Below are 270,478 nucleotides of genomic sequence, written 5' to 3' on the forward strand. Positions count from 1 at the left end.
AGTCTGATGTAATGAAAATCAGGGAATTTTTGGTGTCCTGTTTAAATCCTGCTTGAGTGACACAAGGAACCTCTTGAAAAGAACTGAGGAAATTATTCAATCAGGCCTAGGAATTTTTGCTCTAGGGTCGGAAAATCAGAGGATTTCAGATTTCCAGATCTATAAGAACCCTGGACCTAAATTAATATCCTACCTGACAAATTCAGAATCTGTTTGTGGTAATTGATCCAGTTTTTCTTTTTCTTTCTGGAAGTCAATTGTTGAGCTCATAATATCATGTAACTGTTGTCTTGATTCTAAAAAAAAATCACCTCATATCTTCAATCAACGCCTTCGACCCCATTTTACGTTGATACTACAACCAGATTGAAAGGATGAATTAAGAAATTTCAGTTTATCGACAAAACGAACCTTTCACTCGATTTTGTAGAGTTTTTAAATTATTCTGTGCTTGATTTCTCTGCTGTTGAAGATGAATGATCGTTTCTTTTCGAGATTGAATTACAGCTAATTCACCTTCAAGAAAATTAAAGATAACCTAGAATGAAATTAAAGCCTCCAGAAAAACCAAATAATTTATTACCTTTTTTCATATTTTTAATCTGTTGTTTGAGATTTTCTATTTGTTCACGTTTTTTATTCTGTCTCTCGGATTTACTATCTTGTGTCAAGCTGAATTCATCGGTAAAATTCGAACATTTCCGACATAGTTTTTCCTGTTGGGATGTTATATCGACTTTAATTTTAGCCTATAAAATGTAACAGCACATTTTTCAAAATTGTTCATGAGCAATTCCTAATAAGAAAAGAGATATTTGAATTTCATTTACAAAGTTATTTAGTTTATTTCTTATGAATAAATCTTGTTTGAAAATAATTTAAAAAATACATTGTTTTACCACTTCAGATTTGTAAGCATGAATTTCTTTTTTCACTAATTCACATTTATCAGTCAGAATTTCTTCTTTTCCACTGATGCATTTCAAAGCCAGTTCCTCGTTGCTCAATTCTTGCATCTAAAATTAAAAATGTAAAGATTTCTACTACTGAAAAATGTTAAGAAAAGTAGAAATTTAGAATTAGAAAGTAGTTCATAATCTATTGGACCTTTTTAAGATGCTTTGCAGTTAAATCTTCCCGTTCAGTTTTCATTTTTTCAACTCTTTCTTGTAATTTATTAATTTCGCCTTTGACTAAATAATGAAAAACAAAGGCTTGTTCCAGTGACCTGTATAAATTGGGATACTACTGATCAAGTCAAGGCTGATTTTTACCCTCATTTAGACGGCTTTTTCTCATTTGAGCTTTTTGTTCTGAATCAAGGATCTGTTCAAATAATTCATCGATAGTTGATTTTGAAGTGGCCATAATAAGTGACAGGATGAAAAGCGATTTATTACTAATAATGGAAAAATTAGCAGACGCTCTCCTCTAACCTGGGAGTAATCTGAACACTACGCAACTTATTAGATTCGAATCCCACATTTCCTTCAAATTCTCAACAAGAACTCAGCATAATAAAATAGTAGATTTTTTATTTTTCGCCAAAATCCTGTACGTGAAGCATACTGATATTGCAGTTAGAACATAAAAAAAAAAGATTTCAGAAAAGTTTACCCCGACCCTGACACACACGACCGGATTCGAACCTAAAACTTCAGTCAGCGCATGCGTATAACGACGTCGCCATTTTGTATTTGCGTTCTAGGCAATTTTGTGAGGAAGAAAAGCTCGAATTATTGAGAATGTCTCGTTATTCTAGACCACCAAACACTTCTCTTTACGTCAGAAATGTTCCCGATAATGCAAAGTAAGTATCTGTCCATATGCTTTGTTTGTTAGAAAACCGTATTTGTAGGTTTCTTGAGTATAAAGTGGTACAAAATCTTTATCCGTTCGGTGTCGGTCAATCCGCGACCGCATCATATTCATCATTCATTGATCGGTTGCCGCCGGCGCAATCGTCATCATCCAGAGCTGCCAACTGTTTCTTATTTCCAGCATTTGTTTCAATCCTGTGAAACACTCGTGAAACACTGAGTTGATTTGTAAGATGCAATGCCAATGGCCAATAAATGCATTGCAGATATGAAATGAAAGATGTGGCTGATTGATTGCTCGAGAGGGTCTTAACGAAACAACCATTTAATTAAGCTGATTAATATCATTTGAACATTTTCATTTAAGAAAAAAATGTCACTGAAAAAATTTCAATTATTTACTGATTCAGAGGTTGGAATCGCTGGTCAATCATTCTCGATCTCTTGACACTGTCTGTGTGATGGACTATCGGTTGATTGTTGATCTCAGCGAAACTCCAGCTCCATTGCATTATGGCTTTATTATTATGACAAATGTTTCATAAGTATTTATTGAGTGAAAGAATCATCAATTTACTCTCAATCTCTGAAATGATTACACTTTGTTCAGCTGAGCCCTTGTCTTTAATGTGTACCTCATCCATTCACCTGTTTGGTTGTTGGGAGTGGTTTGAACTGTTTCCTCGTTAAGCCACTCGTAGTTAAGTGTTTAATTAAGAGAGAATTAGAAGGAATATTTTCCGTATCTGTAGAGCCGAAGAAATCAGAAGTCTTTTCGGTAAATATGGTCCGATAGCTGATGTTTACATTCCTGTTGATTATTATACAAGACGCGCGCGAGGATTTGCCTACATACAATATCCTTTTCCCACTGGAGCTGATTATAAATTAAAATGAATTTCAAGGATGTCAAAGTACAGCAGCAGGAGGAGCAGATCCAGGGCAAGAACCTTACCAGATTGTTTCTAGGTTTCAAAAATAGAGCATTCTTCTAGCACGGCTCTTCACACATTTTTGACAAAATTGTGTCTTATCTTCATATAAAAGCTTTAAATTTGGTCTCGTTCATATGACCATCAGGGAATCAGAAAAATCAGGGAAATTTCAGGGAATTTGGATTGTCATTGGGACCATGTGTTTCTTTATCAATACATGACTCATGAAAAAATGAATAATTTGTAACATTTATACCTAATACATTCCTTGGATTTACTCAGGGAATTTTGTATTATATTATGGAAAACTCGAGAAAATTTGATGGAAGTGGCCACCGTGTACCAGTCTTCATGCTAGCTGAATTGACATTGCTCCTCTGCCACAACTCGACCATCCTTTAAATTCATTTTAAAACATTGTTTTAAGTCTTATTTGTACCAGTTGTTTGAACATTTTCTTCTTGATTTTGTCAGAAACAAAGACAAGTTACTGCTACTTGCGAGCAAGATACAGTTATCAAGTCAGTTAACAGTTACAAGCGAGCCAATTACCCATCAATACAAGTCACAGTTACAGTTAAAGGGTCAAGTCAAGTATTACCCAAAATTAGTTGTTGTCAAGAGATAAACCACGCCTCAAGTTGTCAAGATCTAAAGATATAGTTCACACGGGTTTTACTCGCGAGTTGGCGTGAATGAATTGGTTTATCAAGTTTCAAGTATAGAGTTCAAGTTCATAAAGTCAAGAATAACAGAAAGAACCAAAAGTTGCCTGACTTCAACAATCATGAAGTTCAAGTATCTAAGAGTTCTCAATACAAGACTACAGAATACAATACAAGTTTATGGGTAACCGACCAGTATCCAATCATACTCAAGCAACGGACCTACCATCGCTGATTAGAGTTCATGTAAATTCAAAATTTTGGTAAAGTATTTTCTGTGTAATGGTTTAGGATTTTCATAAAGCTTGCTCGTCCCTACTGTCAGTTTGATTGGGTGATCATTGATTTAACTAAATGAATAGTTCAGCGAGTAATGAGTGAAATCATTCTGCAGTGTCTGGTGTGTGGGTTTTTAGGGATTTGGGAAGAATTGCTTTTCAGCGTAAAACAATCCTTAACTCAGTAGAACATTCGACGATCCTAAAGACGCGGAAGACGCTATGTACGGATTGGATAGAACTCGTTATTACGGTCGTGAGCTGGAAATCGAATTCGCGAGAGGAGATCGTAAAAGTAAGTGTCCAGTCTTCTCCTCCAGATGGCGTGATTAGCATTCCATCTCATGTTGTCATTGTAGATGAGCTTTGAATTGAATTTTTAGGCTCCTGAATGGTAGTAATATTATTATACGATAAACTATACTTGGTTGACATTTCAACTCCTCCTCTGTGTAATAGAAATGTAGTAGAAATTTACTGCAGAAGACTGAATAACTACCGGCGACACCTTGTGGATCGTCATCATTTCTCCATTAAACGAAGCACCCATGATTAGGATTTCTATTTTCGCCTCCAACAAAGCAAGTGCTTCGTGAGAGTTAAATTTACTTGTTTATTGTAGCACCGGGTCAGATGAGAGGAAGAGACCGAGCTAGACGACGTGGTTCTCCTCATCATAGAGGTCGTTCTAGAAGTCGTAGTCCGAGGTAATTAATTACAAATCTAATATACTGTTTATCTAAACTAATATCTTAACTCAATGTTCTTTGTCACTAAATGTTTGTGGATGGTAGCGTAATTTACTAAATACTGTTTACGTTGGATGCTTAGATGTGTTTTGTTTTCAGTATAGGATGCCGGGTGAACTCATTGCTCATATAGCATGCTTTGTTCATTTTACAGGTCTCGTTCTAGAAGCCCTTATTCCCGATATAGGTAAGATCTGTGTGTAGTATTTCATGTGTGATTGAAGTATTAAGCAAATCAGTGCCTGAAGTATCTTATACTCGCTTGTTACTACAGACAATTTGATGTTTTCTTGTAGGTCTCATTCGCGGAGTCCTTATTATAATTCTAGATACAGGTACAGTGATCTATTGCCGTTAGCAAACATAGTCACTGTTGCATTGCGTGTTGTTATGTCTGAAACAGTGAAATGATACGTATTTATTTTATTCTGTTTCCTGTTTTTCTTCCTTGATATTTTAACGGTTTGTGTCGAGTCGGCTATGAAATCATGTTTGTTTTACAGCAGCCCCTGAGAGGAATATCAGATTCTCGGTTTTAATTACGGTGGATATGGTTGATTATATTTCTTGTTATTTTCTGTATTATTTTAGAAGAAGATCTCGATCGAGAAGTCCATATCGTCGTTCCCGGTACGTGTTTTTGGTTATACTGTCAGTAGTCTCCTCCTTATACAGTAAAAAACTATATCAGTTTAACTACCGGTAACAAAAATATCAAATACAGTCCACCTAAACATCAATGTACGTAAAATCTGGATTTATAAAAAATCGGCTGAATTCCATTGGCCCCAAATGATCCAAATTATGTGGGTTTCTAATGTTTAGAGGAAACCCTTATTTTAACATTTAAACTCAATTGCTATGAGTCTTAAACTCGACAGGGATTCCAACTGGTATTGCTAGATTGTGGGCTTTTCACACGTCGTATGAAGACTCCGTGTACGATCGATAAAGTGTTGTATGAACATGAATATTTTGTAGACGATCTCGAAGCAGAAGTCCCGCGTATCGTAGACGTAGATCTGCCAGTCATTCGCGCAGTCATTCTAAAGACAGACACAGAAGCCCGTCTAAAGATAGACATCGTAGCGGATCTAAACATAGCGCTTCACGTTCTCCGAGACGGTCAGTTTATCTGCTTTATTCATATTGAATACCGATACAGGGAACATTAGTATTAATTATGTACACATCAATAGAATTTACTAAATGAGTGGAACTCGGCGTATGTACCTTATCCCCCCTCCCTCATCCTCCCCCGGCAGGGATTCGAACCTGATGGCAGTTCAGATGATGTGATTTTTAGCCAATCAGAAATCCCGTTTTATTTTAGCCCGGGTTTTCCCATTTATAGTTCTTCCTTGAAATTTGCCTCAACGATTATACAACGATCAATCTGATTGGTGCCGCCAGTTTTCGTTCGGAAAGCTGCGCATGTACCTGCGCACCCGGTCTACTGATGCAGGGGTTCGTGCCCTGAGTGTAGCGATGCCATCAGATTCGAGTCCCTGCAGAGGGAGGATGCCCCTCCCTATATAGTTAATGATAGTAGATTTTGAGATCCCAATATTCACTACACACTCGTACTCCTAGTCTATACCCCTGTGTATCGGTTATCTCAGTAACATCCTAGCTACTAACGATACTAAGGAGTCTGGCCAGGTATCCTCCAATTTGGATCAGTGAGATAAGTGTCTTATCCTGGAACACTTCGGGGGTTCGAACCCATGACCTGACATCCCAGAGTCAACCGCTCATGCTACAACTGTCTCTTGAGGTGATGTTTTCAATGAATACCTTATATTATCTTTTTAATCAGGTCAAGGTCGTACAGTTCTCATCGGTCGAGATCTGGGTCACCGATTGAAGAAAACGGAAAGAGAAGTCGCAGTAGGAGTTGAACGATTTCATGCTTACAATTAAACAAAGAGAAACAACTGCATTTTCAAGTGAAAGCTTAATGTTTATTTCACATGATTCGCTGAACAAAGTGTATTAATATTGAGTTCTTATAACATATCCGATCAATTGATTATAATCATGTTTTGCTTTTATTGTAACTCGTCGCATAAGGAGCCATGCATTCAGGGGAGAGAGGTCTAAAATGTGTCTCTTCTCCCTTTGTAGATAATGCTTTACAGATCGGCAACATTTTGCGCAATACATATTGATAAAACTAGGGTCCTACTCTATTGTATCATCCTCTGTGTAATGATAAGATTAGTTGAGAAAGTGTGAATTATTTTACAATGGATTATATTAGTACAAACCTTTTTAAAAAGCTCTTTGACTTCAGTATTAACTACTGATGGGATTCAACACCCAATAGCGCACATGCATATTATGGGATGTTCATTTATTACGTACGCATAAAGTTTCAATATTTCAAACCTGTATGCAGAATCAGCAATTTATTCCTTTATTTTAGACATTATAGTACGTGAACTCCCCTCTAATGCATACGTAATAAATGAATGACCTCTGTTCAGATATATTTGTACTGGTAGATGTTTTTTTCTGAATGCAGTAAAATGATTAATATTATGGTCCGCTGACTTTATGCCTGTTTTTACCCCGATTGTAAATATTCTGATATTAAACCGTCTTACATGAATAAACTGAATACATTTTGTGTAATATAAAAACAACTTCGAAGTTTTAGTTTGTTGTCTCTAATTTCCAATGATGATTAACGGTTGCAGCTAGCGAAGTTTTTCTTTCCATAACTGACTCTGGTGCCTCCACTCCCGTCAATACACTTTATGACCCGCGAATATTAGGATTATATTTAAGCTATATTTAATAATAAAAACAATAATAGTCATTTGCAGTACTTCTCGTGGATAACAAGTAATTACATTTTCTAAGTGAAAGAACTAAGTCCGAATTGAAATCTTAACCGTCAAGTGCTGCCCCTATACATATCGTAGACGGCGAATGTGTGAACTAAAGTGTTACTCGCACGCCACAGTAGGAATATTGTTCAGTCGAGTTCGTTCACATATTCTCCGCTAATGTTATACATAAAGGCAGCACTCTACGGTCAATATTTGACGGCGGGCAAGACTCCCCGAAATGATTATGATATCCTTCCATTTCTAGCCGTTACCTTTTTCAAATCACTCTGCTGCCCGAAACGATGTTCATTTCAACAATTTAGAATTCCCAAGATATGACTGAGCTAAAATGATGCCAAAAAGTAGCTTATTCCATTGAAGCTGGGATGGTTCCAATGGCATTTAATAGGTAGATAACAAATGTATACCCGCAACCCCCGCTCCCCAAAAAAAAAACAAAGATACACATTCGTGACGGTGACTAGACTGGACTGACTGTCCTGTGACAGAAAAAAACCACCATTGACTTGCAGCTGCCCATAGTGATGGTACATGTTCCATGCCATGCTGCCACCCTGCGATGGTGGTGGCTAGTTAAACTACTCCCCACCAACTAGAACCAGTTAGTCAGTCTCAGCTTGGAGTAATCAGTCTGATTACTCCAAGGTCTCAGTGTGCCCATTCAGCTTGCTATTGGGCTCGTTCAATGCTCGCTCGTTCGCCATGGCTCATTCCGAGAAGGACAATCTTTTACACCAAAAAGGGGAAAATAAAAGACAGAATAAAGATTTTGCCTGTATTTCATAAGGCTGCGTAAATGAATATGGAAATATTGGTAACAATTCCTTCCAAATTCCAAATTTAGTAATTAATTCGAATAGTGTGGTTATAGTTATTCTGGAAATAGTGGGTTATTTTCTCAAATATTTGAACAGACGAGAGGGTTTTTATATGGTCTCGCAGCCATTATGTGAAATTTTATCTCTCAATATTCCTGAAACTAGGACTGAGAAAGATCCGATCCGAAGAGAATGGTCATTGAGCAGAGGACAGGTGCAGATACCAACAAGTGCGTCAGAGTCCCTACAATTAAATATCATCATCTGCTAATTAATACTAGCGCAGGTCTCGTCTGACCAATTATTTAGACTGGTTTCCAGTAACAGTGTGGCGTGTTACGGAGAATCTTCCGTTTCTTCTGTTTCGTCGGTTAATTAGGTCCCATATGTTTAGTTTTAGTTTATTAACCACGTTGTTTATAAACCCTAGTCTCCTGGGTCGTCAGGATAGAAGGACACGCCGCAGAGGTATAAGCCTAGCCCAAGGCCTACACGACAGATCTTACGAACCCCTATGGGACGTAGCTTTTAGCCGCTAGATAAGAAGTTTGCGTTGATATACTCCTAATTAACGATGTTACAAATCACGTTGGTAGTTTTAAATAAGACTCAATCCCCACTCGGTATTGAGAGAGATAGTCATTAACTCATCCCTCGCCTTCCCCTATTCCTTACATATCCACTTCACGACGACAGCTATTCACGAACTTCACAGTTCTGATCAAGCTGAACAAATAAATAAAAAATGTTCAAAAATGAAGTCGAACCGTATCTAAAATACACATATATACGTATACTTTCATGTTCTATACGTTCATGGATCTTTTTTTTACGGTGAGCAATTGTCGTTTTTTGGCAAAAATATTCTTAGAAATTTCTAACATTCGTAAACAACTTTGCCTACAAATGCTGTGAATCAACGGGTTCAAATTTAAGATACGGGGACCAGATGTTACGGCAGAACTGTCGAAAAGAAATCCGCCTTTTCGGGAAAAGCAGCTTTCGCGGCGTCAGCGTGCACGGTCACCGGGCACGTGTTACTCAGGAAACAGCACGTGGACCGGCAAATGGTCCGGAAACAGCAATAATGCCTTCTCTGCGACTCTCAGTCTCACAGATATTAGCGTTAAACTCAACAATTTAGCTATTAGTGACGATATCACCGCTAGTTATTATAGGGCCACCTGCTGTGAGCACATCTGATCATTCAATTCCTTAGAAACAAAATAGCCGCATTACTTTTGAGACAATTTTTATAATCTCTTCTGATGCACCTGAGAACGCTGATCGTAGAACGCGTGTTGATTAGTCCAGTTTGCTGGTGAATCCAAAGACCCAGCCTATCATTTTATTGTAGCATTTGATAATTAATTTCAGTACCTAATTGGGGTTAAGACGCCTATTCGGCATCTGACTTTGAGTCATTTGGGATTCTTTCAATAGCAATATAGTTACTATAATACAGATTAATGCATTTATCTGGTCTTCGTGATTTATATTTTCTTATAAGTTCCTTTTCACTATTTTTGATACGTGAAATGAAAGAAAAAAGAACAAACTTCGCGAATCCTCAAAATGAATTTTCTTTCATGCATATTTAGTGAAGATATTGGTTCGGGACAGGTTAAACCGCGCACGCGCAGTTTCCACAACGTAAATCCCAAAAACCGTTCCGAAAAAAATTATCATTCTTTTTTTGAAGAATTATATTTCGCTGATTAGATGATTCCGATGATATTTGCACCAAACACAATCAACTGGATTGAACTCGTTTTTTGGTATTAGCTCCGGAAATAAAATCACATCAAGGTAAATTGAAGAGTCGTCGCTGAATCCGGAAATATGATCGGGTATTAATTATTAAATGTTTGTTTTATCTGCAGTCACTAACGAGGGGAATATTCATTGTGCGTAAACGTAAGGTGAAGGGATTGTTGACATAGTAATATTTGACGCCCGGGCAGACGACATGATGACACACTCCACCGCGGGCGCGCGCGTGTACCTGTATAACCAGTGTACTCACCCCTTTACATGTTGTCAACACGACTTTATATTCAACTGAAGGAAATTAAAAACACATTTTATTGAAATATTTGCGATCGTTTCTGTGCAACAATTCATGCACCGGTTAAAAGTCACGTACTCCGTGTAAGCTTCGCTTCTTCAGTGGACTTTCATGTATCCGTCATATTTGTAAAAATAAAACAAGATTCTGCGATGATTTGGTGTGTGTTATTTTTCTGTTTATCGAATCTAAACATTTGACAGGTTGGTTTGAAAATGTGGATTGATTTCTGTTATGATTCTGACTAAATCATTACTCATACTGAACACTTACTCACGCCCTGGACGTTTTTTTCCACAAAGTTCTCTTTTTTCCAATTTCAGTTCAAAACGCGGAAGACAACCTTCCGCGCAAAACTGTTATCTACACATGGAATTTAATTCTCGGTCATTCGAAGTAAATTTATTAATAAGAAAAAAATCGCAAGCCAAAAAATCTAAAAGCCTTACCGTCACCCAAGTAGATCAGGGGTGTTTTTGGGCCCGGTGTAATTAGGATGGGTAACACGGTAACACGTAACGAGGCGCGCGTGTTTAGATTTTCTACTCGTGTCCAGTTAAATATAACCCGCGCCGCGCATATCCTAATCCTTATATAAACAACGAATTAACAAAATGAAAAGTGATGTTGCGCCCAGTCGACACGATGTCGTCTGACGCTGCCGCCAAAAATGCGTTAAAATCAAAACTGTTCAGACGTTAAAATCACGTCGACCCCTCAGCGCACGACATATGTTGCAAATTTCCCACATTCCCTCGAACTCCAAATTTCATTCCAATTGGGACATTTACAACTTGAAGTCGACATTGTTGGCGCAAACTCTTGAGGCTTCTAGTGAAAAGGTTCCCTTCTATTTCGCCGTTAACATGAAGCTGGTAAGTCAATAGCGAGCGTTTCATCGCGTAATTGGATGTTAATACAATGTGAGCCATTCGTTTTATTCATGCTCACCGTAGCGTCGTTATTGGTCTCTCGGAGGTTGATCGACGTTACTTTGAGAGTATCAATCCGACCAGGCTAGGCGTGGTTTAATCAACCATTGGCTGGGAATCGCTCCCGGAGTGTAGTCCTACTAAGTCCCCAGGGTCATTAGGTCCAGTGGGATGCGCGAGGCAGTGGTAACACTTGATTGTAACAAAAGCAGGACTCGTGGGATTTTGAAGCACACGCGGAACGCAGAGCAAGCATATTCATGGTAATTATATCTCGGATGGCCTGCCCTTCATAACCCAGTGATATTACACCGACGTTCTCATTCGGGCATCCTAAGTGATTGTATCTGCTGGTATAAATTGCCCCCGAGTGTGTCAATACAGTTTCCCGGTTTACTACTGCACCATTTGAGTCTTTTTCATCGTTGTCGGCTAAACACCACGTGTTTTTCATGTTTGCCATTCAGGATAACCTAACTCGGGGTCCGGTGACTTCCCTGAAAGAGGAACCCTTGTCGAGCCAGTTAGGCACAGTCAGAAACTGGATGCAACCGACCGTTGTCGATCAGAGCAGTGCTAGGTGAGTTGTGTTTCAGTTTTATTTTCACCTGTTTACGTAGTTCGCTGTCTCTTTGAGACTGTCTAATAGGTTTAGGGACTCTGTTCAACTTTGGGGGAATCAATGCACACAAAAGTGTGATGCCGATACATTACTGCGCTGAGGCTGCACACATTCGCTACAATTCCCAAAGTACTGAATTCTAACGTGTTATTGTCAGTTTGTGGAAAATGGAAATTCTTCATTTTCCGCTTATCGCATTTTCAGATGGGTTTTTTTAATTGATAATGCGGCGTATAAACGAAAACGACCGCATAAAATGTTTACCGCTGGTCATCAGTGGAATGACGCAGAGGTAGCTCATACTCACTAATACCACTGGTCATTCGTGGGATGATCGCGTTTGGTGTTTCGGGTATTTATGAAGGATATGATACTCGGGTTGCCTATCAAACATCTCCCGCGATAAATCAATATTCACCGGGGGCCGATCAGATACCGTCTGATCGAAAATCCCCGGATTTTATGGGGTCGGGATTTACCGCATCGGGAATCACACACTGTTGAGTTGATTGTATTGCTGGCGACCTTTTGGGATAGTCAACGATCCCCGATGCCCTTAATGTGGTCCTGACGGTAATTATACAGTTTGTTGGCACACGTTGTAATTAATAACCGTGTTACAGGACACGAGGGAACCCCTCAGTGAAACAGGGAATCACTTCATTCAGCCGTCATGTTTACTCCGTTACATCTTTATTTACTTATATTCGTCCAACTATCTCATCTGACCAGTCACACTAAATACCGCCGCCCGGATTAATCCACTTGCGCGTGTGAAGATATATCTGAAATCTTTACGGTGAAAATCACATCTCAGCGCGCGGAATACCACCAGGAATTCTACATCAATATCCGTACCTGAATTATATATTTTTTCTTGCAGCAATGTACTGGCACGTTCACATTTTGAGAAACAACCACCCAGTAACCTCAGGAAAAGTAATTTCTTTCACTTCGTTCTGGCTCTTTACGACCGACAAGGCCAGCCAATTGAAATAGAACGTACAGCGTACATAGATTTCGTCGAGAAAGATCTGGTGAGTAAGAAAAAAATGCTTAACTTTTTTCTAACAGAAAACGAGTCAAATGAGGATTTGATGAAGGGTGACTCGAAAATTATTGATACCGAATAATCGCGATTGTTAAAACTTTTATTACATTTGCTTATCAGATTAAGGCTTATCATTGGTGAAGGATAAACTCGATATTTATCAAAGATCTTTCATTTTACAGGAAACGGAATCACCGCCTACTAGAAATGGAATACATTATCGGCTGCAACTCCTTTTCGCAAACGGTAAACATTTACACGTATATTTATATGTATAATATGTAATGTGTTATATAGTTTTATGGTGTGTGGGATGGTGCAACTACAGTTATCGTTCATTTAAGTCTACTTTCAAATTGACACCTACTCAAATCTACCTCGCAATATGCATTTGTTGATTTTATCAATCTGGCCATTGCTCCCATTGTTTACTTTTTTAAAATCTATTTGATATCTTATTTCATTCAACCTCACTGCGAATTCTTCTACATTGCCGACATTTCGTCGTCTTTCCCTTTACGAGATTCCATACGTATTTCGTACAGTACTGATAAGCAGGTGGCATTAGAACCGTCAGCGTTACTGAAACCTGCGTTCGATCTATATTCAATTTCTGCGACACTTTTCGCAGCGATTCTCGATCGCTAAATTTGTGTTCACAATAGCCTTTTATTGGAAAACCTACGAGCTAGTAATCCAGCTATCTAAATGAACGATTATAGACGATCTTATCGCCACGGTTCTACTGCTGCTAGTTTTCATTGACTTTCTTTTTCCGCCTATCATCATTTGCCTATTCTTCCTTTGTCGCATCCACAAAATTCGATTACGCCACAGTTAAGGAGGTAACGAGTTGCCTTCGTTTGGTTGATACACGCTGTACTATCTCAGAACCGACTTCCATCTTTGAAGCATCCGCTATTCTTCATTTGTAACAAAAACCTATGCGAATGTTTTGTTTTATTTACTAGATTACATACATTGTTAATTCAGACTAGAAACAAAAGAATGGTACAATATGCAATTTATAAAAAAAAACAATAAACCAATTATACTTTTTACACGCTTCGTAGATTTTTGCCCGACCACCAGTCTACGAATGAACTCCCATAAGTATATTTGCGAATTGAGGATTTTCAGCTCAATTGAGCAGCAATAATAACCAAATAAATGTTTCTATAGAATTATTGCGTATATCTTTTGTATAACAAATTTGAGAAACAACTCTCTGAAGAAATATATTAATCTAAAGTGTTTATCGATATATCACAATCAAAGTGAAGTTGAGTTGCTTTTTGGAATTTATGTTGAAATGTTTGTATGTTGATCTATTTCAGGAGTTCGCCAGGAACAAGATCTATTTGTTAGACTCATAGATTCTGTTACAAAACAGGTAAGAAATATCAATTTTATACATAATCGTACAGTTTGTTCAAAAAGGAAAACTATGTGAAGTAATTTTCAAAATCCATTTAATCTGCTTGAAATAGGATTTCATATTTTCCCCTTTAAGGAGTTTTGCTATTAATCCTGTTAACAGACATTCCCAGTGTCAATTTAATTACGACGAAAATAGTGTTGGTATTTTTGGTGATGCTGTCTGATATTGAGTCAACTCACAGCTCAGACAATAATCCACGCAACTCTCTTTTATTCCGTTCAAACCTTGTCATTAACTCAGCGATACTGATGTCTTTATCATTATTCATTAGTGGGTAAGAATTGACACATTCGCCGTAGCTTCCGTAAAACAGTCTTCATCTGCAAGCGAGTATACACGTGAACCTTCGTCTCTCTCGATCACGGAAAATTATCCATTGTCATAGTTCTCCCTGCATCTGTTGTCGGTTTTTCTCCGGTTATAGAATGACAAAGAAAAGTGAAACAGCCGACTGTGTATGGCCAGTCACGACTGAATGAAATAGAAAATAACCCGGTGCTCGAAGCAACCTTCAAGACAATCCTGACCCTAGTATATATTTTGTATGTAATAATCTATTTTCAGGCCATCGTTTATGAAGGCCAAGATAAGAATCCAGAAATGTGCAGGGTATTACTAACGCATGAAATCATGTGCAGGTAAGAATCAACATTCACATCTTAGCAGAAATTTTGACTAAATCTTCAAAAACTTATTTAATGATAGAAATTATTGGTTCGATGCAACTCTAACTGTCCTAGAACTCGAAAACTGCAACTTCAAAAGATAATGTGTGTTGAAACATTCGGCTGGTGGTCTGTCGTTAAAGTTGCCCAAATAAAAACGATCAAAGAATATTTTGCGATCATTAAAAATTCGTCGTGTTTGATAATTACGAGTTGTTAAACACCGTCATTATTAGAATCGTTTGTTTATCTATAAACTGTTTGAGGCTCATTGAAAGAATTCCTACTCTTGATGTGTTAGTAGTTGAAGTAGCTCGGAATGAAATGGTCTGGTCGTTTTTGAAGTTTGCCATCAGTTGTTTAGACTGTGAAACCCGTTTCTATAAAACGTGGTTATTATCACATCGGTCCAAATCTTAGCGCTCACTTGAGACGCGCATCACACCCATCCATTGACCAAGACATGATGAAAGTATTTGGTCGACTCCCTTGGGTACTTTGGGGTCAAATGCCTAGCACAATCTGTCTTTTAGTCACCTAAAGTCCCCCATTAGATTCACGAATTATTGAGAATAGGAGAAACAGAAATTTTTATTGTAAATTTATCATTTGTTTTAGTCGCTGTTGTGATAAGAAAAGTTGTGGAAATAGAAATGAAACCCCTTCAGATCCAGTTATTATTGACAGGTAAGACCACGTTTTCTTATTTTCGTGGGATCCCACGGTTTCTTTAGCGCGTGATTGTGACTTTGCAAGCTTCTAAAGATTTAGGTTTTGACCGTGAATTAAAGCATCAATTCAACCAATTGAAACAGTGTTTTTAAGAATCACGCTGTGTCTCTGGGGAGGAGAGTATGGTCCGGTCTCAGTTAATGATTTGGTCATTTATTTTAGTCTATAATTTTCCGTCTAGAAATGTTTCGGTTAAGTGTGGAACTGAGACCTATAATTAGATTGTGTTTAATAAACGGGTTTTGTTAGTTGGGCCGGTGTGATATCTTTTGTAAGATATTGTTATCTAAAGTTTGCCACTTAACTTTTATAAAGACTGTAATTAAAAACCTAGGCAATCATTGGACAGCTAACTCAATGACCAATGAGAAGTAATTTACTTGAATTCAAACAGATCTTCATTTCTAAATGTATTTGAAAATGTATTGATACATTCTACTCAGTTTGCACGATAACTTTCAATCATTTCACTGGTTAAGTAAAAACAATAGTTTTGCTCTGAGTAAAATCTATATAATTAAGATGTCAACCGCTTGACTAGTATTCAAATATATAGTTTTCTTTGATGCTATAGGTAACAAAACCTGTGTCTCCAATAAGTGGCCTCCCCCGGTTATTGTTAACCTAAAACGCATCACTTTCTTCACTTTAAATGGCAATTTGTTTTACTCAATGGATAACAGTTAACCATGAGAAACCCTATAGAATGTGTGAACATTAGCGTTTGACAGGAGACTATAGTTATTAGAACTTGTGGTTACCTATTTGTCAGGGCAATTACTCGATATTTTCATGCGTCCAACAAGAACGGTTTGTGGTTTAATTACCTACCTACAGTGTCATAACCTTAGGGTATCCTTTATTTGTTGCAAAAAGTTATGTTTGACGTGGCAGATTTTTGTGTCTGAATGTGAAAATTGCGAAACCGCGTTTAGATTATAACTATTATCTACCTATAAAACCTGTGTATAAGATATATGTGCGTGTGAATTGATGAAATAAAATAAGTAAATAGTTGAAGCAATAGAATCATAAGTGGTCATTATGGTGAAGTAGTGTGTATTAGGCTAATTTTCACTGAGACGCTGCTTGTCATCCCTTGAGTCATAGCCACAGAATGCGAGCACCAGTGCTGCAGGCGACTAGACTCTATTTTGTCGTCGGCGATCAGATCACTTTTGAAGAGTAGTTTTTGCATTAATGGTGTGATTAATCCATCGTATGAGATTGGTTGATTGAATCGGGGCTTCTACACATGAACGTTTAGATGGATTAATACAATGTTAATCTGCTTACGCTTACAGGATACATCTGTTAGCGGATATGTGACTAGTAACAAAGAATCAGTTAACAGATCAGTGTTAGATCAGCCACAATTCAAATAATATAACCAAACATAGGACATAACAGAACCTTTCTACTTGATATGATCTGTACGCTTTTTACGTATAAATCCGTCGGAATTCTCTCAAAAACATCATTTATCTGAAATAGTTTTTTTTTTGTACGGCGCAAGGATCGTCGCTGTTTATGAGTAGTTTCGTGAATTAGACGACAAACATGGGCCACATGTTTAAATTTTTCATCACAGAGTGATTTTAAATTCGATATTGATGCAATCAAGCGACGTGATACAATATTTATGATCTCAATTCTTGTCATATGTCAGCGAACATAAATAAGTTAATAGATATTCGGACCCATCATGTCTGCTACAAACGTTAATTATAATTCTCTTCGATTCCCAGACGTACGAAAAAACGATAGCCATAAGGATAATTAGGGGTCAGTATGCATCTCATAGGACTAAACATCGTCCAAGTGCCTGATGGGGCCAATTAGAGGTGGTGGGCTAGCTAATAATCCAATGAACATGCCCGTTGATTGTTAAACTCGAGGGAATTCTCGTAAACTGTATATGATTACTGAACTGTATACATTTATGCGTATAGCTTCTAGTTACTGCCATATTGAATTTCAACTCCTTAAGAAATCCATGTTTACAACAATTCGCTTCATTTTGTTCAAATTGAATATGTAATCACGTGTCGTCGTTTCGCGATGTAAGCGTTTTCTACCGGAAATCGTAGACATCCGAAAGTTGTTCCACAGGGACAAAGTGGACCCAATTCTGAGTGACAGCTGATCACGTTTAAATCCTCAGATAAAGAACCGATAGGTAAACCACTTAATCCACACAGCCTTCACATCGGAAATTCCTTCTTGATTCCAGTCAACGATATAGAGCAGTTTGTGTTAAAACCCACAATACCATCGGTCGCAAACTGCATCTTTCCTCGTGACAGAATCGTGATAAACAGTCGGGCGATTACTCGACAAAAACTGCCGCACTTAATCCTTAGGAAATTATTTGCAAATAAAGGATTTTAACTAATTCCCTGGGAACAATTATAAGTCTTTCAGTTAATCCTCGTGCGCTATGTTATTCTCAAATGAGGCTTCTAATGCATCGATGGCTTGTATATTGATGCGGTGTACGGGATAGGAACGGGATTAACCTATCATAAAACATGGTTACTGAACGACACAACCCCAGTCAAAAATTGATTTGGTCTTTGATGTATGAGAGATAACTTTCTCCGTAGGTTTAATACACTACGATATCACCTTAGATCTAAATACACCGAGTAATCTAACTGGGACTCGACAAGGAGGAGGTGTTAGTATCAACTCATTCCATCTCAAAAAAACTTTACGGCGAATCGTCTGATTGGTCGTGGCTGGATTTGAAAATGCACGCGCGGAAATGTGATTTATCAGCGTCGAGCTTTAAACGGAAGTTAGTTATTGAATTATTTCAATAGAAATGTAATCATCTTATATTCGAATAGAGGTGTAATCTACTTACACGATACTCGCTGAGATATTTACCGTGAAATTGTCTTTCCGCTACCGTTATGTATTAACTATTATAACGCGTCGATAACTTATCACAAGTCAACCCGATGAAGCGTTTAGGTCGAGGTTTTTTGACATCGAATATTACGCGACTGTGTGTTCGCTGAAGCAGCGACTTCTGCCATTTTTGACTCATCATCTGTGATGCAGAAACATTTAATCTTGTCTATGACAAATCAAATTTTACACTTCGTAATTCAAGCAAGCAAACATTTCCGTGGATGCGTTCGTCTTTTGTTCAGTCGGTATTTATCGTCACTCGCACTGTGATACTGATGATGTATGTTTGTAACGGATCCCCCTCTCTCTCTCACTCTCTCTCACTGTCTTTCTCTCTTTCTCTGTCTCTCTGTACTGAACTCTCTCCATCTCTCTCTCTATTTCTGTGCTATCACGCTGACAGTGATCGAGCACTTTGCAATGATAGTCAGGGTAAAGTGACAAATATTATTCTGAATTTTTACTGTCTGTATCGGATGTCTTCATATGTTTTGTATAATGTTTTCATCGACGATCAGAACTGGGAGATGTTGATTAACCACTACTGGAGACCCGCGGCTACCGCCATATAAAGGATTTGCCTCTTTCATACACCTACCAATATTCGGTTTATTATATGTGAGGGTTGTTGAGGTGATGATTAGATTTGATCAATGATCCCATAGTTCAAAACTGTCACCATCGGTGACTGACTGAGACGTGGAAATTCTAAGAGAAGGAATATACGTAGCGATGACTGATTCAATCCGGAATCGTTCTCTAAATAAAGAAATTGGTTTTTGTCGATGAATTTGTATCATTCATATTCAACGACAAATGCTATTAGATTTGATCATAGGCATGAAACTTTAACCAGACCTGAGTGTCAGGGATCGCTCTTTTTTAAATATACACTTTACTTCAACTCATTTTCTGCTCTACGGGGAGTTGGCCTTTTCTCGTTACAATCGCTGTAACATCACCAGGGGAATCGGGAACTCTGAAACAAGGAGTTGGATGTCACAGTTTTATAACGAGGTGAACTGTCACTTTAATGAGTAATGTTATAGTGTTATTGGTTCAGTTTCTGATCCAAAGAAAAATTCACAGTCGAGAAAAACAGACAAATCTTCACGAAACCATTTCTTCTATATTTCAATGCATCAGCATCGAATGTTATAGTTGCATCATCTGTTGTCGAATTCAATCTAAACATTGCAGGAAAAACAGTTTTTCTATGCATAGAACTATCATAGCCGCACCTGCGTCCCCGATCGTTCTATTGGTGTTACTGGTCAATCTATTGCCATCCTCATCCACAAACACCTTTACAGCTTCTCAGATCGGTCCATTTACGTCGTGTTTATAAATAGATAAAACTAATTATATGCTCCTAATTCCAAATTCAGCATCTTTGATCTAATATAAAAGCGTAACTTGATATTTTTGTATCGGTTCAAGTTGACGCAACTGCTGCAGGGAATTTCCTGGTTTAAATTCCACAACCTGCATTCCACATGCATTTGTATGGAGACAGCATTATTTTGAAATTTTACATTGTTTGAATTCATCGGAAAGTTATCGTTGATGTATTATATATTCGATGTATTAATGAAATGGATTCAAAAATAGAGAATAGACGTTTTAAAACGTCGATATATTTCACCACCACGTAGCGTGTCCACGCGGTATAGAACTAGTCGGTGTATTGTATATCTCGTATCACGTCTATAACAATAACACTACACGATACATAATGAAAAATTAATTTGCAATAAATTCAAATTGATGAAATACTGAAATTATGGTTTATACGTCGAGAAAGTGAAATATCATCACATCGTAGCAGCCGCAGCAGCAGCAGCAGCATCAGCAGCCAGTTCGATGACTGCAGTAGTGAGGTGTTACGCGCCGCGAAGCCTGACCTTCTGCTGTACTGTGATAGGATTTGATGATCATGTGCGATGAAGCGAGTGCACATAGAGTGACAAAAGCCGTCGATATCTGCTCAAAACATTGCCTTCTTTCGGCTGTTTCCGTAAATGTGGCTCGAATATAATTAATCTATTTCATTTTCCTCTATTTTTCGATATCAAATATTCTACATTAAGCTCGAAGTTAAGATCTCTACATGTAAATGTCGAATTGGGAAACCAGATTCGATTGACGTAACGCAAGATAAACAAGTCTGAGAATTTTCATGGATTTTGGAGCATCAGTAAAATTGAGAATTTCATAGATTTTGGAGCATTCGTGTTTGGCTACGTGCAGCTTTAGAAGGGAATCTGAATAACTTCGCAGTCACAAATACACAAATAGTAAAACGTATCGAACCAAAATCGTAAACGCTATATTTCGATTTAAATTACGTATTTGTGGCTGTTGAATTATTTGGAAACATATTTCGAGGTAAAAAATTTGATAATGGTGAAATTGTGGTTTTTTATGATAGTGTAAATTGATCAGAAACCATGAAAGCGAACTATGTAGACTTACTCGAGTCTGTGTGACACGTTTAAAAATCTTACATCACCGTTCCCTCGTTTCATGTTTTTATCCGAGTCTCCAGAGGGTTTTAGGTTATAATAGAAGTTTGTCGCTTTTCAATCATGTACCGTACACAGACATTGCGGGATTAACGTATCTCATTCACTCGGTTATAATGATCTACCACCAGTAACTCCTCTGGGGGGCTCAAACCACGACCCCCAGAAATTGTCCGCGCTCTAACTCCATTAGGTGTCATTGATACAAGTGACGAAGTCGAGGCCCGAGATCGTATAACCATCTTCATTGACTTCTAACTTCGGTAATTAGGTTGCTATGGCAACAATACCCAAATGGGCACTGCAACATAGACTGGATATAATTGGATAAAAATTGCGATCAAACAGATGTGGGCAACGTAGTGCCCCCGAAATCCCGCTGGAAATGCGCCGAAAATTAGAGACTTTCGACCGAAGCGAAGTCGACTCCCCGAGCTACTTAAACTTTGCGACAAAACATTACAGTAATCGTAATAACGTTTCTGTGTCGAGTTAATTGGATGTCGTAGGAATACGAAGTGAAACTGTGTTATACGATACAGTCTCTGGTCATAGACTAATAGACAGTAAATATCTGGGGATTTTACCAGAAAATGAGGGTTATTTATCATAACCGAATTCTGCTAGAGGCGACATCGAATTGACGACTCGATGATAGTCGAGAGAGCACGGTTATGATATATCGGTCAGAATGCAGGTTCGCGGTCATGGCACCGCTAGGAAAAATAATGATGAATCGGCATTGTCAAAGCTGAAAATTTCCCAAGCTTGAACTATGACGATTGGAAAGCGTTATCGTAACATATATAATTCGTTTGAATATATATTCTTGCTTCCTTTCCGATACTGTAGAAACCTCACCTCTTCAATCAGAATACGCCCACATATGACTTTTCTTGTCAGATCAGTTGGGGAGTTCTGACCCAGGTCCTGACTTAATAGCAAGGGTCGACTGAGGTTCGAATCCACCAACGCTTGGTTATCAAACACCGTATCCACTGAGCCATGAAGACGGGATTTCAAGTGAAATTCTTTTCGTGGAATAAATCACCGATACAATCTATAATTAGTGAACACGTGGTCGCACGAGTTCATATTCATTACTAGCATGAAATAACTGCATTATTACTGGTTACCACTGTAATTCACAATACAAACCTCCAAATTCTCTGCTCGCATTCACTCTAACACAGCACTGTAATCGTTATACCGGGTGCATAATCTGTTTTTGTTCAGCGAAACGGATTCTCACCGGTATATTTCAGAAGAACATTCGATTACAGTAATTTCTCCTTTCCGAGACCGATTATTATTGGTCCATTCATCTCATGAAGAAAAGCTTTGCTCGTGATCGTGTAGTTGTACGGTTTACTGCTGCACTAGTTAGTTATTTTACGGAGCCTCCCTGGTTTTTATCGCGCCTGATCCGCATCTCTCTGATGGGTGTCTCCTAAAAATCTTCGAATCGTAGATCTATCCATTGGTCGTTTGCTCGGCTGGAGATCGCTGGAGTATTCCTCGTCAAAAAACCTACCCAGGGAAGTGAGGATCTCAACAATAGATTCGCGTCTAATCTATTTCAGTGATCTTTTGCCATCTTACGATGTCTGAAAAACAGATCAATTCCCCATAAATGTTGATATCACTTTTCATAAAATGACGATTTTGGCGTTTGTTGTGACTCATAATGCGCCATCATTAGAAACAATAGATCTCCGATAAAACATATGTCCGATGATCAAAATGCCATAAGGTCATTCATTTCGAGTCGTATAAAATCGCAATCTCATTGATTGCCTATAAAATTGGCCTTTCCTATTTAAGTGAAATAAATTGTATCGCGCGTCAGATAAACGCTTATATCGCCATTTTTCTTCTTCAGGGATATTCGCTATTTTCCATTTTTTATAGTCAGTGCAATAAAACAGGTAAATGAAAATATATATAACGATAGTAGTGAAAGATTGTGGCGTGTAGTCTATAGATGATGCTGAACTGATCTCTTCTGGTGTCTGGTAATGTGTCTGACAGGTTGTGATGTTTTTCTATCAGAGGAATACCCGTGTTACAGTCATGTTCCCCTCCGGATTAATGTTTGTACAAATCTGAAACCACCCAGAGATATACCTGATTTATACATTACTGTTTGGGAGGTCGAACCTGGACTCAATATTGGCCGTGGTTCTACTGTAGAGTAAAATCAAGGATTTAGAAGCTAGTGAACAAGACGTGAGAAGTTTTGGTCAGTGGTGACAGTAATGTATATGCAAATCTCGTAATTAAACGCTTTTTCTCGTACATGCACCACGTGATGAATGTGGATTCATTCGCCGGTCAAATTTCCAACACTATAAACCAAAGTGCGAGCTAAATACAAATCTATTTCTCCTGGCCTTCAGTTGACCATAAATCAGAATCAAACGTTCTGTCTTGATCCCGACCACCAATCAAATAGCCATAAAATCTACTTGTCTGTCCGTATCAATCCATTTTACCGCTTATTACAAATTTCTTCTAGATGGATCCTAAAGCCTGGATTTAGGGCCCAGAATCCAATCAGCTATCACGTGCCCTGCCACACGCTAATAATAGATATTGTCTTTAATGTTTGTGGTAGAAAGGTGTCCGCGACCTTTCAAGCGATGATAAAACCTACTTATAAGAGGGGATTATATGATAATCTAGTTTTCCGCTATTCCAACGCTTGATCCTTTCTGACCTTTTTATCATTGTCTGAATTCGTCTACATGCAACTTTTTCCTGCATTTTTTATCATTGCATAATGCATATGATTATTATTTTTATCTGATCAGAAATTCAATACAGAGTAATGTTTCATTGTTATCATCAACTTGTTCTTTGACTTCCATCTATTCATTGTCGATATTCAGTTGAACTATGTGTACATGATCTCGTGTATCTTTTCTTACGATTGAGTCGTGAGTTTTGTCGTTGTTTCTGGTGAATCATCACTCTGCGTATACTGGACCTATACTGGTGCTGCTGGTGCTGCTGGTGCTGCTGGTGCTGCTGGTGCTGCTGGTGCTGCTGGTGCTGCTGGTGCTGCTGCTGCTGCTGCTGCTGCTGCCTCTCAATCCCTGCATTCTGTGTGAATTATTCACAGAGTGAGACACATAAACTTTAAAACGATGTTTCCGTTGTCGTATACGGTTATTAATGGAACTTACATTTATGAAAAATTCATCTCTGATTCCTTCACATGCGGCGAGGATCGCAGGAAAATTATATCACAAATTTTTCCTTATACGAGAAACAGATGTTCGTGCATAGAATGCAGTTCAATTTAAAATCTAAGATTTAGAATGACTTGTTTTTTGAAAAACATTCCAGTGGTTTCAGGGTTATCTCGAGATAACCCTGAAACCCCAAAACTATGAAGAGTCCCATTCTATTTCACCCGTGTACCTGATTAAAAGCAATTGTAGTTTTATGATTATGCGACACGTGTTGTTTACCGAACCGATAGATCAATCGATCAGATCTGTTTATCAATAACCGATCAAGTGTGTGTTATCAGATCAATGTTGTCAACAGCACGAAACGTAACAAATCAAGCGGAAATTTAGAGATATTCTGAAGTATAGATGCGTCAGCTACACACAGAGTCTGAATAAGTCATAGATTCGAAGGATCTAATACCGAAAATCTCAAATTTGCCTCTCTTCCATTTATAGCCATCCATCTTTGCCTCCCCGCTAGCTACACCCTGTCGGTCCCTCTAGCTACCCATTTCTCATCCGCACACTGTGGTTCACAACGCAGTATCGGTGTTGTTTGTTGAGAGTCGAGAGAAGTCGATCGTTTTCTGAGAGTTGTCAATTTCATTTCAATATCAATTCGTCAGGATTTTCACACGACAAATTTAAATGTGACTGAAATACTAGAAACTCCACACAACACTCCACTCTCTCTCTCCACTCTTACAGTGCTCTCTCTCTCCACTCTTACAGTGCTCTCTCTCTCCACTCTTACAGTGCTCTCACTCCACTCTTACAGTGCTTTCTCTCTCCACTCTTACAGTGCTCTCTCTCTCCACTCTTACAGTGCTCTCTCTCACTCCACTCTTACAGTGCTCTCTCTCTCACTCCACTCTTACAGTGCTCTCTCTCCACTCTTCCACTGCTCTCTCTCTCTCCACTCTTACAGTGCTCTCTCACTCCACTCTTACAGTGCTCTCTCTCCACTCTTACAGTGCTCTCTCTCTCACTCCACTCTTACAATGCTCTCTCTCCACTCTTCCACTGCTCTCTCTCTCCACTCTTACAGTGCTCTCTCACTCCACTCTTACAGTGCTCTCTCTCCACTCTTACAGTGCTCTCTCTCTCTCCACTCTTACAGTGCTCTCTCTCCACTCTTACAGTGCTCTCTCTCTCTCCACTCTTACAGTGCTCTCTCACTCCACTCTTCCACTGCTCTCTCTCTCTCCACTCTTACAGTGCTCTCTCTCTCCACTCTTACAGTGCTCTCTCTCACTCCACTCTTACAGTGCTCTCTCTCTCCACTCTTACAGTGCTCTCTCTCTCCACTCTTACAGTGCTCTCACTCCACTCTTACAATGCTCTCTATCTCCACTCTTACAGTGCTCTCTCTCTCTCCACTCTTACAGTGCTCTCTCTCTCCACTCTTACAGTGCTCTCACTCCACTCTTACAATGCTCTCTATCTCCACTCTTACAGTGCTCTCTCTCTCTCCACTCTTACAGTGCTCTCTCTCTCCACTCTTACAGTGCTCTCTCTCTCTCCACTCTTACAGTGCTCTCTCTCACTCCACTCTTACAGTGCTCTCTCTCTCCACTCTTACAGTGCTCTCTCTCTCCACTCTTACAGTGCTCTCTCTCTCTCTCTCTCTCTCTCTCTCTCTCTCTCTCTCTCTCTCTCTCTCTCTCTCTCTCTCTCTCTCTCTCTCTCTCTCTCTCTCTCTCTCTCTCTCTCTCTCTCTCTCTCTCTCTCTCTCTCCACTCTTACAGTGCTCTCTCTCTCCACTCTTACAGTGCTCTCTCTCTCTCTCTCTCTCTCTCTCTCTCTCTCTCTCTCTCTCTCTCTCTCTCTCTCCACTCTTACAGTGCTCTCTCTCTCCACTCTTACAGTGCTCTCTCTCTCTCCACTCTTACAGTGCTCTCTCTCTCCACTCTTACAGTGCTCTCTCTCACTCCACTCTTACAGTGCTCTCTCTCTCCACTCTTACAGTGCTCTCTCTCTCCACTCTTACAGTGCTCTCACTCCACTCTTACAATGCTCTCTATCTCCACTCTTACAGTGCTCTCTCTCTCTCCACTCTTACAGTGCTCTCTCTCTCCACTCTTACAGTGCTCTCACTCCACTCTTACAATGCTCTCTATCTCCACTCTTACAGTGCTCTCTCTCCACTCTTACAGTGCTCTCACTCCACTCTTACAGTGCTCTCTCTCTCTCCACTCTTACAGTGCTCTCTCTCACTCCACTCTTACAGTGCTCTCTCTCTCCACTCTTACAGTGCTCTCTCTCTCCACTCTTACAGTGCTCTCTCTCTCTCTCTCTCTCTCTCTCTCTCTCTCTCTCTCTCTCTCTCTCTCTCTCTCTCCACTCTTACAGTGCTCTCTCTCTCCACTCTTATTACAGTGTTCAATACACAGTTCTTTAACCATTTTACAAAAAAACTGACCATAGATCATTCATTATCTATTTTGACAGATCGGATGGTGTTTTATCGATATCTATACAGTTTTCTCTTCATTCGCTTCACCTCGAATCAGATTTATTTTCCGCTATTATTTCAACAGTTTGCCGTAAAACGAAGGCGGCGGAAATTTTGATTAATCATGCATGTTTGCAATCAATCATAGGTTTCATTATCCACTGATCACTGTTCAATCAGTCTCTACTATGAGCAATCGTTTTCTTCTGGCTTCTTTCAGAACAATACCTCCGAGAAAGCTTAATAAGGGTAATGTAGGAGCCGTTCCATACAGTCTATCAGTGCCAATAATCATCTCGTACAACCTTGTTATTCCCGTCCCTAGACGCTCGATTTTAAAGATAAGACAAGCCACCAGGGTATTTTAAAATTTTATTACGTGGTAGTGGCAAATTGTTCGTTTCATTGGATAAAGGCTCTGTAGAGAATAGAAGATAATACACTTGTAGAATGGTGTTTATTTATTTATCTGATAAAACCAGTAACTGAAAATAGTAATGCGTGAAGAATGGAGTATTCCACGCTGGAAAACATCTCTCATAGCCGTGAATTGCCACACGAAGTAAACTTAAGTTAAACTCTGTCATAGTTTCGGAGAAATTTCGTCTGATATTTTTAATATATTTATATCGTGGTCATTACGGTCAATTGTGATGTAAGTAAAGAGTGTTTGCACTGGTATCTGGAGATGGAGACCAATCGATGTTGATTATACATTCATGTTTCAGAAGCGAGGTCTAATTGTGATTTTCCAATAGGATTATGGCTTCATTTAAAGTTACTATTGTACGTGCAAATCTTCGCCGAAGAGACTTAAGCGACGTATCCCGGACCCAGCTGCTAGTGTCTGAACGTTAGATTGGAAATATCCTGTAAGATATTTGAACTGTCAGTCGCATGAATAGGATCGTATCAAACATCGCGTATGCTTTAATTCACTGCGTTCGAAGCGAGCTGATAATTTTGTGCACTTTTTCAGCCGGAGCTGATTCTACTCAGTCGCGCCTAGTCGATTGTTTCTTAAACAAAAGGTGACATGATGGTCTCCCGTTTTGGCTTAATTCCGGGATCTTCTTTCTCGCGATTCTTTGATTCGCGTGCTTTGTTCCGATGCCAATATTTGAGGCGTCCCTCCATTTCAATTTATCAGTTGCGATTCATTTAAATAATGAGAGCACAGCGTCGCTCTATGCTTCATACAGTTCTCACAGTCAGGCCTGCATTAAAACAGTGATTAGCCGTCCTGTACACCGTCATTACAACTCTGTTTCTGCCTTTAACTGCACACCAAATGTAGTCTTTAATGGAAGGCGGAATGATTGACTTGAGACAGAACTGTACTAATTAAATCCGATGAGTTTTCACTTCCGTTACCAGTTCAGTCCAAACGGCTCTTCCTCTGTAATTGCCAACACTTGAGTCAAACACTTAACATTTCTGATATTCGACGATTTTTGGTATTTTCATCGCTGTCTGTCCGCGTTACTACATCGCCATCGTGGTCAGTACAATCTCAATTTAATCTGGACAGCGTGGTATCAAATCAAGTAACAAAATATTGTAAAATCGCTTTAATGCTGATGGAAATACTGAAATGGCACGGCAGAAATTCGAGTAGCGGGAAGGTAACGTTACTGGTAGAATCCACGGGCAGTGATGGACGCAAGCCTTTCAACTGTAACTATCTGTTACTGACAGAATTGTGGATAACAATCTAAACGTGTAGAAAGACGTTGTCGATACTGTTAACTTTAGTTTTACCAGTTCTACTCGTTACCATGCTGTGTTAACTCGCTGATTAGTGTTTGGTTCAGAGTTGAGTTGGTACACGTAGATCACCAGTTGATGATAGATGATTTCAACCACAACTAGTGGATCTGTAATCACTCTACAAACATCAGAATCCCTTGAAACACTATCAGCGTAGATTCTCCAATGCATCTTCAACTCGACAAGAAATAGTGTGACTAGAACAGCTATATTTGCAGCGGATAAGACCTGATGTTGTGTGCATGGTTTATGACTATCCAATGTACGGCGAGGTTCGTCATCGATACAAGTCAATTCATTGACGTTGTTCGTATGGTCATTGTCCGCGCAGTCGAGGCAAATACAGGTCAATTTTTACGGAATAAACAGGATAAACTTGATGAGCTGAAGCGAGGTTCAATACGATGATAACACGAACGCTATATTTCATAGATTACATTGAGTCTACTGCGCGCGTATATCCGAGGTCCTGGACAGTAAACTATACCAATGACAACTTTCTCGCTTACAATGACTTCAAAAAGCACCAATAAAAAAAAACAAAATCACCTCGATAAGATTTTTTCAACCAGATCTCTTGTATTGGAATCTAATTCAATCCCTAATTTCAAACGTTTCTGAACTGGACTTTGCTATGGTCGGATCCGAACCTCACAGTTGATTTCAGTTGAAAATCTCGGAAGCTACGCTCTTGCAGTGTAAATAGAATGATAAATGACAAATGGTGGCTTTGGTTGGAGTAGTGTTATCATTGGTTACCATCTCATGGGGCAATTTCTAACATGTCACAGCAGTATTACCACTTGGCATGTCAATAACCCTGGATAATCCGACCTATTGTTCTACGAGAATTTCTGAGCGTCTAATTTGACAATTGTGTGTAATTTAATAAAACCATTGGGGACAAGTTGATCCAGTGTATCTCACACATCTTCCATTCGTTCCATTTCACAAACTGTTTAACTCGAGACAAAATATCGTAACAGTTACGATGCGCGGTTAAACGAACAATTCACTTAATCCCGGGATTAGCGTTAATTGCGCGCTGGTAGAACCGTAAAATCTAAGCTAGTTTTGATGATAATGTCAGGTATGATTTATAAAGAGATTTATGTTCAATGAATACGTTTTTGTTCACGAAGGTTTTGTTCACCAAGAGGATATAGTACGATACGATAAGGATAAACATGTATGCACCAGTCTAGCTGGCACTTCGACAGAAAGAAACAAAGGAAAATGAAATAACCAAAAATTAACACTTTACAACGATAAATGATGATTGAGTTTTCTTGCCGGGAACTCGTGTTTTATCTGCAGTCGGGAAGACGCTGCAAATACCACGAATAAAAGTTAATTAATAAATTGTCTAATGAACACGAATGTAGAAAACGAGATGATTGCATGTTGAGGAACGTGAGGTTATTGGGGTAAAATAATTATCTACGATGCGTTTTATTTCGAATATGCATGATAATAGCGACGAAGATCGAATTATTGTGTCGTGAATAATTCAGAAAATCATCAGAAATTGAAAGCACAACATTTCTTTATTAACGTTATTAAAATTACACTCCGTACTAAAATGAACGATGTCTCGAGCGCAACTGTTATGATGATTAGTTTACAATACGGGCTCAAATCAAACCAAACGATAAACGGGAACAAGTTTCCAAATTTAGAAAAAGACAGCAATTACTGCCGCTTTCCATGGCTAGATCCAAGGATTGATTTTGAAGATTTAAGGGTTGATGATGATTGAAAAGACATATTTAGAGGCGTACGTATTAATTAAGCAATTTTGTGTACTGATAAATTTTGCAGCATTTCCAAGTGGATAACTTGTCCTTATCCTACCATGCAAGATAAGTTAATAAGAGTCCATAAGGCAGTAAAAAGAGTTCATCAAGACAACGGAAACTCAAAACGAGTGTGGGTCATAGACCCCCTTGATCTGCGCCTAGCTTTCTTTACGTTTTGAGGTCCCGAATCCCCAAATTCTCTTTATAAGTAAATGAAAGAGAAAACTTTGCAGGAAGTTTTTGATACCCTTAGAGAGAGTCGTTTCATGACCTATACAGACATGTACGTACATTAATCTCGGTGATATGCATTGCGTAAAAACAATATCTCTCACAGTTCTGTCTATCTCATCGCATCAACCACGAAATATTTTTCTGATACTCCTGACAATTCTGATCATATCCAAAACAGTCCGATGAAACAGTACTCTCAATTTACTAATTGCCCAGTTCGGTCCATTTGCCTAAGCTGTTGCCCGCTGGGACGTTTATTAAGACAATTTTGGTCAGCACGATTCGTCCCTGCGGTGAATAATCGCGAGCAAGATCTGACCAGTTCTTAGATATCTAAATCCTCGCCGCATATTTACTTGATTAAAAGTCACCACTGATGAGTACCGTGTCTTAATCCAAGATTTTATATTTCCTATGACAGTATCTTTCTGTGATCTACCATCAAAACGGACAGTATTCAGTTTTGCGAGAGCTGCCAATGAGTCTCTGCGGTGTGAGATACTTGTCCCTCGTTGACGTTTCAGTTATCAATCTCCACTAGTATCCGTATAATCGTCAAAAATCGACTCGAAACTCACTACAAAGTGTCGTTGTGCACTATCAAAAATGGACATTTAACTAAAGCTTTTGATAATGATCGATTTTATTCAACATTTTCATCTTCAGATTTGCACCAGAATCGAAAATAGAAAATGATGTTAACATTTGGAAGAAAAACAAAATAATATTTACGAACATTTTCTTTATGAATTAGATTTGCGCTGCTGCTTGCTTCCATTGAAACATTCGAATGATATCGCGATATAATCAGTAATTTCTGGTGTGAATATGTTGAATTGTGGTCAACCTTGAAGACGCGTGGAATGTTTTTATTTTTTTCTCGCCTATGACCTCATCCTCGATCGTCTCCTCGTGTTGTTACAGTGTCCAGTTTCTGCGCTGTTTTCACAGTGATTCTTGTGATCAATAATTTAACGTCTGTCTCAGTGTTTTCGAGCAGACATTGTAAGTCATTACTTTGTGATCAGGTGCTCAAGTGTTTCACTGTTAATCCCACGATTGCCATCGACAAAGAAATCAACTGCAGCCAATTTTCTAACGATCGTTGGAGGTGTCCGTGGACGAGTATTTGATAGGACCCATTTCCTCGTTTTACATTGTATGAGGTGTGCAGATGAGAATTTAATTGGGGTTTGTTTCTAACGACGGTCGATACGGAGGTTGCGAGCGTTATTATTTCGTCCCGTAGCCACGTTTCAAGTTCTACTTTGTTACAAAAAAAGTAATTTTTGATGTGACGTCCACTATCCCAAGCCTCGATCCTCAGACCACAGAGCTATACTGACTAACACTCATTGGGAATTTGACTGGTCAGTGTAGTTGGTGACCGTGGTGGTGACTAGTCAGGTGTATAGTGACTGCTCTATTCACTAAACAATGAGGTCGAATTTTACCATCAACTATCGATAATTTCTAAGAGAATATCTCTGAAAATTTGTTTCATTGCTATATCTATTCTTACATCTATCTATATGGTCGGTGTTTATTTCACAATCGAAGCTAATTGCCATATTTCACCAGCAGTTCTGAAATTAAATACTACGTTGCCGGAAATAGAATTTAAGAGTTAGGTTTTCAGCGTGGAAGCGATTGAGCAGTTATTTCCTGTAGTAGTGAGTGCTTCAGTCACTCATCGGCGGATAATGATGTCACCGTGAGTGTCTTCAATGATACTGATGCCGTGGGCTGCAGTTAGAGCACTGCAAAGAGCACACGATTTATTCTATTACGGCGACAAAAAGCAAATTGTCGAATGTGTAAATTGCGTTCGTCAGTTTCCTTTCATGAATGATAATAAAACACATCGCGGATGTTATTATTTTATACGAAGCATGTAAGTTGTTTCCGACGTATAACCATCGCGCTGGATTATAATGGACGCCATAATCAATGTTAGTAGATGAAGTAAATTAATTGGTTTTCTACCTTTACGGGGTAAAAACAACGCGCATCAGACACAGACACAGACAGTCTCGATATGACTGCGCGCATTGATGGCAGTAACGTTTGATGATTGTGATTTCATATTATTTACAGTGTAATTGAACGCGCGAGTGGGGGTCAATCTATTTATTAAACACCCGCAAAGTCATTGTTCGATCACTATTTTCATCTTAGAATTAATACGAAAATCAATTGTTAAAATGGCGTTTCGGTGCTTCGTGCGTTTAGAAAATTTGATCCGAAGGATAAGTTAGATAATCGTGACCGTTGCGAGTTGAGTCGAGTGCGATTCATTTTAAACCTCTACTCGGGAAGGAAATGGCCGTTATGACAGTTTTATTCATTACACGGTTTATGCATTACCGTTCTCACTTCCTGTGAAAATTGTCGGCGCATTCCGAGAGACGAAGAAAGATGAGGAGGGAAGATGTTGAGAATATCAGACATCAGAATGATGAATATCGCAGTTACATGCAACACGTTCGTTTAAAACTGTCACAATATCTATCAAAGCATTACTCACATAGGAATTCTATATCTCTTCGATGTGGTTGTGACATTTTGATTCCAGTAACTGTTCAACCTCTGAAGGTCTCTACCAAGATGACCAACTAACCGGTCGAACTTACTGAGAATATAACAGATATCATGAAGATTATGACATCTAGAAGTTATTCTTATCAAATGCCAAATTCACGTATCAGTCAGAGATGCTTTAAGATGAAGTCATTTTCTCTTTTTTTCTAAGAAATATGACGGTAAACCCGTGTCGCTATATGCGTCTGGAGCTGATGATGTAAATCATTATTAGAATGACGGTGACAAAGTGCTAGCATTTTTCGAAACCTACCACTTCAGAGTATTAGCTTCATGTTGCCCGAGATTAACGAACTGGGTAAAGGTAATCTTAATGGAGATTAAGGAATACAAGTCCCCGATGTATTGACTATTCTTTTGTAAATATAGTAACCTATCTCGGGTATCAGTAATCTTACAGTATAAGTGATGCGACGTCTAAAAACACCGTTAAACACCCAAACATTATCTGTTTTCATCCCTCGCAGTGATCTTTTCGCCAAAACGAAATTCTAAACTTCAATAGAAATTGCCATTAACAACGAAAAACATGTTTGTTACTGTTCGTATACAAATGATAAAAGGTCGAGGTCGTGTTAGGCGTCTTTTGAAAAATAGTGTTTTGTAAAAAAAATTAAAATATTGATGTACGATACGTGAGGTATTGAGGTTGATCAACTTTTCACAGTCCCTCAACAGAATCAGTGGCCATTTTGAAAAATTATCATGATATAATATTCCGGTCACAATTTTCTTATAAAACTCTGTTGACTCAGAGAATGCGTGTTAGTGTGGGTAGACTGCGCTGAACCTGGCCTCGTCCCGCATAACCAATGATAGGTCAACACGACGACTGTCAAAACTGATCGCTGTTTATCCAACTGCGAAAAATGGATTTGACAGAATTTTTGCTTTATGGGCATAATATGATTTTTGTTGGCAAATTATCGACTTTCTGTTCATTGCTGTTCAAGACATGCGCTGCCCATCTTGAGAAATTGTATGAAATCAAAACAGGTTTCGATGGAACTTTCTGCCATGTCAACATTGATCTTGTTTTATAAAGTATACGCGGTTTTACATCGCTATGCGCTTCGCATAAATCAGTTTTTTTTCTTGATTTCGACTTTCGTCCCTTCGTTCTGTTTTGCATCTTCGAGAAAATATCGTTTATTATACGATATGTTTATTTGTGAACTCGGTAACGGTCCGTAATGTCATCCACAATCTGTATATCAGCATACTATTCATCATCTGTATTAATGTTGCAACAGCGACCATGTCAGAGCACCCTATTCCTACGAGACCAATCTCTAGGGTGTCGACAATTGGTCTCATGTGGCTTTGTGCTCCCATCGAGGCATTTGTAAACTATCTTGAATTTACGGAATAATTGCCTGGTCTCCGTCAAAGACTGTGACATCGTTGCCACGGGCAACCTTCGGATATTATGTACTTTTTGAATTGTCCGTAAAATAAATGTTACTGGAAACATTTCCATATGACTGAGCGGTGTCATTTTTGCAAAAACCGCTGATATGCGGTACTTCATTAAAATATTATCGGTGTAATTCGCCGGAAGTAGGCGAACATGATTAATACTCCTGCTCGTTCGGAGATGATTTCTTTTTGTATCACCACTTTCAACGTCATCAATCAGTTCACCAGGTCCTGCAACCACAATATGCTACGTATCTTTATGCGAATACATTTTTTACAAATTATTTACCTTTTCAAAAATTCACTCCCCATGTGCTAAAAACCACGATATGCTACAATTGTACAAATACCACCGAAAAATTACTAAATAATTTCAAAAACTGGGTAACAAAAATTAGAAATATTTTCTATCAATATTTCAATTAAGTTTATTATGAAGTAACAAATTTTGTAATGAAAAAATATACATGGATAATCTTTTAGAGTAATTTATTTTATTTGATATAGCAAAAAAACTCATATAAATTACGGACACTTTTTCATGCCGATGAAACAGCAAATTCAATCATGTAGCCATGTTCAAAGTCGTCAGGTCAAAAACGACGGAATAAAGAAGTAGTGGTTATAATGGAGGCCTACGATGGGGTTTTTTATACGAGAGCAGATGGTAGTAGCTTCACCACCGGGTACATAATCATCGCAATCAGTTCTATGATACCTCCATCAATATCCGAACGTCGCTATTTCGTATCTTAGAGTTATTCAAAGATAGAAATATAGAAAATGTAGAGAAAGTGAAAAGAACTCGATGATTAGTATCCACCTTCAGTTTGAATAAAATTATTTAAGATTATGAGGAATTATTAGAATATATCAATTTATTTTTATTCGCGAATCTATATGAATAATTAATGGAAACGGTCGACACGAAAGGTCGAAATGCCAGTGAATATTAGAATGCAATCACACACTCCCCATTGCTGGCCTCACCAACCCCTTACCCGTTCAAACGTTCTTGCCTTTTGCAGCATACACAGTCGCCTTATCAGGCGCGTTTATGAATTTTTCATGGAGTCAGATAAAAGATGATCGTTCATTTTTCATTTTCTTGCTTAGCCTCCACTGATCATCATAATACAGTTTATCAGTGCGAGCGCGTTCCTACGAATTGTATAAATACTTTATGATACGTGCCATACAGGATTACGCCAATTTCCATCACGTTGCGTTCTCGGGCGCCATGGCTCGTGTAGTTCAAATATCGTTAAATTCAATTGCAGTTTCCTCATAGAGATTACGTGCCGAATTGTCGCCAGTGTTTTGATTAGTGTTCTTTCCTCTGCTGCAATTATCACGATCCGATATTCTGCAATGAAAAAAAAAGAAATTCGACGTTATCCATCAAACTACGCGAGACAAAGACGCGAGTGAAGATTTTTATGATAGTAATTTTGCGTAACACATAAAACTAGCGCGTTAATAATATCAATTTTCATAATCGAAGCTCATTAACAAAATGAACCCCCAATCGTTCAAATGCTCAGTAAATGTAAGAATTGAATGAGAGAAAAGAATAAGTCGAATTGAGGTAAATTTGTTGAATGAAAAGTGAAATAATAAGTCGTTTCCTCCCGAAAGACTTCACACCGTTTACTGATGTCCCTCGTCAGGTTCATAGTTACACCGTCAACACACTGGGAATTGGCGTCGCAAACCGCATTACCAGCCAGCAAATTTACCCTTATGCGCTCTCATTACCAATTTAACTTTGTGAAAGGCGTACCAAGGAAAATATTTAGCCCAATTGGGTCTATATAAATGCCTATTTGGTCGCGTTTAAGATGAATAGCCCGTTGGGATTCATTGCAGATTCCCCGCTGTTTGTAGCCTTGTGCTCGGGGAATTTGTCAAGTTCTGATCCCGCGGGTAAGCATTAAAACAATATTATAAGCGCGTAAGTCTTGATCAATGCGGCTATACAGGGCTGTGGCTGTAATAGAATTTGTCAGCCCAGAGGAGATAATAGTCCCTGTAGACCTGCCACCACTGAAGTCATTAGGCACTGTGGATGCTGTACAGTGAATTTACCCCCTGTTCTCGGCAGTTACGCTAATTTTCCTGCAAATTTATCAGTAAAGTGAATAATGCCACAGATCAGTGACTGGGTGCTGTAGTGACGTAAACGTTCGTTCTAGTAAGGATATTTATTGATCATTGATATTTTTGAAAATTCTTAGAAGAATTCGTATTCATCTGTCACCGTGGACCTCTTGATCGGGCATGTAACTAGTACATCGTACGGCGATGCATTATTGATGCTTATTCAATTTCATTGACATGAATATTAGAGGCAGATCGAGCGCAGTTTGAGAGCACAATCTCATATCACACAGGTCCCAGGTTACCCGCTATAAATGTACTATATGCTCGGTGATTTTGCTGCTGATAGGATCCTATGATTCAAGCTCGCAATTTACTCATCCAAATGAGAGATTAATCCCTCCGTCGGGGTTTCACGAGTTCTGCGGTTCGGTCACATAAAATCATCAAATTCAGTCCCTCGATACTCGAACGCCCTCGAGAGGCCTCGTTGACAGTGTAGAAGATACTCTAGTTCTCGTCATTAATTACCCATTGGTTAATTAGCAGTTGATTGCTGAATGTTGAGAGTCGATTGATCGTTAACTATTGGTCGTGCGTGTAACTGTATTTGATGTATACTGATATGATACGATTGGCCAATATTAGAAATAAAATGGCAGTCAATATGGCTACAATGATACCCCGGTTCGCGGCATCAATAGGTCACCATACCCACCATATGACCCGGGCCATAAACGTAAAAATAAAAGAAATAAACAGAAGATTCATCTCTAATAGATTTAGTTTCAATGGAAAATAGATTCATTATAATAGATTCGGAATAGAATATTTACCGAAAATTCGTGAATCGATTATATTGCTCACTATATATGCACAACTATTAATTGAGAAATCTCTGACAAAATTTGTCGATTTATTATCAGAGAAAATGCTGGATTACACTGAGGTAATAATTTATTGTGCGTGATGATAGGAAGACGTCTTCGTGGCATTGTAAGTCTTCAGTCTTCGGCGGTGATAAGAGAGAAAACTTAACCGCGCCGTGGACAAAATAAATGGTTTGCCATAATCAGTCGTAGATGGAACTTGGCTCGCCGTTAATTCAGCGAAATAGACTCTTTTTCCGCAAATTATTTCGACATTAATTGTTGGGGAATATACCGTTTTACGTAGACGCAAGCCATCCATACAAATCTTCCCGATGACCAACTTGGGGGCAGTTTCGGCAAATGACTTGGGATAAATTATTCCGTCACAAAATAGATATACACCTCGCGGTGTGGAAAACGCCATCAAATATGTATGCCGGTTGCATGAGGTAACCAATGGCTTGAAGTTGATTGCAAAAATACGCGTATGAAGCAATTTGGATGCAAATGGTATAAATAATTGATCAGGGGTCATGGCTTCAGAATTTGTGAAAATTACCTGTCACATTCGGTGAATGATCTCTCTACACAGATACAGAATTCATCCCTGTAGCTGAATTATATCAATTGTGCGGATACTTCCCCAAGACGGTCAGGTTGTTTATCCATCGACAGTGTAGTTAGTGTGTGTATATACGAGGAGAGTAGATCGTGAAGTCTTCAACAGTGGAAATAAATCACCGGTAGTGGACAATTACATGACCACAATCACTAACATAAATCTACCATTAATCTACTGCTATATGTCCGTATATAATAATTCATATTGTACGAAGCGTCGCAAAAGCATCTCCAGCAATTCTCAATACTATCGATGTCTGGAATCTGTGTGGACGGACGCTCGTCGCCTCGATGACCTTTTTTATAATGGAAATAATTTTTCACGAGAAAAGAAAAGGTTTATCTCTATGCGGGGCTCGCTTTGTGACCGACGATGATTTGCAATTACGTTTCTGGTATTAATCATCTTTAAAATTTTCATAAACCCGAAGAAGCCGCGCCGTGATGAAACAACGACAAAATATCTGTTATTTTTAATATGCAGATTGCTTGGATTTGCAATTCAATTGAAGTCCGCGAGAGCTTTGGTTTTTAATTCACGTTTTACGACGTAGCAATATCGGCACTAGAGAAAGATACACCGTATTGAATTAACTCTTTGACGCAAATATTTTCCGTCATTCGCGCTTTCAGTACACAACCATAGCAAACGAAATCATAATATGACCTACTAAAGCGTTTGAACGGCACCTTGGGACAATTTAGAACCAAGATTTGTCAGTTCTACAGGTCCTCTTGTGACCAATACATTACGCCGCTTCAGTCAGGATTCATCCCCGGTCCCCAAGGCTCGTCTCAGTCAAATACATGACATAGGCAGTGTGTGTACACATAATACCCCAGTGGGCCTATTATTGCGTAGTACACTTCATCTTGTATTGAAGCCTCCAGAGGGCCCTACCGTGTTTGTATCTCTATTGATGCTAAGGCGAGCATGCATAATACGCCAAAACAGGCGATTTGAAGTGAATTAAGGGCACATTATACGCGATGACACCTGATTTTCTCATTCGCGGGCAAATTGGAAGGAAATATATTTGCGGCGTTAGTCTCATGCATCATCGAAGGGAAGATGAACAGGTTCTGACAAATCACGGATAGTATCGGATATAAACTCATCGAGGCATAAACTCTGCAACGCCGAGTAGAATAGTCACCATATCGGTAAACATCAGCGAGTCGACGCTGAGACAGAGAGAGAGAGAGAACAGGAATTTCCATTCGATTTAGGCAAACACTATTCTTTATTGTTATCATAAAATAGTCGCGCAAACTTCAGCATGGTTGCTATCTGCGTATTACGTTCGATTCAGTAGTTTTTGTGTTGCAAGGAAATCGAATACGTTTTTATTTCTGAGAAATATATTTTGATATAAAGTTGATTTTATGTTTTATCGTTTTTTCTTTAATTTACGAAGTTGCCAGAAATATCCGAGAAAAACTATAGTTTTTACATGAGGCGAGGTGTGGTGGAGTCCATAAATCGGTCTGACCTCGCATCATATCAAAAATCATGCTTCATTTTCTGTCGCTGATTAATTTGAAAGGTTTCTATTATGATGCAAATTTAATACAGTTGATGCGGCTACGGGTGGTGCGAAAAAAACGAACTTTATCGCGAAACGCTGGTAATGTAACCGTGCGCCGACGTGTGTCGTTCATTGTTATACGTGGATTCTAATTGTCAAACGGTTCCATCGAATCTATCACAAACCATTGTAACGACTCTATCTAAATAAAGTCTTCCAATCAAACCGATGACGTTAGCCCGACGTAAATATTGACGGCGATTTTTCTGCCGTGTTATCCCTCTTTATGACGATCTCAATCCAATCTCAATAAAATATCATTTTCAGAATTAATGCCATACATGCCTCCTATTACCTGATTGTGAGTTCGACTCGACTCGGGCCGTAAACGCTCTAATATTTCAGAAAAACATCCCGAATAAGATACCGATGATCGATGCAATTAAATATCTAGAAACTTGAAGGATTCCGTGATTATAGTTTCAAATGGAAATAAAATTACAAAGCAATCTTAAACTCTACGCTTACACCATAAAACAACAAAACTTCATAATTGTAAGCGTTTCTGAAATACGACCTAGCGAATAATAAACCGCCTTTGGTGTATTTTCAGAAAACTTGTATTGTTTTTTTTTTGTACTTTAAATTTCGGTAGTAGATGAGTCGGGTTATTAGAGGAAATACGTCACTGTAGGAAGACTGACGCGGACATGTGTCATCATCGTTTTCATTTTATAGATGAAAATTGAGTGCTCTATACAAAACGATATATCCACTTCTATTTAACTAATTGCTAGGCTTTGACAATATGAAAGTCGGGGTTTCATGAAGAAAATATCGAAACCTGTCGAAACCATCGCAAATTCTGATATTGCTACTTATTTAAGATATTGAAATAGTTTTTCACTAGTATTTCATGTATTCTTATGAATTATACATTATCGCGAATATTTCTATTTTAAACATTTACTCGAATTCCTTTTGAAATCTCTTTTTTTCCGAGCATTGAAATATTCTGAAAGGGAATTTTTCTGATGCATGATCTTATGATCTGATAAGATTATTAACGTCATTGGTCTGCATATGTAAACAGATCTACCAAATGACGGAGCGCAGAGACAATATTCTGCAGCTGAATCATAAAATAATGACAGTAAATTCAATTAGTTTCGAGTTGAGGGCGAATTTTGAGCGAGCGGTCTCCTCTGTTTATTAAATCATCAGGACCAGTTAGTTGTTCATTAACTATCACATAGCCGATAAATACATCCATTATCAAAATTATTTTATCCTTTCATTTGAGCGTGTTTTCATGTCGTTCACCGTCTGTACTATTGCGATGTATATCATTTGTTTTTCCGTGGGATTTGTAAGATATCAAAAATTATTGCCATCGCAATTGCTCGAAATGGTGCGCAGTGAAAGTATCTCGGAGCGCTGTACACTAGAGCGGGTTAAAATGTTTAGGGGCAGATGGTGTTTCGTTGATGTCAACCTGCTAAGGGGAGGAACCCCAAACATCTGTCAGTCAGTTCATCTCTATAATACCACTATATCATCTCACATGCACTGTATAATTTTGTGATGCAGTTAACACGCAATTATATGAATCTAGAATTATTAACGTGAATATTTAATGAGTTTGTGTGATGAATGCAGAGCGATATATTCGAACAATCTGTCCTCATATCCTCTCTATTATTATCATCATATCATGAAGTTGACGCGTTATACTCATTTGCGCGTTATTTGCCGAAAACATCAGTGCAGGTTTCGAGAATAGATTCATTTATTGAACAATCGTCGTAAATTTTAATGTAAGACAGATTGGTTTTCATCGGAAAAGTTCTGCCTGATTTGCTTTTCTGACGGACTGATTGTAAGAATAGATGTTTCCGGCTAAGTAGCAGGTTCACATTTTAAGAGTAATGTTGGGGTACAGATGGTAGGGACGAACGTATTTCACACTTTGCTGTGCCCAAACAATAGACGACCCCACTCCAACTCTCCGGATTACAATAGTACCTTACTCCGGGCGTACTCGACTACAATAACCCAACACAATAACCCATGTCATCCGCTTTGATTCCTGTTATTAAACTGATGAATGATACTGTTTATTCAACCAGAAATCTCGGAGAAAGTACCGGCGACGGTCTGAATTGTATTTCCTTAAAAAACCGTGGTTGTCCGTTGATAGAGAAAATGTGACTAAATGACGAATACCTTTGAATGTAAGCGCGAAGAGAAGGTGTGGAAAACGCCGAGAGAGGTTTGACGTGAAAAATAATCATGAAAATGTGACAGTGCGCGGTAAAAATGATATGATATCAATTGAGTGAGTTATAGAGACTTGTCAATAGAGTGGATGGATAAAGCGATAAAAATGACATTTTATCTAATACTGTAAACTGAACACAGCGAACAAGGAAAACCGGCTTGTTATATTTGGGTAATTTTCAGCACACAGCGAGTGTATGACTGCCAGCGCCCGACCGACCGTGTATGACGGTTCCTGAAATTGAAGATAGTCGACAGAATGAGATGCAGTGACAGCCACGATATAAAGACTCACTGAATGAGAACTATCGACGATATTCAGACGTAACGATCGGTCGAATTTCTGAAATGTGTCATTCAGTTTTGGCAGAAAAGTTCGGTTATTGGACGGGTTTTCTTATTACAGCGCGGTATTGGCCAGTGAAGAGGAACTATCAGACGCACGCAACGCTGCGCAGTCGTTCTTTTATGTGAATAGGTAGCACTTATGTGCACTGTAATGGTTGATTGATAAGTACTGGTGTAGAACTATCAGAAGCATCCAGATGAAAGTTACTGTGGACATCGAAAAGTTTAATTACTTTGCGTCGCTTCACCGCTTCAATAATTAGTCACACCAGTTTCAAATAAACACTCTCCATCTTAATATCTGAAATTCCATAACGTTGGTACAGAATCCCAGCGATATATCGTTAGTAGGAGCGCGAACATTTTGCCGAAGTAGCGCGCGCGAGAATGTCTTATGTTAGTTATTTTAACTATAATGTAAAAACTGTTTTTAATTCTTACATATTTCAATTCATCTTTTCACGTATAAATATCATATCTATAATCGAAGCAACGAGTAAGAAATTAATTGATCTTCTTTTATTTTCTTGATGCGTATAAAATTCATGAAACCTTATAGAATCAAATCAAGTTGTTTTGAGTTCTATGACACATGATGTCAACGTAATGTTATTCTGAGGAATCTGGTCAAGAATTCGACTCATCCAGATGGCAGCACCTTGCTGCGGCAGAAGTGCTACATTTAAAGTATCAGAAAGGAGAATCACAAAAACTACAAACATTTAGTGATTACTGCCTTCTTTTCATACCTTTTTTTCGGGTGTTTTTAATTTTTAAGGAGGTCGAAATTTTTATATGTTTTTTAAAAATCGTGTGAAATCAGCTGAATTCGTGAAATATTAACGATCTCATTATTGGCAGTTTTATAATGCCTCTCCGTTTTAATTCTCTAATGGCCATATTTTATTACTAGAAATTTAAATGAAGTCTCAATTTTCTATTGTTTCTATTTTATGTCGGTGCTATGGTAATTCTCTGCTTAGGTGATTTTACAGCGTCATTAGAATATCGTCTGCTTGCTCGTACATGGTTCCCTCACTCTCTCACCAAGTATTATTCGTATAGTTTTATCGCTATTTTTGACGCCCCAATATCATTTCTCTTCGTATATTTTGCGTGCTACAGTTAAAGCGCCCAGAAAGTTGGACTGAAGTTGTAAAAATTTCAGGAAATGTACGATAGATTGCCTGATAGATAGGCCGTATAAATTTGCAGAATGATCCAGTGGGTCCCGTTGCGGGATTTGCCACTAATGGGAATAATTGCACTGTTAGCTCGGTGGTAACAGGTTCAGCATATGTAAATAGGTGCCGGTAACTGGAAAACACGGCCCCGGCTCATACGGTATGCAGCCCATCTACGCAGAGGAGCTCAGTCGTATGAAATGAAATATCATTGTAGCGGTCCACGGGGACCGTAATTTGCTGCAAGCAAAAATTCTCGTCCATTAACCGCTAACATTTAATGCTTCTGATATTAGCCCGAAACTCGCTAGGGATAATGCTGCGAGGCGATGGGTGATATTTAAACTAAAATTATTCAAATATGGAAGTATGATGAAAAATGAAGTTTTGATTAGGTGACCCGACGACGCGGTAATGTTATTGTGCTGAAATGCGATGAATACTTAAGGGTCAAGAGGGAACTAAAGCGCCACAGGGTTTACGACTGATAAATTCAGTTGACGTGAAGGACCCGTAGAATAAGTCTCAAGTTGCGACCTGCAGCTCTCATTCGCTAATGTAATATACTATAGCATTTATGCCTGACATTTTATTCCGTCAACATCAATTTTGATAAAATTTCTCGCTACGACGGACAGTTTTTCTCCCAACTGAAAAGAACGAAAAAGAAAAAGAGAGAAGTTACGAATTACGAATTACGAAAAAGAAGTTACTTTTTGAAACCGAAACGAAAAAACGTTTAAGGTATACAATATTTCTGATAAGGGGTCTTATTTCGATGGAACTGGAACTCGGTTTGGGTGTGGAACAAACAATTTCCTTGGAAAAAGGACTAAAATACGTTGACTTTTGGTATTTCTATTGTAATGAAGTGAGGTGATACCCGAGGCGTTTCGTCTTTGAGATATGAACTCTGTTTATAAACGTTCAATGAAATAATTACAGGAATAATTGAAATTTCTTCGGTAAATCCTGCGCTAATCCATAATCCGGTTGATACTCAGGTGTTCAGTAATGACAATCCGCTACACTGGGGAGTTTGACACGGTAGATTCGTTTAATTACCTCATCTTCGGATTTCATGGATCAAAGTACCTGGTTATAATAGTTCTCGGCGTCTCGTCTCCCTCAAACCTTATTCATCGAACTTATTACATGTTTATATATTTAGAAACACGGCCTCAGCTACATCGTTATAAAATCATCTGTTAGAAACTTGTGCGCAGTTTTGAAGTCCTCCTACTTTCAAATGAAAATAGAATTATCGGAATAAAGACAAATTTATCTATTTTACAAAAAAAACCCAGACTGACTCCTACATCGTTAAAATGGATACGATGGTTTAGTATGTGAGTATAGAGCAAAGTGTCACATAAATTTGAAATTCCAAGCATCCGATGCGCATCGCTTTGGGAATGAGTTTCTTTAAGGATTCGACGAGGTTCGTGCATATTTTCTCGAATCCCAAGACAAATTACGCCATCTTCATTAACATCCATCCTGGGCATTTTAGATAAACTAATTTCCATTAATTGTTATTTGATATAAACAAGTTCATCCGTCTTGCATGATATTAGGCAAACACAATTATCACGAGACTTCTGAGAAAAAACCGCTTCCAAGTTTCGAACGCGTTTAAACGGAAAATTCGCTGCCATAAAAATTTCTTCTCTATCGAAATTTAACAGACGTAGCTGCAAATATTTTGTGAAACTCTCCAACTACTTATCAGTTCATATAGGAAACTTACCACTTGTTCTGTAGTTGTTTATCATTCTTAAATTATTTGTAACTCAATTTGGCAAATTATGCTTGGAAATGGTAAGAGATTGTCATTGTTTAAGTATGTTTGAATCTACAGTCCCTCTACAGTTGTGTTCAAAGATATTGTCCGAAATTAACCAACCGAATCAGCCTCGTGACGTCACGCTAACTATAAGCTGCAAAGGCAGGTTTATTGCCTCGACCCGTGGCCGAACGTGTTTTTTGATCGCCTCCGAGACTGGAGGTCCGAGATCGAATCTCGGGCCTCCTCGCGCATACATAAACACGAACAGTGTATAAAACTAGGTTATATTTCGTCTTCTTTACATATTTTTTCATGAAAAGAATTTTTGAAAATGATATGAAGGATTAGTTGATAGCGAGCTGAACTACCCCTACATAGACATACACGCACACACAGGCCTTTATATATAGTATAACGTCATCGGTGCAGAGATAAAGAATTAAATTAAGACGGACTTTTGCAGCGCTAGTGGGAACTGGGGGCTCCCTCGATGGGACGTAATGTTATCGGCACACACATGCCTGATCCAGAAGTAATTCGTGAGGTGGGTCTATTGGGACAGTGAGTCGTATCACCAACACGCAGTTATACTGACGTTCACTGTATTAACTCACTCTATGATAATGTTATTCAGTAATCAAAAGTGAAAGTTGCCCTCGCAAACTGTCACTTTTCACCAATAATCTTACTGTTTTTGATGGCGAAAAGTAATTAATTGTACGGGAAAAACTCGTTAACTTTCAGTACGAAGCCGTTCGGCATTAATTTCAAATTCACTCGTCAGTTCTGATAAATTCTATTTTCTCTCGGCCGTTTTTTTATTTACCTTTCAATTCGATGGTAACCAGAAATTACTAGTTAATTGCAGTCAGTCGATTTCCATACATAATTAGTCGGTGATTAATGTTCGGAGTTTGGTTCGGGAAATGTTGGTAAAACTGTTCAAGAAACTTAGCGCTGATAGATGTAAATAAAGTGTTCGGGCATTAATTGTATTTTATGTTGATGTTGTTGATGATTCGTCTTTAGAAAGCGTATTTTCTGCTAGATCAGTCATCTGAGGTGATAATTTAGCGCACGAACGACGTCACTCGCAGGTGATTTCCTACCGGAGAATTGAAACCGGTCTAATTTGTCTGTGGATACTGATACGGGTATCATGTGCATCGTTAAACGTTGTTCGCATACCCAAGTAGTCTTAGTTGTTCCCTGTAGGACGTTTTATCAGGTTCGAAGTAAATTGGGCAAAATTGAGGCAGTTAAAGACAAAAATAGTTTCCAGTTGAATTGATAAAGATGATAAGAAACAACTGGTTATAAATACAAATGAGTTGTTGTCCCCAGTGGTAAAACTAAACTCATTTGTTTAATTAATGACATCGAGACTCATTTAAATATTTCAGTGGGTGTTTTTTCATCAGACGATCTAACGCTACTATTTTCTACATAATCGGGATCAAAGATCTTGACTTGAAATTTTAAAATTCAAGTGCGAATATGTTACGGAAATGTTGCTTAGAATTTGATCATATAATGAATTCTTTCTTTCCTTATAATATTATCTAATGTCAAATGTAAAAACAGATGAAATCTGGCATTATTCTATCTGATATGATTTTCAAACTTGTTCTCAATTCTTATATTCTTTTATCTTTGCAGATTTTTCTTAAAGTTTTTCATGAAATGCAACCAAAATTGTTTGAAAAATGCCGGCAATCCCAGAGACATGCGCAGGTTTCAGGTGAGTTCATTTATGACATCTTGATCTATGATTCTTACTTACTAAGAAAGACGTTTTTGTCCGTGTCACCTTTGAAAAAGAAACTTTGAACAGACATCGTATTCCTATTCTGTGAATAACCAGTGGGATTAGAAATATAACTAAAAAAAACAATATGTTACATAGATGGAACTAAGTCCTGTACACTGGCACAATTAGTCGGTAAAAATGACACTTCCACACAAGGGACCGGGGCTAGGTCTTTGATTATTTCACTGAATGCTGTGATGTGAGTCTACTAGATGCTGTTTCACTTTGTGGCTTTGTTAAATCAAGCTAAGGCAGAGCGTCATGGGACCATCGGCACAATAAAAGCTCCACAAGTAACCCTAGATCTCCGCTACCTGTAATTTTACTCCGGATTATTCTAACGAGCTTATTCCCCTTTAGATGACATTTCCGAGTTCGGTATATAGGTGTCCGGCTTTATTTAACGATGCGTGTATGAAAGGAAACACTGCGGGTCCGCTGGGGGATGCCGCTGAAGGGTGGGAAAACGGCAAAGGATGCGGAAATAAAGATCAAAACTCGATATATCGATGTAACTGGACTGAACTGTTATTCAAATTGTTAATCTCAAATCAATAATTCCATAATGTTTCTCGCGCACTGTTTCGGTATATACATATAGATCTAGAACCGTCGCCGGTGATGATTGAATAGTAAAATACTTTCGATAAAAATGATGAAATGTATTTGCGTGCAGATATGTGGTGTCAGAAAATTGTTTTCTTTGCGAATTCAGTTTTCTTTGCGATGTAAGAAAGGAGTTTGTGTGCGCGCTCATATATTATATTATAAAACGTGCTATTTCTGCGTCTTTTTACATAACTGCATCATAGAAATATGATTGATATACAGTCAAGTATAAGCTCGTCTAGCCGACAAATTTATCATCTTTTGTTGCGCTTTTATGCAGTTTTTCTTGCGCGATTCATTCCGCGTTTGATCTCCTTATGCGACACAAAAGAACCGCAAGAAATCCCATTAAATTAGCCAATCACTTAAATCAAACTGTTTTAGATGATTGTAAACATCCATATCTCTGAATATCATGAGGTTTATACAGAACACGCGTTTATTGTACTAAATTTTTTCGAAGAAATTTCATATTGTTGATGTTGACAGAATGTTTCTTCGGCGGGTGACAGTTCTGTCAGAATGAGATGAAATGATCACGCGTGAATTGTCTGATGGAAATAATGGACGAAAGATTTCTTAATTAAACGTTTAAAAATATATTCTCAATGAAGTTATTGTTCAGACTTCTGAATACTGTCACACCATCTCACAGTAACAGGAAATGCTGTCATACTGTGAATAATCTGATAATTGAATTATTCTATTTTTTTACAGGTAGCAGTGAGTACGACCATAGCGTTAGATGGCCCCCTATTGGCAGTATCAGACAACATGTTCGTACATAATAACAGTAAACACGGGCGCAGAGCTAGACGACTAGACCCAACAGAAGGCGGTTGGTATTGTAAGCTATTCACATTTTCTATTCTTCTAAATACGTTAACAGTCTTTGCGCGATTGAAAAAAATTAACGATTTTACGAGAACGTTTCGGCAATAAATGATTCTTGATCGCGCGATCGCAAGAAACAGGTTATCAGTCGGGACCGTCTTAATTTTTTTGGGTGAAGGGTGCCCCAGATGGTGTAGTGGATTCTAAGACAGATGGATGTAGCTAATCTGATGCGCGCCAGCTGACTCCAGTCGTCGTGCAATATAATCAAGCCGCTTTGTTATTCTAATTAGTTTTATAATGGGTGATCACTGATAATTGTTCTTCTCGAACGCGGAAGACTTTACTCATCAATCGAGCGCTGTAAATCGCTAAAACGGCACCCATTACCCAACTCACCAACTAAACACAATTATCCACGTGTCGCTTTATTGAATTAAGACCCGTCGTCAAAAATTAGGCGAAACTCACCTACATGAAAGACACGCGCAAATCCTCCGTAATGTTTAGTGACCACAGAACATGAAAGTTGCAGTAATACGATACGGTTATAGAAGCTGAATCCGATAGTTCTACGCGATTAAACCATGAAAATCATGTAAATTGTTTAATTCAATAATGTCTAAATGGACGAAATATCTGACAACACGTTAACGTAGTAAAACACATAAAAGACGGACCTGGCCGTTCTGCTGCTGAGATACTTTGTTAAAAATTTCAAAAGAAGTTTTCGCCGATATTCGGCGTATTCATAAATCCTTATTTTTGAACCAATGTTTTAAAAGATTAGTAAAAAAGTCACACATTAGTATGCACCCGTTTTGCATAAAGATTTATCACTTTTCGATACTGTTTGAAGAAATATTGTTTCCGATATCAAACAGTGAACGTGATTTAATGAAACATGTTTATGGGATGGTGTTTTCTTGTTGGTTTCATGTATAAATCTGAAGTGTAGTGGGGGTATTGTCAGATTAACATCAATAATAGGGCACTAGGGAGAATCTGGCTGTGACTTTGGTATTGTTAAACCTACTTGAGTCAAGAGTTTCCCGAATTGGCGACAAATATTGATAGGACTCGAGGGAACCTCCTCAACATTCCTCGAAACAGTTTAAGATATTGCTCATGAAATTATTTGTCATGTTTACATTACTTTTTGCAGAATGAATTGATGCCTTTTTCATCATTGATCGAATCATTTCGTTTGATCTTTAATACACGTCAATCAAAATAGTTTATCATATATAAAATCTACGACAAAAGACTCGTTTTAACAGTGTTCAAACTCTATAATCCACCAGACCGTGTCCGATGTAAATCCGCCAAACCGTAAAAACGACTTGAATATCAGTATCTAGCACACATTCGGGAATTCGAGCGCATAAAATTCTTTTGTCTTCGACAGGATCTGAACCGGATCACATTTTTTTCATGCATTGAAAACATGAAACGACTCGCGAAAACGTTTATAATTATTGAACTATTTGTAAAACGGAAGGGAATCATTGTGAACGTGATATCAGCAAACTCAAGCACCAGTTTCATCATCATAGACAAATAACTAGTGTAAACATACATAATGAAGAGAGGTGATGGAAAATTTTAATCCGCCGATCAGCATCAGTTGATTCTACCTGACTAACAATCATTGACACTCGAATAGAGGATAATCTAGAATAGACATTGTCAATATTCAGTCAGCCAATACCTTCTGAAATACACCAACAGATGGATAGGCTAATTACCAACGAAACAATGTTCATCATTTGTCATCTTTCTTCGTCGTCATCTCTCGCGTAGCTCAGAAAAAAAAAACTAATGTATTCCACGTCGCGCGACACGGTATACGACGTGGCCCCCGAAACTCTCACAGTTAAAACTCGTCAAATCTAACGATTATAATTATCACTGTTTCTAGTTGATATTCTATGATAATATATGCGGCGATATTGACGGCAGACAGTATGAGGGTGTAAATCGTTGATGTAGTATGTTTCTAGCGCTGCTATTTCCTAATGGATTCCCATATCTCTAGAGAATAAACACATATCATATAATAACTGTTTTACATAGAGAGAATGTACATCATAAGATGATATCGAAATAAATTATGCCAACTCTAAATAAACACTCGGACGCATAAACATTTTATAACGTTTGAAATGAGAATAAATGGGACCAAAAAAAATATCCTTTCCATAAATATCAAACGATAAAAACATAATCATATCGACCTTCAAAATGTGTAGAACAGCCTTCAATTATAGTGAATAATTTATCGAAAATATTAAAAGCAAAGCAAATGCTACGAATGAATTATGGAATCGGGATAAATTCAGATGTGATATCGTTGTTGGTATTTGGTATATTGTAGCTACACCGTGTATCAAGGCTATCTGCCCGAGTGAGGGCTGGACGACAGGGGGAACTACCGTCATCATAATTGGAGACAATTTCTTTGATGGTTTACAAGTCGTGTTTGGAACAATGCTCGTCTGGAGCGAGGTAAGAAATTAATCACATCGAAAATCTTTGCATCTATCATTTGGCAGCATTAATCAAACCTTATTATGAATCTTTCAGCTCATAACTTCACACGCGATACGAGTACAGACCCCACCTCGTCATATCCCTGGTGTGGTAGAAGTCACATTATCATACAAGTCAAAACAATTCTGTAAAGGTGCTCCTGGAAGATTTGTCTACACAGGTAAATATTTTTACACTAAATCAATCCGTATCTTTCATCGATAATACAATCTTCATAAAAATAATTTTCTCGTGATTTGACACATTTCAGCTTTAACCGAACCTACGATAGACTATGGCTTTCAAAGATTGATGAAACTAGTCCCAAGACATCCCGGTGATCCGGAAAGATTACCCAAGGTTAGTTTAATACCTCGCATTCAGATGGCAGCATCGATTTGATTCGATGATTTGGTTCAGATGAACCCGATTAACTGAGGCTGACAATCTATCGATATTCTAATGTTGATGATAAATATATATTTTATAGGAAATTATACTGAAAAGAGCAGCAGATTTAGCAGAGGCTTTATATAGTATGCCTAGAAACCCGAATCAGTTATCATTACCAGCTCCACGTTCACCAGCTATGAATAACGGTTCCGGATTCAACACCTACACCGGACAATTAGCTGTTAGTGTCCAGGATGCTACTAATGGCCAATGGGAAGAAGGTGCGTGAACTTGTCGTTTTCAAAACGTAGGAATGGTGATTAAATTCTGGAATTATTTGGCTCAATATAATTCTTGTTCCGTTCATTATTCATTGAGTGAGAGGTTTTCGACATTTAAATTTATTTATGAATGCAATTTTAGGTGTTTTTGAGGTACCTAATCACGTGTTCATTCGTTATTCGTTTATTTGATATGTGTTCCCTAATCTGTTTACAGGTTACACCCGAGGACAAAATTCCAGTATATCTCCACGAAGTTACGGGTCAAATGGATCGACACCTCACAGTAGTACTGGTAGTGGGTATAGTAGTTCAAGTGTAAATGGTTATGGTAGTGCTGGTTCACTGTCTGGTGTCGGCGCCACTAGTGATTTCTTACACGGAGCAGCCAGTAAGTATGACTACGCGTCATCCTTTATCCAGGCGTTGTTTAGTGATGTTTCGATGTCTTTTTTAGTTTTCTTTTCTTTTGTTTTTTTTCTCGATGAAAATTCAATTTTGAAAACTATGTTCTTTGGTTTCTGTGAAATTCAATAAAGGATATGTGCATAATAGAGATAGAGATAATCTATTTATCTTATATTTTGACTTTTTTGTAGTTTAAATCTTACAAATATATATTTATGAGGCTCCAACTATTTGAAAAATGAACAATAATTTGCGCAATCCTTATTTTGTTTTTCTTTTTTGTTTTTTTGTAACAGTTGTACCATCTCACTCGCCATCACTCCCACATCAGATATCTCCCACAATGATGGGATCTCCGGTTACCCCCGGATCCCTGCACGTGTCTCCTGTAAATATGATATCGGCTGCTGTTAAACAGAGATCGGCGTTCGCACCAGTAACACTACGATACGGTTCTAATCCTGCTCCGTATACCTCCAGTCAGACATCGGGTTACCACAATTGGGCCCATCCAGTTTACCACGTTAGTATTCAAGTTTAATTCAATTTCCCGGGTTCACCATTTCCACATTCCAACAAATAAAGATACAGGAAATGATTGATGAATATTTTTGGAGAATGTTGAGCCCTATATTTCGGGTGGTGGTCGGAAGATTACGTTTTTATTACGATTTTATTTTTCTGTGCTGATTTGAAAGTTTTTTTGTTTCTATCATTAAACTGGCAAGTGAGATGCAATTAAAATCAATAGTTGTTGTCTTCGCTTTTGATGTTAGCTGTGTAGATTTGTTTGTTTATTTATGCTGCCTATTTCAATGCTGTAAATTTGTACATATATATTTGTATTTATTAATACCATCTCATTTGAATTTAATTGTAGGAATGAGCAGTATAGTATCTTCACCGTTTTCTAGTATGAACCCGTTCGCTCTGCCGACCTGTGGTAGCCAGACTTATGGAAGTCCTATTATCACTCCAGCAAAATAGTTCGAACTATAAAATAACGAATGCGAATCACTCACACTTACAGGAAATGCCGAGCATCTCGGGGAATCTCGGGCACGAAATCAAATGTGTTCAGAATTCCAGGTCTCCGGTCGCGTAGCGCGTCAAAGCGCTCTACGATTCTAAATGAGGTCGTCTAGATGACACCTGGGTCCGGTTTTAACCGTTCAAAAAGTGCCAAGCCACACGATTCTTGGGGACAGAGAGAAGAAATACCTAACGCAGAGCAGGGCTCTGATCGTTTCATGTGACATAAATGTAATATAAGATTTAAAAGACTATTGTATATAGATTGTATTGTAAAAAGTTTTAATGGAAGTTAAGGTGAAGAGAGAGAGAGAGAGAGTGTTCAATTACTACGAAAACTTGATACCTCAAACAGTCATTTCTCATCAATGATCGATGTTTTTTTTTTCAAATATACACACGAACAGTTTATAATTTTTTCTCGAACATCTCTGATATAGTAATCACCGTTAATAATAAACTCGCTAGTTGTAATATCTTCACTGATCAAATCTCAAAATAATTCGGCGTCTCTTTTTATACTCATTATTATTGTCTGTACATAGAAACAATTATACATTTTTGATCTCAAAAAATAAGATTTTTATTCACTCAAGAATAATCTAATAACATCACTGCCCGATATGTTTGTATATTGTAAAATTCGATGACAAATTGTGTATTTGATTTTTCTATCGTTCAACCATGAAATCTATTGAATAAAATCTAATATTTTAATTTCGCTGTTTTGGTGTATTAGAACAGTTCGCTACTCTTCTCATCCCTCTTACTATTTTCATCTACAAACTTTGTTCGTTTATAAATAAATCGTATTTTTGTGATACATGAAAACTATTAATTGTGTGAGAATTTCATAATTATTGATATTACTGTGAACCTTCTAGTCAATTATTCTCATATTTTTAATGTTGAAGGTAATGATAAGTCTGCGGGCGTTAAATACCTTAAAACTCCTTTATCTCGTGTATGTAGTGCCCTGTAATTTATTTGGAAATTTATTGAAAATTGATGATTATTTGATGGATTGAATTGTGTGAATATTTTGTACGTAAAATTATGATGTAATATAACTGCATGCAAGGCGGCAATTGATCGAGTTTCTTGTCTTTCATTCTGTGGATGTTTATTTTCTTCTAACAACGAGAAGCAGCAGGGAATTCGCCCCACTGACTCGGAGCTGCCCTAGTCTTCAGTTGACCAAATTTGCCCCGTGCAAGATAATCCCCGGGACAAACCGTTCACGCCGGTACCAAATGCGAAATTTTAGTGAAATTAGTCCGCGTCACGGCATCATTTTGATATCATTTCAGTAACGAGTGGGACGATTTACGAGTGAACTCCAACTTATAAGTCACAATCCTAGTTTGATCCGGGTCTGATCCGAGCCAGTTTGACCCGAGCCAAATTTCGCCCGACCAAAAACGTTGCACCAGTCCTGCAGATTTAAGCAAAGAATTGCGGGTATCGCTTATATTAGTCACAGCAATGTTTAGCCCAACAGAGTCAGGTTACTCAAAAAACGATGGAGCCACACGTCTCTCCCCCACGACACGAATTTTTCAGATTTCGAGGAAAAATGAACAATAACTACAAAAAATTGATTTAAATCTCGTTTATTTCATACTTTATGTACACAAATATAGTAATCATATTATATTATATATGAGTAATATATAAATCTTTATAAATACAATTTAAAAGCGTTTATACAACTATAATATATATACATCAGATAATTCAGCATATTCTGAACACATTAAAAGCATCTGGTTTCATTTCAAAACGAATCGGACATGTTATTCTACAGACCGGAGTAGAAATGGATTTTAGATTCCGTGGAGAGATACTTCCCACTAATACGGCAAACAGAATCTCGAGAAACAGTTTTTGAAAGTTTTCAATTTTCTTCCCCCGGTAGAGGTCATAACTTCTAGGACATTATTACTACTTATACATTCTACATGTGTCTTGGAAGATGCAATTTGTCTAAAATTCTTATTTGATGTTCATCGAGCCCATCATATCACCATTTCGGCCCCCTTGGGGTCATTCTCATTTATATCCTGTCCAACTTGCTTTCTACCTAATGCAGCTAATGGCAGATGACAGTAAGACAAGTCAGTTGGGATTAATTCATCAAAATTTTACTACAGCGGCCAAATAAATGTAATATTTGCTGGTTCATTATTTAGGAGCTATACAGATAGGTCAATTATTATCAGGAATGTGATGATATTCCTGCAGGAATTCTAAGCACTTTGTTCAACGCGAGTTGATGACTGGTTCAGACAGACAACTAGACTCTGGTTTACTTTAATCAGACATGTTTCTCAACAAACACAAAAGCATTAACTATTACAAAGTATCTTCTAATCTATTCGTTCAACACAAATTCAGGCATCGAAAACAAAGAAAAATTTCAAATAACATTGATATTTATGAAAAAAATCTATGTTCGTAAATCTTGAGCGATATTTTTGGACCGAGTTGAAACGCGTCGATAACGCAGCCGAAGTAAATAGCAAAAAAAAAGAAAAACTTTCACAGAGACATAGAATTTTAAACTAGGAGCCGAGCTACATAATTCGTCTGTGCATAATAAACACTGAATAATCGTGTGAGCGGAAGATGAAGAACTCAGTGGAAATTACATCACGAACAAACATTCGTGAACTGTTTACGTATTTCATAAAAGTCGGACTTTGACAAGTTTGACTGAAACAAACGACATCGGAGACCACACATGTCATTTATCCGTACACAGCATAGATGAGATATTAATGTATCTAAGGACATTGTTATTCCGCAGCCATAACAGTGAAAATGAGAAAACGGCACAACTTTCCGTTTATATCGAAACGGAATTGCCCAAGCGGGACTGGCGGCAAAAATTAATCGGGGACTTTTCAAATAAGTTAATTAATGGAATGACAGTTATGTTAGTCGCACCCTGAAGAGTTATCCGATGATTTTTCAGATGCACTCGAATTAACATCTACAAAAATATGATATCCTCAGAGTATTGACAAAACAAAAACTTTTTTTCGGATGCGATCGAAATATAATTCGCTACGAATGACGGTAAAAAACTCAACTCGTAGTTAGAAGCATGGTTGTTGATCGGTGAGATCGAAATGGGTCCAGTAGCACTGTCATAGTTTAGATCTGTATAAGTAAGACAAGTCTAAGTTCTAAAGGTCGGTCCAAATATCTAAGACCACTTTTGGACTTGAGGAATTAAGGAAGTTCTGATGTTTTCAGAATATTTGATGTTCTTGATTATGATTATCGTTATTCGGGATAATTTGTCAAAACCTGCGAGTCTAATAGTGTATTATATGGGCATGTGGCCTCTCAGCAGGTAACCCACCATTAAAAATCACCATCCTAATGGAGAATGACACCGGGGACCGGCAACCTATCTACACAGCTATGATCCATCGTACCATCGGGACACATTTACTAGTGTTGTAAATAGAGAAATGCGGGGTTCTACCCATCGTGCCGACAATAAAACATAGCACGTTGATGACAGTATCGGTGATTAAGGTGGAATGATAATCAGAATTTAATGAGCAAAACGATAGAGAAAGCTTCGAGCGTAATAACATCATGTTTCACATACAAATATCATCATTATATTGCATCACTTTCTAAAATCGAATACATTATAAACACAGATATTCCTGTTTGAATATCGAGTTTCCTCGTTTTTACGGATCTGATTTTTTTTTTTTGGGGGGGGGGGCTATACAACGGAGCGATCTTTCTCATGGACTGAACTTATCGTAAGTAATGTCGCGTATTAAACAAAAATATACTCTTGTGCGATGAATCAGGCACCTGCGCGAAATTAAAATATACATATAATCAATCAAGATAATCTTTAAAATTATTGCAAAATATACAATATTGCATAAGTCTACAAAATGTACGTAGAAAATCAGTATATACCGTTTACTTGAAATAATACATCAACTAATCATCTATGCATACGTTACTTAGGCTAAACAAAAATGATACCTTGTTTCTCCGCAGCGGCCGGGTCATTTTTGTAAAATATGATAAAATTTATAAACAGTTCATTTCTATAGCGGCCGGGTCTGTTATGGTTAAATTGATCACGATTTAAAAAAAAGTAATGTATAGGGTAGATAGGCGGCCGGCCGGGTCAACATTTAGGCTCAGCAGAGCGGAGAAACAAGGTATCAATTTTTTTTAGCCTTACATGTACTTAATATATTTCACTTCTCAAATCAGATATATACGTAAAGATATAGAATGTTTGTATATCGAGTTACAAAATACGTTTCAATTAAATTCTCGCTTAAGTGTAAAAATCAAAATCTATACTCAGTTTCATATACTTCGTTGTATTACAAAAATATTGTCGCACAACCGCGCGTTCGATAAACAATTTCAGATAATCCGAGCAGTTAATTCTATCTATATAATAATATTACACATTTAAAACCACTACGAAGCAAAAACTCTGAACAGAATCGGATACTTCTCTTAACTTCGACAAGTTATCTACTCAGAAATTCATCAACGTAAATAGTTCAATAAGCACCATCATTTTTTAAAATTCGATCATTAAAAAAACTTCCATACTTTTTATCTCTTAGAAAATAAAAAACATACCATCATCTACAAAACTTCACGGAAGCTCTTAATAGTAGAATATATAAAAACATCTTGAATTTTATCTTCTGGTTAGAATAAAATCATTGCGATTGATAATGTTTTTGATTTGTTTAGCTATAGCACATTCCTATATTTGAGCAGCTGCTTTGAAAACACATCGAAACCTTCAAAGTTTCATTTCGGCTAAGTTTTCATTGTGCGACGATTTTTTTTAGGCAACGCCGGTGGGGTACCTTGCGGACTGACGGGAGCTGTTGTTGTGTGTTTACCGGGTAGAGCTGGTGGTGGTTCACTGATTGGTAGTGGTGGAACGGGCTGAAAATATGAACATAACTCAGTTACAGTAAATCATCAGGGCAGCCATTTGAAATCTTTTTCCCTGATATCTCTCCCTAACTATTCCCTTACATGTAAATTGTATTCCCTGACTCAATCTGCTACGAATCCAATCAGTTAACACAGTCAAATATGGAATAGTTTTTTAGTTTAATTTTTCTCAACCAATTTCCCTGACTTTTCCCTAATTTTCAGCTTTTTCACAAAATTCCCCGACTATTGCCTGATTTCCAGATAAATGGCTGCACCCTGATTATATGAAACAGTAAAAATGTTAATATTCAAATTTGATCAGTATCAGACGTATAGAGAATATAAAACAACGACTGTGACAACGATAGTTTTCTATGATTGCTGTAGGGCTCAGGTTTTACTGGCAGTCTAGTAATGATTACTGGTGCACACCGATGCGGCAATAGTATTCAATAGGGACTCCGCGGAGTGAAAGAAAGATGCTCATACAATCTATTTAATCACTCCTTAGAGTCGTACTGATCACAACTAGTACATTTTACTCGAGATGAACCCACTTTAAACAATTCCCAAACCCGCCATTCCTCTGCCTTTATGTCTCGCATTAACCGTACCACATGTTCCCGCTATGACAGTTCTATTTTCTTGACCGATGATATAAAATAGGTGTAAATCAGCGCAGACCCAACGTCGTTGTCCGACCAAATCTGATCTTTATTAACATTAGCACCTAATATCGATTCATACAAATAGACTTATCACGTTAAACCACCGGAGATATTCATCAATATTCACGGCATCATTAATTGAATTTTATATCTATCAATACGACTGTGAATTACGTTCAGTTTTTTATCGTTTATTTATTTCACACATCACAGTTATACAAACTGGTCTGATGGGAAATTTCACAAGAAGTCTACTGGTGGAACAGAGTACGAGTTACATCATGAGTTCTGTGATCCTGAGAAGGATACTTCTACATTAGAACATTTTTGTTAAGAATGCATCCTAATTTTTTTTGTATTGAGATTTCGATTGTCCGTGTAAGGATCTGACTGAAAGTTCCTTCTTAGTCTCATAAAATCTACACTACATTGATACCGGTACATGATATCGGTAGATTGGGGACGCGGTGTAATTGGTCGTGTCCGACGCCTGGTTTCGACTCGCACATATTATACATACCTTGTCTTTTCTCAAAATGAACGAAGTCATCCGTTTATTGTCGGATGGTGAATCAGTTGGAGGAATGATGTTTATATTACTGTAGTCAGCGTATTGCGTTTTAACCGGTAGAGGTGGAGGGCACTCCTCTGTCAGAGGTAAACTTTCCTGAGAACCTAAAACATCACAATTAGAATCGAATCACAGATATCGTATAATACAGGATCCAGTAACCGGGTTGACAAATGTAAGTGAGCTTTGACTCTCAGTTAAGATTTGTTCATTTTGGATGTTTAAAATCTGGAGTATTAACTGAAAAAGAACTAAGGATGTCGTGTTTATAGCCTACCCGATGTTGAAGAAGGTGTTGAAGGCTCCGTTGAAGTTGATAGATTTAAACTAAACTGCCGACTGTGTCTCTGACTGTTGCGTTTCTCGGGGTCAGGACGTCGCGGCCGCTGAGGGGTTAACTATAAAACAATTCATCATTCAGTGAAATTAAAGCGATTAGTTTCACGCGGTATCATTGACAAACTGAGTGTAAGATGTTTTTACCTCTTCGGTTAATTCAATCATTTTACTGATATCACCACGACTGTGACTGTGACTATTGTTCAACACTTTTTCCTCCTCTTTATCATCCTTTTTCTCATCTTTCGACGGTTTATCGCCGTGGTGAGTAATCTCCGTCGATAAAGGTCGTTTAGAAAATGCCTGAAACGCGAGACGACAGATTTATGGTCAAACATCGCTGTAGTCTATCTATCATGTTTATAACACGGTGTTCTGTCCGTTTACATTTCAATTACGCTACAAATTGAATCTATTGAATTTGTTCAATTTTTTGATGAACAGTTTGAGGAACTTTATTAAGAAATCAAAAATCATTGTGATTTTTTGCCACAATTTGCCACTAAAATGTTGAAGAGATAATGATGATAATTACCTGTGTAACGTTACTAACTACATTAATAAGAGTTCCTCTCGATTTACTGACAGTGCTCACGCTACGACTGACAGTTGATGAACCGGGACGCACCCACACGGAAGACGACAGGGTTCGCTGTGAAGAGGGTGAACCACCCTTCTGAGGAGTCTCTGATTCTACTTTACTCGTTCTAAACAAAAAAGATATTAAAATTTCTTGAAAGTTTGATACGAGAATTTTGTACAGATTTTTGGAATGAGAGCCGGTAGGTTAATTTTGATATTAAGAGATAATAGAAAGCATAATTTAGCTGTAGACTCATAAAACATGAAGGAACTGTAGAGCTGCCAACCTGTAAGTATTTGAATCATGGTCAATCGAGGAAACTTTCAGGGAGCAAAATAAGAAGATATAAACAATTGTCTTCAGGGACACAAGATGACAATGGTTTCACAGATACTGATCATATGCATTGATGAAGCACTCTGAGTTGCAACAATAATATAAAATTGCACACTGAGAATGAAAAAGATGAAGTCTGAATATTTTGATTGAGCTAGAAGTTAATTCCAAGTCTTCTGAATTCCAGTATACCTGAAGATGACTATAAGCATCTAGTCAAAACATCGAATAAACTACTAATATTTCCAACTCAATTTTCTATTCTTAGTGTGGGATTTTATATCATACTGATACAGTTAAAGATCCCACGATCAGGGACCTCAAACCACGTGAAAATTGTGGATGGCTAGCAGCTCTGGAATCGTGATGTAGGGTAAGCGATGGTAGTTATTTTGTTTTGTAGTTATATGAACATTGTTTCAGCGTTATACAGCGCAGTACGGTAGAACTATAAATACACGACTGATTGAATTAATGTTTCGTTTCCGTACGACATCTAATTAATAATTCATACGACGAACGCCAATGATTTATAAGACGAAGAAAGGTCATAAAACTCTAATTTTCACCTGAAATCAGGCCCAGAAAATGATAATGATCGCACTGCATACAAATATCAGATACAACAACTGCAACCAAAGCATTTTAAAACTAAACCTTTATACAACACACATACTACTGTATGCATACATGATCATTATCCAGCATTTGTTTTGTCCTGAATTCATCTTGTATTTGAATCGATTTTAATGAAAAAAAAATTAAAAACACAATAAGCAGAAAATGTTGATTTGTTAGCTTTATAAAAATTATCACGAAAAGCAGATTTATGGTTTTTATAAGAAGCGTTTGGTCGTGTAGTAGGAAGCAGGTGTCCCGATGATATATTGTTGTTTCCTAAGCATCTGTCTTTATGTAAGGGAAGCCAAATCGATGTACTGCAAAACTATCTCAAATAAGTGAAACAGCGACCCTTATCGAGACAGTCGTATAGACACGTACCCAACGGAAAGGTTTCCAACACTTCCACTCGGACGTAGAGAGTAGAATTTACTCGATGAAAACCTGGTTTAACAATGATTACAATACTCAACACTACAGTTAGGTGTATACAGGATCTATCGTGTATAATGAATAACTCTTTTATAGAATATAGAAAACTATAATTGCTGAAGAACAATGATTTCAAGTGGAGAGTAATTCACATTATCAAAACAGTAAACGCGAAGACCTGGTGAAGTTACTCTATGCACTAATAGTAAAAGTTGGATATTTTGATAAAATCAAGTAAACCTTCAAATTACAACCAGGTTTTCATGTTTACTGATTTGACACAAGGTTAAAACGGCTTCTCTACAACTACTCTTATTAATAAAACATTACAAGGTAGAGTGACACATGCACAAATATGAATAGATCACAAGCAACAAGGTGAATGATAGTTTATGAGGTTCCGTGCCATTCAAATTGGCAAAACCATCTAAAAGTATCTTACATATTGACAAATATCTATCAAATTCATTTATTTTTGAAACAAGAAGAGTTAAGATAGCTAGTTCGATACAATGAGATTTGGTACTTATTTCACACTGTAGATGGAAGCACATTCTAAAGCCTTTCAGCGTGAATCATCGAGTATTTGACCGAAAAGATTGATGACGAACAACAGAGTAAAATCCAACAACAAAAATAGAAATATGATATTGAATAAGAAATTACCTGCGTGGTCCAAATCCTGATCTGCGAATCCTATAGAAAGCATGAATACCAAAGAAACAGTTTGATGGTTAGTTTTACTATAAAAATGGCAGGTTTTACAGCGCAATAATCTCAGCAAAGTATTTGAAATCGATCATGCCATTAGTACAGAGTTTCTTAAAGCAAGCATTTTCTCCACACACAGTTTTATACCGAACGAAAAAATCAGCATAAGTTAAAAATCTTTCAAAGAGAAACTTTAAAGGGAAGGATTTGACTATTTGCAGAAAATATCAGTAGAATTTAAGTGAAAGATTCAATCATTCGAAGCGAATGATGACAGTATTTTGATGACTACTGTTTTAATGATCGTAGCACAAGCGATTTAAGGCTCTAAATCAAACTGATATAAACAGAACTTACGCAGAACTACGATTGTCTAAATCTTGAACCGGACTCGGAGATAACAATGTCTTAGCTCGTTTCACTGTGATCTCTTGAGTCTATAAGAAATAAACAAGAGTCATTTAGTGAACTATGACAAATCAAGTAAAAGCATAGATGAATTGAAACCAGTTACTACAAGCTGGGTTCTTACAGATCAAGGAATCCAAAATTCACTATTTCCTGATTTCCCCTTGACCCTTGGCCAAGAAATTCCCTGATTAAATCATAAGACATCCTCAGTGGTGGCTGTTCTTTTCAAGATTCCTTGCGCCACTCATCACAAGCAAGAAGAGCAAGACTCCAAACATTCAAATTCCCTTTTCTTAATTTGCAAGAAAAGTCAGAATTTCCTGATTTTCTCTCCGGGGAAATAAATCCGGGATTCCCTGACTTCCCTGACTTGTAAGAACTCTGTACAAGTATCCTGACCTTCACTCGAATTCCGTATTCAGTTTCAACCAGATTTTTCATCAGATTATAACTTTCAACCATGTGATCATGAAGTGGTTGCATAGTTGGTGAAACTCTCTGACTGTGAATCTGTAAACCATTACATAACAACTGAATCTGAAATATTAAGAAGAAAAAGAACAAAATCAATGTTGAGTGAACCATATTCGCAATGAACCATCAACTAGACTACGTGGTGTGTTTAACTAACTTGTTTAGCCGTCGCTTCCCGCAATCTTTGCACCAATTGAAACGTTGTTTTTCCTGGGTTTTCGTGCATGTAGGAATCTTCATAGAAGACCTGTATAAAAGATGTTAATTACTGAATGTTCTTATAAAACAGTTTTATCTGATAGCGATAAAAATACCGACCTTATACATGCTGATACCACCACTTACAGCGGGATCAACAATACCATTGAGAACCATTCCTAACGGATCGACGCGCATTTTCAAATCTGACTGCGTAACTTCGATTAAACCTCTTAATTTCTCATTTGCTGCGTCAATAGTTTCAATAGCTACCTCTAATGGACTAACTAAACTCTATATATGTAAAATAATAATCATTCAGTCACTATAAACAATTCATTCATTGATGTGTAATCATTAAACTTACAACATGAGTAGAAGTAACTGGGAACCAGCGTAGAATCCCCGGTAATGGGTAAGATGTGACCATATTAGTTCGTTCTAACCACATATTCTGAAAAAATTAAACCAGATATCATAAGAATTTCGCAATAGTTATCTTAGAATGAACACAGAATTGATTCGACTCACAGCTACATCTCCGCTGCCTTTATCAATTCTACGTGAAAACGTAAACTTCTGAACCTCGTTCACTTTATAATACTTCAGTATTTGATCTTTCACTTTTTTGTTGATGAATTTTGATTTTAGTTCGAGCATCGGAGTTACTGCATTCACTTGTAAATGCTGTTCACTTGACTCCATGATTTCATCACCCGGTGTCGTTAGTGTCTTCAATAACTGTAATATTTATCACAATTGTACAGATCAAAAACGGATTATATAAGAAATAAAAGTACATAATATCGAACTGAATTTGTTACCTGTGAATTTGGAAATTGATTTTGCAATCTGACCGCGAAATCTGATAATCTCTCATACTCTTTACCTCTGAACACATAGACTTTATTCTGAAATGAATAACAAACAAAATTTCAACCAGAGTTTCTATCGACAAACATCAAAGGAGTATTTTCATGATATAAATCGAATGAATACCTCTAAGAATGATGGGAATCCTTTTCCATAGAACCCAACTCTAAAATACTCCGGTTCTGGTCGCATTTCAGTGATTATTTTCTTATAAAACTGCGCTTGTTGCGTCTGAAATTGAGCGATGAATATAATTCAATTAAAGTTCAGATAAAATTATCTATAAACTCATAAATGATTGAACTGTTTACCAATAAATCACTGAGTTGATCGTAATCGAATGTTTCAGACTCATATTGATTTATCAACTCTTTACAGATTTCAACTCCTTTCTCCCACATCTGAAATAACAAAAATCAACATCACCTCACGAAAGATAGACGTAAAATACCGAGTACGAATCTAAAACGTACCTTCCCCTTATTGAAGTAATGAATCATTTCGTAGTAAAGTTTCTGTTTTAGTTCCCGATGAGTATGAGCTTCAGGATATTTATTACTACACAACACTGAACTCAAAAGCGTATCCGACCACTGAAACGATATATACGAAACTCGAGTTCATTTCACTGATCGATGAACACAGCGATTACAAAGATTTCGCTGGATTACGCTGAAATGTTTATTACCTGTAGTAGTTTAGCATATAACATCAGTGTATAAGCGGCTTCCGTGTAGTTATCACACTCTAAATGCAAGTCACATAGTTTATGCAAGTATCTGATGTACATTTCCTGACGATTTATGTCATGATAGAAATTCTGAAAATAGAGAAATCATTTGCGATCATTCTGCTACTAAATCGACTCATTATATCGATGATTTTGAGGGTTTAAACATACCAGCAAATTGACGATACAGCTCATTTTATTCTCTTTACTATCGTCATTTATAACCGACCGGTATTCCAGTAAGTGCTGCAATAGCTGTTGAATCGTAGCTACAAATATCACACCTTGTTCCTTCATACTTTGTTGGTTCTCGAAATATCCGCGCATTCTGTGAACGGGGGAGAACATCATAACAGATTATTATTAGAGATATGAGTTTTTGTGGAGACAAGTTTGCGGAAGAAAAACTTACATATTGTAAAATAAGTCTCTATATTGTTCATCACCTCGTCCTCCTTCGACTAATACATCCAACTGTGTTATTATTTCATTTTCAACCTAAACAGAAATCGATGACATCAATCAATATCGATTTATCGATTTTAATATTCAACAAATCTGATATTTCAGTTTTCTACCTCTTTAAAGTTGCTCTTATACTTCGTTCCACCGCCGCGTAGTTTCTCGATCTGTAAGAACTCGTTGTGCATCATATCGAAGAATATCGGAATCGTGTGTTTACGCAGTTCGATCTCCGGAATCAACGTCATCTCGAGAATCGGCCCGACCATTCCCGGTATAAACAATGTCTTATTTGGACCTGCAGAAAATATACTAATTTGTGTTACATTGTTCAGCAGGTACAGCGGAATAACTATTAACCCTTTCAGTGCCGACTTATTAATACCCGAAAGTGCTGGAGATGATTTGAAATTTTTTCATAATATACCACCCCAGTGTGTTAAATAGGGGGAAGTGTAGATGTACTGAAAGGGTCAAAACTATTGATTCGATACCTAAATTGAACCAAATGCTGCGTATTTCAAAACCAGCTTCTCTTCGCATGTCTTTATATCGTGATATTATCTTGCTTTGTTTCAGCGCGGTGAAGTTTTCCAGTTGAAGACTCTCTTGTGTCAGGAATGATATCGAACAATGGAAAAAGTTGTTCCACAACTAGAAAAAACATTATACAATCGAAATGAAGCTTTCTGTCATGTTTGTACAACAGGTGCTGATATCATAACTAAAAGGAAACTTCAGTGCGAGCTCATTTTGAAGAACATTTTTACCTGATATTCAAATGGTTCAGAGAATCGATCTTTCAGCGTATGTGAAAAGAAGCGCAATGCTTTCAGTATGACGCTGTTCTGTAACATGATCATCTCATTCCAGTCGTTGGGATAATAAACACGTTTGACCAGTTCACGAAATACGAGCAAAACTTTCACCAGAAAATCCATCACTTCTCGTGTACCGGCCATGTTAGTGATGTATTCCTGATAATGAGTCTCGGTCATTTGATGAAACATAGCCGTTAAAACAGCGACGCAATTACGCTGAAAATATCATTAACCATCAGTTGATATAAAATCTATTCAAAATAACAGGGTGGCCAGCATCCTCGCTTGCCAGGGGTCCGGTATCACTCCCGAACTCGCTTCCACCAGCCCTATGGCCTCACGAAGCGTGATTCCATTACTGGCGCTGTTGCACGTGACGTCATATATCGATTTGCGAAATACTTCCTTGTTCGGTAAAACGTTCGCTGATTGGTCAATTTAACGGGAAAACCAACAGAAGTCTACTGACGGTTTGTTACAAGCGCTGTGATTGGTACGACCGGATTCTGGTCGGCTAGTAACGACTCCAACGACTCGTGAGGTCAAGGGGTTCGGGGAACAGCTTTAGCGTAGTGGGTTCGAATCCCTTGACGGGTGAAGATGGGTGGCCAGAGAAATCTGAAACACTTACGACAAGGGAACTCTCTTTCTCGATGTCGAGTTGTATGACAGTTTTGATTACCGTGCTCAGCATTATTCTCAATATCGAAGCCAAATCTTCATGAAGTACTCCCTAATCAAATATACCAGAGATAGAAATCAATATTACGATGAAGTTTTTAAAACTATAGTCACAAACCCAGGTCGCTAACTTCTTGAACTTACAGTTTCATTGCGATACATCAAATCTAGAATATCTCCGAGTATAACGATGCAAAGTTCAGTCTCTTCGTATGATTCCAAACTCATTTTAACGTGGTCTAATAAAGCGGGTAAGAGAACACTTCTCGATGTCGGTTCACGGAATATCTCACTGTGTACGATATCCTTGATACACTGTAGTTTCTGTTTAATCAGCGAATTACTCGCGACGTTATTGACGAAATTTACGATCAGATTACTCAGTTCATTTACATCGAGCATCTGCATTAAATCTGGTATTGCAGATGGAATGTATTTCATAGCAGCAGCCTGAAATGAATAACCAATAAAATCATAAATCTCCTAACCCTTTCAGTGCTGACTAGTTAATACCCTCTAGTGCTAGAGATAATTTGAAAATTTTTAAAATTCCACCCTAGTGTGTTGAATAACGGGAATAGCACTATAGTGTGTCTACACCGCGGCGCGGTGTATCGTTAGTTACTAATATTTCACTATGTTTGACACGTGCTGCCATTTTTCTAGAGAGATAATTACTAATTACATCAATACACCGCATTGCGATGTACTAGCAAAATCCATCACTGATTTATACACCCCACTGCGGTGTAGACGCACTGAAAGGGTTAAACACGTAAATTAACCAACTTTTCTACAACAACACTTTCAGCATTTCTAGGTTATTGTTGGAACTAAAAACATCATCAGACTTACAGAATATGAAGTCTTCTGAAAACAGGTACAAGCAGAGGAAGACGAAGGAGGTATTTCAATGTATAAATCCGGTGGGTTAATAGAAGATTGATTAATTATAGACTGTTTCAACTTACCTGAACTAATCTTGTTCTCTCAGTTTTAATCATCATCATGATGTTCAGCGATGTCAATAGTTGTACAACTGATGTCTGAAACTGTTGTTGTCCGAGTCCTTCATTCAAACTGTCAATAAAACATGTAAAATATTCATTCCTCTTCGGGTAAACACTGCAGAAGTCTCTCTGATGAGAGAAATACTGATTAAACTTACGCGACAAACAGCACGCGAGATCTGAGGATAAATTTCATCAGAAACTCGTACGACTTCAAAGTTTTCAATAACGGTTCTAAATACTCAGTTTCTCCGGCTCGTTCAACGTAGAAACGCAAAGTATTTATCAATTTCCTAAAAATAAACGATAAACTCTGAATCTGCTGCCTGGGTAAAGCTCTGGTGGGGTAAAGCTGCTCTTGTGTCACAACACGTATACGATTACTTACGGATAAACTAATGTAGCGCTGAAGTCGTTTTTAATGTAGACCTCGAGAACCGGTTTGAATTGATTATATTTATGATCGGAAGTCAATCCAATGATCATAACTAACGCATCGAACACAAGATTGTCGTATTGATCGCAATCAGAATTCTGTAGAATGTTGAATAAAGCGTCCAGCGTATCTTGTAAGAACTAGAAACAGATATATGAAATAATTACCGAATTCAACTCGCTTCAGAATTTCATGGATCTGTAAAGAGTGAATTCTACCTTGATGATTTCCTCTCCATCGACTTTCATAATCGCTTTCAGATGATGTTCTAATCCGGTTGGATTATCCCTCCAGTTCAATAATCCCCTCAAATCGACGTTCTGAGTTAGTTTAGTGGAACAGACGAGTGAAGATATTTGAAACGAATCTTTCTGTGACAATGTCAGAGGACCGTGTCCTATATGCGGTTTACTATTCGTGTTATTAGATAACACAGTATCCAGATCAAGACGTGTAGAGGGTAATGACTGATAAGCTTTCCAGCAATCGTCCAATTTCTTCGATTCGATCTGAAAAATGCACCAAATAACAGTAAAATACCAGCAAAGTACAGAGATAACGCTTTCATAACAATTATATCACAAACTCTACCTTATAGACTAGAAGGTTATGTAACCCATCTGCTAATGTGGTTCCATCCGACTTTTTTAATTTCACATACGCAAGAGCGAATGGTCTTTCCGTCCGATCTTTAGCTGAAAATAGACAATCAGTTATACGTCCAACTTTTCTCATCATTGAGTTTTCCAAGCTCAGATTTGATGTAAATGAATTCTACCTTCGTTAGTCGATCGATGTCTGAACAAGAATCTTAAATGTGAAGCACTGAAATCATCGATAGGCAAAGCGACCTACAAAACAAAGCAATCAAACTATTAATCATAAAAATACTGTCAGTAGTGAATTACTGATGAACTTATAAAGATTAAGACACAAAGTTTTAGACTCTCTCTTGAGAACATATTCAGGTAGGTAGAAATAGACAAAATGACGGGTATTTTATGTATTTCTTCACACCTGACAATGGTCTCTAGAGAGTCTGAAACGTTCCAAATCTTTATCTTAATTATAGATTTATTAATTTTGTATTTGTATATAATGGGTTTTAATCTTATTCCTCCACACGGGAGTTTACGCGCTATTCTACTATTGATGAACTTACTTTGACAGTTTCGTACCATTTCGGACGATCCTCGTGGTAATAAATAACAGATCTGTATTCACAATGCGGAGGGCAGCCAGCTCCCATCATTACTACTGACTGTAATAGAAGTCGTTTGGAGACTTGAATCAGTTATCAAAAAAATCATTCAGCAATGGTCATTAAAAGACTCACCGAAATAATGCTGCCAGATTTATCACAGACAGACATGATGACTTCGACATTCCTATCCGATGTTTTATTTCCTTTTGTAAATTCTCCTTGTACAATAGTTACGTAGATATCATTCCTAATATCACCCGGTAATATGACCTCGGGGAAGCCTAACTTTCTCGAAATCACTGTCGATCCGATGATAAGATGGGGTTGTTCTTCTTTTACTTGTTCTAAATCTCCCGGCAATCTTAACGCCGAGATCCACAGACCTTGACCTTTGTGATTGATTGCTCCCTCTTTAACTGAAATCACCTTCTTCACAACGGAATCAAGAAACTCTCGTTCACCGCATCTATTTACAAAGATACATAAACAATTCAAGCTGAATTCAAATTCCCTGATATTTCCCTGACCCTAGACTAATAATTCCCTAATCAAATTATAAGATATCCTAAATGGTGACTGTCTCTTATCATGAAGTTAGTTGTACCCCGTAAGAACAAGAAAACGCCAAACCAAGAAAAGAGTCAGAATTCCGTGATTTTCCACGCAGGTAAAATAAATCAAGCATTCCCTAATCTGTAACAACCCTGAAAATAGTTATATATTGATGTAGGTATTTAGATAAACTAATTCAGTATTTACTGTTGAAATGGTACGAAGAACTGAGTCTCTTCGTCTGTCCGAACTTTGCCCATGATTATTTCAGTAATATCCATAGCAGCGACTCCGAATGGTCGACGCAATCCTTGAGCTAGTTTACGCTCACTGTGTTCCTTCAGATTCATACAACCTTCAATATCAAATACATACATTAACATATATAGCTGGAAATTACTCGATCAAGTTCCAAAAATATGACTAGGGCTGAATTAGAAACAAACTTATTTCAATATAGAGTGAGAACTGCAGATCGCAGTCGTGGACTATAAAACATACCAATTCTGATGATTTGACAGATCAGAAACACCTTCCCTCTTTCGAGATCTCTGTGACCAAGATCCTATAAATAATCACATGATTAGAAACTACTTAACTACGACGAAATGAAAATCATATCATGAAACAAAAATATTGAACTACTTACAGTGAAAAGCACTCGCAGATTGTTTAACATCTCGATATCTTTAGGAAGTCCTTTACCTCCCCACTTCACGATGTAGTTTTCACTGAAAATGAATGATAACAATGACTCGCATTCATAAACTACAGTTTTATGCTTTTCTGAAACTGGACCCTCAATATAAGTGAAATCCAACAAATGAAAACTAGAAAATATAAAAAATATATTGAGATGACTATGTTTTGGGTGCAATAATGACCTGGGGCCGGTTCCATAGACAACTTAGACTTAAGACCGGTCTGAGACAAACTAAGTCCTATAGCCAATCAAACAACTTAAGACCCGTCTTAAGGGTTAAGATAACTTTTGGTCTTAAGTCTTGACTATGGAACCGGCCCCTGGTGAATATTTCCTAGCCTGTATTCGTGGGATTTATCTTTCGTTTTATCATTTCACAGATTACTGAAGTCACTGTTATGATATCTACGTGATAATACCTGATATATCTGTTCTGTTTACAATCATATAAACTCATTAATACATCCGCATCTTCACCAATTCTACACACGAAATTCCGCACAGAAACCAACAAACTGAAACTGTGTTTATTTCCTAATGTTCTGTATGGCGGTTCAATTGACTGAAATAAATGCAAACAATTATCACACAACATTTCAATCGAATCCATTTTCCTGAAAAGCAACCAGTGTACAGTAGTTTTCATATTTATTTGTGATCGTAATGAGGAAGTTATACTGATATCATGTCGCAAAAACGTGGAGTCATGAATGTTCTTATAATAAATTACTGAATCTGAATGAAATAAAAATCGTAATCGGACAATAATTCAAGCATTTGAACACAAACTAACGATTTGCATGATTAAATAAAACACAAGAAAGCCAAAGTAAAATTACTTCTGGAGGGAATGAACTGAAAAAATAAATCACACAAACACGAATAAACTTATTCACCAAGGACAAAAATGGTGTCTAAAACAAAAATAAAGAATATTGGATGTGAACATTTGAGGTATAAACATCCACAGAAATTTCCATCGTCAAGTCATTGTGTATCTGCGGAATTTAAGAGAAAGCCACAACCTATTTGAAAATGGTTCGCAGTTTTTGAGTTAAAAAGATTTAAGTGAATTTTTCTATCTGATTCAACTATCGAGACGAGTTAATAACACAACATCCACATAAACAAATAGAATAATAGAAAGCAATGCCTCAATCATTCGATCAAGGACAAACCAAAATTTCACGAACATAGACCCGATATTCATGCAAAATAGTTTGTACATTTACAACAATGAGCACTCTACCTCTGCCTCTGAAAAAAGCAAGGGCAGCGTCAAATCCTGTGACTGAAAACATTAAAACAAAATATCGTTTGAATTCAAACGCATGATTATCATAAACAACAGTTTTTAGGATTTATGAGCAAGGGAAAACTGACCTTGGCTCTTTGAACGCGTAAAGCACCGGCCTCGTGTTGTCTATATAACTGTATACAACCAGTACGGCTAGGATCTAGAATGTTCCCTTGTTCATCGCGAACGACCAAATCAAGACCCAATAATCTATTAATTATAACAGTTATATATGAGTGAAAATTGATTTCTCATGTGTGATATATAATACGACTACAGGAATACATACGCATTTCCCATATCAATTTTAGCCGTCATTTTCTGCTGAAGACTTTTCACTTCATCCTTTAAGAAAATTATATGCCACACTTAATCAATAACACAAGTTTTTTCCCGGAAGCGCGAAGTTGTTTCAGTTTACAAGATCAACGCTTACCATTGGTAATTTACGAGACATAATCAGCTTCCTTTGATCAATCAGTTCTAACATGAATTTACGCACAACATCAAAATGTCGATTGTGAGTCTGTAATTAAAAAATTTAATAACATATTTAGTAAATATGGAGCAATGGATCCATCAATTCTTATTGAATTATACTGACCAGATAAAGATCTTTGAGAATCTTCTCCCATTCCCACAATACGGAGGTAATCTCTTGAATGATGGGAGGTTCAGATAGGTATACCAACTCAGCAGTCCTAGTAGACAATAATCAAATATATCTTAATAATTTACCAGATAAAGATACTAAAGACATATTGATCCGAATCAATCATGTAATTGCGATAAGAAGCATACAAACCCTGGTTTATTGAGAACATTTTGTCTGATATGAATATATTCTTTAGGAAAGATTCCTTTCACATGTTTATTTCTGATGTTATAACCTCTGTACCAATCTGCGAATAAGATAGGATAGCATAACATCATGAATTTGTATAGTGTCTTGTAAATAGTATGTGGCTAGAACTATTATCAAAAGATGCCCTCTAGAAGCAGGTGATGACTTCAACAGAAATGTTTCTCGAGATATCCTTTGAATACTTGGAGAGAGTCAATATCATGTGTTGGTCAGGTTGGAAATTTCACAATATGGGTGCAAATGTGCCAAATGCACACCCACCAAATGAGACTTCAGATGTATACGACCCAACATACGCATAAAATTGACTAATTTAGTTTAGATTACAGGTAATCAAATGATCCAGTATTTTTTTAGAACTTACTAGCATTTTCTTCGAGAATATGAACAACATCACCAATATTGAGAGGAAGTCTATGAGGTTGATCATCGTTGTAACTGTATATGGCTGAAATTACCAGACAAACCTCAAACTCAATCATGATTTTCATTTGTATCAGGAGAAAAGAACATTTATTAACTCGTCAGGTCAGTGTCTGCATCTACGTAAGAAAAAACATATTTCTACTTCATATAATAAATACTACCAAGTCCAAGCACAATCGAGACAGACAGAGTAGTAGTATTATTTAATTAGTTGCACAGGGACTTGTCACAATTGATAGTGAATGAATAAAACCAATATCAATGACCAGGTCCACTATCCCTGTATAATATAAAAACAAGGGTGGCAACAAATTGTCAATCTGACAATGACTTCTCCACTTCAATCGACTGTAATTCCAAAAATTCTCAACCGATTCACATGAAATAAGCTTTAATACAACCTAGAAGACTTTCTGCTTCGAACGAGCCTTCAACCACCACTCTCCGACAATTATCTCACAACGAAATCACCTTTTTTTGACGAGAGATAGCTCAAAATGGAGGTCTACCGATTCTATGGTGGACAGCAAAATGGTCGTTTTTTTCACTTCAAACGATGATTTCTATGTGAGATCTTAGAGAAAACCCCAACAAACCATACATTTTTTTAAACTACGCGGTCATACCTGTACGCTAATCTCATTTCTAGTCTTCTAGGTTGTATTAAAGCTTATTTCATGTGAATCGGTTGAGAATTTTTGGAATTACAGTCGATTGAAGTGGAGAAGTCATTGTCAGATTGAAAATTTGTTGCCATCCTTGTTATTTCATTGTACAGTTGCAGGGATACTGGTACCCCCATCATTGGTCTCATCATCAGTCGTGACAAGTCCCTGTGATTTAGTTGAGGCTGCAGAATTCGTGACTTTTTTGTCTTTTGAATTAATGATTACATTGGAATTATTGACAAGGTCCAACCAGCGAGAGCAATTACCAATACCATCATTATTAGGTTGAACCGATGGCCGGTCCGCATAACGACTGACAACTGCCAATTGTAGTAGATCAGTTGATTGACATGAACACGGAAGTAAAATTCCAAAACAAAATTTCAAAGGGAATTTACAGTTTGTAGAGTTTATGTAAAATGATAGACGAGCAACTCACCGACGGCATACTTCCTCTCATTGCAAGCTTTCAACCACTTCGTCATGATGTCAATTTGAATCCTTTCATTAAATATATCGTATACTTTCAGTATAAAAATCTTCACTTTCCGTAAACTGGGTAAACTGCGGCATCCATTTTGAATTCAGGTGGCAGCACCAGTAGTACGTGGAATTCATTGAATTGAATTGAGTGGCCAGAGTACGTGGGTTCGAATCCCACAATGTATATATCCAGCAGCGAAAATTCTAGTTGTCCAGTAAAAATGATGTTAATGAAAATGAAATTTAGAACGTTAAGTTAATACTAAGCTTAGGATGACTTTGTAGGATTTGTCTCTAGTTTGAAAGCTTTTATGTTACACTGTTTTTCAATACAGTTCATTTGTTTTTGGTTTTTCTTGTAATTTTCTTGTATTACGCTCTAATTGTCATGTAAATGACCTGAGTTTATCGTAAATAAAGTAAAGTAAAGTAAAGTTAACTAGGAACTTACATGATAGTTCCTCGAGTCATTCCTGTCATTGAGCAAGGTTTTTGTCATGAGAATAAAATGACACATACGTGTTCATTATTCATGGTCAAACTTTTCAATTGTTTAGTTAAGTTTATATCAACTATCAAACTTAGGTCCTATCGAATAAAGAGGAGCAGTTTCTTTTTATAAATGAGGATTTATCAACAGTGTTGATTAGTAAATTGTCCTGTTTTGATTGTCGGTTTTACAATGGCTATATATAGTATATTTATTTTTCATAACTCCTACATATGATGTTGGACAGGTTTTACGTGCACTATATGGTTATGGAGGATCCTGTACTAGCCAGCTGGCAGTGCTTAGACCATGTGCATGGTGCATATATATATGGGCCTGATTCAAATCTGCGCAAGAAGCATTTCAAGTATCGAAAAAAGTTATAGATAATTCTAGATATCTCAGCAATCAGTTGTTTGTAATTTTACCTAGCTATATTCAAGTGGATAGTTGAACAATATCTATATGATGTTACTCAATATATCTTTATTAAAGTACCTTCCAAATACTTTGCATTAAACGTACCAATGTGGAGAAAACGTTGATGATGTTTGAAAATCTCAGGCTAAGTTGGAAAAACTCTAGTTATCTTGTAAAATAATGTTAATGAAAATGAAAATAAAGATTGATTAGTTAATCTCAAGCTTTCCAGAATGAATCTGTAGGTTTTATTAGTTTTAATGCTTTTATGTTGAACTGTTTTTCGAATACAGTTCACTTGTTAACGAAGAACTTACAAATTCCTCGAATACAAAGCAAAGTTTGCAAAATTTTCTTATAAAAATAATGTTAATGAAATGAAATTGGAGATTGATTATTTGAGAGAGTGAAATTGTTGTTTTATGTTCAGTTTTAATGTTTATATGTTGGAGATATGGTATGCAATTTATTTGTATAAACAGAATATCCTAAATCTCTCTTACATTATTTGAATAGTTGATATGATTGAATGCTTCATATTTCATGAAATAGCCAAGTGTCACCTATGCCCGGTGACATCATGAACTGTCAAATTAATAATCTGCCGGCCGGGTCAACTTTTAGGAGTAAAAATGTAAATCAGATTGATTACTTAAAATCTTACGCTTTCCAGAGTATATGGCCAGGTTTATCTCTGGTTTTAGTGCGGGGAGCCATGGACTCTTACAGTTTAAGAGTCCATGGTTGGGCCATAGACGTTTTTGTTTTATAGTCTATATGGTTGGACCATGGATGTATAAACTCTAGTTTATAGTTTATACGTCCATGATTGGATTGTTTTTGAAATCAGTCCACGTGTTTGAGGAACTTACATTATAATTCCTCGAACCTGGCATTTTGCATACCGGTAATTGTTGTATGAGAATAAAATTGTTTGAAATTCTTTGTTTATTTAATTGGCTACTTTGAACTTTGTTAGTTCACCAGTCAGCGGTTTTTTATTATCTTGCAATCCACCACTTTTTTCAACCCAATATCCCCCATGATAATGCAATTATATCAATGGCAATACAGCTTACCACTTTAAACCGGACACGCTGACACTTGTTGACCGGTTAGAAGCGACTGTTGAGCTGCCGAAGAGTATTACGAAATTAGCAATCTTTTTGATTGTCACTATAGCCATCAGGGGCGGATCCAGACCGTATTAGCCGTATTGCCCAATACGGTCTAAAATTTAAAACGCCCATCGAGATTCCTCGGCAATATTTTTTGACGGCATATAAATTTCACCACCCCGGGTCCCGCTAATTTGATATAATGTCCACTGATGATCGGTTTGATTTTTATATGCAGAAGCAGAGTCCTGAATAGAAAACTTTGCCTTTGAAGGGGGTACCCAGTATACCGTGATAGCACTTTTTGGTCCGAAAGTTTATTTTCCTTGAACTTTTGTGTTAAAATTAAAAGATAGTGTCGTAGACTGGTTGCCTAGAAGATAGAGACCGGCAACCAGTCTCGGTCTATCGATGTATATGCGCATGTGCGAAGCATTTATAGCGAATAACGAGTGACGTTGTCCCGCAGGTATTCCGTAGGATGGAGAACATGCGCACGACAAGCAAAACTGGATGGCAGAAACCTCTTGTGAAAAAAATCGCCTCGTGGATGTTAGAAGAGCGAGAAAGCTCGATATCATCCATGAACCTATTGCATTAAACAAACCAAGTTACCGAATTTTATTTCTTTCACTGCAACAAATACATATCTTGATTTTAACCAAATGGCTTAATAATTCTAGATCTATCTAAGCGAGGATTCACCTGTCATTTTACATGCATCTAGTCGGCTGGGTGCATGTTTGAATCTGCCATCGGGTAGATGCGCTTACTTTACGGCGTATCGGGCAATCATTATCAAACGACGTAAATATAATTAACTGATCTTTTCACAACTCGATATTATATATGACAAACGCAGTTTTCCTCTCTTTGATTCTGGCCTCAGGCTCTCGATAAAAAAAAGAACGTCTCGCCACCAAATCATAGACAGCTTCTGAAACCGCAATAAAAGAATCAAAATGATGACACGTCGATCCACGGCTGAACAGCGACATCATTCAAGCGAAGGATTCAGTCACAATCGACGTTTAAGTGCATGAAGCTTTACACAAACAAACCGAACGAGACGTTGCATTTACGTTGATTAGGTCAAATCAACGAACGCTACTCGTGATGCGGACAAAACTAAATATACGACAACTCTCAATCAAACTCGCCATCAACAAACTTACAGGACCAATTTGTTCCTCATTGATATCAGCTGAGAATCGGGAAATTCAATTGGAAACCTTGGAAACGATGAAATTTGATAAACCACCGGTGTGGATCAGTTTTGACGTGTTTTGCCGATAAAAGAAGAAAGCTGCCGTCCGGGTTTCAACTGTTTACACAGTTTTGTAACATTATTTTCATTTCAAAACGAGTAGTTTGGTGATACATCAGCGTCACACAATAATGAGCAGGTATTATAATGAAATAAGACAATAGAAATAATTTCAAAATTACAGTCAACAATGACGCGCAATAATTATTATTTTCTCCACAAATTACATTCTTGGATTTTGATGAACGAATTTAAATTCTTGTTTTGAATGACTTTTTTTACAATTGGTATTGAGATCACTGATTGGTTTAATATCAATAGCAAAATAACAGTTGATACTCTATGAATACAAAGCAATCTATAAGCGACGCCGGCGCGAACACTGTGTTCAAATTATCAAAACGAATTCTTCGGTGTACATGTTATTAGAAATGAACTGGATCGTGTTTGACAAGTTTGCAACGTTGCAATGGATCATCTAATACACCTTCTCGGTTTGATTACGTAATGCGTTAGATACATGATACAGAAGCTGATTAGCAATTAATCATCGATCGATTTATTGCGATTAGAAACGGGATCTTATTTAATACATGTGGAAACATATAAACCGTATAGATGGCACATGCGGGGATAAAGATTATTGTCGTTTCTCTGACGCATCGTAGATATATTTGTGATATTCGCGTTTTGCTCATCCATCGGAAAATATTAACAAAAACACAAACGATTTTATAATTCTTCAGCAATATTCTAAAAGTTGCGCACAGCATCCTCGGAACATGTCCTTGTTGTTTCACGACATTCATCATTGTTTGACTGCGGGTAATTTATGTACACTATAAACGGCCTGTGAACCGATTCCTACAATACAAATTCAAACGATATCAAATTCTCGAAAATTCCGAATTAGAAACACATTCGAATTTGTATCAGACCCGCAATTCAATCATTACACAACGTTGAATCGCTTACCGTCATGTTACTGGTTATTTTCTGCGACGAGGGTTCAATTCCATTCCGCGGCGATGATTTTCCTGTAAAAATTTAAGTTTGCATTAATCTGAATATCAGACGATATCGTATTACCCCCACCTGGTAACCCCCAAGCCTGGCCCACCATCCTTGATTCGGAACAACGACTACCTCTCTAGAGCTTTTATGATTACTTAGATTTATAAAAGGTGATATTGACTCAAAAAACATATATTCACCAATTTTCAATATTTTGAACCTTTTTGATGATGCCTGTAATGGTCAATGATACGTGATCGTTATGTAGGAATTTCACTAGGAGTGTTGATTTTATTGGGCCGATATAAGAGAAATAAATGTTTCATACCATCGTGCTCTCGAAGGCTCTGTTTCCCCATAGATTTCTCAGGAGATTAGCTTTAATAACATTATTGTTCATTCGTTCCAAGCTTTCGTCAGAACTTCCACTACTGATGTCCACTTCTCTCTTGCCTCCCCCGTTCGCGCACCCGTGAAACGCGTTACAGAACGGCCGTTTTCTGGCGACCGGTTGCGCACGACTAGCCTCCAATAATTTAATCATTTTGCGAATATTTCGCTCGGTGTTTGAACGTTTGCTGGCGCCATTACCGCAGCCGTAAAACGCGTTACAGAATGCTCGTTTCTTCTTCGTTTTTGTCGCGTCTATCGACGATGATCTCGATGACGATGGAGACATCACTCGCGCAATCGCTCGCGATATTAACAGTTTTTTATTCTCGCTACTTGTCCGTTTTCTTTTTCCATACTGACCGTTACCGCAGCCATAAAACGAATTACAAAACGGGCGCTTGGATCGAGTCCTATCGTTATCTTGTACGTGTTGATTGACTTTTTGTATTAGATCAAACGTGTCTACCTCTCTGCTATCGTCCCGTAGAGTTGTCGTCTGCGGAATTTCCTGAAAATTTTTTTAGAAAATAACTTTTGATAACAAATGGTTTCTCGAGTTCATGCAATCTTATCTAATCAATCAGACCTCTGTCCTATCTACAAAAACTATTAATATGAAAAAACTCATTCTAACGGTTAAAATAGTTAAGGAAAGGTTACTTTCTATTGAGTAAGTCTTATAACCTAGTATAGTCGTTTTTGTGAACAACACGAACTCTAGATATAAGTTGCTAGTCTTCACATATTACTTGTGATAAAAGAAAAATACATTTACGATAACCTGATTGGTTTTCTTTCTTACCTCTTCAAATAAAACTTGAGACAATGTACTAGTCACTGCTACTAATAAACATAAATATGTCTGTACCAACATTGCTCCACGACTGCAGATCAGTTCCGTTACAATTTTCCTTTTTCACTCAAAAGCTGAAATATGAACAAACATTATTATGATATATATTCAATTGAAAATCTAACATCTTTTTATTTGAAAACGAATAGAAACTAAGTCCACCTGTAACAGAAGCAATGTTTTATGGACATGCAGTATTCCTTCGAGATGACGTTTATTGTTATAAATTGCATGCGATATGGATTGTCTGATTGTCTGATTGTCTCTGTCTCTTGCGCAGTCATTGAATCACACATAACACGGACTATGGAGAAAATCTCAAGCGATGAACTATAAATGAAGGTCAACACTTTTTATTGGAACGAACAAATTTAGTTATGCGGCGGCTGGAAGAACTGAGATATGAAGTGTCTGCAGTTACCGTGAAATATCGCTCTCATTTTATTCCAGATCGACTCTCGATAGTAAGAGAGCGGAAATAGAAAATACTGAATTTTCTTTCATTAACAGCTAGGAGATATTTTAAACCGGATTCCGCCATTGTTTGCGATATCTTTTTATGTATTAGAATTGATACGAACTCTTTCCGTAGCGGAATGTTTTCGAAGGAAATTAACATGACGGCGTCGAAAAGGCGAAATATTAATGCTTTCCCATCATGCCTCGTCCCAGTCCTGCTGGTCATAGAAACAACGTGAATAACTATAGCTTCTAACGAGACGCCAGAAATTGCCTGGCAATACAATTTAAGGCGGTACCTCGCGTTTGGTGCGGTCTAATGATGTTTGAAACAAATTTGGGTATAAAGTAGTAATTGGGCTTTGGCCAGGAGGTAAATCAAAAGATTTGCGATTGTCAGAGAACGTATTAAGAGAATCTTTGAGTGGCGAAATGTATCGATGGTCCAGCGATAGTTTAAACTGTCGGACCGGTTCTGTCGATCCGTGGCATATTAAATAAGCCATATTATGCATAATTATTACATACCCATTGTGTTTATATAGAGTTTTGCTGATAACTAAAATAGATTTAGATATTTCCTAAAGTATACGATATCAGAAGTATATTTTATTGATTTTAGTATCTTTGAATTGAGATAGTATTGACACGCCTGTAGAATCGAAGGAGCCTACCGACAGCAAAATAATAAATGATTTTGAGCGGGTGTTGAGTCTATAAAAGAGTTGAAAGCTAGATCGATACCTGTTTTTTTTAACCCGCCGATGCGAGTTTGACGCTCGTCGTACAATTAGCCAGCTTCAACCTCGGTACCGACTTCTACCACAAATAAAAATATTTTCTTCCATTTCGTGAATACATCTACTCATTGATTCCCGATACTGATAATGACTTATGATTCATTATATTGCCTTCCACCGGCCAACTCCCGTCGGATTGAGTGAAAACAAACGATTTATCAATAAATCGAACAAAAGGACGATCGAGAGAATGATTTGAAACGACAAATTGGTAATCACGCGAGGTTCACCCCGACCAACGAGAAAATAACTATATAATTTCAAATCTATAACACGGTGTATGCCTCTCAATTTTGAATATTCTTGTTTCAGTTGCACAGTCCTATTTTCAATGTTTTCATCCTAATCAAATTTTAATGAAGAGCTACAGAATTTACTTTTGCTTAATAGAAAATAAATCAATTCATAAAAGTTACTCGAGAAGAAAGAAGTCACGGGTATATGCACGCGCTGTCAATGTGTAGCCGATTGAGGCTGTATATATCTGGGCATTGCCAAAAACGCATGTAACCACTGATCATGAGCTAACTGTCTGTAAAATTCCCTAAACGATGGTTCATTACAGATTGTCTGTTAGACTATGTGTAACCCGATAGAATCGTTAAATAAGCCCGGGCAGCAAAAACAAGCTGTATCTCACAAACTGAATTATCTACCGACGAAAAATAAAATGGGACCCTCCGCTTGATCTAGCGCGGTGAACCAAAGTTTGGTTTGTAAGCTGATAGAACTTGATGACGGGAAACGTTTAGACTTAGTCAAATCACTGCCTTGTATTTCTGTAGAAATTTTTCCAAAATGTCCAATCCGTCTCATATATAATGTTTGCGTAAATTTCAAAACGACAAAATCTATTAAATAGTGACGCCGTGCTTCCGGTTCCAGGTTGCTTTATCGGCGTTATTTGATTCATAATTGATGAATAAATTCAAGTTGTCTGCGGCAGAAAAAAACACTGTAGATGTGTTAGATGAAATAGATAATCCCCATTAGATGTATACGTACATGTACAAATGCGCAAATTAGAAAGTAATTTATATGATTCAAATGGTTTGGAATGAAATACGTGTCTATATACAATTACATTTACGGATAAGTCTTACCAGTTTAGAAATAGGCGGAATTATTCTATCCTAACAGTTGCATCTTTCACTCAGTATCAACAAACAATATACCCTTTGATTAAACGCTATGACTATTTTATTGGTTCTACGGTCGACTGTAGCAAGCGAGGATCAACCAGGATCGCTAGTGTGCATTCGGACAACGATGCCGACTTTCTTCTGAAATTACTCAAATTCTATGAATGATGAATTAAAATCGCGCGCTATGAATCCTAAAGAATAATGTGAGTTTATCTAGAGTCACAATTTGTGTAATTTCTAATGTGGGAGGCTAAAAATCTAGATGAAACTAACATTGAAAATGAAGTAAATTTTGATCTAGTCCTATTGATGCGCACGCCATCTAGTGGGGTAGCTTGCGGCACGGGGATTAGAGTCTTTCTTTTTTACTAATTGCAGAATGAGTTCAGTTGTTTGTTGAATCTGCATTTGAATATAACCTGTTATACCTTGGCCTTACAGGTTGGCCAGAGGGTAAAGAAGGATCACAATAGCGTATCTAACATAGATATGTTTTAACGATATTATGGATGGTATCACGTCACATGTTGTAAGCGCTGCTTCTAGGAATTCTGAATTTAACCAATGCGGGGGCTTCTTTGACTCAAAAAAGCCATATGAATTCCTCGAGGCAAGTAACCTTCTGTAATATCATAAGCCGTCGTGAATGACAAATAATCAGATAATTATTTTCTCTGGAATCAGATTTTCTATAGCCACGGGAATTTTGTACTTTTAAATGGTAATATTTGCAACAGTGACCAAAGATTTCGAATCTGAAAATGTTCCGACGACAGAAGGAAATGCGATTGGACTAAGAATATTAAGCCTTTATAACGAGTCCCAGTTGCATGTGATGAAGCGTGATGTTTGACTCAGTAATAGGTTACGGGGGCTATGCTGCCGCCGATACACAGTAAATCAGTTGTTGATTTGAATACATTCAGAAATATTAATTAAGTAAGTAGTGAATATTGATTAGGCGCAAGCATAATTGACGTCAAACGCTACTGCTGTTAAACACATAGATACTTGCGACGTAGATTTGTTGCAATGAGATCCACTTAGAATGGTTTGAATAGGAATTTCGAAAGAAGTTTGTGGTCTAATATCGACAGCGGGCTTCGGACTTACAGTCTAGTATGGCAAGTCGGTGATGTTTGACCTTAACAGGAATAGTTAACATCTTTAGCACACATCAAGTCTTCGTTAAGCACCCGGTCCACTAATGATATTTTGTACATCGACGTGGCAGGTTTTCATTACTTTTGGCCGGACGCCTTCCAACATAATTCCTGGATACAGTCCATATGAGCAGAAAATGGGCCGATAATGAACTAAATAAATCAACAGCACAGCTATCTCTATACATGTATATAGGCATATAGATCGTTGTGTGATATTTAGTGGACATCCATCCTATTATTTACAGGTTACTGAATGTTGAGTTGCTGATCCGATGAAAGATTACAGTTGTTTATGCACTACGAAAGTAGTTGTTCCATTATTTTTCACCTGGCTGAAGAAATATGTATGAAGAGAATCCATTAGGTAGAGATGTGATGACACATTTCGATATTCACCTGGGGTTAGCCTACATTTTATACAAGTACCTATACGTATCTATCACTTAAGCAATTTCACATCAAACTGCTAACATATCAAATATATTCTAGACACACCACATTCACTGTAGCAGTTATTTCATTCAGTCGGTTTTACTCGTGGTTTTGGGCGTTGTGCTAGACGGTTCAACATCAATAATGATTTGTCGTTGAGTTCCTATCATCACCAAGTGACAAGAGCCCTTGTCTTAATTGATGCATGACCAGAAACATCAGTGAACAGGAAATACTGAACGCTACGTTAAGTTTGCTCTTTTACCACTGAATGATACACGATTTATTTTACATATGTATTTTTCGGTTTGATTTGAAATTAATGAAGTTGTCGTTAATCAAATGGTTTTTAGAGGATGCAAATTTTCTTCTTATTTATCGGCAACAAAAAATAGATAATGCATCATGTTCCTACTAAGCAACCATATTCAGTGATCAAATACATGAAAACGGGAAAAAACCTGTCGTATGCTATATAGAAATGTATTCGTGAAATGATCATCAGAATGATGAAACACTTATCAAAGAAATTCTTCATCAGATTTATTCGAGTTTACGTCACCAACACTTTTAGACTGAATGCCTAATTCTAGTAGAGAGTGGTTGAATTAATAGAAGGCATTTCTAAAAAAAAAACTCCTTATTCAGACAAATTCTCTTTGAATGTAAGGTTCATTTGTTTCCGAATAGAAGCTTTATATGCGCATTGCACGGTCAGACTGTTGGAAATCGAGTCCGCAGTGAATGGTAGCAATTAGTTAGCGCTTTACCTCAATTCGCGGTAAATCTGGCTATATTAGGCCTCAGCAGTCATTAGCTAACTCCCGTAAGAATACTAAATATTCAGCCATTCGTCTCAGATTAGTGTACTTTTCCACTTAAGATCCGAATTAATATGTATTATCAATGTATTGAAATCTCTACACGAGACATGATATAGATGGGAAAGTTAATGAAGTAGTGAGAATAAGTGGGAATGTGTCGCTCTATGTTGATTCTATCGTATCTCATTTAACAAACGAGATGACGAACTGTCATTAAGGTAACGCACAGAAAAACGAATAATCTCCATAAATTAGTGTTTTATTGTCCATAGTTTCCCTAATCTATAAAGTGTAAAGGCTTAGATATTCAAACGACTCGTTTATGATAAGTTTAGGGGATAGTCTCTAAACGTATCCCAATTTGCAGCAGGAGCCATTATCCTGGCGGAATTACGCATCGTGAAAGTTTGTCTCGGTCCGTAATAAGTTTTCAACAATTTTTTCTTATTTGATATTTTTTGTTGGAAACAGGGACTGTTCGACACGAAGGCTATGATGATGATATTATACCGGTGCCCCGGGGTGTGTGCTAATTAAAAGCAAATTACGCCTATAAAGTAAAGCACTTTTTGTCACTGACCTCGCTTCAACGTATCGAGTCTTCACTGTACACGCGATCATGTTATTTTATTGAGCCATCATCTCTAATATATCATTCAATAATGAAATTATGATAGCTAATTACGAGCGATATTGTAAAGGCTGTTTTTAAAAGTGCGTATACGTCTGAGAAACAGTAGGAAGACGTCGTCGTTAAAGAGTACGTGGCTTGAAAGCATCACGAAACGGCTTTAAAAATCGGGAGAAATTTAGAAAAGGTTTAAATTGAAGGTGTGTCTGCTGGATGCGAGGGTGCTAGCAGGGAATCGCATTATCTGAGAATTAAGTTAAACGCTTCCAAGCAAATAACATTCGAGTTACAGATACCTGATGGTATACTGAGAGCCGCGCAACTCATTTTTAGAATAAACCGCTGAAATTAACGAGTTTAATGCGATCTACCCCGGGCAAATCATAGTCTCAGTACTGCCACCAGAACATAATTTTATCAAGACATTTCATTCTGAAGTAGATACAGTTAGAGATAATGAAAGACTTTGAGCCACCAACACTCACTAGTATAACTGTCTCTTCTAGTTCACTAATATCTCTTTATGTCATTTGAGATTTATGATATTTTCATTGCATCGCCTACGTATTTTGTTTTCAATATCTATTATTTGTGAAACATTTGTCCTGAGCATATAGAGTTTTCTTTATGAATATCCGCGAATAAGACTCGCTAGTTGAATTGTATGTGAAATAAATGTTATTCTAGTCCCTGTTTAAGATTATGATACATAGTGTTTAGAACTATGATGTCAGGTCGGTTAATCTGACAGTCACTAATATTAATGATGCCCTTCTGTACAAGTAAAACCAGCGTCTTGCGAATCGTTGATATTGCGAGAATCACCGGGGCTTTTTCTGTATTATACAATAACCAGTGAACTCCTTCAATGTCACGTTATAGTTTACCGAAACCCCTGATGTTATATTCTGCGTGACGAATGAACATGTGTGACGATTGAAATAAATAATTCAATTATTCATTCAAATATATAGCAACGACGACGTCACTGTGACGTAATGTTACATATCTCGATGTGGATCGTGGGTAAAGAGTTCAGAGAAAAGCGAAAACAGTAAAAATCTCTTTTACTAAATGAGACTGATGTGAAAAATACTGATTTTCCGAGAATCTCTGAATCCAAAGAGTTCCACAAAGGCAGGAGGCAACAGATTGGAAGCAACGTGCGCCAAATGTTTTAAGACGTTAGGAGTGTAGGGATTAAATATTGCCTGCCTGGGTAAGGAGTGGACAAGGAGCTACATTTTTAGACATTTTTTGCTTCCTTATTGATTTCTACGACATGAACAATTTGGATCCTCCGGAAATAGCGTAAACTACTGGAACCAGATGTGTGTTATGTTTGACTCTAGAGTTAAACAGCTGATTTCAAAGTTTAACTGTTGAATCGGGTCCAGATTATGAAATGTTGTTCGTCATTTTGTAACGGGAAGGTGGGAGAGCGTGTATCAATATGTTTATGGTCTATTTGTGTAAACTGTAAAGGTCCCACTGGCGTCGACCCTTAGGAGGAAATAATCACCAGTCAAAAAGATTACATTTCACACGGAACATCATACTGTCGTTTTATTGCTGTTTCAGTATGTGTTTGCCCTAAGATAAACTGTAGCACATGTATGGAGCCTTTAAACCACGTGCTGAAAATATCAATCGTAAAGAACCTGGGTATTCGACGTTCAAGACGATTTTTAGTCCGATCAAAACATAAAGAACGCGGTGAATATTTACTGATTCGATATACTTCATATTTATCGAATTTATTGCACTCCCTCCTGATGCAAGAACTTCTTCATGAAAGACTAATGAAATTCTGAACACCCCAGACTCGATTCGTTTGGAGATTACCACATGTTACGAGCGGTATACACCAATAACGTCTTTTGTTCTCTGAATTTTTTGTAACTTTAATTTATTTTGATTAATTGCCAGTAATCAATGGCGATTAATTCATCGTTAAATCAAACCCCCAGTGATTTATTAGCTAAAAATTAACCAACGGGTATAAATAGAGTTGGCAGCATTGACCTAAAGTGACTTTTAAGTATAATTACTAGTAAATGTGCAGATACTGCGAAGATAATGTCAGTTTCAAATTACATCGTATCTTCTACTACAATTTTATATCTACATCTGATGGAAATATCAAATTACCTTAGTCAACATTTGAAATGGAGATTTAATAATCATTCATCGTATTTTCAGATGGAAATTTCTCGATGATTGCGTATATATGACAGCACCATGTGTGCTGATTTTGTAATATCTGTACGTACATCTTGTTAGGAAAGGTGAACGTGTGAGCGATGTCTATTAAAGGGTCTCGGAGTCTAAAGCTGCGTGACCATCGAACATTAACCGCAGTGAAGTGACAGGCTATTTTCAAAGAATACCCCATACCACGCGTCTCGGGGAAATAAAATTACGACGAAAATTATTGAATCGATGTTTAAAACGCACACCACTGGTTCAGCATCTTCCGGCCAGTGAGCCTTCGGGAAAATGCCTTTTCATACACGTTTTCGATCGTTGCTTTTTCGGTCGAATCACGAAACTAACTCTCTCGTTAACAGGAAACAAATTTCCTTAATTGACGGTTACGTGGGTTTTAAGTAAGGATAGCTGTGACCACATGCCTGATTCTGTGTTATACAAAGTGCGAGGTGCGCTACCCGGTATGTCTCATGTAAATATAGGTTTGAGTGATTGTCACAAATTCTGAGGAGGTTTTAAGCCAGTTCTATGTATATACGTAGACATACTGAACTATGTGGCGCTTAGTGTCATCATTAAAGCATACATAATTTCAGCTTTATCAAGAACAGATCGATGATGGCTACACCCTCGTCGGTTTTTGATAACTTCATGTTTTAGATAAAGTTAAAGGCTTTTAATCCTTTTAATCTTATTACGTAGGCAGGCAAACAGCAAAGCTCATACGTGTAGAGAAATTGTAAGAGGCTCCTCACAAAAATGTGCGAAAGAAATGACCAAAGTGACCAAACCAAAAACGGACAATTACTATGTGTGTGTCTTCACACAATTGCTGAGTGTTTTTTTTCTGAACAGATACGTTACACGGTGGGATATGTGTATGTACATAATTCTGTACTGAAGCGCAGTAATAGTAATAATGAAATAGTTGACGTTACTCTGTAGGATAATTGGATCTGCAGATGGACACGAGGGAAATGACCATTGATGCTCGGCGTAAAGACTCAATATTCATCGTCGGTTATTGCGGATTATCCTTCTTATATTTGCTCCTCTCATCAGCTCAAACACCCTCTAAAAGGCTAACCGAATGATGTCATGTGACCATAACGGAGTTATGATATGACTTTGAAAAAAATATTTGGGTTACGATGACTTCATATTGGGCAAGGGAACGACGATAGGTTAGTTTTAATAATATAAAAGGAATCACGAACCCGCAGTCTTACTAGCATTCATTCATTAGACTGACCGGATTTTGGGGGCGACGTAGATTTGTAATCGTCACGATATCGTGTTAATTTCATAAATGCAGATGGAAACACCGTCTCCGTGCTGATAATGATAATGTCGTATGTGTGTTTGTAGTTCATTTTCAATCATCGTCAATGGCTCAGATGATGTTCTGATCACATGAAGCGTGGACGATCAGTTTTTTGTAAGTGCGCGTATAAAATGTCTAACGTTTGATATCGTTCATTCGGTAGTTCGCTTGCGATTAGATATGTAAAGTTCTGGTCATCACTTTTTTTAAATGAGCCGATGAAATATATATGACTAACTACAGAATGCCCCAAACTCGTGTGTGAAGTGAAGGCTTGGCAATGAAAATTGAAGAAAGTATGGTGAATGTGTGAATGGTAAATGCGAGGTATTAGAACTCATGTAATGATAACAACCGCAGGAAATGTTCATCGTTGAATCGATTAGCGACAAACGCGAACAGCAGCAACAAAAACTGGAAAAAACACGAAGATCACTTGATTTACAATATCAAAGTGATAAAACAACGTGAATAAACGCTACTACAACTGCCCAGTTGTATCGGGTGACACAGGCATGCATCAGCATTGTCGCGTTTGATTAATTGTATTAATCATCCTTATCGGCAAAGTAAATGTTTCCATACCGATTTGAGCCAAGGGTGACTGGCTGGACTAGTTAACTTTTATCTTCGTCGAAAAAAACTGATAAGATTGGCTCGAAACAATGGTAAAAGCTGTCACGCGTATACAGCACAAATCACAGTCGCTTGGCGTCCCGAGTATAGAGAGTATTCGGGTGTTAGGAAAATTCATCCTGAATATGTACGGGCAACAAGATTGTAACATTTTAAGCAAAAAATTTGTAAAGACATTTTTCTTCTAAAAAGAACACATTGAAATCGGGATCTTGGCCCACCCAACGAATCGAACAGAACAAGCTAACCAGTTTCACCCCGATGACCACTTCTGGGGAAAACACGAATATGATTCAATATAAGATCATAAACTTAATGATAATCTGTTTGAATTGATATGAAAATTAAATATATTGATGAACTTTGTGTGCTTAGGGGGTTTGTACGGAGGAACCTCGTGGACTGGCATGCCATGGGCGTTTATTTAGTACTAAATTTGAAAATAAGTTTAATACGTTCTGTTTTAACTATACTTCAATGGGATATTTGAAGAGTGTTCGATTGGGAAGCGCGTTAAATCGTTTATCTTGGCTTTGTTCTGATGAATACTATAATATAATAATATAAATCAATAAACATATAATAGGCGTAATGATTCGGTACGTATTGCCCCCAGGAAAGGTTACATCCAGAATTTTCGGAGCAATCGATATCAAACTTTTGTGCGGATTAATCAGAATTGATGAAGGCGAAATTCGCTTCTTAAATATCAAATTGTTGACTAAGTGCTTTAGACAATGTGGCTGCGTTACCGCTGAGCTGTTTAACCAAGTTCTTCAATTTATGCGTTGGCGCTCTGTTGAAAAGGTCTGAAAACAAGGGTACTGAGTATGTGCGGCTATAGAATACTTCACTCAATAACTTTCAATTCAGTAATGCATCATTGACGCCAGTTACTGAAAGATAACCGACGCCCCCCGTAATCATCCAGTTTAATCACATGAAGATACATGGAAAATACAAAGAATTTGGAAAACAATTTTGTATATAAATCATTTAAGAATTTAATCATAACTAAATATTTGTCAACTATAAAAATGTTCATATCGATTCCAATTTACTTTAATAAGTCACATTACAAGTGTCACATTATGTTTCATTATTCATTTTAACCAAGTTCAAGTTCTGCGTTCATGCCGAAAAGTTACGTTTCTACGTAATTTTTATTTCTATCCCATAAATAGCAAATCGTAGAAATATTTTTCAGCAAATGTGGGCACAATCTCATCATGTAAAGAGAGTGAAGAGCGAGGACCTCTTCACAATCGTCAACGGAAAGAATCGATAAATATATTACCGAACGTTACAGAAAATCGTAGAAATTCATGCTTCTCATTCTGTTTGTTCTTTAGTTGAGATTAAAATTGTTCGTATTATTAAAAAAGTGTCGCCTCGTTCAAACTGAAAAGTAATTACATTTCGTACACTTCAATTAACTACAACAGATGCAGAAAATGGAAATCACGGAGCTGCGTAAAGCGATATAGACTTTATTCGCTACACTGAATTCATTCTTATTCCTATTACCTTTTACTGATATTGCAATGCGATTTATTCAGGTAGATATTGGAAACTGTATATTATATTTTTGAGCCGTTATTTGACAGTTGTGTGTATCAGGCGACAAATCTTCTATCATCGCACTTCGCGCGTCGTATGTGTTATAAATAAAATACCAACGCACATTGTGTTATAGCGGCAAAATATACGAAAACTTAAACTGCTAAAATCAACCGCAGAAATCTGATTACGAAACCGAAAACAGAACAGAAAAAAAATTGACAATGAATTATTGTATTATTTTACGAAACCAATTACCGAGATATTCAGTAACCTTGAATGAAACACTTTGTTAGTGTTGCAAAGATGATAAAATTCCGAAAATTTTCCTCGAGCCGATACTTGGGCGACTATATCTAGTCAAGATGACTTTTAGAATAAAGTCGAAACGTGGAATAAAATATTAGCTCAAGGAAACATTTCGGTGGACTCATTTTTCTTTCGTATTTTGTGGGATTTTATATTAGAGATATTTAGTAACGGTCAGAATAATTTATTGTCATCGACGATAGTGACTAGGATATTGCTATGTTGTTACGAGACTCGCCCGTGGCCGTATCACGCCTTATCGTGCCACGTTTTACTAAGTAAACACGGGTTTATTTGTATTTTACGCTGTTTTCACTCCACTGTTACAACTATCACGTATATATGGTGGACTCGTTCCTTTGACACGCCAAGATATTGACCACAGCGATACCAAATCTATGTCCCGCGTTGAACATTTATCCGGCCACGTATTCAATTGCTATTCAGTAGCAGTTGCTACTAATGAGTGAACTTGATCGCTATAACTATGGCTGTCTCAGTGGGTAGCTTTTACACGAACGATCATTGCGGACTGAACCTATTTCAACTCGAAAACTCGAAACTTTCACGACAAACGTCTATCATTCTCTAATTCGATACGTGCTGATGAGTATAATAGAGTATCCGCCTTCATCAGGAAATGGTCACCATACAGTTCTAAAATGGAATTATTCCTTCCATCACGCCTTTATATCATTCGGTGCGAATTTCGCTAATCATGAATACAACGTCAACTTTATAATAATTCTCCTTTTATTTGGCTAAAAGGTCACTCCGTTCGGTCGCACGTACCTATCATCGACGAACGTCAAGCGCAAATATAGGAAATACCATTCAAATAATAAGTTAAAATCTGAAAATGTGCTCGTCTAGCTGTGAGTTGATCTCGTACTAATTGTTGTTATACTCTATACTAACACGGGACATCAGTATTTTTCCTCGGCGGCAATTGAGTTTTCCGGTTCGTCTTAAAGCTAAAAACAGCCGTACTAACTCGTCTGGTTTGATCATTACCCGTATTCTATACAATAAGACTAATGAGGCTCGAGTAACGCACACAACTTCGTCTTATAGATGCCGTGATTTTCAAGAACTCAGACCAACTCTTGGTCGCCTTGTCGTTTACGTTAATGGGTTATAATCGATGGCTAAGTAAGCAGTCCAACAACTCATCATTAGCGAGCGAATAATAATATTTCTCATATCTGATGAAAGGCGCGGGTCGAAGCCCTCTTACCCTATATGTGATGTTTTCATTCAACGAATTGAACTTGGTTGATTTTTTGGGTTTTTTTGTGACTCATAAGAAAAGCTACAAGTCGCGCGTGCATTTCGAATTTTCGATTAGATTAGATTAGAATGAACGAGCAAAAATATCGTGGCAGTTGACGTTCACCAGATTCCTGTGTAAAATTCTAGTCTAAAGTTAGAATGAACCGCTTGATGTTATTTGATAAATATCGCATTTTATAAGATGCACGCGTTATTCTGTTAATTTTACTGGAATTTCGATGATCTAAATACTCGATGAATGGCGGTCGCGGCTGGTAGAATGATTAAGAGGAACTGGACGCGTATGTTCAGTTAAATGATGTGATAGATTTATAGATGGTATAATATGTAAATCAATATGATCAGATAGTATCAATATGTAACCACGAGTAAATTACACGTTCATATCAGATCCTGTTCCATGGAGAAAGTGAGGAAGTCATTACATTATGTACATCCAACCAGTTTCATCATGTGTTTGTTTTGTTCTGTTTCCACCGAAAAAATATCACATCAAAATAATTCCAAAATATTTTGCACTTCATAGAAAGACATTCTGGTTTAAATAAATGTTTGCAAAATGAATATTTTGTGAAAAAAGGATATATTATTATTATTTCGCTGTGAACTTTTTTATTATATATTTGAATATACGAAGTAAACTCTTAAACTATTTTTTCAAGTTCAAATGTAATTTAGGTTTCACTTACCGATTAAAATATTACAGTTTATGGTGTCCGTCGATTATGAATTGGTATCTCTCTCTGATCGCTCTTTTTCTTTCTCACTTGCGCCCGGTATTTCCTTGAAATTATGACACCATCAATCCGAGAATAAATCGCCGCGAACTATTCAACGACAGACGACTAAAACGCGCGTGAAAACCGCCGCTCTTTCTCTCGCTATATAAATCCCCCGAACTTTACCGGCGATGTAACCGGATATGACGTCACCGGTTTACGAGATGGACGAGAAATTGCGACGGAATCTTCAACTTGTCAGCAGCAGAGAGAAACAGTAGTCGAGATGCTACCTCCCCTCGGCTCGACCGCACAGTTGTTCTGCATTGATTCAATTTGCGCTAAGTTTTGGGCATCTCTCTCAATCCAACCCGGGTGACTGCCCGACTAATTCATTTTGTACAACTCTACTTCAACTGTAAGCGCAGAAAATCGCAGAGCACGGAAGTCGACTCGTTATAAGATTCTTGACTAGATACTTAAGGAAATAGTTGAGGGGAATTTTTTATTTGCTCAAATTATTGTTTCCATATCCCTGTGTCTGAGCAATCTTTCTAATATTCATAGGATTTCGCCTATTCTTCTAAAAGGCAGGGTGTATGATGATCAAATCTGTCTGGAGAGAGAAAGAGAAGAGCAACGTTTTCTTTAGCTGAGCATCAGTGAGTATTGATATGGCATGAAACACCCACGATATTGCTGGCTCAGGATATATCCAATAAAAAGGTCGTTCACAGGTCATGATTATTACGTCTTACTCTTTAAATTATCGATTCTTAAATCTGAATTTTATGAATGATTTGTAATTATTTCAGTGTCTTTTGTTTTTTGAAACAAATTCAACCTGAAAATCTTTTCTAAAATGTTTAAGTTTGAAAATGTCACTGGCTTTCATCGCCAGTGAATACTTCCTGCGTATTTTGCTCTAATTTTATACTTTTAACGGTAAAAGTTTTGATATCCAGTGTTTTGTGTTTTTTTTCTATTTAGTTGCCCGAGTAGCCATTAATCTAATGTCCTGGGAAAATAACCTTTCGTGAATTTTAATTCAATTATGATAAAGCACGAAATATGTAGATAAAAGCCTTTGGTTTTTCGAAGCGTTTTAGGGATGTGCCTTTAGAGATTTTAGAGATTTAGGTTTATCTAAGATCATTATACCGTAACCTGATATATCATTAGAACTGGTTGTTTGTTATAAAGACCATGTCAAACTGAGGGTATTAGTGAACTATTCCACAGCGATTACACGGCAGACAATGTATTATAGTTAACTATACTGGAATGGTTCATCTGGCGTCTGTCCATCAATCCTTTTGAAACACGATAAGCGTACCGCGCGCGACCCCGACCGATCTTTCTCTGATGAAATATTTTTCATGATTTTTTCTAATAAGCTCCGCTGTTTTCGTCTGACGCCCAAAACATGAGAATTAACAACAATATTCTCCGCATGTTCATCAATAGTTTGACCGGAAAGAAGAGAATCTACAACGTGGCCAAATCGACGAATCCTTCGTTGGCTAATATTCAGCTTACCATAATGATGTTTATTCACAACTTGAATTTATTTATCACACGAATAGGTTACACACAAGTATAATTATGGTTGCAATTAGAATAGTTTAAGCATAAATAAGAAAAAAAATTTATAGGTTCTTGGTCTGTGGGTGCATTAGTTGTATAAAATCATATATGAGACTGTCGAGTAGTTATAACTTAGGGACGACTTTCGCGACGACAGTCGTTAGAACTTTATCCCAGCCAGACTGAGCAGTAGCGTCATACTCCACTCCTAATGCTGTCTGTAAGGTGAATTTCATCGGGTCAACGAATGTCTAAAACGGATTAAAAAAAACTTGTTCATAATCTTATGAGTGAATGAAACCTGGGCACAATCATTGCTTAGATCTAAAACCAGAACAACATAATTGATATAAGGGGAGTCCCGCAATAATATAACTGTTTCCATGTTTAGTTTACTTGATCAGTCCCTTCGCTCCGGATTGTGTATTTCACAACTTCTGTAACTCAGTATTCCTGCAGGTGGCTATTAGTTTATAGTCGAAACGTTGAAAAACTAACCTAGCTCAAGGAAACATTTTCGGACTTTATTTGTGGGATTCTCTTAATATTATCGCCACAACATCTTTCAATAGTCAATCTAACAACAACACCGACATTAAGATTTAAAACAACTTTTGGACTTCAGTCACGACTGTGCAACTTGGTTCCGGACACTAGGTCACTACTTTGTGACATATTACCTTCATTTGAGCGGGGGTTATCCCGTACCGTTTGTGTGAAGTCGCAAGACCATTCAGCAAAGAATCTAATAATTCCCCATTCTCAAGTCCAGCAACGAGTTCTCCGACCTTTTTAAAAGTCAACACCCCTTGTTTTCGCATCACCGACGAGTTTGGGTCACTAGACTTAAACAGGCGTTTATGGTCGGGATTCTTTTTGAAGAACCTGTAATTTGAGAAATTGTCTTGAAGTCGTCTCGGTACAGTTGAATGACTGTCGTTAAGCGTTCGCAAAATCATTGCTTTTTCATACAAAGTTGGTGCATTTTTCACCAATAAATAAACATTAACAGAGATATTAAATTTAGAATGTTCACAATAGTGTGCCAGTATTGATGGTGAAAGCATCTGGTAGATATAATGGCATAGATATTTGTGAGCTATTACGTTTATATTAAATTTGCATCCAAAAATAAATTTTTACGATGCTTTATTCATTACATGACCAGCTGTCAAACTGGAAACTGCTCTGAAATGTTATTGCAACGCGACAAAATAAGCCGTTCTTACTCAGTATAAAAGATGACACTATTTCCTTCCAAATCACCTGCCATTTTGCTCCATGTACTTTTAACTTTGTCGAGCTCTCCAGCCGTCAACGACTGAAAACGTATCAAAAATAAAACGTTATCTTTTCATTCTAGACGCATCGTATCTGTTGGTGTAAGCGTATCGAACTACCATGTAATATTAAACAACCATCCATACGTTATTTGAAATGAACTTATTTTGATATAAAGAAAAATTCTCTCACAAAATACTGAAAAAACAATCCTGTATGTCATGGAACCTAACAATTCCTTTATACAAAACAATACAATAAATACGTGTATTGAAGAAAAAGTCACGAGTACAAAGAAAGACTATACGACTTAGTGACGCTTCAACTAAAAATCAGTTTTCTTCAATATAAAATACAGACAGTCACTTGTCTATTGGATTCACTATAAAAACCAATATACATGTATGACAAGACTGCTCATCCAGGCGCGGTATTGAATAAAGATTCTGAATGAATTTTCTAATGATTATAGAACTACATGTAATGATTTTAACCGAATGCTTTCTGTGTCTGTAGCTGTTTTTTACGGTTGAGTTTACAAAGAAATGCTTGAGTAAAGTTAGTAAATGCGCTACTCACCATTTTACTAATTGTTGAGAATGCGAGAAGAGAACAAGTTGCTGCTAGCAAAAGTGAACTGTTTATGAAGTGAGGACTTGTGTTATGTTCATTAAATACTTGTCTCAGATGTTTCATTTTACTGACGTCCCATTGTCCCCGGTATTGTTATTACCCGAATATCATTAGTATTTTATTGTTACTGTAGGAAACATATTTACATTCTTTTATTGATACCGAACATGAAAATGTGCAGTATTTCCAGTTGTCTCCATCGTAAATAATTCCTGCGTCGTGTGAATTGTCCACGTCTGAATTGAATCATGGGCGTTCCGTTTATTGTGTATTGTCATCGGTGCAGATACTAAGATCTTTCGGTTTTCGTCTTGATAGCACATTCTCATACTTTCGGTAAAATTCTATGTAAGGAAATACATCTTGTAGATATCTTCGTCTGACCTGGTAGACATTGAGCAAAAATACCAGAAATTCCTCATCCACAGCTCTGATGTGCCATATTCGAATAAAGTCAATTTTCACATTCGACAAAATCATTTTATTATTTTTCATATCAATTAATACTGAGAATCTACTGTAATATATACCAATGAGTATTGAGATATCTTCGGTATCATCTAGGTGTACTATTCAAAAGGGATTCAAATTTATACGAAAACCTTATTACCGCAAGCTATATAAAAATATACCACCATGATCAAATATGAATCTTAACATGTAAAATATGAGACATGTTGTTTTAATGTTATATATATATAAATGAAGATCTGCCACCAAATTCAGCAGTCTAAAAGCACCAAACAATTGCACACAAAACTCGAACAACACTCCATTCACTCATTCGTCTATTTAAGTGACAGTTGTAGTTCACTCATCCATTTTAAACCATCATTTGTATCACCTACAATAAATACGAATTCAATCTGTTTTTAGTTTGGTTAAAAATGTGGGAATTCTAATTTTTATAAGTTACATCACGGATATTGTGACTTCAAGTGATTCACAAGTGCTAAGCGTTTATAATAACATACGTACCAACTGGGTTATACTCTAAACCGATATAACCGGTATATCCAACCTCTTTCAGTATATCAAACACATAAGCAAAATTAATTTCACCGGGTGAATTAGGCTCATTTCTGTGAGGTGCTTGAGCGAGTTGAATATAACCTGTAAAATTAAGAATTTCAGTAAAAACAGATGAAATGAAAAGATTTACAATTACTTCAACAATCAATAAATACCTACCGACATATGGCAAATAATCTTTCAGAATTTGAGTAACATTTCCATGAAGAAGTTGAAGATGATAAAAGTCGAGTTGCAGCTTCAAATTTGGGTGATCAACTTTCTTGATGTATTCAACAGCTATGAAGAAATTATATATTGAAAAGTCATTGTCATACCTAAACCATTAGTAGCACTAGTGATATCAAATAAAGATGCTCAGATATTCAGTGGTGATACCTTTATGGAAGGAATGAAGGAAATATCTAGGAGCCGTAATCTGTTGGTTGATAGGTTCGATGAAAGCTGTTATACCTTCCTAAATCAGAAACCAAATGAAATACATAGAATCCAGTTCAACAGCAGTCTGTCAGGTGTGACTTGAAAATCAGTTCTTTTAAAGATGTTTCAACAAATTTGAACAGTGGAAAAACTGTGAAAAAACACAGATGATACATAATGATACTTACTTTCAACAGACGCTCGGCAGCAAATTTCAAATTGGTAATATATGATTCCTCCATTGCGCAATCCCCGAACGGAGGTTCCTTTCCTGCCATAACATGCATTCTAGAAAAACATAATAGCAGCGTGCCGTATGAAAATCTGATCATAATCATATCACGTTAAATATACATGAAAGTTGGAACATTCAATGTTACATTGAACTGATCATTCAAGGTGCATCTTTATTACCTTTTACAGTGCAGAGCATTAGCGTAAGTAATAGACTGTTCGATACCCTTTTCAAACTCGTGCTGTCTGTGTGGTATACAAGCAGTTCCCAGATCACCGGCCTCTAAATTGCCTGAAATGATGCGATATGGGATGAAAGATTACAAGAATATATGCACACTAGAGGTAGTTACTGATTAGAATCAATACCGGTATATTCTTTACCTGGATATGAATTTATAAGTGTAACTTCCAGACCAGACTGATTCCTGGCTGCAGTCAACTGATCGATGGGGCTGGAATAGGGGAATGCGCATTCTACTGCTGTAAATCCGGCTTTCTTCGCCGCCTCGAAACGCTTTTCAAGACTTCCAGCTTCTTTAAACATTAACCCAATGTTTGCTGTAAATTTAAACGACATTCTGAACGTCGTCGGTTAAATCAATCATTAATTAAAGGGGTCAAATTGATTAATTTCGCGAACCAGGAAATAAAAAATGTATCAGCGCAACGACCTTGAGTTCGGTAGCTGTCAGTTCAATCCAATGAAAATAAAATTTTATTGTTAGTACAATTCTGAAATTAAACTAAGATATTGTCGAGAATGTCAGCTTCTGCGACATGTAGACGAAGCGCTTTACGTTTTATAGGTATCAGAATCATGATGACGAAGTTCAATAATTCATGTGTTTTCGATATTTTTCCTGAATGAAAGTTTTAGCATTCATATCATCAATTCAATTTTAATTTATTATCGAATATTGTAATATATGTTTGTTTTATTTCATTTTCAGATATTGGCGTTAACTTAACTGGTAAGTTGGATAAAAGGGATAAAAAATGTAAAGCTAGAGTTTCATATTTATGCTTGTTGTTGGGTTGCTTTTCAGATCCAGTTTTTAGAGGTGTTTACCATGGAAAGAAAAAGCACGAAGGTATAATAAATCTAACTGAATGCTGTCACTCAAATTCTCATGAATTTCAAAAGTTTGCGATGATAATTTGTGCTTTTGTTTCAGATGATTTAGAACATGTTCTACAGCGTTCAATCGATATCGGAATGAAAAAAGTAATAAGTTGTTTCAGTAAGAGCTATATAAAGAGATTCAGCCTTACATATGTAAATAATCTACTGCTCTTGCTAATTACAGATGTTGATAACCGGTGGAAATCTCAAAGACAGTAAAACCGCTCTAGACCTAGCAAAAACTCAAGGTACCTAATCATGAAAACCACACAACTAGGTACAGGTAGGCCAACTCTCAAGTATGAACTGATATAGGTTCTCAATTTCAGAGTATTTATACAGTACAGTAGGATGTCACCCAACTCGATGTACAGAGTTTGATAACCACCCATCAGGAGCTGATGAGTACCTTCAAAGTCTCATCAATTTAGCGAATGATAATAAAGATAAAGTTGTGGCAGTTGGTGAATTTGGTTTAGGTTTGTAACATAAAACTTCTCGTTTGATTCATAGCTTTCTGCTTCTTGATTAAACAACGCTTTTGTGTATTTTCTATAGATTTTGACAGGTTGCAGTTTTGTTCGAAAGAAACTCAGTTGAAGTAAGTTTTTAACTCAACTGTTGAATGAACACACCATCACATCGCGATATCACGTCGATTCTTTTCTTACCAGGTATTTCGAAAAACAAATGGAATTGGTCGAATCTACCAAGTTACCGCTATTTTTACACTGTAGAAACTCTGAGAAGGAATTTGTTGATATCATAACGCGACATAGAGATAAAATCTCAACTGGTGTGGTACGTCTATTCAATTGACCATTGTTTGAACTGGGTTCACATCGGTTGTATGAATATTCAAACCTTATTTTGTTTCTTCTGCTGTTAATTCAGGTGCATTCATTTGACGGAACTAAAGAAATGGCTCAATCTATTATTGATCTAGGATTGTACATAGGTATAAACGGCTGGTGAGTATGAATAGTATCAAAATAATATATCATATTGTCAATTGCTGTTCATATTTTTCTAATTGTCTCTTTTCCAGTTCATTAAAGACTGAAGCCAATATTGAAGCGATGTGCAGTATACCCAGCGAACGTCTTATGATTGAAACAGGTAAATTCTGATTAAAACAAAATATACTCTTTTTATCATAAATAGAATCTAGAAGTTTCAACTGTTATTGATTTATAGATGCTCCGTGGTGCGATGTAAGACAAACGCATGCAGGATTTAAACACGTCAAGACTATTTTTCCTTCAAAGAAAAAAGAGAAATGGGAAAATGGACACATGGTCAAAAGTCGCAATGAACCGGCTAACATCATGTAAGTATCCATCATTATTAAAACGTATAATTGTTGGCAATTTAGATTCAATACGTTCTTTCTATTATTTCAGCCAAGTTTTAGAAGTTATGGCTGGTGCTAGAGATGAAGATATTGAAGAACTTGCTAACATTTTATATGAAAATACGACAAAGGCTTTCTTTAACTCATAAATCAGCCTCAATAACGCTGTAAAACTGCTGCATTCTGTTAAATATCATGTCCACTCCGTCAATGAAATAAATGTACCGAATGAGGAAAATCCTTGAAAATTCATTGAGCTGTCATTTGTCTTGTTGTTCCACTCATTGTTGCAGAAAAGAGGACAAAACATCGTTAATATCGTAAATAGATATATATTATACATCTGAGCACAAAATACATCATGTAATTGAACACAAAATATACCAGAATTACCAACAAAATGTGTCTTCGCTGATTGACAACCAACAAAACACGCCCTTACTGATCAACAACCACCAAAAACTCAAAATACTAGAGTACAATGTTTATATCTTCACAGCTGTGTAAGAAGTGTCAAAAACAATTATAATTTTTTACCTCATGATTTTTTACAAACAGCAAAATTCACAGCACCATGAACTATGGTACATCGGTATCATTGAAATTTCATCTGTAGTTTTTGTGGATTATTGTATTAATACTATTAACAGACAATTCCCACTGGAATTGGATAAACAAATTACACCAGTGCTTATAAGGGTATTACTGGAAATAAACTCTGACGATAGCAAAAACGGGGATAATTTTCTGAGTTGGTGATTAAATTACAAGATGTTAAATATCGACACCAACAACCAGTTGTAAGCCTTATTTCAAATGCATGTCGTTTAATTTGAACCTCGTGTTGTTATCATGTTGTTGCACCACAGCACGAATGTCGATAAATGCTCCTGAATTGTGACCAGCGATTGCGACAGGAATTGTTGAAGGTTTTCCGGAGAAAGTTTGCCACTGAAATAATAATCAAACGACAATTGATTGAATCGGGGTATATGAGATTTAAACTCGTAACAGATTAGTGACAGTAATACTTACACAAATACATTTTCGAGTAACCATAGCCAGATAATACGCATGTAAAAGACGACTGTTTGCCACAATAAGTAGCTGTATTGTAAGAATATCTCCCAACCTGCTACGACATACGCGGCAACAGTTTCAAACAAATCGTACGGAAAATTGTCTTTCACCTGAAAATAACAGGAAACAGGTTCGATACAGTGTCAATTTCCATAGTTCAGCAAGTTCCATGTTCTTTGAGTTTAGAGTTTAAAATCCTAACTTTAACTCTGAAGGCGAACCTTTCCAACAGCTTAGTAGAACACTAGGTCCTGTATTATTAGTAGATTGCGTAGGACTTACCCATGTTACAAGTTCAGGTGATTTCTCTTTGACGTTATCGATAACCGGTTGTAAAGTGTCCATTAAACTTGTAAGGAATACTCCGAGTTTAGCCCAGATAAGTAACAAGTAAGGATAGCTTATTTCTACTGCACGACTGTAGTAAACTGGTACATTTTCATTCAACCAACTGCAAATAAATGACATATAAATGAATATAAATCAAAACAAATTTTACGCTACTGTCAATCAATCTATATTCCAAACCCCCATCAGACAATCTGATGGGATAATTGAGACCGTCTGCTGTCTGGACCCACCCTCAATCTGCTATCTGGTCCCACCCTCAATCTGCTGTCTGGACCCACCCTCAATCTGCTATCTGGACCCACCCTCAATCTGCTATCTGGACCCACCCTCAATCTGCTGTCTGGACCCACCCTCAATCTGCTGTCTGGACCCACCCTCAATCTGCTATCTGGACCCACCCTCAATCTGCTATCTGGACACACCCTCAATCTGCTGTCTGGACCCACCCTCAATCGGCTGTCTGGACCCACCCTCAATCTGCTATCTGGACCACCCTCAATCTGCCATCTGGACCCACCCTCGATCTCCTGCCTGTACTCCTTCCCATATTCTCCAGTCCAGACCCAAGGCAATTTTACTTGTACCCCGTAAACGAATTGGTTTTTACCAAACATCCACAGAGACATCGACATTTTATCAGCAGGTATGGAAAACGAGTTCATCAAGACATCGCCCATCAAATGGTGATCATCTGAGGGGGGGTAGAATACAGACAGTTAATGTATTGGATACTTACTCATAAACCTTCAAACTGTATAGTTTTGTTAGTGCGATTACTTGAATGGAAAATGCTAAAACACCAGTGTCTTCAAGAATACGGTAAGTTCTCGATCCTAAAAACAGAACATTCAAACGATGATCATCATTAACTCTTTACACCGAACAGATAAACAACAAATACAGCAATATGTTATACCTTTAAATCCATTATTGATAAGGAAATCATAAGCGAGCAACGCGATTACAACGCCAAATACTGCCAGGAATAACGACCCCCACGGGAACCGAAAACCGCACAGTTTCTTCGATATTATTTCCTGCAAGAGAAATTATTCGAATTGATCATAAAACTGAACGTTACTCGACGGAGAGTTTCAATATATGATCGATTGATTACCTTGCAAGTCACGGAGCATACAATAAATCCTTCCGGTTCATCCTTATCGTAAATAATTCCATCATTCGTAATATCGAACGCACGAATCGTATCTCTCAACAAAACCTTATTAATCTTAGTCGAATTCACCGTGTCCCAATTATCAAGTATATGCTCCAACAGAACTCTGTAACAGACGCAGGACGAGATGTGTTCAATATTCCAGTCATGTTTCAAACTATTTTACCGTAAACTGCATTCGCTATGGAACCAGTTAACTCGTAACATTCATCATAGGCCACAAACTCTCCTCGCTGACGAAGATGCAAATGGTCCAGCGAGATTCGAGTCTTACGTAATAACATACATACCCCGATTCCGGCAAGTGTTTCAAATACATTTGACGCCAAAGACTGAAGCACTGTTTATCTTTCTCTAAACAAACGATCAGACAGGATAATAGCTGTAAAATATCAAACAAACAAACACTGATCTCGTTAATCAGAATCTCTCTACGCATTCAGAAAAATCGATAATTACACGTAAAAATACCTCTTCGCGGAACGGAGTATAGCCATCTGGTTTCAAACGCGCCAGGAATGAAGGGAAGAAATCATGCAACGTGTTCTCCTGATTATCACCAAATGCAATTTCCTAAAATAAGAGTTTTCCCAGATTTTTTGATTCCCTGAATTTTCCAGGTTTTCCAGATCAGTGGCCCCCCTATAAGTGATGCGACTTAACCGATGTCAGACGGCTTGAAATTTGAATCAGACGGCATTTACCTTGAATTTTGGATAAATTCCGCGCAGTTGTTTTTGTAGTTGAGTCGGTAGTGTGTTAGTTCCGGAATGAACGACGTCTAGAACGGGGAAGAAATCTCGAAACGTAACGGAAGAATATGCTTTCTTCAAATCTTTGTGATGAATCAATAACCGTTCGAGATAACCGACGGAATACGCTGTCAGCGACCTTAATCCTAATACTGGCAACATTACATCCAACCAGACTGAAATAGAAAATCGTGTCGCGACATTTAAAACATGAGGAAATAACAGAATTCAGAGAAAAGAGGGCAATAGCTTACCGCGTAGACCAGCAGATAGATCATTAGCTCCACACTGACCTATGCACCATAAAATCGATAAACATCGTAACGGTCGATTTTTATGCAACTTAATAAGATCCAAGTACTGCGAATAATATAGAGATAAAGATGAATTAAGAGAAATACAGCAGAATATCACTGATTTTCATCGTGTGCAATATAATGAAATGTAGCCAATATTTCGGTAACCGAGTTTTCCTAAAATGGTTTTGATATTGATCCGTAAGATTATAGATGAGGAGAGAATCCCACAATGATAATAAAAAGTCCGAAAATGAAACTTCGAGATAGTAGTTTATTTCAACGTTTCGACTATATCCTAATAGTCATCTTCAGGAATAATTATTATTCCTGAATAATCATTATTCCTGAAGATGACTATTAGGATAAAGTCGAAACGTTGAAATAAACTACTATCTCGAAGTTTCATTTTCGGACTTTTTATTATCATTGTGGGATTCTCTCCTCATCGCATCAACACGGATATAGTGTTCTACCAATCGTGATCGTAAGATTATAGTTGAAGATGAAGCCTCTTACCTGCGATAAGTTTTTGACTACAATCTGTGGATGATTGAAAGCTACTAATTGTATAAATATCTGGAATCCATACAACGATAAATCTGTAAGAAAATGAAAATTTTTAATCGCGTGGATAAAAACCAGAGAAACTTTCACGGCGTTTTCGTTACCATTACCATTTCCTACATCAGCTATCACTGATTTAACGCAATGTTCGAAGAATAATTCTAAAACTGCGGTCGGAGCTTGTTTAAGTATCTTACGAAACGCTTTCTTACAAGATTCCGGTAACAAATTCTGCGGATATTCTGAAGAAAAGTAGATGGTTAGCAATTAATCATCACCGATGATAATTGCAACAAAAATTTCAATTTAGTAGCATAAAGAAGAAAATTTATATCATATTGTAGTGTAGTATGCATTATCACCAGAATGAGCCATTGGCTCAATTATTTACCTAAGAAATATTGTGTTGGCCAAATATCAACTCTAGGACACTTCCCAAGAAAATTGTCAATTTTCTGAAGGGAAATTGGGCCTTTGTAAGTGAACACCATTAAAAGGATGTCAATATTTAAGTATTTATTGGTTGATTTTCAAGAAAAAGTGCTTTGATAGTGGGAACATTGACATTTGAACTATGCTACAAGGACGTGAAGTGTAAAATGAATTTCCTAAACATTTCTCGGATTGGAGGAAAGTATTTCCAAAGGGGAAATAAGTTATTGAATCATCAAATTGTTCCATATACTGTGGATACCACCACGCTAGGAAGAAACTACCTGTAGGTTTGCCCTCGAACGCAGGGTCATCGGCTTTGACATCTTCTAACTTTAAATTTATAAAAGACGCCAGATCTTTCAACCAAATAGATGGTGACTCCGGGAATGTAGACATATCATTAGCAAGAAGTGATTCGATTTCATTTGTGTTTATCTACAACAGTAAGATAGAAAAATAAACTTCTATTTCGTTAATTATCATATATATTTTAGAGGAATAATTTTATGAAAAAACGATCACGTCCCCGTGATTATATAAGTAATTGGCTTATTGTGACTCACCAATTTCATACCCTGTTCTAGAGTAATTTTAGGTGTATGATGTTTCTTCAATTGAGATTGTGGTTTCTTTGATTTTGATGCTGCTGCAGGTCTCTTACTGTTAGCGCTGCCATTCATGTGCTCAGTTGTCACTGGTTTACTTTGCTCCGATGTTCTGTCACGTTCTGTGAAGGCATCGTAGATCGTAGAAGATTCTTTTAAAGGCGCTACAAAAAAGGAGTGCGTATTTGAGTGAATAAAATTGATTTGAATTGGTACAACCGGTCCATATTTAACGTCATAATTTCCCACTTTGATTGTAAACAAAAATTTAAGTTTTACCATTGCGTTCAATACGAGGCATACTCTCTATAAATGTCTTAGTCTGATATTTAGATGATGTTTTACTGGCATTTTTCGTAGGTTTTTTAGCGGTCTTGCCAACAACTTCCCAATGAGTCGCCATTTTCTTTGCCGGGTGTAACGCAATCATATACGAGCTATCCATGTTCCCCTCACGACCCGTTACCAGCTCGACCTGTTCCTACTTTGTCTAGTTGGGAGCGGTCGAGCTGGAAACGGGTCGAGAGGGACACGTGGATAGTTCATTAGACTGGTTGCGTGGTAACCAGTCTAGATAGTTCATATGCAAGTCAACGCAATATATGAAACCCGGATGCGGAGCTGAGTGGCTCCGAGAATATCAAAATTACATCATTCATTAGTACCAGTGTTCACAAGTCCCGCAGGGCCCGGCCGAGGTTTATTACAACCCCCTTCCTGGCTAGGGGCTCTAAATGGGTGTCCCTCTTCTCACACTTTTTACTATGAATATGGCTCGATCACGGGCCTCCATTTCCTCGTGGCACAATAGAGGATCCTCCTCAATGCGCTGACCACTGGGTCGAGTACGCGCACCTCCCAAAATAGGTACAAGGACAGCCGACGGAGGCCAACAGGGGGACCTACGTATTCCCTGCAACACGCGTAGGGAACACCGGTAATGATAAATGGTAATTTAATCACTGAAATATTTCTTTTTTGGGATCAAACATATATGCCTAGTGACCATTGCATTAACTATTAATAATTGCTGGAGTTAATAGTTAGGTAAGTGCCAACATAGAAATGCGAGTTGTCTGCACATCTCCAGTGATAGCCGCCGCCTCACTATTTATACCCGTCGGTCCCAAGCGAAAAGAATGGCGCTCAATTTATCAATGTGACATCCACTATCGGTGCAACCGCGAGATCCAATTAAGTCGCACGACCGCGGGAGCAATCTGTCTAATCCGATGGTCCTATTAAATTAAGGTCCCATTGACTAAAATCTATAACTCACCGGCTTAGTACCGGTATTTTATACGCATGACTAAAGATAACACGATATTTATGCAGTATCTGTAAAAAAGATATGCATTTACAGCAATACATTGATGAGAAAAAAACTATTCATTTGCCAAAAATATAGAATTAGCCCTAAATACATTTCAATTCGTTGAATTTTTTTTTAATCCGCCGTTTATGCTCTATTGCCTACGAGCATTCTAAACAGAGTTTATCATTGATCTAGATTTGCTGTGTTTTTTTCACAGGCTTCCAATCCTCGCTTGCCAGCAGCGATTTAAGCCGCTTTCATCAACGACATGTAATGTTGTCAGGAATGTGTCAATACATTTCATGCATTCGGTATTAATTTTTGTCGCCGGAGACGTCGTCAGTGATGATACACGTCGCTGCGACGACATTTGATGAAGAATCGACGGCTCGATCCACACCAAATTCCCATCCGTTATTTCCTCAACTCCGCGCCGACATCTCGTCGTAGATCAAGTAGGCTATTGACGTTTTTGCATCACAGAAGATCGATTACCAGAATTCAAAATGCTTTCTGCAGCCCGAGGCTAAAAACTGTTTATTACGTACAAACGAGAATTCTGCAAATAAAATATCACTGGTTTGTCGCCACACCACATCCGTATTAGCAGCAGCGTCCATCGATATGTATATCCCTCATCGCTCGATCAGCTTTTAGATTTTGGATACGGATGCCTCATCTCAGATCATCCTCCTCCTTAGTCTACAAAGCTTTTCTAGAATCTATCGTCCAGGTCGCCTAATTAGGCTGGTAACTTGAAATGTTTAATTGATTCTTTCCTCCCTGAAAAGACATGGTGCAACTGCGATAGTAACATCCATCGGGGGACAGTAAAATTCCTCCAAAAACAAATGCAGTCGGCTTATGCTTGCTCCTCGCTATAAACAATTAATAACTCGTTAGAATCGCCGACACTTCGCACTTAAAAGCTATTCGAACAGTTACTAAAGGATTTTTCATTATTTTCAAATTTGATTTTTTGTTGTTCTCAAGACGCTTCCTTACTGTTCCGTTCGCATTTTTGTATTATACACCGTGTCTGTCCCATGTAATTAATTAATTAGAAATTAATAAGTTAAGAAGTTAATTAATTAGAAATCCTGAATATTGATATCAATAGCAATATCATATTCATAAAATTCTGCTAGAAAATAATGCAGATTTTGTTAGTATACGTTTTCATGTTTTCATATTCCGGCGTATATAAGTTACAGGCCTTGTCTTGTTTGTTCTTTTGCATAAAGTGTTTACGTATTCCTTCTGACAATCAGCGCCGAAACCTTAGAAAATTCAGCCATCGTCAGAGAAGCTTTTCATCATTGTCTGCTTGAAGTCTTCTAATTTCATCTATTTGATGTGAGCCACTGTCTGATACAGGCGTGTATACCTTTCTACTTTTCTTTCCCGTTTGCATAATAGTCTTTCATTTCACGAGACTCGCCACACTTTAAACGTTAATGACGAGAGACGATTTATCTAATCAATTCGTAGAACAATTAGAACCCAATTATACGTGAACGCTAATGCGTATTGGAAGAAAATAGAGAAAGAGAAATGACATTAAATTTCAGTTTGTCTCGCTTCCAATTGGTGTCAGTGTGACTGAATCGATCGCTGCAACAATTGCAGCATCCTATGCGACACTGCGCCACCGTTAACGGCGAAAACTTGTCAATATGAGAGCATCAGTATAAACCGGGAGAGCAGGTTTATACTGAGTCATACCATACATCGAACAGAAAGCGCGGCGACGTTGTTTTTGAGCGATCGGATGGCGACTGACGCCAAGCGTAATGTTCGCTGTATCGTAAAGCAGAATATTCATGCGACAACAACGCGATGCTAGGATGGAAATACATCAGAGTGACGTCAAGTGTGAAATACAAACATATGAAGGTAAAACACTCTCATTTATAGACTAGATTAGATTGGACATCAAGAGTTGATGACAGCGATGTGAGATATCTGTTCATAATGCGACTCCGGTACGTACTGATTCTACAGCTCGCTTTCATTTGTACTTTGCATGTAATTTATGCATGTCCACCAGAATGTTTCTGCAACCCGATAATAAAATCCGTCAACTGTCAGAACAAAGGGTTGAAAACAATACCGAAACGTATGCCGAAAGAGACTCTCGAAATGAACATGAATAAGAATGAATTCGAAATATCGACTTTACGCAGGAATAATTTCAGCGATTTTCGACAGTTGAGACAACTGTTTCTGAGCGGATGCGGTATTAAAGCTATCACTGTTGGATCATTCATCGATTTAATTAATTTGAAATGGCTCGATCTGAGTCAAAATCGAATCAAAGACTTGCAAGATTTTACATTTCGTGGCCTTAGTCTCGACCAGCTGTTCATATCTGGGAACGACGGTATAGTGTTACACAAAGACACGTTTAACGGATTGAAAGCGAAAGGTTTATATCTGACTCACTGTGGACTGAAAGAGATCAATGCAAGGCTACTGACGCCATTGAACGATAGTTTGAACTATTTATGGTTGAATCACAACCGCATCCGAAGTTTGAGTCCGCATTTACATCGCGTATTCAAAAACATGCGACATCTGCGTATAACCGACAACCCGCTTCATTGTAACTGCCGCATGAAATGGTTTAAACGATTTTACGATAGTCACATGTCAAAATTCGATGAATCGCCGGCTCCTTCTTGCGCTTCACCGTCGCACGCTCATCATCGCGGTTTCGGAACCCTTTCTCTCGAAGATTTCAGATGTCAACCTCCAACATTCAACGATGTCGATTTACTTTTCTCGAACGAGAAGGGTATACTGAGTTGTACGGCTAGCGGGGATCCGGCTCCAACTCTGATCTGGGTGAAACCTAACGGGGAAAGAAAAATATTCTTCCCGCGTTACAACGAGCCGGCGGTGAAAACAGACGCAGTTATGCGTATAACACACGGAGAAGATTTATATACTGGTGGTTATGAGTGTATGGCGACGAATGACGGAGGTAACGTTACCCTGAAGCTAAACGTATCGTGGCCAAAAATCGAGAAAAAAACCATCATTCGTTACGTGGGACTGAATGAATCCAGCGCCACGATCGATACTACTGATATATTCAAAAAGGGCGCAGGGACAATTTATGGCGTCAAGAAAAACAAGCAGAACAGTAACGAAAAATCATTTACGATGATTCAGCTGATTATTGCTGTAGCTGGTACATTTGTCGCTACGTTACTCGTTTGCTTACTTGTCTTTCAAATTGTATCAAAGATCCGGGCGAATCAGGTACCGAGGAATCGTTTGGATAATTCGCATTACACGACCGCTCAGCAATGTGCAAAACCGATTGCGAGCAATAGCGCATATCTGAACAACAGGGCTGATGACGATGATCTCTATATGAGAATTAATGATCTTCCCCACAGATGATAACTCGATCAGATTCACTGCATGTTATCGTACCGAAAAATCGACGAAAAAAACAGTTTGGTTTCTTTTTAGGATCAGGGAGAAAAATTACTTTAAAAAGATAATCATCGAATTGTTCAGATACGTGTTTGGAAAACGGCGATGATATCAGTTTATTATGTGGTCGTTTGGCCTTTATGAATAACGTAAATGGAATGCCACGTTTCATGTGCGCAAATGAAAATGCTTTAAAAAGATGTGTACATATATTTTTTCGTATCGTGACGTGTTTGCTTTAATAGAAGTTATGATAATGACTACACGATCGTCGATTTATAGATTTGACTGTTTGATGTAAATGCCTTGATCGCTACAGGACATCCGTGCAGTCAGATTGAAAACAGATATAGATATTTATAGACATACGACGCGATGGCTTTTAGAATTTACAAAAAAAGCCAAGCTGAAATCGAATGTGTATATTTATATTTACATTTCATTTTACTGTGCGCAATATACGTAGGTTCGTGACGTCATGCCGTGACGTCGTTGCGCATCGATGACGTCACTTCGGCGTGTCCTCTTTTCAAAAATGTTGGTATATAGTTTAACCTTTTTCGAACTAGTGGCAGAAATTATCAATGTTTATAAGAAACTACGGTTTCTATACTATGGACGCTTCATGCTTATTTAAAAGCTCTGAAAAAATATATTGGAATTCATGCAAAACGTTCGCCTGATGAAGAAAAAAACCATGGCAACGCATGACTCGGGCCGGGAGATTCGTTTGCATCACGCGAAGCATTTAGCTACTCTTTAGACTGGAGTCCCATCAGGCGTATATTGATTAAATCAATAAAGGACGGTAGCAAATTTACCTCCCAATTGTTTCACTTCACCCATACACAAGCAAACAATCAACGCTCTCTGATTCGTAACTTAATTTATTTCCTCGGATCAGAAATAGTTTGCGAAAAACTCGATAAATTGGCTACCGAAAAGTAAATGCATTCGAACATTGCGCTGATGGTAATTGGACGAACAATCAGGTTGTATGGGAAGTTCCGCCAGTCTGCATTTATTTTGGTAATAAATCGGGAATCGAATCCAAAGATTATAGCAGTTCGCGATATTATTGGTTTATCATATTCGCGGGTTATTGACCAAGTAAACTCGGATTTACACACGAAATTATGTTATTCAAAAGCAGTTTGTCAATGCAACCACAAAGGACTAAAATATAAAGAGTTTGTTATCGAACTCGGCATAGATTTTTTGCGACTAACATTGTTAGAGCCTCGTGTTGTTTATCGACTTTAACATCTGCGCACAGCTTTTATGTCCATGTCCGTAATGATTGTACACGTGTGCATATATGGCCGCTAAATTTTTCGAAGCAGAATCAATGTAACCCAATGAATAAAACATATGTAATATCGCTGCGCACATCATCGAGGGAAAACTTGAATAACGTGACTTAAATATTCTTTTCACATATCTATCTTTAGCTCATTTTTTCTGTCTATGAATCGGAAGAAAAGATATCTTAATTCGAAATATGCTAAAAAAGACTGTGTACATATATGATTGATTTCGTGTTTCATTTTCTTGTAAATACGTACGTGTATATGACGACTTATATATACAAATATCGTTAATTGTAACGAAAAAATTAAAAACTGTAGAATTTTGACCTTAAGAAGATCAAATTCGTTTGTGGTTTATCACTTTGAAAAGAAACTCTGCGGTGGCAGTTCAAAATGTTTGACTTGTTATACGATAATTTTCATCCTGTTTAAGAAAGTCATTCCTTCCAATTTCCGTCCGTCACGTTTGCCATTCAAATTCACTTTTCTCATCCATGTAACGCTTAACGATGACGGGCAATCGTCTCACGTCCGCCATTTCCACCATACCGGAAATAGTCAACGTGCCGTGATTTCATTTTCTGGCGCAGACGAAACATTTATCTTCGACTTCTAGATTAAAGATGAAAGTGATTCTCAGGAAAAAAAAAGTTTATCACGGATTCAATTTAAAATTCTAAATTACGCAGCCATCTTTTACATTCCTCGCCTGCCATTGCCACTGTAGATGAATATGATTCTTTGTCCCCGTGAATTGTGACTATATCGTGCCCTCAGGATCGGATATCGCACATTCTACTTTTTACAAATATCGGCGCCCACAGAATTGACAGTTTTTTTCAGGGTTATAACCAGAGGCTGCACTGGTTTTCTTCCCGAAGGCGTTTCTCATCAATCTCCTATTTCATACCGACTTGTGAAAGGCTATTCATGTATCACAGACGTAGAACTCGGCGTCTCTCACGTTTCACTATATCGTATCGTGTACTTCTTGCTGATCAAACAAAAAATGACTAAAAAGATGTATTAGCGGCCCATAAACAATAGATGATGGATGATGCTGGACAAAAGTCTTCCAATATCCCGAACACTCTGAAGGGAAACATAAAATCTGGATTCCATTGCAAAGAGAACGATTATATTTATTATTCATGCGCATACTCTGTATTGAGAATACTTAATTTGATAATACATCATTCGTAATTCATAGCAGATTCGTGGCAGAGCACACTAGGTTCGTCAATAGTTCATAATACATTAGTGACAGCGGCTCAGGTGTAATGGTCGTATCACGCAGCGCCTGAAAATAAAAGAACCCCATTTTAAATACGTCATCGTATGATACGTCAGTAAACGGCTTTCAGCTGATCTTCTGGATTTTACCTTCAGGAAAGTAATCAACTTTATTTTACGCTTAACTGATTTTGAATGATTACACCACTATACACACACATATATATATATATATATATATATATATATATATATATATATATATATATATATATATATATATATATATATATATATATATATATATATATATATATATATATATATATATATATATATATATATATATATATATATATATATATATATATATATATATATATATATATATATATATATATATATATATATATATATATACACTCGTAAATACGCGTGTGTCCCACTGTTACTATGGGCGTTAACGCTAATAACGCAGTAATATCATCACGGCGATGAGAAAATTATGAAGAAACTAATAGTTACAATTAATTGCATATATTTGCCTTGAAACAACAGAAATGGCGTTCGAAAAGAGGCATGTGCTGTGAAGGGAATGTGCTAGGTATACGAGATAGCTGTATAATAAGAAGCATCGCGTTTTAGAAACAAAAAGACCTCGACTTAATGATACCATATGGAGTCTATTTTCTGTTTGAATTGTATGTGATATGTATAAAGGCAATTTGAAAGACGTAGATATACCCAATTCCGCCCTTATTCCACCCCAATTCCGCCCTCATTCCGCCCAAATTCCGCCCTAATTCGTGTATTTCGAGGCGCCTTTGCGCTTCTCGTATGTCGCTGTGATACGGCCATTTACTACTCCACACGATAAAGCCACAAATCGACGATTATTTTTATCCCCGACCCGCCGCTGTTGCAAGCTGAAGATAACACCTGACTTTGACACGGTCGACTGAACTATTTCTCTTCGGGTCAAATAAATTCCAACCGATTGCGTCTCGGTGGAAATGTAAAAGAACTATACCAATTGACGGTATTCGCTCGCAATTTATATGTAGATTTCCAGCCGTCGATAAATACTGATAAAAACCCTCGATCTCCAGGCATGTTGAGACAAACTGACCATTCGGGAATCCTCTCAAGAAAGAAACGCATTAAGGTAAATTGACCATCCTGATGATTTCGACATTGTCTGTCGGACCAAATTTGATTATCAGCCATTTGGAAGGCAATTGCCGAGGCATGGCACAAATTGAAATGAATCCATTCGCATTCTCAGGATTTCTATCATCAAAAAGGTTCCCTCAATATAGTTAGGACACGATAAAAACCGATTCTGTTCATTCTGAAAGCAATCTCCGTCGCATTGATAAATCAAATTACTTCGATGATGACATGTCTAGAACCTTTAAGCCGTTCACTACCTGTTACACTTAGAATAAAATTAGCATATTCTTAGAGAATTCGACACGAATATATCAGAAATAAAAACCGTGCAGCGAACTAAATAAGTGGATCCATAATGATCCATGTATTATTCAATATGAATCACTGTAACGTGATATTCCCGTTATTTCATTTTTATTTTTTTTTTTTGGGGGGGGGGGGTAGATTATCAGGACGTGAGGTAAAAAATCTATGAGAGACTTGAGCCCTGAAAACTGGACCCTGATTGAATGATACCATTCCAACAACATGAGCAAACAATTTAGCCGGAACAGTATTATTCAGGAATGATAAACTACTAAATGCCGGGGTGATGGAATCTAAATGGAAATCGGATCCGTAGGAAGTGATCATGCATAAATTGCCGTTGCTGTGCCGGTGTACAAGGCGGATGATGTGGGGAGAGAGAAGACGAAGAAAGTGATGGATGAGTGAGAAAGTGCCATAACGTTGATGGGGCATCGTTTTTATTGTGACTAAGGTAAATGGAATCGACGTATTTGAAATTGGGAAGTCGATTAAATAAATGGGAGGCATAGAATTTCGTGATTTTAAGTCGAGATCGAGAGATAATTCAATTGGATTTTAAATCGCGTGTCTGTCAACGACAAACGAATCAAGATTATTTTTGTTACCAGGTTTCAGATTATTCAAAGACTGCGGTATAGGATAATATTCCCAAAGAACAAATCTGTTCTTTGTGTCATTAGGAAATTAATTCATTAGGCATTTCTTCGTGATACGTGACACCAAACACACTACTCTCAGACTTTTCTTTATTCATTCTTGGATATAAGTCGCCATCAAAGCGTATAGTGGCATTCAATGCAAAGGTCGCAATACGCTAAAAGAACAAAGTTTACGAAAAGTCAATAAATGACGTAAATGATTCAAGATCAAACCAAAGGTTGACTTTCACTGAAAATTACATGATTTGGAAATCACCAGTATCAAGAATCACCAGTATATGAAGAGTCGTTTTTATAATTTTGCGTTTAGACGATCTTCGTGTAAAATGTTTGAAAGATAGACAGTATATAAACAACACCTGAAGCCACGTCATTGATTAGACATATATAATTACATACACGGCATAATTTTGTTGTGACATTTAAGATGCTCTGTGTTTTTTCCAGTGATACTGCGTGCAGGAAACGGAATCATCAATAACGCCCTTTCTTTTCTCCGTATTTTAATAAAATGATTTCCAGTCGATTTAGAATTCGCTCGACGTTCGCGTTCCCGGAGCTCATTTATGGAGATTAAAACAAAGCAATTGTAATGGGAAATCGGCATTGATTGATTGCACGATTCTACAGGTAAAGAATAATAGTAGCAACTAAACGATAATCTCTGTTATTACTGAGAATTATTTTCCACATAACCCGACTGTCTGCAGGGAATCGATTATTCCAACAACACGACGACGATGAAACATTTTTACAGCTATCGCCAATGAATACAGCGTTACCCCCGGGGAGTTGGACTTTTTCAGTTTGTGAGACGTGCAACTCGATACGTTCTGTAATTACATACAAAATCTCATCGTATCCTCCTCCAACCCATCAGCGAGCAACTAGACAGACGGATCTTTTTACTTACTACATAATCAGAAAGATATGAACAAAAAAGAATTGAGAATCGAATGCCAATAGAATCTAAGGTAAAATCGTACCGCCTGAGATCACAATACAGAACGTAGAACAGCACGCACGCAATCGTGGTTGTATGTTTCAGTATCAGAGTGGTTCTAAAAGGGTTAAATGAGCTAATCAACTGTAATTAAGATTCATGGCGTATTCTTCAAAATAAAATGACGTAAGAAATTGAGCTGTAGTCGATTGTACGTACAAATCGTTCCGTTCTACATGAATGACCAATATGTTTCCTCATTACAGTTCATTTAATTGATAGAACGGTTAATTTCCCCGAGAAGGCAGCAGCGTGCGTGGTACATTTACATAAAGTTCGCAGTTTCTGTTTCCACCAAAGATTTATTGTCGGATCGTTAAATAAACGACATGTAAATAACTACACAATGTACTACAAACCGAAAACTACTTTGCAACCGCTTTCTCTGAGATCTATTTATTATTTAACTAAATGTTGTTTCTGTCTTTAGCTTCTCCTTTAATGTTTTCACATACGGAATTTTAGTTGGAATCTTTTGGCGTTGTAGCCAGTCATACAAGGATTTGTCGCAGTTGTGCGTAAATTCTCGGTTGTTGATTATAGGAAAAGAGAACTTACTCTCGCAATGCAATGGTTTACCACTAAATACACCAGTTTCTGTACAAGTGCGTCGATCCGATCCATCAATAGGCACAAAACCAGACAAACAATTCTGTTCTACGGAGTCTCCTACTAAATATCTATCAGATAAATCTACAAACATTGCGTTTATTCCTGGTTCTGGCATCCCGCAACTCATTGCTTTAAAAAAACAACATTATTCATGCATATATACAAATACATAAAGAGATATGTGATGAACAGCTATATACAACGTGCACTTACGACATTTAGGAATAATACAATGGTCCCATCTGTAGAAATGGTCAGTCGTATAACACCAAGGTGAAGGATAAGAAGAAGAACTGACATATCTACAATTATCGGCTGTTAATGATAGATCATTATCAACGAACATACTGGCGTTGAATACCGGATGTTTGTGAGGATGTTGCGAGTCGAATCGTTGACATTGTTTATTACGACTAGTGATCTTCTGCGTACCCTTGTATTCCCGACCATATCTGCTTATCTGGCAGTTACTGCTGGCGGTATCAAAATCTAAAAGAAGTATCGGGGCGTGTTTGATTTCACGTCTAAACGTTGGGAAGTGACGTCGTAATTTTCTAAGAATCGAAATTACCAGAATAACAGGTTGGATAAACGCTGTAGTTTGTCCATATTTTGGTGACGTCAGGACCGCCGAAACATGATATGTATACTGGTTCACCTTGCATGTAATAACCAGCAGCACATGTTAGTATTTCTTGTTCGCCGATTTCGTAAAATGTTTTGTCGTTTTTGGACACGAGATACGAAGGTTTCTGTGGTGGAGGACAACTTTCACCTACAAATAACAATATGTTTCCGGATTCGTAACAGAGCTGTATAGCTTTTATCAGGGCCCTTACTGAGTTCGAAATTCCCTGATTTCTCCTGAGCTTTGACCACAAATTCCCTGATTAAATTGTAAGATATCCTCAATAGGGGCTGTTTCTTATCAAGAGATTCCTTATGCCATTCATCACCAGCAGGAAAATTTAACGCAAAAAATTGCTTTGTCTTTTCCCTGCTTTAGAATTCCCTGATTTTATTTCTGGTCTAAGAACCCTATATAATAAATGAATAGTCATTATATTTAGAAATAGCGTACCTTTTACCGCACAGACAGGGGCCGAACCTGTCAACTTGCCATCAGTACAGTTCCGCTTTAAAGATCCACTATACAGAGAATACCCATCCTTACAAACATACTCAACATAATCATCATTCAAATACTCTATTTTCCTGTCAATGATATCAGCTTTGATCTGGTCGTCGATGAGAGCTCCACAACTTTGTACGGCTGTAAATTCAGATGATACAAAAATGAACCATGTGCGGGTCACAAAAAATGCCGAAACTACGAAATTTATGGATGAATGCCGCATTAAGGTTTTCTCATGCAGGGTGGATGATTTATACTTTTATTTCTGGTTACTTACGACATAATGGAATATTACAGTGATCCCAGAACATGTTTGGATCGGTAGTTAAACACCACGGGGATGAAGCAGCCGAATAACCATTACGGCAATGATCTGCTACTTCTTCCATTGTGTCATCGGGAAAATAATACGACTCGTTCCATTGTTTGTGGGCGTGAGGAACATGTGAGTCCCATCTCTGACATGGAGTTCCGCGTTTTGTTTCGCTTACGTTTCCCAAGTATTCGCTACCGACAACCGATATTCGACAAGTTCTTACAGCTGCATAAGGAGCTACAATAGATGAGATGTTTGTAGCTAAATGCATTTTCAAATCTCTAAAATAATCGTAATATGGATTTTTGTAAATAAAGAATGAAATATACGTACACATACAACTAGTGAAGCTGTCTGCGTGCCAGGTAGCGTTAATACATGTGATATTGTGTAATGTACCAACTCGACGGTATCCAGATTTACAAACTAGTGATACATTGGATCCAGATTCATATACCTCTTTTGATAAGTGTAACTCAACACCAGCAGGGAGATCTTCCTTCTTTTTACACGAATATGCTAAAAATCAATTTCATAAGTGGGATGTTTCGTTTCTATACGAATGAAGTTAGAAATCATTAAAATACGATGTTCTAGTCTAACACAGGGCTTCTAACATTTGTTAATGTATTGGTCCAAACTTAATGATCATTATCATCATATCTTAAGTTATTCAGTAATATAGATATTGAGAGTGGACTTATACACGATCAAATGTTACAAGCCTCTGTGAAGTGTCCATAATTTACTTGGAGCACATTTTGGATATTCAGTATATTTCCAGTCATCGCCACCGAAGCATTGAATGTTATCAGGTCCGATCAACTTGAAGCCGATTCCGCAGGAAAGAAACGCCATTTCACCAGACATATAAACATCCTTGCTGTTTAATATTGTGAGTTCATCTGGTAAATCAGTCGGCCGTGTACAGTTTGATTTCAGATTCGATGCTGTAAATTCAAAAATTCGATCGCATCTAATTTATCATCGAAAAGTAGTTAACGATAAATTAAAATGGCTAATTAAAGAAAGAAAATAGCCCAAAAAGGTTTCGTTTTATTAATGGCATCTATCTTCGATGGCATTCTTGATGCTGACTATCAGGATATACGTTGTCCTGACCGAAGGAAACCTTTTCGGACTCAATGGTTATAGCATACTTACGAAGACAAACAGAAGCGGGTTCAAATAGAGAAGAGAGTGAACATTCTTGTTTCAACGATCCGCGTACGAGTTCATAACCATCTAAACATTCATGGAATACGGTATCACCAACTCTATATTCATCAGCTTCATCGCTTATGATATGTGTATTCGTTCCTTCATTAGGTTTACCGCATATACGAGCTGTTCGTTGAGCACAAAAATCATACAAATCAATTGAAGTATCTGTTTATATCTGAAATATCGTTTCAAAACTCAGTAAAAACTTACTGCAATAAGGAATATCGCAGTAATTCCAGTCTCGAATATATGATGAATCGTCCACATGACACCAGGGGGCGGCGTGAATAAGACTCGGATTTCTGCAGTAATTATCGGCTGACTCGACAGATCCATCCGGAAACTGATTGTCATTGTAAGCCGGTGAATGTTGTGCCCATCGTTTACAAGGTTGACCAGTTTCTGTCACTTCCGTGGTTCCTATGTATTCCGCACCGAGAGGTGAAATAATACAAACTCGCTCTGCATCGGCTTTTGCTAAAATAAAAGTAAAATCCAGTTAAGAAAATCGACAAATTGAAGCGGTGTTAACAGGTTAACGATAACCAATTAATCTAATTAATATTCCAATTCATTTTACCATAACATGTCGGCAGATTGACAGCATCCCACTCGTTCCCTGTTACACACGTTATGATTTTATTATCCCCTTTTATGAAGTATCCAGGAGCGCACTGTATTTTTACTTGTTCTCCGAGAGAATATCTTTGTTTAACCCGACTTGGAACGACACCGTCCGGGAGAGCGGGCAATACACACTTTTCTGTCGAATGGAAAGAAAAACGTTACGAGCATAATATCTATCATATTATTACTATTATTATTATTATAACTTTATTTCCTGAATGAATTTTAACAGAGTATAATCAAGTACATCGATATCATAAAATAAGATATGATAAACATAGATTGTTACAAAATGTTATATTATATCAGTGGGACAACATGAAATAAAGATATGCATGTACTTTAAATGGTCACCTAAGCTATTGAAACTGAAATACCATGGACAAAAGACTTTTATACGAGGAAAGCAGTTTCATTTTAATGCATGACTTGGCGCGATCATTTTGCTTTTTCAATTTTACCTAAACAGGTAGGTACAACTCCCGAGAATAACCCCGTTCGAAGACACGTTCTTTTCATCAAACTCGTGGTCGATACGGTCTCAAATGTTTCATCGATACATCGATAATGAATTTCATCGCCAACTACGAATCGATCCGTGGAATTCAGAATCCGAACCGATACACCTTGTTCCGGGTAGCATCGTATTTCTGAAAATACACAAATTCATTTAAAATGACAAAACTTATCGAACCTGAATTAGGTATAGATGAATTTATTCAAACAAACCTGAACAAACGGGGGGATCTTCAAAAATAATCTCTCCAGATGGAGCACACATTCCTACTAGCATTCCCTTTTCCAGGTAATAGTTAACGTCACAGGAATAGTAAACGAATTCTCCGACCCAATAATCGGGATAATACGATTCCAATTCATACGCATTAGGTATTTCACCAGGAATACATGTAATAGCTGGAAATATACATTCACATGATCGGCAATAAAAGAGTTAATATTTCTGAAATTCAAAAGATGCCTCGTTTGATGATAAGTTAAAATGTACTGACGGTAACAGAGCGGACTAAGATCATTCCATTTTCCATCTGATTGGCAGGTGCGTGACCGATCATCTTCTGGTTGGAAGAAAAACTCATCACATTCAAACGCGATCGTGTCATTTTCGTGATAAACAGTGTTACTATCATTAACAATGTGGATTCCAGCTAAATCTGTCGGTTCTTCACATCTTACTAGGATAATTTCTGCAACAAAAATGATCATATTTTCGTTAGATAGGGGAGAGAGTTTCAGGTGCATGTCAATAACAAGACAAAATACTTACCTTTACATCGGGGCGTTAAAGATGACCAACTACCGTCAATCTGGCATGTCATTGATAATTGATCATCAGAAGTATATCCATGTGCGCAGGTGAACATTAGTTCATCACCAGGAAATACTGGTGATCCTTCAGCATGGCTGTTCATAGAATTAGCCACAAATGGAACTGTACATGTTACTGAAATATTAAAAGAGACGTAAGTTCCATATAGGTAGATAGACAAGGATAAAATCTAAGAGTCGTTTGTCGGGATTGACTGCTGCACCTGAACACGCGGGAGGGTTATCAGTGAAGTTGCCGCTTTTTAAACATTGACGTGTCAGAGATCCACTTAACAAGGCATATCCGCTTCCGGAACACTCGTATTCAACAAAGTCACCCTCGAAATATTGTTTTGTTTTATTGGTAACAATTGCTGAAATACCTGCTTCTGGAATACACTCAGTAACAGCCTCTGTAATAAACATAGCGATATTTTACTCTTATGAATGAAGGATGTATTTAATCAAGATGTGTTTGTCTCGAAGAAGTAAGATGAAACGTCTTACCAACACAATGAGGAGGCGTCGACCCGAATGAACCATCGGATAGACACGTTCTATCTGTTTCTCCACTTACGACTGTCATTGTTGATATCTTACATCTATATTCAGCATGTTCACCAGTATTATAGTGAACCTTATTCACATCGACTAGTTCTGAACCAATTCCCGGTTCGGGGTTTAGACACCCATTTACTGCAGAAACATTGCAGACAATCCTTTACTTAATTCCCAAATGATAACAAATAATAGCTATTTGTTTTCTTTTTACCTCGACAATTAGGTAGGGATCCGCTTAACGTTCCATCCCACTGACAAACTCTGTCTAAATCGCCAGAAACATGAACGGTATCTGCCGCCTCAGTATTTCCACATCTATATTTGACTGTACTACCAGCATACCATCCAAGTCTAGATGGATTAGCTATAGTCGCAAGAGTGCCGAGCTCCGGTTCTCCGCAACTTGTCTCTGAAAATGAAATTTTCATTCGCTCTAAAAACGATGTCAAATCTTAAATTATGGTTGATTTCTAGGATACTCTTAAGAATACGGACTGCACATTGGAATTGTACAATTTTCTTTTTTCAAGGTAGATTTTGAGAAACACCACGGGGTTTTTGCACCATCCGGATTCCTGCATTTATTTCCAGCAGCGACGACAGAGCCATCGATGAACATTGAATCGGTATGGTAAACAGTAGGAGTATCTGACGTCCATTCCATACATGTATCTCCGGTATCAGTTTTACTTTGCGAACCGCGATACACCCAGTTCTTAGTCGGAAGTCGACAGTAATTTTCAGCTTCTAAGAATTCTAGAAATAGATTTGAAAAAATACGAATGAAATTTGTGCCAAATGTAAGAAATTGAACGCGTCCAGCTCGCCGTTTACCTATGCATTGTGGTAATTGTCCCTTTATCCATAAGTCATCTCCGTAGCAGGTCACCTCAGATGGTTGGTTCAGTAAGATGTAACCAGACTTACACGAGTAAAATGCTTTTTCCCCAGAATTGTAAATTCTGTTATCATTCACAGTAACACCAGGCATAACCAGCACTGGACAAGGAGCTTCAGCTGTAGAAGCTGCAAATCAACAATTCCATAATGTATCAAAGTTCATTCATAACCCATGTGAGTATGGATATCTATTAGGAGACACAGCAACTATGAGATGATGATTACATTTACAAACTGGTGGTTCATCTTTGAAAAATCCATCGACGTCACAAACACGATTCCTCGATCCAGATACATGGTCAAAATCCGGTATACAAACGTAGTTAACCGTATCACCAACAAAATACTCAATATAATCGTCGGTGATTATAGTATTTGTACCGGGTTCTGGAACTCCACAACTTCTCTCTACAAGATCAATTTCTACATTCTAAACATCAATTAAGGAAGCTTTCGATTGAACGTTTTCCGGTTCAGGAATAGCAATTCCGGATTACAAACTCTCTACCGGCTGTTTCTATGGAATAGCAATTCCGGATTACAAACTCTCTACCGGCCGCCTCTATCGGGTTTACAGATTATGCTATTCCGGAATAGGAAGTGCATATTCTGATCGAAACGAACGCACCGAGTATTACGGAACCGGAAAAGGCCTACCTAAGTATCAATAAGAAACAGTATCGGGTAGTGAGCACTTACTACAAACAGGAACATCGCAACTTTCTCTTTTTACTTCAGAATTCAGTGTATAACACCATATACGACCATAAACCGAAGCCGGATTTCGACAATAATTCTTGGCAGCGTTTACATCACGTTCTGGGTACCACGGGCCCCAGGTTAAACTGTGTTTAACAGGTGTTTGTGATGCCCACGCTTGACACGTAAAGCCTGATCTCGTCACAGACACAGTTCCCATATATTCAGTACCACGTGGAGGATTAGTTATACATTGCTTTACTGCTTCATCTTTAGCTGCAACGACATCAACAATCTATTTGCTATGATATGTATGAATGTATAGATAACTCATCAATACGATACCTTACCATAACATTTAGGGAAACCACTCGACCAAAGTTCTCCTCCGTAGCACGTTTTATATGCATAGGAATCGCCATCGATTTGGTAATAGCTAGCATCACAAATAAAGATTTCCTCTTCACCATGACTATATGAAGATTTACCACGCAGAGATATAACACCTTCGGGTAGTTCAGGCAATGTGCAACTACTGATCTCATCTCGTCCTAGAAAATGAACGGATATGAAATGAATTATTGGTTACGTGAAATAGAACAAAGCATAATTCGGCTTCATACCTAAACAGTGGAGAGGTTTCCCGGTGAAGTCACCGCTTGCCGTACAAACACGAACTGAATCACCGTCAAATGGATGATAACCATCATTACAATTATAACGAGCCTCAGATCCTTCTTTATATTGCGAAATCGGTGAAATCAAAGTAGAATTTCCGCCCTCAGTCTCCGGCAAGCCACAACTTATATCTAAATATCAGTATTCATATTCAAATAGATATATACGTTATCTAAATTTCTTCAGTAACAGACATCATACGATCAGTGAGTGAGAAAAACTTACAACATCGAGGTACATCACATTTTTCGAATCTCTTGTAAATGCTAGTTGTATAACACCAAACATATTTCGCTGTAGATATTTTAGGGCGGCGGCAGTAATTAGAGGCAGCTTGAGCACTTCCATCTGTGAATATGTAGTCTTTATGAAAGCGATGACTATGAGGTGAATCAATCGCCCATCTTTGACATGGTATTCCTGAACTACTCGTGCTGACATTGCCCACATAATATATTCCATCATTGGTGATACGACATCTTCTAACAGCAACATTTTCCGCTTAAACACATAAAAGATTTTTAATCATTAAAATGATATATTCAACAAGTACAGAACCTAAATTCAGATTAGAGATGAGCAACTAATGACGAACTACATGAATTAGAATTGTTCATTGTTTATACTACAGGCTGAGTATCACGAGTGTCCATGGGAATCTACAGTCACTCAGTTGTGTTCTAAGACGTTGTCAACCGAAACAAATCAACCGAATCAGCCTCGTGACGTCACGGTAACTATAAGCTGTGAAGGCAGAGTAATCGTTCCTATCCGTGGCCGAACGGGTTATTTGATCGCCTCCGAGACCGGATCTCCGAGATCGAATCTCGAGCCCGCACGCACATATCCACAAACGCGCACAATTTTAAGGTTAAATTCATTGCAGATTTTCTTGCTTTTATTTAATGTTTTAAAGAAGCATAATCATCAATGTTATGCTTTTTGTTCATATGCCTTGACAGCAGATTATAAATGAAGGTAAATCATTTTAAGCACAACTATGTATTTTGAGAAATGTTGGACTTACGGTAACATCTCGGGTATAGAGGATGTCCAATCCATTGAGTTCCTCCTTGGCATTTGACGGATGTTGCATTATCGGAAGGATCCATGTAGAATCCTTTACTACAGGTGAGTGTGACTATAGAACCGTGAGAATAGTGGGACAGCTGATGACCAGTAACTTCCATTACACCAGCCGGCAGTTCCAGCGGTTCACATGTATTACTGGACATAATTTCTAAATCATTCAGAAGATATTGTAAATATATTTTCACAAGATGCAAAGTTAAACTCGAAACAAACATTTGCTAATAGTAATTTGTACCGATGCATTCTACTGGTTCTTTGTCGTATTTTCCATTTTGCAGACAGTTTATATGTGCATTTCCACTGATGGCAGTAAAGCCGGGGTCACATTCGACTTCTATTCTATCGCCGACCAGAAAAGATTTCTGCCCAACAACTCGAGTGTTCGGAGCCAGTAAAGGAGGTCCACAACTAACATCTAGAATTTATTAATACACAAGCATTTATTCATCCATTTTGTTTCGCGTGGTTTCACTAAGAATCGTCAGAAATACGTAGGAAATGATTAAAATGTTTATACCAGTTTTACGTATTAAACAATAATCAGTTTTTACATCGGGGTCAGTTGTAAAACAAAACGCAAACGCGCTGTCGCTGTCTGTAGGATTCCTACAATAATTCTGAGCATCGTCAACGTTTGAATCGGTGAAATGTGAACCGGCAGTTTGAAATTTGTGAGCGTGTGGACTGCTTGAATTCCAATATTGACAGGAGTATCCGCGGATAGTTGTCGACAGTGAACCTTTATAATCAGCACCGGATAATAAAAACGAAACTTTGTTTACAGCTTCTGATTTCGCTGAAATAAAATACGATATTATTTAGCGATGGATGATGATGATGATGATGACTATTTAGAGGAGTCGCGGTGTCGTCGTCATGAAAACGTACAACTACATTTTGGGAGGACGCCTCGCCATTTGCCGCTAAAAGAACATTTCAAATTCAGATGACCTTTACTCAACGCGTAACCGCTCTCACAGGCTAGCGACACTGTTTCCAATGGTTTGTAGCGAGTTTTAACATTTCTTTCAACTTCGACAACATGATCCGGTAATTTCAGAACGCAGTCATCAGCTGTAATATCAAATCATATATTTTTGTTTAGACTATTGTCATACGTAGAAACCGCTTCGGTCTTGCCTAACTTACTTTCGCAAACTGGAGGTGAACCGGAATATATTCCACTTCCCAAACACGTGATAGCAAGATCTCCGGATACATGATGATGGCCATCCAAGCATCTATATCGAATTACGCTTCCTTCATTGAAATGTACGTGTTGGGAAACTATTTCACTATGTTCACCAGGGTCTGGTATTCCACAACTAACAACACTATCGGATTGAACTTCACCTAAACAACCACAATATACAGGATCCACTCAAACATACTGAATATATTCCGACCGATTTCTTTATTGGATTTTACCCTTAACTGAATGTATTTAAGAAATTCACAATCTACTGAAGGTAAATCATGTATGTAACCATTGATGAAACATTATCATTCCTGAAGATGACTGTCGAAACACTAAATAAACCACTAGCTTTAGGAGCAATTTTGAATGCATTCTCAGTGTGGGATTTCTATATTACGAATTCATCTAGGAACAAGGAATATTCGTCTAGGTCTGAATTTCTTCCTTAATTGCTTTGATGTGTTCAGTAAAACGGTGTAGAACCTAGACAAACCTTCGCATTTAGGGTAAGAGCCGATCCATTGGTCATTTCCATTACAAGTTAAAGCGGATTCGCTCGTCAGATGAAAGCCACTGTTACATATGAAATAAAGTTTCTCATTCAGTTGAAAATGTGGTCGAATATTCCACGGTTTAGCATTCGGAATATTTGGTATCAAAGAACAGATCGCAGGTGCTGAAAGTGAAGAACGTCGCATTGAACATAGATGAAGGGATAACATGACGCGTATCCGTCTGTAACAAGATTATTACCCGTTGTAGGAGTGACGATAGCTTTGACAGAATATTCTCGACATTTAGTCGGATTGTGATTAAATTCAAACGACGCTCCGACAATAAGTTCATTTGAATCGATACTCCGTAAATTGTAAACATCGTCATAGGAACTATTTCCACTAACAACACAGGAATCATAAACTAATGGCTGTCCATGAATATAATACCATCCTAGTAAATCTCCCGATTTTGCTTGAATACGTTCGCCTTTAGGAACCTTCATGTACATGTTCCTTTCCTTTTTCGCCGTGAATTCATTTTGCCCAACTAACGTAAACGTTTTAAAGTCATACGTTCTCCAAACTTGAAGAGCCACGGCACCTTCTTCACGGCTGTAAAACTGCCATTCGGAGACTTCACCATCATTTATGATTATAGAACTGATATCTGCAACTATGGGCCATTCTTCATCACTGTAACGTCGGGTTAATAATTCCTCGCCGACTTCCATGGGTAGAAAACTCGCATCTTAGAAAGAAAATTAAACCATGGATAAGTAATTTGAGTACAAGCATATTAAGGACTTTGAGTGATATTTAGAGATATCAAAATGACTACCATAACAAGCTGGTAGATCACCGAGAAACGTTCCATCTTCCTGGCAATATCTGTAAATACTTCCAGAATATAAAGACATGTGAGTATAACATTCAAATACAGCAGTTTGTCCGGGGTAATACACGCTATCCGTCGATGTTCTTCTAGCATTGATACCAGTTCCAGCGCTGCCACAACTTTTCAATGCTGCAAAATAAGTAACTTTTTCACTATTCGAATACACACCAAAACATTTTAGACGAGAAATTATTTCTTCACTCGACCTGTACTTACGTATTTCCTGTTGACAAAATCCGCAAGATTTTGGGCATTTGTATTCGGCAACTACTGGATACTTAACGCAAGCGCCATGATCGTCTTGTAGTGTTTCATTGCAGTTTGGTTGCAGATCAACACAGCGCGTTGGTCCAGATCCTGATAAGAGTTCACAGTAAAATCAGTTGTAGATTATAATATTGTTATACGGTGGAAAAAGTGACTTACCTGGATTTTTTCCACTGCAAACTACATAATTGAATCCATCGCAAACTACGCCTTTCCATTGGACTTTTCCACTCGCTGTGATTACAGCACAATTTTTTTGCGATGATTTTTTATACCAGCCCCAGTTTGTGTAATTGACCGGAGCTAGATCACTGCGCCCTACCCAAACATCGCTTTCCGTTCTAGTAATATCAAGCCAGACAGATGCTAAATAATGTCGACTAAAGATTCCTGATTCCAGTCTAAGAAGAAGAAATTATTGTGAATTTTGAAAATATGTCATTCAACTCAAAACCTAAATTTGAATTCAAAGAAATAAGAAAAAGGTTTTCGTACATGAATTCTGCAGCGACGTTCTCTTCGTGTAAGCTGTTTATCATCAATAGTTTAAAACCGTCGTTTAGACAATGCGCTTCAGCATTGACAAAATCCATCAATATTACAACTGCTTTGAAACATTCGTCTCCGATTTGCTTGTAACCATACGGGCAACCTAATATGACATTTAATCGATTCTAGCGAAAAGTTGAAAAATTCCTTGTTTTCATTTCATGATTTTTCACCTACATACAGATTGATATATGATCACGTCACGATTGATTTTTCCATTGCGGTTTCATTCACGATAAGTTAATCTGAACGAATGATAAAAATTACCTGCGCACATGAATCCATTACCACTCCATTTACCATCGCTTAAACACATTCTTCTCGATAATCCATCTCCATATAAACAGCGAAACGTAACCTCATCGCCAACTTTATACGACTGATTCAAACGTGTCAAAGGAGAAGCAGTTACGTCGTCGTAAAAAGGTTGGCCACATGAGATCACTTCAATGAATAAGAGGAAAACTATGAATTGACATGAAAATACGATACGCGTTTTATGAGTGGGATTTGACTTACTTGAAACTGGCAAAGGTTTAGTATCACATAGATTACAGGTTGCGCGACATCCCTCTAATGCTTCTGGGTTTGAATCGCAATAATTCAATTCGTCCTCTTTACGTTCTTCACAATCCAAATAAATATCCCGACAGGGATCTGTAATTTATAGTTTAATCTAGTTTTTCTACATTAGGTTTTGCAGTTAATTGCGATCTATTTTTTCTTAATCTACGTATATATATTTGATTATAGATAAATGAAGAGTACTGACTAGTCAGACAGGGATCGCATGCATCTTGAATACAGTCCTCCATGTTAGTGTAACACCACGGTTCCACTATTCCGTTCGGATTTCTACAGAAGTTATTTCCCTCCAAACCGGCATCGAATCCGCTATCAATAACAATAGAATCAACGTTCAACAATAGAGATAAGACATATGATCAAATCAAGTCGAATAGAATATACACGTATTACCTATGTACAAATGGATTATTTTTACAATGCGTCATCAATTTCCACGGAAGACATGTTTTATACGACTGTGTATGACTGACGGTTCCCCGGTAAGATCGCCCATCATCGTCCACATTATAGCAGTATTCATCAGCTTCAATATATAAAAAAGCAAAAAGAGTTAAAAGAATTAGTTCGGATGAAGTCAATGTGTATGTAAATCATCGGATGTTTATACCAGTGATCAAGTGAAGAGTTGCTGAAAAGCCTCTATCGGTTATCAGATCGTTTGTTTGCATGCTCAGTCCCATGAAATTCGATTTACTCAGAAATCCTTTATATGTACCGTCATTATTCCCACAAATCCTATATAATATAAAATGATATTTCATTATTAGTAGGCAGACGTACTCCATGATCAACCTAAAAACTATGAATCGTGAAGGCTATTTCTACCTTTTTCCATATTGGCCCATATGGTTTTTCCTATACTCCAAGAAATCGTAGCAGTAGTCATTTTCAGCTTCCATTTGTATATCATCAATAACCATATGGATAAATGATTTTTCTGGGGCCTTCAAAATATATTTCATATCATCATTGAAAGTACGTTTCAAAGTAAATAAGAAAGCAAAACCATAAGATCTCGATGATATTACCTTAATCATCCAATTACATTCAATACTATTGTCATAATTATTCGGATAGTTTGGAGATTTTATAGTCAGTTCGTTATTCGTTTCCGTTAGAGCGTAAATTCCACCACAATCTAGATATTTGAAAGGAGAAAAAGTGAATTACTTCATCACTATCCAGAGTTAATCGACCCGTGAATAGATGTATTAATATAGATTCACCTGCTGGAGTTGATACTGGGTAATAGTAACATACGTAAACTTGCAATGATCCCCAAAATGTTGTATAATAAGGACTTGGATCTGTTATATCAAATTTCTTGGTCGAAAATCGTATGTATTCCATTTCGTCATAGGTTCCTGTATGGCGTATAGGATAAGTATCACGCAATGTCGTAGGTCAATGTTTAAACGGATTATGGATTGGATTAACGATAATTACCTTCGATTTTCTGGCAATGTTCGTCGTAAGGGAATAAAACGAATGGTTTATCCGTTGGTAAACTCATTGGTTTAATAGCCTGTGTCACGCCGTCATCTCTACAGCAGTATTCTATCGAAGTTGTTGTATTTGTGTAAACCCCATCAGGACCGTCACCGACTAATTCCCTACCACTGATATCTAACCAGGAAATAGATCCTGCGTAAAAATCTACGATGAATGAAAAAGAACGCGATTATACCTTCATGAAAATGATTAATATAATTCAATAAAGTCGCAAATTTTACTGTTTACCGATTGGGCATTCTCCTTTTTTGAAGATACAGTAAGATCCTTGCGGCCATTTCATACCATTATCCGGAAAATTTGCCATGCAAAATTCAAATCTGTAGAAGTGAGGGTCAGTATTGGACCAACGCGCAGTTGACAGACCCCACTGGTATGAACGTTCACCATCAGACATACTAACAGTCCAACTTCCAGTCGCAAAGCCATCCGTCGGACAACCGCCAATCGGAGAAAGAAATCCATAACTACCAGACGGCCACTGTTTAACATCAACTAGAGAAAGAAATATCATAAACAAGTATTTTTACGTAAGATACATAGTACACCGAGACTTTCATACATAGCAGACTTTTTAGATTTTTCTAACCTGTTTTTATGCGGAAAATCTCGTCGCACAAATCACCAGTAAAACCAGGAGGACATAAACACTGACATTTACCATCAACCACGGTTTGTATTCCTTCATTCAGACACTCCACCAGCTTCTCACAATACATCTCTATATAGAATATATTACTGATACCATTCTTTTCACGGAATTGATATCTCGAATTCACGAGGATATGAGTATTACAAACCGGCGCATCTGTAGACTTGATTGATGCTTTTTAAATCGTAGAAAGTCGGAACACCACTGGAGGCAATCAGGAAACGAAAATGTTTATCCAAAGAATCGTAGACTCGCTTTTTACCTTTAGCAAAAGCCTGGAAAATCGTATTTGAGAAAAACGAGATGATTTAGAACAATTCAAATCCATCATATTTTGTCCGTACCCTCTGTTATAAGCGAGTAGTCGGATTCAGTTTAGGGAAACGGAAATCACTCACGTATGGTCCGTATTGCATTATACTTGAGACATCATAAGGCACATTATTAGTATAGCTGGACTCATCCTTAGTTTGACCACCACCCGCAATACCTAAAATACCACGAAGTACTCCATGCATCCAACTAACAATATTGACATTATTTATGCGCTTTTTAAAATGAAGTGTTATTTACGTGCGTTATCCAGATTGATTGTGATATATTTATGACGATTTATTCTTGACTGTTCGTGCTGCAATCCTAACAGGTGGCCGACTTCATGAGTTGTTACAGACTGGAAAAAGTTTTAAAAACCATTTTAGAACTCGCTTAAACATTCGCAGAAGCGTCCTGAAGACATGGTGATATTATTCCTGGGGATATAGAAACTCACAGGAATAGAGAAAAATCATCTTAAAATACTTACACCAGAACAAGCGGAAATCGGTTGGGTGTTATCTTTGATTGCGAACTGACCGATCATTGAAAAGCATCTAAAAAATTTGGTTTCAGAGATTTTTCAATTATATCTAAAGAGAAATGCTCGACATCATTGAGAATTCAATAGATTCACAAGACGTTGATACTCACGAACCACCGTTAGTGAACGTAGCGAAGCTGGTTTGTTCAAGTCTCCCGACGTCTTCGTTTAAACCCTCGTAATATGGATAAAACCTAATACACGTTTTCCACTCGTAGAAAGCCATAGCGTCATAAATAGACTTTACACTCTCAGCATCTTAATGATAAAATAAACTACATTTTTTTGGCGGAAATGACGGGTTTATATACATATGTTTGTTTATCATTGTGACATATACGATTGTCTTCTTATACTAAACACTACCCAACCCTCGATGGGCTTCAAGTCGCCATTTAAACAGATTGAATACGTTAATAGATTGAAGTGCCACTAAAAAGGACATGAATTACTTTTATAGTAGTTCAATAAATGTTGCTAGACTTATTCGATAGTTAGACATTCATTTCGCAATTGAAATTGTTCTTTTTTTTCTTAGATCTACAAGTATAAATCTAAAGACTAGATCGATGATAGTTGATTATACATTACTCGGTACAGAGTCACTTGGTTCATATTTTCCGATGACATATGGTACGATTCCTGCCTCCCAAAGACGACCGGTTTCAGGTTTTAGAATTTTTCTTTTCTTTCGTTCGTGTGCGTCAGTATCATTAACGGGAACGATATCATCTAACAATTCAGCTATACCACTCTCAATCTACAAATCAAACAGATTATCATCAGTGATTGGAGAACTGAATAAAACAGGAATTCACTTCTCTCACGTTGTTATCTACCGGTTCTCGCTGTAAAACTATTTTTCTCGCTATATTGATAAGTTGATCGGGTTGAGTGTGATGTTGATATTCTTCGGGAAACTTCGATATGGCTTCCACTAATGACGCCATGACGAAATCCATATCAAACGTCCAATCGCCATCACCCGTCTATTCAATATGAATGAAAAACCATTTACTTTAGAAATACAAAAGTATCAAGATTGTTTCCACCACATTTCGAGCAGATATTTTGAGATATGACCTGGGTAAATGTGACGTCATCGTGAGTTATATCATTTTCTGGTCTTATAACGTAACTAGCGCTATAACCAGTAGAATGTGTGAATCCTTCGTTATCCAGGTTCTCTTCAATTGCTTCTTCCGGCTGAAATATATATATATATATATATATATATATATATATATATATATATATATATATATATATATATATATATATATATATATATGTTTTTAAAAGTAGAAAATCTCTCAGACTTTTCAATGATTATCTTGCGTATAGTACATCTCACCTCTTTTGGATACTTCGGTTTATTGATAACCGATGTTTGAACAGGGTTTGATGTCAGTATAAAGCACGCACCAATCAAACTGTTAAAAAAACGTGTTGCTTTTTGAAATATTATAAGAGTTGTAGAGGAGACGTGTTAACCTAGTGTTAAATCAATAAACGTGAATAATGGACGTAGCACTTTGTAAGTTAACTAGATTTTATTAAATTCCTACATTTCCTACTACGGGTCGAGAACTACTAATATGGACTTGAATGTTTCCCGGAATTCACGGAAATTATTATATTTTTCCCTTTGTACCAAAGTGCTTGCAATACCTGGTAACTAAACTGAAACACTGAGGCGGTCAAATAATAGGACAACTGTAGTGCATAAAGCTTCATCACGTACATATTGAGTCATTTGATAGCTTCACCGTAAAAAATCGTATTTTTGATAAAATCTAGCTTACCTAACACAGCACTACTATATAGTCTTCGCGTTTTACTCATTTAGATTAAGTATTTCTGCTACTTTTAGAACGACCGCGGTCGTCGTGTGTCCTGCTAATTGATTCATATCTTCTCTTAGAAACCTTTCTTTGATTTCTAACACATTTTTCATCTTCACACATACCTGATAAAACATATCAATCCAACTGGATTCCGAGCGATATAAGTCATCATCATCTTGTGAGAATTCGTTGAATTCAAATTTAATTTTCACAAACCCTCTCTATATATACACAGGGGGTAAAATCATTAATTTTTGCAAGATTTATTTCATCATTTTCTTCCGGATATTAAATTCACATAAATTCAATTAATTACTGCGGCGAATTAATCGATGATTTTGTTCTGTAAATCTGATCGGATTACTGGACGAATGAAAATTGAAATGGTCCATTTGTTCCAAATAATTGATGATTTTCATTTCACTCATATTTTATTGATGCGTGATGTGTGAAATCTTTTCATTGTGTTGTATATGATTGAATAAGACAGATGTGAAAAAGTTGCTTAATTAAAAAATTTACATATATATTAAAGAATGGCTGGTAGAATCTAAAGTTTATCGATACTCATAAAAGTATTCACTGCGATTCGCGCAGAAAATACGTTGCTTTTTGTATGAAATAAGTATAATATCTATTAATGAAGTCCATTGAATTTATAAGCATTACTTAATTTAAAATTTTGGGAGCAATTCTGGCTGGTCAGCACGTACAGCTCAATGGGTTGTTACACTAATTCAGACCAACTTCCCGTTGGAAGACGAGTTTTCTCGTGAGAGTTTAATGGTCTATAGGTTAGCGTGCAGGACTTGCCGCCAGCAGGTTCTGGGTTCGAGGTGTGGCAGGCAATCTCGAAATGTTCATTCTTTTTTTATTGGAAAGATTATTTTGTTTTATTAAAGAATTCTGAATGACGATATTAAATTGTATAAAAAATTTGTAGAAGTTTAGCGAATTGTCTCAGCTGCAGTGTAGCACATACTTAGTTATTAATCGTAGTTATGGAATAACGATGCGATGAAATTAAAATTCGTCGATTGAAAAACACAAATATCGGTGAGTGTGAGTTACAAATGAAATACATATAACTGATAAAACTTTACTTGAGGTAGACTGGCATTCAACGCGTTGTTTTTATTGTAAATAAATCTGGATCGAATTTGATACGAAACATCTAGTTTTTTAGTGTTTCACAGCAAAAAAAAAACGGATGCAAAACGACGAAATAATATATCGCGTTAATATCAATTGAAATGGAGGACGAGTAGATTTTAGTGGCGTTTCTGGCCTGATGCGACTAAAACTGCTGGTGTTATTTCGTTGAATTAATGTTGCATAAAAACATGCGGATGAATTGACGTCGGAATTCTTGTCCAGTTATCAAATACAAGTAGAAATTCAGCGCGTAGTTTAATGTATTTAATGAGTTACTGATTGCGAATATTTTCAGGGTTTTAGTTCTCCATTCCGGTTTCAGTACAATCGGTGCTAGAACGGCGTTAGTAAACGTGAATAGAACAAAAGTTGCGCAAACACCCAGAGCCATTCGTAGAACCTTGAAAGAAGAAGCGTCTTTCTTATCAGTTTTTATACCGCGTCGTAGAATGGTGAGAATTGCGATGTTCAAAGCGAGTACGGTGATAACGGGAACAACATAAACGAGAATTGGCCCCATGAGAGAATAAACTGCCTCGCCACTTTCCGTTATTACACAGCCGTATGTCGTATGATAAGTAACTGATAATGGTATAACTGTGTACGATAAAAATATGCAGATAAACAAAACTAAGACACAAACTGACGCTGTCGTCGCTGTCCAGAATCGTGGACCGGAGAAAGGGAAGGCTACGACGCAAAGTCGTTCTAGTGATAGCAAAATAAGGATCCAACCGCTGTACGTTACAGATATCAGTTTGGCGTATTCTCGTAAAATGCAGGAAAACGTTGACGATGCGTGGACGATAATTCGGTTTTGAAGATGAGCGTAGAACATGTTGACAAGAGTACAAGAGTGAACTAACAGACAAACCGTGTCAGAGACGGCGAGAGGAATAAAAAATCGACTGTACGATCTGTTCCGAAGTTTTGGCGCTAACATGACGACAAATGACATAATGTTACCTGTGATACCTAATATAACAGCGATTGAACTAAATATATTCTGAAACCAAAACGACAAAGTATCTTGTTTCTGGAAGACGTAGATCTCCATTACAATTTGAACATACGGGTAACGAATTCCTGTGTTATCAGGACTCGATAACGTCGAGTTGTCCGGCATATCGCACCGACCGCTCACTGCACCTCCTCTGATTATGAAAGCATTTCTGATTTTTTATCAACTAAAATAAATCCTCATTTCAACTGCATTCTCATTTATGTACGCGAAATAAACTTTCCTTGACTTCACCGGTAGCGATGTTTTTGATGAATGTTGATATAAATCCGTTTGATTTCGACTGGAAAAATAATACTTCTAATAATCGAGACAAAGAATATTTGTTATTAACAATATTCTATTACTGATGGATGCTACAAATTCTCGATATAGAATTAACTTTCGAGTGAAAAACATTAATTACCCTTCTGATTACAGTCGCCGTCCCTTTCAGAAAATTGTAATCATCTCCAGTCTCGAGGCCATTTCAAAATGATACTATATTAGCCGTATACTCGAATAGCTTCAAGCAGCCATCACAATCAACTTCAACAGAAACATCTATTATCGTCTCGTTTTAACTTCCCTTTGTTTCCATTTATCTTCGAAACGGCACAAAATCCGTGCAATATGATCGTTTTAAGAAATGCAGATAAAACACATAAAGACATATCTTTATATATATTTTTACTAGAAATTTATTCATCAACAAATAAGTGGCGGCTATCTATATAAACTCAATAAGAGTGCAGTGAAATCTCAATAACTGGACGGTTCATTTTACAATATCTAACACTATTACAGCTTAAGGATTGTGGTAAAGAGAAGTAGATGGGTTAACATCAGTGTAACGTATGGACGTGAGTTTTGTAGACGGGGCATTCATTAAGTACAGTAAGCATCTGAGAAAGCAAAAGTTGCCAATTTCTACCTATGTAAAAAATACATAAAATTCTGCACATTTTATGCTTAATGAACGAATGGCCCCGAATGTGTTTTCGGAGGGATTTATTCAATATCTTACAGCAGTTTGAGGTTACACGACAATAATAATAATAATACAACACAGTTTCACTTTTATCTTACACTTAACTAACTATTCATAAACTGACGATCAGATTTTCTAATTAGTTTGTACATTTTGAAACGACAAATTATGATTGATAAAATATTCATTCTAAAATCCATTGATTCACAATATGACACAATAATAACAGAGAGTTTCTAAGACAGGTTTCGATTGGTCTCTACCGATTGTAGAATTCTATTCTGCTGAAGCGTTCGTTTCGACCAGAATACGCTCTAACTATTCCAGATTAGCATAAACTGTAAACCTGATAGAAGCGGCCAGTAGAGAGAGTTTGTCATTTGGAATAGATTCCTAAACTGGAATCTGTTCAATTGAAACATACCTAACTCTGGACTGACTGGAACTAACAATTTACCAATGAACATACACAGGACCCAGTTCGTCCACAGTTGCAAGTCTCACATAACTCTGAGTTCATGACTAAACTCTTAGAGCCAAGTTCAACCAGGAACTGCATAAATAGGTCTTCAGGAATAATGATTTATACTAAATCTGCATCATCTTCGTCGTGTGGTTCTAAATCAGTTACACCTTTAAAACTCATTCCTGTAGTAAACTCAGTAGGAGTTGGAGCTGAAGCTGCCTGACGCTGTTTCAAATGATTCTCCAGGTTTTGTATCGCGCCCTTGTAGTTCTTCTTCACAAATCGTTCAACGTCTGAAAAATGTGTTGAATACAAAGTATGAATATCATTTTTTTCACGAATTCTATGCAATCGAAAATTTTGAAAATAATTACAAACCGTTTATAACGAATCCTGAATGAGATATATTCTTGTGTTGTGTTTTCCAGATGTGATACAAATGAAAGTATGTAGCGACAAACAAATGATTGAATAAACCAATCACATCATTTTGTTTGTTACATTCCCTAGAAATAAAATACAAATACATAGAATAAAAATAAACATGAATGAGAATTTGAAAAAATTGTATCAACGTTTTTCACTACTCACTTGTTCATGCATTCATCTCTTAGTGTATGTAATACAATTCTAGTCATATTTATCCCCATTACGCAAAATGGAAAATTCTGAAAAAAAAACATTCGTTTCAGGATGAAAATTCCTTAAAAGGTAAAATCTGTTGATCGCATTAAGGAAAACCTTACCTGAACTTCGTGAATAGATAATTTGTAGATATCACGTGCAAGAGGAAGTGTCTGCGGATTCATAACGATATAAAGTAGAGTAAGTAAACCGAGTAGACCAGTTCCTCTTAAATCAGTAGATGGATCACTACCTGTATCAACCGAATATACAATTAACATAACAATACTGATCATTATTACTGCTGACAATCGCAATCATAATTACCTTGAAATCCAATCTGTTCCCAGTGATCTCCATATCTTTGACAATCAAACTTAGAACCAGTCAATCTCTTATACAATGTCTGTAGAATGCGAAAATGTACTTCTTGTTGATTATCAAATGGACCTGTGAACGAAATTCGTTCGATTCATTATATGTGTACATATTTCCTATGAAAACTAATTAGTCGCTTTTCATAGTTATTCATACTCACAAGCAGCTAAACAGAATATCAAATCTCTATCTATTAACAGATCTTTGTGTAATTTAGGTGGACCGAAAAGCATATGTTTAAATGAACCCCAACTGCTCCTGTGAACTGTAGGTTGAATCTGCGACTGAAAATCAATAGCATTCTATTGAAGATTCCGGTTTGTGTAGAATAGATTGTCAATATTAAATATAAGTACTTACCCGAAATCTTTGGAGTATATCCGATGTTTTGAAAAAATCCAAAGCCTCTTTGAACGAAATTGTGGGAGTCGTTTTAACAAGAGGAGAACAAACAATTCCTGCAATTTCATTAATAACTGATAACATGTAAATGAATGAGTAATAGGTATTCATAATTCAACATCGTGATGACAATATCGATTAAAACTATCAAATCAACATGAACTAAAAGCTACGTACATAACTGATTTAAATCTATATGATTACATATTTCTAGATATTCTGTACACTAACATAATCCACATGGCTGTTACTAGGGGAGGAAACAACAATAAGGTAGAAACTTCTAGAGACAGAATGGTCCATCAATAAGAATAAGCTAAAAATCTACACGATCATGAATAACTATAATCAGAAGCTCATTAAAAACATGTAATAATAGCCACTGAAATGAAAATACCTGCAGAAGGTAAACCCATATCACCTGCCAACTCTGATTATCAAATATATAAATACGTATCATACAGTTATCAAATACTTAAAGAATAGTTTTTTCATATGTTATATTTGAATGTATTCGCTAACCTGGTGTTACGGTTTGAAGGGAATCCCATTCAGCCTGAGCGGCTTCTAAATCCTTTTTATCTGAAATAATCAATTTTTTTGTCCGGGTCAATTTTTCACCATAAAAGATTTATGGAAATATCAAATGTTTACAGCATAAATGCACAAACCTTCTCCAGCAATTAGATTAGCCTTATCCACTGCAACAAGACCGAGCTTTAAATGAGAAAAAAACAAAAATACATATAAACACATTATTAAACACTGGAAACAATGAACTACATTAACACGACAAACCAGTGAAAGCAAGTGATAGGTCTAACATACTTACAGGTACAGGTAGTTCTAGTGAAGGTGATGATAAACTATTATTTGATTTGTGTTCAACCGAATTCTGAAATTATACAGTGCACAAGACCCGATGCAGTGAAAAATCCAATATTCATGAAATAAATTGTAAAACCACACAAAATAAACTCATAATTCAAATAACAGAAGGAGGGACCACACAAGTACATATGGAATGATAACAATAAGCATGAAGGCAAGTAATAAGTATTGACCAGTGGTGATCCTTGCATTTTGATTTAAAATAAATTCAAGCACAGCAAGAATTAAAATCTCACATCAATATGAGGAGTTGTAGTAATGGCATCATCGGTTGAATTGCGTAAATGATCAGTAGCATCTCGCATCGCTAGGTCAATTTCAGTCAATCCTAGATCACCTTCAACACTCATTTCACAAGCAGCACGAGATGAACTCTTAATCTGAGTCAAATCAACATCTTCATTGATCGTTGGACCTGACAAAAATCCGATCCCGACTTGTGTGCACTGCGTGGCCGGAGTAGAACTACTCGAGTTGATTATTATCGGTACTGCATCGTTAGACGGGTAATGCTTCATTTCATTACGTTTTTGAATTAAATCATCAGGAACTTCAAATTCATCGGAATCAGAATCAGCCTAAAATCATTGAGAGTAGAATGTTTTAGTAAAAATTAGAAAATTAAGAAAACCATATTTCAATATCGTCAATATTTTATGTCCACAACTAGTTTTAACCTGTTTAGTTGGTTTATTAAGAATTTCCACATCGAAATCTTCATCATCACTTTCTAAAGGTTTTTCATCTTCCATTACATCTTGAACTGCGGCGGTGTTTGGAATAGACCGATCGACAGTATTTGGATGAGGGATGATGCTATCATCATCAGTCGATGATGGTTCATTCATAAATATCTCTGATGATTTATGGTTTAGTATAATATCATTTGCTATTTCATTTGCAATTACATTAACTACAATGACAGCATCATCATCAGTAACAGTTTTTGATGCATCGCCCTCATGATTGTCTTTCTCTGCTGGTGAAGTTCTTGCCGTTTGATCATTTGTATTTCCAGGCTGTTGAAATAATGAGTTGGGATTGGAATGAACCGGTGCGGGCAGTATTTCCACCGTATTGTTGATAGGCCTTGTAGACGTAGTAGGGGTAGTAGTATCATCAGTATAGTCTTCTTGAATTTGATGCTGCACTGATAAATCAACTGTTTGAACGCTATTGTTTGAGTTATCATTAAACTCTCGATTTACGGCATAAATGGTGGCATTTTCGTTATTGAGATCTGTTGTTGGGGGGCTATTGGGACCCTCGAAATTAAAATCTAAATCGATTTTATCCAAAGTGGCCGGATCGGCAGCCATGTTTACAGGGTCCACACGACCTTCGCTTATTCGTACATTATTCCTCACATGCCATATGCCAGGTTTGCGGTGCTTCGGCAATCAAACCCTGGCAAGCGAGGATAGAACCAGGTATGTCCTCCGGCCTCCTAGTTGATCCGGTATCCGGATATTAGGTATATCTGAATCTCAAGGACGTTGATCGAATTTATTTTTCCTCCTTTACTATTAGTTAATTTGCTTAATTAATCGACCCTTGAAAAGCGGACAAATGGCATTGAGGCAAATAGCTTCAAAGATAAGCAAGGTTCAATTTGCCAGCAGTAGGTTGTGTGTGTATCAGTGGAATGTAAGAGGTGTTGTTTCGGCATCGAACGTACAAACTCCGGGTAAGAGTAAGACTTGAGTCTTGTTTTGGTTTTGTTTTCTGTTGACTGTTGTGTGAGATAGAGACTGCAATGATAAGATTTTGTAAATAAATATTTTTAGATTCTGGATATGATTATGATCTCGTTGTCATTGGTGGTGGATCAGGAGGGTTAGCATGTTCGAAAGAAGGTTTGTACTAAGTAACTCAAACTTAAAGTTCTGGAGTATGAAACTAAGCTTTCTATCATTTAGTATATTCTCTTACATTCATTAATTTACAGCTGCAGATTTAGGCAAAAGAGTTGCTGTGCTGGATTACGTTGAACCTTCACCTTTAGGTACAAAAACAAGGTTTCATGTTCTGAATACTGCAAACTGATATTCATTTGAAGTTCTAATGCTATTTATATTTGCCTCTTTTAGGAACCACATGGGGCCTCGGCGGAACCTGTGTAAATGTTGGCTGCATACCCAAGAAGTTAATGCATCAAGCGGCATTATTAGGAGAAGCAATAAAGGATTCGCGTAGTTTTGGATGGCAAGTCCCTGAAAATGTTGGATTTTCATGGTAATAATATTTAATGATGTATAATTTAAGTGGAAATAATTTACAAACATTTCTTTTTAAGGAAAATTTACATTTTTTTAGGGAGACATTAGTGGAGGGTGTTCAAAACCATGTGAAATCCTTAAACTGGGGTCATAAAGTACAGTTAAATGATAAGTAAGCAGGTCATTTTACAATTGATGATAATTTTTGTGTTTCAATCAAGTCAAATTTATCTTGAATTTCAGAAATGTTAAATATATGAATGCGAAAGGATCGCTTTTAGATGAGCATACAATCAAAACTGTTGATAAGAAAGGAAGAGAGGTATTTATATCACTGCTGATGAACTTTCAAAAGTCTAAAAGTTGAACGATTGTCTCTCGAGTTGCGGGTAAAAAAATGAATTCATCGAGGATCTTATTTCAGAAAACTATTACAGCAGAAAATATAGTAATAGCAGTTGGAATGAGACCGACTCATCCAGAGATCCCTGGAGCACGAGAATTCTGTATGTCTAGTGATGATATATTTTGGCGGAAAAAACCACCTGGAAAAACATTATGTATTGGAGCAAGCTGTATCCTTTTTTAAAATGCTAAACTTGGTTCCGCAGTTCTTGGTTAAAACTTTGAAAATGCCCTTATTTTAACTGAAGAATCAACTTAATTTAGAACTGGGTCCTAATATATTACATTGTTTAACTTTAACTTTTATAAAGATGTATCACTGGAATGTGCAGGTTTTTTAAATGGTTTAGGATATGATACAACAGTACTGATGAGATCTATTCCATTGAGAGGATTCGATCAGGTAAAACCTTTTATTTTGATAATTTTGATTTCAAATAGTTTTGTAACTCATATTTTTTGTGTAACTTTGATAGATATTATAAAATCATATTGTAGGAAATGGCAAAAATGACTGCTGATCACATGCAAACAGTGGGAACAAAGTTCTTGAGAAAATGCGTACCTATAAAGTTTGAATCATATGCTGGAAATCATGTGAAGGTTACCTGGGAAGATCATGAATCTCATCAACATTCAGACGTGTTTGAAACAGTTCTCATGGCTATAGGTATTATATCTTAAACAATGTTAAAAACAGCTCCTGAGCTTCCTAACTCTAGTGAAGATGATGTTTAATTCTAGGCAGGACTGCCGATACTAAAGGTCTCAATTTGGAAAATGTTGGCGTAAGACTGAATAAATCTACAGGTAAAATAATCGGTAAAAATGATGGCGATAATGAAAGGAGTTCAGTTAGGAATATTTACGCTATTGGGGATGTGTTGGAGGTTTGTTGAAACCGATTACTCTTAATTTCCTTTAAAAATATCAGCCTTGAAATGTGATGAATTGAAATGTTTTTAGAATGGTTTAGAGTTAACTCCAGTTGCGATTAAAGCAGGAAAACTTCTGGCGAAGAGATTATTTAGTCATTCAAAAGAGCAAATGGATTATGAAAAGGTAGAATTTCGTATCTAAATCATCCATTATGATCTCTAGGGTTATAATGATATTTGATTGATTTCATTCAGGTACCAACGACAGTATTTACGCCACTAGAATACAGTTGCATTGGATTATCAGAAGAACATGCGCTATCCAAATATTCTGATCATATCGAGGTATTAGAAAATTATCCGTTGAACTGCTGCATACCGGCTAGTACAACACAATAATGATTACTAAATGTGTTTTTATTTTATAGATATATCATGCATTTTATAAACCATTAGAGTACACAATTCCAGGCAGAGACGTCAAAAACTGTTATATGAAGGTAATAATTGAAGCGACTGCAGTAAGCATGACATGGTATTATTCAGTAATTCAAGTATATTTAGTATTTGCTTGTATTTGTTAGTTAATATGTCTGAAGGACCGACCTAACAAGATAATTGGATGTCATATATTAGGGCCAAACTCAGGTGAAATTCTTCAAGGTTTTGCTACAGCTATCAGGTATCTACCATTATTAACATTGTCACATCAATGTAAAACAGCTCGTGTGAATGTCTAGTTTATTGATGTTTTATTTTCACAGAGCCGGTATTTCCAAAGAACAACTCTCAAAAACGATCGGGATTCATCCAACAATAGCCGAGGAAGTCGTTAAACTTCATATCACTAAAAGCTCAGGGATTGATCCAACTGTTACTGGCTGCTGAGGTTAATTTCGACTCCGGTTTAGGGTTTGGTTCTCAGTACGAAAAATGAATCTTTAAAATGGAACCACAACCAAGCTGGAGTTTAATACATCTTATATCAACGTGTTATAGTTTTAACGATAAGTAAACAACTGAATTTTAGAAATTCTTTTCTGAATACAGTTAAAATTTCGCATCGCGTAACTCTTTAACAACCCATCTCTGCTCAGACTGCCCTGAAATTTGCCAAAGAGAATTTATTGCTCCCATGAGATCAGGAACTGGGCTGTCTCAAATGAGGAATAATTCTGATAAGAATTTCAATACCACGTAGATGTTTACTTTGTTCAGTTTGGTATCCATGACGAAGATTCCAGAAACTTGATACTTTTCGAGTTGGAATTTTTTGAATTTCAATCACCTGAATATAGTAAAAACTAACAGCACTGTGACTGATTGTGATGTTTGTGTATTTGTTTTCATAAAGAAACTGTTTGAAATTAGGAATACTTTTGCTATACATTGTTTACTATGTACTAGTAGTGTTCTTTTACAGGGTACATGTACAGATCTATATAACAAAATTCTTGCAAAGAATTGTATTTATACCTCTATGTCTTGATAAGAAACAAGTGAATTGTATTAGAACAATGGATTCATGGAATCAACCAGACAGGACGTTCAAATCTTTCTTAGAATTAATAGCGAGTTTTCTGTGAAATACGGTAATTTATAAATTTTTAATTTTCAATACATGTATTGGTAATATTATTTGCTAGAGTAGAATGTAAATGCAAGATTGGTTGAAATAAATTTTCTTAATGAATTTATAGTTTGCCTTGAGAAAAGGAGTTTGACATGACATACAGCTTGATTCAGCCGAGTCTTGTTGCGCGACTCGTTGCTGATCTTAGCGATAGACGCGATTACTGGGTTCAAACCTGGGACATCTCTGTTCATCCTTATTCAGCATAAGGACAATATTGGAATAAGTATCAGTCAATGGGTTCAAACCTGGGACACCCTGTTATTCCTCAATTGATGACAATGTATTGACGATAGTCAGCGCTTGCGAAATATGGGTTTCGCTGTCATTCTAGAAATTGGCATTTCAGTAAAATTCTAAAGGTGGAAATACAATGTATAAAGAAATATCTTTGAAATTTAACACATTTTTTATTACGGGACATGATTTGACAGAATGCACACATTCATAATCAATTTCCATACTCATAGAAAAAGAAGAAAGAAATAGAAGCACCATGAGCACCAATATAATACAATTGTGCGATGTGTTAATGTTTCTGGTCAACGGGTCGCATATGAATATCATTAACCTGAAAAAAAAAAAATCATTTTACACAATATGAGAAATCAGATGAAGAGAGCAAAAGATATCTAACAACTAACCTCGACATGTGGAGGGGCACTCAATATATAAATTACAGCATCGCTGATATCTTTACTTTCTAATTCCTGAAATACCGGTATCATTCGGGGTCAATTGAATACCATCCATATATCATAGACCAAAAACAAGAAGATAATTTTTCCTTACCAACATCCCTTTTGATTCTGTTTTTGGTTTATTAGGATACACATTCGAAAAGAAGTTTGTATCAACTTTTCCTGGACTGATACTCTACAATGTAAAACACAAAACCATAAACAAAAAACAATTATTTTATAAATATCGCTGAACTTTCACAGAAATAGATGAATTCTTACGGTGATTCTTATCCTGGAATTCATTAGGCGTAATTCATTACGTAATCCAGCGGTTAAACCTGTCACAGCGTATTTTGTGGCCGAGTAAAAATGGAATGCTGGAGAACTGATTACCCGGTGACCACTCATGCTTAAATATATACAACATAAGAGTAGAGTTTGCACTTAAACAATCTGTAAAAATATAACTTCCCCAGACCAGTTGAAGGCCTACCTGTTTATATTAACGATGTGGCCATCATTTACACCTCTTGACTTCATAGATTGCACTGCTTCCCTTGAACATATACTTAGAGCTAATACATTCAACTGCAAGACAAAGATTATTTTTCTGATTGCAAAATGTTGAACATAAGAATGCTGATAATGATGAAAATATGCTGATAATTCTTTCAATGAACTTACATCTAACATACACCTCCAAGCCTCTGTATCACCGCTTCCCAGAGGTGAATTCAAAGCCATACCAGCATTATTCACACATATATCTACACCTTTAAAGTGATCTTTAATCCATCTAAACATCTTAAGAATTTCATCTTCATCTCTTAAATCACATTTTACAGGATGAAAACTTCCAGATTCATCTTTCAATTCATCCTCTAATTTCTGTGCAAAATAAATTTTCAGAATAATAGTATATTAATAACAAGAACACACTGCATTCTTGATTTTGATCTTAGTTATACCAGGGAGGGACGTGGTTATTTAGAATTAGGTACAATGTAGTCAGCAGTAGCAAGCCTACTCATCATCATAGGCCTACCTGTAGTTTATCAAAAGAACGGGCACAGCCAACAACTTTCAGTCCACATTTGACAAGGCTTCTACAGATTGCTTCTCCTATTCCCATTGAAGCTCCAGTAACTAAAGCGACTCTTCCGTTCCACCGTTCCATAGTGTTCTCTAAAAGGAGAATACTATTACGAATAGTTTTCAAAAGAGTTTGAAACACAAAACAATAGCCTACTTCACCCGGTTCACCCTTCAGATATATGTTGTTTTATAAGGTTGTGGTGGTAAGGGAAATTACTTTTTGGAGTCACACCCAAGCTAAACAGCAATAATCGTTTAAATGTCTTGAAACTTCAATGATCAACTCTCGGACCGAACCCGGTGTTTGAATAGAAATTGAATTGAATTGAAAAGCGGAGACTGCATCCGGTCATTACGCAATATAACGGAAGTAGTCTTGCGTACGAAAAATGGCGGTTCTTTAAACCGTAGCAAACTACGTAGGCTCTATAGTTACGCCAACCACACTCAAACGCGGTGAAGATGGATTTGTTAATCTTAATAATAATTCCTCAAGCACGTAATCTGGCATTTTCTATGATTGTTGTATGAAAATAAATATGATTCACGTAAAAACCTTCCAATCGTTTCGTGAAGTTTTTAGCAACAATCGAAAAAGGCATGCAGACATATTGTTAAACTTTCAAATCATGGAGTCACTTCTCTTCATTTAACCCCTTTCCTAAATACAGTTTCAAATGGATTAAAAAATGATGTTTTAGGTCGACTGCCTGTCCTTTCTGGTCCTACTAAGACCTTTGGCTTTATCAGGTATGTACTCATCAAAAATTAGCGGCGAGTCAGGTTGAAATAGACTATAATAGACATTAGCTTTAGATCTCCCGATAGCTGTCATCATAAAAGCAATTCTGTTGTTTTAGTAGCAATAAAAAGCGATAAAGATCTCGAGATCCCCGAAAAGTGGATGTATTAGGATCTTAACTATATCGGCATGTATTTGCGTTTTCTTCTTGTATAAATTATGTATTGTATATCTTCATTAGATCGATGCGAATCGCTCCAGGAACGTGGACTGAATGTAAAAACTGTTATCCCTTTTGATTATTGTATTTTTTTCGTATGTATAGATTTTTCAACATCTTTTCCAACTTTCCTCTCCTGTTATTGTTTGTAACGGTGATTGTATACGTAGGAACAATAAAGAATTGAATTGAATTATTCCATCCATCGGCATTTTGAATTGAATTTGTTGAGGTGAATCTTCGCCCCCAAGGCCGTCGAGCGATCGCGCGAGAAAAAACTAAAAAAAGAAAAAATTGCTCCAAAATCATCGTACGGCTTAATTAATGATCGGAAAACAAATTACTCGGAATAACATGCCTATTCTCCGCCCTTGCCCCCTCATGTATCGCTCTCCTGCGTATTAAGACGTTGATTTTGGGGTAATGAAATTATCTAATAATAAATAGCCTCCCTAGGCCTAAGCCTAAGCTCTAAGGCGCTTTTTTACGAAATTGAATCTGATTCGGTTAAGCTAAATCCGATTCGATGTTGGAAAACGAAAGGATTAGTAAATCGAATCGTTTTTCGTAAATGAGTCAAATCAATATCAATTTAAAGGTCGCGATTCGAAGGAAAATGGGCGTCAATGGTAACCGAATTATTGATAGATGATGGTCTGCGATAGATTTCTTTAGCCCGCGGTCGAAGAGGACGCCATGTTGGATTTCACTGACTTAATCAATTTACTGAACCGCGTCCATAAACGAGTTGATTTACCAAATCAAATTCACTAAACCGCGTGCCGTAAACGTGAAACTTAAATCGATTTACAAAGATTCAGTGTCGTAAAAGCGCCTCTAATAAATAGACGTAGCGGTATATATGTATTTATTAAAGTTGTCGCTGTCGTTGTAACAATACTTTATACACACTGAGACTGACCGTCTACACAACACTAACGTTACAGGGCCCAGTCAGGGGAACAGAAAGATAATGGAGTATGATGATATCGATGAAGATGATATATGGAACTATAAAACACGATCTGAGAAGCGAAAACTTGGTCATCCATCTAAAAAAACAACTGCTCAAAAAGTTTCATCACTTGAATGTGGCTTGTCATCTGTTGAGGAGCTCGACGGAGATGTTATTTTACTGGACCATAAATCCCCTGATTCGAAGAAGTCGACAGTAATCACTGGTAACGCATCAAACCAGAAGAAAAAAAGATCTGTTACTAAATCTCAAAGAAAAAATAATTCGGTGAATAAAAAGAGAATCTCAGAACGACCAAAATACGAAGGTTTTTGTCCTAATTGCCAGATGCCATTTCAATTACTAGTTTTACAGTCTCCAAATTGGCATTATAGTGAATGTATTCTGCAGCCAAAGAAACCTAAAGAAGGTAAGCCTAATACTTAGGCTCAGTGTAAAGACTAATGACTTACATATTTACAGAAGATTTTCTTCTTTATTCAGAATGTTCAAATGGCTTGGAATGTAAATCAATAATAGAAAGTCATTATAGAAAGTACCTTCACTCTCTACTCGCTGAATCCAGAGAAGGTAAAGATGGAAGACTTCCGGATATCTTTTCCCTGGGAAATTAGGAAATTCTGAACCTTTGTTTGAAAATCAGGGACTTTCAGCTGGTGATGGGTTACACGAGGAACTCTTTGATAGGAAACTGCCCCAGCACTGAGGATATTGGATAGTTAAGTTGGGGGCTTTTGGATTCCTTGTTCTGTAAGAACCCTGGCCACCACAATTTAACTATTCATAAATCAGAACTGAAGCTAGTGTTTTTGTTAACTTGTTTTGCAGTGAAATCAACCAGTAAACAGCTACAATTCGATGAAGCAAACTCAAACCACAGTTCAACATCTGATAATACTCAACTAACCGATGTCAGCGGTGCAAAATGGAAAAGACCTTTAAGTAACTCAAATGATGAAGATATTCGACCAGCAAAACGTCAAAATTCATCTACAGCACAGATCCCTCTACACAGTCATACAGACTGTTCAATTGACTGTTTAGATTTAGTTCTTCAGTCAACTATCACAGGAAGTCCAGGTGATAGTGCTCCCGCTATTAGCTCACTCTCAACTCCTCCTTTCAACTGTGATAATATTCAAGATGATGAATATCTTTCTGATGTAGATATATTTGATGGACCTTCGGTAAATGATATCGGTTTTAGTTCTACTACGCAACCTGTTAAAGACATCGACATAACAATGACAAATATTGAAACATCAGATGACCACAACCAGTTGCAACAATCTCAGACTCCGCACAAACATACGCGAAAACATACAAAAATAAAAACACCTTCGAAACCTGATCTTAATTCATCATCACTCAATAACAATACTCCTAGTAAATCAGGGGTGAAGAGAACACCAGGCAAACGTACCCCGAAAAAACATGCTTCAGGTGACAAACAAACATCACTTTTATCATTCTTTAAAATGAGTTCTACTGTATCAGCAGCAGCCCAGGGAGTCACACCAGCGCCGTTATTCAACAAACCATCTATCAGAAAAACTAATCCAGCTAAAGCCGTCTTAGTCGATCAAGAATCGTGTGGCAGTAGCAATGATATGATGTACCAGGAGTCAAAGACTTCGCTTAATCAGAAGAATTGTCCATTTTATAAAAGAATTCCAGGTGAATATGCGAAATGAAATTTTCACTATGTTTTACTTCCAATTTTATCGTGATATTCCTATTTATTTGTAGGTACAAAGTTTGTAGTTGATGCCTTCAGATATGGTATTATTCGCGATTGTTCGGTTTATTTTCTCACACATTTTCACTATGACCATTACGCCGGTTTGAAGAAGAGTTTTAATCGTCCGATCTATTGTACTAAAGTGAGTTTTAACCTTCGTTACAATAAAATCTGATCAGTTACTGTACATGAGTATATTGATCTACCAGTCATCTTAAATTAATTACAGGTGACAGGAAATCTTGTGCGAGCTAAGATAAAAGTTTCATCAAAACACATCAATGAATTACCGCTAAATGAAACAATTGATATTGAAGGAACTAAAGTGACAGCTTTGGAGGCAAATCAGTAAGTTTAGAAAATGTTAGATGATTCCGAGGACCACTCAAATTTCAACTCGAGTTTTCTTTTTTTTCCTGGTCTCAACTCGCTATCCAGGCAGTCGAGTCATGATCCAAACTTATGTCTACTGTGTTTGGTTATTCAGACCTCGCAACTTTGAAACGTTGAAATAATTATCTATAACTAGTTGTCCTGGTGCCGTGCTGCTCTTGTTCAGTTTGAAAGATGGACGTCGATTCTTACACACCGGTGATTTTCGTGCTCATCCTTCGATGGAACAATATCCTTCACTTCAGGGAATACGAATCAATCAACTCTACCTCGATACAACGTAAGAGATCATACACTCTTAATCCGTCAAAGTCATTATTGTTTTGATGAGTATCATGTTGACAATTTATCAGAATGATAACTTGCACTTAGTTGATTGAATTGAAAATATAAATTTCATTCAACTCATTTCATATTTAAAACTTCTTCTTTTGATACATTTTGAAGGTACTGCGATCCTATTTACGCATTTCCTCCTCAAGATGAGATGATTAAACTTGCTGTTAGTATCGTTGAAAGTGCAGTTTTAGAGAATAATAGGACATTATTTGTTTGTGGCACGTATACTATTGGCAAAGAGAGATTATTTATAGGTTAGTGAATATGTGTCGATCAGATGCAGGTACCGGTATTAATCCATTGTAGAGTGATCACTAGTATGCTGATCAAATGTCTAATGACTTGTGTTCGTAGTTCATTTTCAATCAAAAAAGCCTAACGTTATTCAAACTGTCATGTTTACTCAGTATGTTTATCTATATTTCAGCTATTGCTGATGCGTTGAAGACGCGAGCTTTTGTCATGAGAGACAAGAAATTGATTCTGGATTGTTTAGAAGATTCACATATAAGAGATATTTCATCGCTCACACCTGACAATGCTCGAGTTCACGTTCTACAAATGAACAAACTCAATTTCAAGGTAGCTACAGTTCACTTTTCCTATATCTATATAGTTTTTAACTCATTGCCTGCTAAAAACGTACTGGTACGTTCGATATCTCCCATCACTTGCCTGCCAAACCCGTACAGGTACTGTTGACTTGTTTCTTAACTTTAACGATAGATGGCAAATTCATCGCACAACACCACTTAGTTTATTGCCTTTTACTACTAAAACAAACTATCATCAGTCGTTCTATGCAGTGCGTCAGTGACGTCATCTATTGAAATGGGGGTTGAACACGCATGAATGGGCATATTTTATGCATAATACCCCCTCTGTACTAGTGATTGCTGCAGATTGTATCACTTTTAGAAGAAATACCGCTTATTTCACATGAAAAAGCAAGACCAGATGAACAAAATAACACACATTTTATGAAGATATCTCTTAGTTTTTGTATTATGAATATCTGAAAAACACGGAAATCCTGGCAAAGCGCAGCATTTCCTGAAAAATAGGCCTGGCAGGCAAAGGGTTAAAGGGTTTGAGAACTTTGAAGCTTCATTTCTAGTTTACGCGTGATAATTTGTAATTTTAGGATTTGCAGTCACATCTGAGTAAATACTCGAGTGAGTATGATTGTTTGGTGGCGTTCGAACCGACGGGATGGACTCATCGTAAATCAACCACTCCGGGATTTAAACCGAAGTTATCAAGGGAGAATGTGAAAGTTTACGGTAAGTTTTATGAAATTGTGTGGTATCAATCTGTAGCCTGCATTTTGAGTTCAGGCTAAACAGGGTGGCCACTGACCTGGAAAACTCAAGGAATCAGAAAAAACCAAAAAGGAATTTGTCAAATTTTACCAGAAACCTGGAAAACTCAGGGAATTCAGAAAAATCTAAAAAGGAATTTGTCAAATTTTACCAGAAACCTGGAAAACTCAGGGAATTCAGAAATGCTATGTGGCCCACATGTTTCTTTGTCAGTATGTGATTCAATGAAAAACCGAACGAATTGCACCCGGTACATATCTAAAACCTAGAAGTTTCTCTGATTCACGCTGAATTTTGTGTGATCACAGGGAAAACTTAGGGGATTTGTCGATAGAAGGAGGCCACCCTGCTAGAAAACTGACTACCTGTTTCATTGAGACTTGTATTAGGAATTTGGTACGATAAATTTTTCTTCGCAGGTATCCCGTATAGTGAACACAGTAGTTATTCAGAAATGAAACGTTTTGTGCAGTTCATTAAACCGGATAAAATAATTCCAACCGTAAATAACGGTAAAGCTGAATCTCGTCGACGTATGGTCGAGATATTTAACAGTTGGATGAGTGAAGAAATATCCTGACGAGACCAATGCATTAAACTCTGCGAATACAATCAGTATTTTTCACCTATTTTTGAGCCATTTTTTCTCTATTCGAGAGATCAGGGATTAGAAATTTTCATGTGCAAATCAAATTTACATTTATTAAAATGATGTTTCGAATTTCGAATAATTCGTTATTAATTTTCTTTTTTGGCTGAGTCACACATATTTTTAAAGTACGTAAGGTCATTTCTCAGTGTTATTAGTGAAGAAAAAAACACATCAGTTAAATGTGCAATGTATTTTAGCTGTAATTGGATAAAGCTGCGGGTCGTTTGTAATACAAGCAGCTCTATTTGATGGGCTTTATACTTTGTGTAAAGGCCACGCTTGTTTACCTCTTCGTCCACGTGCACTTGTTGACAAGTGACATTTCCGCGAATTAATGACGTCATCGGTGTTATGGACTTCCCGGGAACCTGTTGCGGTCATTAGGTTACACCCGCTGAAAGAAAGCTTCAATGCATGCTCATACCCTGTAATAATTATAAACTCAATATAGGAGCATCCTCTGGTTTGGTTGAGGTATGCAAATGTGACAAAATATGCGCGTTAAATGTATTTATTCTTGCAAAAATGATAAAAGTTCTAGCGATTTCCGGGTTTTCCATCGAGAAATGGGCGGGGCGAGGAACAAGTGGTTGGCCCGTGATTGGATTAAACTTGCATACGTCATCGATCACAAGACTTGTCACAATGGCTGACAGAACCAAAACAAAGCAGAATAACAAGGAAGTGCAATTTATGATCGCTAGAAATTTCGTTAAAAAGTAGATTTCTTACAATATAACAGTGGATCAATTAATACAGAAAGATACAGGAAAGTCTGGGGGATGTACTGATGGTAAAATTGTGGTAAGTCTTTCGTCTTAAATACACTAAATTGAGCCTCAAATATGAGTAATCTCTGTCAGCCCACGTTTTGACTCGGTGCCAAAACGTGGCTGATGTAGCTTGCATAACTGGGTTGTAACAGTAGGATTTCATCAGCTGAATATGAATCATACCTCCTTGAAATCATAAAATCTGTCGATTGCGGATGTTGTCAAACCTATTTCTGTGTTATACGACGATGAATGGTTTTTGTTGGTTATATAATACTTGACCAGAATCGATAATCATAAATTATTATACTGAACTGATCGTGAACCTACAAAACAAGATGGTGGTGCTTGCGAGAGTTCTAGTAAACAACACTGCTGCACTAGTGTAGTTACTATTAAACATATGTATCAGTAAAATGCATCTTTAATGCCTGATCCATAATTCTAATCCACTTTGAATTAAAACTGCTGACAGATCACCTCTCTGCCTCTCTCACTCGAACAGTGAGTCCGTTAGTCGTCTTTTTATTCGATTTGTTAGATATTGTTTTGTTATGTAACCATGGTTTAACTACAATACGCCACGTGTTGTGCATTATTCCCGGCCAAATGACAAAAAAACGTCAGACAAAAAGACTCCTCTCTTATTCTGTCAGCTATTTGAAGAAGTTGATCTCCTTAATGGACATACTAATGTCCTTGTTAGTTAATACATTTTCGTTGGCGGCAGTTAGAACTTCGCCTAATTCTTGGTGGCAAGCTTTTATAATTGTGGATGGGCTTTATACCAACAAAAATATATGATAATGAAACTAAACCACATTCAGCTTATGGTTTGATATAGTCAGTAGGCCTAACCTGTCTGTGGTTTAGTTTCACGATCGGATATTTTCATAAACCACAAGCCCATCCGATTATAAAAAGCTTACCACCAACGATTAGGTAACTAACTAGGGTTGATATATCTCAACAAGTATAGGAGTTAGCGTCCAGATACCTGATTAAACTAATAGGCCTGTAGACTGGAATAACCTTGTTGGCAGTAAATGGTTTAAAGTACTGAACTCAATGGTATAAGTTGATAAGTTTACAGTAAGCTAATTGACACAAAACAAAGATCAAAGTTCAGAAGAAAAATATTGGCACCAGAATCATTGTGAATAGGGATATATGGTAGTCAGTAATGTATATTTAAAGAGTTCGAATATTAAATTGATAAAATATTATTTAGGTTGCAGCATGGGTTTATAAACTGTTGAGTCAGATGACAGCGAACAATCTGATGGCCATGGAGAGGGTAGGTTCAGATGATTCTGCAACCAATGTGAATCTACCAATTTTCAGTCATTAAAATCAAAGGTGAATCTACTTATATTTTTTAGCCTCCAATTCAGTTTTCATCGTTGAATATTGATATTCCTGGCGTTCAGACGAGTTGCGCCAACTCGGCCGGTGACCATTCACTGGTGCCGGATACGAGTATGTATGCTAGCAGTCCAAACTCACTATTCATGTATGAACAGGAAAAAGCTGATATGCTGAACACATTAGGCATGAGCGGTCCTAATTGTCAACAACAACCACAACGTCCAGTCAGCAAAGCGAGGATGATAGCCACCGGCCAGTTACCTCAAATTAGCGAAGCTTCTTTGGCCGATGAACTATTATCGATTGAGAATGAAGATCTATTTCGAGGAGGTTACAATACGCAAGTGTCTTCTTCGCTAGAAAGTTACGGCGAAGTGCCGATGAATTGGGAAAATTCAAATTTCGATACGTTACCGGAACCCAGTGAAATATGGAACGTGAATGACTATGAGAAATTGGGCAACGTTTTCCAATCGGCGAAAGTCGGAGTGAATGGTCCGACATTAGCCGAGTTGAACTGCGATGAATCTTTATTCGAAGATTTAGATCCGAATTTGCTGGAGTGTATGTTGAACGGCGATATGGCGACTACGGATTGGAATAATCCGGACGTACCATCAGCTCGGGCATCACCTACTACCGCTATCACTCCTACGCTTAATAATACATGCACAAAAAAAGTAATACTCGCTGCTGGCAGTGGGTTTATCAAGTCTGAGCCAGTGAGTAAAGTTTCACAGTTGATAGGAGCTGCGGGTCCTGAAGGCAGCGTTCAGAAACACTCTAAATGTTCGGCCGCTGCTGGTCGACCTCCAGTAGTTGAAACCGTTCCTGTGTTTGTTAAGAAAGAACAGGATGTCGTCTGTTTACAAGATTCGAGTTGCTCAAGTAATAATGCGACTGATAAGAAAAGCCCTTTGAAGTGTTTGTTAGTGAATAAGAGTACGGTGCCTATCGTAAAGACGCCTATCGTAAAGACGGAACAAGCGGCCAATACCCCGCCACTTCATGGCACTGATTTGAAATGGCAACAAGTTCGACAGTTTATTCACGATGAGGAGCCGACATTTCTACCAATTAATACCAGAAATAAAGGTACGCAATGGAGTTTGTTTGAATGTTGATTTTATGATTAGGGACATGGTTCCACAATTGTTTTAAAATAAGTTGAGCAATGATACAGCGTTAGTTCATTTCAAACCCTTGAATCACTCTGTTGAAACAAGTCCCGAAATAAGTATCCAGTGGACTCCCTTTTAATCTGGGAGTCGATTGCTCTCGGATTGTCCCGTACCCTAGACAATACGTTACAAATTTTCTTACTCCAATTCATCGTGATAATGACCCATCCCTGCTCTGACTGCATCGGAGAGGTTTTACAGTATATTGTACGTAAAATTATGAAATCCTAGGCTCAAGAATCAGAAGACAATCAAATGTATCGATGGATACTGAAAGTGAAGCTGATGAATGTAGCGATTATGAGGATGGTGGATGGCTTTCTGATGCAGGTAACTCTCAATAAACTCTATTTCAATTCTTCCACCAAATTTATTGTCGATGTTTTAAAGCTATTTATGATGATTATTTCCGCAGATTCTGTCGATAGTTGGTCGAGTAATAAATCGCTCGGAAAGAAATCGGCCGATCGTTATTTCTGGCAGTACAACGCTCAGTCTAAAGGTCCGAAGGGTCAACGTCTGCACATCCCGAAAGACGAGAAAGATCCGCACGTGCTGACATCGTTTCACGATCCGGTGTTCGATAACGAGCAGCCGGTCGTTCCGATCCGACACGGAGGTAAAGCTCGTCGCGGCGACGGAAACGACGTCTGCCCGAATCCACGTAAACTGTTTCAGATCGGACACGAGTTGAAGAAGTTGAATAAAACGATCGAAAGTTTGACGCCGTCGAGCGACGTACCGGCATCGGTGAGAAATAAAACGAGAAGAGAAAAAAATAAATTAGCCTCGAGGTATTTATTTATTACCTGTTGAATATTATACAATTCATTCTGTAGCCGATTTCCAGGGTTTTTACAGATCAGTAAAAATCAGGGAATTGTGGATTCATTTTCCCTACAGGAAAAGTCACGGGATTCCGACTGTTGAAAAGACTATATTATGATTTTTAGGAATCGGGGAAAAGTCTGGGAATTTTCTTTTCTTTGAATTAATGGTCGTTATATCAGTTAGTTAACCACTATTTAACTTGAACAATTGTCCCCTTGTGTCCTTTATTTAGCGGTAATCATGATTGATTTATATTTCAGGGCGTGTAGATTGAAGAAGAAAGCTCAACACGAAGCAAACAAACTGAAACTTTTTGGTTTGGAAGGTGAACACCGTAAGTGTTTAAATACAATTGCATATAATACAAAAATACATACTGAGGTTACTATATAGAAAATCAATTCTAATGACACGTTTATAGCAGGTGCAATTTAACAGCAGGCAGGCACTGTATTTATCTTTGACTCATAAAAAGCTGCGTCTAATTGAAATTTAGATCGGTTACCGCTGTCCATAAATCAGTTAATTCATCGTTTAGAACTATAATGTTAAGAATAACCACTGACTGATGACTACTTGTTTCAGAACAACTGATGACTGTTTTAACTGAGATCAAGACACTAATCACTGATAGAGTACTTCATCCTGACCAATGGGAAGATAAAAAACTGATCACTCATTTGGACAATCTGATCAAGACATATCTCAGTAAGTCTCATGCAGAGTTCAAGGTTTTTACAGAATTGTCTATTGTTTATAGTTTTGTACCTGATTTGACTTTGTATTTATAGGTTCAATGATAGCGGGTCATGCCTCTGATTATGTGACAAGCGTTCTTGATAAAGTGTCGGCAGGAGACCTTACTGGAGGTATTAAACGAAAATAGAACGCATTGCAGTCACGAGTAACATAAAGAGAAAGATTCATCCCTGGCTGTAGATATTGCTAGGCTACTTCTGCACAATTTACAAGTCTTCAAAGACTTATGAATAATGAGGATCCTCAATACACATAAAATATGATGTGATGCATTGATTATCTTAAGTAGTATAAGAATAACCACTGATTTGGTCAATGGTTTATGTTGTATATGAATATGTGTGTAAATACTGGTTGAAGTTTACTATCTATATACAGTCTATTGCAGCTTCTACTTATAACAATGATCTTGTATTATTATTATTACATTTGGCAAATATACAGTGTCTGAAATGGTGAAGTAGATCAGTTGTAAAGGGCTGTTAAGATATGTTGCAGAAGGGATACCACCACTGAAGTGTTTTCAAAGAATCAATTAGGGCATTGTATCTACACACTATGTGCATGTACATTCAAAACATATTTGTATTATAGATTGCTTATTAATCAGTTATATTCAGCTGATGATATCTATCACTCCATCCATTATATTTCCAATATTCTCTAACTGATTACATTTAGGTTTTATCTAATTACTCATTCTATATGTAAGTTAACATTTATTTAAATGTTGAATGATAAATATTACTCCGAATGATTTAAAGACTATTGATTGTATCTCAGCTATATTCTGGATGAAATTGTTTATGGATGGAATGTTTCGATTGTAAATATTGTTGTCTGTATCGATAGTTTAGGTTTCGCTGTAACTCAGGGGTGTGTATATTATAGGGAGTAAAATGCACGTGTTGTAGTACTGGAATTGTTCGAACGGGTCATCTGTACATGTATGATATATTTATTGTAAAGTAGCTAGTGTTTATAAATACCAATCAGTCTTTCATTAGAATAATCTGCAGAAATGCCACAGAAAGCTTTTGGCTTTTGCCTCCCGTTATCTTCTGCAAGCTAATGTGTTTGGGCTGAGACTATTTTTGTCCACATTTTAAACTAGAACGACGATTGCTTCTCTCTTTTCTAAATTATCTGTGATACAACGATTAAGGCGTTAATTTGAACCCTTATGATTCATACGATGTGTTTTATGTAAATAGCTCTCTAACCGATTTGTTGATGTGTTCACAAATGGAAATTATGATTTTGCAATATTTCCGTCTTAACATTCATCTCGAAATTCCTCATAAATTGTAACTTTCTTTTAAAATCCATGATTTTCGTAACCTGATTTCTACGTAGCTCTCAGCTGTGATGAATGGTTTATATAGTGTATATAGTTGTGACCTGTTCTTTTTAAGTTGATCACATGGTTCGAAGTCGAGCCCAAATATGATACAGGATAAAAAGATGAGCCAGGATATGAAATGAAGGTGTTTAAGAATGACGTGCATTTAACGTATCTGTTCTGTTGTTCTTTTCAGTGAGTTACAATTCTCTACATATTACTACATTCTGTTACATAATTCCAATGTATGTAAATAATACATGTGTATAATATGCAAATATTATGTTTTTGTCCTTTCACTTGTTCCGTAAAATGATCTGCTCCGAGATGTAAAGTGAAACTGTATTCGTACTGTTTTTGTTTTCGTGTTATGTCATCACCTAGGTGACTACAAGCCTTCTTCAAGTCACTCGGTTCTGAGCCTTACGGACAACATGACCTGTCACAAGACAGTCTCATCTCTATTGATGTTCTCCATGGAAGGTGACAAAATGTCGGTAATGCTGTAATATAAATTCCCCCCATAAGAATGAAAGAAATGTTTGCTTGAGCTTGTAGTTCATTCAATGATTCCTTGATTCCAGTATTCCTGAAGATGACTAATAGGCTCTAGCCGAAATTATGTTGAATAAACCATACCTCAAGGAAAGATTTCGAACTCTATTATTCATTCCACAATATGGGATTTGATTTTATTGTTATAACATGTGCCGAGTGTATCATCAATGGTCAGCAACTTAGTTGTGTTGGCAAAAGTGATTTGTTGTTAGATGTTTAAGTGTAAAGTGGTTATGAGTCGAATATTGTTGGAATGGATGGACACTAGCTCCACGCGAAAAACAGAGCGTATTAGAAAATGAATCATACGTGTATAGGTTTCTGAAAGTTCTGATGTAAAATATCTTGTAAATAGTTATTTAAACACAACCATCATGCATTTATGTATTTATTCGCCTTGAAAAACATGAAAATGGTTAATATGAATTCACTCTAAGAATGTATTTCGACTGAAACAACTCTGACCAGCTGATGTAAGTCCTAGCCAGTTCTTAAAATGCTGTTGTTTTTTATCAGGCGACTTTTCTAGGGTTAGTGAGACACGTGGTAACCCTAGATTTGGCCCGGGGCCAAGTGCTCCAAACTTGGTTAAAGTTAAATGATGGACAAAGGCCTTAGTAACATTTGAGATAACATTGTAACCATGTTGTTGGTCAACCAGTTAACTCTTACTATGGACATATAAACTTGTCCATGCTCTAACCAACTTTTGAGCAACTGGCCCCTGATTATTTATATCAGGTGACCAACTCTAGACCGATCACAACTGTAGAACAAGTGAAAGAAGAATATCAGCTTTGTTAAAGTTGTGTACTGTACCTGTGTGTGTGTTATTGTAATGAGAAGGTGCTTATTGATACCTATCTTACTTAGGCTTCTATGTATTTACATAATCCCTTACGATAATACTGTGTATATAGTAATGTATATATGAATCAGTGACTGACGTGGATGAATTGTGGACTGTGATATGTAAAGACTCTGATTTCCCACATGCATCTTTATTTTACACTGTAATTTGCTGATATTTAAGGTGTAAAAAACATTTTATATTTGAATTTCTGAACTGCTCTACGGCGGGATGTTAGTACGAGTTATTACTGGGTCGTTTTACATTTCTAAATTGATGATGTGGGATATTCTAACTTTCTTAAAAAAATCATGTATTTAGAAATCTTATGCATTTTATATTAACGGTTTTGTGGCTAAAAGTTGAAAGGCGGCAACACTTCATTAAAAGTCTACCCTATTTTACATATTAATGTCTAAAACCTGCAACGGTTCATTATGACTTACGTATGGAAGTTGGCATCAGTTAGAAGGTAATTGAATTTTCACCTCTAATCTACAATTTACACATTTTGGAAACGTCTGAAGCTTTTCAATTTAAGCCTGGTGATATGTATAATGAAATGTATAATTCTGTTTCTTGAATACTTCATTGAACGGATTGTTATCAGTTCAATCTGTTGTGCATTGTGAAAGTGAAAGTAACAGTCTTGATTACGTGTTTGAGAAGTTGATTTGAGTAAGAACCCTGAACCGGCAGTCACAATTCGGATTGTGGTTAGAACTGTCTTCATCAGAGTGGTTTCATCATGAATAAGTTGGCAATGAAGATCTATGCAGTGTAGTTTGGTTTAAAATACACAGGACCCCGACACAACTTTAGTTAGCCCCAGTAACATAGGTACTGGTACTATAAATCGGGAGTAACTGAAGTTTATTCAGGCTCCTGTGGTTTAATAGTGCTTCGTTTAATTCGACAGAACGAGTGGAAAATTTCAGATGATAATGAAGATGTATATAAATGTATGTCACCATCTATGATTGTCAACAACACATTGAATATCTATATATCAACTGTAACTTTCACTTAAATTCAAGGAATAAAGTTATTCAATGTTAAAACGAATGTTTTGTTGATGTGTGAGGAATCCTTATAGGGCATACACCTATATATTTCATGGTGCACGACTGGCTGGAGCCGACCGCAATCAGAAAGGAAACCCTTTAGACCAGTTAACTTACTGTCGACCGATGAATGAATGGATTTGATAATGTTTTATTGAAAAAATTTATTACGTAATTACAAATTGTGTAAAATAATTTCTTATCACAGCATTTCGATAATTTCATTGGAAGCACCGTTATGAAATAAATATAACAATACTGGCTGTATTTACATAATTGTACAAATAATGCAATTGTTATTTCCCACTGCTCACATAAACACTAATTATTCGTTAGAAGTGCATGGTGGTAGCTTCATCAGCTATAAGCTCATGAAGCTACCATTCACAATCATATAAAATCAAGTTGACCTACCAAAAAACTACCGGTATCGGCTACAACTGAGTTAGAAATAATTACAAGTGAAATATCGCTACAGTGGAACCTCGTTAAAACGAACTCGGATACAACGATTCATCGGATATAACAAATACAAAATAGTGTCCCATGTTAGACAATTTGATTAATTTCACACAGGATACAACGAAATATCGGTTATAACGAACATAAGTTCGTTTTAACGAGTTTCCACCGTACAAATGTTTAACAAAAATAGACTAGTTCACTTAAGTCACCGCGCTATAAACCGGAATAAACAGGTTCTTGTTTTCGTGGAATAATTCTCACGTGTTCTTCATCAGATTCTACGATTGATTCAGATTCAATTCGCATGTCTACACTTGAATATAATCTAGGTTTCGATCTACGGATTGTTCCAATAATCAGCAAAACTGCTATCAATGCCACAACTGAAAATAAACAATTCAAAATATGATGATTATTTTCTTCACAGAGTAAATAACTAAAAATCGCATACAGAATAAATATATATGATTTGATGTTCGAAACAATTGACTAAGGGCTGGTTCCATTGTCATGCTTTGGACTCGAGACCAATCTATAGTCAATCTAACAACTTCAGACCAGACTTAGATTCATAACCACTTTTGGAATTAAGTCTCGACTAAGGCACTGGCCCTAGGATAAGGAATATTACGGTAAGTATAAATCAAAAGTAGTGATCATTAATTGTAGAAATCTGTCACTTGTTACTATTACAACTCACCGATAGATGACGCTATAATGATTACATATAACTCTAAAGACATCTTACAATATTCACCATCTCCTTTCTCGTAGAATGGTCTCGCGCAAGTTTGAGGTTCCATTGATCCAGTTGGACAGATGTCTTCAACGGGACATGGACTAGGTGGCAAATTTGGATACTAAAAGATTCAAATAGGTAAAAAGGGTCAGATATGATACTGAAATAGAAGCATAGTAGCAGGTGTTGAGTGTAAATCACTTACTGGACAGAAAAATTGTTCTGGACAATTTTCACAGTACTTGGAACCAGGATCGAGACTTATACTACCAGGAGAACAAGCTGAACATAGAGCATTACTCTGATAGCGTTTAGCAGAACCTATAATACAACAATCGATAATTAAATATTTGTACCACAAAGTTAAAATATAGAGACGTTAAAATTTACATGTATTCATAAAAATCCAAATTTTCAGTTTTCACCTGTAAACCATTTTCAAGGAAGGATATAATTGTTATCATATCTTATAGTAAATAAAGGCATGAAATATAAATGGATATGTAAATGTATCTGTAATAAATTCTTACCACGTTTACATGGCGTGCAAATTTTGCTTGCCTTTCCAGTTGCTTCATATCCAGCTGGACATCCTTGACACGCACCACAAGCAGAGTGACTAAAATTTATCATTTATTGAAGTTTTAAGGAAAAGTTGTAATGCGAGAAATGTTCTGTCACACGCAACAACATACCTGCAGTTTGTTCCAACATTACATGGAATACATTCAGTATATTTTGGAGAACTGAAACTCCCAGCAGGACAGGGCGAACAGGATGTACTGTTTAATTGTGTACTTACATGCCCTACAAATACACAACAGGTACAAACCATGAAATATGCACGCACAATCTAGCAAATTACTCTTAGTCGATTAAACAAGGTAAAATATGGAACAAGATTGATACAAACCAGGGTCACAATGCTTGCAAAGTTTTCGACCATCTGAATCTTTATAAAATCCCATCGGACATGGCTCACATATTGATTGACCCGGATTCCTATAAATATAACCAGTAATTATCAACAAAAATTCTTGTCCCCGATATATGATCTTTTATCTGTTTACGCTTAATATAACTATATTCAACGCATTGATTGCTGATTACTTCCAAAGTTTTGAATGATTATGAACAAAACGCAGAAAGTAAATCATCGTCTAATTCTACTTGAATTTTCTTACCTCGTTTCATATCCTGCTGTGCAATTCAAACATTTTGACTGACCAGGTTTTGACTGGAATGTACCTGAAAAGTATTTCACACATTGTGAAATATGGGGGTGTATTGTCAGAACAGTGAGCTATCTATCGAAACCGACCTGTAGGGCATAATCTACAATTTTCAGTAGCCTCCTTTTTTGCGAATCTACCAGGTTCACAAATCTGACAGGTATAACACCCATCACGACTGAAATTAGAAATAACTATCATTGAGTGAAAAGTTTGAAATTATTGTACAATATTGCCTTAACGGGTGTTGCAGTCAACTAATTACATACATGTACACCACCACTCTCAAGTTAGTGAATTTCGCTAGGAATTATTTGGAACCTTCAATTCTCAAATCAGTGGAGTAAATATTTACAGTCCAATCGCTATCGTATAAGGCAGAGTTGAACTTACGCGCACTGGTATCCTGGTTGACACGCAGAACACTGAACTGCACCAGTTTCATTTTGATAAAATCCTTTTTTACATAACTTACAACCCGGGCTACCAATTACATCATTGTAAGAACCTGAAAAGAACATTATTTAACAGAAAGTATAGAAGATTTTGAATCAACAAAAGACGTCACTCTAGAGTTCAAACCCATAATGAAAAAACCCACAAAATTTCAAACAAATTTATCAAAAACTGGGAATTTTTAGTTTTCAACCATTATCATTTTTACTAACTGTGAATTTGGATTTCATTGTAAGTTCGAGATTCTAGTTTTCTATCTCTTCATTCCACTGACCTTTACTGCATTCAGTACATGTTGAACTAGCTTTAGATTGACTATAAGTTCCTTTATCGCATGGAAAACATCTCACATTACCAGTTGTTCCGCTATAATTAATGAAATCCTTTATTCTATGTGTATTTTACTTCACAGTATAGTAGTAGGCTAGTTAAACGTGGCACAGGTAGTTCTTTGCAAGTTTATTTGATTTCATTAGAAAAATAAGATTTCACTACTAGTGCATGGTGGCATCAGGGATTCCTTTGCCTGATGAACTAATCATATGCATTAGTAGCGAAATCTCGTATTCCTAATAAAATCAACCTGACCTACAAAGTCCTACCGTAACTGTTTCCACATTCAAAGTATACATTAGATTCGGAATAATCAATATTTACTTAGTTGAATATCCAACATTGCACGGGGAACAATTTCCTTGGCGAGATTTCGATTGGTTATATCCAGCTGGACAGGCAGTGCATAATGATTTATTTGAACAGCGTCCAACTCCACAAAGTGATACACAATCTGCAATACGTTAGCATGATTGGAATCAAGACGTTATACTCAGGATATGACCTATTTGCGCTCACTAATGGTGCGACTCACCTCTGTCAGAAAAGGTTCCAGGATCGCAGTCAACACATGAAACCGCATCGGTAAATGAAATGCTTTCACAAAATACAACCAAAAGCAAAACTGAAATGAAAGAAAGCATCAATCTTTCTAGATTAGGAACTACGATGTACTGAATGTTTAATTTGTTTAATTAGGCCTGCCCTACCCTGCAATGTCAACATCCAAGGTCCTATAGTACCTTGGATATAGGATGATCTAAGCAACAGTTTACCCCCTTACTTCAAATACAAGCCCTCTCTGTGATTTACGAATTCGAACTCTAGATTAGAATTCCATTTGAATCAGTACTGACACTGACTATGTCTATGACAGCAAAAAAAAAACGTTATTCTTAGTAAAGTGGAGTGTCAATTGAACATTAGAAGTTTTTTTCTGCAGTAGATTTATATTAGCATCTATTACATGCCATTTATCAAAAACAAACCGATTACAATCGTTATTCTTTCCATTATATCCGCATGATCTGTCGCAATTTAGGTAACAGTGTAACTGTCAACAGTGACAAGCATCCACCATTTTGAAATCATGTGACTTCGCTCCCCGTCTTACTCGAATCGAGGGTTCGAGTCCTTGAATTTTTTGGCAATGAATACATTAAATCATATGTTGTAGCATGCGAGATATGAGTCAAATAAACACGCGCATGCAGTCGCTTTATCGGTGTTTACGGCGTCTGATGACACGTATAGAGAAACATTCCGCATTGCTCGCATGCCACAGTGGGAATATTATCTAATGAAATCTTAACCGTTTAGTGCTGCCCCTATCTATATCGTTGACGGCGAATATGTGAACTAAACTTAGCTCGCATGCCGCAGTAGGAATATTATGCAGTCGAGTTAGTTCACGTGTTTGCCGTTAATGTTGTGTTTCGGGGAAGCACTTGACGGACAAAATCTGACATACTTGAAACTGTTGAACCGTGAAACCGTCAAAATTGAACTATCTTTTTGCAAATAAAAAGGTGAATTCCTGTTCGTTAAGATTAATCAATTTTTGAAAAAAATATACACAGACCACGATACTTGAACTTAGTTTTACAGTACGATTACTTGAGAACACGAAACAATACAATAAATAGAAGAAATCAACGCCTGATCGCGTAGATTTTTTATTTCTCGATAAGAATATTTTGAACTAATTATTCACGTCACGTCGTCACCCCGCATCATCTTAGCTGTCTAGCACAAGCGGATAACTGACGTAAAATGTCACGGCTAATAACAATTTGACGGCCAATATTACGTATGTGAACGTCACGTGTGCCATGAGTCTGTGTATAAGTTGTTGTATTGATTTCTCGAATTTCATATTTCATTTTATCCCCACTTATGTTGTTCTATTCAATTTTGTAATCTGTCCGATTGAACGACAGCAAACTAATTATATAAGTTCTAAATCGTTGGATTGTCCACAGCGATGTCGTTGATCATCCACACTTGACGTTTTGGCTGTTAATATCCCTGTACAATTGCGTAACATCTGCACGTATCCCTTCCTGATGTTACAGTTCATCGTTCCATAAATAACGGGATTTATCAAAGTATTCGAATGAACTAGAATAGCCGCAGGTAATAAGACTTTACCAACGTTCGGTGAAGAAAGATTATTATCGACAAGAATTACAACCGTGTAAGGCAAAGTAACCAGAACTAAAGCCAAAAATGCCACAAACATGCCCAGCATCGCTCGGAGGCTATGGCCACTCAATCTGTTCTTTAATATGCGGTTTTTGGACTTTGTTATTTTACGGAATGAAAATATATACAAAAAGAACGTCACAAAGCCAGGTATCACCAAACCTACAAGCATGCTATACACGCACGCTTTTGGATGACGAGTGTCAAAGATGCAGCTATATCGACGACTATCATATCTGTATCGACACGTATTTGGTGGTATCAATGTGACGGAAACCAGTAACGGCATTAACAACCAGATTCCAATTGTTATCAGTGCGACATTTCTTTCTCGATAGATTTTCATATAAGTTGACCGGTGCTTACAGATTTTGATGTATCTATTAACAGCAATTGCCATTTGTCCGAACAACGACATTCCAAAACCTGAAACAGTAAATATACCTATTGCCGTACATAGATCTGTATTTGTAACGATATTTGTTTGAAGAATAGTAGAAGCAGCCATCACTGGTTGAATCGAAAGTCCTAATAACATATCAGAAACGCCCACGGACAATATGAAATAATTTTCAACTGTTCTCAATTTCTTGCGACAACTAATTGCTACAATGATCATCGTATTGCCAATAATTCCCGATAAATCTATGAATATCAAAGCACTTGCTTGGAGATAAATCCTCCATAGTTCACTGGTGCCGTTTTCTGACGTGTTCATTTTGTATGCCATTTATTCAGAAATGAGGAAGTTTATTCAATATCGATGTACTTTTATTATAGATTATCATTTATCTAATATGATTTTTCATGATTTCTCCCGCAAAAATATAAAAATGACGTATACATTTCCGCGTGCAAGCAACACGACTCAAACTTGATATCATCATATCTTGATAAATATTGTATTCTGCTTTATATAGAAATACATACATCTGCCAAAAATATGGCCAACATAACTCATTAATGTGATATTAATTTTCATTAAACGTTATACGATGCGCATTCCAAAACCTTTCTTCACAAACTTGTCGTACGTAGATTTTCAGATATCATCTGCACTGATGTCCGAACTCGATATTTCCACACGAGTTCTTTAAGATTGTAATATGTCAAAGTGTATTTAACGTTTTCAGAACTGCGAGGATGTATCTTTAACGTTTGAGACATGATTGAGTTTGTTATTCATTCCAATGCGGCTTAAAGTAGAAGTTGAACCTCGTCTTTTGCTGCTACGCCTTCGCTGCAGAGCAGAATTCAATCCTCTCCGCCAACTGCACAGTAAACGCAACACGTTTTTGTAGCCGCGTCTGAAATTTTTGTTCATGAAGCCGTAGACGATAGGATTAACACCAGTGCTACAATACGAGATCACGATAAAAACACGGGTTGCTTTTCTCAAATGATCAGTGTGCTCGATGTAATTGTTTATGATACTACAAATTGTAAACGGATAAAAAAGTAAAACGAGCATCAGAAAAGCTATAAACAGAGTCATTATAGAACGCATTTTTGTGGCTGTTTTCCGTGTCGTTCGGCTCGTCTGTCGGACGATCTGTTTGACGCTGTAAATGCGTTCTTCTGCTTGACGAATCGTGAGGAAAATCTTCAAATACAAAGCGAACATAACTATAGTAGGGATTAACAACGCCACTCCTAGAAAAACTAAGATACAGCTTTTTGGCTTTTGTGTATTGAAGAGACAGGATTTCATATGTTTATCATAACCGTAATAACAAACGCCACTGAACTGACTGATTGAAATTCCCGCTATACAGAAGATCCAGATGAAAATGCACATCAGAATTACGTTACGGAGTGTGTAGATTTTCGGATACGCGGTGTGACAACATATTCTATGATAACGATTGATAGCTATAACGCACTGTCCGTACAATGATACACCAAACGTGATGCTAGCAAACATTCCAGCGGCCTGGCACAGCCCGGAGTACCCGAGCACGCTGCCCCTCAGCGCAGTAGAGGCCACCACAGTTGGATAGACGAGTAACGCGAGAAGAAAATCGGAGACGCTTACCGCGATGATAAATGCGTTAGAACTAGTTTGTAAACGTTTCGTCACAGCGAAAGATGAAATGATCAGAGCGTTTCCTAAAATGCTGATTATCGTTACTATAGTCATTAGAAATACGTCTAAGGACACCATCCATTCCGGAAATCTTATACCAATCGGAACAGTACCGTTCAAATCACTATAATTTGACATTTTTGACATTAATTCCTTCACCTCGATCCGATCTAAATCACCTCGGTATCAACTAACTTGTTTACGGATATAAGCCCAATTACAAACTATTGAAATTTCGAAATTATAATTCATTGTAGAGTTAATTTATTGATATACCCGTATCTATTGATATAACGTCATTTTCATGTCACAATAAAACAACAAAGACAAAATTGATTGAAAATACGGGATTTACTTCCTGTAGGAAGACTGGAACTGAAATACGTATGAATATATATCATTGTACATACACTTTATTAACCCATCCTGAGTACTGACCACACCCCACGCCTACCAGTACCGGCAACCGGTAGTTGAATACCGGACGTTAGTCAAGTATGAAGTAAGGAGAAGAGAGTTCAGAACGAGTTTGAATTTAAAGAAAATGCACTGTTTGATACAGAAATTGAGAATATTAGATAAGATCCCGCACAAGGCGGAAAAACGAGTCCGTAAAGTTGACTTGAATGAGTACTTTATCCACTGTATCCTAACAGTATTATTGTATCATTTTACAATGACAATAGATTCATGATGTTGCGATATAAACCAGGGTTTTGGAAAAAGCAAGGCTCGTGTAAACTGAAACCATGAAAAGCAATGTTAGGTGAAGAATGTTAGTCTAGTTGGTCAACAGTATAACAAAATCATCTTCAGGAATATTGTATTCCTGGATTCAGTATTCCTGGATTCAGTATTCCTGTCCGGACTATAGTTTTTCCTTTGTATTGTGGGAATGTGTTATACTGTCGCAACAACACGGAAGTAGTATTATTATACGTAAACTGAGTCATTTGTACAACTGTCGTCTTTATCGCTGTCGTGTACGCTTTCCAGCGAAAATGTGTGGCTAACAATTAGTAGGCGATAACTATCAAAAGGAAATAAAATTCAGAAAATTATCTGCATCTATTATTGTGAGATTCAATTATTTATGATATACAATTAATGTTGACTAATGAAAATATACGTTGTTAAACATGTGAACAGAGGCTGTAACTAAACGTCTCAAGAGGCAATTATAGCGACTGGCTTTTTCTGCCTGTCTCGTTTTATTTTTGACGTTTTCTCATCCAGAAATCAATGACACTGTGAAAAGAAAACACGCTACTGTCTCTTTACTATCTCCTTCCTGAACTTCGGCGAAAGGAGGCAATTTTAGAAATTCTTATATATTTATAAATATATCCGTGATTCATATCGAAGAATACGTTTATGTAATGAACGCTGTTATATATTTAGCGACTAGCTCACTTAACAATACGATAAACCTGAATCACATCGAGTATACAATATCCGGATGACATCATCATTAAAACGCTACCTTTCTTCCGTACGAATATCCTGTAATTGCTTCAGCGGAGAATCGAAATGAAAACGAGAAGCGCCAGCACCGTCGACATCGTCTGTAGCCACCACATCGTTGTCGATCAGTAAATCTATGCACGGACTTGTGTTCACTATGTCTGTGATGATGAGACAGTCTCTGCGAGAATACGTAGCCATAGCCCTTATTTACATATAGGGATATAAGTATTATCAGAAATTGTATGCAAAAGAAACGCGTCAATTACGTAAGTATCTTATCACGTTCAAACAAATTTATGTACTTAATACGCTGCAGTTTCACCATTGATATCTATTCGTTTCGTTTTTATTATGTGCATCATTACGTAGCAATTTGATGTTCGGACGCGAATAAACAATAACAGCATCCGCGGTGCCCACGTGCTCAATACTAGAATAACGAAAAATCGAATCTTTCCCCGTAACTATAGTTTTTGTTGTTAAGTTTGAATTGGTCTAAGCTCATCGACATCGAGATTATAACACTCGACTATTTCCCAACGGTTATTTATTTTTGTCTTTACACCAACTCGAACTGATGATACTCGAGTTGGTTTTTTGATGGGAGTACGTTTTATTGACAGATATACAGAAACATTCTATTGGCTCGTAATAATTCATTATCCAGCAAAGCATAGTACATACACACACTTATAATACCGGTACCGAAACAATAGGAGCCAAATTCACCGTGAAGGCCTGATAACAAATTAAGATGCCGATACTACTATTGGCCATATGATAGAAAATTAATTTGATATATTTCATCGCAATGCAAACGACTAGATCATAACTCTTTCACTGAGGGATTCGAACCTATACTGTTGAAGATAGTGGTGAATGTTACACATAGATAACTCAAACGTTGAAGTATGGGGTTTGCTGATTATTGCATTCCGGGATCCCAGTTCTACGCCGGACGTTGATCGAACCCCCAATAACCGAATGCTTCTTAAAAGGGTTTAATGCAAGTTGCATCCGAAACATGAAATTTCATAATAGCAGCGCCTGATTTTGTCTAATTTGAAGCTCGGGCATTTCCATCTTCCTGTCTTAACTCGAAAAATTACACCTGGCCTGGGACCAATTACCCGCAATCATTAACAACTGTGTTAATGGGGTACTAATAAAGCGTTTAGGTGGTGGCATCGTCAGCATGATTAGTCAATGATGGCTTAAGGACAAATCATACTGCGGGCATCGAGGGCCTTCAATATCGTTGTTCAGAGCATCTTAACTAAATAAACTACGTCATATAGAAATGATTGATTGAAGTCAGAAATTACAGATCAAACTCAAAACCAAACCACTTCAATTGCCTAATTCATGAATTTCACCTATATATATATACCTTAACTTCGAGTATAAAACTCAATAAGTTGATAAGATAGATATGAAAATCAATCGTTCACCAAGTTATTAACAGTTTTATAGAAAAAGAGGTTTTCGTTGGTAGATTTTCGAATCTTTAGAAATTGTTTAACGTTGTCACTGGATTTTGAGCAGTAGATTTATTTCCAATAAGCCACAGATGTTTGACTGATCTGCCCTCGTATCTCTAAAGAAACACAGTCCCGAAGACTGGGCAAAAATGCATGGAAACATGAAAGGAGAGATAGTAACAGATTCCAACCTTTTTTTTATCTTAGTCTCCCCCGAATACCGAGGATTGTTTATAAGACATGTCCCCCGCACTGGAGCCTTTCTTCGCCTTATCACTGTGAACAATATCACTTGCAGCAGCAACGTTTTTAGTTTTTTAGTTTATTTCAGCTGGCTTGGTATTTTGACGAGTGAACGAATGAATAATAATGATAATTCTTACTTGAATTCTGCAGACGTATTTGTCGTCGTGTGAGTCAAATGAGCAGAATGAATCCTAATGATGAATTCTACTAATCAACTAAACTAAAAATAGAACAAGTGGTTCGTTAACATTTTCATGTTTCATGTGTGTATTCTTATATAAGATATGACTATAGGAGCGCAGGTTATTCTTGTCTTCGTTGTTTCTTAGCTGAATCCCACGCAACCACGTAAAAAATTCTAATTGATACGGCTTTCAACCCACGGTTGGCCTCGATGTTAGTTTGTAATGTAGTCACGACCACCAGCGTCGCTAGCTTAGCCTTATCTTCTGCGCATAAAGCGACGTGATCAGTGACATTCTCGAACATATTTTTCTTGAAATTCACCAGTATATCGCGCGCGCATCCAAGTCAATTTCAGTAGTTGCCGAAGTTTTCAAGAAACAAAGACTTCGCATATAGAATATCATGACAACATTTCATTGCCTTCATATCCACAGAATTCGTTTAATAGGTTAAAACCCATGTCCCCAATTTTAGATTGATAATGAATATATGTCACTCCAGGTGGCAAACCCCGTTTGGTCAATATCGATAATGTGAAAATCATTGATTCAAACATAATGCTTTATATGTTTTTAATAAACCATTAAATGATAAGCACATTATCCATATCTACATCAAAAGACTAAGAACTTGTCACCGTGTACTGAATAGAGTGAGGGGTCGTCCGTATTTTGACTTCTAATTTACACATATGAATTCGGATGAAGTTTGACACCATTTCTTGGAACCTCTTCATAACGATCGTTGAATATCATTTCATATTTATATACGTAATTTTTATTATTGAGATTACGAACGCGTGAATGGAATTCATATGCTGCAGATTATCCCCGTGTGACAAAACAGTTTGACGAGTCCGGAGATTCATTTGAACGAGTGGATTATTATAGCAATTCTAAAAACATCAAATGTAAGTAGGTTTTCTCAGGATAGAAATAGAAGTCAATGACAATTTTGACGGTTAAATCATGCAAAAGTTGTTCTCTGTTTGTTTTTTCGATCGCGAACGTCGGGTCATTTACCTATTTGCGCAGTTTATTTCTATGTGAAAAAAATCTCATTCATTGGAAGTTCATGAAGGGCCGCGAATATTCAACCCGGTTGTGAAACGTCGTTGTACTTTATTCAATTCAATTTATTCGTAATTGTATTGAATATCAGTTCGAACAACTCGCTAGTATATACATGTGAAACAGTGGCTAAAGTTTTGAGGCTTCGCTGATGATCTGTCGAATTAAAGCCCCCTTGACTAACTGCACCCAAATTCTTTATAACCGACCTCTCACTGATTTTAAGAACTGCCGCTGCTAACACAGAATTAACGGAATGTATGCGAATCATTATCGGGCTTCTAGAATTTCATTTGACGCACCAGACAACCTCTGTGGGAACATCTACTTACTCCCGCTATTAACTAATAAGTATTGACAAAAATGTGTAAACATCATTTCATTTTATCTATGCGTTACGTTATGATATTGATGTTATAATCAAAGATCTAGATTTTGTGGTCAGATTTTTCTTCGCATGTTTTGATCTTGAATCTCAGTTTATTTTTGTATAGTTTTCGTGTGGTTAGCATCAAATGATTTCGTCCTTTCCATTTATTTTTTCCCATAAAAGCAATTCTTTTGGTTGCGATATTTCATTAATCGCGTCAAATCTTTTTATTATTCGTGGCTTGCAATCACAATAAAATGAAAAGTCGAGGATTAAAATTCTCTATATGTTTAAATATTCTCTTTAAGATAGGTCACGATATGAATTTATCTTTTTGTGATTTGCTTATCTTCTGTCCGCATTTTGAAACGTCTGTAAGCGATCAATCTCTTTATTCGACGAAGCAATGACAAGCAAAGCGTGAAAGAATGCAAAAATTTTACGCGTTGAAAAAAGATACTTGACCCGTCTTGCGATACAAATATTCAAAACTATGTATCGTAATTTCATTCAAGAATCATATTTACAACGCAATTAGTCAACGTAGAATATTTGGCCCAGTTTGAAAAAAAGACGTTTAGATTTTGTCTGACGAGACGAAACTTCTTAAAAAACGAGAAATTCGCCATCTGATTTATAATGAAATTCTTTTGACTTCAATAATGAATAGTAAGAAAGGCAAACAAAACTACGTTCACATTTTCCGGGAACAGGTCTGACATTGGACGCTACAATTAAATTGACTTCCAACATTTCGCCTCCCGAGGCTCGCGACATTACTCAAAGCAAACACTTTTTAGGTTTACACTGCCGCCAGAAAGGTGACAATACTCGACAGACTTTGCCTATAACTATTTGTTGTTCGTACTAAATACAGCCTACTAAAAACGTCTACAGACGCCTGAGACAAACAACAAAACCGTTTCAATTTACTGAATGATAATACGTTTTCAAACGCTTTCAATAAATCATTTATGTCGAGATTTTCTGGTCACCGCTTTCCCCACCACACAATTGGAAATCAGTCAGTCAGATATAGCCGGAGAGCAGGAAGTTAAGAGAAGTTAATGAGTGTATCCTTGCAGGAATAATCTTTCTGACCGATTAGCTATGAGACAGAGACAATCTAAGACATATATACGATGCGTATATACGATGAAATTTTTGGCGCGGTGTCTCGTAATTATTCCAAATATTCGTTATTTACATTGTTATCTAATATGAAAGGTTAGCCCCTGTCATTAAATTGCTTCTGGAATGACATTTTTCAAATTGTTCGAGTAAATTGACTGTTGGCGTTCTGACAAATTTAATCTGTTTAAACTAACACGTTTTACACGGCTTCAAAGTAGTTCATTTCTAAAAAAGGAACGATCGCGAAATTTCAATTGGCCCGTCCCAGAATTCTAAAATTCCTGTTACCTCAGATAGATGGTATGTAATAAATCTTAATATATATCATTTATTCAATGTCATGTTATTACGTTTAATACAGGATTGCAAGACATAAAACATTTAAACATTAATCGTGAATTCACTACAGTCACTATTTGGCTTTGTCCAAAGTTGTAACAGCCAGTGGGCTATGTGACTGATCCCTCCACTTACTGATGTAAAAACTCTGCAATTCATAGTTTCATCTCTGTCTTTAGGTGAAAAATAAATTATCAAAAAATTCGATGGCATTTTCTTGTGTGCTCGGAATCTGATTCATTTTCTTTTGATCAGTTTCTTTTTGACCGAAACAATGACGGAATCAGATTTTATCTTTAGACGATAATTTCTAAATATAACTAATTTTGATGATGAGCGGATATTTCTGGGAAGCGCAACACGCGTAAACAGCGCCTAATGACAGCGTGTCATCACTTTTTTTTTATAAATCAAGTTTCTTTTTCTGTGTCGGTGACGAAGGTAGCCGCCGACAAAAATATACACAGAAAACGTGAATAGATTTTCAACTGTGGAGAGGATAGTTGATTTGTTGTCGGTGTCTTTTCTTCTCTGTTTTCGTCCTTTCCGTTGATTCGTGCTCCAAATGCGGATAGTTGAAATATTTGTTCCCAGAAAGGTCAAGTTTATTAAGTAGTTTGTGTTTCTGGATTTACCCATGTCAAACTTCGACTACTCGTTCTTTTCATACTGTCACAAGAGTACTCAGGCCGTACACTCTCGCACAACTTGGTACAATTTATTTTGCGTGCCACATCAAAAGAAAGCGACATATCGCAGCAGTTGTCAATAAGACACGATTCTCTTACAGTACCCGTTATCTTCTTAGCATAATACGTCATGAATAGAAATTCTGTTATATTAATGTTCACGATCAGTCGCTGCAATGAACAGAATTTTTTTTTTTTTTCGAACTTCGTCCGAAAGGAAATTCGAAAGAAATGCATAGATTAAAAAATTTCTGGGAATCTTGAGTTCGATTGTCTTTCCCAGATCAGATACGGGGTTAGACCCCTGTGCCAGGTAAAACTTTCCACAACTGCGACCTCTGGTGGCTATATTGGAGTTTAATGCTAGTTTTGAAGTCACGCGTCGTCACAAACTATTATGATTAAGTTAAAAGAACAAGCGACAAAAATGTATTTATTTCATTAGTTAATTCTTTGATTCTTCGCATTATAGAAATAATGGAGTACTGCGTTACCCTTTCCGTAAAATATCTGATCTGTACGAATAAAACGGAAACTCGGGAATACAGATGATATTGGAATTTCCTTCTGTTTGTGGCAAAGGAAGTCAGGGTTAATTGATCAATACGCCTCGTCAGACTTATGAGATCTTATGAAAAATTCTTCGTTTGAAGTTAGTAAGTCAATATTGGCGCACGTGTTCAAGATACTATAAGATGTATGTTTATGAAAAAAAATGTATAAAAAATTCTTCTGTGTGTGTGTGTGTGACATAGTAAAAGATTAACTTGATATGTGAATCAAATGCACCTAATTTCACTTCTTGTTTTCTCCGATTCGGGACGAATGGAAATCATTTTACGCGTAAATATTATTGTGGAAATCGTCCCGTTTCATAATGATATTTCGAAGAATGAAGAATTCATCAAATCATCTATCTTTAACTGGAAAATAGTGATCGAAGAATACGTACATACCGTTTAATATATGTATATATGCGTCCTTTGATATCGATAAAAAGAAATAGAATGACAAGAAACCACGCAAAATAGTTCTGATATTTTAGTATAAATCCGATCGACAAATTCCACTATCGAATTTGTATCTATTGGTATAAATTGCTTTCTGCCAGTAGTACAGTAAATTGATCGCTTTTCAAATAAACACTAGGGATATCGTGGATAATGTTCCTGAACCTATTGTTCCTAATAGATATTTAGATCATGTATATTTTTCAGATATTATATGATATAAAACTCTTGTGGTTTCGATTCATTAATTTCGTCGCATATTGATGAATGTTCGTCAATAGCCACCAATAGAAATAGAAATCATGTATAAAAACGATTATAAGTTTCATAATAACGTTATTGTGAGCCTTTTGGGACTAGCATGCCACAGATGTCGGGGTTGTATGGCTCTATAAATCGCACACGCTTTGGAATTTGTGCTTTAGTATTTATATAAAAGACGACGAACTTTTTATTATGAATATTGTAGTCGATTCCTTTAAAATAAAAACAAATCGTTGCACAAACTTTGGAAGTCGTGGTGTTTCTATATTTTCACTGCCTAGTTTCTGAACTTGTCTCTAAACGCATCTTTAGGTTTAGGAATTCTTTCTTACCGGTCATACCAATGTTTGCCGTATAAACGCGTGTAAACAATTAACACTGTTGACAATAAACAATATATAAGTATATCTGAACGACCTGTCATTAGTATATAGGAATTCATAACATATTCAACACGCATGCGGGTGTGTACTTCATAAATCTCACCCGTTAGCTAAAGATTCACCCGCTTATTAAACTGCAATTCGGTTTTTAATGACGAATGGGTTTTGTGATTGTAGACAAACGGATGGGTAAGAACCTTCACATTTCGGTGAAGTGAGCTAGAAGGACTTGAAGGCACAAGACGCATCAACCACGAGTTTACTATTCGACAGTTTGTAACGTGTCGCATCGAGAGAGGATACAATTATGGCTTCAGTGTGAAAAACCATCGGATGCAGTCTACTAAAATAAACATGGATCGCAGACGTGGATGCATCTGCTTGTTACGTCATGAAATTGCCTAAAATCGTGTCTTCATTAGGCAGACTGTTAGTCGTATCGAGGTAGGTCTCATTTCTTTTATCCTATATTTCACATTCTTCGACTTAATTTGTGCTATAATAACCTACATAATCAAATGCATTTGATGATGATACAATCTATTGGGTTAGGTGCAAAGAATTCAGTATGAAAAACATTTTTGTGCGACACTATTTGGGACAGTATGTCGAAATTTTTACGTTTGTGCGGATAATGAAATAGGGATTATGTTTCTCCTTGTGTTGCGCGCCGTGTTTTGCTTCGTACAAAAGCCTGTGTCTTATAATCGTGTAATTTATGATACATAAGCAAGCAGTTTCCATAATCAGTTTTTGTCGGTGGTTCCTATTTATGTGGAAAAGATGCGTGTGGCATATAACAGTCGTTGTCGCGATATTTCCACTAGAACGGGTAGCAACAAAACATGAACAGGTTTTACACGGCAACTTCAAGTGTTAAAACACTTTTAAATAACCATCATCAAAACATAAAAGATAACTTTGAAGACGTTTGATTGACACAGAACCGAAAACCGATTCGATTAGGATTTTATTGTTAGTTCGGCCCACACGCAGTGTTAAAACGACTTTGGGATACGAATGAATTAACGGGTCTCTGATTTAATCGTTTATTTCTGGACGTGACTTCACTCAGTTTCTATCAACTTTCACCATCATCAGACGTACAGTCCTTAATTCAATACAGATCAGACTTTGCATACGGTTTTTGCTCGATTTAATACGAAAATAATTATGGGGCGTAGGGTGAAGATTGCGAAGGTGAATTTATAATCCTTTCTCAAACGTACTCCGCTATTTTGATGCATTGCTTTCGATGATTAGGATTATGCGGAGGATAGGGGAAGCCGCCGCCGTGCATCGGGGGAAATGTGACAAAATTAATTCCTATCGGTTTTAATCTAAATACTCTTCTGATGAACTGCAGTAACGTTACGGATGCCGACAATCGATCGTTGCGTTGAGATGAGAGAAAACCTCATAAGCCGATGTTACCCCGAACTTAATTAAGGTCTGAAGGAAAAAAGTACCGCGAGTACAACGAAAGAAAGAGGTCTGTTTACACATACAAGTCACACTCCAGCCACATCGCTCCTCTGTCTCCCCCTCCCCCCTCTCTCTCTCTCCCGGTCTATCTTACTGAACAGAAGGTGTCTGTGGCCAATCAACTAAACACTTTATTTCTGCCCGGATCCAATTCTCTGAGTTAGTTGATTGGGTACATTGTCAGTTGAGGGCCCTCAACGTTCGTTCCTCGCCGAGCTCAAACAAGTAGATAGACCGTCATGGCCGCGCAAAACTAATTAGTAAAAACGTATGACATTACGTTAGAAGATAAAAATGACAATTTCAGTGAAAGCTAATGTTAAATTTGAGGCTAATGCAAGTATTTTGGTCGTGCTGCGGTTCTTAACATGATGAAATATTCATCGTATTGTGTCTTTGATATGAAATACGTAACCTTAAAATCGCTTGACATACAATCCATCATTTTGTCATCAAGTTTCTCGGAAGAATGGTAATTATTCTATACCATTTTATTGTATTGTTTATTTATTTATTTATTTCCTGAATAATTTACATCAATAAATAAATACCAGACAAAATTACAATAGATGATTAATTTGGTTCATACAAAATATATATAAACTGATGTAAAATAACAGCAGGGCAACCAGAGGAAAGCAGAGCTTGTAATATATATTGTTTAAATGTCTATAGTTTATTCATCATTTCAACCACATTCCGACAGTTTGGAATTTTAAGATTTATTTCGACGCGTCGGATCTTAAAATCAAACGTGCAATTGCTGGAATTCTGCCGGCCTCGTATTAAACAATCACGCGTGACTTATTCGACGGTAAGCACTTTAGAAAGGGTAGATATGACAAAATGTCACACGAACTCAAAGCTGTGAACTCGTTGTTAGGAGAAGTATTCGCCGCGAATTTCGACTGTCATTTCGTATACCGAATTAGAACTCGATAAAATAAGATACGCCTGTCTTCGCCAGAACACTGGGCCGACCATAAAATAATTCCCCATTACTTGAGATAAACGTTGCTCTGGTTAATCCTGTTGTGTAAACTCGCGTGCCCGGTAAATATTCCACTGACTTTGACTAATGACACTTATTATCATTCGACTATTTCATATTGTTGTATCGTGCTAATAAATGCCAGTTTTCTACACCATGGTTGGTCAGTTTGAAAGATTAGATCGCGGCATATATTGATTAATATATTATATATATATATTATATGATTAATTATATTAATAATGAACATAATAATCACGTTCATTATATCGGTTATCGTTGTGACATTCCATAATCAGGAGTCTTACGAAAACCACGACTTTTATTATTTTTTCATTTTCAATAATTTCGAATTATTCTTTTTCAAATTTCTAAGTACATTATTTGCAAACAAAACCGGTAGCTGGGTATTCTGCCATTGCTGTTATTTGAGGTGCTAACTGGTTAAAAAAAGAAAGGAGACTAAAATATATTTAGATATGCTATGATTTATATCATAAACTTCGGATAAATATATTATATAGTGCCGTACATGGAATATGTTAAACACCGTGTGAGGTAACACAGATGATTTAAGAAGCTTAAAAACTTGAAACGTCTTTCAATAGGCAAACACTCAAATTCCTTGTCTTTTCATTTGCTGCGACGCTGCGTTTTTATTTTCCGCAATAACATTTTTGTAAATGTATTCTCTTGCAGTCTCGCTACTTGACTTAAGAATGCAAACTGTCATGTGGCATACCACAGCAATTTTACCCTTACAAATACATTCACACACACAACATTCATAGTAGTTTCAAATACCCCGATTTTTTAGGTTTCTTCTGCTTAAAGGATACCGTACAAGAAATAAAGCATTAAGGTAGAAAATATAACTGCCCTTATAGTGTCTATTCTTAGTCAGGAATGCGCGCTTTATGCGTTATTTCGGGTTTTCAAAGAAATTAATAAATTGTTGATAGTGTTTGAAATTAATGAGAAAGCGCCTTTATAGGACCAACACGTCCAGTTGTCTTGTAAATCCGGTAAATTCGTGTTTACAAAGCGTTCGAAAATTATCGCAAAATGTCACCTCTGAGTTCTAGTTCTCAACTATATTTAATATAGCGTAAAATGCGATTTATCATATTCTAGAAGATAGATTGTTTTTGCCTGGTTGTAATGTTTTCACGACACTTTTCTCGTTATAGATCACGTATTATAAGAAAAAAAAACAGTTGTTACGGCTAATTCATTAACGTTGTTCGCAGCATTCATAATCAGTAAAATGGTTTCAGTAAAAATGCTCTTTCATAACAGATATGATAAATGTTCGTACTATGATCGAAATTTCACTGGGAACTCAAATCTGGATCAGTCCCGTATCCGTCCACAGCTTCCCGGGGAAGAGGAGCTGTGTTCTCTACCCATAAATTTCACTTACGAATTTCCTATTTCACGAATACTATCAGATTAATCATAATCATTATCATAATCATTACTGCTTATGAACTTATACAGCGCCGAATTCTAAGAAGGCTCTCAAGGTGCTGCAGATTGAAGTGTAAATCATAAGCGCTAATATGTTAGTAAATTACTAATCGGTGATAAGTAATCATGATTAGATGAAGTGTGACATTTTACGTACGTAAGTGAGATTCTGTGATATAACCGTTGGCGACAGAATGTCAAGACGTTATGCCCATAAACGGTAATGGTCGTGGAAATCATTTCACTTTAAAGAAACGGAAATCGAGAATTGTTGGCGACCGCAATTTGAACTGAACTGAATTTATTAGGTATCTCACGAATTTTAATTCTAGTCGCTGCGAATATGTAAAGTATTGTCTGTGTGACAATAGAACTATTATTGTGGCGTTTTAAAACGGAAGATAACGCGATTTCTTTTCAATTGTGAATTTCGACAAAAAGTGTCTCGTTTAATAGAAAACAACAGTAACTTGTTTCCGCAAAAATCTTCAAACCGCACATTGTAGTTCGACAATTAATGATTCAAGGATCGCAAAAGTGAAGGTGAGAAATACATTACGAGACACGAGGATATTTCGTAGAATGCACTGTTAATTAGGTATATACCATTCACATTCTGTAATATACGAACTATTCTTCAGAAATTATATATTTTTGGTCGGTATATTAACAATATCGACGACGAGTGCCATCAGAAAGTCTATCTGACAAAAAAGAAAATTACAGCGTCAGTAGAAAATGCTTCTATAGATCGTGTGCAGATCACTTGAGAATTGAGAGCCCTTAGATGTAATTGGTCGACTCAGTGAGCGAAAAATGTCGATATATCGTTATAAATATGACCCACTCGATCTATGACTTTGTGCCTGGTTGCTTTAGTATCGATACACGCATCGTTATTGGGCAAATCATCAATTCGTGATGCATATAATGGTGGCGACACCTCGTAGAAAACAGAAAGCGCACCAACCAACCAGAGAGATAACGACCCTGGGACACGTAGCGTTTCCCGCGAACACTATTCAATCGTAGTCATATTCAATAGATAACTGGACGAAACAACTTCTCTTCTCGCCGCCAGCTATAGAGAAGTGCGATGATGGTTGTATTAAGTTTGAACCACCAATTAGTAATAACCAAAAATACGCGTCGAGTCTAAGAATTCCGTGTATTCATTATTTACTCGGATGTTGCGTGAAGTGTTTCTCAAGTCGAATTGAGTAATTGTAAATTTTTGTTATCCAACGCACCGGGAGTTAATTATTAATCATTGTTACATGTGTTTGATTTTCTGAGACGTCTTGGCGAATTTGAACGACCGAATGTCTGCGAGAGATAGTTAGTTACAGACGGCACTCATTCCAACGTCGCGCGTCAGTCAACTCACCGCGGTCTGTATCGTAAACCCACGGATTTTTCGCCACCGAACCGGATATCATATCTGTCCAATCGGCTCTCAAAACAACGGCCGAAGAAAAAGTATTGGCGGGTGGATAGAAAAGAAGGAACCACATTGTTGACACATAATTCTGGCTTATGTGTTTTACCTTGAATATGGCGGAAATAATTGTATTATTTACATGAGAAGTCGACTCAGTGGTTGTGTGTTCCGGTGGCGGGGAGTATCAAAATGTGTCTGTCATTATCGGAGAGTTTAGGATATTTATATGCCCCTAAATGTTCAGCCATCGCACAAGAGAAAACCTAGCGTTAGGGAACACATCAACCCTAGAACAATCGGTAGTAGACACCTTAGTAGATACGCGAGCCGATTCGAGATATACCGACTTTACTTTGAGATTTGCGATCATCTACATTCATTCATCGATAAAAACACGAACCGAGAAGACATTGTGTGGACAGTGTCAATTGTATCAGCCGTCAGTTCCCGGCAGGATAATGTTCTTGGTGTTAGGATTAATATGTACATGTTTTTCAGGTTGCTCGCACTGACCGTGCTTACACAGTTAACTATAAACGTGGTAAGTACTTACTTCAAAATCATTTTGAATCAATATTAACGTTCGCGATACCATTCACTAGCAGTTCAAGTGTCTAGAAAATACCATGTTTTTCGATAGTAGTCCGCAAAAAAATAATGACGTGAATAAACGTTAATGCGATGAAATTGAAATAGAAATTCTCGAGAGTTTTTTTTTTCTGACTGTATTGTAATGATACTCCAAGCGCTGTCCGTATTCATTCAGACACAACATGTTTTTTTTCTACGAACTATATATTTTTTAGATCTGATAAGCCTCTTATTAATCATTATCATATTTGAAAGCTTTTACGCTATCGATCACTCGATGGTTTTTATTGCACAACATCTTATCATCTTATCAGTAAATCGTAATATGATTTTTTTTCTCATGTTATAGATGTATGGAGCAGCTATGCAAATGGCCAGTTACGCCGATTTTTCACCAAAAGAGCATCATGGAACGGTCAAACGTCCTTATCATTTACACGCGGAATGTAGCAGGCATAATGTTATAATAAGAGGACACAGAGTGTACGCTTCTAAACCACGAAGTGCTGATAGACAATACGGTAAGTCTTATCAGTTACATCGTGATCTAACAGATCATTTCTCACTTAAACCGAAATCTGACCCGGGGTTGACGCCATTCACGTCCAATCTGTAGGAAATCGAAATCGAAAGCGAATTTTGTTGAATATTTTATCTGAACTGTGAATATTACTGCTACAATAGTTATGTACGAGTAAAGAACACATGTATAAATTGTTAATGAATTATCTTTCGCCATTCATCATGTTTTGTTCGTTACTCGTCGGACACTTTGTTTATTCAACATTACGTTCATCAAAATAAAACCACCAAGATACAATACAATTATTGCTAAGATGCTCACTGAATCTTTGACATTAAACGCGGGTTTGTTAAGGTAACGGAAGCTAATCATAAGCGGGGTTGTTTGCTCTACCAGGGCACTGTCTTTCGATAACCTTGACATCACAGTTTACCTCTGCGGTTGTGTATTATAAAACAGAATAGTGGAGTTCGACGTCATTGGATCGGTTAATTGAATATTTCATTTCGGTGGCGGAAATATTATATCGCTAAAAACACACGATTCTAGTTTACTCGTACTGAAAACCTTGGTAAATAGTGTTTATAAACGAAATACACACGTATTGTCGGTCGACCGTGCATCAATACATCGAGTTCCAGTACTTCCCCGAATTCTATATTCATTTTGTTTACACGTTAGTTTATTATATATATATATATATGCATTCGATATGATTTTCAGGAAAAGAACAATTCTATTATTTGAAGTTTACAAAAATGTGGGGTTAAAAGTGTGAAGCTATAGTACTATATTCTACAAATTTTTAACCTTTTCGTGTTCGGGGTTAGCTTTTGAAACTTACTCAACCGCACATCCCAGAAATCTATTTCTATAATGGTTTTTATGTAATGTATCCAGAATCGGGTGTCGTCGAGATTCCAGAAGTGTACAATGTGTGTTCTGCGCTTAAACTTCTATCTTGAAAATAATATTGGACAAGAAACTAATAAATGTGACAGGGACAAAATATCGATGAGAAAAACAGCTCATTTAATGTGTCATTTCATCGTCAGTTATTGCATTTAATTAGTCGCTCTTTTCTAATATAATTCTGACAGGTCACAACTAGTGATCAAACTACGGCTCTGTGTCTTTAGATAGATATTTGTCAGAACAGCAACGGAAAGGAATTCCTCATCTCACTTTGTCGATTTGGTTCGAAGACAAAAACAAACAAACTATCGAGTAAATAATGCCGAACATATTGATACTAATATATATGACCAATTTGAATATTTTGCGGTCTGGCTTGTCACGATCACAAATATTTGAGTAAGAGTAATTCACCATGCTAAACCGTATATGGAAATATATGTATAACATGACGTAAATATCGCTATAGGTTCTTTTGAAGTTTTAGAAGCTTAATTCTTATCAATTTGTGATAGCAGTAGTTTTGCTTTGATATAAAAGTATTTTTGTCGTTAAGGTTTTTGTGTATTTACTGTACTCAGTGATACGGACCGGTATGTCCTTGTGTTTTTGTTAATAGTTTTCGTGAATGCTATGTGCCGCTACTTTTTAAGTTCAAGTTCAAGATAAAAATTCCCACCACCCGCAAACCAGATATATTTGGTAATTGTTGCATAAATAATATCAGGAATACCTACTTTTATGTAGTCAGTGAATTCCAACTATGGTGGCATAATTACAAAAATAAACCAGTTATTTTACCTTAGATCATCTTTTATTTGAAAAAAAAGAATTCTCTTCGGATTGAAGAGTTTTCATACATTTATCTTTAATGAATGTACTCTTAACATAGGTTTCAGAAAGTGTCTACGATTTTCTAAACGAAACCTCTATATATTCATCCGGCGTGGTTTGTTCGCGAAAATAAAAGTACCGCAAACTAACAGTTGTGAAGTCAAATTCCATAGAGGCGGTGGTGGCACGTGGATTAGATCGTTCATGGTCAATGACTGGAACGTTAAAATGACTGCACGCAAAAGAAAAAACGAAACAGTCTAAGAATAACTGCCGAGAAATTCCGACTGAATTCTTTGAAATACACTTTTGTGAAAAAAATAACGTCAAAGATGTCAGAATACTTATTATGTAATTTTCAGATTGTCTGCGATGGTCACTGATCGCTTCGTCGATTTGTTGTTTATTCCGAAACGTGACCCATAAATGAAACTGAAATGATATGACTTCCAGTCTATGAAGAGAATTCCTAGAGGTTATCCAGTTCGTAATGTCAATCATTACAACTATTTCAAAATTACAGTCAATGACAAATATCCGTGTTATATCAACGTCCTTTCTTCGAATTCCCGGAGACGAGTTATAAATTTCATATTGAATTTCTATCTAACAACGTTATAATATCATCAATACATATCTGAGCGATATAAAAGCTGTTCTTTTGCCGGCTTTAACTGGAAATAATATGCATATTCAAGTCAATTACCAAGTCACGCGTATAAGTCGTTAAAATACCACGGTCAAACCATAGCCCGTGGTCAAACAAACGCAATAGTGAATAGGTCGCTTTTGAAAACTTTCTTAGAAAATTTAACAAGAGCAGATTTGACTAATTGAAGGACACCTCATTTGACGGTCGGTTTGAATGGTCATCGGTGTAGAAACTGTTGCGCAATGTCAGATGTGATTAATAATAAGTATAGTGGATTGAGAGCTCTCTCTCTCTATCTGTCTCTCCCTCTCTCTATCTGTCTACTTCGCTCTCCACCCGCGCGGATACCGACCGACTGACGAGGAAATGATGACACCCTTACTATCATCAATCACACAGGTGACAATTAAGCTTGTCTCCTTCAGTTGTTTGGGGCTTAATTTAGGGGTAATGAAGGTAAATTGAATAATTGTGGGTTTATTTTCATCTATAGACAAAACCCCGTAGTCGGGCGATGCCCAGACGGGTTCTATAGAAATTCTACCAGTTTATGGCTGCCTTTATTCATCTTTTACACACGACTTGTGATTTTAATTGGGCGATTGTACCTCATGTTGTATTCGGACTAATAATGTCGATTATAGCGTGCTAATTATGATAGTGACATTGCACACGATGGATATAACGAGCTGAAATACACGAGACACTCGAATATAGAACTTTTTTTAGTTACTGCGATGATTCGGTTTTTAATGGCCTCTCTCTCTCTTTTTCATAAAGCCAATTACATCAACTTTATAATCTGTAGATACTAATACTCTGTACCACGCAATGAAATGGACATTGAACCTCATTTATTAGAATAATCAATTCATTCAGCTATTGTCATTTTTTCGATAAGCTAATTGGTATTTTGTCATTTTGACTACGTTGAGCCCCAAACTTTGGAGTTTCACAGAATGAGTAACACTTCATTAAAGTTTAATTAGTATCGTATTATCACGAGACTAATGGAACATTAAAGTGGTTCTGTGAACTGGCCGCGGGTTCTGTGAACTGGCCCCCAGAATCGAAGAACGAAATGATAATTATATTCGCCTACTCCTGTACATAGGCCACCCACACTGGATGTGAACTTTTTACAATAAAGTTATCGGATTTTACGATAACGTTATTAACTAGTTATAGAAATATTAGATATTGGAAACAGAGTGACATATTGTTCCCATGTAGCTCCGTACTGAGTATACCATTTCCTGCATTCTATGTGCGGGACATATAGCTCAAAATATCCAGACAAAACTTCCGGAAAACGCCTAGGAAACAAGCTCAGACCACTCTATCAAACATACATATTTTACAATGTAAAATAGAAAATGCTATTGGTAACAGTTTGCCGTGTTGTTGTATGTGCATGGTCAGGTTCGTTTTGAAGTCTAACCTAAAAAAACGTGTGAAGCATGGTCTTCTTTCTTGTTCATCACTAATCCGCAAGTTTGTCGTAAGAAAAAAAAAGATAATTGACAGTATTCTAAGTTCGTATTCTGGAGCCATCCCACGACGATTCGGTGAAGCGAGTAGATAAGGCCCGTCGAGATTCTGGAGAGAACGGTGTCTTGAATATTGAATGTCACCAATCATACAGAAAGAGAACAAACCTGTCAGTAGCTTTTATGAGAAAAGTTGTAATACAAGTCAATCTCAGTCAGTTTAAACCGTATCCACCGCAAGTCAGACAATATTGTTTATATTCACAAGTTACAGGTAGATATTATGCAAAAATACCTAAAGATTCACAGCTTGCACTTATGAACAGATGAAAGAAACAATCGTCGAGTCAGTTTCCCGGGGAAATTCACTTACAATCGATAACAAATTATCTATTTGTAATTCATCTTTTTTTCATTTTAGACGAAATGGTTTTCGAATCGGAATCATTTAGTGGCCTGACGCGAATACGAGGTCGAAAAAGTGGACATTACTTATGTTTTAATAAAAGAGGTCGCCTGATAGTGCGGGTAGGTAATAACCACATCATAATCTCCAAAAACAACCCGGTCATGCACCTATTCGCTGTCACCTCTGTATATTTGATATTTCATTGAGGTCAATATTGTCTGGATATTTTGACATTGATGAGGTCAATCCGGTGTTCTATTCTCAATCGCGATGCAGACCACCCGCCACAAACATATATAACCGTGCCGAAAATACAAAATCAGTGCAGAAAGTGGCGATGATCTAGATTTGATTTAAGACCGAGAAGATTTGCATTTTCGGGGACCCTGGAATCACACGTGGTAGTACCGATTCACCTGGTTCAATATTAGCATCAGAATATTGGTGCTCTTCACCGCTGTGAAACCTGTGATATATACATTGTCCAGATATATTTAAGTGGTCTATTCTTTAACGATGAGAACTTGATCCTCGCTATGAGTGAATTACTCGCCATAGTTAATAAGAACAATATTTAATACAAGTATCATCGCGTATACTTACACTATAAAAACAGATGAATGTGTGGTCCTCGTCCAAAGTCTGTACCAAATAGCCCGATTATTACTAGGGGTTTTTTACGATTCCTAGAAAAGTGTCGACTTATAGATCACCAAAATTAATAAATAATATCTGTATTTCCGTGTTTGAAATCACGATATCGGCATGAAATAACAAAAAGAAATTGCTATAGATCATATTCATTTCTGATCAACTCAGAAGAACTTATCAGTTCAGAAAATGGTTATCGTAAGTAAGGGGTAGGGATAATAATGATACGGTAGAGTTGGAAGACTGATATATCCCTGTCGTTACGTGTATATTCTGATTGATATCGATCGGAATTATTGGAGCGGATAAAACCAACGGCAAACTCACGCGCCACCAAAACCATATCGGAAATCGGTTTGGCGGTTACCGCGGCGCGTATTATTAGCCGAATAATACAACAAATTTATCGTTTTGAATTACAACCATTAGATGTAGATAGGTAACTGGTGTATCACTGGTGCATCATCACTGCTTGTGTTCCCAGTACAATATAACGCCAACCTCAAAAATAGAATTGATTCAGTCTCTAATACGTAAACCAAAAGAAAAAATGCGTGACGTCACATCGGTTTACGATGACGTCAGTGCCAGTCATCCAGTATGTTTTGATGATCATGAAAAATATTTCAATATCCGATTCGTTGACCACAAGTTCGTCTAATTAAATACCTGATATCAGCTCTTAGTGTCATATAAAAAGTGTTATGATCGGTTATCAAAATTATAACTCATAAATGGAATGTTGGTATGCGCTATAAATATCTAAAATCATGTAATCGTGACCACAAATCTGGTTGATATTTTAGTCGAGCGTAAATATTTATCATCCACGTAGTTTATCATAATCGGTGGCCTTTTGCCCTGTACGGAAACAGATAGAACACCTACATCAGCTACTGTATTCCGCTTTTCGGCGTACATCGATTACGTACAAATTTCTTATAAGTGACTTTCCGCGGTGAATTCTTACATAACCTCATACGCGATGAAAGGAGTGAACATTCGGCGAAATTAACATTTACACCTTAATGAATGAATTACAGATTCAAATTGATAATTGAGATTTTTAATTCCGAACTGAGTTCCGCATTCGCGATTTCAGATTTCACGATAAATTTAGATAATTGAAAAAAATTGTATTTAACTCTAAAATCAAATTTCAATCAACTACTATGAAACTGGGTCCTGGAATGGCGTATATAATGATGTACAAGAATGAAAATGTCGGATAAACTGATATTGCAAATCTATACACTTTATCTTTGAAATGCGGACGACCAATTATTCGATACATCTCTGATATCTCTTTATTTGGCTTTGTATGATGACATGTTTATATATTTCCTGTTGTACTGGAATTCCACTATGTAAGATACGGCCGGTTAATTGCTTAAAAATGTACTACGTAATATACAGACGTCAGTAGCACATTACTGAGTGGCAAAAAAATTAAATGTATTGATTGATGTATACATTTAGCTTGATCAAAAATATCTATCCACTGAAAAATTCGAATTGTTAATTAGTCAATATCCAAGACTAAAGAGAGTAATTCCACCAGTTTCGAGAATTTTCTCGACGGTTTTGTGTTTCAAATATGAATTGTGTATGAATTGTATATGATTGATTCTAGTTTCCATCCACCGGATTTCCGCGTACAAAACGTATATCCGGTTCATCACATTTAACGCACAAACTATAGGTTCAACAAGGCTAGCGCAAACAACGATCAACAAACCCAGCCACTGGTCATTTTTATTCATCATTTTTTTGAATCCGTTTATTTCGAAGTCGCAACGTTTGATTATGTTTCAGTAAAAAAAAAGAAAATTAATCCGAAGTTTTTTTTCTGTAGTTACTAAATTAGAAGTTTTATGTAATAGTCACGTTTAAGGTCATTTACTTCTACAAAGTTCGTGAAACAAATATAGTCAGAGTAGAGAAAATTACTATAGGTCTGTTAGAGATTTTTCCACCTCGCCATAGTTAGTAATAAATACCTCGTAAAAAGGATTTTTCTGCTCTGATTGAAATCTATTGAAGAACACATTCCAGAGGTTTGGGTGCTTTTCGGTGTTCTGTGCCTGCCCTGGAGCGTTGCTTAGCACGGTGACATACCGAGTTTCGGCTGCCCCTTTGTACGCGCCAAACACGACCCTCGTTATCAATGTATTGAAGAAAAAATGAAGTATCCACGGCATAAAAAGAAAGTTGAAATAGTGCAGAAGTTTTATCCAGATGACAAATAGGCCTTCGTCCAACTGAATGTATTTTCGATAAAGTTGAATGTTTTGTTGGACGAATCAGTTGTATACACAGAACTGCTGCCGAAGTGATAAATACAATATGCCTTAGATTATTAGATTATTATATATGATGTATGAACAATCATTAGGGAAATTAACGTTATGATTTATTGATTTCTAACTAATGAAACCGAGATGAAACTGTTTCTATAAATAGCTAGGATTAACGTTGTCTGCTCACAGAATTGTGTACGCTGACGTTGAAATGACGTCATTGGGATTAGCGAGGTTATCGCGGAGATTCATATATAGTTATATATTTATACTACTACATTATCGATTATCGATCCATGCATATTAAATCGTGTAATTTTTGTTTTCTATTTCTAGAGCGACGGAAAATCTTCGAAGTGTCATTTCTATCAAAAACTTACACCGGAAGGATTTTTCGAACTCGAGTCGCAAGCGAATGCGAATTGGTTTGTCGGATTTAAGAAAAACGGCAAACCTTTGAAAGGATATGACGCGTCAAATCCGCACCGAGCGCGGAAATGCTTCCAATTTACAATCACATCGATGGCGAAACCCGACTCGTTTAGGACTCAACAGGGCTCGCGTTGGGCCCCTGCTGGAAATTTCGGATTATTATGGCCTTTTAGATCCACTAAAAGCCAACAACGAACATCAAATGGCCATCATCGGACGAATGTGCATAACAACCGTCGTTTTCTCTCAAACTCACCGTGATAGTGAAATTAGCGTTTCATAGTTATGTGTATTCTAAAATCACTGCCATTTCCTTAAAAAGGAATATCAAAGTCTGTCGTAAAAATGAGGAAGATCAGATCTTGGCCGGCTCGTGATACAACACGTCTGAGAGGTGTTTCTCCTCACCGCTCGTCAGCTCGCCAGCTTGCCAGCTCGTCAACTCGTCAGCTCGCCGTCGAGCTCCAGACAAATTCGAGGTTCGAACGCATCCTATAAATCTAAGCCGTACTTCATGCAGCTGATTATCAGTCGACGGTGGATTCAAAATGGCTTAAAAATATCTCGTGTATTTTTTCACGCAATATGACTTTTCTCATGCATTTAAACAACGCCTAGAGAGGAATTGAGGAATTCTATGAAAATATCATAGAAGATTCGTCATTAGAGGCGAACGTAGTATAGTTATGCGTCACCTAGCAATTATTTTGCCAAAAAAAACGAATCCTTGCGCTTTCTGACCACAAGAAGCAAGCAAAAGTTTCTTGACTGTAGCGAAAATGAGAAACTTGATATTACTACCTCTATATATAATATCCAAATACATAGAATATCGTGTATCTAAAAATATCACGTGTGGATGGAAAAACGCGGTTTCGTCGCAAGCACAACTTTCTGAGTGTATGGAATAATACTTCGTTGAAAAAACTATAAAGAAAAAACTCTACGAAAAGAAGAACAGGACTGAACCAAGACTGAGGCCCCCTTAACATCAGTATTGCCTAACAGTATATATAACACGTCATGTAAGATATTGTTAGTGAAATTCATACAAATATCTATTCACGTTATATGTAATGTACCTAAAAACTGATTTGTTCTTCGGGTTTATAATGTGTACGTATATTTCACGTCTTAATCGGAAAATCAAAACTCATTAATATCGGTCGATTTTCAAAATGCCAGTATTTTCGTGCGGAAAATTGTTATTGATAAGAATTGTGCGAGGCTATTTTCGTATCGAGTTGCGCCAATCATTAACGACGTCACTTTAATATTTCATATGAAGGAATATTGATTCGGATAGATATAAAATTAGAACTTAGATAAATTTTACAAGTACACGTTTCAAGTATCTGTCGCTTTCAAAGCAAAATTTCAAAATTGATACCGTCAGAAATTGCGCTCGGTGCTAAATTTACGTGTTTCGGTTTTCTCCATTTTAATTCTAATAGAAATTGGTTTTAGTCTATTGTCGTTTGTAAACATCACTGTTAATCACGAACACGATGAATCATATTATGTTTTGCATCAGTTTTTCTATCCGGTAGATGTGGCGTTGCTTCGTCGATCGTGTTTAAATCATTTTCTCATCAAACTGAAAAAAAATCGGGGGTACAGCGAATCTAAACACAATCCCATCGAAACTGCCCGGGCATTATAAGGCAGGTCTAAGTGTGGGTAGGGTGGGTATTTTTCCTGTGATAAAGTTATTATTTACGTATTAAAAACGCTTTTGGATTCGAAGGGTCTCCGCATGTAGTGTTTCTGGTCTTTGTCGAACTGAACAAAAATGATGTTTAGGTTTATATTTTGATTTTCTAATGTTCTAACCCATTCTAACCATGCTTGCAGTGATTGATCGACTTGAGCGATGATATGTATATGTGTTTGTTTCAAATTGAATCGAATATCAAAATCGCCTCCGCAATGCTTCGGCCTGTTTCAATCAATCTCGATGTCTTGTACACTTTAAAGACCCGCTCAGAATTAATTTATCTCTCTCTAATACTCTAGACGAGTCCCTCGATTCGGGACAATTTAATTAGACTAACTTTTTAATTCGATAACGAGGACAAATTGTCTTGTCTTGAATGTCTATTCTTGAAGAGATTCTTTCTAGTCATTTATTAAATGATTTAATCAATACGTCATGTGTGCTGTAGATTATTTAAACACGCTAACTGGGTCTATCTAAAACTATTGCAAAATGCTTATGATTCTGCAGCAAATCAGTAAACATGCATTCCGTGTTCAGTTCATTTCTGTTCCAGAAATACAACGGCCCACGATGCACCAATTGATTATATATGGGATAGGGAAACGTTGCACCTGCTATCATAGAAAACATGAAAATAACTGGTCAAAGTTTATCAGATAAGATGTCATCTATTTAGAAAGTATCTGTTATTTTGCACTGTTCGAAAATACGCAATAACATTGTAGTTTTTGATTAAGATAAGAACTAATATTGGCATCTATAATAATGGAAATCAAACACAGTACGTAGGCATTTGGCCTATTTCAAAATATAACGACGGGAAGAATCGAAGATTGAAACACGATATGAAAACACAATAGATTGTGTCTGAATATTGTTCGAATTTCACAAATAACACATAGCAGGTGTCCGTAAAAAGATGTGGTACTATCATTCAGACGTTTTCACCTCGGGCCGCCTTTAGGTTTCTTCAGTTATTACATAGCCGCCCAAATATTTCTATATTTCTTGATATCTGTTCACGGAATGATAGTTTTCATAATTTCATTTAAAGACCAGAACGCTAAACCGTGGAGACTTTATATGCAAGAGAATGTGTATATATGTAATGTACAATATTTGTTATATATGCCAAAGATATATTTATTTAATAAAATGGTGTAAATAATTTCTATAAAAGCTGTGATTGTTCACTGATTATTTTCTGTTGATACTGAGAGGAATCTGTGGAAACGAATAAGGAATACAGGTAGAATGTGGCAGGAACGCAGATACAATGAAGCAGGAATAAAGGTAGGATGTAGTTAACTAGAGGGGCAGGTGGAACACTGTTGTATTGATACTGAATGGCTGCACTTCGTCAGATCAGTTTTCCAATTAACTGATAAATCGACTGTCACATCACTGCATCACATCGTTATTTTGTGTGTCACAATATCATTTTCTATGCCAGATAAAAATTTCGATTCATCGATGTGTCTCAAATCACGTCCATCTTTCATCTCCCTACATATTATCACATATTGCATGACGTGGATTTCATGTACGTCAAGCGCATCGAATCTAGAAGTGTTAATTTCAGTTTACGTAATTCCTAAAATTCCTTAAATTAATAGAATTACAAATTCCACTGAATCGAAATCCGCGATTTTCTAGAAATATCTCAAAAAGTGCTTTGTTATTTTTCATTATAAGAAGATTTGTTACACGCTTTGCTTTAGCTAATGTGAATAAGTCAGTGGAAATGATTAACCGATCTTATGATACGATACGATTCAAGGATGGCTTAATCACTTAATCGTTTCTCCATAATTAATGTGCGCACCAGCAGAGCAGTACTATAATATCTGACGACGCGCTATATCGAGGGAATTTCGACTGTTCGACCAGGGCACTGAAATCAACAGCGTTTTAAATCATGACAACAATACGTCACTACAGTGGGCATTATAGAGTTAATTGGCACCTCGAGGAAGATATCAAAAGGATTAACTTGTCATTAATCCTCCCTCGAGCTAGTGACACTAATTTTAACCTTATATATACAGTTATTTTAGTAGCAAGTCGAATATAGTTCGAAACTAGCGGAATTTGTAACTGTATTTCACGTATCAAAACCTGCAACACGACGACTTGGCAAAGATGAAACGAATTAATCTTTTTTAAAGCGACGATATCTTTTCTTATTTAATGAAAAACCCGATAACCAGTAAATTATGAAGAAGTGTATTTCGATTGATTAATGGGCGCAATTAAACTACGATTCAATTCATTTATGCTGTAGAGATATAACCGAAGCAGCGCGTTTATGTAAATCATAATAGAACAGCAAACATAATGCCATTTGAATACACACAAGTATGTCTTTAAGCGCATCATTTACTTTATAAACAAACTCTTATGGTCACTATTATGTATGACTAAAATGTACTCGGTAAGTAATATCATTAGTGAAACAAACATGACCGGAACAACACAAAACGACATAAATAGTGTATCTGGCTCGTCAGAAATTCCTTGCCACTAGCTGGTCGTTGTTTGTAGTTATTTACTTGTTAAATGCTTGTTTTTCTGATGGACAGTTTTATTGTCGGCTAAATTTGTCTCGAATTCCGTTACGCAAAGCACTTATGACGTGGTTTGGTGCCTGGAAAAAAGTCTATTCGTCGAATTGAACGGTTGACCGCTATCGAACCCTGTTCCTCGCGTTCGATTAACGTCATGCGAAATGATAGATTTTATGTAGAATATCAGAAAGGAAATCATCGTTTTTTATAGCGAAATAAATAATCAAAACAACTGCAGAATTGGCCAGTTTTAACCCTCGATCTCTTCGTCCTTCATCTATAGTACAAGCCGTATTATTCTGCTATATTATTTTCCGTGTTTTGAATTGACATTTTAATTTACTCATTTTTCCCATTCGCCACCTACTGGAAAAATGAAAAATCCTCAATTCGTAACAAGATGCCTGCGAAAAAAAACCCAAAAACTAATGCGAAAGACAATAACTCAATCAATATGTTATACAAATACTATTCTTTTATTTGTTTTAAATCAACGAAAATGTCGGATATATATTTTAAGTACAGGGAGGGAGCACATGTCGAACACTATTTTCCTTCCGATGTTGCTAATCTTTCCTCGTTTATTTCGCTCGTCCTTTTTTAGATTTCTTAATCGGCGATGGCGACTTCGTGCCCTGAAAAATAACCCCGTAAAAAGTAACAGAACTTATTCAAACAAAGTCGAGTTTCTGGCGGTTTTATTTTTGGACACTTTTTGCTACATCAAAATACCTTTTTAGCTTTTATTTTCTTAGCAGTTCCGTTTGCTTGTTGTTTCTTGGCGTTTGACTTGGCTTTCTTCTTTGGTCTATAAAAAGACAGAATTATAGAGCTAAATTCAGAAAACCCTTTTGTGGAACAAGGCCAAGATGGATATTAAAGACCGATGAATATTAAATACAGAAAGCTTTACCGATTAATTAATTCACTTTATGAAAGCTGATTCTAAATCATCTTAGAAATGCGTATTTTTGTTTCACTCTGCATTCATCCTTATGTAATTTTTGTTTTATTCTCTAAGCAATTGCAATTTTGGTGGAGTATTTGTTAGTTCGAATTCTAATTCCACTAATGGCGATTGATAGCTGCAAACCGAACTTACTTCTCCGGAGAATCCTCGTCATCTTCCTCTTCTAATTCTTCATCCGATATTTCTTCCTGAAAGAGAAACGAGCAAAAGATGAAGATTCCTCCTTTTCAGCAGCCATAATTTACAACGACTTTACCTCTTCACTTTCTTCTTCTGCTTCCTCGTCCTCCTCATTGTCCTCGTCCATACTTTCATCGTCTTCATCGCTTTCGCCCTTTTTCTCTAGTTTACCTCTCTAGAATATGAAACAAATCGTTGTAAACATTCGCTTATTTTCGGCCATTTGTAATTATACATGTACCATTTTCTTATGTTTTCCTTGTAAATGTATTACACTGTAAATGACCTGAGTTTATAGGAAATAAAGTAAAGTAAAGTAAAAATGTAAAAATAATACACCGAAATCAGTAAGCTTTTAGTTGTAACTGTAGCGTCGGTTTTACCTTGCTTTTCGGTTCTGGTGCCGTTTTGGCTTTTCGTTTTTTCGTCCCGTTTGTTGCATGTTCTATATCTTCCTCTTCCGTGATGACAATTTCATCCATCGTATCTTCCATCGAGGATTCTCCTAACTGTTCATCCGGGTAATCTATCGTGTACACAAGATCTAGGTTACGTGAAATAAATGAACAAATTCCACAATATAATTTCATTCGATAAAATTCATTAAAATGGAATAACGCTTTAGCAGTTAATAACAGCCGTCATCAGGTGGAATGCAACTTTCTACTTTGATGGATGTTAGTCAACAGCCGAAACGTTGTGCTTTCATTTTGAATTCGATCGCATAAAACTCTATTGCGAGACTCCTTCATTTATACAGTTGACACGGATGACTGATGATACGTGAGTGAACTTACCTACAACATGTTGACCAGAAAGATGTATTGGACCAGAACCTGATATAAGATGGAATTTGACCGGACAAAAATGATCCATACTTATATCAAGTAATGTCTGAAATTATGGACAAGACAAAATTAGAAAAAAATAGAATTAAGATGATTGATGATTAATCTGAAGCAATGAGTACGTAATTACCATGTTGTTTTTTCCGGGGATTAATGATAGAATTGGTTGTTTAATGGGTTTTCCTTCGAACATTTCGGTTTCAATTTCGACGACATTGTTTTCTCCCTCTTTGGCGTCCGGTCCACAAACGGCCTGAAACACGCAAAACTCAATTTATATTTATCAGTTATATAAAAAACGAATTGTATTACAACAAAAAAACTTACATGGCGTAAAAATAGAGTGTGCGCCATATAATCAGCGTCTCCTTCTTCCTCGAGGAATGTCCATTCTACAACTCTGTTTTCAGCATTCAATGTACATCCTGGAAAACAATGAAGATATCAAATAAAACATGTATCAAACACTGAAGTAGCAAGAGACGAATAGTTGAGATGATGGGAGTAGTTGAATTACCCCAGAAATATTCCTTTGCGTCTCCTTTGGCAGCGGATATGCTTGGTTGTCTAGATGTACTCATTGCGGACTCTGCTATTGGTGTTCACTAGACGAGGTTGCACGCAGATCTGATATCTCTACCTCACACCTATCGGAGCAAACTTAATTCACGGTCAATTTCACAAATCACACATGTGCATCGCCGCGGGTCCCACTCTGGCCATGCTTAGATTATTTTGAATATAACCGGTCCTTTATGGAATAAAATGCCTCCTTGGGATTAAGAAGGATTCTATATCAAATGTTAAAGCTCGACGTCTCAACTGAATGAGTAAGATGTGCCTCACTAAACTCAGATCACCGAATCGGCTTTACTCAAGCCAGGGCTGCCCCGTCACAGGTGGCGGCCAGTTTTCGTCGGAGCAGCGCATAAACCATGAAGGTGCATCACATCCTTTTTGTGCAAACGTCCCGAATCTTTGATCTGCGATGGCAACCGAACGGAGAAATGCCTGTATATTTTTCTAATACTGATCCTATCAGTCTGTTATCCCGGAACCCGGCCAGATCGTTCAATAGGCCAAATCCGGCTTTTATATATAAGTCCTATTCCGCGCTTTCCGGATATACACAGCTGTTGTTTACTTCCGGTTCTATAAGTTGACGTGTCGCAATGTCGTTAAAACACATCTTGTAACTGATGCAATGCCTAAAATCGAATGTCTAGATAAAATCGAGAAGTTTCTGATTATAGACACAAACATTTAGATATTGTAGAATATACTCGTCGTGTTTGTGTGAATCAAAAATACTGTGTACTGTAAATGTGCTGTTCTGGAATATCAATTAAATCAATTTATTGCCAATTGGTCATTTTTGGCTTGTTTTTGGATGATCGTTTTTTTATGGTAAGTTTCTAGTTTCTTTTTATTGTTTATACCTGTGAATTCGTGTCTCTAATTACTATAACTATCTATTTCAGAAAAGTTACAAATTCCAATAATTGTGAGAAAATGGAACGGCTTCAATCGAAATATTTCAAACTGATGCTGGCACTTCTCTTCATTTTGATGTCAAATTGTCTTCCTGAATCAACAGAGGAGAAAATCGATGAAAATGAATCTAAACATGATGGTGCATTAGTAGCTGTTGAAACTGAGGAGGATGAAGGAAAATTAGACCCTGGTAAGTGGGGATTTTAATCAGTAGTAACTGTAGCTGTGACGTAGCTTTCATTGATATCCAATATGGTTTTTTGATTGGCAGGTGACAATTCTGAAGATGTATTAACGGGTGAAGTGTTTTATCCAACTCATGATTGGCAAACTGTTAAACCAGGTAAATCTATCATATGATCCTTAGGTGTAGTCAGTTATGACAGGGTTTCACAGACACAGAGTTCTTACAATCAGGGAATATCGAACCTCTCGAAAAGAGATAGCCCCCGCTAGAGATATCTCATGACTTAATCATAACGTAATCATAATATAACTTCATTTTTAGTTTATGGTCAGGGAAAGATAAGGAAATTTGGATTCCCTGATCTATAAAAACCCTGGTTCCACTGTGATCTCATTTTGTACAATGTTCTGTGTGGTTTTAAAGGACAAGCAATTCCACAAGGTCTCCATGTTCGTATGAACTTAGAAACGGGACTTAAAGAAGCAAAACTAATGGAAGGAGACGATGGGATGAAATATTGGAAGAAAGGCGATAAAAAAGGTGATTATTTAACGATAAATCAGCAGCGATTCATGAGACTAATGCATCAGTTTATTTGATGTTATGTTTGGTTTCAGGAATGGTAAATACGGATAGTAAATCATTTACTATCAATGAACTGAAGAAAGCATTAAAGGATTTCAAAGCGGATTCCGACGACGTCCAAGATGAAAATGTAAGTTGCGTAAAAAGATTTCCACTTTGAAGTCTCAATCGGAAGTGAATCTCAATTCAAAATAGCTGTTTTTTATTGGTTGTAGATAAAAAATGAAGCTTTAAAGAAGAGTTTCCGAAGTTACGACGAACTGAAGCAAGATTTCAAACAGATGAAACTCAATGTCAAAACTGATAATGAGATTATTAATGAATTAATGGCTCAATATCAATCAGCAAATATCAATGTTGATGATAAATTAACAATTCTTGAAGATTTAGAATATCACTTGCATCAGGTGAGTTTCTGACATTTTGAATGCTCTTGTGGACCTTGTGCTAGACCCTAGTTAATGTTTTGCGTTGCTTACTGCCTTATCCTATGGTATCCTATAAACATCTCTCCCATAATTGGTTGGATAAAGACAAGTTTTCCATTTGAAAATGCTGTATCTCACTCTATCAACGAATTCCTTTATATGATACGTCGCTTAATATGCCTTTTCAATGATATAAATGCCCTCTGATGTATCACGAAACCTTCAAACGTAGATCTTGGATCACTAAACTGTTATTTTTCTAGATACTTACATTGAATTTTTTACTTCTAGATTGATAATGCTCAAGATTTTGTGAAGATGGGAGGTTTAGAACTTTTGATGAAGGATCTGAATAATACAGATGAATCAGTTCGCAGTCATGTTGCGTTAGTGCTTGGTTCCAGTATGCAAAAGTGAGTACATGTACATAGATAGACCTGATAGACGACTCCTGAGTGCTGAAAACAGTTGCTTGGATGTTATTTCTTTCTAGAGAGAGAGATGTCTGATTAGTTAAATGATTAGTTATGATGACTGATTAGTTAAAACAAACTAATGGAAGAATATCTGGGCAGCTTGGCTGTAGCACCATATAAGCTTCATCGTTGTTAAAATGTTTTTTCAAATCTGCTCTTATTACTGTGTAAACTATTTGTTCTCTATTTCGGTTTTATTTTACAGTAATCCACGAGTCCAGATAAGTGCATTACAAACAGGATTATTGCAACACCTCATACGAATGTTAGCTACTGAAAAATCCGTAAAACTCAGAAGTAAAATACTCTACGCGTTATCCTCGTTGGTTCGTCAATTTCCGTTCGCTCAGAAAAAAATGTTAGAACTCGGTGGAGTTCACGTTTTAGTTGCGCTCTTCAAAGAACGCAATATCGAAAAGCTTCAACTAAAAGGAGTGATTTTGATCAGCGATCTACTTGAAGAAAAGGTTAGATTTAGCCATAAAAAGATACAGTTATAACTAGTTATAACGCTAGAATGAGCTTTCACAGTAGTCTTGATTTCTGGGAGAAGTTCGTCGACAAAAATGGATTCATCTATCGTTATTTTTCATTTATTTTTAGCATTCACTATTAGAAAATCGAAACAAAAATCACGAAGAAAGAATTAAACAGTATTCAGAGTAAGTATCAATATACTGCGGAATCTGAGAAATAGTGATACTAATCCTAAATCCACTTTCATTTATATACCAGGTACAATGATTTTTTGTATTGTTTAGGGTGCTATTGCTGGAAGCTTTGATCGATCAGAATTGGTGCGATTTATTTCCGAATCTACTCAATATACCGGAACATGATAGTCGAGAAAAAGTCCTAAACGCTATGTCTACGCTAGTGAAACCGTGTAGGAATAAATTCAATAAAGTTCTTCCGTCGTTGACTAGACTTCGTACGGAGTATGAAAACTTGGCAGCGCAAGATCAAGATCAGGATAGTTACTATACCGATGTATATGAAACAGTTAACAATGTGATCAATAGACTGGCTGAAAAAGATGAATTATGATAGAAATAATCGCATAAAAACCATTAGTCACAAATTCCACATTCCAGTATGAGGAACTACTGGTATATTCATATCAGAATCAAGTCTTTCTTTTGGGTGTCATTCATAAATGACGTACACCTCTGGGGAGGTGGAGTCATGAAGTACCTACTTCTCATTATGTACATAATGCTTAAATAATTTTGCATACATACTTAATGAATGACCACCAATATATTTATAGATGAGCAATTTTACGTATTTCAGAATTTACATGATGTAATCATTTGTATAAAAATAAAGGTTTTTCAATATTCTACATGTATAATCATTAGCTTTGAAGAGTTGTTGAGGAGCTGTGTTATCAAACTGTAGGACTATGCAGGATAGCGCATTTTGTAATATAAATTACAAGCTTTCATAACTGCATAGTAGATTCATCAGGTAAGTTATTCACCTGAAGCTACTATTCCAAGCAGTGAAAATTCGTAATTTAGGCCAAAAAAATTGATACCTTGTTTCTCCGCTCTGCTGAGCTTAAATGTTGACCCGGCCGGCCGCCTATCTACCCTATACATTACTTTTTTTTAAATCGTGATCAATTTCACCATAACAGACCCGGCCGCTATGGAAATGAACTGTTTATAAATTTTATCATATTTTACAAAAATGACCCGGCCGCTGCGGAGAAACAAGGTATCATTTTTGTTTAGCCTTAGGATAAAATCAGTGAACCTATAAAAACAAATGCAGCCACATCCTTTTTCCGTGAATACGCCATCTTGACAGCCAAATAGATCCTTGTAGGTAAGTATGAAGTCATTGATTGAATTTTTTGCTTCCTAATTTCAAGTACGAGTCGGACGCTTTCAAAGAATGACAAAAAGAAGTATCATACACAGAGAATGAGATGGATAGCTTTATTATGTAAACACGTATAAATCTATTTCTATCACAACTGAGAGAATGGCAGTGAAATGATTTTCTCTAATGATTCTATAAACTGTTATTAAAATAGATTCCTACTGTATCGATACAAAGGGAAATTACAACTTTTCATTTAAAACATAACAATGATGATATTAGTTATCAAACAGATTACAGTCAACCCCCGATATACCGCCCTCCCATTAACCGCCACCCCCGCCTACCGCCAGGTCTTCCCGGATGTACATCTCAATACAATTACGTAGTTAAACACCCCCGATACACTGCCATACTCTCTATACCGCCAAAATCGTTCTGCACCGATGTGAGTGGTATATCAGCGGGGGTTGACTGTATAATGAAATGAAGATTGTAGACTGGTTACTCTTTGCGCTTTAAGAGATTATATTTGCTCAATTAATTTGGACGGATTGAATAAACCGATGTGAATCTGCTGTCTGTAACCTGCACCCCTTTGCATATTATCGCCATCCTTCAAAAACCAATCATCAAGGGAAAACACGAGGCAATTAATTTGAGAATTATCTGCAGTTTCTTTACCTCAAGACTTCAGACATCAAAAGGTGTGACCGTCTGAAGGGGTCTAGGTACAGGCTGCACTAGTCATCCGATATCTTCATACACAACACGTAAACAGTTATAAATAATTGACTGAATTTAACGAGTGAACATCGATATTTCATTATTATCATAACCAGTAACGCAGAAACTGGAACCATCGGGTTTAATGAAGCTGGCTCCGACTAGTTGCTGATCAGTGATACAATCAGTGAATCTATGTTCAATCTATAAAACGAAAATGATAACAATTTTATTTATGAATGAACGTATTGGAACGCTGAAGAGTATTAAATGTGTGGGGAACTTACGTGTGGAAGAGCTCCAGGTTTGATCAGCCAAACATTAACAAAGGAATCTTCAGCAGCTGACAATAACTACAATTATAAAACACTTGAATTTATGTGTTTATAGTGTTTATTCGACAACTAACTTGAATTTATATTTCCAATGTCTACTGAATAATGACGATTCAATTAATGTTATTCTATAGAAACTCAAATGTTTACTTACCAAGCCGGACGCGCGATTAAAACTAAGCGCTGTAATCCATCTAGCATGAGCGCTAACTTCGGCTCCTATTTTACCGGTATTTGAATTATAAACACGTATGTGACCAGAACCATATCCACCGACAACAACATCGTCGGACAAGCATAACGACGAACACGGAGACCTGAATTAACAAACTTATAGTCAATAGTCGAAGGGATCTTCGGATCGCAGGGTACTTATCACAATTAATTGATCATTATTCATACTATTATCATCACATGTAACGAGTCCCCGTGTTTTATAGATATAGAATTGATAGTTACCCAGATCCAGATATAGAGACTGTTTTAATCAATTTAGATCCATTCTGTTTCCACAGTATTATGTTACCCTCGCTATCGCTGCTGGCCATTTTATCTTTATACGAAGCCAAATCACATATTGGATACTGATGACCTGATATAGATATCATACATTACGACAATGATTTCTGTATTAATGAATTTCTCGATTGATGTTATAACTGAAGGGTAGGAAATATGAAATACCTTTTAATTCTTCAGAAACAGTTATATTTGGGCCTTTAATAGGAACACGGAATGCAAGGATCAGAGATGAACTTGTACCTACGAATAATAGAATGAGCAGGCAGGGTCAAAATGAACTCAGAAATGTTCACATGTTTCGCATCCTTAAAACAGGCTTTTTTCACGGGATTTCTCATATTTTTTCATGCTGAGGTACAATAACATAAGCAGTAACTGATCTGAAGGCATATAGTTCCATAGCATGTAGCATAAAAACCAGGACTTTCCTAATTGTTCACAATTTGTTTAGCAGACGTCCATTTTTCACATCAATCTGACCTTGATCTGGTTGTATGATTGATATTACTACAAGATGTTGATTGAATACTCACCTACACAAATGATATCATTGCCAACTGCACATATACCTCGTGCAAAACAAACTTGGGCTGAAAATAAAACGCAATCTCATAATTCGCTTGTTCCTTTTTCTTTAAGATTTTGATCATTGTATGGATATTAATTCTATGAAAAACTTTAGCTACCTGCCATATTACTAGGATCTGTTAATGCGTGCCAATGTAACATTACAGAACCATCTCCTTCATACATCTATAATAACACAATATCACATTCATATATCAATGTATTGAACTGAAGGGCATTGTTCTCAAATTTATATGGTTCTTTAATGCAAACCTGAATTCCTTTTTGAGATGTAGCAACCAAAACTGTGCGTTCCCCTAACTGAATCAGTTTAGCCTTTAAATAGAAAGGTAAATAAAACAGATTATTCCGACTGCTAAATAAAAGCGTGTTTGAAAAATTCCCAGGCAAGAATTGACTGGAATTTATAGTTTCTCCAAAAGGATTAAGTCATTGACATCAATATATGGGGTGACATCTTGAAGCGTTCATACCTGCAAAACAAGTGGCTGACCGTGTGCAGCAGTTGGTTCTTTGAAAATGACTTGTTTGTGAGTTGGGGGTTCATTTTCAGTGCCTGTAGTAACGAGTATTACAACTGCCTTGTAAACCACGGCATAAACAGATGGTCCATTAACATCTTTATTAATTACACTCAAGTTATTGCACATAGATGAGGCACAGCCTCTGATGACGAGAGATTTATCTCTTCGATACATAACAACTGTCAAGTCTATTTCTACTTCCTGGTTTCTGTCAACTAGAGCTAACCCTGGCAAGTTACCAAGACTGGTTCCCGCTTACAAAATTCAATCAAATTAAAATATATTTCTCATTGCGGTATTCAGATGATTGTCTTACTTTTCTTGTTTCCTCCGCTTTTAACCATGTATCAGTCACAAATGGTAATTTGTTTATGCAACCGATTAACCACGTTATCTTGTCTAAATACCAGTCACCCCGATCTGTTCGGAACAACGGTCAGGTTGGCCGGAACGCTCAGATTCTTCGAAGTTCACATACTTTCGGGGACCTCAAGACTGACACGATCAAACATCGACGTTTTTCATGAAAATCTCAGTAATAGTGTGTTCATAGGGTATCTTGGAAGAGTGGCCTACCAATATTTGACTTCTGGAAGGGTACTTTCAGGAAATTGGTCTGGAACTCACTTTCTTCACTTCAGAACCAGTAAGTTAAAGACATTCACTTCAGAACAAAGTAAAGACAAACAAACCAATCTCATCCTACAATTTATTTGTCACGAATTAAGTGCCATGTATACAATTTATTCCTCACAAAACAACTGCAAAATGTACCTTTTAGAAAGGGATTTTTTGTTCGAGAATTTAATGGTTCATTATTCAAAGAATTATCAACAGAAATGCTTGATCCAGATAAAAAATGCAAAATGAGACGCGTGTGTGAAAACCACTGATTAATTCCATAAACTAGAGTTTAATTTCAAATTTTAAGTATTAAATGCCAAGTTCTAGCAGCAGCAGCAGTAGTAGCATAATACAAAGCACAAAATATCTGTCAAATATACACAGAAAAATACATTACAATAACGAATGCTAAAGTACACGTGAAAATTTCAACTTCAAATTCTGAATATTGATAGATATTTTGTACCGATAAAACTCGTACTTTAAAGTCACAAACTTGAGTAAAATAAGCACTACAATTCCGGGGGGTCGGGGCACCGGTCTAAGTCTCATCGTTAATACTACAGTACATCAGCACCAAAAATACATTGACCGGAACCGAATCGGTTTTTAGGTTGAGACAGAATAGTGTAGTAGTCGACAATTTATTGTTCTGTAGTCGTAAATAATGCAGCGCCCCGAAAACTGTCTTGGATACAAAGCAAATGAAAGGATTATTTATACATGTGCATCATAACCATCCGTGGTCATCATCATAACCGATATGTGATCTAACGATCGTAGACAGCATCACCGCGGGATACAGTCGCTATAGTCGCCGGCAAGTCCAACTCGTCGTAATCTGTCGCCTGACATTCACCAGCGATTCCGTCTAACTTTTTCTTTACGGTATCCTTCGTTGAAGCGAATAACATTTTATCCTTTATAGAAGCTTTATCGGGTGCCCTGAAATACATCGAAAAAATACTCGAATTTAATACAAGAAAAGTTTATCTACACAATCACAGGGTCCGATCTAAGGAATGAAAGCCATTTGCCCGGGCAAGCATATCTGATATTTTGCTTGCCCCCCCCCCCAAAAGCTACTTGCCCTACACAGGCAATCCGATTGGTGGCATTATCATCCGTTGTATCGTGGGAAAAAAGTTTTATGACATAAAATTGCACTAGCCCGGGGGGAAAGTGATAATGATAACCTACTAGCCCTGAGGAGAATATATACTTGTCCCGGGCAATAGGACAAGTGCTTAGATCGGACCCTGCAATTATGAGATGTATGTAAATCCAGGTGATTTCCCTATGGTGAAGTTTTAGGTCTACTAGTCATCAGAACTGAATGCACTTTGGTCCGGAGACATTTCAGTGTTGGCCATCTTGGAACTTGGTCCGAACTACAGCGAACATGTTCAGGTGCGTAGTCGACTATATTTCCAGGCAGTACACTTAGATCGCAAATATAGTTGACTAACTGCGATAACCGAAGTTTGCTGCAAGAATCTAACAGGGATCATGTCAGAGTCAATCGCTCGGATCTTACATGTTGGAACAGATCGCCAGATTATTTATTTGGGAATCAATCCAAATCATCTTAAGAGTCAGGCAATGGCGTACATTCTTCAAGCGCAATACAATATTACAATATCATCTATGAATCAATGACAGTTCTCATATAGTTTACATGATACAATGGCCCACATGGCTAAGCATTTGATCAGTAACCCATTTTATCAATACAAGGTGAAAAAGAGGGCGACCCCAGGCTGCCAGGGCCCCTAGCCCTAGTAGCCCAGGGCAAGTATCAATGTATACATTTAACAGGACTTGGACATTAGCACAGATAACTTGGGTCTGTCATTGTTACTCTTTGTTTGTCATGACCAGACAGTCTAATAACAGTAGTGCATTACCTAACCACAGTAAAGTCCACAACTAATAACAATTCAAAGAAACAAAGAAAGTGACGTCATCATGAGAGGTGATGAGTAACACCACACACACACACACACACACACACACACACGCACTTACCACGCGACCAATATCACTTTAGTTCGTAATCCTGATGATTTCATGTTGTAATATAAATCATATACCGCATATCTACAATGTTTCTCTGGAAGACTTTCGCTTAATTTTTGCCAATCTTCTCTTTCCTTATCGTAATCAATCTCGCTGACTTTGTTCACGTCCTGCGACGGAAAAAGTGTCAGATCTTCATCTATCTCGATTTTTTCCAAATTCTTGGAAAATTTGAACGCCACAGCTTTCAGCCGCTGATCCGGGAATTTTTTTTTCATCTGATGCCCTTGTTCAGATTTACTAGATCCACCTTTGAGCTCTCTGAATAAACTTATAACATCATCATCGACCGTTACACCAGACATCGCCATGTTGACGGTAGTATGTGTCAGCAACTCGCTCCTCCGCCGGTGAGAAATTGAAAACTGGGAGGACCGGCTAGTAATTATTCACGACCCGATTACCATATATGGAAATGGTATGCTCCAGCATAGCGAAATACGCACGCACGATGGTAGCTGCTGCCATCTACTGGGTATGCAAATTCAAATCAGATTTTATTGAGACAAATCAGCAAATAAATACAACAAAACATAAATATGAAACACAAATTTATTTTCAACATAACTTTATAAACTCATTACGTTTAATATTTTCTCTTACTACAGAGTTTTTAGATTGCCAAAATTGTCGAACAGAAAGACTTGTAAATGTACATCAATTGATACTCATCATTAACTTAAAAAAATGAGTCACATGATGATTTCGCCAATAACTAACACTAGCAGAATCTACTGCAATTTTTGACTTTGCCACAATGGACTCCCTTCTTGCATAGACCAGCAAAAATACATTAAAAGATGTGTAGCCTAGCTAGTGTTCTATTCAAAGCCAATGCGAATTATTTGGTGAAATTATTTTAGTCAGGTCTGGATAGTTGATACTCCCAACAAATCTTTATCTATCAAACAACATTTATCGGTAGCAAATAAAGTGAATAAGGTGTAAATCATGAAGAGAAACTATGAGAAATAACTTTTCTATCTTAACATGCAATTTACCAGTAGCAGCTTCTAATAAACCTGTATCAGTCAATTCTGAAATTGTGATATGTGATTATAGGAAGGAGATATAGGCGTGTTTGTATATTGAATCATTATGTGGACATTGGACCAGCCTGTTTATGTACATTTTACACTTGTGGACACAATTCTATCCCTGAATTCCAATCAATTATATTTATTCCTTCAAAATTTCTAAGAACATTCACCTGCTTTGACTCCTTATTACAGTAGACTCACGATCTAAACTGCACGAGTTGGTGAATTTTTCTAAAACCTTCGTTTTCCCCGATTCAGAATTCTGTACTGACCCTCGATCTGTATCATTCATTCTTTCACTGATTCTCTAACTTGTTATAGCACCATAACATAAGACTAATTGAATAACTCGGTTCAGGAGCCTCAGTATTCGTTCAACACATTGAAACTCTCATTTTTCTGCGCTCAGTTAATGCTATTTTAAAACCTACAATAATGAGATTCATTGTTGTCACGTAGTTCCGCCGTCAATGCTCTCTCGCTCCTTCTCTAACAACAACTGGTCTTTTTTTGCCGTCAGAACGTTCGAAAATCGTCGTTTATCGATCTGCATCTTGATGCAGTCGACATTTTTAAACAATTGCTCCGCCGTGATATTCTCCGGTAGTTTCGTAAGAAACTGCGCCAAATGTATAAAATCCAAATTGTACAAAACTGCTTCGAACATCCTCAAAATTCCTGCAAAGACAAACATCAGTTTTTATCAATTCATCCATTATCAGAACGAACCAACATTCCAATTATAATCCAGGGTGGCCACTTTTATTTCCCCAAATTTACCCTTATTTTCAGGTAAGTGGCCATGCTGTAATTAGGAGCCAGTTTCATAGATGTGGGGGCAAAACAGCCCCTGGGAACGATATGAGATTTTACAGAAACAGTGAAATTTTGTCTAACTCTGACAAACTGGGACTGGCAAAATTAGTCCCAGGCCAAGTTTAAGAACATTTAAGTGAATTCTCATAACTAGGTTAAAGATAAATTGGTCACCCGATCTATGAAACCAGCCCCAGATATTTATGTTCGATTTATACCTAATGCTGTCCTAAACAAGAATTCCTCTCCATCGCGACAGAACACGTCCCAAACCCGACTAGCAACATCTAGTGGCAGTGATTTGCTATATAGGGTAAAAATCCTACAATAATAATTGATTCATCATCATTAAATCATATACTTATCACAAGGGAAATGAGGACAGACTATATCATCATTGTCATCCTACCAGCATGAACTTACCAATCAATTATATACAGATCTGGCGAAAGGTTATGCTTTTTAAAATGTTTGTATAACTTCGGGAGATTCTCGAGAAAGAAATCTTCATAAACTTGAAAATATGCTTTCATCTAAAATAGAACACAATTGAATAGTACTTCATATGTAGGACATGTTTTTGTGTTGATGAATCGATTAAAACTATGAACAGTACATACCAGTGTTTCATCAATACGAAAGAATGCTACTTGACATGGTTTGTTTAAAAGATTGGCAAAACAGATAAAAGCATCGGCAACGTCCATGTTCAGTAACAAAACAGCAGCAAGGAATGACATACCCTGAACCTAAAGATGATAATAACACTGTGTTTAATTACAAATAATGATAGAAATGACTACAGAAGACTGATTCATATACAGGATCCAGTTCTCCATAGTCGTGTGTTTGACTTTGAATTAGTTAATTTTCAGTGAGTTAACTCCGAGTCAAATTTTCACTGACAACCGTGGAATCGGGTCCTGTAGAATGAGCTGATTGCCAGAGAGGATAATGTAGTTTCCTGTAAATAACTTACATAACCAACATCAGGTCGATAACTGGTGTAGGCTCCCAGTAAACTATGCAACATGTCGTAATATGGTCCACCCTAAAATATAATTACAAATTCATTCGATAACTTTTAAAATCTTCATTTTGACAGTAGTTTAACCCGTGGATCAGTTGTCACATTACTGAATTCTTTATTTTTCAGTCACAATTTACTAAGTGCATAAGTCGATAAGATCAATAACGATCATCCTAACAATGGCGACTTTAAGCAAGTTTGAGCGTGAAGCAGTTTGCAAAATATATTCCACCTTTTGAAAGACTTTGAGTTGAGGGAATGTTCGAGATACGTCGAGTCTAATCACGTCAACGCTTGCTTCTTTACTGTTACAACGAAAATCTTCACCATTCTCGCAACATTGCTGTAATAACTTCAGATAATCCTGAGCTCGACCGAGACATATTTCATACAATTCTACAAAGATAGAGCAACGTTTAAAAGAATCGATAAAAGAACAGCAGCGTAAACAATGACCTAAATCAATCGTGATAAAACGTCTCGTCAATTTTGCTCATTTCAGACACACGACTATTAATCATAAAGATTTCACAGTTCATGAAAAGTTTGACTCTAATTGATAAATACGTTGTGTACTTATGTATTTTATTCAATTGTTACCTTGTGTTAAATTGAGATCATTTCCTATAGCGAGTTTCCATACTTTACCACGAACACTAGAAGGGATTCCTAACCACCAAAGATCTCGAGCTTTCTTAGATTCTTTACTGAAATTAAATCGTTACACATTACCAGTATGTAATATCGTAGGGAGACCACTATTTCTAAATTCTCGAATCCCTCTCGGATTTCGCTGAACTTTCTTCGTAAAAGGGAAATATTCCCTGAGCTAGCTAAAGGTTAAGCATTCAAAGTCTTTTTGCTAAGAAAAGTGAAAGATTCTTTAAAATGTCACATACGCTGGCTCTCGTGATTCGACATCAATAAAACTGCACATCGAAACAACCTCAAATTTCCTGAGTTGTCCATGTTTCACAAAAATGTATCAAATTCCCAAAGATTTTTCAGGATTTGTTATCCAGGTCAGTAGCCATGTGTTGAATTTAAATTCTGTACTCACGTATTATCCCAGTTTGGTAATATTTGATTGTTCCAGATTTGTAACGATGCGCTCAATTGATCTTCGATCTTCAATTGATGTTGCATTTGTTTTTTCTTCATTTTTAATTCTTTCAGTTCTTTCTTTTTCGCCGCTTCGACCATCGCTTCGTATTCCAGTTTATGGCGTAGTTCCTCTTCAGGTGATTTACTCGGCAAATTCATCGGCCGATTTTCTAAAATCAACGCGGTCGTCGAGAGAACTTCGACGTCTTTTTTCCGGCATCGAATCGGTGATAACATCTGTAGACGATGTCGTGCTTGATATTCTTCACTTATTTGAGCTGCATCTTTTAACGGAGTTTGTTTCGGTGGCACTTTGCCGAATAATTTCCATCCCAATGGACTAGGCGGTTCATTGACCTTTGATTGGTCCTTAGTTCGCTTCGAAAAAAGGTTTCTGTAAAATAGTTTATGGATGATCAATATTTCACAAAGGAAATGTAACACATGTACAGAATAACTATGTAATAATACAATAATAGATGTACAGTGTGAAACTTAAACACCATGGCATGGACCCTAACACGAAATCCAAGCTTACACGGAAAAACAAACGAGGATTCAAAAACTGTATTCAAGACAACCTATGTAATATGACGACTTATTCGATGATAAAACTTTCAACTTTGATGTAAACCTGCTTTTTCCAAACATCCTTTTTAGTCCACTTTACCAAACAAATTTCTTCAAAAATCCCAAAAATATCAGGATTTTTAAAGCTAAATTCACCAGATCAGTAGAAAACATCCATATACAACCTATACTTTAAGGAAACAAGTGTCTCAAGTGAGTTTGATGTATGAGTAATGTAAACCTGCTTTATCCAAACATCCTTTTTAGCCCTTTTCCAAACAAATTTCTTCAAAAATCCCCAAAATATCAGGATTTTAAAAGCTAAATTCACCAGATCAGTAGAAAACATCCATATACAATCTATACTTTAAGGAAACAAGTGTCTCAGTTGTTACCTTTTGTTAGTGTCTTTCATTAGTAAAAATGTTCATAAATCCTGTTTATGTTCGCTCTGTTCACTGATTCACAGTCAAATGAATGAAGTCAGCACATGATAACATACGACGTGTAGATATATATGTCTCTGTACTTCGGTCTATAGTTATTTACCAGAACAATTACACACTATACACTATACATTCATTGAAATGAGGACACGACTGCAAATCCGGTAATTAGTATCATAAGCATTAATTCAACCAAAGTTCAACTGATTGAATTAAGCAATAGAGACTAAACCAAAAAAAATACATGTTCAATAAAAAGGGATTTATCTGTATGAATTTGGAAGGAATATTTAATAACAATGTAAACAGCTTAAAATTCTCCTTTTGTTCCCGGTCTGTGTAATCGTTTGCCCTTGGACACATACTGATAAACTACCGGTCAACAACTAAATTTGAATGGATTACATTGAGAACATTCTAAATGATGAAGTGTGAACGCGACTTAACCCTTTCAGTGCTAACTAATAAACACTTACTACTACTAAAGTGCTGGAGATAATTTGAAAATTCAAACCGATCCCTAGTTAGTTACCTAATCGTTTGTGGTAAGCTTTTTACAATCAGATGGGCTTATAGCAACATCCGATCGCGAAACTAAACCACAGACGGGTTACTGACTACCCTATCCCCATCCCTGGTGTTGAAAATATACCAATACACCACTATGCAGTGTCCAAGAAAAGTCTATCACCGATTTATACATAGAATATCAATAAACTCTAAAAGACCGAAATGCTGCAACTTACTTCGAAAGGAAACTGGAGAGAGCTTTACTGCGTTTTCCTTTAGCTGCCTGTTGTAATGAGACATCGTTATCACTGGTCATCGGTTCACTGATCGCCGCTTTCTCAAACGTGTTTCTCGAATGGAGATTAATCTCGACGAATCCGGTATCGTCGGTTAAATCGATATCGGTTAGTTGAATATCGGTGGCGACCTCCTCCGCCCCGGCGGCGGTTGATATCGATAAATCAGTACCGGTACTTAAACTAGACATACTCGAATGAGACGACGCGTCGGTGGTCACTGAATTAACTCTTTCTATCGTAGATTGTGACGTGGTGTTTTCGGCGTGTTCTTGCTGCTGCTGCTGCTGCTGCTGCTGCTGCTGCTGCTGGTCGAGATTCGATATTCCATCGTGATCGACTTGATGACGATCGTCGCGCTGTTGTACGTTTATTTCCGACGACTGCGCGACATCGTTTTGAACGCTCAGAACTCTAGTATGCGGTATATAGACGAGCGGGATGTTTTCTAAAACGGTCGAAAGTCGACTATTTTCCGGATTAACGTTGACGGTAACAGCCGCCCCCTGGTGGTGTAAGGTATTATTAGATCGAGTAGATTCTAACAGTATACTATCACAGATCGAATTATTCATTTCAACCGATGAGATTTTTCCCGCTAACAGATGACAATCCTCCATCGAAGTCGCTAGATTATTCACCAGTTCATCGGATGAATTAACGCGTAATAATTGACTGTTTTCTTCCGCCTGTTCGATGCTTCCCGGTGAACAACACGGAGATGTTAAACGATCCGTTGAATTACAACTGTAGAACTTTTCGCACGGCGAACAATCGGAATACGAATCGGTGTTTGTCGTTAGATTCGGTAAACTCGAAGATCGATCCGTTTCGAATACGGACGAATCGCGATGATTCAATTGTTCGAGTTTCATTTTCGAATTATTCGCGTGGGGCGACGACGAGGATTGATGATCGGCGATTGATGAAGTCGTTTTAGAGGCTGAAGCCATATTTCTCTCCAACGCTTCGTTAGATTTCAGTGATGATGCTGCATCAGTGATGATGTTATCAGATAAAACTGGCATGTTTTAATGCTGCCAATTGAGTTCATCATGAAACTACATTGATCCTCTCTTCACCTCACACGCACACCTCTGCCTCTATCTACAATTAGAAATATGATTTTTTTTCTATGAATTTAAGCTAAAGGTCATACAATGTTGATTTTGGAAAGTATATATGACTAGCCCAACCCCTGGATGCCGTGGTGGTGGTAATGATGTCGAGGCTTCAAGTGAAGTTCTTGCCATGCTAGTGAACAGACACAGTTTATTATATGATCAGATGACGAGTTTTTGGACAGCAGAGTTGAGTGAGTGAGGTCGAGGAGGGACCAGTCTCATACTCAACTTTTTGACACTTTGCTTGCTTGATGGGCTTGTTTTTGTGGTATATAGTAGCAACTAGTGGATAAGAAACTTGAATCCAATCAAGTCAGTCAACAAAAATGACTTGAACACTGTGTTGAATCTGTCATGATTGATTGAACTTAAGTGTCGTGTGTCTCAAGAGTAAGACTCGTTGTTGTGTGTGACGGACGGACGGTGTGTGTGTGGTGCATTGGGAATTTTTTAACGCCCAAACAAATTGAATATTACTCTCCACGGTATAAACTAATTAGAATCAAAAATCATGTGAAGTATCACCTTTAATCAACACGGTCCATTAAGCGCACAGCGCTGAACAGCAGGTGTCATTATCTATTATTAATCAGTTAATAACATCCCCGATTTTTTTCCAATTTGATGATACGCCATTTTGAAAATTTGTTTATACTCAAGTTATAAATATGAAACTGGGTCACTTCCTACTGAAATAACTACATCAATTCAATTTAGCGTGATTTTTATATACGTAGCTAGCACTTCTCTGCCGAAAACGAATACGTATTATTAGATATATCGAGGTAAAATAATTCTAAGAAATAGATAAAACTTTGCGAATAACTTCAGGTGTACGATATGATCGATTCGTCAATAATATATAATGTTAGTTCGACGTGCGGCGTAGAGTATCCGGTGCCACACAGTCTTCATACGGCGTCGAATACCCGTCCCGGTGCGTGTCGCGTGCAGCGCTCAATTTGAAGTGAAAGTTCGGTCGTCTAAAATGTAAATGTTAGGGAAATGAACCTGTGTCAACGCCTGTCAATCAATGAACTGTTTAGATATATATGTCTCTCATCTTGCTGAAACAATTCACATTTTCTCTTCATCCTCATCTTTCAGATGATAGATAACGTAAATTAAGACTTATCTCATCGCACTATTTACCGCCCAAAACCTACCAGAATCAAAGTCTTTAATTATCGGCACTTATCACGTATTCACTACCCGTGTCTTTCAGCAGGGGCGCTTCTTGGGTGGTGGTTTTCGGGGTCCGGGTCCTATAGTTAGTTATCTAATCGTTGGTGGTAAGCTTTTGTAATCTTGGCTAGGCTTTAAACCAATATATGTGGTGTATGAAAATATCCGCTTGTGAAACTGATAAGCCCCACACCAGGTTTCTGACAATCCGCTTTTGAAAATTTACTCATTTCTTCTGTTTTTCAGATATTGAGATAGAGATATAAACTTTGTATAGCGAGTATGGATCGATCTGGACGATCTCGCAGATCAGTAATAGAATCTTCTACTAGTGATAATCATGATGATGTCAGTAGAATAAGTTGTGAATTAGTATTCATTTGATGGTTGGAAAATAAGAGTTTATATGTTTCTATTTTATAGGTTAATCTGATTCCGACCAAAAGATTAAAAAACAAAGGCAACAATGGGCAAACAAATAGCAATAATGATGATAGCAACATTGATGAATTATTGGAAAGTATGAAATTCACGAGTGAAATCTGTGTGAAATTGATGTGAAAATTTATAAAAATACTTGAAATTTTATGAAAGTTTTTGTTTGCAGAAAAAATTTGATGTTCTTTCGTGCTGAATGTTGTATCTGTTTTACTTAGAGAGAAACATATGTGCATGTTAGTCTGAATACCGGACGTTGTTTATGGGTTCCCCTGTGGAGAACAATGGCTTGATACTAGACTAATGTGCATGTGTTTTATGCTCCTCCTCATTAAGGCCTTATGTTTTGAGTCTCGTAAAAAGTTTGTGAATTCCATATTTTAGGTTTTGGTTTTTACGAACCACATATATGTCAAGAAGAGAAAGAAAATTTGTTAAAGACTTTACGAGAATCAAAAGATGTGGAGGTAAGTGACTACAGTGTTCCCTGAAAATCAGAAAAATTACTACCATTCAAATTTGTGGAAGTGTTTTGTTCTTCGTTATTTTTTCAGCAAGAAAAAGCTAAAGGTGAAAATTCGGTGGATTTTGACGAGATTCCAATTAATGAAAATGAACAGGTTAGTTTTACTAGGCTCCACTCGATACTGGTCAGATCCACCGCAAAAAGTTTTAACTAATGGTATTTTGTCGGGTTTCACCCTGAAGTAGTCAGAAACATGTCTGTGGATATTTTCACAAACCACATTATCGTTGGTATAAGCTCATCCGATTGTAAAAAGCTTACCACCAACGATTAGGTAACTAATTAACCCTGAAGCTGATAGATGCATCTTCTTTTGAACATTTTCAGACGCAGGGCCTTAATTTAGAGGATAGAATTACTGATGATGATGATGATGATGAAGGTGATGTGACTGTCATACGTGAATTGAATAATTCCCAGATTAATGACTTTCCCTGGACAAACAACACAGATGCCAGTAAGCAGTCTGAAGGTAGTCAGGTAACTTAGGAAACAAGATCCAGATCGACATAGTTGACTTCGATATAGATTTAAACATCGGAAATGAACTAATTTCAACTCTATCGTCAAACGTAATTGAAAATGTGGATCCTGAAGAATATGGTGTTTTTACAAATTTGATGTGCTTAGATTTTCACTGAATAACTGTAAGATTTGGTAAATTTCTACCGGTGAAAATTTTTGTATTAAGCATGTATTGATCTATTGAAAAATATGGTGCTTTGAGTTTACAAAGCGCTTTGACTGCATTTACGCTTCCATTGTAGCTTGAGTATGCAAAGCTGAATAATTTTGTCATTTTAGTGATCCAATAACTTGTCGCAACTGCATTGATTCGGACAATTTTACCTCAAAATTATGAACTAATAAGGCTAAAAAAAATTGATACCTTGTTTCTCCGCTCTGCTGAGATTAAATGTTGACCCGGCCAGCCGCCTATCTACCCTATACATTACTTTTTTTAAAATCGTGATCAATTTAACCATAACAGACCCGGCCGCTATAGAAATGAACTGTTTATTAATTTTATCATATTTTACAAAAATGACCCGGCCGCTGCGGAGAAACAAGGTATCATTTTTGTTTAGCCTAATTTCTGTACAGACATATTTTCAGAACGATGAAGTTGATGTAGAAATTGATGAGACTGATCAGAATGAAGATAATATTTATAGCACTGATTCGGTATCTCATTCCTCAAAACGAAGACGTCTTTCATCTGAACAAGCTCCTCAACTAAAAAGAGGAAGAAACGAAAATGTAAAAGTGGTATGTGTTTGATTACTATCGGGCACATCTGCAGCTCAAAGTCCTCAATCTTAGTTCAGTTTGATAAGTGTTCAGTTTTTTCGTGGACACCAGAATTTTGTGATGATTAGTTCTTAGCTTAGTAAAATTTAACTAAAGAAACTGTGGAATGGAAACCCGGTTTCACAGCGTGACGAAAGAGTTGAAACAGGTTCATTTTCAATGCTCTTTAACCCAGAGGGACTTGAACCCTTTGGAATTGGATCCTAATTGTTTTTGATTATTGAAATTATAATAAATGCATTTTTTGTTGCTTTTTAGGAAAAACGTTATCGTCCGATTTTTTCATTTGAAGAGTGGTCCGATGACGATTCGTCAAAATCACCGCAACCGAAACAGTTAAAACGCGTGTATAAAAGAAACACTTGTAACGAGTTCTCATATTTTACACCAAAGGGCGCTTGTCCGCGCAAACAAAGCCTTAGAGTATACAAACACATTCTCAACTATCATAGACATTTGTTTGAATATCAATCGCGTCTACGATCGCGAATATCGTGGGAAGGAATTGAATCTATAAAACCTGGTCCTCATATACCGGGCACACTAGATGTTTATCAAAGGGGGGAAACTGCTCAAAGCGATACAGACTCTGATGCGGAGGAGGGCAAGGATTTAGGACCTGAATTCAGTTGTTTACCGTCGCAAATATCGGAAAAAAAACGTAAAATTAAACGCGCGTCATCATTGAAAATACCCGAAGAGAAAAGATTCGAAATCGCGAAGCAAATGGGAAGGATCGGAATGGATTCTAGCCGCGCTGAATCTCCCGATCTTGACTTTCAGGCTAATACGAAACAACGTTTATTAACGGAAGAAAAAGAGATTGATTTCAAGGAAAGTGAGACGTGGGAACTGCCTTTAAATCAACGAATAGCTCAACTACCGCAGCGGCGCCAGAGCGTTAACAATCGCGCAACAACAGACAACATGTGGTTATCACCTTCATCCAGTGAAAATAAACCACAAATTACTACATGTCGGGGTCGAGGGAAGCGTTCATCTAATAATCAGTCGTCAGACGACGGAATACGTAGGAATCCGGTGAGGTTATCTCGGAAAAAAAAACCGCTAGTCGATGATATCTACGATTTTGAATCTAATATAGAAGAGGATAGAATAACGCCTCCGATGAAAGATAACCGTCTGAAAAATATCGAACCTGAAGTAATACCACCAGAGGTACTACAACATGTTTCAATTATAAACTCTGCATTTATTCGATATACAGTAGACTCTTTACTCTCGACGTCTCTCAAATCAGTGAATTTTACTAAAATCTATTTTGTAAAACCTTCAATCTCTCCAAATTCTCAGCTCGGTAATATGGTCAACTCTGTGAGATATTTACAGCAGTGCCAACCAGTCTACTATATTCATCGATATCGATGTGTAATTGTTTTGATATCTCTGTTTAATTTTAGTTACTACAAGATGAAATGGTAACCTGTCCAATATGTTATGATGAATACCCTCACAGTGAAATTACACATCATGCCTCTGGTTGTGAGGGAACTTCAGGTTAGTATCGATTCTAAACTTATACCGCTAACTTAGTCAGCAAACTGCGACTGGCAGTAAAAGTCAGAGTAATTGAGTTCATATTGTTCTACATTGATTTGTTTTTCATTTATTTCAATATAGATTCATTGCCATCAATACACCAGTGGTAGGTTCAATTGCAGATCTCTTTACAAACAGTTTTTTAAAGGATAAGTTTTTTTATCAAAATGTTTTAACTCTTAGGCATCATCCACGTAAAAATCCACTGAGGGAAGTTCGAGAAAAAAAATCATCGGAGGTTGGAACACAAGGTGGGAAACCAGAAGCATCTATTGGGTAAGTCTAGTATCTTTTAATCCATCTGAAAAATAAATCGAATGAGTTTTACAAATCTTATAATATATATTCACTATGTTTCAGCACTCGACCACAAGAAACAGATGAAGGTATGTTAAATATCTCGTATACAATAAACAATGCTTAATTGGGATTAATCGGATCAAATGAAATTCATCTGATTTATGAGAAATCTGCTTTAATTCAACTAGTTTCATGTCCAAATTGAATGGTGTTCATGCACACCTACAATCTTTGAGATATCTGAATATCGGTGGGCAAAGCTTCCCTCATTCTAAATAACAGTCCTACAAGGATTTTTGATTGATCTTGATAACATGTGAATTGATGAATTGATAACATTTGATTAGGCTAAAAAAAATTGATACCTTGTTTCTCCGCTCTGATGAGCTTAAATGTTGACCAGGCCGGCCGCCTATCTACCCTGTACATTACTTTTTTAAAAATCGTGATCAATTTTACCATAACAGACCCGGCCGCTATAGAAATGAACTGTTTATAAATTTTATCATATTTTACAAAAATGACCCGGCCGCTGCGGAGAAACAAGGTATCATTTTTGTTTAGCCTTAATGATATATTTTAATATCTTACAGATATGTTTGGATAAAACAGTCAGTGGTGCTATAGAAGAATGATCATTATAGGCTTATCATAGGATTAATTGTCAGCAAGTCGCTCTGAAAAAAATTATTGTTAGAATATGCAAATTTTATAGGAAAGTATCACTATATAAATATGTGATTTATTTTTAGTGTAATTCCTCAATGATGTTTGTATAAGAAGTAATGGATGTTGAACTGTTAGCGATCAAATGATTACATATATTTGGAAAAAGCAGCAAAATATATTCAGTTTCTTAATGCTGTATTAAATCGAGCTTCTAATTATTTGATCAGTTTTCATTCATGGCAATGATCCTGTTATTGTTTCTCATTTCTGTTCAGTTAAATACTAATTGTAAACAATTTGTTACAAATTGCTAATAAATTGCAATAAAATATTTTTTCAATAAAATAATGTAGTAATGATTGTTTATTTGTGCCGATCTAATTGATACATGTACATCAGCCTTTTGACAGTTAGAAGTATACAACAATACCATAGAAGAGAGTTTATATATATATGACAGTTGCAAGACATTCTCTGTACTAATTTAGTAGTGGTTCTCTCAATTTCGGCAAAATTAAACTGAAAACCTCCTACTAGCAGTTAGGAAAGTGTTGGAAAACGCCACTGTTCAACTTAGTTTCGAAATAAAATAGTCTAAATTTTAGTCCATTCTCATTCTGTGGCCGAAAAAGAAAAATTTGGGATTCGAATACGAGCAGTTGTGGATCATGGCATGGGGGCAGTGCCCTTTCCTTTGCCGCATTAGACCATCGAGGTATAAACTGACGTCACAAATTATTGGCCACTCATTGCCTGACCCTAACCGAGAACACCTACGTCATCAAGTAATCCGCCATACAATGGCAAGGGGTTAATAGAATCGAGGCGTCCGACATTGGCAAGTGAGTAATCGTAAGTGCTGCCATCTGTAGTAATAATTATTTTCGTTAAGCTGTTGATTTTTATTAATAATTTCTAGAACACGTTAGCTATTTTGTATTTTTGAAATATATTTGTGTGCTTGTAATGTAAATCGTTTTCAATTATATCTGTATATTTTTACTATATGAATAAAGTGAAAATTGAATTGAATTGTTGAATGAACTGAAAGGCTGATAATTATCATGTTATTAATGATAATAAACAGATATTTCCTTTTAGATAATGAAATTATTGTTGAATTACAAACTCACGAGTAATCGAGGTAATTGTTAGAATATGATAAACTGTAAGATTTAATGAGGGGATTGCTGAATATAGATAAGAAGATGAATGAATCTTCTTCGACTTCTTCATCGCCGATCGATTGGCGGTGGATATTTTGTATTTTTTTGGGATTCCTTGGACTCAAGCCAAGGCTAAGTCTCATCCTTAGGTGCGATTCAAGAATAGGGGACTATAGCAATATATATGTAGTGATAGTAATCAATTAATTAATAATATTAGTAATTGATAATGATGATATATAATGGTAGTAATGTATATAGTAATTAATGATAATTAAGGAAATCCTAACCCTAATCCTAACCACTAGTCCCCTATTCTTGAATCTTACCTTCTTCTAAAGGATAGGGCCTTGTTTAGACCACCAAAGATTATTATAGAATTAGTATTATTGATAACAAAAATATCAGCCTCATATGACTTAGAAAGTGGTTTCCTATATGACAGACACCCATGTATTGTGACATCATTGCGTACCAACCTATTCTTGGTGAAGTTGCCTGGTTTTTTTAACATGATGATTGATGCTCTAATTGACCTTTTAGCTTCTCATGTGCACTCAATCTAATAATATCAATTAATGAATGTAATTAGTTGATGAGTAATTGATGAATGCGGCATCACATGTTTGTATGTAATTGCTCTGCTTATTGCACATTTATCTATATGGAACAACATTTTGATTTGCAGTCTGTGAATTTTTTTAATCTAAAGCAGGATGTTGAAATAGGTCTAAATATATAAATAATGGTCGCAAATACCCCTATTTGAATAGCTAGAATTAATCGTTTTGGTTGATTAAGTATAGTTGTGTATGAAGGTTGTCATAACTGGTATTTGTAGCCTATTTGTCGCAGTAATGTATGTTAGGAAAGTGCTGTAATTTAGGAGCTCATAATCAGTATGTTGTATGCGCAAGAAATATTACAGTTGTACTGCATTTATTTTACGGTGGATTATCGCGTTATAACAAACTTCAGGGTCAAGTTTCACGATAATGTCAAACTGAAACTTTTGGTTGAATCGCTATTGGTTCTTTCATTGTCGATGAGGAGACAAATTCAAATGTAACTTTGCGGAAAGTTTTTCATGAAACTAAACTCAGGAGGGGACAGAAAGTCTGTTCGTTTTAACTGATAGTTAGCGTTGTGATACGGAAATGAAATTATTTGAAACATTATTTTCTAAGATTGACCTCTTTTTAAAAGATATTTTCATTAATGTATGAAATGCAAATGAATTAAAGTGCGTTTATATTGATTGCAATAGCGCTTTACAGCCATTTCTATGAATTTTCTATGACAAATGATTGTGATGAAACATCATTTTTCGGTTATTTTCAGAAAATGCATCATCAGAAAAGACGAAAGAAGCGTCAAACTCACGGAGTAAAAACGGTAGAGATCGCGCGCGGGCGTAATGGATACGGGTTTACGATATCGGGTCAACAGCCGTGTATTCTGAGTTGTATCGTCGCGGGCAGCCCAGCCGAACGAGCCGGCCTAAAACCGGGCGATTTACTCCTCGCCGTGAACGGAGAGAATATTTCGAAATCTCCTCACGACGACGCCGTTCGTTTGATCGGCTCGTCAAGTGGCGTTCTCGTTTTACAGATCGCCGAGAGCAACAACAGCTCGGATTCTTCCGACGACGACTATCACTATATACAAAAACCGCGCTCGAAATATCCGAGCAGAACGCGCAGTCGAAATCAGAATATATACAGAGCGGAGAAAGTGGTCGCCGATTTACAAGCGGGGGTTATATTTCACGATCGTCCGAGTCAGGGAGTGGCACCGTTACGGAGAACCGGTAGTCCGGCTGCGTTCACCGTAGATAGTTCGATTCATACTCAATTGCCCGATGATGTCGCAACGCCTCCCGCTCCGCAGAGGAATCGAAACTCGTCTAGAACTAATCAGAGACACGAACCGTCGCCGGTTCCGAGTCGACAATCACCGGCTGCGAGTTTTCACGAAGTTATTCACGTATTCGGTCCGCCCGACGTGGACGTCGCGTCGAATGAAGCAGCCGCGTTGAATACGATCGGACTCCGACGCGGAGGAGAGTTCGTTCAGAGTTTACCGAATTTAGTTTCGTCGTGTATGAAGCCGATATCGAACGCGCGTAGTTCGGCCGGTAATCTGGAGCTGTTAGCGACGTCGACGACGAACTCGACGCCTCTCGAACGTTTCATCGTCGGTTACGTCGGTTCGATCGAGATTCCGGTCGATGTCGGTCGTCCGAACTCTCAGATTCTAACGATTAAAAACGCCGTTCGTAGATTACGAGTCGAGCAGAGTCGCATTCATACGTTAGTATTATTAGAAGTTTACGACGATCGAATCAAACTGTTGAACGCGCTCGGTACGACGATGGCTGTTTATCCCACCGATAAACTGGCGTTCGGCGCCGTTTGTCCGGATGATAAGAAGTTTTTCGGGTTGATAACTCGTCAGCAGCAGCAGCCCTCACGCAGCGAGGACACGCCGAATAGCAGTTCGTGTCATATATTTATGATTGATATTGAGTTAGAATCTCACACGATTCACGCGGAACGAGCTCTCACGTTCGCGATAAGATGCACGCGTTCCATCGATCAGGAGCGATGTCAGGAGTTCCCGCGCTCGGCGTCACCCGTCGTACGCGCCATCGTTAACGCATTAAACATCGATGGTGGCGCCACCTCCGCCGCGGGATCGAACCTCGCCAATCGGAGTTTCAGTAATAGCAGTACGAATAGCGACAGCGGACTCGGTTTCGGTCGAGAAGAGATTCATCGCAATAACCAGGTTTACATCGTCGATTCACAGCTGAATCCGGCGGCGGCGACGAGGAGCGTTAATTATCGGCTGATGCGTGAAGCTCGTACGTCGAGTCCCGTTCAATTACGACCAGCTTTTCATGCGCAGCAGAGAAGTTTAGATTCGGAATCGCAATCGGAATCGGTTTCAAGTGCATTTATAAGTTCGAGACCGGATAAAACTTCATCTCCGGTCACAGTCGGTGAGTATGACCAGACGTCTGATGGGTTTAAAGTGCCCCGAATACCGGACACAACTCGGAGCAGGTTTAACGCGAGTAATTCATCGTCGCCGCGAGATCAACTCGACCAACAGAATAGCGCCGATAATCTACGTCGTAATACGCAGAAACTGATGTCCGTTCGTCATCGTTACTCGACAGACGTACACTCGGGAAGCAGCGACGCCGATTCAGTTCGTTCGGAGAATCCGATGACTCCGCGATTCCATGCGGTCGACAGACGACCCGTTTCCATTCCGAACGATACAACGTTTTCAAGAACGCCATCGAGATCTGGCCAGCAACGAGAGACTGATAGCAGCAGTGCAGGACAGGGAGCTGGTGGCGCGGTGCTAGCCAGTAAACTCAGTCCACGAGCGATTACTCCTAAAACTGATACGGCAGATAGAATTAAATATGAAGTTGATTTGCCGGATAAGAAATCACTTCATAACAGACAGGTAGGTTTTAAACTTGAATTTTAATTTTGAAATGTTGAAATTGAATCAAGGCTTGATTTTAACAATTCTAGAGTATATCTTCTCTTCAGGATAGAAGATATTCTATTGTCAGTATCCCGCCACGTCAAAACTTGATAATCTCCCAGTTTGCCTTTGATTTAAGTTTCTAGAAAACAAAGGAAAGAATTGAATTTAATATCTTCGAAGTTGAAATCAAAATATTTCCTCTATCCTGTCAGGATAGTTTCATTTTAATACTAGTCTTGCGACAAAAAATTGAGTCCTTAGGACTCTGCCAAGATTGCGCCCTGTGAATATATGCAGTTTTTGTTGTGAATTTAGGTAAAGTAAGTTTTTAACCACCTGAAAATTTTGAATACCGGTATTTCAAGTACCCTGTATTTACTCAGTTCTCAGGACATTGTTACATGGAAACTATGTGAAACAACGAATTCAGGGCACCAGAAAATCTGTTCGTTATAACCGATAGTTCGTTAAATCCAGTAGGCAATTATTGCGCATGTCCTATTTAACCCTTTCAGTGCTGACTAATTAATACCCTATAGTGCTGGAGAAAATTTGAAAATTCTAAAAAATTCCACCCTAGTGTGTTGAACAATGGGAATACCACTATAGTGCGTCTACACCGCAGTGCGGTGTATCGTTAGTTACTAGTATTTCACTATGTTTGACACTTGCTGCCATTTTTCAATAGAGATAATTACAAATTACTAATTACATCAATACACCGCAGTGCGGTGTACTAGCAAAATCCATCACTGATTTTATACACCGCACTGCGGTGTAGACGCACTGAAAGGGTTAAGAAAAAATTCTAGGTTTGTAATAACCAATAAATCAGTATATCTGAGTTTGTTATAAAGAGGGTCCACCGTATAAAGTCATACTCGCCACATATTGTGAGTGGTGAATTTAAACAGGATTGATTTAGACTAATAACAGTCTGTTGCCTGTATAAAAGTGAATCCACAATGATTAGGTATAATCAGTAGTTGTTGTTCTGCCGAATAGAAATATTTGCTGTTTATACCTTATGATTGCATGTTTGCATTCGTAGAAGCACATTTGAATTTACGTTAGTGAGGATACTTGCGTCATACGAATGATGATGGCGATTATTATTATGATTACTATTATTATTATGATTATTATTATTATTATTATTATTATTGTTCTAGGTATCCGGATGCAGCGATGATACAAATCAACGAGTCGTGTTGAGAAATTTAAATCAAACTTTATCGCCTCCGAATCAGATAAATAGACGCGCCAACATCAGTTTGAGTCATTCACACGAGGTAAGACACTCAAACGTTCATCTCTGTTTTTAGCAGAATTATCTCTCTTTTTTTTTACTTGAATTTGTGCTGATTTCGTCTCGTGAATCATGGTCAAAATTTTGTTTACAAAGACTAACCTCGGAACACCTCGGTTTCTTGCTTTTCGCGCTGCCTTCATCTGGGTGCCTCTAATGGCGCGAAAAGGTGCCCTACATATATATGTTGGTTCACCCAGAAATAACCCTACATCTGTCCTTGATGTCACCTTCGCTTATTGTTTACGGTAAACAATAACGTCAGTGCTGGAAATTAGATTACCACATAGAATCCTTAATGGTTTTATCATTAGTTGTCTTCCTTCATAGTCACATCAGAAATTACCCGTCGGCTTAAAACAGATACCAGGGAGTTATATTGATAACCGTAGGGAGAACAACATTTCATGGATATTCTCGCACAGCAGTTTTCACACATCCCGATAAACCCAATATTTTCAGTTCGAAGATCATCAAAATGAAGTTCGATTTTAAATGTCGAAAATTATGAATTTTTGATACAAAATACACTATTTTAGTGAATACTCACTATAACTGTCGATCCAAAATCTTTGGAGGCAGGCAGGGGTTGTGTACAATGCGCATTTTGGACCTGGTGAGTTCGGTCATGAATGTATATTTTCAACGTTTTAGATTGAACTTTATTTAGTCTGAGCGTTCACAACGCGGTTGAATTGATTAATATCTTACTTATGTAAACATAACCCATTAGTTTTCGATAATCACGTTGTGCCGATTGATAAAGCGAATGTCACTGTATATATTTATGAAGTGTGAAATCTCGATTAACACTTCACGAAAAATACATTGCTATTTTAGTTTAATTTCCATTTGTTAGCATTCATTGGCAGATATTATTATATTATCATGACGCGATTTTCCGAAAAGGGAAAAAGAAGACGTTTTTCTTTTGAAGTCTGAAAGTTGAAAAGGCTTCCCTTTATTTTCGATTATGGGAACTAATACTAGGACACGATTGTCGCGTACCGATGACGTTATATTCTAGTTTAGTTCATAGGTCAGAGATTAGTGAATATTGAAATGTTGAGCACTATTTCAATGTTTTATGAATAATGGAACCGTACTGTTTAAGAGGTACCTATACATATCATCCTCATTTTGTTTATCAACTCTCTCAGACTCACACGCAGGTATGTTTCATTCACTTCGTTTCAATTTTAAAATCTAAATTCATGAATCCATCGTTTGATGATGATGATGATGTGTTTTTTAATTTGAGCAGAAAATTTAATGGAAAATTTCTTATGAAATTTCTTCAAATTACTTTAGCAAATCCTATCTTTTAAAACCCCTGGGGCCAGTTGCACAGTCGTGACTTAAGTCCAAAAGTGGTCTTAAATCTTAAGACTGGTCTTAAGTTGTTAGATTTGCTATAGAACAAAGTTGGTCTTAGACTGGTCTTAAGTCTAAGTCATGACTATGCAACCGGCCCCAGAAGTGTTTAACTGAAGTAGGCGGGAATTTAACGGATAATTTCTATCAAAATTTCTGAAGATATCTGCAGAAATTATTTATATCATAGCATCATTAATGAATTTGATTAAACCCATGATGTGTTTAACTCGAGTACAGACTGAAAATTTGATGAAAAATATTACTAAAAGTTTCTCCAAAAATGATTCAATTCCTATTCCTTCATTAGATAGCACGATCGACATTCATCATTAATTAGGTGACAATGTGTAGTCAGACTATGTGAATGCTCGGGTCACTTATTGAATATTATTGACAAGGCGAAATACAGCTGGTTCATCTGATTATTGAATATTCATCAATACACGTATTAGTACATGTACGTGTAGACAGTGGATGCTGACATTTTAAAGTCTCCAACGCACCAGAAAATATTCTTTGAAAATCTTCTGAGTTTAATTAGCGCGTTGAACAGAGAATTTTCACATATTTTAATTGTACTGGGTGAAACGGAAGCTGGTGTAGAGCTCACGTTGATTAACCTGTACTGCGTGACAGAGACAGTAAGACAGTGACTGTCCACTGCGGCAGATGATGTGAATTCATTCCTCCTGCGTGAAATATGTACAGTCGCTGGAGGATTTTATTTCTGAAAAAGGCTAATAGTTTCCCAATTCAGGTAATAGATTATCGTGGTCCATTGTAGTTCGTGTAGAAATTGAAATCTTCAGTTATATCCATCATGAATGATGTAATCATTGAGTTTACGGTTTTAGCACTACTGTATAGAATTGTAGGTACATGTATATGAATTACCGAGGTAAGCTATCTTTTGGAGAACAGTAGACATGAGGTGGATGTGTAAAATACTCTATCTATAGAATATTCGCATTCGCATTTTTCGCAGTGTTTGATCTGTTCGGGTGTGTTTGACCTGATGAGGTTTCCTGTAAGTGTTCGACCTGATGAGGTGTCCTGCAAGTGTTTGACCTGATGAGGTTTCCTGTAAGTGTTTGACCTGATGAGGTTTCCTGCAAGTGTTTGACCTGATGAGGTTTCCTGTAAGTGTTTGACCTGATGAGGTTTCCTGCAAGTGTTTGACCTGATGAGGTTTCCTGTAAGTGTTCGACCTGATGAGGTTTCCTGTAAGTGTTCGACCTGATGAGGTTTCCTGCAAGTGTTTGACCTGATGAGGTTTCCTGTAAGTGTTTGACCTGATGAGGTTTCCTGTAAGTGTTTGACCTGATGAGGTTTCCTGCAAGTGTTTGACCTGATGAGGTTTCCTGTAAGTGTTCGACCTGATGAGGTTTCCTGCAAGTGTTTGGACCTGATGAGGTTTTCTGCAAGTGTTTGGACCTGATGAGGTTTCCTGCAAGTGTTTGGACCTGATAAGGTTTCCTGCAAGTGTTTGATCTGATAAGTTGTCCTGGAAGTGTTTGATCTGTTCAGGTGTCCTGGAAGTGTTTGATCTGTTCAGGCGTTCAGGAAGTGTTTAACCTGTTCAGGAAGTGTTTAACCTGTTCAGGAAGTGTTTGATCTGTTCAGGAAGTGTTTGATCTGTTCAGGTGTTCAGGAAGTGTTTAACCTGTTCAGGCATTCAGGAAGTGTTTAACCTGTTCAGGTGTTCTATGAGTAATTGATCGATGTAGTTGGATGATGTTGTTGTTATTATATTTCAGTCGTTGGTTAGCCCAGATTTACGCGACCAATCGGGAGGAAACTTAAACAAATCACGACTGGTTCCGGTCGGTAGTTTAGACGTATTAGAAAATCAAAATGATTTAGAAACGTCGACGAACAATGCATCGGGGTCTGCAGGACGTGCGGCGGGTTGGGCTGTATCTCTACACAGATTACTGGATGATCGTTCGGGTCTCGATGCTTTTACGGTAAGAGTTTCATCGTGAATCATTTTACTAAATCTCTTAAGATAACGTGACTACAACAGTTATACGTATTGTTATTACAGTCGTTCTTGAAAAAAGAGTTCAGCGAAGAGAATATCGTATTTTGGACGGCGTGTGAAAATTATAAAAAAATTGAAAAACTAGACGAGGTTCGTGAAAACCGTGTGAACATTTATCGTTATGAACGGTGTTTGTAATTTCTGTTTGATGTAAAAAAATGAAAATCGCGTTTCGAATTTTAGCGTAAAACGTTGGCTACGGAAATATTTGATAAGCATTTAGCAGTAAGAAGTACAGAACCGGTTAATATTGATAGTCACGCTCGCAAGATTACTGAAGAGAATCTTCATAAATCTCATATTGATCTATTCAATGAAGCTCAGAGACAGGTAATTTTATTGTTTCTCATTGATTGCGTTTTTAAACGAACGTAGCTGCTGCTGCTGCTCAACAAGACACAATCTCTACTCTCCCCTTCTCTCTCCCTCTCTCTCCCTCTCTCTCCCTCTCTCTCCCTCTCTCTCCCTCTCTCTCCCTCTCTCTCCCTCTCTCCCTCTCTCTCCCTCCCTCTCACTGATAGAATGTCTATATTATCTGATATTCAATTAGTATCACACACTGTTAATTAGTGCCTCGGAGAAAATAGCGATTCACTCGTGCGGTTTTCTGAACATAAAATATAAATATGTACTGATTAATATCTCTGTCCGTCATGAAACCTGAAAATCTTCCAATTGTCAAATTTAGAAGAGTTTTACGTCCCAACTGCAATTAGTTACAGTGTAACCCTAGTGGGTCTTAAGAGACGGCCAGGGCCTTTTTATAGGCTGTTATGGCTCACAACCTGACTAAGTTAGCAGAGCTTAGTCCACGTAGGTGCCTCGACAGCCAACGCCAGAGGTGGTTTCGAACTAGGGACCTCTGGGTTCCCAGTCCTTCACTCAACCAACTGAGCTAACTGCACAGGACTGCTGTGCAGTTAGTGTCTTGTCAATTACTTGTTATTTGCCTCAACTTATTCGTATGAAGGGAATGACTTGCAGAAAGGTCATTCAATTTTCTCTAAACTAAACTAATATGAATTTCATTATTTGATTAGATATTTCAGTTAATGAAACACGACAGCTATGTGAGATTCCTTAAATCTGATATCTACAAACAATGTGTAATAGCTGATCTGGAAGGTTTACCACTTCCTTACCCGCAACAAACAACGGCTCAAACGGAATCCTCCAGACCACAATCATCACATGAAACTAACAAGAAAAAGGTACTGGTACATATCTAAACTTAAATTACAGTCAAACTCAGATAAGTTGTCAAATTAGTTTTTGAGTCTCAAATTGCACGTCCAATTGAATTTGCTAAGCGAAAGTCACCACTCGGAAAAGTCATCAACATTATGATCGTCCAAACTACAACAACTTTCAAGCGAGTTTAACCGTATGCGAAAAAGAATTATTGCAATAGAATTAATGGAGATGATTGATTTTGTAGAGTAAGAAAATAAAGAATACATCTGGTAGTGGAGGTAGTGGAGGAAGTGTTGATGATGGCGGTGGAGCGCACGAGGAAAAACGACGTAAATCATTTTTACCGTGGCATAAAGGTATCGTATATATACACGCTAATCCTCTCTATAACAAACGCTTTTGGTCACAGTGGCGCCACTTACCTGGAGATCAGGGAAAAGATAGGAAAGATTTCTTTCTTTGCTTTGAAAAAATTCAGGGAATTATGTATAGAAAAAAGAAGCTAAAACAATCAGGGAAAAGTGAGGGAAATACTGTCAATCTTTCTATTCATATGAAAACAAAATACAAACATAAGTTGTTTTTTTTTTACTTATTCAGGAAAGAGTAAAAAAGATGCTCTGAAGAAGTCGATGAAAGTTAAAGATCACGAGAAAACGGAGAAAAAAGGAGAAACCGGTAAAACATTACCTTCGAAAGAAGAGGTATGAATTACATGTATTAATAACTGCTCTGATTCACTTAGAAATAATTGAAAAAAATGAATTCACTTTTAACTCTATTATCTCGATAACGTTTTAATTTTGTAAAGTGCAATTGATTTTATTAAATGGAAATTGCTCAATAAAATGAATAACCCGTGATATTCATGATTCATGAAACGTGATTGAATTTGATTACAGATAATGGAAGCTACAGTGAAAGTGATTTTACCTGACGCCAATACAACCTGTATAAAGATACAACCCGGACGAATGCTTCAAACCGTTATTGAAGATGTGTGCAATAGTAAAAATATCGCTTTTAATTCTATAGAGGTGCTACAGTTAGGTTGTGATAAGGTTCGTTGATTACTGTGTATATCACATTTCTATTTTCAGTAGACCCCCATCTAATTCTTATTCTGTTGTGTTGGGACTGCTGTAAATATTTCACTGAGTTGACCGGTGCTGAGTAAGATACAGTCTACTGTTCAATATTTGGACACCAGTTTTAGTCACCATTGATAAAACACTATATCCGTGTTGAGACGATAATATCTAGAGAATCCCACAATAAAAACGAGAAAATATTTAAGTTCGAAAATTTTTCCTTGAGCAAGTGTAGTTTCTTCAATGTTTCAACTATAAACTAATAGTCACCTTCAGGAATACTTATTTTTTTCTCGTCTTTATTGTGGGATTCTCGTTATATTACAAGTTTTAGTATTTTTTCGTTTGATATTTTTTCAGCCAATGGATCTGAACGTAGATGTGGCGACAATGTCTGGGAAAGAGATAGTTATTGAGAAACGCGTGCTGTTTCGCATGAATTTGCCGAATAAAAAGTTTCTCGGAGTTAAAGCGAAACCGACTCGTTCGATAAACAAAGTTTTCGAGCCAATTTTACTGAAATACGGTTTGAATTTAGACGACGTAGTTTTACATCTGGTAAATATCATGCAAACCGCGCTAATTGTTACTATGGCGATATCATCACATCGACTTCCTCCTGTCAGGGTGTAAAATATTGTTGACAGTTTAATGCGTAGAATTATTATGTCTGACACTTTAAACTCAGATCTGAGAAAAACAAAAATGCAAAAACAAAAAAAAAGGTTAATGGGGATTGTTAGGAGGTTGAAATTTGCGATGTGTCATGTTAAGGACACTAGCTTCAGAACCCACAATGAAGAAAAAATGGATACCTATATCAATCATCAATGATTATTTAGAAATCTATTAAGAGCTCTGAATTTTACCTAAAAGTCATTTTTCAAAGAATGAGTGATTGTTTTTCAGGCTGGATCTAGTTCTCCTTTAGATCCGGAAGTTTCTGTCTCAACTATAGAAAATAAACAAGTAATGGTGCAATCACGTGAAGATTACGCAGGTATGCAACGTATTCAACATTGATCATTTATCTGCCATTGTTTGTTCGTTTGAATCCAGTTAATTCTTCAGCAAAACATGTTGTTTTCACTCATTGGTTTCATTTTAGTTATTAAAAATGATATTTGCTTTTTGTATCATTGATACAAGCATAGCGTTGTTTGTCACTTGGTATCAATGTTTGTCCAGGGTGTCTATTAAGATTTACTGAATGTCCTTGTATATTACGTTTCTAGGTCTTCCTATTGCTTATATGTATCCATTTTATGGTATGTTATCTAAACAAAGAAACCTTACAACAAACTTGAAATAAACATTTATCAGAAATAACCAACGAGTAATTTGGACTCAAATTTGATTAATTACATATGAATGGATACAGTCAAACCCACTTCATTCAGATCAGTTTAATCCTGATTTTGAAATCATTTGATCCTGATATCATTTTCAGCCCACCTATATATATATAAAATATGAAGATGAATTTGGATTTTTTTTACTCCGGATAAATTTCATTGATCCTTACTGATCCGAATTAACTGGGTTTGACTACCGGCATATAAGAACCAGTTATAACAAACAAATATTCAAATTCCCTGACGTTTGTTCTGACTAGGTTCCACTGTATTGCCAAAAATATATTTTTGATATTGCTTTTATAATTGTGAGAAGTGATATCTTAAATTAGATACATTGCACAAAATAGCACAGCGGAAATCACAGGGATAATCATGAAAAAAAATTGAATGATTATAGATAGCATTTTCATGTCACAAGTCAATTTATATAATAATTCAATTCATTTTTTTATGCTCAACAAATGTGTGTTTTATTTTGAAATATTGTGTGTGGAATTAAAAATATGAAGGTTATTTGTTTTTTGTGCTAACTTCAGGATATTGGTGGCTAGGTGAGTTGATCCAGTAGTCTATATGCATGATTTCCCTCCCCCTCATTTCAATTATATCACTCAAATCTGCTCTACATCCATGATTTCCTTGAATTCATTTCAATATATTTGTTATTCTGTTTGATTCAATTGATTCGTCTATCTGTAATTATTACTCAGACATCGACATGCTCAATCTTGAGCAAATCTGCGTCAATTTGCTTCATGCATGTACACAATTGATTTACCAATACACCAGCTAGGGTTATATGATACATTATTGTGTAGGATTAGCTATTAGCTTCAAATGATTAAGCTTCTGTGAAACTGCTAGTGACTGACAATTCAATCATAATTGAAATTGCAGTAGTGTGACTGTTAAAGACATTAATGCTTGAATTCATTATTAACTGACTGTATTCACTATTAACGCACGTGATAGAATTGTGAAAATCCCGTCGACACTGTGCCCTTATATTTTAGACTGTAAATACTATATACGTTTAACCTTTAACACCAAAATATTTTTTTCTATTTGTGCATAAAATGTCGAGTCAAAATAAATCTTTTATTCAATAATCCGACATCTTTTCACTGAATAGTTTCTGAATACTGACCAAGGGTGCACATGGGTGTTTGTATCTCAGAAACATTCATCCCGATGAAAAGATTAAGATTTGACGACAATTCTAGTAATTCCGTGGAAATCTCATCACCAATTTGATAGAATAACCCCTCAGATGATGACGGTATATATATATACCGGTATATATATATATGTGATGGTAGTTGAGTAGGTGATTTCAATACCCATTCTATGAAACTGGACCCATGTGTACCCTTTATGTTTCAGAATGGGGAGGGTTTGATATGATGTCATCGACTCCGCAGAGTAAAGCGCCGTCTGCTGGTGGCAATTTACAACAACATTCACAACAACAACAACAAACCCCGAAACCGAACGATTCTCTGGAAGCGATTACTAATAAAGTGTTTGAAGATTTGTTTGATGCTAATGGTGCATCAGTGTTTGATGAATTAGGTGTACTAGATCTAGAGAGTAAGGTATGTGTGTATCGATTGGTTAAACACTCTTGAGTCCGTGTTATAAAGATATTTAATAAAAAATCCCACACTTAGAGTGATAAATAGAGTCTGAAATGTTTCCCTCAGTTAGAAGTTTCAATTTTATCCTTATAGGCCGCTAGAATTATAATGCAATATTCCTGAAGATGACTTGTAGGATATTATCGAAATTACTAGCTCAAGGAAACATTTCAGACTCTTCAGATTCTTCACTCCTAGTATGTGATTGAGTAAATGTATCTGTTGTTCATTACTGCCCCTGCCCGCCGTCTGTATTTCAACCCGACTCATTTTCTCGCTGAACTTATTCATTTTTTAGGTGGAGGATAAAAGTCGATTATCGGTAAATACGAAAAGCGTCGGCGGAATCTTCCCGTTCAGTAAACGACGCAATTCGATCGATAAATCTGCGGCGGCCGTTCCTAAAAACCGCAGACGTTCCAGTTTATCTTTATCTCAGAAGAATCTAGCGAGTCGACTCGCTGCTTTAAAGATTAAAGATCCAGATGGTGAGTTACGATAATTGGGTCCATTTTAGTTTCCATAGGCAACAATCAGTTTTCAAAACAATTTTTTTTTTGTATAGAGCAATCAATCTGTGTTGAAAATGGATCGTACTCAAACCACTTAATTATACGAGAGAAATCCCACTATAATTCGGCCAAAAATGAAAAGATCGATATTTTGAGCAATTTTTTCGGCTACTGACTATTGGTCATTATCAGGCGTAGTAGATAATAGATTTAGATTTTAAGATTACGAATCAAACAAAGGAATTGTGAGTGAATAAAAAGTTGAAACAAGAATACAAATTAAAGTAATTTAAAAAAAGACCAGAAAACAAAGGTTGAATACAAATCAAGTAATGGCAAACGGCAAACTACCATTTTTTCTTCGTAATTGTGGGTTTTAGAACATCAGTAACTGTCTACTTATAAGAAAAATCTGCAATAGAAAGAAACCATGAATTATTTTGATGTTTCGACTTAAATGCTATGAGCCATTTTCAAAAATGATTTATCTATGAAGTTATTATTAGCACTGTTCGAAATATATCAGTTTTTATAGCATTTGAGTCATAGTTTCTGAGCTGACAAGCTGGTTGAAACAGTTAAAGATGAATACCATGATTACAATGAAGATTTAATTGTCATTATGTCATCTATTCACCTGTTGACTCGAACCAGCTTTTGAGCCGCTGGTCGTCGCATTCTAGCCAAACAACCTTAATACTTGAATTGATTATTTCAGAGGAGAAGTTTTTTGAACTTCTCTCGAAGGTTCAGAGTCAACGATTGGACGATCAAAGAGGATTGTCAGACGCGTTCGAATTACCGGAATTCCTGAAAGATGAAACGTTATTACGCAATACACAACGAAGCACGTCTGCCAATGATCTGTCAGACGGATTATTGTCCGTTTCGAACTTAAATAAATCTTACTCTCAACCGGAAGGATTAGACGTGGCTACACCTCGTCCTCGAGAACGATTGTCACCGACCCCGCAGAATTTATCACAATTCAACGACAGTTTTAACAACGATTTCATCGTTCCCTCTCACAACGAGGCTGAATCATTATTCACCGCTCAAAACTCGCAGACGTCGTCGCCAAATTTTCAAGATCCAACTTTGACGAAAAAGAGCATACGCGACATCGGGTTCGATTATAGTTTTGACGGGAATGAATCGGTTTCATCTCAGCAGGATGAACGTCTGCGCGCTCGCGTTACTCTGAACTCACCGTTCAATGAAATCGATCGAACCGTCATCGAACGCGGTTCATCGTTCGGTTCACAACGTTCGTCCGGTCAGTTCGATCTCGATCGTACTCTCACCGATAGCACGACAGAATCCGGTCGAATGAATATCACAGTTCCGATCGGTTCATCGTCTTTAATTCTACCGAGACCGAACGTATATCCGAGAACTCGCGTGGCGACTGACTCTAGGAGACCGGTCTCCTGTCCGCCGCCAGGACACACGCTTATTAACGGACCTGTATCGGCTAAAAAGCCTCCACCCGTTCCGGAAAAACCGGCGCAAAGAACTCTAACGAAAGCGTCGTCGTGCGCGAGCGTATCGGGGAAACCCCAATCGCTTCAATCAACTCATTTGAGTTTGAGTTTGAATGAATATTCGAGTCGACCTTCATCTTGTATCGATTTACCATCTCCCTCGACGCATGATCTTATCGCGCCGTCTGTCGATGATGATTCTATTGTAAATAGTTCCTTTAATTCGTTGTGTCAGCAAGAAGATGTGAAAGTTACTTTTGTATAAAAGTCGTCAGTTGGTTTTTCAGCGAGTCTTCCATTATTTAATCCTATTAGATGATAATTCAATCAGCTGTAATGTTGGTATTTTATAGAATGGTGAATGAAGTTGGTTTTGTGCAACATTTTGTAAATGCTGTTATAAACGCTTCATCATTATTTCCAATATTCAAGGCATAATTTGTATGAAATAAATAAATTCAAACCTGGATGTAAACAGTGTGTAGTGTATGATATGTATTGTTAGTGTTAGAGTACTGTATATATGTGTAATGCGTTGTACAGTATTTTAGTTAGGTCTAATTCTGTGATAGATGTATTTTAGAATATGCTTGAAGCTTGTAGTCCGTAAGCTAGTTCAGTTACTACATCTACAAACTATAACAGCTTCATCATTCAATTACAGGAGAACGCACCTTTTTTTTAAGTTTATGCATTTAATATGACTGTGCTGTATTGGATTCCTATCCAGTAGACTCCACTCAAGTCGGATCTTTTTGGATTGTGAAAGTCTTCCCGACTAGAGAGCGATATCCGAGTTAAATGCTACAAAATAATTTGCATAAGGTCAAAAATTGTATTTTTTTGAAACATGTGTTAAACTCTTTGGAGTTGATCGGATCCGACTTGAGCAGAATCTACTGTATTTGTTCCAGGACGGTTTAGTTATTCTAGTTTTCGGTACCGTATCAATAAATCAAAAATAATGATTTGTAAAAAAGCTTTGTATCAATGAAGATATTTGAGGCTGTTTTTTTACATATATTTATACCAGTAGAAATGTATATAAGTACTGTACGTATTTAGTGTTACTATTTTATGAATGTTATCTGTGATACTGAATTAATATATACACACACAGTTCAACTATACCCTAGATCTTCCTAACAGCTATTTTTTACATAGACCTGTACAGTATTTCGTTGTTATTTTTCGTGATGTAGAAAATATTTCTGAGGTTTTATAGACGTATTGTAGGTTATATAGACGACAGATATGTACGATGTATATTGCGGGTTAGAGGACACATATGTACGTATAGTATGCATAGATAGTATTTGTTTTAATAGTATAGAGTGGCTCAATATTGTACGATATCATCTTTCAACAGCTTTTCATAATACTGAAACGTAAACTTGTAGTTTGTAAAGAATAATCAACGAAATCAAAATCATGAACCTTAAATAGATTTGAATACAGAGATAGTTGTTGTTTTATTGTTGTTGTTGAGTAGTTTTGATATGAATGTATATTTGTTACTGTTATTGTTTAGATGTAATACTATAGGGATCTATTAGTAGAAAAGCCGCCCTGATTCATACATGGTGAATATAGAGAGATCATATATAGAAAACTTGCTATATACAAATTTAGCTGTTAAAAAACTATATATATATTAAAGATCCAAAATCAAGACCCACCGGATGATGGTCTCTAGAGTGCAAAATCTTGTGTACCGGTAATTCTAATATTCGATCTTTGGTAAATTTTGTTTCGAAATTTCAGTTGAAAATTTGTATATAGTGAGTTTTACGTGTATTAGGGGTCTATTATCAAGGTAGCATGTGACGGTCACTACAGTCCCAGCTCACACAATGTCATTGTTTAGAATACCTCATATAGATCAATGATGATCTGTTGTAGTGAAATTCATGTAAATATTACATACAGAATGTCTGTAAGATTGTTGTATAGTGTTATACACGTATAATTGAGAGAAATCAGTAGCAGGTTTAACTCTAGTTTAGTGTCACTAATTTTGGTGCCTCTAAGGCTAACGTCTACCGGTGTATAACGAATGTACTGTAAACGTGTAAGATGTAAAATCGTTGAAGTTTTTATTGTAAATAAACAGTTATGACATTACTCGAGATATTGTGCTACTACTTAAAAAGAAAACTTGCTCTTATTTGTGCCTATATACTGTGTATTTGGAGGGTAGGGATTAGATAACTATGATGTCTGCAAATAGATATCTATCATAGGTGATTTGTTTCCATTCAGCAATAAGGGTTGATACCTATTTTTAACTCAACTAGTACAATTATTGCAATTATCAAAATATTTTATTTTGATCTCAACAAATATCTGTTCTCTTCTACAGTAAATTAAGAAATTATTGCCATGTTTTTTTTTTCTTTCTTGAAAACCGATCATGAGATGAGTTGGCAATTTTACATTTTTAGTCATCGAAACAGTTGATTCCTCTGTGTATTGCAGTATTGTGTTTGGGATACAGCTTTCTGTAACTGGAGAAAAAAAGATTAATAAAAATATTGTCTTTAAAATAGCTTCGTGGCGTCAACAGTTCATTTTAGGAGGAGACGTTTAGAGTTTGTCGATAAATAGAGCATCATCAGGACAGGGGCAGACATCGCGCAGTAGGACTCGAACCTAATGGGTTACTTCCAGGTTAAAACCGAATCCCGATAAATGGGGACCTGAGATCATGACCGCAACGTGCTGCCCCTGTGTAAATCATTGGCGGTAAATGTGTGAACTAACTTATCTACCAACTCGAATACGAAACTCAACTCCAGCAGGTGCTGCCCTCTGAACAGCTTGGTTACTATAACAACGCTCGTACACGGAAGTAGCTGACTGAACTGAATTAAATTATTTCGATTTTCACTGTTTTACGGACAAAACTGCGTTTAAGTCGCTTTCTTAAAAGATGAGTGAGGTAAATAGGCATTCTTTATTAAAATTTGAGTAGTAGAATTTCCTAATATAAGTTGGATTACAATAGTAGAACACTGAACATCCGTGCATCTTTTTTTGATTGACAAAAAGTCAAGAAACCCAAAAATGTATTCTAATCTCTACTACGTAATTAATAAAAAAATTAATAGGGCCTATAAAGTAGGGCCTAATAATTAATTTAGTATAGAAGAGTAGAGCTAGAGAAGGCCTCTAATCTATCCTTTCTTAACCTTTTTCACTCCCTCCTACTGTTTTCAATTTTTTGGGCCTGCCCTGGATCCTTGGCTTCTGAGAGCTTCAATCTGCATTCAGAAAGATTGAGATTTTATTTGTTTTTATTTGTAGACAGAGAAGAAAGATGCCGGAAAGGAGAAAGTTGCTATTGACGATAGCGCATTTGAAGCGCTGGAAAAAGATTTCCAAGAGGTAAAATGAACCTTTCTTGTAACAGGCCTGGGTCTTGAAAACAAAGGTACGAAAGTGAAGGTGAATTAATGAGAAAAATGATTCCAACTATTACAGGTTTTAGCGGAATTAATGGGAGACAAGAGTCTCGAGAAATTCAAAGTCGAATATGAAAAGTTGCACAAAGCGTTGAAGAAATCGCACGAAAGCGAAAAACGTCTGATGCAAAAATGTCGCGAGTTGAACGCGGAAATTGTGGCCAACTCAGCGAAGGTTCAAACAGCGTTGAAATTGTCTCAGGAAGATCAGGCAACAATCGCTTCACTAAAAAAGGTAAAACAGTTATCTCAGTGGTAGTTCCCACCAGGGAATTAGGAACTTCACAATCATATTTCGTTATTCGGGTGATTTTCCTCTTATTCGGGAACTATTTGGGAAATTCATTTTACACTTCATGTATCATACATAGTTCAGGGATGTCAATATTGCTTTTGGCAATTTTTCTTGAAAATCACGTTCATCAACCAGAGTCACCGCTAAAATTGTGACGTATTGAAAATTCACCTATGAAATACTTTTGGAATTTTGAATTCATGTAACTGTAGGAACAAAGTGTAGGCCTACCCCTTAAATACAGTTTATTTGACTCGTTGTTAGGAAATTGAAAAAGCCTGGAAGATGGTTGATGCGGCTCATGAGAAGGAAACTAGAGCTCGTGAAACAATCCAACAACTGAAATTAGAGATTTCTAATTTGAGTAAACTGGTTGAACAAGGAGCTGGTCTGACTATGGGACAAGAACATAGGTATCTATTGAGTTTAAATCCTGTGAAGAGAAACTTCTAAAACTTGCATTTTTGGAACAAATTCTACATTTGATTCTAAGGATATCATTAAAAGATTGGAAATTAACTACTGGTTACTGGTAATCTTAACTTGAGAGTCTTAACTAAGAACTGGATCATTTGTTTGATGAACCTATACAATATTTCAGCGTGAATGAACTGCTGAAAATAAAGGAAGATTTGACAAAAGAAAGAGATGAGAATTTACAAGAGATTGTGAAACTGAGAGAACAGGTGACAGGTATGCAGGATCAACAACAAAAACTAGAACAGGACAGGGATGAGGCGAACCAAAAGATATCTGAGGTAATGTTGTAAAATAATATCATCAAAGATAAATGAATGAACTTAAACTTCGCCTGATTCGGTAGCGTTGGGACTTTAGTGTTTCACCGGTATTTGTAAATCTAAAATTACAGTTAACTCAAGATATTCAAATGAGAAGCAACGAAGCCCAGAGGGAATCGCGTAAGAAAGAAAAAACTGAACGCGAATTGAAACAGTCTCGAGCGGAACTGGACGCGAAAACAAACGAAATCAAGAATATGACTCATCAAATTGAACGCTATAAGGCCGACGTTTCTAAATTAGAACAACAACTTAAAGAGCAGCGAGTAAGTTTTCAACTAATGTCAGTTATTGTTTTATTTTGCTTTATGTTGTTTTCCAATTCTAATCTGTTTGATTGTTCATTTAACCTCAAGACAGGGTGGCCTTAGAAGTGCTACCTACAGGACTGGAACCTGCTTGTCACTGAGAATGAATGCAACAGCATTTCACCTACCGCCCTCCCACTGAGATACTGAGGCCTAATATTAATGAATCTAGTATTAATGAATATTAAATATTTATAACACATATTTATGTTTGTAGATTATGTACGAAAGATCAGTGAAAGAATATGATATTTTGAATGCAAGATTCCAAAAATTGCAACAAGATTTTGAAGCTCAGTTGATCGGAGCCGATCAGCTAGCTGGAGAAAATCAACAGCGAGTTGCTGAACTTAAAGTTTGTATCAAATTCACAGATTGAATCTGTTGTCTTTTTACAAAAGGGTCAGATATATGTGAAAAAATAGATACCTGCTAAAAGAATTTGAAAAATCTGTGAAAAATCATGAAGATTCCAAAAAAAGTGTCTTCATATGAAATTTCATTTTAATCTGTCCAGTAACTTTTTATGCTAAATTATACCCATCGACATGAAAAAATTCATCTAACTCTAAAAAAGTTCTTGAGTTCATCTATCTGATCCTTGTAAATTGTTTATAGAAATTTCACATGTGAAATCATTTCATTCTTTTCCAGCAAAGAGAAGACGAAGTGAACGCTCTGAAAACTGAAACTCAGAGAATGAATAAAATGCGTGAAACAATTCAACGTAAATTGCGTAATATCGAAGACTCAAAAACTGAAGTTGAACAACAGAAAGAAACTTTGAAAAATCAAATCACTGGATTAGAACGAGGTATGACAATATTCATCGTATTCGGGGTGGTGTCCCATAGGGACAAGATCTGAGGGTCTTACTAAATTTTCAGGGTGAAATGATTAGAAAGGTCATTCTGGAAGTACCCTTTCATAAAAAATGTGCATTCTAATACATCGAGCACTATGATATTTTGAAGGTCTATTGAACGCCCTCGATGTACCTTTAGTACTTTCTTCTAGTTAAACTGGCTATTCTAAATCTCTCTTACTTTTATATAAACTAATAGAACTGGAGGCGAGCAAGAAACAAGCTGAACAGGACAAAAAGGCTATCGATGATTTGGTCCGAGAAAGAGATATTCTGAACAAGGTAAACAATCAGTTTTAGAAATTTAAGAAATCAGATTGAAATTTAACAGATGTGAACATCGTAATTATCTTTAACTAAGGAGTGAAATATATGAATATTTAATGAGGTGAATGAGACTGGTCACGATGTAATTCAGTATCGCATGCTGTAGATACTTATTACTTGTAATAAATTAATAATGTATGAATTGTTGATTAAAGTCAAACCGATGTCGTCGTCTAATTGTAGAATATGTTAAAAGCGGCGAGCGCCACGCAGAAACAGATGAACCTCGTCAAACTACACGAACAGTCGAAGAAAAATCTAGAGCAGGAAATACAGAATTATAAAGAGGAGGCGCTTAAACAGAGGAAGATTATCTATCAACTGGAGAAAGAGCGCGATCGTTACATCAACGAAGCATCTGATCTTACTCAAAAAGTATGTCTTAATCGGATAGTTTGTGAAATTACGAAATGTACGTTCGTAATATTGATTTTTGTTTGATCTGTTTCGCTGTTAGGTCTTACAACACATGGAAGATGTTAAAGTTCGAGAAATGCAAATATTCGATTACAAGAAGAAAATCGCTGAGGCAGAAACTAAACTTAAACAACAGCAGAATCTGTACGAGGCTGTTCGAAGTGATAGGAATTTATACAGTAAAAACTTGATCGAAAGTCAGGTAAAAAAGTTACACAGTTACACAGTTCTGAGTTAAAATTTGACTTCAAATAGGACAGAATTTGTTTAATTTGGGTTTTTCAATCTGGATTTTTGCTAACTTCCCTTGAAATATTGATCCATTTGAACTATTAATTTTAAGAAAAATTTCGCTTATTTTGGAGAAATCTGGGCAGTCCCTTATTATCCAAATTCAGTGAATTTTCCTGTATTCGGAAATAAACTAATTGCTGGAGTCAGTGTGAAATGAGATCTACGGAACTGGCGTATGAAATTCTGAAATATTTTCTTAATCAATCATTCATTTGATATTCGCCTCTGTACAGGATGAGATTACTGAAATGAAACGAAAGTTGAAAATCATGAATCATCAAATCGATCAATTGAAAGAAGAGATTTCATCGAAAGAAGCAGCATTAGTTAAAGAACACCTGGAACATCATCGCGTCGAGAAAGAGAAAGAAGCTTTGAAAGCGGAATTACAGCGAATGAAACAACAAGCCGTCGATAGCAAGGCTTACATCGAAGCTCAAGAGGCAGAGGAACGAAAACTATTGAAGATTATTTCTGAAGCGGACGCGGAACGTGTACGGCAGAAGAAAGAGTTGGATCAGGTGATCAGCGAACGAGATATACTCGGTACACAGCTCGTAAGACGTAACGATGAGTTAGCGTTACTTTACGAGAAAATTAAAATTCAACAATCGACGTTGAACAAGGGAGAAATTCAGTATAATCAACGACTGGAAGATATCAGAGTTCTGAAACTTGAGATCAAGAAATTGAGACGAGAAAAGGGAATTCTACAGAAAAGTGTCGCCAATGTTGATGACTTGAGGTAAGTAGTATAGTAATGTACTCATGATGAGGAAGGGTCTAGAATATGAATAAGTGATCCTCATGAATTGTTTCATTTAGACGTGAAGTTTATCATATTCAACGTGAACTGCTGCGAGAACGAACGAGATGTAAAGCTCTCGAGGAAGAACTTGAGAATCCTATGAATATTCATAGATGGAGAAAACTAGAGGTACGTTCGGAAATACTATCTACTAGCTACTGGTCAATAGATTGTACAGGGGCAGGCGGATCTAGTGTAAGACTGGGTCCAGAAGTAAAGAAGAGGCATTTCTCGGATAAAGTAGCCATGTCAAAGGCCACTTCTTGTTGGGTCCTTACCTCGGTGTTAATACATTTTTGAAGAAACTAGAAGATGCAAATTACAAGTGGATGAGTATCAAATTTGTAGGTTTTAACAATCTTTGTCTTGATGAAAGGGGCAAGTTCATTGGAAAGGCAGGGGTCCGGACCCCGACAAAACTCCCCAAATCCACTCCTGTAGTTCCAGTAGATACAAATTGTTATAATTGATCCGATGTATTTTTGTAGGGAAGTGATCCGAGTACATACGAAATGATTCAGAAGATACAAACGCTTCAGAAACGACTAATCGCTAAAACTGAAGAAGTCGTCGAAAAAGAACTTTTGATTCAAGAGAAAGAGAAATTATACGTAGAGTTGAAGCATATACTGGCTCGACAACCAGGTCCTGAGGTCGCTGAACAATTACAGATCTATCAACAAACATTGAAAGAGAAAACTAAACAAATGAAGGTATGAAATTCAGTCTAGATTATAGTTGAAAATATATTTCTATCAATTATAAACAACGAGTAATAACTGAGTTGATTTGTTTGTAGACGATGGCTTCAGAGTTGAATATGTACGAATCACAAACCAATGAATATAAATATGAGATCGAGAGATTGGCGAGAGAACTACAGGAGGTCAAGAAAAAATACTTCAACCAAAAGAAAAAAGAACAACAAATCAAGTAAGTTGGAAATGTGTATCGAATGGGCATCTGGCAGGGGTTCTTTCCTGCTGTAGTTTCGAGGGGACTACATGATTAATGAACGAAATAGAAATAAATTTTTCAATATTTCATAGATGGTACTCAGGCTCACCAGCAGAGCTGGGGCACATGCGTTTAATTGCCAGAGTTATCAGATGACATTTTGAATATTTCTATATCTGATTCTTTTAGGGAACGTGATCGAGCTATAGCACAAGCTGGAGCCCCGGTGATTCAACCTCAGAGAACTGATGGGCCAAGATTTACTGGTGGTGGATTCAATTTAAAACAATCGCAACAACCTAAAGCTGTAGCTTAACATTCAATGATTCGACCTCGTATTTTAGCCTCCTAATTTATGGATTCTATTGAATTACTGCTTATAATTTTCACCTTCAATTCCGTCCATTAAATGAATCTATTTATGTCTGAAATTGTTTAATTATATTGTTTTATTTGATTCGATTGATTATTACTCGGTAAAACTCTGTGATACGTGATTGTAACTTATTTTTACTATAGATAAATAAAGCTAATTCATGCAATTCGAAATATGAATAGTTTTATTTCGGGGCTTTTGCAACAAGACAATTGGGATTTGCAGGATATGCTTTTAGATATTTCAAATTACGGAAAAACATGAATGTTCACTATGTCCACCCACAAGTATTTGGTAATGGAACCCCTTTAAACTTTGGGCTACCCGGCAAAAGAATCTGCTACACCTCTGGATGAGCCGATGCCTCAAATGTGCTATGAACACTTATGACGATAAGCTTTTATCAATACGCGTGATTCGTACTTTCATGACTGGGTTTTTGATCCATTCTAATTTCCTCTAAAAGCAACAAAGTTACACGATACACTTATTATATACTAACTTTTATTTCATACTATCAATAAATCAAAGCAATAATTATCAATTACTACCAACAGAACTTCAATTGATATTTTGCCTAATTTTCAGATTGTTACGGACTTAGTTGATCGTAGTCTGGACAGTGAACTGTGGAACAAAATCTAACAACAAACGTAAAATATTTTACAAACAAAAAACAATGTATAAACATATAAAATGTAACAACCTACTTGAAGAATAATCGTAACATTGTATCATTTTGTGCTGAATGAGACTCATCAATTCAGATACGTTTCATTTTCCTATATTTTCAATCATCCAAGCCACAAAAATGGTAAAATTCGCTCCTAAAGTCAGACCAAGGACCTGCGCAAATGATGACATCATTCCAGCTATTCTCATGTAGATTTGATTTTCACCAGCTGCCCTGAAATATAACAATCCTCATATTTGAAAACAGTTGGTTCCACAGGGGCGATATCGTAGTCATCAGTCATCCAATATCCCAGCAACTTATATACGGGCTAGGCCTATATAGTTGCTGGGACATCGGATGATCCAAGGTATCAATCATCCACCCCCAAACCTCCAACTACGAGCTCATGGTTCATTTTGCTTCAACTTTTACTTACTTTTTACAATACATCATTGTTAACCCTGCCAGATAACCGTATGAAAATCCAAACAATATAATTCCGATGACGACCGCCCAATCATTATCCAATAGAACAGGAAGAGAGCGATATTCAGGTCGGTAATTACAAAACATAAAATACGGTATAAAAACCAATCTTCCGACAGCAACAATTATCAACCATTTCATCGGAGGCTGAAAAATACATGAAAAGATTGGGTTATTGAAAATTTTGATTACAATTAATTCTATTTATGTAGCTTATCTGCTGTTACTCCCTATAGCCCCACAGACAACTGCTGTTCAAGGCATTTTGTTCTGAAAATGAATACATTTTTTCTCTGACCCAGACATCAGAGGGGTGATGAAATGGTATATAGGAGCTAAGTATAAATTATTTTTCTTCACTTACCCATTGGTAATGTTGTGGTAATGTACTGGCGGATGCGGTAACAAACCAAAACAATACGAAACCAAATAACTCGGTGTAATAATTATCTAAAAGAGAATGTCCGAAAATAAAGCAATATTATTACAGCAGATTGTTTATGTCAGTAATTCAGATGGTACAAACCTACGACAGCAAATTCCGGATTGATTCGCTGTATATTTCCAAGAATATAAGGAAATATTGATAATGAAATGAATCTTGTAATTGATGCATTAAACAGTTGAATCCATATCTAAAACATACAGCATAAATATAGTTATGTTAGTATAACATGTTGATGGCACATGTGACTTGCGTAAATCATCATTGACATCTTTACCTTTTTGAATACCTTTAGATAAGGCATTTTAACCACGACCTGTAACTCAGTCACAGCTGGACTTTCATAAACACGATAACGATAATATTTCTACAATCAGTAAAAACGATTTTATATGCGTGCACTGTATATATTTATATATAGAATGAGACAAATTTGGAAAATATATTCACTTACAATCGATGGAAAAGATAGGAATGTTACTATTGCGATCACCACTAGTAACATGGATGCAATAAAATAGAATATTGCAGCAGTTCGCGGAGTTGGTGAACCTAGAAAATAATTCAAAAACTACAGGCTTTCCGTACTCAAGTGTAATTAAACAACCTGGATGACGAATCCGCTTATGGAAATTTAAAAGAAAAAATGAAAAACAATGAAATTCTTTTGGACACTCTTTCCATCCTCCTCTGAGATATTTTGTCGGATAGTTTATTGATCAGATATATGCTTTAAGGAATGTTTTGTCGTATTTGGTTGTTAAAAATCTGTTCGAGTTAAAAGATTTATGACGGAATAGGGCGAATGTTCCAGACATGCATTGATGCAGGAAAGAAGTCTGTCAGTTTGTCCAGTGGTATAGGGCGGAGATTTTTTTTTGAAAGTATTTCTGTCCTCCCCTGGAAATATAGCTAAATCCATCATCCAAGTTTTTTTAAAAAAGGTCTGTAATCTTATATAGGCCTACTGTAGGCTACATACTCGCTTTTGTTATGATCATGATTAAACCAGTCACAAATCCAGTGGACGCCTAAAAATAATCAAAATAATGTTTAAATAACATATAAATGAAACTAGAAATAAGTCAACAATATCAAGGCTATTTTCAATTTTCCTTAAATAAGCAACAGAAACAAAAGTGTGACATTTTACATTGCGACATACTGGCAATTCATGAGAAAATCTCATTTCTTAACTATTCTAGAATTTCATGGAATATGATAGTAACATATAATAAATTTACTGGTATAGAATTATACATGGCAGTAGTCAGGTGTTCATACAATCTATTTCAGTCTCCTCATAATAAGGTTAACAGTTCACTTTAATCTTTCGCAAACATTTCCTTCGAATCATGAGTCATAAACAAAAACCATAAGGTATGCATTCTGAATGACATGGAAAACGTCCGATAGTTCACAGACAATAAACTGATTGAAGTCCATCAGAATATAAGATATGGCTAAAAAAAAATTTCCAATATCATTAACTTATCGTATCAATTTTTATCACAAAAAATCCTGGCCAGAAACAATTTCTACCCAGCATTAAAAAGATCTTCAAAGAAATTCAAACGTTTCAAGGTAATCATATCAGGTTTAACAATATCCTGTTCATTCATTATCAAAGGTACAAAGATAAGTTTTATGCCAAGTCAAATTGAGAAGTTTATAAAAATTCCTTTAACCATTTTCACCCTTTTGATAATAGAAAATAATTGATTACGTGATGCTGTTAGTTACGCTCAAAGCCAGACCTAAAATTATAATCTAATATACTGGCATACAGCAAGGCCATATTAATAGTTCTTCTGTTCCCCTAAATTTAAGATTAATTATTTCACTGTATCTTCGGGAAGGAAAGTGTGTCATTAATAAATGTTATGGTATGTTATTTTAGAGCCAATTTTTATACGTAGTTATAATATAACTATTCAGCTAGGTTATGTAACCTAGCTGAAATTTTTCACTTCATGTCAGACGGGAAGCACATGACATCTATGTGTGAGCTCTTAATAGTGAGATGTGTACCAAGTGACACGAATAAAACCATATATACATACCATTCCCAATACCAAAGCATTAATATACCTGGGTGGGAAATTACCAGTTAGTCCAAACAGGCAGTTACTAACAACTCCTGTTGTACCTGATGTGAAAAATTTATTCAAGATTCTTTAAGATTTTTCTTTTTTTCTTTTAAGAATTATCAACGCAAGACTAGTCAGTCATTGGCGTATAACGTATGTCAATCCTGTTATTTAAAAAGATCATGATAGTTTATTTGCATGCGCATTTGTCACTACTATTTTTGAAAAAAAGCTAATATCCTATGAAAATAAACTTCAAAAATCATAATTCCAAGAATGTAATTAAGAGATGATAATTTAGTATACTAATTCTGAAATATCATTATCGAAGATTTTTATCGAAAATTAGAAAACATAACTTACAATTTACAAGGACAATTGTTGTCATTGTGATGATGAAAAATACATTTGTCCCTGAAAAAACATTTATTGATCCATGTATTCAACTGAACCTACAATGATTTATCATAGAATTATCAATTAACATTCGATTCTTACATTGACTTGAATCCACACAAGCTAGAACTAATGTAACTACATATAAACTGAATTGAATTAATTGTCCACCGACCACTCGTCTTGTATTACCTCCGTGTACGTGCCTTTAGAATAGAGATAGAATCATAAACATCACATTAATCATCACTGAAATAACATCAGCAACCAATCTATCTTTTACCTTCCACCGCAATGACAGAAAAGGTTCACTATATTCATGACAACATTAGGAATTTGTCCAGCCATACCGGCATACGCTAGATAATTCTTCTGGTAAATAGTCTCTGTTGCATTAACAGCCGATGGAACCAATTTATAATTAGCATAATACTGAAAACAATATTCAAATCAATACTTTAAAAATTCAAACTTAAAACATGTAAGGTTGAATGTCCTGAGCGTGGGCAACTATATAGTTACCTCTTTAGCAGTAAGAAATAGTTGATAAGGTAGAAATAACGCAAGACCTTGTAGAATGAATATGATATAAACTAAATTGAACCTAAAATAGAAAGTGATTGATAATAATATGTGTCCAGTAATTTGGAGATAATCAGGTCCGTGCCAAGCTTTTTTGAGAAATCTTGACCCTAATTTTTGACAGGGCACTTTGAACATTTTAGGGGGTTAGTTTTCTACCCCGAGCCCTCCCCCTCAACAATCTCTCAAGTTATTGTAGGCCTAAAATAATTACCGGTCGCTTATTTCTTCTTTTTCAAATAACAGTTGACTATCTTCAACAGACCCTTTTTTCAGTCTAGCTCCTGCAAAATAGCCTAGGTATTAGACGTTATTGACATTAGCGGTATTGTATTGGATATTGTATGGAAGACTGTAGACTGTAGTGTGTGCATGGATTTATTTATTTTAGGAACACAAACTAAAAACTTACCTTTTACATTTTTGCTTGAATTCAATTCTTCCAAGTGGAAGTTACTATCACCTTTGTGCAGACTCTGCTTCTCGTCATCTACGTCATCTTCATCATTGTGTGTCATTTTGCAAACTAGTGAGGGAATTGATCGAACAACTGGACCCTGGTTTTCAGACTTTCATATTTGACATTTGATTAGGGGAAAGCCCACATTTTTATTTCCGGGTTTGCCATTTGTGTCCGAAAGATAGCGCTAACCATGTTAAATCCTGCACTCTGATTGGTTGAATGGTGACGGGCGCCAGATGGCGTTCAGGTATAACAGGTTTAATAGAGCTGCAAGTAACACAATCGATCTCACTAACCTGTTTTTTACTGGGACGTGATCGTATTCTGATATTGATAGAAATATGGCGTCAACTGAAGACAGTGTTCTTGAGAGCGTACAGGAATATTACGGCAAAATATTAAAAACGTCCTCTGATTTGAAGACAAATGTTTGTAAAACCGCTTGTAATAAGATGCCGGCGCATGTGCTGGATGCGTTAAAAAAGGTCCACGAAGAAGTGAATACCCGGTAAGTTACAGTCGTTGATCTTCAAAAATCATCATTTTTGTTTGCAGGCAGGCCTAAACACGTCAAATCCACCCTAAAAATTAGATTTAGATAATATCACTTGCGGTCCGCAATTTTTGTTGTCCTAATGTGTATTTATTATTTTATCAGATATTACGGATGTGGTTTAGTGATCCCTGAATGTTTAGATGGAGCGTCTGTATTGGATTTAGGATGTGGAACCGGTCGAGATTGTTATATAATCAGTCAACTTGTCGGTGAAAATGGGCATGTGACTGGTATCGATATGACCGATGAACAGGTGAATATGTAGGCCGCCTAGTATTAGGCTTAGGTTGCACACGATTTATGGTTTGATCATTTCATCAAATTGATATTTTCATTCAAATCTAAATGTCGTCTAATCATTTTCAGCTTCAAGTTGCCAACCAGTACGTCTCGTGGCATATGGAAAAGTTTGGTTATACGAAGCCAAATATTAAATTCTTGAAAGGATACATCGAAACATTAGGAAGTGCCGGCGTTCAGCCTGATTCATATGATGTCATAGTGTAAGTATATTATTCATTAAAAAAACCAGATGGATATGATATCGAAGGGGGCAAGGGTCTGGTCTAAAAGGGTTAACCGTTGATAAAACACTATATCTGTGTTTTGACATAAAGATAATTCCATACTGATAAGTCTGCAAATTTATCCTTGAGCTAGCATAATTTATTCAACGTTTTGACTATATTTTACTAGTTCTCTTCAGTATTCCTCAAACATACCCTGGTAGTCGAAACTACAGTTATGATGGTGGGATTCTCTACATATTGTCTTAAGCATTGATTTATCTTTAACTATTTGTATTTTAGCTCGAATTGTGTTGTGAATTTATCGCCTAATAAAGAAGCCGTTCTGAGAGAGGCATTCAAAGCTCTAAAGGTAACTTATCGTAACAGATGAGAATGAGGCGGCTGTTTTTAAATGATAATCTAGAGATATTTCGTTGTATTTATATTTTAGCCCGGTGGTGAACTTTACTTCAGCGATGTTTACTGTAATCAAGATCTTGCCGCTCATGTCAGGAAAAACCAGATTCTCTGGGGTACGTAACAAATACAGGCGAACCGGATCGTTTGAAATGATGAGGTTCTGGAGTAATCTCTACTATTTAATCCATATTAAGTTGGTTCTGATTGTATAGGGCCTACTTTAGCTAGTTTCCAACAAGGCTGAAAATCATTTTTTTCGTGACTGTCAAATTAGGAAAAGCTTTAAAGGTCGGAATTATGTGTAATATGTAAATCCATTGGTTTTAGTAATAAAATTTGAATCACAGAATAGATATTAATGAAATTTAAATCTCGTGTTCTAATCTATTCATAATAATTGATCAATTTGTATTATAGGTGAATGTATCGGTGGTGCCCTCTATTGGAAGGATTTGGTGAAGATAGCGATGGAATGCGGATTCAGTTGCCCTCGTTTGATCAACGCGAGTGAGATTCAAATCGAACAACAAGAATTGCAGGAAGTTTTGGGTTTGGCTCGTTTCGTGTCTGCTACATATCGACTGTTTAAATTACCACACGATCGTAAAGAGGAATGCGTCGTTACGTATGACGGCAAATTAGCCGGTTCACATCAGACATTCGAAATGGATCACATGACTAAATTCATTGTAAGTATACAACGGTTCTTACAGATCATGGAAATCGGAGAATTCAGGATTTATTTTTCCCTCCAGGCAAAATTTAGGGAATTCACATTTTGGCACAAAAGAAACTCTTGATTAGAAGCAGTCCCCGCTGAAGATATCTTATGATTTAATCTGGGAATTAGTGATGCCTTGATCTTTAAGAACCTGAAGTATAATACATGAAAACTAGACGAAGTGTTAATTATCAGTTCTTATAATTATTGTAATTAACACTTAGTTTTCTAAACTTTAGATTTCACTAGTGTTTGTTTACACTTCTACTTATGATTCTAGCAAAAGAAAGCCCACAATCAAAAGCAAAAATTATCAAGTTTAGTTACCTCAGTGTTTCAACTCAGATTACTTCATGAGTCATTTTTGAAACTGCTTGATAATCAATTGTTTTACAGTTTTTCTTTCGATTGTCGGTATTTCCTTTCAAAAGTCACTTGTCTTTGGAAACCGTTAATGATGAATCTTATTTGTTTTATGAAAGGCCGGTGAGAAGAGAGAAGTAGATGCCGAATTGTCAAGTATTCTTCTGTTATCGCGATTTAATAAACATTTTAAGTTCAGTCCGAGTACAGGCATGGTAAGCCGATTTAAAATTTTCATTATACGTAGAATTCATTAGAATTTGAGCATATTCTTTAGTTGACTTTAGATTGCATGAATTTTTAATTTTGTTTTCTTGAATTTGATTTGTAATTGCAGGAGGTATGTATCACATATATTTAGAAATTTCACTATCATGAAAAATATAAAGTAACGCAAATTTTTATCAAAATTGAATTAATTCTAATTCTGAAAATCCAGTATTTTATCCCTCCTTAGAAATTTATAATTTTATTCATTGTATTTGAATTCATCAGCCTTGACCTTTTAACAATTCAATCCACATGTAGAATATAAATTGATATTATTCAGATTTACATACATCCATACCTCCATTGACAGGTTACGCATCCCTCCTAACTATTGACTTAATATTGTAATTTGCTGTTTAACGATAAACACTTAATAATGATGCTTAGTTGCACTAAAGCTGATCACTTCGATGAGACGATATATTAATGCATTAGTACACACCGTAATGAATATTATAAGAACATTTACCGGTAGCTTGTTAGTTTTAGGAATCAATCTGGAATTTTCATTATTTCTTGTGACACTGGTTTTCAGTTACAGCGGTTTCTTCGTGGGTAACTTGCTATTTCTGGTTGCTTGACACTCTTATTATGTGGTGCCATGTGCTTAATGCATGAACAATTGTATGAATAAGGAGTCACAGATTCGGAGTTATGAAAAACATTCCTAAAATATCTTTTAAAATATAAAAGGTTTTAACAAATTTGTTGTATTGTGGTCTGTATTATAAACTGTGTGATTATTATTTTCAGACTCATGATCCAGATCCGTTTAAGTATGCTAATCTAGTTGGAAACGTCGGGACTGGAAAGAATTTAGCTCCCGAAGATATGGCATTCCCGCCTTGTAAACGCACGGTCGATGACCGGCCAGTGAAATCTACATCGGGATGTCGTAAATGTTGTTCATTCGAAGGCAACGCTCCCGGCTGTGTCTAAATACTGCATGGTGGCGATGTATTTGAATTCATGGACCCGGTTCCATAGTTCAGCATTATGTTTAACTCTAGTCTAGAGTTAAAATAAGTTTGTTTCGGTTGTTTTGACCAACAACTATAAGACTGGGTCCTCGCGCTCGAGTGTGTAGTATTTACCGTAAGCTTTTTTTGATTGATTCATATTTCACAAGCAGTTTATAAAATTCAGTGATTCTTTTTACAAATATATAAATCCAGACGTATCGGTTGTGGGATTCATCATGCACTCAAGAGGTTCCTCCTGTAGTAATGATAAACTGCTGATTTGAGTCTTGTGTATTTCCTAATAGTTCATTAGTTATATATCTTCAGAGCGCTTGTGCTGTCAGTATTAAGTGTAACGGATATTTGTACTGCTTTATAATGATACGCTTTTGATTAACTGCGACTGAGGTTCAGTGGCCGCTCAATTCACGTTGTCTAACAACAAACATTCTTTAAGCATTTTAGAAGCAGATATTGCTGCTAGCTGTCTCGATGATTATCTTAAAATGCTATTTGTGAATTATCGTTATTAAATGTATTATGAATGGATAATATTACATTACATGTACTCTATAAATAATGAGAATGTTTGATGTTTTTTGAAGTTTGTTATATAAATTATCACTTTATTGCTCCTACGTTTATCATATCTTCATCTGAAATGATGCAATCTTCAGAAATGCAAAACGCAATCAATAAAGTTCCACATGTCGTTATATTCTTCAAATCAATGTCTTCTTGCTTCAGGGTATCTCTTTCTATATAGAGGGTGTTGCAGGCGATGTCATAGTAGACTTGCCATACATTTATCAGGGGATTTCGCACTTCGAGGGTCCAAAAGTACCAATATAGGTATAGTTAACTGTATGTACAACTATGAGCAAGACAAAAATTTCTAGGAGTTTCGGGCAGTTTGCTCAAATCGAAGGAATCGAGGAGTCCTAGGGACGGTGGATGTTGTCAAGTGGAAGAGTCGCCATAGCTGCTGGCTTAAAATGATCTCGGCTTTAATTCGAGAAACATAATTGTAGTGAGTAATATTAATATGGTTTAAATGATTTAAACACTTTATTTTCGTAGTGTCAACATAACTTTCTTTTAAGAAAAGCTTGATTCGAATCCTGTCACTTTTCACAAGAAACATTATACAATTCTTTACAAAATCATACAATTCTAAAATATCCACAAACAAAAAGAAAAGAAACCACCAGATTGCATAAATTAAAGGGTCACCACACATACATAAAACTGGTGGTAAGTTATCTCAATATGTTATATGTAAGGTAACCACTAAAAGCAGAAACGGTTGAATGAACATTTCTTTTATCGTTTTACAAGACTAGTGAAACTGATGATTCTTTACCAAAGTTTATACGTACATACACTAGATTTCGCTTGCCTAGGATCCCGCGGCCACAAACTTTTTTTTGTAAATCTCAGAGTCGTGAAACGGAGAAGGTAATTTATTAAATTTTGTCAGGCGATTATCCGAGGTACTGGTAAGTGCAGCTTACTGTACACTGTTTGTTTGGGTCCCTTTCATTGCAAATTAATAACTATGTACATAAATAGTAGTCTCCATATATTGTATTTTTGGCGTTATATTCAATTTTTATATCATATAATAAAGTATCACAAGGAGAATCTATTATTACATATTACTTACACTAAACAGAAAGAATCGAATAACTTTTCAGTACAATATTCATGTACTCACTTGAGCTTAGAATCTTTTTTTTTAAGTACAAAACAAAATCGGCACAATTTCTCGAGATAATGAATGAACGAATAGAAACTTAGTCCGTGATAATCGGAAGGCAGAATATTATTATCTATCTATAGTGATCGCTATTATGTGACAACTCTGACGTATTTTTTAACACAGAATATAGGCAGGTTTCGATTGGTCATTACCGATTACAAAATTCTCTTCTGGGGCGCATTCGTTTATACGCTCAACCTATTTCGGAATAGCACAATGTATGAACCTGATAGAAGCGGCCGGTAGAGAATTTGTGAACTGGAATTGATATTCCTTAACCGGAATACGATCAATCAAAGCCTGCCACAGTTTACTATCCGTACTGATTATTAGACTGTTAGCTGAAGAAAACAGACTCGTTAGAAGTCAGTGATGACCGGAAATGATAAGCACATTTGATAAGAAAAGCAGATCAACCCACAAAATATATCGGTTTCATTGGTTCGACTAGTACACAAGAGTCGGATCTATAACGGGTTCGATGTTCATTGATATCACACGTCTACAACACTTGAGTTCTCTGTATTTGACTGCTCAAATATTACTTTAATGATTCAAACACAAAGCTGTCTTATTAATGCGACTTATCAATTAAATTATCCTATACAATATTATATATCGTTTTTTATCCATAAATTACAAAGACTACCTCTCTTTTTTTTCTTAAATATAAAATTATGGCAACAACGCGTAAGATAGTATTCTCCATACACCTTTGATATAAGCCGTGTTCACACTATCGCTAGTTCGCCCGTTCTAATTTGGCGCGAGAAACTTGAACAGACCGAATCAACGCTGTGCGTTCATACACATTTCGGTTGTTGTTACTGGTTCAACTTCTGGTATACGCAACTCTGTCATTGGCGGACAATTGAAGTTTCTATTCACCACACAGAGAAATGGTCGGTTCTAAACCGGAACAGATCAATTCAGAACGGACTTTTCTCGCTAGCGTGAATGCATCTGTTCTAAATTGAAACTAAATTTAGAACGTTCTAATAAGTTTGAGCACGGCTTTAATCGACGAAAATCATTTAATTTAGATGATTGAGTTGATGTAATGAACAGATATCTCAACACGAGAGATGATGACGTCACACGAATGTTCGCTACCATATTTAAACGTTAATATTCAACAGCAGGCAAAATACTATATACTTACAAAGATTACATAAATATCGTCGTCGTACAATGCGGTCAGCTAATATAAGATCACGGAACTGTTTCACCACCATTCACACGTATTTCACTACTGTCTCAGTCGCGAATTATCAAACAGAAAATAAAACCAGTTTCTCTTCCGTCGTTAATGAGGCCAAACCTCGTGCAATGTTTTGCGACTATTTTCACCTACATGTTTATTGGTTAATTTATTTCGTCTCGATGACGACGACGACGTATTGTCCCGTACCGGTTCGTGTAGTGTAGTAGTATCGGTAGTACTATCGGTAGTAGTACCGGTAGTAGTCGTAGTAGAGGATATGGTAGTATCACTAGTCGTATTCAGTTCATCATGTAATACTCCAGCGGCGACGTTCACCGATGAAGCCAGGGAATCGGATGACGAATCGCTGTCACTAGAATCGAACGTTAACTTCTCCGATAACGTTGACAGCAGTAATTCCTGAACGAACAGACTTCGATCGGCGCGTTCTGTGTTAAAACTCTGTTGTTCAGCCTCAGTTAACGGTGGCTCACTCAACCTTCAATACATTACAAATATAAGTTATAGATATTAGTTCTTAGTTGAAAACTGAAAATTCAGTTGCTCAAGTGCTATAGTGACAATTGAAATAGCTTGTCCATCAGTTAACTCTCTCCAAGACCACCTGAGTTTTCGATGCATTAAAATCTTTTTTTGGTTTCCCTAAATCATGGATTCTATCGAGCATGCTATCAACCATCGAAGTCACTTCAACCCTTTTCACGGCAATATCTCCTGAAGAATTAACCATTCCTAGGCACCATTGGGTTAAAACTATCACATAGATAAGCCCCCTCTTTCAGAAATGGTTAACAAAAAGCAATCATTTGTGGAAAGGCCTACTTTGTCTATCGTCCCTTCTTACCTTGCTAATAGAAATTGTGAATTACTGTTGCTAGAATTCGATGATGATCTATTGTTATTATTAGCTGGTAAATCTATAGTAGCTACTCCACTGGCGCCACCTATAGGCCCGCCTACCGGACCATTATTAGCTATATTCGTTCTCACCGCCTCCACTTGTTGTCTTGGTAACCGTTCCAATTGTTGCCTGAAAAATGATGACGAACGTTCGTGAAGATTTCGGCGAATGGAGAATTAGGCGAAAAGACGAATTGATTAAGAGAAAAGATAAATAGATTGATAGAGACCTTTCATACCTGGTTGACTGCAGCTGCATCTCGAGTTGTTGTAGCTGTGACGAGACGCTCTGAGCAGCAGCTGCACGACTCCTCACACTCGACAATTGAGAAAGTAATTCTGAAAATATTCGTAAATAAAACACACTCTAGAATTCAAATCCCGATATGGTAATAATTGTGATTATTTGCGATCATCAGTAAATTCTCAGTGTTTAATTTTAGGATTTTTTTGAGGAGAAAATACAGTCAAACAATCAAGTCTCGTCTGATAAGTCGCCATTTGGAGCGGTGATAAGTCACCATCAGTCGTCAAACTTAATGATCGACACAAATACAATGATTTAAGAGTTTGACTGCATCAAAATGAGGAAAGCTTTAAATATAGTATTCTGCTAAGATCTTTGTACATCTATCCACATAACATCGTGTAAGTTATATATTAAACATACTGGCGTGGTTTTATAAATTCAAACGTATCAAATATCTCATACAAGCTGGGGACAATTAATAATTTGGGGTTTTATGCAGTAAACATTGAAAAACAATAATAGTTAATTAAAATCAAATCAGATCAAAATTAAACTAACTTCAATTCAATCATGCAAATGAAATTAATCAGTACATATTGAACATCGTGCTGTATAAAGCTGTATTTAGCGGTAAAACAACTTAGTATGTAAACTATTTACAGCAGGTTAGTATTTAAAATCAACCTAGTAGCAGAGAACAGACACATAGATGATTGGTTTACTAGTAGAAATATTTCAATTGAGATTATTTTCAAATCATTTTTTCTTTCAATGTGACGTGCAAATAAATCAAATCGTATTGAAACAGATTTGTGTAGGAACAAAGCTCAAGCTCTCTCCTTTCATTCAATCCTTTGTTTATGATTCCAATAAATCTAATAAATATCGTTTCAATTGATAAACAGGACTCATAGAGTTATCTCCAAATATTTGACCCCAGCGCCAAATCTTAACTCCGTTCCACAGTTCTATAAGGTCAATAATTCTCTTAGGTCAATAATTCGCAACTGAGGAACTGGACACAGAACTGTGGAACTGCACCCATTATCACAGCGGAAGCTGAGATACTAAAACTTATAAGAGATATCGTAAATGGTACTGTATTGATTTCGTTCCCCTGTGATGTCGCTTGAGCACTGTACCTGCTATAGGATCCATACTGTCTCGACTACTAGGTGAAAGTCCAGTTAGAGCTGAACTAGCAGATGAGAAATGCATATTTGATCGTCTAGTCCTCATACCACCAACTCCTCGGCCTGCGTGCGGTATTCTTCTTACATGCCGAATACCAGTAGGTTCATCGTAGCGATCAGTCAAGGCTTTTAAATATTTCAAACTAAATCCATTCGACAGTTACCAGTTAAAACATTTGAAATTGACTTATTCAAACTCTAGGAGTCTAAATGAACAGAGAACTGGGATTTAGATACTTCAAGCAGGGAACATGTTGCGTTAAAACCTTCGAAGACATAAATTAAATTAGAATATTTGGATGATGAAATAATGAAAAGGATATGAAATCTCTCTGTGTTCGATGCTCTAATGTCAAATGAGCAGCAAAATCATCAGTGACATGGTTTGGATCACCTCCGGGTAAAGAAGCACAAACTGGACACACCTGAAAATATCATCAACTTAACATATAAAACAGCAGCAAATATTCTAAAACAAAAACTCACTAGTATCAATCATCATTGGATTAAGTCGTCACATAAACTTTTTGTTCAGTAAGAATTCGGAATTGCAATTCGATTAGGCCTACTACTAAGTGAGAGTTTGACTGTCAAAAACTTAAAACTAAACTTACAACTTCACTAGATGAATCTGAGTGATCAGAAGTAACATGTTCCTGTAATGTAGCTTCAGTATATCCCATCTTACCGCAGTAAGGACACGTGAATGCTTGCGGCTGGTCCGAAGTCAAAGCTTCACCGCCATAATACACATCTAAAAACAAATCACACATTTTAAAATGTTTCAATCATAGGCACTAAACTTATTTACTTTACAGATCAAAATGCACAGATATTTTAAGCCATCAATCTGATAAAAAGACATTTAGGGAGTAATTGTCGAATCTATTGCCTTATCTTACTGGAACTCTGAGGATTTAGAGATTCAAATAATTGATGATCTGAACACTTTTAAACACAAAAATCTGCTTTTCTGTTAAGGGTATGGACTGTAGAAGCAGTTCAAAGCATCGGTGAACATTTCATAGGTTAAATGAAACAAGCGCTATACTATTTAACAGATTATCATTATTATTAATATAATTATTATGGATGAATATTGATTACCGAAGTCAGCTCTAGTGAGGATACACTGCATTGCGTGATCGGTCGAATGTCTTGTAGTCGTAGCTCCGGCTTCGTAACAAGACGAGCAAAGATCATAGTCGTAACAAATTAAACATTTATAACGACGTCCGCGGAAATTACTCTTCATACACGAGTCACAACTGACACCTACAATTATACAATTCATATCTCACTCTCTGTTTAAATCGCCATCGTCGTTGGGGCGAATATTTTCTTGACGACTGGATTGGAAATATAAATTAAGAATGAAAAACAGTGATTAATTAGATCAGGATGACGAATTATAAGTGAGTTTGACTGTAACACAGATAAAAGGCAGGCAAATAGGCCTAACTGTTTATACATAGCAAAACCAAAAAAGATTTCTTCTTCTTTCTTTACTTCAATGATTATGAAATGAAGTTATCCACTTATTCACTAGTGATGCAGGGAGCGTGGAACTCTCAAATCCCTGGCATAAAACCTGAGTGAGGCCTGGAGTAGAAATGATTCATAAAACATCACTCTCCACCGTCATCACACACAGATTGGGAGGAAATTCAACTCTAGACTTTTCGGACACACATACTATAGAACCAGGTCTTGAGACTCGATTATATCACGTTACCCCCCAGATGGTTCAGGAGAGAAGTACTCCCCTACCACCAACAAGTTTCCATTCGCAAGCCAAAAAAAAGTGTGTAGTTTTTTCAAGGGAGCCACCAAAAATTTTCATGAATATTTTCACAGATGTTTTCGACGTTATTTACCTTCATGACGAGACATCCTACACTAAATACTGACTGCAATATAAACACCCGTCTCAACAACACTCAAAACAAACATGAATGACGTGCTTCTCAAATACAGCTAGAAATTCATCGTCGAAAACTGAAAAATCATCATCGAAAAACAGGATAACCATTCATGACGTCACGCAAATTCTCGTCGGCTCTGGAGATCACGTTTTTCATAAATTAATCTACTTAAATTATCAATTAATTGAACAAATTTGTGTTATTTCTTAATTTAGGTATGATTAAATATTTATTAATTGAAAAATGTAATATTTAGCTATTTAGTGTTTCTAATATTGTCGGTTCGAGTCCTGAATATGGTATTAGCTAAATTCAGGATCGCGGAATGGTACTACTTAAATACCGGATACCGGCGCGGCATTCACTTCACTTCACTTCACTTGACACTCGCACTGAGTACAGTTGAGAGAGATGGCCGGTATTGCAGGACGCGTTCTTATTTATGGTGGAAAAGGAGCATTAGGCTCTAAATGTGTCAGTTTCTTCAAATCGAAAAACTATGTAAGTTTCCAAAGTTTTTTTTAAATATGAAAATCGCTGAAAAATAGTGATTGACACGACCGGTACACTCACTGAATACTATAGAATTTGTTGACCGGTGATCGGGCTCTGTCCAGACTTGTCTTACTCTTAATAGATTTTAACTTGCAAACCCAAAACCTTTTTATACAAATATGCCTGCACTTGAATTCTAATGATCCATAGAAAAGACATTTATTGCAGCGGAGGATTGGCAAATAAGAAGAAAACTTTAGGCTAATTAATTAATTTGATGATTTGTGCAAATTCATGCCTATCTAGAACTTTGTCATTCTATATAAAATTATGAACATTGGAATGTATGAAAATGGTTGTGAAAACTAATGTTTCATTTTGTGAACAGATAAAATCTTCTATATCTAATAAGCCTGAAAAAAATTTTTCCAGCTCCAGTGTCTGAATGATAAATGTGTCTTGTGCATGTGTGCAGTTGCACCTGTTTATAATGGCTTTTTTGATATGAACATTATGATAACGGGTCTGATATTTTAGCAGATCTGTTTTGCTGAAGAATTGAATACATTACTAATATTTCTACATCCAAAAAATTAGTAGAAAACACATTTGTACAATGATTTCCTAAAATCAAAAAAATAAACTGGTGTGTCCAATTATTGGTGCAGTTAATCTAAAGAATTTGTAATATTTTACAGTGGGTATTGTCAGTTGATTTAAATGCAAATGAAGAAGCCAGCGTAAATTGTGTTGTGAAACCCTCAGAATCATGGCAGGATCAAGAGAAAGCCGTCTTAGAAGCTGTTGATAAAGAATTAACTGGGGAAAAATTAGATGCTATCTTCTGTGTAGCTGGTGGATGGGCCGGTGGAAATGCTGGCAGCAAAGGTGAAACTTGAACATGAAGATTAACACTATTCAATTCTCTATAGAGTCAATAATCATCAAATTAGTATAATTTTCACAGATTTTATAAAAAGCTGTGACATGATGTGGAAACAGAGTGTATGGACGTCAACAATTGCAGCAAGTTTAGCAAGTAAACATTTGAAAGAAGGAGGTGTTTTACAGTTGACAGGTGCTCAACCAGCTTTAAAAGGAACTGCTGGTTAGTAGCTTCAATATATCAAATCGTGTGGATACCAGGCGGGCTCTTTAAATACACTGACTAATAATACTATTATTAAAAAGACGAAGCAAAAAAGTTAATCTGTTTCACTGGTGTTTTCGATATATCAAATTTAAAGAGATATTTCATAAGAAAAATCATCTGAAAAAATTGAAAATTTTGTTATTGTGGGTTCTTTATTTTACATATATAGGCCCTATACATAGACTGCAATTATTTCAGCCTCGATGTTTAGTTAATGGATTATACCTGTTTCTCTAATGAGAATTCATATTCAGTGTAAGGAACACCTACAGAGTAAATTCATGCATGGCTGCTGTTTGACTTCATGACGGCTTTTCATGTGCCGCGTAATTCAGGAAATAGGGAATTGATTTTAGCGTGGGCTGCTACAACACACTCCACACAGCATCCATCATTAACGATACCAATCAAAACCATCACAAACCAATGCATAATAATCAGCTGCAGTGTTATAATGTTGCTGCAATATTTTGTGACCAGGGAGGGTATTGTAGGAGAGAATGGTGCAGATTCTCTATTGAATAGTGCCGATTCTCTATGGAGATGATTTTCTACACATGTATGTCCCTTCATGCATGAAAAAAGATAATGAACAGCTTTTAATAGGCCTATTTTCTTTCTATCAGACTCATTTATTAATACAGAATTATGATATTATTATAGGTATGATTGGTTATGGAATGTCTAAGGCAGCAGTCCACCAATTAGTTCACAGTTTATCTCAATCAAATGGAGGCTTACCTGAAAAATCATTAGTCGCAGCAATTCTACCGTAAGTATCTCCTACAAACCACATGAATGACTGATAAAGATCTTTAGTGAAATCATATCATTATATCAATGTGCTATGTTGTTTTAGAGTGACTTTGGATACACCGATGAATCGTAAATGGATGGGAGATGCAGATACATCAACCTGGACTTCATTAGACACTGTTGCAGAGTAAGTTCAACTCTAACACAACCCAGATATTTCGATGATTAAGATAAAGTTTTAAACGTGATTATAATTAATTTTCTTTTCAAACTGTCTTGAGTTCTGCAATATTCTTTAAAATATTTTGTAGATTGTTCTACAATTGGATTCAAAATAAAGAACGTCCTGAAAACGGAAGCCTTGTACAACTTCTAACAAAAGATGGAAAGACCAGTTTTGTGCTGGCATAATTTCAACATCAACAGATCTCAATCAGGCTAACCGATGATAGATTTTATGAGGAATATGGCATGACCAGTGTTTCTACTGTGGATATTTTTCATGCGTCATATTTTCATGCATGGAACAATACTGAGATATCACTATCATTACCGTATATACATCTGTCATATTATCTAGGTGTCTTCCAACTATACTGTTTGTACTGCCTATCAATCAATAAGCTTCAAAGATAATGTATTAGCTATATATATATAAGGATATATATGTATAAGGAAGAGTCATAAATGTGCAGGATAGGAGTAGAATTGTAACTGAGTTATCTATTCATGTGCATGGTTTTAATTTAAGTTGCTTGAGTTTTGTTGTTGCTTTTAGGTGTAGGAAATCATTTTAAAATGAAAATGACATTTTTTATGTTTATTTAATTTATCACGATCTCATTTGCATGAATCACTAAAAATATTATTCATTGTTTGATCTAGTCTGAACTGATAAATTGATTATTTGAGTCTGTCTTGAACTTGTTTATATTCTCATAGAACCATAGATTCCAAATAGAGATTACCTGTGAACCTAGATTCCACGACCACCCGCCCTTATCAACTGCACTGAATGTTTTGATGAATTTGTTTGATTATTGTAATAGATTATTTTCAATAAATTCTATTTTTGATTTATGTATTGAAGAAGAAAATTGTCTAGTCGTTCAATGAATTCGGTTTATTTCTCTCCCCCGCCTCCCTCTCGCTCTCTGAGGTAGGAAGTTGGTCTGCAGTTTGAAGTGATTCCATTAAGTGATGAATAAGGAGGTCATCCGAGCATCTTCAAACATTTCTAGAGAAATTGCTTTACCATTACATCAAGGATACCTCCTGACAGGCATTATACAACAGTCTATTCAGTACTCGAATAAACTGGGCCTTGAGCATATGTATGATTGAAAATTCCTGATAAAAACTCTCACAATCAAAAGGTTTAGGAAAAGGACTCAGACTAGTCACTGCACCGACCATTGCTTCGTTAATTTAGACCAAACTCTATGAATGTGAAAATGGACCATGGTGATTAGAACAAAAACATAATTCACTTATTTCTATATATATCAAGTATTTTTATTACATAAATTTTCAAAATTTTTTACAAATAAACATGAATTAGTTATACAAGTACATAATACAAAACAGGGTGGGTTAGTTATACGTACACAACTACACTGTTTTTCATTCGCTTTCGCGTGAATCATGCGCATGATTCAAATACGTACTTTGATTTTGAAAAAGAAAACTCCAATCATCATATTACTATGGCACGGTCAATACTAACATTATCTACTAGTAAAGAATACTGTTATAAGACTCAAACAAACAAAGCTTGGTTTATCAGTTTATCATTAAGTACAGACAACGAGGAATGTTTGCACTCACTCATGTTATTTAAGTTAAGTCGAACAAAAAACTTGACGATTTAATTATTTCTAGTTTTTCCTCGATATGTTTATTAAAATACATGACGTCAAATCATTTTGGCACAATATTCCTACGGACAATCATTCATACGTACTGCACGTTTAATATAGCACAATAAATCATTATTATACCGTCACAAACTCCATCGGTAAAACGAGTAAAATTGAAGGATTTGATAAGATCGAGTAAAAAGAATCTAATCTAGTCTATTGTAATATCATAAATGTCATAGCAATCAATCTAAAACATTTACATTCACACCATAGTGTATTTGAAGATATAAGGTGAAAGATGATTGAGCAAATATATTAATTACTAAATATTTCTCTCAGACAAAGCATTTTGATAGGAATTGCTGCATGCACACTTGTGCGTACAATAGTGACCACAATGTGTTACATTCTACTGTACTCCTCCTAACATAGAAACCTGTTCACACGAAAGCTAGCATATACAATCATACATAATAAGGTGAAGGGAAGGGGTGGTAAATAAGTCTCTTCGATAATACTAAATTTCAAAAACACATGTGCAGCAAAAATACAACACGAGGTCTTTAATACATAAAACATATGAATAAAAGACAGCAATGATTCACACGTGTGTTCCTGTGTTGACTCACTATATACAAGTGTTATACATAATACTGTAAGATCGTCGTCAAATTCGCACTGAATTTCAGTGAATAACGACAATTAAAACATTAATTTCAAATAAATAATAGAATTTACAGAAGCGCGGTATACAATAACTGTACAGTTAGAGTCTGTGCTAAATACACGTATCCGGTAATGTCGGTGATGGATGATTTTTCCTTTTTAACTTTTCAGGTTTCGATTCGTGACTATTTCGTCTGTTATCTGAAATAAGGATAGTAAAGATAGCTAGATGAGATGTTTTAATAGAGTTAAACGAAGGTTTGTGTAAATGCGATGATACTTACTGAGTGAAGCTAATGTACTGGCGATGCATATACCACTCTGTCCCGGTGGCGTGAATTCATCGTCATCCCCGGTAGGTAAACGCATCATCACAGATAATATTGCAGCTCGTTGGGAGACTAATGGTTCAAGTGTTATAGGACTTGAATGATTCACAAACTAGAAATATAAAATATATATTACGCATTATATTATCATCACTCTGTGATGGAATAATCCGAGTTCTCCTGACCTCGAGACAATTAGGAGAGATTTTTACGAGTAGAATTAGATTTACCTTTTTCCTTCTCCTTATATCTGTGCTACATTGCGAATGTGACAATGGTTGAACGACGTATGTTTTTTCTGATGCAGGCGCCGGAGTTTGAATATTCACAACAGCAAATGGACGGCT

The 270,478-nt window shown here is 36.7% G+C and overlaps 32 protein-coding genes and 1 long non-coding RNA gene across 47 annotated transcripts in view; 13 read left to right on the plus strand and 20 right to left on the minus strand.

Moving 5' to 3' along the window:
- The first annotated feature begins 1,684 nt into the window (after window positions 1-1,684).
- On the plus strand, window positions 1,685-7,072 carry LOC141900330 (uncharacterized). 2 transcript variants are annotated; one of them, XM_074787164.1, is made up of 8 exons: window positions 1,685-1,810; window positions 2,573-2,677; window positions 3,890-3,993; window positions 4,321-4,405; window positions 4,602-4,634; window positions 5,039-5,077; window positions 5,429-5,572; window positions 6,267-7,072. In XM_074787164.1, exons 1-8 carry the CDS (start codon window positions 1,746-1,748, stop codon window positions 6,346-6,348), a joined length of 657 nt encoding a protein of 218 aa, XP_074643265.1. In that variant the 5' UTR covers window positions 1,685-1,745; the 3' UTR covers window positions 6,349-7,072. The 2 variants fall into 2 exon arrangements, with proteins under 2 accessions (XP_074643265.1, XP_074643266.1); XM_074787165.1 differs by lacking the exon at window positions 4,602-4,634.
- Window positions 7,073-11,575: 4,503 nt separating this feature from the next.
- LOC141898559 (transcription factor collier-like) lies at window positions 11,576-53,315 on the plus strand. Its single transcript, XM_074784516.1, has 14 exons — window positions 11,576-11,703; window positions 12,629-12,782; window positions 12,979-13,042; window positions 14,134-14,189; window positions 14,802-14,875; window positions 15,521-15,589; window positions 46,978-47,059; window positions 48,455-48,575; window positions 50,949-51,079; window positions 51,158-51,284; window positions 51,375-51,463; window positions 51,594-51,777; window positions 51,995-52,135; window positions 53,066-53,315. The coding sequence occupies exons 1-14, from the start codon at window positions 11,576-11,578 to the stop codon at window positions 53,170-53,172; spliced, it is 1,527 nt and encodes a 508-aa protein (XP_074640617.1). The 3' UTR covers window positions 53,173-53,315.
- A 1,516-nt stretch (window positions 53,316-54,831) lies between these two features.
- On the minus strand, window positions 54,832-74,815 carry LOC141900799 (dedicator of cytokinesis protein 1-like). The gene is made up of 44 exons (XM_074787837.1): window positions 74,685-74,815; window positions 73,516-73,599; window positions 73,092-73,188; window positions 72,891-72,987; window positions 72,723-72,812; window positions 72,576-72,631; window positions 72,373-72,496; window positions 71,409-71,551; window positions 70,936-71,017; window positions 70,788-70,851; window positions 70,494-70,641; window positions 69,867-70,200; window positions 69,693-69,791; window positions 69,309-69,381; window positions 69,122-69,225; window positions 68,749-69,039; window positions 68,483-68,670; window positions 68,253-68,387; window positions 68,056-68,164; window positions 67,229-67,534; window positions 67,035-67,136; window positions 66,353-66,619; window positions 66,077-66,236; window positions 65,699-65,880; window positions 65,533-65,618; window positions 65,292-65,448; window positions 65,079-65,210; window positions 64,864-64,983; window positions 64,702-64,791; window positions 64,517-64,621; window positions 64,342-64,428; window positions 64,049-64,258; window positions 63,885-63,971; window positions 63,638-63,811; window positions 63,477-63,566; window positions 63,245-63,382; window positions 62,792-62,871; window positions 62,390-62,419; window positions 61,673-61,735; window positions 60,287-60,458; window positions 59,896-60,054; window positions 59,690-59,810; window positions 59,362-59,516; window positions 54,832-58,179 (listed from the first exon to the last, which is right to left on the minus strand). Exons 1-44 carry the CDS (start codon window positions 74,728-74,730, stop codon window positions 58,048-58,050), a joined length of 5,769 nt encoding a protein of 1,922 aa, XP_074643938.1. The 5' UTR covers window positions 74,731-74,815; the 3' UTR covers window positions 54,832-58,047.
- A 3,430-nt stretch (window positions 74,816-78,245) lies between these two features.
- Window positions 78,246-93,943, minus strand: LOC141900359 (uncharacterized). The gene is made up of 5 exons (XM_074787217.1): window positions 93,763-93,943; window positions 80,233-80,357; window positions 79,366-79,938; window positions 78,999-79,060; window positions 78,246-78,887 (listed from the first exon to the last, which is right to left on the minus strand). The coding sequence occupies exons 2-4, from the start codon at window positions 80,302-80,304 to the stop codon at window positions 79,013-79,015; spliced, it is 693 nt and encodes a 230-aa protein (XP_074643318.1). The 5' UTR covers window positions 80,305-80,357; window positions 93,763-93,943; the 3' UTR covers window positions 78,246-78,887; window positions 78,999-79,012.
- A 3,847-nt stretch (window positions 93,944-97,790) lies between these two features.
- On the minus strand, window positions 97,791-99,640 carry LOC141899941 (putative hydroxypyruvate isomerase). The gene is made up of 7 exons (XM_074786581.1): window positions 99,364-99,640; window positions 99,160-99,271; window positions 98,934-99,033; window positions 98,704-98,782; window positions 98,485-98,604; window positions 98,272-98,406; window positions 97,791-98,137 (listed from the first exon to the last, which is right to left on the minus strand). Exons 1-7 carry the CDS (start codon window positions 99,557-99,559, stop codon window positions 98,082-98,084), a joined length of 798 nt encoding a protein of 265 aa, XP_074642682.1. The 5' UTR covers window positions 99,560-99,640; the 3' UTR covers window positions 97,791-98,081.
- A 53-nt stretch (window positions 99,641-99,693) lies between these two features.
- Window positions 99,694-101,697, plus strand: LOC141899654 (deoxyribonuclease TATDN1-like). The gene is made up of 12 exons (XM_074786083.1): window positions 99,694-99,788; window positions 99,933-99,953; window positions 100,029-100,073; window positions 100,158-100,207; window positions 100,290-100,353; window positions 100,435-100,584; window positions 100,664-100,706; window positions 100,780-100,906; window positions 101,000-101,076; window positions 101,154-101,224; window positions 101,303-101,435; window positions 101,509-101,697. Exons 1-12 carry the CDS (start codon window positions 99,743-99,745, stop codon window positions 101,606-101,608), a joined length of 927 nt encoding a protein of 308 aa, XP_074642184.1. The 5' UTR covers window positions 99,694-99,742; the 3' UTR covers window positions 101,609-101,697.
- A 78-nt stretch (window positions 101,698-101,775) lies between these two features.
- On the minus strand, window positions 101,776-107,199 carry LOC141899363 (transmembrane protein 214-B-like). Its single transcript, XM_074785618.1, has 15 exons — window positions 107,002-107,199; window positions 106,681-106,886; window positions 106,399-106,552; window positions 105,793-105,924; window positions 105,635-105,717; window positions 105,074-105,179; window positions 104,772-104,995; window positions 104,539-104,640; window positions 104,358-104,449; window positions 104,008-104,173; window positions 103,807-103,927; window positions 103,627-103,723; window positions 102,822-102,990; window positions 102,495-102,649; window positions 101,776-102,410 (listed from the first exon to the last, which is right to left on the minus strand). The coding sequence occupies exons 1-15, from the start codon at window positions 107,165-107,167 to the stop codon at window positions 102,287-102,289; spliced, it is 2,097 nt and encodes a 698-aa protein (XP_074641719.1). The 5' UTR covers window positions 107,168-107,199; the 3' UTR covers window positions 101,776-102,286.
- Window positions 107,200-109,818: 2,619 nt separating this feature from the next.
- LOC141900364 (leucine-rich repeat and fibronectin type III domain-containing protein 1-like protein) lies at window positions 109,819-111,708 on the plus strand. The gene has a single exon (XM_074787223.1). It carries the CDS (start codon window positions 110,012-110,014, stop codon window positions 111,446-111,448), a length of 1,437 nt encoding a protein of 478 aa, XP_074643324.1. The 5' UTR covers window positions 109,819-110,011; the 3' UTR covers window positions 111,449-111,708.
- Window positions 111,709-114,002: 2,294 nt separating this feature from the next.
- On the minus strand, window positions 114,003-118,165 carry LOC141900742 (plasminogen-like). The gene is made up of 3 exons (XM_074787767.1): window positions 117,997-118,165; window positions 117,730-117,912; window positions 114,003-114,094 (listed from the first exon to the last, which is right to left on the minus strand). Exons 1-3 carry the CDS (start codon window positions 118,127-118,129, stop codon window positions 114,084-114,086), a joined length of 327 nt encoding a protein of 108 aa, XP_074643868.1. The 5' UTR covers window positions 118,130-118,165; the 3' UTR covers window positions 114,003-114,083.
- Window positions 118,166-118,337: 172 nt separating this feature from the next.
- LOC141899168 (sushi, von Willebrand factor type A, EGF and pentraxin domain-containing protein 1-like) lies at window positions 118,338-127,562 on the minus strand. The gene is made up of 26 exons (XM_074785324.1): window positions 127,487-127,562; window positions 127,230-127,415; window positions 126,859-127,137; window positions 126,577-126,756; window positions 126,277-126,489; window positions 125,475-125,750; window positions 125,195-125,380; window positions 124,922-125,122; window positions 124,572-124,847; window positions 124,104-124,280; window positions 123,807-123,998; window positions 123,537-123,728; window positions 123,184-123,381; window positions 122,919-123,107; window positions 122,636-122,824; window positions 122,371-122,547; window positions 122,096-122,290; window positions 121,815-122,000; window positions 121,547-121,735; window positions 121,039-121,221; window positions 120,669-120,935; window positions 120,399-120,581; window positions 119,984-120,184; window positions 119,196-119,471; window positions 118,958-119,056; window positions 118,338-118,558 (listed from the first exon to the last, which is right to left on the minus strand). Exons 1-26 carry the CDS (start codon window positions 127,560-127,562, stop codon window positions 118,338-118,340), a joined length of 5,187 nt encoding a protein of 1,728 aa, XP_074641425.1.
- Window positions 127,563-128,426: 864 nt separating this feature from the next.
- On the minus strand, window positions 128,427-132,566 carry LOC141899169 (uncharacterized). The gene is made up of 16 exons (XM_074785326.1): window positions 132,437-132,566; window positions 132,247-132,342; window positions 131,782-131,991; window positions 131,364-131,473; window positions 131,161-131,279; window positions 130,943-131,070; window positions 130,726-130,858; window positions 130,520-130,641; window positions 130,267-130,404; window positions 130,015-130,191; window positions 129,694-129,850; window positions 129,358-129,539; window positions 129,148-129,288; window positions 128,875-129,060; window positions 128,534-128,784; window positions 128,427-128,435 (listed from the first exon to the last, which is right to left on the minus strand). Exons 1-16 carry the CDS (start codon window positions 132,564-132,566, stop codon window positions 128,427-128,429), a joined length of 2,289 nt encoding a protein of 762 aa, XP_074641427.1.
- Window positions 132,567-136,517: 3,951 nt separating this feature from the next.
- LOC141899171 (FMRFamide receptor-like) lies at window positions 136,518-137,486 on the minus strand. Its single transcript, XM_074785330.1, has one exon. The coding sequence runs from the start codon at window positions 137,484-137,486 to the stop codon at window positions 136,518-136,520; it is 969 nt and encodes a 322-aa protein (XP_074641431.1).
- Window positions 137,487-138,060: 574 nt separating this feature from the next.
- LOC141899345 (uncharacterized) lies at window positions 138,061-142,441 on the minus strand. Its single transcript, XM_074785596.1, has 12 exons — window positions 141,790-142,441; window positions 141,349-141,690; window positions 141,054-141,116; window positions 140,893-140,938; window positions 140,744-140,803; window positions 140,180-140,277; window positions 139,980-140,103; window positions 139,769-139,891; window positions 139,564-139,694; window positions 139,409-139,485; window positions 139,196-139,323; window positions 138,061-139,110 (listed from the first exon to the last, which is right to left on the minus strand). The coding sequence occupies exons 1-12, from the start codon at window positions 142,429-142,431 to the stop codon at window positions 138,935-138,937; spliced, it is 2,010 nt and encodes a 669-aa protein (XP_074641697.1). The 5' UTR covers window positions 142,432-142,441; the 3' UTR covers window positions 138,061-138,934.
- Window positions 142,442-142,599: 158 nt separating this feature from the next.
- On the plus strand, window positions 142,600-146,220 carry LOC141900894 (thioredoxin reductase 2, mitochondrial-like). Its single transcript, XM_074787953.1, has 15 exons — window positions 142,600-142,799; window positions 142,900-142,968; window positions 143,061-143,117; window positions 143,203-143,347; window positions 143,429-143,503; window positions 143,575-143,653; window positions 143,756-143,906; window positions 144,048-144,139; window positions 144,235-144,406; window positions 144,481-144,626; window positions 144,703-144,798; window positions 144,870-144,959; window positions 145,043-145,114; window positions 145,199-145,296; window positions 145,379-146,220. Exons 1-15 carry the CDS (start codon window positions 142,682-142,684, stop codon window positions 145,500-145,502), a joined length of 1,584 nt encoding a protein of 527 aa, XP_074644054.1. The 5' UTR covers window positions 142,600-142,681; the 3' UTR covers window positions 145,503-146,220.
- Window positions 146,221-146,655: 435 nt separating this feature from the next.
- LOC141899693 (dehydrogenase/reductase SDR family member 11-like) lies at window positions 146,656-148,340 on the minus strand. Its single transcript, XM_074786127.1, has 8 exons — window positions 148,243-148,340; window positions 147,976-148,115; window positions 147,615-147,818; window positions 147,424-147,518; window positions 147,210-147,339; window positions 147,040-147,123; window positions 146,892-146,957; window positions 146,656-146,818 (listed from the first exon to the last, which is right to left on the minus strand). Exons 2-8 carry the CDS (start codon window positions 148,105-148,107, stop codon window positions 146,777-146,779), a joined length of 753 nt encoding a protein of 250 aa, XP_074642228.1. The 5' UTR covers window positions 148,108-148,115; window positions 148,243-148,340; the 3' UTR covers window positions 146,656-146,776.
- An 899-nt stretch (window positions 148,341-149,239) lies between these two features.
- LOC141899307 (DNA cross-link repair 1A protein-like) lies at window positions 149,240-154,440 on the plus strand. 4 transcript variants are annotated; one of them, XM_074785537.1, is made up of 12 exons: window positions 149,240-149,407; window positions 149,935-150,372; window positions 150,447-150,533; window positions 150,792-151,043; window positions 151,131-151,640; window positions 151,713-151,846; window positions 151,934-152,052; window positions 152,234-152,377; window positions 152,545-152,690; window positions 152,864-153,018; window positions 153,581-153,719; window positions 154,178-154,440. In XM_074785537.1, the coding sequence occupies exons 2-12, from the start codon at window positions 149,961-149,963 to the stop codon at window positions 154,336-154,338; spliced, it is 2,259 nt and encodes a 752-aa protein (XP_074641638.1). In that variant the 5' UTR covers window positions 149,240-149,407; window positions 149,935-149,960; the 3' UTR covers window positions 154,339-154,440. The 4 variants fall into 4 exon arrangements, with proteins under 4 accessions (XP_074641638.1, XP_074641637.1, XP_074641635.1 ...); XM_074785536.1 differs by having other exon boundaries at window positions 149,865-150,372; window positions 150,792-151,640; XM_074785534.1 differs by having other exon boundaries at window positions 150,792-151,640.
- A 640-nt stretch (window positions 154,441-155,080) lies between these two features.
- On the plus strand, window positions 155,081-163,348 carry LOC141898334 (uncharacterized). Its single transcript, XM_074784183.1, has 8 exons — window positions 155,081-155,214; window positions 156,415-156,480; window positions 156,566-157,646; window positions 157,964-158,062; window positions 158,148-158,526; window positions 158,824-158,897; window positions 159,149-159,271; window positions 159,355-163,348. The coding sequence occupies exons 2-8, from the start codon at window positions 156,448-156,450 to the stop codon at window positions 159,447-159,449; spliced, it is 1,884 nt and encodes a 627-aa protein (XP_074640284.1). The 5' UTR covers window positions 155,081-155,214; window positions 156,415-156,447; the 3' UTR covers window positions 159,450-163,348.
- Window positions 163,349-167,443, minus strand: LOC141898335 (uncharacterized). The gene is made up of 13 exons (XM_074784184.1): window positions 167,351-167,443; window positions 166,897-166,986; window positions 166,686-166,815; window positions 166,303-166,394; window positions 165,966-166,080; window positions 165,662-165,750; window positions 165,525-165,588; window positions 165,254-165,342; window positions 165,036-165,147; window positions 164,871-164,959; window positions 164,546-164,661; window positions 164,302-164,461; window positions 163,349-163,984 (listed from the first exon to the last, which is right to left on the minus strand). The coding sequence occupies exons 1-13, from the start codon at window positions 167,373-167,375 to the stop codon at window positions 163,815-163,817; spliced, it is 1,341 nt and encodes a 446-aa protein (XP_074640285.1). The 5' UTR covers window positions 167,376-167,443; the 3' UTR covers window positions 163,349-163,814.
- Window positions 167,444-169,386: 1,943 nt separating this feature from the next.
- On the minus strand, window positions 169,387-170,830 carry LOC141900006 (uncharacterized). Its single transcript, XM_074786695.1, has 2 exons — window positions 170,602-170,830; window positions 169,387-170,169 (listed from the first exon to the last, which is right to left on the minus strand). The coding sequence occupies exons 1-2, from the start codon at window positions 170,797-170,799 to the stop codon at window positions 169,696-169,698; spliced, it is 672 nt and encodes a 223-aa protein (XP_074642796.1). The 5' UTR covers window positions 170,800-170,830; the 3' UTR covers window positions 169,387-169,695.
- Window positions 170,831-198,217: 27,387 nt separating this feature from the next.
- Window positions 198,218-200,415, minus strand: LOC141899855 (uncharacterized). 2 transcript variants are annotated; one of them, XM_074786435.1, is made up of 9 exons: window positions 200,278-200,415; window positions 200,088-200,185; window positions 199,891-200,013; window positions 199,710-199,806; window positions 199,296-199,438; window positions 198,989-199,087; window positions 198,865-198,920; window positions 198,495-198,570; window positions 198,218-198,397 (listed from the first exon to the last, which is right to left on the minus strand). In XM_074786435.1, exons 1-9 carry the CDS (start codon window positions 200,339-200,341, stop codon window positions 198,344-198,346), a joined length of 810 nt encoding a protein of 269 aa, XP_074642536.1. In that variant the 5' UTR covers window positions 200,342-200,415; the 3' UTR covers window positions 198,218-198,343. The 2 variants fall into 2 exon arrangements, with proteins under 2 accessions (XP_074642536.1, XP_074642534.1); XM_074786433.1 differs by having other exon boundaries at window positions 199,296-199,456.
- Window positions 200,416-200,922: 507 nt separating this feature from the next.
- Window positions 200,923-204,255, plus strand: LOC141899767 (nucleotide exchange factor SIL1-like). The gene is made up of 10 exons (XM_074786280.1): window positions 200,923-201,167; window positions 201,242-201,444; window positions 201,526-201,597; window positions 201,865-201,981; window positions 202,059-202,156; window positions 202,242-202,433; window positions 202,746-202,867; window positions 203,136-203,397; window positions 203,534-203,592; window positions 203,692-204,255. The coding sequence occupies exons 2-10, from the start codon at window positions 201,273-201,275 to the stop codon at window positions 203,975-203,977; spliced, it is 1,380 nt and encodes a 459-aa protein (XP_074642381.1). The 5' UTR covers window positions 200,923-201,167; window positions 201,242-201,272; the 3' UTR covers window positions 203,978-204,255.
- Window positions 204,256-204,928: 673 nt separating this feature from the next.
- LOC141899759 (WD repeat domain 54-like) lies at window positions 204,929-207,657 on the minus strand. Its single transcript, XM_074786271.1, has 9 exons — window positions 207,405-207,657; window positions 207,184-207,246; window positions 207,030-207,096; window positions 206,877-206,933; window positions 206,506-206,583; window positions 206,281-206,413; window positions 205,976-206,138; window positions 205,774-205,839; window positions 204,929-205,690 (listed from the first exon to the last, which is right to left on the minus strand). The coding sequence occupies exons 1-9, from the start codon at window positions 207,627-207,629 to the stop codon at window positions 205,562-205,564; spliced, it is 981 nt and encodes a 326-aa protein (XP_074642372.1). The 5' UTR covers window positions 207,630-207,657; the 3' UTR covers window positions 204,929-205,561.
- A 499-nt stretch (window positions 207,658-208,156) lies between these two features.
- Window positions 208,157-210,554, minus strand: LOC141900538 (uncharacterized). Its single transcript, XM_074787469.1, has 2 exons — window positions 210,108-210,554; window positions 208,157-209,024 (listed from the first exon to the last, which is right to left on the minus strand). The coding sequence occupies exons 1-2, from the start codon at window positions 210,467-210,469 to the stop codon at window positions 208,850-208,852; spliced, it is 537 nt and encodes a 178-aa protein (XP_074643570.1). The 5' UTR covers window positions 210,470-210,554; the 3' UTR covers window positions 208,157-208,849.
- A 192-nt stretch (window positions 210,555-210,746) lies between these two features.
- Window positions 210,747-217,739, minus strand: LOC141898569 (TBC1 domain family member 14-like). Its single transcript, XM_074784542.1, has 10 exons — window positions 217,620-217,739; window positions 215,911-217,077; window positions 214,105-214,542; window positions 213,645-213,751; window positions 213,277-213,440; window positions 212,994-213,065; window positions 212,635-212,763; window positions 212,438-212,547; window positions 212,233-212,336; window positions 210,747-211,876 (listed from the first exon to the last, which is right to left on the minus strand). Exons 2-10 carry the CDS (start codon window positions 216,996-216,998, stop codon window positions 211,650-211,652), a joined length of 2,439 nt encoding a protein of 812 aa, XP_074640643.1. The 5' UTR covers window positions 216,999-217,077; window positions 217,620-217,739; the 3' UTR covers window positions 210,747-211,649.
- Window positions 215,312-223,287, plus strand: LOC141898570 (uncharacterized). Of its 4 annotated transcripts, none has more exons than XM_074784544.1 (13): window positions 215,312-215,328; window positions 218,526-218,627; window positions 218,703-218,799; window positions 219,102-219,184; window positions 219,272-219,337; window positions 219,571-219,723; window positions 220,348-220,512; window positions 220,813-221,733; window positions 221,976-222,072; window positions 222,196-222,220; window positions 222,298-222,390; window positions 222,475-222,500; window positions 223,008-223,287. In XM_074784544.1, the coding sequence occupies exons 2-13, from the start codon at window positions 218,562-218,564 to the stop codon at window positions 223,019-223,021; spliced, it is 1,806 nt and encodes a 601-aa protein (XP_074640645.1). In that variant the 5' UTR covers window positions 215,312-215,328; window positions 218,526-218,561; the 3' UTR covers window positions 223,022-223,287. The 4 variants fall into 4 exon arrangements, with proteins under 4 accessions (XP_074640645.1, XP_074640644.1, XP_074640646.1 ...); XM_074784543.1 differs by lacking the exon at window positions 215,312-215,328 and adding an exon at window positions 218,009-218,084; XM_074784545.1 differs by lacking the exon at window positions 215,312-215,328 and adding an exon at window positions 218,009-218,084 and having other exon boundaries at window positions 220,360-220,512.
- LOC141898573 (uncharacterized) lies at window positions 222,290-223,879 on the minus strand. The gene is made up of 3 exons (XR_012618575.1): window positions 223,861-223,879; window positions 223,006-223,091; window positions 222,290-222,415 (listed from the first exon to the last, which is right to left on the minus strand). It is a non-coding gene; the product is annotated as an uncharacterized LOC141898573 (long non-coding RNA).
- A 241-nt stretch (window positions 223,880-224,120) lies between these two features.
- Window positions 224,121-242,123, plus strand: LOC141898567 (regulator of G-protein signaling 12-like). Its single transcript, XM_074784540.1, has 16 exons — window positions 224,121-224,227; window positions 225,591-227,732; window positions 228,932-229,051; window positions 232,203-232,412; window positions 232,493-232,579; window positions 232,673-232,819; window positions 233,530-233,700; window positions 233,928-234,039; window positions 234,284-234,387; window positions 234,586-234,744; window positions 235,135-235,332; window positions 235,684-235,774; window positions 236,669-236,683; window positions 237,516-237,727; window positions 238,068-238,257; window positions 239,000-242,123. The coding sequence occupies exons 2-16, from the start codon at window positions 225,594-225,596 to the stop codon at window positions 240,028-240,030; spliced, it is 4,986 nt and encodes a 1,661-aa protein (XP_074640641.1). The 5' UTR covers window positions 224,121-224,227; window positions 225,591-225,593; the 3' UTR covers window positions 240,031-242,123.
- A 25-nt stretch (window positions 242,124-242,148) lies between these two features.
- Window positions 242,149-253,928, minus strand: LOC141898572 (equilibrative nucleoside transporter 3-like). Of its 3 annotated transcripts, XR_012618574.1 has the most exons (15): window positions 253,764-253,928; window positions 253,566-253,647; window positions 253,292-253,373; window positions 253,053-253,201; window positions 252,872-252,975; window positions 252,737-252,787; window positions 252,347-252,432; window positions 251,266-251,314; window positions 250,738-250,835; window positions 250,561-250,650; window positions 250,365-250,473; window positions 250,203-250,288; window positions 249,789-249,985; window positions 249,387-249,583; window positions 242,149-242,272 (listed from the first exon to the last, which is right to left on the minus strand). XR_012618574.1 is itself a non-coding variant. In XM_074784549.1 (14 exons), exons 1-14 carry the CDS (start codon window positions 253,867-253,869, stop codon window positions 249,451-249,453), a joined length of 1,410 nt encoding a protein of 469 aa, XP_074640650.1. In that variant the 5' UTR covers window positions 253,870-253,928; the 3' UTR covers window positions 249,191-249,450. The 3 variants fall into 3 exon arrangements, 2 of the variants coding, with proteins under 2 accessions (XP_074640650.1, XP_074640648.1); XM_074784549.1 differs by lacking the exon at window positions 242,149-242,272 and having other exon boundaries at window positions 249,191-249,583; window positions 253,566-253,635; XM_074784547.1 differs by lacking the exon at window positions 242,149-242,272 and having other exon boundaries at window positions 249,191-249,583.
- On the plus strand, window positions 242,596-248,806 carry LOC141898685 (cilia- and flagella-associated protein 58-like). The gene is made up of 16 exons (XM_074784722.1): window positions 242,596-242,706; window positions 243,072-243,152; window positions 243,249-243,464; window positions 243,789-243,937; window positions 244,126-244,282; window positions 244,396-244,590; window positions 244,850-244,987; window positions 245,287-245,446; window positions 245,697-245,779; window positions 246,008-246,199; window positions 246,282-246,443; window positions 246,769-247,280; window positions 247,361-247,472; window positions 247,832-248,056; window positions 248,143-248,276; window positions 248,490-248,806. Exons 1-16 carry the CDS (start codon window positions 242,698-242,700, stop codon window positions 248,614-248,616), a joined length of 2,652 nt encoding a protein of 883 aa, XP_074640823.1. The 5' UTR covers window positions 242,596-242,697; the 3' UTR covers window positions 248,617-248,806.
- Window positions 253,929-254,060: 132 nt separating the features above from the next.
- Window positions 254,061-257,596, plus strand: LOC141900000 (arsenite methyltransferase-like). Of its 2 annotated transcripts, none has more exons than XM_074786686.1 (8): window positions 254,061-254,322; window positions 254,473-254,623; window positions 254,737-254,873; window positions 255,180-255,249; window positions 255,331-255,412; window positions 255,717-255,988; window positions 256,503-256,598; window positions 257,407-257,596. In XM_074786686.1, the coding sequence occupies exons 1-8, from the start codon at window positions 254,156-254,158 to the stop codon at window positions 257,590-257,592; spliced, it is 1,161 nt and encodes a 386-aa protein (XP_074642787.1). In that variant the 5' UTR covers window positions 254,061-254,155; the 3' UTR covers window positions 257,593-257,596. The 2 variants fall into 2 exon arrangements, with proteins under 2 accessions (XP_074642787.1, XP_074642788.1); XM_074786687.1 differs by lacking the exon at window positions 257,407-257,596 and adding an exon at window positions 256,721-257,393.
- Window positions 257,597-258,661: 1,065 nt separating this feature from the next.
- On the minus strand, window positions 258,662-264,979 carry LOC141900052 (E3 ubiquitin-protein ligase KCMF1-like). 4 transcript variants are annotated; one of them, XM_074786762.1, is made up of 8 exons: window positions 264,823-264,979; window positions 264,053-264,220; window positions 263,560-263,699; window positions 263,269-263,370; window positions 262,994-263,054; window positions 261,742-261,841; window positions 261,447-261,632; window positions 258,662-261,080 (listed from the first exon to the last, which is right to left on the minus strand). In XM_074786762.1, exons 1-8 carry the CDS (start codon window positions 264,836-264,838, stop codon window positions 260,684-260,686), a joined length of 1,170 nt encoding a protein of 389 aa, XP_074642863.1. In that variant the 5' UTR covers window positions 264,839-264,979; the 3' UTR covers window positions 258,662-260,683. The 4 variants fall into 4 exon arrangements, with proteins under 4 accessions (XP_074642863.1, XP_074642862.1, XP_074642860.1 ...); XM_074786761.1 differs by having other exon boundaries at window positions 261,733-261,841; XM_074786759.1 differs by having other exon boundaries at window positions 262,895-263,054.
- A 250-nt stretch (window positions 264,980-265,229) lies between these two features.
- Window positions 265,230-268,361, plus strand: LOC141899627 (dihydropteridine reductase-like). The gene is made up of 6 exons (XM_074786041.1): window positions 265,230-265,371; window positions 266,064-266,253; window positions 266,333-266,473; window positions 267,182-267,290; window positions 267,378-267,461; window positions 267,586-268,361. The coding sequence occupies exons 1-6, from the start codon at window positions 265,282-265,284 to the stop codon at window positions 267,683-267,685; spliced, it is 714 nt and encodes a 237-aa protein (XP_074642142.1). The 5' UTR covers window positions 265,230-265,281; the 3' UTR covers window positions 267,686-268,361.
- A 430-nt stretch (window positions 268,362-268,791) lies between these two features.
- LOC141898568 (attractin-like protein 1) overlaps window positions 268,792-270,478 on the minus strand; it is a 9,929-nt gene continuing 8,242 nt past the window's right edge. Inside the window, exons 25-27 of the mRNA XM_074784541.1 lie at window positions 270,362-270,478; window positions 270,087-270,243; window positions 268,792-270,003 (exon numbers count right to left, since the gene is read on the minus strand). The exon at window positions 270,362-270,478 is cut by the window's right edge and continues 30 nt beyond it. Coding sequence (XP_074640642.1) covers window positions 269,915-270,003; window positions 270,087-270,243; window positions 270,362-270,478 — 363 coding nt within the window. The 3' untranslated portion in view covers window positions 268,792-269,914. The remainder of the gene's footprint in view (window positions 270,004-270,086; window positions 270,244-270,361) is intronic.

Source organism: Tubulanus polymorphus, chromosome 2 (assembly GCF_964204645.1).
Source record: "Tubulanus polymorphus chromosome 2, tnTubPoly1.2, whole genome shotgun sequence".
Lineage (NCBI taxonomy): Eukaryota > Metazoa > Nemertea > Palaeonemertea > Tubulaniformes > Tubulanidae > Tubulanus > Tubulanus polymorphus.

What these genes read in the sequence shown, in the direction of transcription:
- LOC141900330 (XM_074787164.1), top strand. Translation starts at nt 1,746, where the DNA reads ATGTCTCGTTATTCTAGACCACCAAACACTTCTCTTTACGTCAGAAAT. An exon ending in AATGTTCCCGATAATGCAAA is followed by an intron (nt 1,811 to 2,572) that starts GTAAGTATCTGT and finishes CCGTATCTGTAG; the next exon opens with AGCCGAAGAAATCAGAAGTC. An exon ending in GCTTCACGTTCTCCGAGACG is followed by an intron (nt 5,573 to 6,266) that starts GTCAGTTTATCT and finishes CTTTTTAATCAG; the next exon opens with GTCAAGGTCGTACAGTTCTC.
- LOC141900364 (XM_074787223.1), top strand. Translation starts at nt 110,012, where the DNA reads ATGCGACTCCGGTACGTACTGATTCTACAGCTCGCTTTCATTTGTACT.
- LOC141898559 (XM_074784516.1), top strand. Translation starts at nt 11,576, where the DNA reads ATGTTTGCCATTCAGGATAACCTAACTCGGGGTCCGGTGACTTCCCTG. An exon ending in ATTTCGTCGAGAAAGATCTG is followed by an intron (nt 12,783 to 12,978) that starts GTGAGTAAGAAA and finishes TTCATTTTACAG; the next exon opens with GAAACGGAATCACCGCCTAC. An exon ending in TGGTTCACTGTCTGGTGTCG is followed by an intron (nt 52,136 to 53,065) that starts GCGCCACTAGTG and finishes ATTTAATTGTAG; the next exon opens with GAATGAGCAGTATAGTATCT.
- LOC141899855 (XM_074786433.1), bottom strand. Translation starts at nt 200,341, where the DNA reads ATGAGTACATCTAGACAACCAAGCATATCCGCTGCCAAAGGAGACGCA. An exon ending in CGCAAAGGAATATTTCTGGG is followed by an intron (nt 200,186 to 200,277) that starts GTAATTCAACTA and finishes ATTGTTTTCCAG; the next exon opens with GATGTACATTGAATGCTGAA. An exon ending in CACCAGAACCGAAAAGCAAG is followed by an intron (nt 199,088 to 199,295) that starts GTAAAACCGACG and finishes TTCATATTCTAG; the next exon opens with AGAGGTAAACTAGAGAAAAA.
- LOC141899767 (XM_074786280.1), top strand. Translation starts at nt 201,273, where the DNA reads ATGGAACGGCTTCAATCGAAATATTTCAAACTGATGCTGGCACTTCTC. An exon ending in TGAAGGAAAATTAGACCCTG is followed by an intron (nt 201,445 to 201,525) that starts GTAAGTGGGGAT and finishes TTTGATTGGCAG; the next exon opens with GTGACAATTCTGAAGATGTA. An exon ending in TAGAATATCACTTGCATCAG is followed by an intron (nt 202,434 to 202,745) that starts GTGAGTTTCTGA and finishes TTTTACTTCTAG; the next exon opens with ATTGATAATGCTCAAGATTT.
- LOC141900894 (XM_074787953.1), top strand. Translation starts at nt 142,682, where the DNA reads ATGGCATTGAGGCAAATAGCTTCAAAGATAAGCAAGGTTCAATTTGCC. An exon ending in TTGATAAGAAAGGAAGAGAG is followed by an intron (nt 143,654 to 143,755) that starts GTATTTATATCA and finishes ATCTTATTTCAG; the next exon opens with AAAACTATTACAGCAGAAAA. An exon ending in AATATTCTGATCATATCGAG is followed by an intron (nt 144,960 to 145,042) that starts GTATTAGAAAAT and finishes TTTATTTTATAG; the next exon opens with ATATATCATGCATTTTATAA.
- LOC141899941 (XM_074786581.1), bottom strand. Translation starts at nt 99,559, where the DNA reads ATGTCGTTTAAATTTACAGCAAACATTGGGTTAATGTTTAAAGAAGCT. An exon ending in CTGCCGAGCGTCTGTTGAAA is followed by an intron (nt 98,783 to 98,933) that starts GTAAGTATCATT and finishes TTTCTGATTTAG; the next exon opens with GAAGGTATAACAGCTTTCAT. An exon ending in CCTTCATTCCTTCCATAAAG is followed by an intron (nt 98,605 to 98,703) that starts GTATCACCACTG and finishes ATTTCTTCATAG; the next exon opens with CTGTTGAATACATCAAGAAA.
- LOC141900359 (XM_074787217.1), bottom strand. Translation starts at nt 80,304, where the DNA reads ATGTTGGTACAGACATATTTATGTTTATTAGTAGCAGTGACTAGTACA. An exon ending in CTCAAGTTTTATTTGAAGAG is followed by an intron (nt 79,939 to 80,232) that starts GTAAGAAAGAAA and finishes AAAAATTTTCAG; the next exon opens with GAAATTCCGCAGACGACAAC. An exon ending in GAGCCTTCGAGAGCACGATG is followed by an intron (nt 79,061 to 79,365) that starts GTATGAAACATT and finishes AAATTTTTACAG; the next exon opens with GAAAATCATCGCCGCGGAAT.
- LOC141900006 (XM_074786695.1), bottom strand. Translation starts at nt 170,799, where the DNA reads ATGTCAAAAATGTCAAATTATAGTGATTTGAACGGTACTGTTCCGATT. An exon ending in CTAACGCATTTATCATCGCG is followed by an intron (nt 170,170 to 170,601) that starts GTAAGCGTCTCC and finishes TTGTATTTGAAG; the next exon opens with ATTTTCCTCACGATTCGTCA.
- LOC141898335 (XM_074784184.1), bottom strand. Translation starts at nt 167,375, where the DNA reads ATGGAAAGAATAACGATTGTAATCG. An exon ending in AAGAATAACGATTGTAATCG is followed by an intron (nt 166,987 to 167,350) that starts GTTTGTTTTTGA and finishes CTTTCATTTCAG; the next exon opens with TTTTGCTTTTGGTTGTATTT. An exon ending in TTGCAAGCATTGTGACCCTG is followed by an intron (nt 165,148 to 165,253) that starts GTTTGTATCAAT and finishes GTGTATTTGTAG; the next exon opens with GGCATGTAAGTACACAATTA.
- LOC141899627 (XM_074786041.1), top strand. Translation starts at nt 265,282, where the DNA reads ATGGCCGGTATTGCAGGACGCGTTCTTATTTATGGTGGAAAAGGAGCA. An exon ending in TCTTCAAATCGAAAAACTAT is followed by an intron (nt 265,372 to 266,063) that starts GTAAGTTTCCAA and finishes AATATTTTACAG; the next exon opens with TGGGTATTGTCAGTTGATTT. An exon ending in TCATTAGACACTGTTGCAGA is followed by an intron (nt 267,462 to 267,585) that starts GTAAGTTCAACT and finishes AATATTTTGTAG; the next exon opens with ATTGTTCTACAATTGGATTC.
- LOC141898569 (XM_074784542.1), bottom strand. Translation starts at nt 216,998, where the DNA reads ATGCCAGTTTTATCTGATAACATCATCACTGATGCAGCATCATCACTG. An exon ending in AACTCAAAGTCTTTCAAAAG is followed by an intron (nt 213,066 to 213,276) that starts GTGGAATATATT and finishes ATTATATTTTAG; the next exon opens with GGTGGACCATATTACGACAT. An exon ending in GATCTGTATATAATTGATTG is followed by an intron (nt 212,337 to 212,437) that starts GTAAGTTCATGC and finishes TTATTATTGTAG; the next exon opens with GATTTTTACCCTATATAGCA.
- LOC141900799 (XM_074787837.1), bottom strand. Translation starts at nt 74,730, where the DNA reads ATGACGAAGTGGTTGAAAGCTTGCAATGAGAGGAAGTATGCCGTCG. An exon ending in GCTGTATCGTCAATTTGCTG is followed by an intron (nt 65,211 to 65,291) that starts GTATGTTTAAAC and finishes CTCTATTTTCAG; the next exon opens with AATTTCTATCATGACATAAA. An exon ending in GGGAAGCGACGGCTAAACAA is followed by an intron (nt 63,383 to 63,476) that starts GTTAGTTAAACA and finishes TTAATATTTCAG; the next exon opens with ATTCAGTTGTTATGTAATGG.
- LOC141899169 (XM_074785326.1), bottom strand. Translation starts at nt 132,566, where the DNA reads ATGTATTGTGAGAAGCTGGTGGAGTGTCTGAATGAAGGAATACAAACC. An exon ending in AATAATCCATTTGTACATAG is followed by an intron (nt 130,642 to 130,725) that starts GTAATACGTGTA and finishes TGTTATTGATAG; the next exon opens with CGGATTCGATGCCGGTTTGG. An exon ending in TTGCAGTGGAAAAAATCCAG is followed by an intron (nt 129,289 to 129,357) that starts GTAAGTCACTTT and finishes AACTCTTATCAG; the next exon opens with GATCTGGACCAACGCGCTGT.
- LOC141900000 (XM_074786686.1), top strand. Translation starts at nt 254,156, where the DNA reads ATGGCGTCAACTGAAGACAGTGTTCTTGAGAGCGTACAGGAATATTAC. An exon ending in AGGCATTCAAAGCTCTAAAG is followed by an intron (nt 255,250 to 255,330) that starts GTAACTTATCGT and finishes TTTATATTTTAG; the next exon opens with CCCGGTGGTGAACTTTACTT. An exon ending in GAAAAACCAGATTCTCTGGG is followed by an intron (nt 255,413 to 255,716) that starts GTACGTAACAAA and finishes TTTGTATTATAG; the next exon opens with GTGAATGTATCGGTGGTGCC.
- LOC141899345 (XM_074785596.1), bottom strand. Translation starts at nt 142,431, where the DNA reads ATGGCTGCCGATCCGGCCACTTTGGATAAAATCGATTTAGATTTTAAT. An exon ending in GATATTCTGTTTAGCTGCTT is followed by an intron (nt 139,892 to 139,979) that starts GTGAGTATGAAT and finishes TTTCGTTCACAG; the next exon opens with GTCCATTTGATAATCAACAA. An exon ending in AGAGATGAATGCATGAACAA is followed by an intron (nt 139,324 to 139,408) that starts GTGAGTAGTGAA and finishes TTTTATTTCTAG; the next exon opens with GGAATGTAACAAACAAAATG.
- LOC141898334 (XM_074784183.1), top strand. Translation starts at nt 156,448, where the DNA reads ATGACAGCGAACAATCTGATGGCCATGGAGAGG. An exon ending in AATTAATACCAGAAATAAAG is followed by an intron (nt 157,647 to 157,963) that starts GTACGCAATGGA and finishes ATGAAATCCTAG; the next exon opens with GCTCAAGAATCAGAAGACAA. An exon ending in TGGATGGCTTTCTGATGCAG is followed by an intron (nt 158,063 to 158,147) that starts GTAACTCTCAAT and finishes TTATTTCCGCAG; the next exon opens with ATTCTGTCGATAGTTGGTCG.
- LOC141899168 (XM_074785324.1), bottom strand. Translation starts at nt 127,562, where the DNA reads ATGTATCCGGAGATCTTGCTATCACGTGTTTGGGAAGTGGAATATATT. An exon ending in TCTTAGTCCGCTCTGTTACC is followed by an intron (nt 122,001 to 122,095) that starts GTCAGTACATTT and finishes GTATATTTCCAG; the next exon opens with CTATTACATGTATTCCTGGT. An exon ending in AGATCCCCCCGTTTGTTCAG is followed by an intron (nt 121,736 to 121,814) that starts GTTTGTTTGAAT and finishes GTGTATTTTCAG; the next exon opens with AAATACGATGCTACCCGGAA.
- LOC141899759 (XM_074786271.1), bottom strand. Translation starts at nt 207,629, where the DNA reads ATGTATCGAAGAGATAAATCTCTCGTCATCAGAGGCTGTGCCTCATCT. An exon ending in CATCTCAAAAAGGAATTCAG is followed by an intron (nt 207,097 to 207,183) that starts GTTTGCATTAAA and finishes GTGTTATTATAG; the next exon opens with ATGTATGAAGGAGATGGTTC. An exon ending in GTCTCTATATCTGGATCTGG is followed by an intron (nt 206,139 to 206,280) that starts GTAACTATCAAT and finishes TTGTTAATTCAG; the next exon opens with GTCTCCGTGTTCGTCGTTAT.
- LOC141900742 (XM_074787767.1), bottom strand. Translation starts at nt 118,129, where the DNA reads ATGTTCGTTGATAATGATCTATCATTAACAGCCGATAATTGTAGATAT. An exon ending in TTGTATTATTCCTAAATGTC is followed by an intron (nt 117,913 to 117,996) that starts GTAAGTGCACGT and finishes GTTTTTTTAAAG; the next exon opens with CAATGAGTTGCGGGATGCCA.
- LOC141898685 (XM_074784722.1), top strand. An exon ending in AGCGAGTTGCTGAACTTAAA is followed by an intron (nt 244,988 to 245,286) that starts GTTTGTATCAAA and finishes ATTCTTTTCCAG; the next exon opens with CAAAGAGAAGACGAAGTGAA. An exon ending in AATCACTGGATTAGAACGAG is followed by an intron (nt 245,447 to 245,696) that starts GTATGACAATAT and finishes ATAAACTAATAG; the next exon opens with AACTGGAGGCGAGCAAGAAA.
- LOC141898572 (XM_074784547.1), bottom strand. Translation starts at nt 253,869, where the DNA reads ATGACACACAATGATGAAGATGACGTAGATGACGAGAAGCAGAGTCTG. An exon ending in AAAGAAGAAATAAGCGACCG is followed by an intron (nt 253,374 to 253,565) that starts GTAATTATTTTA and finishes TTTCTATTTTAG; the next exon opens with GTTCAATTTAGTTTATATCA. An exon ending in CATGATCATAACAAAAGCGA is followed by an intron (nt 250,836 to 251,265) that starts GTATGTAGCCTA and finishes ATTATTTTCTAG; the next exon opens with GTTCACCAACTCCGCGAACT.
- LOC141898567 (XM_074784540.1), top strand. Translation starts at nt 225,594, where the DNA reads ATGCATCATCAGAAAAGACGAAAGAAGCGTCAAACTCACGGAGTAAAA. An exon ending in TCAATGAAGCTCAGAGACAG is followed by an intron (nt 232,820 to 233,529) that starts GTAATTTTATTG and finishes TTATTTGATTAG; the next exon opens with ATATTTCAGTTAATGAAACA. An exon ending in ATGAAACTAACAAGAAAAAG is followed by an intron (nt 233,701 to 233,927) that starts GTACTGGTACAT and finishes TTGATTTTGTAG; the next exon opens with AGTAAGAAAATAAAGAATAC.
- LOC141899307 (XM_074785536.1), top strand. Translation starts at nt 149,961, where the DNA reads ATGGAGTATGATGATATCGATGAAGATGATATATGGAACTATAAAACA. An exon ending in ATTTTATAAAAGAATTCCAG is followed by an intron (nt 151,641 to 151,712) that starts GTGAATATGCGA and finishes ATTTATTTGTAG; the next exon opens with GTACAAAGTTTGTAGTTGAT. An exon ending in GTCCGATCTATTGTACTAAA is followed by an intron (nt 151,847 to 151,933) that starts GTGAGTTTTAAC and finishes AATTAATTACAG; the next exon opens with GTGACAGGAAATCTTGTGCG.
- LOC141900538 (XM_074787469.1), bottom strand. Translation starts at nt 210,469, where the DNA reads ATGGCGATGTCTGGTGTAACGGTCGATGATGATGTTATAAGTTTATTC. An exon ending in AAAGTGATATTGGTCGCGTG is followed by an intron (nt 209,025 to 210,107) that starts GTAAGTGCGTGT and finishes GATGTATTTCAG; the next exon opens with GGCACCCGATAAAGCTTCTA.
- LOC141899654 (XM_074786083.1), top strand. Translation starts at nt 99,743, where the DNA reads ATGTCAGCTTCTGCGACATGTAGACGAAGCGCTTTACGTTTTATAG. An exon ending in AAGCGCTTTACGTTTTATAG is followed by an intron (nt 99,789 to 99,932) that starts GTATCAGAATCA and finishes TTTCATTTTCAG; the next exon opens with ATATTGGCGTTAACTTAACT. An exon ending in AGTTGGTGAATTTGGTTTAG is followed by an intron (nt 100,585 to 100,663) that starts GTTTGTAACATA and finishes TATTTTCTATAG; the next exon opens with ATTTTGACAGGTTGCAGTTT.
- LOC141900052 (XM_074786758.1), bottom strand. An exon ending in CAGATTCATCTAGTGAAGTT is followed by an intron (nt 263,371 to 263,559) that starts GTAAGTTTAGTT and finishes TGATATTTTCAG; the next exon opens with GTGTGTCCAGTTTGTGCTTC. An exon ending in CAGTATGGATCCTATAGCAG is followed by an intron (nt 261,842 to 262,894) that starts GTACAGTGCTCA and finishes GAATATTTTCAG; the next exon opens with AATTACTTTCTCAATTGTCG.
- LOC141899363 (XM_074785618.1), bottom strand. Translation starts at nt 107,167, where the DNA reads ATGGATAGCTCGTATATGATTGCGTTACACCCGGCAAAGAAAATGGCG. An exon ending in CACCTGAACTTGTAACATGG is followed by an intron (nt 102,650 to 102,821) that starts GTAAGTCCTACG and finishes TGTTATTTTCAG; the next exon opens with GTGAAAGACAATTTTCCGTA. An exon ending in TTACTCGAAAATGTATTTGT is followed by an intron (nt 102,411 to 102,494) that starts GTAAGTATTACT and finishes TTATTATTTCAG; the next exon opens with TGGCAAACTTTCTCCGGAAA.
- LOC141899171 (XM_074785330.1), bottom strand. Translation starts at nt 137,486, where the DNA reads ATGCCGGACAACTCGACGTTATCGAGTCCTGATAACACAGGAATTCGT.
- LOC141899693 (XM_074786127.1), bottom strand. Translation starts at nt 148,107, where the DNA reads ATGGAACGGTGGAACGGAAGAGTCGCTTTAGTTACTGGAGCTTCAATG. An exon ending in CACATCGTTAATATAAACAG is followed by an intron (nt 147,340 to 147,423) that starts GTAGGCCTTCAA and finishes TATATATTTAAG; the next exon opens with CATGAGTGGTCACCGGGTAA. An exon ending in GTGCCCCTCCACATGTCGAG is followed by an intron (nt 146,819 to 146,891) that starts GTTAGTTGTTAG and finishes TTTTTTTTTCAG; the next exon opens with GTTAATGATATTCATATGCG.
- LOC141898570 (XM_074784544.1), top strand. Translation starts at nt 218,562, where the DNA reads ATGGATCGATCTGGACGATCTCGCAGATCAGTAATAGAATCTTCTACT. An exon ending in CTAGTGATAATCATGATGAT is followed by an intron (nt 218,628 to 218,702) that starts GTCAGTAGAATA and finishes TCTATTTTATAG; the next exon opens with GTTAATCTGATTCCGACCAA. An exon ending in TTGCCATCAATACACCAGTG is followed by an intron (nt 222,221 to 222,297) that starts GTAGGTTCAATT and finishes TTTAACTCTTAG; the next exon opens with GCATCATCCACGTAAAAATC.